This window comes from Columba livia, chromosome 14, assembly GCF_036013475.1.
Source record: "Columba livia isolate bColLiv1 breed racing homer chromosome 14, bColLiv1.pat.W.v2, whole genome shotgun sequence".
Taxonomy (NCBI): domain Eukaryota; kingdom Metazoa; phylum Chordata; class Aves; order Columbiformes; family Columbidae; genus Columba; species Columba livia.
This window is the reverse complement of record NC_088615.1, coordinates 17,436,420-17,685,689: the sequence shown is the minus strand read 5'-3', so window position 1 is coordinate 17,685,689 and position 249,270 is coordinate 17,436,420. Positions and strand designations below refer to the sequence as shown.

Sequence of the window (249,270 nt, the reverse complement as noted above, 5' to 3'; positions counted from 1 at the left end):
TGCATAAATGTGTCAGGGAATTCACTTATTTCCTTGAGCACACAGTGATTTTGGAGGCTTCCTCGTTTTTTATTTAGTGATGATGTCTTTATCCTAAGAAGGTAGATTAAAATGACTGAAAACCGGTTCTCTTCATTGAGATTGACATCTTAATGCTAGAAAAGAGCTACAGCAACATACTCTGCTCAGTTTCTGGTGTGTCCCCGAGTTTCAAAAAACAAGATTCTGCCCAGATTTCTGTAGCCTGAGCAATTTCCGTTTCCAAAATCCACTTCTTGGTCTTCCAGCTGGGAATTCGGATCCACCGAGTGAAAACTCAGAGTGTCCACGCCGGGTTTTGTTCCCCCCTCCCTGGATAAAGGTTTCTTCCCCACCCTTGGAGTCACTGCCCATCCATCCACAGCAAGCCCTGAGGAAGACATGGCTTGGGAGGAGGAGTTGCCTGCATATCAAAAGCACAGACGCTTCCCTCAGTCCCTGTGGTTCCCAGCCAGCTGCCAGAACGGATTACTTCTCTCTCCTCCACCATCAGCGCCTGGATTCCCAGTTCTCCAGCGGAACTCAGCTCTCGCTTGGGTGCAAACGTGAGGAAAACCGGGAGAATCGTTCCCAATCTTCTGGCTCTCTGTTATAGCACTGTTACATGTTCCTATTTGTGGTTCATTTGCCGAGAGATAAAGCCGGTCACCTCTGTCTGCATTCAATCCAGCTAACGCTTTCCGCATCGCTGTGTTAAGTATAAACAGTTTTTTTTCTCGCGGTATTAAGTCGGTGCTTACCAATCAACGGGCTGTGCCTGAGTCACCCCAGACGTGCGGCGAAATCCTCCCAAATCCCCCAGGGATGGACCTGGGAGACCATCTCCCTCCTCCACTATCTCGGCTCTGCCTTGTGCTCTTGGTGTTTCCAGACGGTTCTCGATGCAGCAATTCCCAGCACATCCCTTGGAAAGGCTTTGGACATTTCGGCTGGAATCTCGGCTAGTGTCAGCCATGCAGCACCTGACTGGCGCTCACTAGTCCCCGCCCAGCAGCACCAGTACGCGCGCAGCGCTGGACAACAGCGGCACTGGGCGTCCAACGCAGGAATTGCACATGGGAGTCCGCCCCCCCGGCTCAGCATCAATCGTGTCCGGTACGTTCTGGCTACTGCTGGGGCAAATTATACAACATATTTCCCATTTGAAGTTCCTGACAAATAAACGCACTTTCTTAATACTTACTGAGGCTTTTGGTTTGGCACTAATAATCCAGGCAAGTATGAAATGTCCAGGAGGCGTCCAATACAAACATTCTGTTAACTGTGCTTAACAAAGATGAAAGCTAAGGGCAGATGTAGCAAGCGTTGCTCACGTGTTGTGCACTACATGTTCCAGAAGTCAGAGGGACAATCGGGGTGTTCTCAAGGAGACTTCCAACTATTGGGACAATCGGGGTGTTCTCAAGGAGACTTCCAACTATTGTATGTGCTCTCCTAGGATAATCTGAAGAGGCAATCCACCCTTCAGAGCAGCATGAACCTCCACTGCCCATTGAAACAGCTGCAATGGATTTTCAGATAATATCTGAAAGAAGAGTGTGCAGGTATTGCTCTGTGGACACATCTCCTCTCAGTCCAGCAATGCCTTGCTGGTCAGGACTCTGGTGTTCTGCTTGAGGTGGACATGTTGCTCCTTCTCCTGGGACACAATGTGGACCACATTTCCTCCTAGGTAGCAGTACTTCCTTTTTACTAACTCAGTTCGTGAGCTTACCTGCTCTAAAATCTCCCCTTCCAACTCTGAAGAATAAAGGGAAATTCCCTGTTTCAAAAATCTGAGTTCACAAACCTTCTCAGAGACATTCTTCACTCTCTAGTCTCCAGAGATAATGCTGGACAGAAGATGGTGGCCAGATGTCCACCCAGACCTTTACAATCCTATGTATTTGAAGACAAGGAATTCTTGCTCTCTTCTCTCCAACCATGACATAGCTTCAACACTGTGCTGCTATGAATGCCTTTGAAGCCAACTAAGTAATTCTCACCTTCATAAACTCTGTGCTCAGTGTGATCCAGTTTTTCCATCTCAGCCTCATTCCTAGGGTCAAATATGCAGCAGACAATTTTTCTTCATAAATCCCTAGAACTGTATGTTTTCTTGCATCCTGAGGTCTCAAATGGCCCACAAATAATATTCTAATTTCTAGTTCTAAGTTGATATATTTTGTGAGGGAAAGTGTCACCTATTTAGATTCCTTTTTCATGTTCTTATGTCCAATTTCTGCATGACTCCTACAGTTTTCTGCAGTGGCTGTTTTGGTTGACTACGAGGAGATAAATACTCATAGAAACTTACACGATGAACAGTCAAGCCACAGGAGGTTGTCAGGCAATTAAAATCCACTGTGTGAATAATCTTGGCTTTCTGTGTGCTTTTCATGAAGCAACAGAGGAGAATAACGTGATTTTCTCAGTGACATTTGGATAGCCTTGAAAAAGAGACCTCAGCAACAGAAGTGCCACACAAGCACTTTGTGAACAAGGGCAAGAACACTCCAGCTGGTGACGAAATGTTTCTTCAGTTGGCTACCAGAAGATAATGAATAGAAGTGATTGAAGGAAAACAGTCGAGTGATCCAGTAGGAAGGTGAGAAGTAGCCAGACTGCACATTGTTCTGGGCAGAAGAATGATGTATTTTCTCTTTAACGGACAGGCTAGGAAGGAAAGGATCTGGGAAGAGGTTGGCCTTGAATGGGCTAATTTTGAAATTCTAGCTGGGCACCTGAGGAAAGGAGCAGGACTTGAATTGAGAAGCAGATTTGGAAGCAAAAGAGAGAAAGGGAGAGCCAGAAGAGGAAGAGCAAGGGTTAGAGAAGGGAAAGATGCTATGAAAAGGGGGTCAACAAGTATTAATCTGTTCTGTTGACAAAGCTGATCAAGCAGGGTGAGGACAGAGAAATACATGTAGGATCAGTCCTGAAGGCAACTTAGGAGGAGCTTGTTGGTGTAGCACTTATAAGAAAAGAATCAGAATGGGCACTAGTAAAAGGAAAATGCGGTCCAATTAGCCAGAGCGTAAAGGGTATGGGGAATTCTGGAGAAAAGGTGGTAGTAGATACAGCTCAAAGACAAACAAAGTGCATGGATCAGGAAAGGAGTGAAAATGGCCATAGAGAAGGAAGAAACAAAACAGGTAGGCAGGAGAGGAAGGTAAGAGGAAGAAAGGGATAGATACAGTCCTTTACATTTGTGCCCATCCTTCCACTACTCTCAGTGTCTGGCTTAGGACCTAGATTTCCTCTTTTCCACCTTTCTTCCTCAGAATGCCTCCCTTTCCACTCAGGGAGCAAGAAAATGATCAGAAGGTAGCAGCAAACAAAAGGGAACCCTAGTATCTTTGTGAATTTAGCAGGATGAAATGCCCAGAAAAACCAATCTTCAGTGCCCAACTTTCTGTCTCCTAATGCCAGGTTTGGCAAATCTCTGAGCCAAGGTGCAAATCTTGTAACCCTTAGATGGCAAGAACATACTGAGAAGGTGGAAACATCTGGTCCAGTTGCCATCTAAAATGGAAATCAATGGATAAGTGATTCAAGTAGAACCTCATGGACAGTGTGGTCACTGTCTGGAAGGAAAACAGAGCTTCCGAACTGAGGCTTTCAAAGGACACAGAGAAATCAAGAGAGTTGTCATGTTTACTCATGTCAGGGGGGAACATGGACCTGGGTCAACATGAGAGACCACCACCCAGCTCACGTCTAGTGCTTCTGAAAACACAGTGACCAGTCCACTGGTTAACTAAGTGGCCAGCACTGTTAGTAAACTAAATTCAGCTAAACAATGAGGGCAGTATAACCCCAGCATAAGAGAAACCAGGCCTACGCTTTACAGAAGCAGCAGAGAATTTCTGGGAGGATACCTGAGGAAAAATAAAATAAAATAGAATTTTTTAAAAAGGCTTTTATACCCTTTGTTTAACACCTTCTGCCCTCAGCTGCAGGTCCCTTCCTCTCACATTATGGTTCCAGCAGCAACTGCAGACCAGGCCAACAGGATGACCCTTGTGCCTCTGACACAACTAAACCATTCCCAGAAAAACAGGGTGATCAGTGAACTTCCTGGGATGCCTGTAACACAAAGCAGTGGAGTTTAGGCTCTCAGTATCCTAACATGCTCTTGTGTCTTGGCTGTTTTGTTTTATACATGTTGCATCTTCCAAAAGCTGAGCTATAAAAGCAGTATTTCTGTCAGACAGAGTTTTGACATGTTCAACACTGCTGATCAAAGACACATAGATACTCCAAAAAAAAGAAAAAAAAAGGAGACTTCCAGAACAGAAAATATCTGTGGGGAGAAATCCAGAAAGGGTTTATTCACTGTTCTGACAACAGATGTATACTCACACCAGCATCGTATTTACTAATGGAGTGGACAGACTGGCAATGAAAAAATGAATGGCAACTTAAAGACAGATGCACATACACGATTCCTAGTGCATAATTATAAATCACACAGTTACAAAAGCAATGCATTTAGCAGATACTGCTGAAGCTGCATCACAGCTGATTTACTTTCTAAAGAGTTTATACCTGGGCAGGTACAGTACACTTCTGATGTCAAGATTCTTCTACTGCTGGGTTAACTAATCTGGAGGGCAAATAAAAAAGAATAAAGAATAAAAATAAGAAAGTAATCTGTTTTTATTGTGAAGATAGTGGATTCCATCAATGGTGGGGAAGGCAAATAGAAAGTAATCTGTAGTCCGTTAGCACTCTCACATACAAAAATATTATCTGTTTAAGCCTAACAAAAAAGGTGATGAGGCTTTGGCACACCTTGGAATCACTTAAATGCAGATTTTTGTCCACCAGCAAGTTTGCCCCTGCTAAGAGTTCTGCCCGGGGAGCAGCAGAAGCAGCGGGCTGGGATCCGGCTGCAATGCCAGGTTCCGGACAGCGGAGGGCAGCCTGGACCAGGGAAAAAAACGAGCGGCGAAATGTGCAAGTCACGGAAAGGACCGACAGCAAACGGCTGAGAAACAACCGGGCTCGGCTGCGACTCGGGTCCGGCTGGGGCAAGGGACAGGGTCCCCGGACGGAGGCAGGTCTCTTTATTATCTAATCTATCTACCCATCCATCCATCTCTCAGCATCCTCATCCACAGGAGCCGGCTCCCGTTGTGCTGCTCGCTGCCCTGGGGACAGGATTGCACACTGAGAGCCGGGGAAACAAATTCATATGGAGAGAGTTTGAGATTGAAGGCAGGAGGCTGGAGGGAAAGGGGAGTTATGAGGTCACTAGTGAGGTGATGAGATTGTAACGGGAGAGCCGGCACTTCGGACTGAGCTGGCTTGGGGAGGGGATATAGGTCATGGAGCAGCCATGGGGATTGTTTTATCCCTTGGGGTCCCTGATGCTTGCTTTCTGCCCTTGCCAGAGATCAAAAATGACATTGCAGTAGTATTGAGCAGTGTGCTGGTTCCCCCCAGCACTGGGACTATAGGGCAAGTGAGGACAGCAGCCAGCTTAAACCCTGGGAATCAGGGATTGTTGTGGGGAACACCAGGGCTGAATAATCTCTTCACTTCCTCCTCTGTCAGGCCAGAGTTTGTCTAATACAGAAAAGATTTGTTCCATTTTAAATATGCTTAAAGAATTGTGTCCATATTCATTACTACATGCTTGTTTTTCTGTTTTAATCTTTACAGACAGACATCTATGTAGAGAATGAACTGTCAGAAATTCATATATACGATATCCATAACAACACACCTCAATTTAAAGTGAAATTCACAGGTTTGTCCATGACTGATCCATTAACTTAAAGTGCTGTAAAAAAAAAAAATAAATCACACCTTAAAAAATTTAAGGCAATGTTTTTAAACAAGATTAATGATGTGGAAGCATTTGATATCAAGAAGTTTCAGCCAAGGCACAGTAAGCAAATCTGATTTTCAAGAAGCAAGTCTATCAGGCTGTAAATCTCCTATTTAGATCCTAAAGGTGCAAGCAAAATAGTTTGTCTCTTTTTTTCCTTATTTATAAAAAGTTATGTGAAAAACAAATAAATAAAGCCTGTAATACACAATATTAATTCCTTTTTGCTGAAGACCAGTGTATTTTTTCATTTTACTTTAGCTGTAGAGTTTTAGTTCTCTAGTCCTGTGCTGTACAGTTTAGTTTCCTAGCATTGCAAGTCTCATTAAGCAAAGATATTTGACATGTAAATGGGCAGAGTTTTCTGTCTCGTGTTAGAGGAAAATGAATTTGTATACTTCAAATTAGGCAGATATATAGTATTTCCACTATTGAAGAAAATTACACATATAGAAAACGTGTGTCTTACTCAACTTCACTTATGATCATGTGCATAGTTAGGACTAGCCCTCATGGCCAGATGATGAGAGTCTACTTAAAATATGTCTTAAGTGGAAATCGAGGACAGACTTCTTAAAGTCTAATCCTGAGAGCCCTGCTCAGTGTCTCCTGGACTTGGAGATACGCTGTTGAAGAGCATCAGCTCTTTAACTGTAGAGCTCTGTAAGCACGCAAAGTTCTGCTTCTGCATGTGCAGATGTGTCCTGACATACCAAGCAACCTGCTTTTTTTTCCTTCAAGTGCCCAGAAGTTTGTGATCCCATATCTGTCTTCCAGAAGGGACCGGCTTCATTTGGTATTTAAAAGGCAGATTTTGAGCAGGGCCTATGTAAAACAGAGCGCTGCAATGCACACTGCTTGATTTTTAAACTCTAAAATGGAGAAGAAAATTATATGATCCCTTTTTCTCTAATACCATCTTATATTTAAGGCTTTAAAGTTATACTCTGGCTGAAAAGGTTCAAACTCACCTCTGGATATCAGATGGCAGGAACTTTGACATGGGATTGGAGTGATTCTTAGCCTTCATTTCAAAATACACATCATATTCATTAGTAGGTCATAGTTAAGCACTAAATCAGTAACTCTTTGCTTCCACATTTTAGTTCTTTCATCTGCCTCATTCTATTTTCATGACCTATTAATCAAGGTAGCTAAATAAATGTTCAAAAGAAGACCCCCAAACCCAGTACAAAGTTATGGGTGGCTCAGAAAGGTTAAGAACAAATATGGGCTGCCTGTGTGAACAAGCAGCACATCCCAATGTTTCATCCCAAACCCAAGTTTAAATGTGTTTCCTTCTGAATATATGGGAAAAGCATCTCCATGCCCAATTCACAATCATCTGCCATTCTGAGAGTAAAACAAGGGTATTAAATACAGTGACAGGAACAGAAAAATGTTCATTACACTGTTGTTCAGTAGATGGAGCATGAGTTACTTTAACACAAAAATGCTAAACCAAGAGACTCCTAGCTATCCAGTCCCTTTGTTTAGTAACACTCTCCACTAAATGCACAAAACAAAACAAAACAAACCAACAGAGAAACTACTTGTCAAAACCTTTAAGCTGAACAGAATAAACCTCTGCAGTGAATCTTGCTTTGTGCATAATCTTCACATGTCTCATGAGCAAAACATCAGAAAAATCAAGGTAGATGCTGAACTGCACAAATACTTGAGTTCCAGCATCACCAGGATACAGCAAGAATTTTCTTCAAGGCAGTGTTACCTAATGGTGAACTATACCAAACAGAAAAAGTGAATATTACAATAACCTTTTAATTTACACAGCATTCAGACAAGACAAATTATGATCTTTCTGAGAATCTGAGATTTTTAACTTGCTCAGTCTCCTTCTTACCTCATCAATGGCTTAAATGCTCTTTAACTTTGGAGGAGTGAGACACAGCTGGCTGAAAATATGTATTCCACAAGGAAACACCCAGTATATTCCAGGGTGCTGCAAAGGAGAAAACCAGTGAGGCCTAGTACCAATAATAAATACTGGATTAGAGCAGAAACTATTTGATAAGACTGAGAAATTAATTTATCATCTTTCAAAACAACAACAACAAAAAAGAGGCTTGTTTGTGGTTGAGGGGAAAAGGAAGAAATTCTGAGGAACACAAAACAATCATACAGATCTATTAATACTGGCAGCCTCTGCTAGGCAACTTCTGACACACTGTCTTTAAGAACAGATAATTATTTTACAAAAAGATATCAGAAGCATATTACTGCTTTCTGCTGCTACGTAGAAGCCATCCATCTGTTGTTGAATTTCAATAGTTTGAAATCCAGCTGTAACATACCCAGAATGCATGTACTTCATACAACACATGGGGGCAGTTCACATGATACCAGACAGGTGATACTGGGAGGTCCTTCATTACAAATATTAAGGGATAACATCATTAGAATCAGATTTCTAAAGGGCATCCTGCATAGGAAGCATGTCAGGATGCGCAGCTGACATGGCCCTTACCACCATTCCTGGAAGGTCCTGTGTCAGTGTCCACTCCATGTGGATGTTGCCATGTCATTGGAAGGGCAGGAGGAGACTGCTTGGTGAAAGCTATGAGGACCAGTCACCTCTAAACTGACACCTCCACCAAGGCAGCTTTGGCAGGCCAAGACAGTGATCTGGATCTTAGAATCACTTCAGTTGGAAGAGACCCTTAAGTTCATCAAGTCCAACCATGACCTAATTCTAGCACTAAACTATGTCCCTAAGACCCTCATTTATAAATCTTTTAAACACCTCCAGGGATGGTGACTCAACCACTTCCCTGGGCAGCCTGTTCCAATGCCCAACAACCTTTTTGGGGAAGAAGGAAAAGGTTGAAGTTTGGAGTTACTGCTAGGGCACAACTACAGGACAGAGGGAGAACACTGAGTGATATTCAGTGCTTAAATGGAAGTGCATCATGCTATATAAGATGAAATACAGCATGATGTACCTAGTGTATATTTACATAGCATAGAGGATACCTGGCCTTTTCTTCAGTGCCAGAAGGACATGAGTCTCCCATAGAGCCTGTGTTACATCTTCTAGTCCTCTGTGGATACCCCAGTTACTGTTGCATACGGTACTGGCTGCCAACAAGCAGGTAAAAGAGTCTGACCTCTTGTTTCTAACACAAAATTACTGTACTTGGGCACAAGGGTAAACATGGAGCAAAAGTCACAAGCCACAGGAAAGAAGTGCTTTCAGCCACTGGGAAGGAAAAGAGGTGAACAAGTCAGCACCTCAGTTTCTACTGTATCATATCTTATTCACTACTTTTTTCTAGATATTCCTCTAATTGTGTGGCAACAGCTTAAAAAATCTCATCACAAGTCTAATGAGGAGAGTGCAGCTTAATGGAATGCAGATTATGTCAAAAAGATTCAATATCTTTCTCTGACAAGTTTACAAATATAAATGATAATGGAGACTGTACTGCTGATGTAATTAGACTTTTGTAAGACTTCTGGCTTTATGCCTCTAACATGCAGATAAAAAAAAGTAAAAACAAGAGCACCATAGAAAATCAGAATGGCACGTACTGAATTGACTTTGTCAAGTTGATAGTCTTGCTGCAATTAATGTGTATGCATCTAATAAGTGCGAAGTCCTATAAGGACTTTCTCTTCTGCTCTTATATACTTAAAATCTTCTTTTGCAATGATAGAGATATAAGTGTAAACATACAGTTGCTTTTATAAAGTTTTCAGATTATATAAATATTGGGATCATGATAAACAAGAAAGCCACTGAGTAGTTGACAGAATGGCAAAGCAAGGCACTTTCAGATGTAAACCACAGTCTCTTTCCTACAGGATCAAAGAATCATATGCAGAGACCTGACTCTGGACGGTGCTCCAGAAACCATCAGTTCTGGACAGACTGAAAATTTCTGTAGTCAATCTCTTAAACACCACTAGGAAGGCTAACATGGCTTATTACAGAAGAACACTGAACAGAAATACTGCATTTCTTTGATAGACACCATTGTAACACAACCTCCACTTCAAAACTGTCAGTGGTTCACAGAGGAACAGTGAGAGAAATAACTGGTCTAGAGAACAGGGCACAGAGACTGAAATAAATCCAGTCTCCCACTTAGCAGAGTGAAGTTATAGGTGGTTTGATCAGACTTGAACAGATATCTATTAGATGGCTCTTTAACATAGCAAGGACATCTGACACATCCTTGTTACAGTCCAGAAGAAATGAAAACTGAATCAAGCACAATTCGTAACACCAAGAGGACACAGCCAAGGGATACGGTGTTACCTCTCATTTGATACCTTCAAGTTAATAGGAGGGGTCTTTCTAAAGACAGTTTGTAATTCTGTGACAAATCAGTGGTCTTGTTGCGGGAAGCAGTGGATATGAATATGTGGTGTATGCCACACACAGAGCATATTAGATGATCACAAAATTCATCTTACATCTGTGAAATACATCCATTGGCATCTAACATGTTCCAGGTTTTATATCATGTTTTCTCTATTTAGCCTCTCCACATTTGATTCCCAAATAACACTTTACTATGATAGCTTTCAAAATAATCTAATCTTTAAATTAACACTCAGGTTCCCCAGGAATTATGTTTTTAAACAATATAATGAACCAAATCCAGGTTTTACTTTACTTTGTGCCCCTAATAAAGATAAAGAGAACTAGAGCTTTTCACAGAAGTTACTGAAACAACGAAGATAAAACAAAGGTCAAACTTCTTACCTTTGGAAATGCGTGCAATTCTCTTTCCTTCTGGCCAAGACATATGTGAGCATCAGATGTTGCTTCCTGTGAGTCCATTTCCCACAGGATTCTTTCAAATCACAGACTCACCTCTGTGTGCTCTTCCTCAGGGACTACATACACGTGTATTAAGTAGGAGAAGTTGGTGAGGTGCTTTTTGTGCTTTTTTGGGGGAAGTTGTTTGTTTTGTGAGCATGGTTTTATTTGTTTGGTTTTTTTTTTTCCCCAGATTTCATAATTTTTGAAATACTTTTCAAATCCAGATGTCTTCTGAAGAGTAGATGCCCTGCTGAGCCCTTAGATACATTTGGTTCGCTTTTTTTTCCTTTGAGATCTGCAGAGCCAGTTCTGCTCTGTCTGTTCAGTATCACAAATATCAACTGAAGTGTTAATGAAGATGCATCTGCAGGGCCAGATGCTGACCTTGCTAATGGGTGTACCCAGCAACTTCCCTGCCTGCCATTGTATATTCCAAAAGGATGATCTTTCAGAAGATAAATATCCATGTGATGTGTTAGATATTACATATCCTATTACACTTGTCCACCAGACGGTGCAAACAGTCTGATTTTAATCAGAAATTGTGTTTCTTGGCAATAGAAAACACACTTATTTTATTAGGAACACATTTGGTTAGTGTTCAACCAGACAGTCAACAAGGGATTCTCAAATCCTGCGCTTCCATCATTGCTTTTTAAAGTGAAATGTGAGTTTAGTTTGCCTTAACTGGAAGGGAAAGGCTTTTGACATGTCCTTTTTCACTATGCACTGAGCGGTGGGCTCCTAGTTTTCTTAGCCTTCTTTTTGCTGTCATACTTCTAGGAGCCTTCTTGTTGCTGTGATATCACTCACTGGTTCCCACTCCAATTCAGCTTCAGCCACCCTAGGTTGACCTCAGCATGGTCAAGTCAGGTCTCTGTGTTCTTTTGGAATACGCAGTCTGGCCCCATTGTACTGCAGAACTCCTTTTTGCATAGTTGAGCTCAATGAGAAGTTTGCTGATGGTTCATGTTGGTTTCTGCCATGCCTGCTTGACTTCCCATGTGTTGGAATGACATTGTCTTGTGTTTTGTGGAGGGTGTCCTTGAAAAGCGATGGTCCCTTGCCCTTCACTGCAGTAGTAAGTTGGACAGAAGTTTCTAGGGAATGCTATCGGGATGTGGGTAAAACAGGCTGTGATGTAGAGTGGTAGCAAAACAGATGAACATTTGCTCCTTCGAAGTGCTATACAGTCATAAATGCATAAATACTACCAAAGGAAATAGGAGGAAGGATTTAATGTTACCCACGCAAGCTGAAATATTTAATTACCTGGGTTTCCTCAAGGGCACTGTTTACAACTCTAATGCCTGCAAACTAGCTAGAAATAATTATTCTGCTTATAACATTACCACCTGAATTCCTGTTTTAGTCCTGTTCTGTAAGTGAAAGCACAAAGGCTGAATTAGAAACAAATAGGACATCTTCAGTCACCAGGCATTACTCATTGTGCCCTTTGCTAATGACTGCATTAACTTATTTCCCCCAAAGACCATAGTATTGTTTGTTTCCAACACTGTTATTTCCCATATTTGACTCTCACCTGTTCTGTCTTTCTTCTTAACCATAGCCAAATCTGAGGACAGTTCTGGAAGATATTTCATAGTGAAGTACTAGGATGCCAATGAAACTGATGGAGAAGGATAAGTAACTCCTTAACAACACCACCAACAAATCTCCAGACAAATCTCTTCAAGCCAAAACTGCTCATATTGTCTTTAATAAGTTACTAATCAAAAACTGTTTTGATGGTTTTTTTACCTCCTGGCCACTTCTCAGCTGAGCACCTTGTTAATTTAAGTTGCCTGAAGAAGTATGCTGTACCAACTTTTGACAGCCTCTTTCCTTCTCTTACTCAGTCTCTTATTTATCAAAAGACCAGGTGCCCCAGCTGTTAGCTCTGGCATTTATTTCTATGTGGCTCTGTAGGAGTGAGTAACCTGGGCAATATACATCCTCATTTTACACACAGAAAGACCTGAAAGAACAGATGAAGAAGAGCAGGGTAAAGGCAGAAAATCTCTGCACGACTCCAGAGCACAAAAACCCTTGCCCAAAAATGTAGGAGGAGCCCCATGAGCAAATGGGAAAAGGAGCTCTTGCTGGTTCATGATACTGTTATGTATCCATTAGGATCAGCTATGCCAGAAACAGAGGAAAACCACCCCATTGTTTGGATTAATCAAAGTGAGGATGCTTCCAATCCTCTGATTTTTTTGTGGTGTCCTAACTTGTTCTGGCATATGATACTTTCCTTGTAATTTGATTGTGTGCCTTTTAATGTCTTCTACATAACACCCAGCTCTGTAAACGGTGATAATGCAAACCACTTCTGAAATATCCTGAAAAGTAGTGTAACATCTGGGCTGTTACCTTGGTTTTAGCTGGTGTAATCTAAGGCAAAAGGCACTGTAACCTGTAAAACAACTGTGTGTTTTGGCAAATTCCTACATCCTTACTTGCTGCTTTGTTCATATATTTGTTTATATCATCCACTATAAATTAAAAAGCCAAGAAGTTCAAATATACCGCTGCATCTCTGTGCTCTGTTTAGCACAAGCAACTTCCAGTAAACTTCCCATTTTCTAAACAGCAGACATGAAGTTTTTGTACAGTTTTTAATTAACTACAGTTCCTAGGTCCATGTTAATTCCAACTGATTTATATTCTCTCTGTTTCTATAATATCCGTTTTATAACAAACAGACAGCCACATCACACAGGATAGCTCAAATGCAACATGTTCATAAACTCAGCCAAACCAAAGAAACATTATCAACTGATAAAAGGCTTGAAGGAAATTAAATTTGAGGAAAGAGAGTTAAAAATTTATAGCTTAGGGAGAAATAGATGAGGAGGTGAGATACAAACGTCTACAAAAATCAAAAGTGTGTCAACAATGAAGCAAGAAATAGCAGAGGCACCGGAGTACAAAACTAAGCACGTGCACAAAATTACTTAGGGGAAGATGTAAACAGAATACTAAGGAACTGTTGGGGTTTATTTACATAAAGATCCCTGCAAGTCCAAACATAATCTCCATATAAAAGCACATACTAAAATTGATTATAGCAGACTTTTTGTGAATATTCTGGAGCAAAATGGAGAAACAGAGACCACAAAGGAGAACAATCAGCATTCTTGACCTACTTTTTCATTTGCCTTCTAATATCTTTTCTCCAACTGCAAATTGTATTAGAAAACTATTAAGTTTACAGGAAAGTAGTTAAAATTTAAGAAGTGTTGTAGTTACTGAAACAAATTAGCATTCCTAATATCAAAATTCCAGGTTTAACTTTAGCTTTAAATTTATCCAGCTGTACAAAGATAAGGAAAGGTATGACTAAAAATTATGTTTTACCTCTGCCTTATAGTTACACCTTGCATATGTATCACTTGTTAAATGATCATCATAATGCAAAGGTTTGTGTAACCACCTTATTTTTATCATCAGCATATTGGCTTTGACCAGACTGCATACATTTTTGACAAAGAGCCCATGGCCTGACAGTTCAGCAGTAACCATGTTATCACCATAACTGACAACAGCATTTCAGCCACATGAGACACAAGAACACCCATGGGAACTACTAAAAACATTAAATAATTAAAGCAGGACACATTTCCCAGGAACAGTTATTTTAGAAAACAAAACCCACTGAAATAAACTGGAATTTTGCCAGATCTGGTACTTAAAAAGAAAGAAGGGGAGAGGGGGGAGATAATAAAGGAAAAAATTAGAGCATTTGAAGATTAAGCAACTGTGCAAAATGAGAAAGCCTCCTTCACAGAATCCTGAGGCAAGTACCAAAAGAACTGGGCCAATATTAGCATATGTATTCACTATGCCTCTGGAAGCAAGGGGGTGTTTAGAAAGATTCAAGTGAAACACCTGTCTTTTATACTAAGGAAAATACAAGAATTTTTTAAAATGCAGGAAGGGTAAGAGAGGACACTGTTAAGCCGAGATGGAGCAGGCCAGCTGGACTGTTATAATTTAATTAAGGAGAGTTTGACTCAGTGGGATTCACACATGGGAGATTATTCCTATCAAATCTGACAGAATTTTTCACAGTGGTAACAAATACCACCGAGGGAAACTGCGGACATAAAAATGATTTGACACTGTACTGCATATTGTTAAGTTAGAAAGTTAATGATTAGGGTATATACAGCATGAAAAGCTTGCAACAGGAAAAAGCTGGCTTTGAAATTAAATATATGAAATCAAAAGATAAAGTGTAGACCAAATTTTAATTTACTGAACTTCATCAAATTAAATGTATCTGCCTATTCCTAATATCTTTTGGTCAACTAACCATAGAGGCATAATGCACCACTTTCAGCAAAACATGAATTCCCGTATTTGCCGTCTCATCTTCTACCTAAAAGTATATAAATTGTACATTATCTACATGAAACCAATTCCTCTTTTGCTTCTGGTCTTCCTGGGAGCTCAGTGTCAAGCTGCTGTATTGGGAATCAGTTGTCCTATCATTCACAGAGCCCTAGAACAGTTGAGGTTAGAACGTGTGCTCTGGAGATGATCCCCTTCCCAAAGCTGGGTAGGGTAAAGCAGGCTGCTCAGGCTCTCACTCAGCCAGGGTTTGAATATTTTCAGGAACTGAGATTTTTGCAGCCACTCTGGACAACCTGTTCCAGTGGTAACTACTGCCACAGGATGAAAGATTTTCCTTACATTTAGAACTGAGTTTCATGTATTTCCATTCCTGCCCATTATCCTGTCAGATAGTCTCTATCTGCATTACTCGCTTTGATCAGGTGATAAAATCACCTGATACTTCTCTTCTTTAGGACGAGCTCTACCAATATTCTGATCATCTCCTCATAATGCTAACTGGTCTCTAGCTGAACTTCCTACCTCTAGTCACAATCCTTTGAACCTGGCAGTTTAGCCAGTTTTCAGCCCACATCAGTGTCCACATATTCAGGCCATTCTTTAACAGTTTGTCTGTAGGGATGTTGTGGGAGACAGCACTGAAAGCCTTATTAAAGTCAAGGTAAAAAATATCCACTGCTCTTCCCTCATCCAGTGATCTAGTTATCTCATTGTAGAAAGATATCAGGTCAATCCAACATGATTTCCCCTTCATAAATCCATGCTTAATACTCAAAGTCACCTTCTTGTCCTTCATATGTTTCGAAATGGTTTCCAGGATTCTTTGCTCACCATCTTCCCAGGGACTGAGATGAATCTGATGGGCTGCAGTTCTGTAGATCCTCCTTCTTGCCAGTCTTGAAGATAATAGTGATACTTGCCTTCTTCTCATTCTCAGGAAACTCCTTCAAACACCATGACTTTTCAAAGATTGAGTGGTCTTGCAATGACATCAGCAAGCTCCCCTGGCACTCGTGGATGCATCCCATCAGGTGTCAGGCACTTACATGTATCTAGTTTGTTTCAATGTTCTCTTACCAGATCCTCCTCTGCTAAGGGTAGGTCTTTATTTCTCCAGACTTTCCAACTGCTACCAGAGACTTGGCTTCCCTGAAGGCAAAACTTGCTTATGAAGACTGATGTAAAGAAAGCACTGAATGCCTCCTTGTTCTTTGTCACCCTCTTCCTCATGCCATTCAGCAGCAAGCCCACATTTTACTAGTCTTCTTTTTGCTGCTGGTATACCTGTAAAAACTTGTTGCCTTTCCCATCCATCACCACATTCAACTCCACATGGGCTTTACCTTTTGTATTCCATCCTTGCATGTGTCTTGGATGGCATTTCTATATTCCTGTGGGATCACTTGTCCATTTTTTCTCCTTTTGTATGCTTCCTTTTTATGTTTGAGTTGTGCTGGGAGCTACCCTGATCATCCATGCAGGCTTTCTGCCAACTTCATTTGCTTTTCTACACATTGGGGTGAACCATCCTGGAGCTTGGAGAAAGTAAAACTCTGAAGCATCCTGAACTCCTCTGCAGTACCAGATTCTATGCAATTCTTATAAGCAGAACCCTGAACAATCCAAAGCCTACTCTGCTGAAACCTAGGGCTCAGAGGCTTCTGTCTGCCTAGAGCCCTCCTCCCAGAATCCTTAACCCCACCATTATGTGGTCCCTGAAACTAAGGCTCCCTCAACTTTCACACCCTTGATCAGTTCTTCCTTGTTTCTAAGTATCAGGTCTAGCACAGAACTTCCTCACCTTGATTCCTCAGTCACCTGTATCAAGGAGTTATTAATGCTTTCCAGAAACCTCCTGGCTTGCTTGTGTCCCACTCTGTTGCCCTTTCAGCAGATATAAGAGTGGATAAAAGGCTCTGAAGAATCTGTGAGCTTCTTCTGGCTTTTGTTCTTTACGCTGTAGTCAAGTGTGGTAACTGTCCCAGCTAAGGGGAAAGGACATACAATGGTGCATAGCTACACAGAGAAAACACTAGTAGATAACCAAGTGGGCACTATTTCTTTGGTAAACCTCCAGCCATCAAAAAGCTTTTTATTGCTTTATCTTTGCAGTGCTACAGTGTGGCACAGAGAGAAAATTAATCAGCAGTTCCATTTATTTTTTTGGGATGGTTAATATGCCAGGCCTTAACAGGAGAGAGCACACCCTATGTTCAGCTGAATGCGAGGACTGAATTATAACCTAAAAGACTGGTAATTTTCTCATACAGCCCTCTGGTGAATTGTATCAGGTGAGGCTGTTGTACCACCCAGAAAGTAGGTCTAGAGGAACTTCAGGTCATTGTTGGAAAACATTTTTAATGATGCTCCTCAGCTCTAAAACTCATTTCCCTGCTTGGCTTAAGAGAAAAAAATGTTTAGTGACTTTGGCTCCAAAACTGCGCTTTTGTTAAAACTGAAGTTGTTTGAGTAAGTCCATAACGTTTCTAGATAAAAGTTTGTTAAGGTTGAAGACAGTCACCCTAGATAATATCAACCAAATAACAAAAGAAAGTTAGAGAATTACTCATTTATTTTACCAACAGTAATGTTTACAGCAATGTAATCTGTTACAAAGATAACTTTAAAATAGCCTGATATTTGGAAGGAAATGAAATGCAGGCTTTGACAGTTATCTGTTCTGAAGATCAGAGCTGGGGTCACACATATTGATTCTCTGTAATAACATTCTGAATTCAGCTAGCAGACTCAGAGCTCTCAGTTTGGCAGCAAGAAAGCAACACATTCATCTCTGTCAGGCTGATACTGTGGTCATTTCATAGACAAAAAAGCAAGATAGTGGGTTCCTTGCTAAGAAAATGTAATAACAATGTACATACGTTAAGTAGTACTTGGAAAGTTTAGTTCTGTAGTTTCATATAGATTGTAATACATTTTTAAACCTACATGTTAGTGTGGCATTTAATGATATATTTTGTAGGGTACATGTTGCATCACATCATGTAGCTGCATCATATAAACCTGTGCCAGTATTCTTCCTCTGGGAAGGAGATGCATAAATCCCTTTTCTGAAGTGATTTATGAATGGGGTGAGGAAGCCAGAAGAGAAATGCTTCCATACCACTATGCTGTGGTGCACTTCTCCACCACAAGTGCCTCCAGCTGCTGATTCATCCTTGACTTTTTATGAATATAAAAGTATAGCTATTGCTCAACAGACCTGAAGAGCGGATTGCACAGTACTGATCAAAGGTCAAAAAGCAAATCCCACAAGCGATTTGTGCTGAAGATACCAAACTGGACATGTTTTCTTTTACGGCTACCACAGACCACATTACTCAACCCATCTGGGGAACCAGTCAGTCCCAGTTTTCTAGTTGAACTGGCTCACCAGACCCAAGTCCTGACCTCTGAAAGGAGCTGAGGGTTGGGGATATATTGGACATAGGCTGTGAGTACAAGGTCACTAAGTTGCTGGCTTTGTGTCTACCTGCCTCCCACCCAGGCCTAATCTTTAAAGAGACCTTCACTTGCTATCTGGATATTGTACTGCCTCTCAGTTCTGCTGGAACACCAGCATCTCTGAGCACTGTAAAAGCTGTGTAGATCTGCCCCACTCAGTATCTCACTGTAGCATATGTTGTTCAGCCAAGGTAGCACTGGAGTGGTTTTGTCAAGCCAGCGGAGGGCTGCCCTTAGGACCTACCTCAGGCTTATCTTCAGGAGTGTCAAATGAGTTGGCACTGTCCTTTGCCAGCTTTTTACCACTTATTCGCTACTCAGAAGTATACAGCTCCTCAGAACCTCCCCATTTCTAGGCCCTTCCTGTTACTGTTCTTCATGACGTCTGCATTGTGACATATGCCATGGGGTCAAAATGCAGATGTGAAAAAACACATTTTGGTCTCTGACCACATCATCTCTTCTTGAAAAGCCTCTCTTTTTACTTAAATCCCACCTGCCTGATACCCCTCATGCATCCCTATTGCAGCATGTGCCCAGAATAATGGCAGAAACAACTTCCCATTTGTCCAAAATGTCTTGATCTCTTAGTTGGGCACCTATAACATGTATAAAGCCACCTCCTTATTTTCCTTTACTTAAAGAAGCCCATGTGTCTTTGTGTATGTGATTGAAAAACACTGACCTTTCTTTCAGCTGGTCACTTATCATACGCGGAGACTGAGTTTGTGCTGACTGGTGCCCCAGAAAGCAGATAAGGACAACGTTAAAGTAGGCTTCAGTGAACTGAAATTAAGATTCAACTCTTTCAGCTCCCAAACATAAATAAACTACAGTGAAGCTTAAAAAGGAAGGAAGACATAGGCTTCTTTAAGTAAGAACAAAATGCCCTTGAGCAACAAAACGATGCCGAGTGAAGGAAGCATGAGCAGAACAGAATGATTCACACATGAAAGACATTGTGAACTGTACAGGAAAAGGTGCTTATTGTGCACAGGAGCATCAAATTACATGGGCACCAGTGGGTTTGGCTTACCCCACTGTGCTGTCACCCGTGATTACAGGGATCTAAAGTGACAGTAGATGTATAGGGAAATCCCAGACTGCTCTGACACAGAAAGACGGCACATAAAGAAGGGACTTGCACCATGAAAAGTGGTTACCCAATAAGTTGTCTGTCCTTTGCATGGAAGTACAACTCCTAATACATCTTCTGCTGGCAATGATCCTGACTGGTCTCTTGACTTGGACAGTTAGTAGACAAAAATGGGAAATCTAATACTGTTTTTTTTTCAAGGGTTAAACTTCTTAAATTCTTTCTGGTTTAGCCAGACAGCTTAGAAAATGTCTATGCAAGTTTAAGCTTGCACTGTGCCTAACCCATCTCAATTTCCACATTTTCTATGGTGTGTGTCACCTTTTTTTGAGAAGATAAACATGGACCTATTACTTCTCACTGCTCTTTTCCTTCATCTGGTTGTTCATCTGTCACCCACACTTTCAGTCTCCTATTATGGTTCCTTCTGTCATAACACTGTTGTTTCTGACCTGTTTTCTCTGTTCCCCTTAGATGTTTTGTGCTGTTGTCCAAAAGGGAGTTGTTTCCCTGAGCAAGAGTTGGGGTCTATTTCCCAAGCACACTTCTTCTGCTTTCGTTCATAATGTTTTGCAAATCTATAAGATGTCTTTTGGTAACATCTTTCTACTTTCCAAACTAATTTTGTCCTTAAAACTGGTTTATTCCTGGCTAAAACAACCTGCATCTCTTTTGGTACTTACTTCCCAATGTACTGTATGTCTCCGTTAACTATCTGCTAATATTCCTCTGCTCCTCTTCCTCCAGAATATCTTTATGAATTTTTGTGCCTGGCCTCATCTTCTTTTTCTCCAGGGTATTTTCTTTTCCTGATGCCATGTAAATCAACAGCCACCATTTAATAACCCACTACTCCAACTCTGACCTCTTCCTTCGCCCCCACTCAACTTTCAACCTGACACTTTATCTGCAAACTCAAGCACATAAACTTTGAAAACCAACCTGGTTACAACTTAGAAATGGTTTAGATTAAATCACCATAAGGTTCATATATAACTGACTGTGAAGAAATTCAGTGATTAAAGTGTGATTTACTGTCAATCTGTGATGAAATTTCATATATTCTCCTACAAGAGTCTGTCATGCATCCAGCTCTATAAAACTGTTTTACTAGCACCTTGAATGCTACTGTAATGAACACAAAATCTTAGCTGATGCCAAACTGGGACAGGGTAAAAGGGAAGATTTTTGGAACTCAAAAGGACCTTGAAAATTTTGGAGGGAGAGTCTGAAATAAGACAAAATTTCATAATGACACATTCCAAAAGGTATTGCCAGGAAGGTCACCACGTATATAATAGAATGAAATGGGGAAATGAGTGAGCAGTACTGCAGAAAATATCTGGGGTTATAGTGGTTCAGAAACTATGAGATGCCACTTTCAAAAAATGGAAATCTCATTCTGGGGTATATTATCAGAAGTGTTGTATGCAAGACAAGGAAGGTAATTATTCTGCTCTACTTGTTCCTAGTGAGAGAGCTTGGTTTCTGCTTTGGGCACAGCATTTAAAGAAGCATGGACATAGAGAATATCCACCAGAGAGCAAGAAAAGGAAGTTTTTCAAAAAACGTGATCTTCAAAGAAGAATTTCTTATGTTATAAAAAGGAAGCTGAGGGAAGGGGATAACAGTCTTCCAATTTACACAAGGTTATTACAACAAAGAGAGTGATCAATTGTTCTTAATGTCCTCTGGAGGAGGGCAAGAAGTAATCTGCTTAATTTGCAGCAAAGAGGATTTAGGTTACACATTAGAAAAAACTTGCTACTATAAGTTAACTATAAGTTAAGCTCTAGAACAGGCTATCTGGAGAGGTAGTAGGATCCCTACTATAAGAATTTTTAAGAACAATTTTGGCTGATGGATAGGAGGGATAGAACCTGCATGTATTTAATGTTTAAAGTAAGGTAGAAGATCATTTGGTCATCTCTTGTACCTTTGATATAATTCTACCATAGCATCTACATATATTGTACATGTATACTGGGTCAGGCTGCGCATCTGACCTTGCAGTGATGAGCATCTTGACTGCAGAATTAGCAGGAATTCTTGAGAGAATTTCTAAAGTGTTTGGTAAATGATACCACTGGGTGTGTTGAAGCCATCTTCAGTATAATTGGTTATTTACACACATGCTGATAGGGATGATTAGCAGCACTATTTGATGACTGTTCCATTACAAACCAGAAAAAAATATGAAACCAAATTTTTTCAGGGCAGATCCTGCTAGAGCAGTCTATGACTTTTCAACAGGTTGCTACAGTATTTTTGACACTGGACGTCCCCAATTTCCAAAATGCTTGTGTGTCAAATAATGCCCACAGAGAACACATGATACCTATATTTTGAAACGCAATGTTTTCACACTTGTGAATTTCAACATATGGATTTTTATCGATAAAGATCAAGTTGTTTGTCTTGTTTACCTCGGAAATCCTCTTTCTCCCCATGTGACACTAAGCTACTGAGCTGCTTTGACATATAACAGCCTTTTCAAATGGGAAGAAACCCTTAGCCTGATATTTTCTTTTGATGGCCTGTGTGTTGAATTCACTTCCTTCCTAGATATGACAATACACAATGTCAGTCTCTTGACATGTGATGTAGCTAGCGAGTTTTATTATACAACTTAGGCTCTTTCAACTTTGCAATGGAATAAGACATTTTTTAGGCTTTTAAGGACACTAAGTTTGCTGGATTTTTGTTTCAAATAAATTATAAAAGTTTTCAGTGGTCCAAGGCAAGTGCTTTGAGTAAATTACATTTAAATAAACAGATGAATAATCTGCTTATACCGAGCTGTGATAATGACTTTGTTATCTTTAATTCTCATAATCTTTCACTTGCCCATTTGTGGGACTTCCATTGTATGACGTTAGTAGCAAGAAGTGTTGTTAGAATTTTGAATTACTATTACATGCTTTATTTCCCAAGGATTAATAACTGCTTCAACAACTTTCAAAACTGCAGTTCTCACTTTTGTGTGTTGCAAGTCTATTATTTTAACAAGCAACCAGCGATGCACACAGAAAAGTGCAAGAACTGTACTTCAAACTAACACATGATCTTGCGAGACGAAGGTTGGGAGATAATGGGCAAGAAATAATGTCTGCCAAATATTATTACAACAGGATGGAGATACAATAAAAGATTGTCCACACAGACCTAATTAGATCACTACTTATTGTAAGACAGATCTGTCAAAAAAAAACACCCAAATCTGAAGAATTGCAAAGCATTCTGAATACAAGGTGCATAAGGCATCCCAGAACAAAAGCCTGGCCTAAACAAAAGCCAGCTCAATTGCTGCGGTAATTAATGACTGAGGAGATGAGAAGTTTATATATTAAACTGCATTACTTTAAGCTTGTGAAAAGAAGTCTATCCCATCAGGTGCTCTCAAAAACTTCAGACACCTAGTTGGAGCAAGTAAATCAAAGTGCCTTTTCCCTACCACTGTAATAAAAAACCCTGATAGCACGAAGACCAGCAGCAAGTACAAGCTGTTTTTAAAGAGTTTTTGAAGTGTCTGTGGTTTGCTCTGGGTCTAGACAGAAGAGGATTCCTTTAAAATGCTGGACTAGCCATGTCCAGACTGTCAGTCCCTTTATTACATCATAAAACAACCACTGTTTTAATCCAAAATTTTTCAGCTTTCACCTAGTATTTGAAGTTATTCGTTCAGAGAAAAAACAGCAGCAGCTCAGATATAACAATGGGACAGGTTGGGATGTGTGCTCTTTTCCATAAAAATAGGAGCAAATTCTGTTGTACTTTTATGATGGGACTAGAAACACACACTAGGGGCTGCAGAGGCCACACCAGGGTCTACCTCATGAGCCTGGGGAAGGGCAGGCTGGGATACGAGGTTTCAGGAGCTGGAATTGTTCAGAGAATCCAAAGGCCCAGCGACTGAAAGGGAAAGAGAAGGGGGCAGAAAATGTTCTGATGGTACTTGTAGTCTTTCATTAGCTGTACCTGCATGTGATGCTTACCATAATTGAGGTTTTAAGCCGAAGAAGGCATATCACATCCTGTTTCCAAGTTGTATAACAGGTGAGGGAGATGGTGATGGAGCTGAAATCTATGCAAAAAGAGTGTAACTTTTCTTCCATTGAGTCAGCAATACACAGCTGGTGTAAACCACTTGTGTTTACCCCCTGCCTTTAGTCTGTCTGCAGTCTGTAGAAGAACACATCCCTAGAGTCTTTCCTAGTCCTTGAATTCTAGCAGCTGTCACTTTAAATTTATTTCTTTCCTTGTCTGGAAGCTATTTTAGAACAAATGCAGCCACATGTGCTCTGAGCAAGGCTCCTGAAAGCAGTCAGCATGACAGGTACACTCCTACATATGTGTATTATCTTCTTTCAACAGGCTAGAAACTGGTGGCAAATATTTTTCCTTTTAATGCATTTTTGTTAATCCATGGCCTGTTCAGCTTTCCTTTTCTCCACTGCTTCCCACATCATTGCCCATGGCATAAAGCATTAGACACAGCATCTTAGTAGAGTTTAAGGTGGTACTGGGCTCACAAAAGCCAAAACATCCTGGGGAAGGAGTAGTGCAAGGATTTGTACTGGGGATCAGACCTATTACAGGTCTTCTCTGCTGTAGTTTTTCGCATCTGCATCTCTTGAGCTCCAGCTTGTTTGGTCAGCAATTGCTTTTCAATAATGAGAGTAGTCTTAGACTCTGGAGTCACACTGCCTTTTTCCTGGCTTTCTCATTGCTCCCTGAATATGTTGTAGTTTCCTGCCTCCCCTTATAGTGCAGATCATTACCCCGCAGCTACTTCTCCAGCATTGTCTCTTTGTCCTACATTATGAGCTAGTGACCACTAGAAGAGCCTGAGTTTCATTCCGTTAGTCATTCTCTCCCTTTAAGCAATATAAACTGCATTGCCATTATACCTTGCTCCCCAGAATAATCACCTTTTAACCTTTTCATCAAGATAGAAACCTACATTCCTTCTGCACTCAAACAATACTCTGATGGTATCCAAACTGGGGTGGGGGTGAGGCTTAAAGAGGAGGGAGACCTCCGAAACTGGATTGCTTGGAGACGTTTAAGCCTGGCAAACCAGAGTAATCTTGCCGGGTTTTCTTACACTGTCTAAAATGAGATTTTAGTAGCTTTGCCTGCAAAGAGACAGAAGAGGAACTTCTGGCTAGATGAGCTTCCAGGAGCAGACATCTCCAATAGCCAAAGGGCGAGATTCCCCTGTCAAAATGGAAATGTTCATGGTGCGGATAGTCACCTTGGAGCTCATCGTCTGGGTTCTCTTTACAAAGAGACAGAAATAGGCCTTTCAAGGGCCACCTCATCTCACTCAAAGATAGGACAAATGACTAGAAATTCAGAAGAGTTTATTTCCCTCCACTGAATATGAAAGGAGACTCAAAAATTAGATCAGATGCAGGTATCTATGCTGCACACTTCTCAGGTTAGGTGAGATGAGTCCCACTAGGTTGCCCACACATTTCCCATTTCTTCTATGTAACATGAAATACTTAAATACTAGATATAGCATTAAATATTAGATATCTGATTCCTTCATTACTGAGAGTAAAATTCATTAGTAGACCCCTTACCGTGTTGCAAATATACTAATCATGGAAGTGGACTTTGCTGTGATAGGAGCATTTAGAAGACAGATAAACAAGGGCAGCTTTCAACTCTAAAATCAACCCCACTTCACTTGCCTGATTTTAACAATAAACATAGCTAATATTTGTAGGTACTTACTATTACTAACCATCACCACATATTCAAATAAGTTATTTTAACCACCTTACTTTGAATTAACTATAAGTGTACAATACCTTGGAGAGAGTGCCATGTTGTCAAGGCCAAGTGCTCCTGTCCCTGATGCTCTCAGTTCATGAGGTGAAGGTGATTGGTTTGGAGAAAGGGGGAACTGGAATTGAAGAGGAACATCCTTTATGCCCCTTAAATTCAATGTTTTCTCCTTTTATAAGTGTTTCAGTTTCTGGACAGTTCTTAGACATTCACTTGTGCACTTTCCCAGGCTGCTACACATGTTGTGTCCTCTTGTTTTGTGCTGGATTTTTTTCAATTTATTTTCTGTTTTCTTCTTTAATCTTTTGTTAAACCGCTGCTGTTGCTGTTCCCCCTTCACCTTACAGCAAAGTCTTTTCCCAGCTCTCCAGGGTGTGTCTTTTAATCACCAGTACCTGATCACCAATAATCAACTCACTGCTGACTCACAGCTCTTGGGGCCGTTTCAACATGTGCCCATATTTTCTAGGCCTTCACCGCTATCCTAAGTTTTAATTGTGTGTATAGCTAAAGACACTAGCTCAAGTTCACACATAAAGTTCTTGTAACAAGCTGCTAACCAATCTAACAGGCAGGGAGTAGAGCCTGGCTGTTAGTATAAAGCCTGAGACCTGTTTCAAGCCATAGCAATATTACTTTTACAAAGACACCAGTTACAAAAATGTTTATATACTACTTGATATCTATGTGATCTGAGTGTGTTCATGTTTGAATTCAAAACAAGCTGATTTTAATTATCTCCTGCTTATTGAGCTCCTACTTCCAGGGTTGCAATAGGCAGCCAAATGGGGGAAGAAAACAAACAACTTTGATCCTTTGGAAGAGAAGAATGAGCATCTGCAAGTGTTAATTCACTTCTGAAAGCACCCAGAAGAGTTTTCCTCCAGGAAAGCTGTTCTTTGTGGACTGTAGAGGTAAGATGGGTCAAGTGCCTTTGATAAGCTTGTGGTACTGAACAAACAAAAAAGCAGCTTTGAATAACACTTTAAGATGCCTGCAATTGGAAAGAAGAAATTCAGACTTTCATAAAGTCATACATCTATAATTATTTTTATTAATAACTATAGGAACTACCACCAGACTTTGTAACTGCTCACCATACCTACCGAACATCTTCTCTCAAGGCAGAAGTACTATCAGATTTTGAAGCATCAATCAGCCTGAAATTTAACAGAAACAGTATTCTCCCCTCTTTTCTTCTGAAAGAACATTTACCTGTTAAAGCCACAGCTCAGTGGCTTTATTATTCTTAAACCCAAAGTTTCTCTAATTTCCTCCCTTTCATTATTCCATTTCATGAAGGAACAAATCATTCTGTATCTTTTATAGGCTGAATCAACCCAGATGTTTCTTCACCTGACACATTTTAGCTAATTGGTGTCAATTCAAAGCATGTGTTGCTCAGCTATTTATCCCATTGTCTTTGCATTTTTCCTCCCAGTCCATGTGTTTTTTGATGTGATGTGATTTCTTTGCAATATTGCTACCAGACTTAAGGAGAATAAGCCAAATCAAGCTATTAATCTTCTTTAAATCTGGGCTTCTTTGAGCTAAGGTGGAAGCACTTTCTTTGTCTTTGTAATTCTGTCTTTTTTTCCCCTGGACAAAATAAAGACTTCAAATACAAAAATACTTCTTCCTCATTACAGTCAATAGCCACTACTTGCCAAAAAGCAAGAACAAAGGTGGAGATACGCTCATCCTCTCTCAGCATGGAGTGCACATCTGTTTAGGACTGAGATCACAAGGTAAAGTCTGAGAATGGCTGATACTCTAGGGACTGATTCAGTCTAAACCCTTCCTGAAATCACGCCCTTCTCTGACTCTGTCAGTCCAGAAGGCTACCTAGGGAGCTGAATATATCAAAGGATAAACTTTGTTTTCTTCCTTCTCTCTCTTCCAAACAGTGATTCCAGAACTTAAATTATTACAAGCCCTTGTGTTTTACAAGAGGAGCAAACAAATTCATGTCGCTTGGAGGGGAAGAGGAAGGAAAATATTCAAGCACCTTCCTAATATTTAATACTACAGCAACCACTCCACCCCAAGTCTTAAGAATAAATTGAGAGTTTAACCTTGTAGCACAGCAAATAAGGAGGCAGGCTTCCATGCACACAGATTTGCTCAAAGGATCCACAGCTGACAGCACACATCAACTTTAACTGAAAGAGCATTGCTGGGCAAAAGTGAATTTAAAAAAAAGGACAGAAAGACCAGAAAAGGAAAACTCCCCTAGCAACTGAAAGAGCACCTATTCCAGTGCAACAAGGAAACCCCAAGTATGTTTCCAACTGTAACAATTTGGTTTCATCAGGCCCCACTCAGTCCCCCCATGGTCACTGTTCAGGCTAATAGTGTTAATTGGAGCAGGCTTTGATGAGGTGCAGACATCTGCTAATTGCCCATTAGGATTTGTGCTGCCCATCATTGGGTGATGTTTATTAGTTGTTTAAATGACCATTATCTCCTGAGTGTTGTGGTCCCTAGTAGGACAGGGAACTGCTGGAGAGAGACCAGCATAGGGCAACAAAGAAGATTAAGGGGGTGGAGCATCTCCCGTATGAGGAAAGGCTGAGGGAGCTGGGGCTCTGGAGTTGGGCAAGAGGAGATTGAGGGGTGACTCATTCATGGGGATCAATATGGAAAGGGGGAGTGTCAGGAGTATGGAGCCAGGCTCTTCTCGGTGACAACCAGTGACAAGACAAGGGGTAATGGGTACAAACTGGAACACAAAAGGTGCCACTTAAATTTGAGAAGAAACAACTTCTCAGTAAGGGTGGCAGAGCCTGGCCCAGGCTGCCCAGGGAGGTTGTGGAGTCTCCTTCTCTGCAGACATTCCAACCCGCCTGGACACCTTCCTGTGTAACCTCATCTGGGTGTTCCTGCTCCATGGGGGGATTGCACTGGATGAGCTTTCCAGGTCCCTTCCAACCCCTGACATTCTGCGATTCTGTGTTAGAGTAAAGCTACAAAGCAGGAGGTGGAAAAGGATTAACCCATTAATTAAAACCAAATTAACCCATCAATGTCTCACCACAACTCCAACATCTCAGACCTCACAGGTATTTCCATTGCACTAGTGCAAGGCCCTGAGGGTTAAAGGACTTTGGGTGCAGAGGTGACAACACTGCCCCAGGGCCTGGTGGGGACCACAGGGCTCACAGATTTCAGGGATATAAAGCAAAGGCTTCCGAATTACAAACTTCCCAAGTTCACATTACAGAGGTGAAAGCAGTGGGAGCAAACCTTTGCCATCCTTGCCTATTTTGAAGGATATTGATGTTTGAAGGTCAACCTCCCACTAATGGAACTACAAATGGGTATTTTGTCACCCAAGACAGTCTTTGTCATTAGAGGATGTCTTACCTGTTCATTAATTTTCAGTTTTTAAGGGTTAGAGGTAGATCTTTACAAGCCTGAAACATCTTTTCCCCACAATTCAAAAACCTAACAAAGGTACTTCATGTTCATAGACAGCAATATTGATATCCTACACAGAAATAACAACATTTCAGCTATTAGGTAATTAAGGTGCGGAACCTCCAAACACTATTCAGTAGATGTTTTCTTCTCTTTTTTTTGGGGGGTGACCAAATGATTCTTTTTCATTTTTGTTCAAAGTATTTTTTCCACTTTCTTTATCCTCAGGGTTTTGATGTGGAATAACCTTCTTTTCTAGTCTGAAATGTATTATTATATTAAGCTGTGCATTAAAAGAAGCTCAGCTACCAGTTAAACACCAAAATCTTTTGCAAAATAATTTATTATCTTTTAAAAAATTACATGAGTGAAAGTGCATTGGATATTGGATAAAGCATTAGAGGATTGAATTTTAAAGTCACAAAATGAAGAAACTAAGTTAGTAAAATATGCAAGATTTCTAACCTGAATCAAAACAATAAGCCAAGCTGAACAATTCTTTTGCTCCCAATGGTATTAGATTTCCAGATCAGCTGTTTTGGACTTTATATATATATATAAAATTAAATGTGTATAAAAATACATTTAATTGTTCAGGATGGGATCCCCCACACAATAGACCCTGGCAATGTGTGCCTAGTGGGACTACCAGATACTTTCCAACAGTGCTGGACTTCTTAAGCAGGTAACTCCCTAAAATTGCCAGTTCTGGACCATTTCTCTACCAGCAATATGCCTGTGCACTCATTTCTTTGTAGGATCTGGTGTGGTCATTGCCCACAGCAGAAACATAAAAAGAACAGATGTTTTGTTATTTACGTTGCTCTGGTGGAAAAGAAATAATGTCTGCTAATGCTTCAAGTCTATGTGTGCCTTTTCTTAGCCATATTCACGGTGAGTCACGATGATCCTATATTAACCGGAAAAAAAGCAGTGATATGATCCCAGCGACCTTACTGGACGTATTTGAGGGAGAAGTTCATTTATGTGACTGTAGCAGAAAATTTCTTGTACTGACTGAGGGAAGCAGCACATGTAATAATGTGCTATTTTCAAAACATGTCAGTGAAGGCAAACTCGCCCCCAGCTTATATCGTGGTATGTTATATTTCATTACCGTTAAAAACTAGAGGCTGATGAAAGACCTTGTGCCATTTGCCCACTGTATGATCAAATTCTTGTTTTCTTTCTATTATTTCATGCTTGTCCTTGTCATGCAGAAGACGATCTTGACAGCGTGTCTACATTTTGAAGGGGTTGTCTGAAGTCAGCAGTCAGCCAGAGAAACGTGAACTGCCACGTCTCAAAGAGCTGAAAATGGTGAAATGCAACATTCATGGTTCAAAAGTCAATATCTTTAACTCTTGAATTTCTCTTCACATTCACAGAAAAGCTCCTTTATCTGCATCTCCCTCCCACATACTTTCATGTGTTGAAAGCTCTGGTTCTTCTCTAATAATTTTTGACACTTTCTACAAGACTATTTTCTGAGAATAGGACAATCAGGGCTCTTGAGAAAAAAGGAAAAGTGTGTCATGTATGTAATTTCATATTAAAGCGAAGAGTTCAGAAGAGCTGTGCTGATCATGTGAGCAGCTGAAAATGAAACCACTGCAAGATTTCTAGTCTTTTACACCAGGGACTGGGGAATGAGATACTTGAAAGTAGGAATTAGGACTCAGTTTTCAGTAGCACATAAATGACCTTGACAATCAGATTTGTGACATTTCCCCACCTACCCTAAAATTCAGTTGGCAGAGGGATTATATTGAATATTATACTTCACTGTGGCCTGAGTAAAATGTTTCATTAAAATCCTAGCTTCAGTACACCCCACTGTCAATAAAACTATGAGATAAGAAACAAGCCCAGAGAAGCTGCAAGAGCTTTGTTCTACAGAGCCGTGAAGGGGATGAGAAATTGCTAGATAAGTATCTGCCAAAAATGACAGTAAGAAATGAGAACATTTCCAGATGGGTTTCTAGCATGCATGGATTTTTCACTCATGATTGTTATTTTATTAAAGTGTTGGCCTGAAAGCTTCACCAGGAGTAGTTGTTCTAATATGTTAAGTATAAAATAAACCTCTGCTGTGAGAAGATGACAATTGAAACAGATAAAATCCTACAAAGTGCAACAAGTGAGCATCTGTTTACATGCATTTACATTTTTGCATGTGTAAGTGAACCTGGAGCTGATGGCAGGTGAGATAGATGTAGAATCATACAAATATTTTGGTTGGCAGAGACCCTTAAGATTGAGTCCAACTGTTAACCCAACATTGGCACTAACCCATGTCCCTAAAAGTCTCATCTCAGCATCTGTCCAACCCCTCCAGGGATGGTGACTCCACCACTGCCCTGGGCAGCCTGTTCCAATGCCTGACAACCTTTTTGGAGAAGAAATTTTTCCTAATATCTAATCTAAACCTGCCCTGGCACAACATCTTCATTCCAGAACAACACAAGAATTGGCTCAGGTCCCTTCAGTGATTGGTTATTTTAACACCTCTTGGAACTCTGGAGAAAGACCAGTGAAAGAGGCCAAAAGGCAAGAGCTAGAAAATCATAGGGCAAAGAGCCTGAAATTTGTTCCAGGAAAAATTAAGGAAAGACTGGTACAGTATGCAAACAGTAAGAAATAAAACTACAGTTTTATGAAAAATGTGTCTTGTCAAATAAATGCAATACAGTTTTTTAATGTATCATTGGCTTGATTTACAGAGAAAACTGTGCTAACAAAAAGCCTGATTGTGTGCCTTAGTTATACATAACAATGATCATATGTAATAAAGTTGTAAACTGGCTACCAAATGTCTTACAACAGATAGAAAGCAGCAAGTAAGTGTAAATCTTTCTCTGGGATCTTCTGTGCATCTCCAGGAGATTTTTTTTTCACCAAATGCTGCTAAATTAGTAATGTAGATAAAGATATAAAATTATTTAAGGAAAAACATGCAGATGGCTCATACTATTAGAAAGGAAAATTAGACATTTATCTCTATTATACAGACTAACCTGAACTGGTTTGGAAGGTGGAGAGCGACTGAGACACACGTACTTTACCACAGCCAAAGGCATCATCTTATATGATCAAGAATGTAGGTCACGTGTCTGACCAGAGGAATCATACCCATAGCAGCCATGTGTTGCAAAGGGGTTTGGACCAATCAGCAAACCAATTCTGTTGGGAGCTTATGCTCAATAGGTCAGTTAGGATTGTCCCTGGATGTATAAGTGTTGTCCACGCATGCCAGAGAAGGACTGGGACACTGGTCGACGGAGCTTGGGGATATTTGCCGCCTTGGTCTGTGTCAGCCCTTGGCCACCCAACGTTACAAATGGCTAAAAATCTGTGAGCCATCAGTTGTCAGGAATGAAGGTACAGGGCCTTTCAAAACGTTTTAAACAGTTTTGTGAAACAGAGCTTGGGGTGAGCAGGAGAGCAGAAGAGAAGCCGACATGACAGGCTTAGACAGGAAGCGTTTGGACAGTCTCTTCATTTTGAAGGTGTGTCTGGATACAGGCACAAATCCAGTCTTGCCAAATCTATGCAGTTCTTCATTTTAAACCAAGTTTTTGGAGGAGCCTAGGGCAGCTGGACTAGAGCAGGAGGAGCGAGTGCATGATTTTCACCACCAAATTATTTGATTTGTTTTGACAGTGCAGAGAAAAAAGGTATTTTCTCCCCCATGCATTTTTAAGAGGACATAGGAGTTGTGTTTGACCTGACTTATGAGAGGAGAAGAACGACAGCCCTGACCTCATGCAGCTGCACAGACATGAAGAAACTTTGGGAGCTTTCAGGATGGGCTCAAGCAAATCACTCCTTGCCATAGGGCTGGGTGAGCATCAGGGCATCTGTCTCATTTGCCATCATAGTCCCACCATTGGCTGACATCATGTATAGATTTTGTAGCCAGCCCTGTGCTTTTACACAGAGCAGGTACCAGCAGCCCAAAACCCACTGGTATCTACAGTCAACAATATAGATATATATGGTGGAGCATACACATGACCTTGCAGATTGAGGTCAGGGAGCATGGACAAGAGCCTCTGGGGTTAAGAGGTTTTAGTATGTATCTCTGTGTTGGGGAGGGACAAGTCAGCATAATAAAATTTTTCCAGAGTGTACCCTGTGGAGCATGCAACTGTCTTGCATTCGTTGCACAGCGCACCATTTGGACTGCACATGCTTACACCCACGTTTTCCTTGTGACCTATTTATTATTTTATAAAGCTGCACAATTCTGGTGCACACTGGGGCAGTGAGCGCTTCACCACAAAACTCACTTGCTGTAGGGGTTTCACTTTGTAAGTCAATCAATGCAGAACTAACTGCACCATCAACATTGATCGGGTTTTGATGGCTTTGGCATTACAACACTGAAATATCCTATTACTTCCAGGTTGCTTTGCCTGTGTGCATACTCATGAAGGGCAGCACCCGCAGAACTTGGCTTGGCAGGTTCACAGGATGAAGGACAATAAGGCCTAAGCAAAGACACTTGATAGGAATTTTAATTTTTACTTAGGTACAAACAACTGGAACAATATAACTCACAGGTCAGTCGTTCCTACCAGCAGCCAAACAGCATATTTGACGGCATTGCAGATGATACGGGTTGTCCATTTGTGAAAGCTTGCTTGACCCAGGGGGCCATTAGCAAGATCCAGAGGGGGAATAGCCCCTCCCTCTGACTCAATATAAGTGCATTTAGTGCCCTGGGTTGACCTGTCACACTTTGAATCTCTTGTTGTCTTCTAATGTTGTGGAAAAATTCACCCACATAACACTCCCACTACTTTCTGGCTAATAAATGTCTCCTTGTACTGCCAGACAGAACCTGACTATGTGGGCAAGTGAGACCTCCCTTTGTGGGTGTGAAGGGAGCATGAGGGTAAAATAAATCTGGCTTCTCCTTTTTGTGCCATTTACTCCCCGAGAACAGAGGGAGGTACTTACGTCTGCCAGGTCTCAGTGCAGTCACCCTGCAGGGTAAGACGCAGCTTATCTTCAGGACTGCACTTATATTGTAACTCCACTGAAGCAGATTAACAAGAGGTTGTTACATGTGGCTTTGGGAAGGCCAAGGTAGCTTTTGTGATGTTTGGTGGCAGCTTAAACTCAGTCCTACAAAGAACTCTCTGAGTCTACAGGTAGCTGATCTAACACAATTTACACATACTGAGGGTTAGGCAGCTCCTCTTTATTGGGTAAACACCCATAAGGACCTTTGTCTATCACTTTCTCAAATGTCAGTAACTAAGCGTGGTATTCCCTTTTCGGCATCTAAGAAGACAATCAGAAATTCATGGTGTCAGGCTTGTCCTTTACCTACCATGTGGTAAAGCCTGCACCCCAGGTAATTTCCACACTGCGAGGTAGGGGAGTGAGAGCAAATTCAGCAAAGTTAAGTCCCTCCAAGCTGTCACCACACAGCCCTGGTGCCAACTGAAGCTGCCCACAGCTGGGGTTTACAGCATCTTGGCAGGGCCAAGTTGGCCTAGCTGCTCTAAGCCAGGCCTGAGCCCACGGACATGATGTCTAGAGTCCTCACTGAGCCTAAGGTTGTTTGCACACCAGGTGATGAAGAGGAAGGTAGAGAGCAGTCAGTAATGGCTTTGACAGTGCACATCATCTGGTGGTGGGGGGTGGCAATGTCTGAAAAGCCATAAACCCTAGCGTACAGAATTGATCTGACTTGTAATTGCTTAGCGCACTGTTTCACAGGTAAGGTTCTTCAAACACCAATGGAAGGGTTCTTCAGGGTAGAGAGTGATTCATGTCTTCCTAGAGGAGGGCTATGATACAATGGGGGTTTAGTTAGGAGATAGGATTACATCTATAGACCTTTTCAGTCTAGTTTTCCTCAGAATTACACACATTTTTCCCACTGAGGCTGCACTGGGTGGAATTTGAGTCCTAGAAAAGCTGAAGGATTTATCTAACAGGAATACTATTGCAGGATTAAAAGTCTAGGGTGGCTGTGATTGATGTGCTGTAATAATTATTATGTCCTGTCAGGCTTCTTCTGTGGCACCATTCTTGTAATTAATGGCCAAGGACTTTCTGATTCTCAGTGCTGCTCAAGGGTGCCAAGACACTTGAACCTTCCATAAAATATCACCAGAGGAGCTGGAACAGAGCTGCCAGGGCCAGCTCTAATGTTATCCCATGGCAGTGCTGAAGCCTGCAATCAGGTGTAATGCCCCAGCACTGATGCAACACTCTCTCCTAAGTCCAGCCCTGCAGGGTCTCTTGTTTGGTAGGAAATGTAGATATTGCTTCTCTTGGAATGGCATGCTGGTTAACATGGGCTTTCTCCCTCCACCTAACACAACCCCCCCGCAACATGCCTTATTGCAATGGTATGGCTGTAGCATAACATTTCCCACCTGACAGCATACATGGGGTTATCTCTTCATGACATGTCCCACTCTGCCCCCCACCAATGGTGCTCATACTGTCAGACAAGTGAGTTAAGTGGTTGGAGGGTGTGACAACAGATTTGTGGCTGCTCTATTTGGTATGAAGACCAGCTTAATACCTCTTACTTTTTTTCAGGGTTCTGGTTTTGAAATCTGGTTTTTGAGCCTAGCATATCTGTTTTGTAATACGCTCCAGACATCAGTTCTTAAATGTAGATGAATTACTTGCTGTCTTTATTCAGACAACAGTTGCATAGCTGTGGGCACCACTGGCAAGGAAACATTTTTAATATGTGCCAAGCTGTGTGGCTTCTCAGAGATGTTTACATCACTACACCTCTGTCATCTTTTGATGTTAAAGTATGTGTCAGAGAGGTTGTACAGAGGCAAGGAAAGGGGCTCCACAGTGCAGTGTGAGATAGATACACTCTTCACAATGTGTGGCAGATGCAATTCTGCGGTACTTCATGCTGAAGCATTCCTGTCATTGGTTCTCTAAGCCAGCCAACAGCACCTGAACACTACCTATTCCAGAAGCAGGTGCATAATGTCACCACAATAGCATCGCCTTGAGAAATCAGATATATTTGCACAATGGGCTTTACCTAAGTAGTATTACCTCTGACAGTAGGTGTTGCAGTATTCTGTACAGTAACACAATCAGGTGCCAGATTTTTATACATATTTATATAAATACTTGCATATATATTTACACAACCCAATCTGCAAATGCAGAGGGATATCACTGGATTGTCTACTGAGAAACAGAGGCCACAGTGGGGAGAAAGACCTCTTGAGAGTAGAGAATACAGCATCCCCATACCAAAAGCTAATGGAAAATTAATTTATATGCTAGCAATATTGATTTTCTAGTATGCTGGTTTAAGCCACACAAGGTCACTAAAATGTGATAAAGCATTTTTTTCTTTACAGCTATTCTATGCACCCTTGGTATATCCAATTGTGTGAGTACTGTGCAAAACCAGCATGTGTGAGCATTATATAAGGCTTAGTATATAGCAGCCACCATATCAGGCCCTTCATATACAGAATTTATTATTATATTGCTTGGAGTCCTCAGTAAGTCCTATACTTTCTAGGGCCTACATTCATGCAGATTAAACTATGTGTGATTATATCAATGTGTTGTTCAGCTGTTCAGTCATTTCTCCTCCAGAGATGTGGAAAGGCAGAAACCAAAGGACTTGAGTGCACACTTATCAATGCCAAATCTTTGGTCAAAGTGATGCTTCTGCATATTTACATGGGCCTTAAGAGAACATGGGGCTCTTGGCATTGTCTTTAAAAAGTGTCTGTGTCAAGGAACAGCCAAACAATTAAATAACAGCAAAACTGAGGAACTTACTCTTCAGGACTCAAATGAGGATAATGGCTCAGCTCCTTTCTTAATACTTGTCTCAGTGGGATCCCCAAAACTGCTGCTAGGGGAGAATAGGATAAAGAAGGAAGATTGTGCAAGGTTTATTTTACCCAGTTGTTGACACAAACTTGACTATAACCTGGATTAAAATGAGGCCAATTATGTAAAAGAAAGGCAGTAATTGACTTTACGTTTTAAGAATGTAATTATGGTTTGAGAACAGGTGATTTTAGAAACACAGAAAGCTCTAACTGAAGTGTTTGGTGGCATGAAGCAAGAAGAAACATGGACTCATTTTGTACCTAAATGTGTTACATGCAGCTTATGGAGCTAATAAAATGAAGTTTCCTGCTATTTGTTGGAACCTTGAGACTGTTGAACCCCAGGATGTGCAGGTCTAAGTTTTTGACCAGCCAGCATGAACTATGTATCCTATAGAAACTGTAGTCACTGTATCATATACTAATAAGCACTGTTCTATAAAGGTAGCTCATATTTCTCCTGGGGAGAAAGTCAATTAACAGTGTAACAGCTTTGTCCAAAAATGGAAGTGGTTCTTGAGGCACATCAAGTGAGTGAAAAAGAAGGGGAAATGAAAGGTGATCCTGAAAGATAGCAAAGCTGGCTGCAATTAGTTCCATAATGGATTTTCATATATGAAATTTGGGCAACGTATTTTGGCTTCTGTGTTCTTCCTCTTATGTAATATAATTGGAAAACTTTAATTGGATCCACCTCCTGTGATGTGCAATGACCCAAATACTGAGCAGAAAGAAACTGAACAAGATTAAGTCTTAGAAGCCCGAAGTAAAATAACTTTTTAATGACAGGATGTAATTAATATACAACATAACTCAGGCTTAATTGTCATAAAAGCCCAATAGTTTTGGTCACTTGTGTGCATAGAAATCAGACTTCCTAAGACCATATGCTCACAGAAAGTATGTGATTCTGGGAGAAATAAATTGTTCAAGTGGTAAAACGCCTCAAAACAGTAATTCCTTGTTAAATTCTGCAGGGTATTTTGTCTTGCTGATTGTCAGCAAGAGCATAAAGGGAACTTTAGTTTCCTGATCTTTGTTGGTCTGATTCTCAGTTCCCATTGTTGTGTGGTACTTAAACAGTGATGATCCAAAACTGTGCAGAATGTGCAAATTCTGTGCCCCACCCTCCCCCAGTCCCATTCCCCAAATACTCCATGCCAAGGGTTTTGCCTCCTCCTGGACATCCAAAATCAAGGATATCAATGGTATAATTTGTATACGAGCTTTGAAATAGCCAAATTTCACTCATGACATTTCCACATTCCAGTTGTTCTAGAGGGTTCAAATATGGATTGTTTTTTAAAATCTGGTGGTGAGGTGCCTGATTCAGTCCTCTGAAAACACAGTGGAACTGTGCCATGTATATGCAACCCAGCCTCTTTCTAAACAATTCCAGCAAGAGCATCTCCTCTCTTCTGAGAGTTATTTCTCTGTTTTATCAGATCTCCATTGTGGAACGTGTATCTTCAGGTATTCTGCTTTTGTCTATCAAGTCATGTAAGCATACAGTCATCTTGTAGTATTCAACTGCATCAAAGCTGGCATTGGCAAATGTAATTTTGTGTTAAAACAGGCAAATTAGAGACAAACTGCAGCTCTTGGTTCATTCTGATAGAAGCAAGCCTTGGAAAAGCAGCTGTGTATGACCACTGATGAAAAATGAGTGAATTGGATGGGCCTGTATAGAGGAAAATGCAAGCACTCAAAAGAAAATAAATATTCAATTAACATCTAAAAATAATCAAATGTTAAGAATTCCTGTAAGGATTAAATCTCTGTGCTGGATTTTTGCCAGAGGCATTGAGGAGAACTGCTTTATGACAAGTACAAAACACCAGTATCCTTTGTGTTTGAGTTACCACTGTAACTTCAGTCTATGAACATTTTGGGAACTGTTTGATTAGACACCAAATAAAAAGAATAAGTCTAAATGTACTTGCATAGCGTGCTTGCATAAAAGAACAGCTCCCTCCCCAAATTTTACAGTTGAATCAAGGATTCTCTTCCTCAAGCAGCAGCTTTTTCATTGCTGGTAAAACAAGGCTGGTAGCAAAAGGAAACTCTTAATAGACCACATGAGGCCATTGGAGGTTCATGCTTCCAGATCTGAATTCTTTTATTAGAGCTTTACCTTCTGTGATGTTTTAAGACTTGCTGCAGGTTCTTTAAAATGAATAGGAATTTTCCCATTCCGAACTGTCAGCAGTTTGGAAACTTAAAACATCCAGGACATGTCTCAAGAAATCCAGTTGTTCTTTGATCCTAGATTAAAGCGCCTGTTAGAAATTTTAGAGCTATGTAGTTTCTTACACAGTTCCAATTAATACGACACTTGAGCTTTATTCTGTGAATGTACAATAATGTAGAAAACTCCTTGGAATTCCCTCATCAGCTATATTCTATTTAAAAATACATGTATTGGTTTTTTATCAACATCCTCAACCGCATTCTACACTCCATTGATACCCTCAGGTTTGGGAATTCACAGAGCTTTAGCTTCACAGTTTCTTACAAATAAATCCCAACATGCATGCATGACTTGATTTAAGAAAGATATTTTACTTGTGTTTCATACACAAAAACCGATAATCAACAGTGGCTTAAAAAATTAACACTACTCCACTTTTTCACGAGTGTACAAAAAAAGAAATAATGAATTTACATTCAACGGTAAAGCTTAAAGTCCACTCTAATAATAATAGTTGCATTGACATTCACATACACAAGCACAGAATAAATATTTCAGGATTCTTATAAGAGCATACAGCATACATACAGTACTTGAATTTTACATAATGCGTGTTAGTAGGGTGGGAAATTCATAATCTCATAGAAAAAAGTAAAACTAAACTCAGAGAAGGTTGTGTGGGAGGTAACACCAAGGTACTGCACAGAGCTAGCAGGTTAATCAATCCATTTGTGTGAGGAGTTTGCTTCTGCTTGTTCATATTAGGACAGTTTGTTTGCAAAGGTGTATTCAAAGTGCAGATTAATGCAAAAAAAACCAACAAAAAAAAGAGGATATTCTTGTATTTATTAAAACATGCAAGAGGCAGCCCCCGAGTCACCCGACAGAATAAAGCTGTTATTGGCAAGTGGCCGATATAATACAGATGTTTCAGGCAGTTTTTCTAAAGCACTTTAATAGCAGCAATTGTAATTTATAATGGCTCTAGATTGACTTCTGTTTGGGTTAAAGGGCACCATATTTCTTTAACATTTACAGCTATATTTCTTTATAAATAAATATCTCAAATAACAAATAGCATAGTTAACATTTCTTTTTTCTCTCTTTTGCATAAGTGTCGTGGAAAAACTCTGACCTTTTCAGAGACATAATGTGCAAAATAATGTTAGAGTGGAAACAGGGACACAGAGCATCACAGTCAGTTACATTCCTGGGATGTCAGCCCAGCGCTTCAGACACTCAGCGGGCTGGCCGTGCCAGGGAAATGCAGGGCTTGAGGGGACAGTTTTCCCAATGGCTTGCTTGGTAAAGGATAAAAATTATGGTATCTTAAAGAGCTGTAAATGCGAGGTTTTATTTGCATGAGTGTGTACAATACGTCATGTATAGGACTCAGTATTTCCACACAGCGACTTCTCAAGATATGAAGTCTGGTCACCTCCTCTCAGACATTTTCTCCCCAGCCTGAACATCTTTGAACATTTGTGTTCATCAGGTGTTTCCTCTAGTGCATATTTACCAGCTCTTCTTGCATTTTATAACCTGAGCTCACATCGCCTAGCTGACATCTGCACACAAATATTTCCAATCAGATAGAGGGTGCACAACATTAAAACTTTTAAACCTGTCCTGTAAGTGTCATCAAGACAGGAGCACAGGAACCACAGTGCAGAGTCCAACCTCTCACTGGCTGTACTGTGAAGATTCTCCTTTTCGGCGTAGGAGAAAGGAAACTTGTGTCTGCTTTTTAGATTCTGAAAACAAGCCAGAGTGGAGAAAAAGAGTTAACACCAGACTTAATAAAGCTTTTAAGACAAAACCTGTTAAGCAATTTAGACAGACACTGTGAATTTCCTGCTGATTTTCTCAAGTCTGTACATACAGGAAAATTGTTAATAGTAGGAAGAAGTTGGGAGTTGCTACATAGGAGAAATCTGCCATTATTACAAAAACTGGCTAAATGGGTTCTTTCAGTATAAACCCCTCACTGGTCACTGTTCTCAGTGGTGCTGTTGCCCTTTTCTTTTTTCTCCTGAGTCTTGTTTCCCTTCTTCTTTTTCTTCTTTTTCTTGGTCTCTTCCTTCTTGCCAAAGGTTATGAAGTCACTTTTGTCAATGTGGCTGTTTGGTGGCTCCTGCCGGATGGAGATGATTGCAGGAGATCCTGGGATAATGAATTTGTCTGGCAACTCACCAGGACCACCTTGTTTGGAATTGCCCGGTCCAAATTTAAAGGTCCAGCTGTTGCTGTTCACACCAGCTCCCACTGGGGGGGACACCTCTCCCGCCTCAGGTTCTGCAAAAGTCAAAACACCAAGAAAAGCTTAAAGCATCATTAAACACAAGCACTCACTGAGTATCAGCTTCCTATCTGAAAACTACGGCTTTAGCCTGGCTCTACATCAACCCTTGGTTGCCTGGCTGCTCATCTGGGTGTTAACAACTGGTTCTTGTCCAGGTTGCTCAATGTCTGTACACACCGACTCATGCCACATACTGCTGGGCATGAGGTGTTCTGGATCCCATGCTGTACATGTTGAAATACAGTTGTTCTCTATGTTTTAATTGCATGGAATTTTAATTACATGGAATAAGAGATGGCTGTGTTTTATAGCATGAAACACAAGCATGTGTATTGCGTGGTACAAGGGTATGTTTGAGGGTGTCAAGTCTTTTGGGATGGGGTTAGAGGAGTGTCCAGGGCAGCGGGAGTCAGCCTTGGCAGTATGCATGTCCATGCTTGATAGCCAAGTAAAACCATCCCGTCAGCTGTGTCCAGGATTCCTCATGGAGAGGATGAGTCGGTGCATCCCAGAGAGGAACCTGAGAGCCAACTAATGTGTATGTATTTATGGACACATATATGCAACATGGCTGATCGGCAGACACGGCCCTAGAGCAAAACCAGGAGTGAACTGAATTGCCTGGGTAGAGATACCACAGGACTCCTTCAAACAGTACAGAATACGGTCTCAGAAATAGTTACAGTGATCTCCAAGGCAAGGCTCTAATAAAATGTTCCCTTATGGCAGGAAATGGGGTGACTCTCCTAAGAGAGTTGTAAAGTTTTTCTAAACTATGAACTTAGAAGCAAAATAGAAAACCGGAAAGGGCTGGTGCCAAATTTGTGGTAAGTTGTCAAGAATGGTTCAGCAATAAACAAAATTGCAGTGAGTTCTCAAACCAGGAAAGTCCTCACTATTATGTTTCTTTTTTTCTTATTGCAATATCACAACAGAAAGGCTGAAAAACACCAGATTGGTGACTAATTCTTGGTTCTTTGAACTGACATGATAGAATGGTAGAACACAATATTTTCTACAGGCAAACATAAAGTGAAGTTCTGACCCCAGCTTTAGGCTTGGAGTATGAAGCAAGTTTTCATTTTATTTCCATGATTTTGAAAAGATTGAGTTAATCAGTTTGAACTGCTTACATATGTGGCCCAGACAAGGGCCCACTAAGCACTGGGTGTAAATGGCTGCAATCCCTACACTGCTTCATAGTCTGCCTATGATCCACAACTGCAGCACTGAGCCTAAGTGTTTAAAGGATTGTGATCAGGGGAAAGCTCAATGCTTATGCATTGATGCTAAAGCTCTCAAATCTGATGAAAACATTCTTATCTATACTCTAGAAGTGCAGTATTGCAAACATAGGAGCTGTCATGCTTGTAACTCAGTCACATACAAATTCTGGCAATGCCACACAAAAATGCCAATACCACTGATCTGATTAAGTCTCAGCATCGTCTGTTCTGCACCAGAGCTGTCCAGTTGAGTAGGTGAAGATGTTACGGGTAAAAAAGGAGGTGGGATCTGCATAGCTATAAGGAATGGTTGAAAAACCAGCTGAGAAGGTCTCCATATCCCTTGGAAGAGGAGGTAAGGGCACACAAAGGAGGACAAGAAACAGAGAAGTCCTAAGTCTCCTGCTGGTGAAAGAGCAAAGGAAGAGAAAACAACACAGACGGTCTAGAGGGAGATCTCCAACGTTTCACCAGACCAGAAGATAGTCTTCATTAAACCTCAGCTGCTGACTGCTCAGTACCCCTGTAGCAGTCATGAAGAACGCTGCATTTGTCTTAGCAGCCATTTCAGGAAATGAACAGCATCTCCCGGACTTATCTTATGAGTCTCCTTCTTCTGTAATGTTGTTCATACAATTTTGTATTTTATGAAATCAAATGCATGTGTGCAGACATAAGGCTGTCCTGGTTCAAAAGCTAAAGAACACATTCTGCTGCTTGACAATCTTTCTCTTGGCTGGCAGCAAAATAAATACTGCTGGAAAGCACAATCCTTTTTCAGCTTTTCCGTACCTACACAGTCCATGTTACAGTGCCAAAGAAATATGTGTAAGTGACACATCAGAACTGCCTCTGAGACCACCTGTGTAATAGGTTTGGTGCATGGAATCTTTGCAAAGGAGGTGATATAACTGCTTTTCCAATGTGATGTTTAATCAAGAATTAGAAGAGCCTGTACAATTCTTTTCCCCTAAGACTGTATTTAATGATGAAGAAGATTTGACTTAAGTTCATGTTCTTTCCAGAAACTGCTGAAGTTGTTTTAGTGACCTTAACCTCCCTAGTCTCAAATATCTTTTTGGAAGTTATTATTAATGTGGAAGTTCTATTTTATCAGTTGTAGCTATCCTGTGAATTTCCTATGGTCTTAACTAGCAACTTCAGATTTTTGACATGCTTGTTGTTGGTAACAGCAGTGTTCTAGCAAGCCATTTCATACTAAATGCATTCATATGAACCAGCTTTTATTTCTGCTTAATATTTTGGTCAGGTACCTTTTATATCACTTCTGTTTCTTTGAGATGATAAACTACAAAGGTGAATGTTATGTGCCTTGGCCTTTTTCCAAATTATTGATCAATTGTCTTTCTCCGGCAATACAAAAATGTGAGCTTTCATATTGCAGATAATAAATTAAACCTAGTTTGACAAATAAATTCTTTCTCCATCCCAACAAGCCCATGCAACATTCATTCCAAACAACATTGGCCCAGACCCAATGCTCTTTTCCTGTTCCTGGCAGCTGAAGGTGACCTCAAATCAGTTTTGAAGCATCCTTGCTCTGGCTGGGGAGAACCCTGTAGCACTGAATAGTCAGAAAGTACTTTGGAGTGTGGAGTTACAATATTCTATGCATTGCAGTGTCACCACAACACAGCTGGAACAACGTGGTGTGTGGTCGTGCCATTTTGACATGAGCATATTAGGCTGAAGACAGGACATGAGACGATGATAGTGACTTTATATTATCAGTTTTACCACACAAACAGAGTAACGTGCAAGAATGGAGGGTATCCTTAAGGTACAGTATCTCGTGCATGAAAACCCTCGCCAGTCTGACAGGGTGCACGTACACGTCTGCATTACTGAAATCTAATTCAGAACAGGATACTGACCCTTTAATCTGGTTCTGCCTGGACAAATCCACTCACCAGATGAAGTCAGTAACGTTTATCAGAAAGCCATCTGACCTAATGTATCCAAACACAACAACCCCCTCACATCTATCCTGGAATCGGGATTCTGTCAACCTAAAGACTAAGGGGGTTTGCTTGCATTTCTGTGTGCTTTTCTGCCATCCCTGAATATGCTTGTTGTCATAAGCATTTTAATACTCCTTAATACTCACTAAGCCAAAGGAAACTAATTATCCTTACAGCTGTGTGGAGAGCTCACATACAAAAAGACAAAGACAGACAGAATGTAATGAGTTAATAACCATTATTTCCTACCAGTGGGGCTTCCACAGGCTCCTCAGGAAATGTCCCTTCTGCGTCATTTACCTGATAACCTGTGTGCTTATCTGTATTGGCAGACTGGAAGGTCACAGTTCAGCTGTACTAACAATGTTGTATGTTTAGGCATTTCAGATCAAGGATAAATGTCACCACCTAGTTTCCAAAGCTTCCTTAAACATCTCTTCTGTTCTTATTAGTGGGAATTGAACAATAAAAACTGTCCAGTTAGATGCTATTTTACATTTAACAGGATTAGTTGTACTTCTCTTGCATATTTTCTGGGTTTTAATGAACGCTTTAAAGTTGTTTATTTAACTTAGAGGAAAACCTAAATAAAGCAAATCCGCCAGCTATATTTATGACACTTAATTTAAAACATTACACTTCTTCCTACAGCTACCCAGGGGGTTTTTGCCAGAGTTTGCACATAAAAGAGCAGAGTCTGTCCATTTCCTGGTGTAACTCAAAGGATTACTTTGGAGACTGCCCCTTCACTTTATTCTCAAGGAATACGGAAACCTTTATGTTCAATGAGCAAACGATTTATTTTTAAAACGCATGCATGCAGCAGAACCCAAAATCTAGGCTGCATCTGCAGGTCCTGATGCTTCTTCGCCTGTGTGCCTGCCTGCTAAAATGGGAGATGAACTTCTCACCCCTTCCATTTCCTCATGCTCTCACCAAAATACAAGTGTCTCAGTAGACTTTAAATGGAACCTCGAGCAACAGAGACTCTGCAGTCGAGTAGATCATGTATTTTAGCTGGGAGGAAACGACTTCCAGGTTGTCTTTCAAAATTCTTTTTCTATCCAGTGCCTGTTGTTTGAAAGGCACAGGCAGATTTACATATAAAAAAACCCCACATCCTAAAATCACCTTTCTGACAGTTTGAAGCAGTAGGGTATGGTGCCTGCCTACTTTTTTCTATTCCAGAGACATTTTCAGGTCAGATGCTGTAGCCCTCTACCTCTCACAGGACTTGAAAAACATACAAATCTCAGTCAATAGGCACTGATACAGCAAGTCCTAATTGCTCTGAAAGCACCTGCTTTCCTACACATCATCACATAGAAAGTGTCATGTGGATGTCACAGGATCCAAGATCCCAGGAAGGGAGCAGGTTGAGGTGAGCTGTGGCACCTCACTGAGCACAGAGCTGTTTGCTTGTGTGCTCCAGGCTGTCCTGATCTTTGGGACATGGCAACCTTGGCTGTACATACAGGGGAATGAGATGCTGGAAGGCAGCTCTTTGGAGAGGCATCTGGGGGTTCTGCTTGACAGCAAGTTGAACATGAAACAACAGCGTCCTTGGAGCCATGAGGGACCCGTGTCCTGGGTGCATCCAGCACAACATCGGCAGCCAGGCAGGGAGGGGATTGTCCCGCTCTGCTCTGCGCTGGGGCGGCCCCACCTGGAGCATTCACTGTGTGCAGGGCTGGGGACACAGGAGAAAAGGAGATAAAGCTACTGGAGAGTGTCCAGAAGAGGCCACAAAGTTGGTGAAGGGTTTGAAGCCGTATGAGTAGCGGCTGAAGTCCATGGGTTTGTTCAGCTGGAGCAGAGCAGACTGAGGGCAGAGCTCATGGGGCTGCAGGTTCCTCAGCAGGAGCAGGAGGGGCAGGGCTGAGCTCTTCTCTGTGACAGTGACAGAGCCCAGGGAATGGCAGAAGATGTGCCAGGGGAGGGTCAGTTGGACATGAGGAAAAGGTTCTTCACCCAGAGGTGCTGGACACTGAACAGGCTCCCCAGGGAGGTGTCACGGCCCCAACCTGACAGTGTTCAAGAAGAGACTGGACAACGTCCTCAGACACACGGTGTGGACTGTGGGGCTGTCATATACAGGAACAGGAGGTGGCCTCAATGTTCCTTGTGGGTCCCTTCCAGCTCAGAACATTCTATGATTCTATGATCTCAGCACACAGGTTTCTTGGAAATCCCCAACTCTCCCCATGTTCTGAGCAGGGAGCCCAGGCCCAGGCTGCAAGAAACAGTGTCCCTAAAATGCAGCTTGTAGCAGCTGTAGGCACCTACATTATTTTATTCTGAGATGTCATCCAAAGAGCAGGGTATCCTTTCTCTAAATTCAGCCACCAAAAAAGTAGGCATCCAATCTAAACTGTCTTAATTTAGTTCTTGCTACAGTCTGTAGAGACAGGCATCCTCAGAAGGCAGTTCAACCCACCCAGCTTAAACACCTGTTTTTAGATGCACTGAATGCTCTTTGTTCCTCCTCTCCTGGAGCTGTGTTACCTTTGTTTCTTTAACTACAGATAAAGCCCAGACAGCCAATTTAAACTAGACAGAGCTAACTTTTGGGTGGCTAGTGCAAAAGGAGCTGAATTCCACTCCCAGGAGCAAGCTAAGCAGCATCATGGCTTGGGGGATGTTGTACCATGCCAGTGTATTTAAAAACAAAAAAATGTTGGAAATTAATCTTTTTAATGGTGACAGTCATGAAAATCCTGTGCAACTATTTGCAAGATGAAGCCACTTTCTCAGCTCTTCATGGGATTTTTATTTAGGCAAGCATGGGGATCCTTTGTTCAGAAATCCCTGAGAAAACTCAACTGTATTGTCAAGGTTGCACCATTTCCCCCCCCTTAAAGGGTCACATTTTAGTTATGACAGCAACAACACAAGAACAGTTTAGGTTTTGAGCGATACTCTGCTGCAGAACTCCCAAGTACAGCTCTGTCACTGAGATTTACAGTGCTGTCTTTTCAGGTGCGGCATTTGTGAATTCACTCAACTGAAGGCTTGGCTTTCATCAGCTTGTAAAACCGTCCGAGCTGATATGTAAGTGGAACAAAGTCGCAATGCTGAGGGATGGGTACAAACAGTCTGAAATTGAGATGTCTTCTAAATTTGGGGCAAAATGCCTTCTCCACACAACATGTCATCGCTCAGTTCATAAATCGATACCCCATCAGCTGTGAGCTAAAACTGCAGTTTCTATCTCACTGACTTTCTTCTCTCTTTTGGGGAGGCCACGTGTTTTTTCCCTGTCCCTGGACAGCCCCACAGCTCCAATCTGGTGTTTACTAGGAACAGGTGGTGCTCACTTCCCATAACACGAGCTGGCCATATATTCCAAGTGTCATGTACATCGCCTCTACCTCCTATGCCTCCGCTGCTTTCTTAAAGAACCTTTGTCAGAAGAAGGCTAACCAGTGTTAGAACAGATGTGCTCCTGCTCAAGGGGGAGAAGAGGAAAGCATTTCTGCTAAGCTCTTTCTCCCTGTAGAGACATTTTTGACTGTGTGACATGCTCAGCCAAGACAGCAGCTTGCGTTCACTCTGTTCCACCCTCCCCACTTTGTCCCTGTCCTTAAAAATGTGGTGGCTTATGGACTCAGGAAATCATTCGGATAAAAGCTTTCAATCAAACCATCTATTAACATTAAGTTTAAAGGAAATATTTTTCAGTGTATTTCTCTTTTTTTTTCCTAGGCACCAGAACATGCCGACTAAAGCCACCGTGAGACTAGAAATACCCCATCATTAATCACAGACCCTTCTGTCCGCAGGTCAGAGGAGCAAAACACATTAATTAAATGAATTTATTTAAAACTAAGATCAGGCAATAAGCAGGAAGCAAATTGCAGAGAAAGCTAGTCATTAACCTGATTTCTCTCTTCCCTGCTTCCTCCACTGATGCTATACTGACTGCAGCTTCTGCCTCTGGCAGGCTTAATGAATATTCACTGTCTGACATTCCGCACTGATTCTGAAAGAGCACATCAAATGCAAAGAGTGTGCACTGAAAAACCCTCTCTGTGTCATTTGGAAGATCTCTGCGGATGTTCTGGCTTCACTGATCATCCCTAAGCCTTTTTGGGATTAAAATGTCCATTTAATCTTTTTTTTCCAAATCACAAAAACACCTAACCCACAACAAAGAAAGCAAATAAAAATCCATCATAAAAATGACAGATTCTGAACTGAAAGACAGACAAACTATTCAGTCAGAACAAAGCTGAGCCATTTTAACTATCAGTCTGCCAAACAACCCCAACCAGCTCTAAGTGCTGTCAATTTGGAATCATAAAGAAAAAACAAAGAAGCCTCACACTCTGCCCTTCCATCTGTTTGGCCTGTTCTGCACTAATAACTCAGATACAGGAGGAATGAAGAAAATGAAAACTTCTCCCCACCAAGAAGCCTGTAGCTTTAATCCATTGCTTGGATTTAAAGCCAGTAACATTAAACAGGGTAATTATAGCACATATGTTGTGGGAGATCTGTAACCCCCCACTGCTCCAACATCCAGTTACAAAGCAGGGGGTGGGCACAGAGGTCACTTCCAGCTCAGTCTCAGGTTACTGCCCGTGCTGACATTGAAATTCAATTTAAACAGAGATTATCTGTCTCGCTATAAGAAAACAATCTTAGATAGTTGTGTATGGGAGCAATTGCCTCAGCTACCAAATAGCTCTGCCAGCATATTCTGAGATACGGGAAACCAAAATTTGATTTGCTTGCTACCGCAGCCTTCTGTGGGCACAACATAGCACAGGCTAAATGGCTTCTCACAGCTGCTGCAGGAGCAAACAGAGCCCAGTGCCTGCAGCCCCAAGCTCCTCTCACTGCCTTTTCACTAAAAGAGGCTTTTCCTCCCACAAAAGCATCAACCTTCTCAGGTAACATACTTCTAGTGCTCTACCTAGTCCTGCTCCCATGGGTAGAATTTGTCTTGGGAAACACCTGTAAGTACTTGCTCAGCACAAGCCTTAACCTTTTGCTCACCAAACTGACTAACCTGCTGCATCACTGACACTGCATGCACACACATCCGTGATGCTCCATATCATCTTCCCAGCTCTAATGGGATGCTGGACTCTGGGGGATGCAGCGTATGAATGTTTGTGTTGAATGAAGAGGTTGTTAGGGATGGACTACTCCTGCAATCTACGGTAGATGGATTTTTATGTGGGCATTTCACCATGTCTTCAGGCCCACAGTGACCATTTTTAAGAACTTAAAGTTGAAAACAGCCCTTTAAGAACAAACAAACAAAACCACACCAGACAATTTTCATCTTATAAATGGTTTGCATACACAGTCTGGGCAGATAGAGCATCAGCTGTTCTGCCCTTGTTTCAATTCAAACAGTAAGGGAAAGGGCAGTGAATAGTGCAGGAAATACGGTGTTGGGGGGGCTGCTGTGCCCCTCAGTACCAGGGAAGGAAGAGGTGGCCTGGGCAGCAGCTGGGGACAATGTTTCCCTGAGGACCCATGGTGGCTTGGCCTCACTGCCACCCATCCCACTTTCACCAAGGAAAAGGCTTTTTTCTGCTTTTATGTCAAACCAGCTGCTACGGAGCCTCCTTAAATGCCCCAAACTGAACCACTGGGAGCAGAAACAGCTCTGCGGTCCCCTGCTGAGGCCTGATTTTAGGATTGCTGGGTGACACAGCCCAAAAATGTAAAATAGACTTTGAGACAAATCTTTAGAAACTGGGCATTCTAACTGCTTTCAGGTGATTGGTGCTGCCTGTGGGTGCTGCCTCTGTTATATAAAGATATGAAATATTGCCAAGAGAGCAACAGTCATTGCAGAAGACAAAGCCTGGAATGCCAGGAGGACATGAACAGAACTGTGCACTGCTTAGTCTGTATTGTGGAAAGCCAATCTGGTTACTGTGCTCTGTCCAGTTTAAATCAAAAATAATTCAATTCTTACATAGAAGCACTTTTGTGTGAGAGACAACAGGCTCACGGACCATCATAAATCCTGCTGGGAAGGTGAAAAAGAGGGAGCATTTTCTGGCTGCTGCTGCAGCCTGTGTTCTGCAGCCGGGCAGCTCCCCCTCCCCTTCTCTCTGCTGGATGAGCTGTGGAACTGGGACAGTTCCTGTCACCTCCTGCCACTGGAGGCCACTCTGCCTCTGCGGGTTGATCGCAGGATCAGCAGCTTAGAATCATAGAATCATTTTGGCTGGAAGAGACCCTCATCGACTCCAACCATAACCTAAATCTAGCAGTAAACCATGTCCCTAAGAACCTCAAACTTGGATTCCTGTCTACAACCACTACAGCCACCTTCAGCCCCAACACCATCTCCATGACTGGCTGGGATTGATTCCCCAAAGAAGGAAAATGTTAGGTTACCTGAAGGGAAGACAGAAGGCAGGATTACATGTTCTCCTGGTGCTGGATCTCCTGGACAGGACTAGCTTATTTTTATTTATGTCCATCTTGGAGAGTGAACACTCCTAAGAGAATTCAGTTTAATTCAGTCCTTTCTGCTTATCCTGAACAAAACTGTTTACCAAGTACCAGCCTCTACAGCTGTGAAAACCTTCTGCAGGTTAATTTACCTTAGCGCAGTCCATATTGCTGCTGGTACATAAAGAGGAAAGAGCCCAGCTCAGCTGCCAAAACCCAGGGCTGGTAGGCAAAAGAGAATCCCCACTTTTTATCTGAGCACAATTAATAGAAAGACAGTAACTATGGAAACTTGAAGCATCAATTTTAGCCTTTCAAAGCAGAACCTAATTTTAACCAACCAACTGGATGCTTGAAGTGGTAGTGAAAGAAAATGGGACACATTTATTTCAGTGCTTTTAGAGGTGTCTATTTTAAACATGAATGAATGTGTGAGCTTCATTTAGAAGGGGAGCACAGATGGATCACAGACACCTACAAAATGGTCTTAAATGACTTTTCTTTCTTTCTTTCTTGTCTATGCCTAATTTACAGGCTTCACCCATTCCTCTTGTATATGGCTCCCAGCCCAGCAGCTCAAACCACTGTAATTCCAGGTCAGATGAGTACAGTGTGAAGCTTTCTGCTTGGATCTTTCTTTCAAAAGCTACACAAAGCTTTGGAGAGTGGAAAACGCGGAGCCTTGTCTCTCAGAGGTTGAAAGTGACTCCATGCTCTGAACCTCAGAGCTGGAACCTGTTCTCTGGATCCCTCTGTCTCTGATCACAAATAAAGGGATAATTTTACTGGTATTTTATGGATGAAAGCTGAAACTGGCCTTTTCTCTTTCTGGACCATAAAGGGGAAGAAACTGTTTCGTTTAGTTTGTTTTCATTATCCTCAAGGGATTTATTCATTTTGAAATTAAACTGTACCATACAGGTATATACAATTAATTCAGACCTACAAAATCCTTTAGCTGACCATCTCTGACTAGTTTAGCACTGAACCTCTGCAAACTTCTCCTCCAATGGCCAATTAACGAAATACTAACCGATGTCTATTTTGATTCTGACTGACACGCCTGTTAGCCAGCAACCTGCCCTGGAAAAGGTGTTTTACTTTAATGCCTTTCACAGGAAGGGGCTGTAAAACTGAAGACATGGCAGGCCTCAAAACAGACTCCAGCAGTCACAGCCCTCTTTCCCTTACACAATATGTATGTCACATTAGCAGCTTCCTATAATCTCCTGTTAGGATCACATTCCATTAATATTCCTTTTTACCGATATGGGATGAATGGAGCTAGTAATATTTCACATCGGCTAAAAAGGAATCTTAATTAAATGTGAAGAGTAACGGCTAATACAATATGATAAGCCCCCTGGATAAGCACGCTACACTCTATTTTTCAGAATCCTTTAAACATTCTTCAAGGAGAAAATGGAGGTGACCTTGTGAAGACCCCCCACATCCATTCTCCTACTGCAGAAATAGCTCTGCTCTTTCAAGTAGTTGAGAGGTCCACACTTGGAGGACTTCTTAAGTTGTAGATAAATCCGGATATTATGACCATTTATAGTCATCTGGGTCTTTACCCTTTCAAATAGATTATTTTGGTACTGATGAGATGAACCAGACTGACTGTCCTGGAAGTCTGGACCGACTGTATCTACCTGTTTGTCCATCCCTGCAGCTAAAGTCATCTTCTCTTAATTGAGAGGCCAGTACCTGCTTGAACCATAAGACGAAAAGTCACATGAGTTTTTCAACAGATGTGTATCTGTGTGTCAACCAGGACACTGTGTAATTCTACTGAATTTAATAGATCTTCATGCAGTTCTGCTCTGGCTGGCTGTTAAAAAGCCGATTTAAATGCATCTCTGAACCTCATAACTTGTTCAGTGCTTTATTCTACTTGGTCACATAAACTGAAATCACAAACTGCTAGATGGTGTGCTGTAAAGGCCATATAATGTGGAAACAAAATAAATTTAACAAAGAGATTACTTGAGGTGGAGATAACACACAATTATGGAACATGAAGGTATGGTTATCAAAGTAAAGATGACATCCAAGTTGGCAGTTGCTTGAAATGGATGGCGCCAGATCGCAACAGCCATTTTAACGAAGTTGCAGATGCCTTTTGTGCCTTGTCTCTAGGACTATACTTTCTTAAATATTCATTAGATGGTAAGTATTAAGTCTTGGAGGCTCAACACTTATGCAAAAAGTGGGTAGAGCTATCTCTGTTAATTTTTGATCACTGTAACCTTTTCAGAACAGCACCCTCATAAGCCTAGTTTAAGAGTTAGTAAATTACCTACTTTATATTTCAATTATTTTGATTTTAATTTAATAGCCCAAATCATGCTTTAAGCCAAGATCTGTTCTCTCAATGGAACAATTGGAGAAATGGTTCAGGCTTGTCCTTCCACGTAAAATGATGCTTTACATTGTACTCAGGAATTCATTTGCTAATGAATTCTCTTTCTAGAAAGGCATTGCTCAACCAGCTGTAGTAACATATCAGAAAGTTATTCATATAATATGCCTGACATTTCACTTCTCTGAAAGAAATATTAAAAATGGAAGAATTGGCTTGAAATGAACAGGAAGATCAAATCTGGGAAATGAATTATTAGACATCAAGTGTAATGGATATAAAATGGATGTCTGACAGCAAGGTAACGAAAATTAACTTCATTTCTACATTATTGCTTAATGGAGGTTGACTTACGAAAATAATACTATCCTGATTAAATTTCAGAAAATTCACATTTCTTACAGCTGTGATACGTTTAAATGAAAAGGTAGGAAGAAAATCAAGGACAAACTGTATCTGGATTGATAGCACAGTTATTTTCCTTCCAGGAAATGTGTCATATGCCCAGGTAACTAGGACAAGCTGTCAAAGAATAGAGATATTTAAAAGCTCTTAGCGATTATAAAGGCTAAAAGGTGATATTGTTGCTTCTTGAATCCTTCACTTCAAAAGGAATTTTAAATTACCATCTGGTGAGATCAACATGTAGAATACTTCAACAAATGTTTTAACACTGAATTAAACTTTAAACATTTCTTTTCCCATTGTAATTGTGTGTGTATACATACATGCTAATATACAATCAGTTCATTTGTTTTGAATGTATGTGACTGTTGAGGAGGTGACCAGCTTCTTTTAAATATCCATTACTGCCTTTCCCTCTAGCTTTGAGATTCATACATGTGTTGGCTAATATAATGGCAAAAAATCTCATTAATCATGTATGGGTTTTTTTGTTTTGGTTCTACTGTATTTATCTGGACTCTCTTTATCCCAGAATAGGTCCCTTTGCTAATTAAGAACTTGCCCTGATGACCAAGGATCATAATTTGCTTTTGTTTAACTTTCATCTTGGAGATTCTTCCTTTAGTTATCTTGGTATTGCTCCTGCTTTGCACAATCTCCTCTCAGTTGGAGCTTCCATTTAATAGATACATTTTTGGTAAAGTCTACTTTCCGCCTGTCCTGGTCCATTTTAATCCCCGCAGACTGCTCAAGTCCACCGAGTCGTGATGGGTGGTGCAGCTCACACAGACCATATGATGATAAATGCATATTCCTGCTATTCCAGGGAACACTCTTCTCCCACTTGGGCATACCAGGTGCTAGGCAAACCAGCTTTGCAGATCCCTCAGCTGAGTGCATTTGGTGTATGTGTTGACAGCAGCTGCAATTCTTGATTGTAAAGGTGTGAGACCAGCACGTGTCAGCAGGGGAGCACAAAGCCAAAGAGCTTCACTTCTCGCTTCATAAAGGGAGATTTTTTGGTCAACTATTTCAATACATTCCCTCACCAGCAAGAGCAAAGCAAAGAAGGCAACTTCTGCAGTGAAAGGCCAGATGCCTGGAGCAGCAAGAGCAGTCATGCATTAATCTTGATGTGCCTTGTCCCACTAAGCACTGGGTGTAAATGGCTGCAACTCCTCCACTGCTTCAGTCTCGCTATGATCCACAACTGCAGCACTGAGCCTAACTGAAACATATTCCCTTTACAGCAGACTTGAAGAAGAAATGGCTTGGGGTCGGGAGCAGAAACATAGTTTGTGACAACAAGGAGAAAAAAGCTCTATTTTTATCTCTTCCTGCTGACACACGGAATAGCAGCCACTTCATTCAAGCATACACGCAGCTGCTCAGCGGCTGGAATTTCTGCAGCGGCTTAGAGACCAGAAGCGTGGTCAAAGCACATATACTGTGTACCGAGGAGAAAAGACAGCAAAAGGATGCTTTAAAATAGTGTTTCATCCGGTTCATTCTGCTCACCAGAGAGGCACAGAATTCTGCGTTTTCCATTCAAAAATGTGTGCATATTTACTGAAACTAGCTCTAATATTTAATAGCTCTTCCTGTAAAAAGGGTATAATCATGCATGCAGATCTTTGACGAGCAGCTATTGACAATTTTTGCATCAGCAATTATCCAATTTGCATCTCTAGTGAAACAACTCAGTGAACAGGCAAATAGATTTGTATCTCTGTGGATGAGCAAATCTGCCAGTTGCTTAGAGCTGATGTGTCAGCCTTCAGGAAGGGACAATACCTGGAGAGACAACAAATATATAGCAGAAATATATTATGATGGCTGTACTCCTTTTTTGTTTGTTTTTCTTTCTTTTTTTGCAGGGGCCAGAGCTTTCCCTTTGGCAGATAAAGATTCTTTTAGCAGTAAAGACACACACACACAAAAAGACACACATACACATAAAAGATGAGAGGGGAAGCCAACAAAATAACGGTTTATAAATACTGAAAATAATCTATGAATTGCTCTGCTGCTCTCTTCAAGGCTTCAGTCATTCATCAAGTATATTAAATGGTGCCAGGTGGGATGATTTTGCCCTCACTGAAGATAAACTCATTGATTCAAGGCCACACTGGGACTCAGATTCAGCTGTTTGAACAACTATGTCTGCAACTGCACCCAAAGCTGTGGAGATTTCTGAAGGCAAAACCCACTATGTTTCCCTTCTATAAATAACTTAGTAATCAGTTCCTATTGCTACCAAATATCCTTCCCACTCCTGCCTCCAGCTTTGTTTTAGTGTTTGTCTTCAGAAGCCAAAGGGAATCACCCATTTCCCGCCTCCTAATCCTCAACTCTCACAAGCCGTATCTGCACATTTTCTGCTGCTCCCCTGGATAATTCTGCTTTGGGATCAGTACAAAACCTACATTAAGAAAGAAAAATGCTGAGCAGGTGGCACTGCCATAGTCTAACCCATACAGAATGGAATCAAACTTCTTCTCTTGTGGCGGTTGTATTTTAATCACAGTTAAATAATGAAAGAATATAAACTGCAGCCTGAACTTTCTCGTGTAGCTTTTTCTAGCCATGTGGGATTTCTGTGTCTCTAGTCTTTGCTCTGTGGGATCATGTCACGCCCACTCATCCTGCCAGCTCCCAGAATATTTGTCACTTTACTTAAACATCAGTTTTGTGATTGTATGAGAATCCCAGGTTTCATGGGGGCAGGGGAGGGAAAGTTACTTTTGTGTGGTAATGCATCAGAAAGCAAATAAAAGGAACAAATTGTTTTAGAAAAAAAATACTTGAGGATTGAGTTTTGAGTGTTCTGGATTGGCAGCATAGGACTGACCCAATACAATTTCATGGTCTATTTATCCATCCTATTCTCTACACCATCATGCATTTAATAACAGGTGCTCTCCCTTCCCCAGGCATCTGTGACAAACAGAACACACCATGAATGTGCTACCGCTGCAGAGAAAGCAACTGCCTTTGTAAATCTAATTCCAGTCAATGAAGAGCTTGTGTCCGAGAATCACAGAACTGGGTAATCAATAATCATGGTCTGCAAGAGAGAAAAATGTCTTCCAATGGCTTCTTTCAAAGCTGTGCTCTGTTCTCTGGGTTCTTTTTCAGTATTCCAGTATTCTGCTGCTCCCCTAAAGGCTGTGTGGAACAACGCTGTTATTCTGCATAACTGTATCTGGCACTTGACCTGAATATGTTTCTCCCGATTAGGCAGTGACATTCTCATCTGGAAACTCTGTTTGTACATTCGAACTGTTGTCTCAGCACAAAGGTACACCCAAATTATTCTGAAAACCCAGCTGAATGTTTGTTAGGATGCACTGGCTGTATCTCAAAAACTTTAGTGATCGGTATGATTTGGAAGCTTTCACCCCCAGAGTCCAGCACCTGCTACAACTTGCACCTTCCAGCCTGTGTGTAATGAAGTGATAGGTCTCTGTCAAGTGGTGGAAGAGACAAACCTCCACACCACAAATAACAATTACAATATTTTTTCCCTTACTGCCAACCTCAGCAGAGAAATAAGAGAATTATTAAACCATAAATAAGAAATAGCCAGGGGCTACCAGCCTTGATTGTTCCAGGTCAAAGATGAAACTCAAGCAGGCCTGCAAAGGAGGTAGAAATTCCCACCCAGCACCTCTGCAGCAAACAGGAGACCTCACTGCCAGGTGCAACTATTTGCCTTCTTCCACAAATACTAAATTTATCTCAGCAACCAAGTATTCTTCTTACCTTAATCCATGTTATATATTTTTCACGGTTACCATCAGAATTGCAGTCTCAGACCACACGTTCTCCATGAAAAAAACCTGCAACAGTTGCCTCTTTTTGGAGTGAATAAAGACCATTCAAAACACAAATAATCCTCTCTTGTCTCCTCAGTTCCTCTGAGAAGGAGAAGGAATTTGTACATAGCCCAGAAGGCCACAATTTTTGTATCTGGCAGAGCAGAAGGCGAGCTCTGCTCTACGGGAATACTGCTTCACCAGTTTCCAGAGCAACACTCTCAGCATCTGAGCTGACCTTAACTATTAACCCAACATATGAAGTGGGTGGTTGTGCTTCCCAAAGTCAAGATCGAGAACATCTAAAAATTCACAGTTCAGCGGCAGCACAATATGTTGAACATTGGCTTGACTAGCACGCCGAAATTATGGTAAAATACTGTATTTATATTTTCACAAAATTTAATACCATGGAGTTAATACAGCTCCACTTTTTCCTAGTAATTACTCCAAAGTGCATAATGGCCAGTTCTCTCATTTTCTGCATACTACGCAATGGCTGCTGACTTTTCAAAGGCTCAGATGCTGCTCCAGAACTATATAATCTTGGAATTTAACAAAATCAAACCCATAATCTCTATGGCTTTAGGAAAAGCCTGGGTGGGTGGGTAGGGAGCAAAAGCAGGAAAACCAAAAAAAGAATCATAACTCTGATGATGTAGAAAGCAAATGAGCAAACAAACAAACAAAAACCCCAACCAAACAAGTTAATTTTTTAAAAATCCAGTGATCTTTGGATGTTTGACTACTGAGCTCTCTACACAGGGCTGGTACTAATTCGTTTTCAAGTAACTTCTCAAGTATAATGTTCTGCACAGCTCAAAGGAAAGGTTACTGCTGTGAAGCAGAAATGGTAGAGCAAATATTTAGTTACTATTTTCTCCAATTCCCAGCTTGTACCCCAAAAGTACATGTACAACTAGTTCAGTGCTATCTTGTCCACTTTTGCCATAATCCATCATATTACCCAAATCCCAGGCGTTAGTATCAATAACTATTGAAATGTTTGGAAAAAAAACAGTTTGGTCTTCCAGGCACTGTATATCATTAAGTGAAGGCATCAACTAGACTGGGAAATCCACGTTCCACAAATGAGCTAAAGATAAAATTTTAAAATATAGAGGTAATTAGGAGTCTCTGAACAACCCTCACCACTATCTCAGTGTTTTAGTTCTTCAACAGGAGCAGGTACATGTCAGATGACTGCTCAGCCCATGTAAGGACAGAACAGCAGCAGTGTGCTCAGGTGGCCAAAGAGGCCACCAGCATCCTGGCTTGTATCAGGAATAATGTGGCCAGCAGGACTAGAGAAGTGATTGTGCCACTGTACTTGGCGCTGGTGAGGCCCCACCCTGAATACTGTGTTCAGTTTTGGGCCCCTTGCTATACAAAAGACCTTGAGGTGCTGGAGTGAGTTCAGAGAGGGTCAACGGAGCTGCTGAGGGGTCTGGAGCGCAAGTCTTATGAGAAGTGGTTGAGGGAACTGGGGCTGTTCAGCCTGAAGAACAGGAGGCTGAGTGGAGACCTTCTCGCTGTCTACAACTACCTGAAAGGAGGCTGTAGCATGGAGGGTGTTGGTCCCTTTTCCCAAATAGCAAGTGACAGGACAAGAAGAAATGGCCTCAAGTTGTGCCAGGGAAGGTTCAGATTGGATATTAGGAAAAAATTCTCCATGGAGAGCGTTGCGAAGCAGTGGAACAGGCTGCCCAGGGCAGTGCTGGAGTCACTGTCCCTGGAGGGGTTTAAAAGGCACATAGATGAGGTTCTTATGGTCATGGTTTAGTGCTAGAATTAGGTTATGGTTGGACTCAATGATCCTGAGGATCTCTTCCAACAACGATTCTACGATTCTTCTGAATAAGGTCATGCAACACTGCAACCACGTGCAAGGCTTCCTCTACCTGCTACGATGAATTTCAATCAATAGTGTCTCACGGGTAGCGGGTTTCTTCTCAAGAGCCTGCAATTGCCCACTAGCCATTAAACAGTTCTGTGAATACAACACAAGGTCACGATCTCCAATCCAATCTTGCTGCTTATCAGTATTGCTGCTTATATTGCAGCTGGCAGCACAATCCATCTGCAATGAAATTGGTCATTGATCACACAGAGTGGCTGCACATGTGGCAGCTGAATGCCTGGCAGCTCTTTCTGACTAGTGTATCTACTGAGAATGTCTGAGTCTGCTAAAATCATACCACAGGTCTCATCTTCATTTAAGCTTCCACATCACTAGGTGCATTCTTGTACCTAGTTTTTCTTAGGCTGGATGGCTACAGTGTCCAGACTTAGAATAAATGTGTTTCTATGCACGGTGACACTGTTTGTCTTTCCCAGCACAGGGCAAAGGTTATAGCCTTGACTAAGAAGAGAGAAGTCATGACTCTGTGTGGTTTTGCCTCTGTCTACAACATGCGTGTCAGCATTTCCAGTGGTCATGGCAGGCTACTCAAATAATAGTGAAAAAGGAACCTGGTGAACATAATTCAGCTGATCAATTTTAGTTACCTGCCCTAGGAAGTGACAAACTGTCATTTCTCTCCATCAGAATTTGCTTGAGCTCACAAGCTTGTGTGACCAATTGAGATGCTTCCATTTATGCCACAGGTGAATGAAGTTAAACCAAAACCCCATCCTGTTTCTTTTCCTGATTCTTAGGTTTTTACATGTTGACCTGGTAACACTCGTGTTCACAGCAGTCAAATGTTGATCTGTCTCCTAAAGACCTGAGCATTTCTCTGATGTTGTATCTGGGGTTTTTTTGGGGTTTTTTTGTTGTTGTTGGTTGGTTGGTTGGGTTTGTTTTTCCTGATTTCCTACTGTGTGGCCCCAAAGCAATGCTTAACCACACTTGAAGCTCTGCATAAGCAAACCAGGGAGCATAAACGGGAGAAATAGTCAGTATTTTTGCAAGTTGACTGCAATATAGAGGAGCTGGGCATAGCCTGAGTTATTGTTACAGTGTAGCTGTAAATCCATCTGTGCCTCATCTCTACTTTCGGAAATTAGTGTCTCCAGTGCTGGAGTTCTATGTTCTTCATGCAGATATCTATTCAATATTCTACTTCATAAATAAACTTCAAAAAGGATTCTGTCAGGGGATTACTGTACTGCTGAAACCCCTTATCAAATGTTTCATTATTCTTGGACATAGTATCTCATTGTTTGTGTTCTTATTCAGGTAATGAAAGTCCTTAGCTTCCTTTTCATTATCTGTTATGATCAACTCTTCAATCTGATCAGCTCTTGTTTCCTCTTTCTGCCACCATGTTTTCACAAGGTTGATTCTCTACAAGCACAACCATCCTTCATGCTGAAGATGCAGTTCCATACTTCTAGTCTTTGGTAGCCCTACTCCTTTTTGTGCTGGTATTAGTTCTCATCAGCAGTTAATTGATTTGAAAATAAAGCTTACACAGGCCTTTTCAGGCAGATCAGCTCCCTGAACCAGCTAACACTATAGCCAGAGGAGAAACAACACTGATTTGAGAGCGGACTGGAATGTATGGCAAGTACTAAAAGAAAAAGCAGAACCACAAATCCTGGACTTAGGCTGGTAGAAGCTGATATGGAGCTACACAGAGCCCATCCATTTACCCCACGCGGCCTCCCTGAAATGCAGGCAAGCTCTTCTCTGCTACACACCTCATATCATCCCTGCCAGCTGCCTCCATGTTTCTTGGAATACAAGCTGGGTAAGAGCAGGGAAATATCGCATTGTCCTGAAGTTGAAAACTAACATTTTTTAAAATTAATATTACTTGCGGTAAGCCTGTAACACAGGCAGGACTACAGCCATTGGGACAGATGTCAGCTTCCCAGTGCTTCCTCCAAACTCTGCTTTGTGCACCCTCTCACCTCTCTCCATCCTCTGCAAACTTGCTTAACCATCACTAAAAAAAATTGAAGAATAGAAGCAAAAATCTGTCATGCTCATGATATCTCTGTGCCTTCCAAAGCAGGGATTTTTATTTTGGTTTCCTAGCAACTCTGCAGGCCAATTTGGCAGTGATTTTGTACTGAGCACTATAAACACAGGCTTGTTGCAGCTCTTCTCAAAGAGATACTTCATACTCTTTAACTGCCTCTTTTTCTCCTGTTCCGCACAAGTGGAGTGCACTCTGAGACTGCCTGGAAGGTTAGTATAAAATGGGAAAAAACACCTCTCTTTTACTTTTACCTACATTCCATCCTCTGATGATTTTTCACTCCACATGAGGGAACTGTGAAGAGCTCTGAAACCGGTATTTAATTCAAATTCATCAGGGGAAATGAACAAAAGGAAAGGAGAATGTGCAGATCAGAGTGAAGTTATCATCAAAGATCTCTAGCCAGGGCTGACCTCACATCATAGCTATGAATGACCCAGACACAGTTTCTACAATGTCTATCACAAACACCTGCCATCTGGGAACGGTAGAAATACCAGTCAAGAGTAGGGAGGTTAACTGTAAACCTTGATGAGGATTAAGCTTTTGAAATTATATTTGACACACAATTTAAAGAGTCATAAAAATCCATCAAGAAATAAACAGTCACAGCATCAGGCTGGGAATATATTTTCCACTGAGAAGAGCTACAAAGCCATCAGAAACGCTGCGAGCACTCCGCCATGCCGTCTAGCCAACATGCCTCAGAAAAGATCAGAAGTTGACCTGCATGGATTTAGTCTGCATGACCCGCTGGCCTCCCTGCCAGGCCTGCCAATTAGTTTCAGTTGTGACAGTGTTTTCTCCAATGTGGCAAACTGCCGGCAGTGAATTGGATTAGGACCACCAAATTATTTTGCCCGTCGGCCCGGAAGCGAGCAGTTCTCTTTCCCATTAATGGGTCTCCTAGGTAGGTTTACTTGCAGTTTGAACGTCTGTACACTGAGATGGATACACTGATTTACTGTGTGGAACAACAGAAACGTGCTTTGTTCTGTCTCCAGACTTCAGTGCTGATATACATTTTACAATATAACTGCACACGCAGTCTTCTGAGGGGTAACAACAGGGATCCAGAGTGGACCACAGCGTCCTTGTGAAACTCTGTAACCTTTCCTGCCCCACAGGAAATGAGCTCAATTAAAAGCAAAAGGTGACGTTTCTTTCTCCCTACTGCAGTGAAGTCTGGGAATAACTGAAGCAGATAATCTGACACTAACACTATTCGTTTATTTTAATTCTTCTGTTTCCAGCTACACAAGTGGGAGGCTCTGCTACCTACTTAGCATAAATTTGCAGCAAGATAATAATCTAGGAAGAACAGGTAATTTTTGCCATGAAGTGATGACATTATGCATTATAACTAGAGAGGATGGATCCTTTGGAAAGCTAATGAGCCATGTGGTGCCAGCACACTCCTCCTCCTCCTCCCAATGGTCTATGCATGCCACAGATGAAGGTTACTTCTTTGGGCCAGCTTATCCTCTATATATGACTGAATATATTTGACTGCAGGCATTTGGAAAGGACACTGCTTACCACAACAGTCTGTCTGCTTATACTGTCTGAGACAACAACGGGAACAGTTTAAAATGGTATGGTGAACAATGAAGACAAAGTATTCAGTTACTGTAGTTATTATGACCACTTAGGCACCACAATAGGCATGCAAGTTGATTTACCACTACAACAACAGCCTCTTGCTCCTGGAAGCACAGGATCATGGAAAAGTAATACAGCATGAGATAGTGAAAAACTGAGAGCAAGAGGGAGGAGAATATAATTTGCAACTGCAGATCCTGAGATGTGTTTAATGTGTAATGATCCTTGGTAATTAAAAAAATCCAGTTTGGGTTTTGCGTCTTACGAACAATGTTGTAAGGTCTGCAGGCAGCATTTGAAGGAAACCTGGAGGAGGAATTGTTCATTCTGCATTTTTCAATATTTTGATGGTATTTGTGAATGCAGGTTTTGCCATTTTTCACTCACCGCCTTTGTTGGAAACCCCTCTGATTTTATTCTGAGTCTTACACCATTCTGTTCTGTCTTTAAGCTCAGCTACCATATTCAAGTGATTCTGTGCAACAAAAATGGCAGAAAATTGAATCAAAAGAACTAAAGAAGGTTCAGGATTTTGTTGTTTACTTTTGAGCTCAGCCTATGGCTTCTTGATTTCTCCCAATGTATTAAAAATCTGAATGTGAAAAACCTGCTGGAATTACTTGAAGACTAGAGTTTGCCTCTTGGCAATAACCAGGTATTTATTTTTCAAGGTTTGAATAACCTAGTTAGAATAAGCAATCCAAAGGACCAGGCACTAGGCCAGGGAGGTGTGATTACAGGATAAGAAGGTATAAACTAAGGCAAAATCCCTCAGCCGGCTCTAGTAGCTGCAGGAACAAATGCAGAGTGGGAAGGGCAGCCGACCTCTCTTGCCATTAATTGTCTAAGGGAGCCTAAGGAGATTAGCTGCACAATTAGGTATTTAATCAGTGCCACTCCCAGCCGGGGCAGCAGCCTGTCTGTGCTTCACTATTATATGCCTGAGATCTGACCTTTACATGAAGCTTGAACTCCCTTTGCAGCCCCTCAAATCCCACGCTGCTCGATGCAACAGCACAGCACATGCTCCCCAAGGGAGCCTGTGAATCTGCTGGCACAGGAATTTGCTTGCCAGTCAACAAATCTTACTTGCTTTTTCAACAGCTCCTTTCCTTAACAGTCAAAAAACAAGATACGGGAGGCAGGCACAAGACAGAACTGGGCCACTAATAAATGCAAATGAAGCACTTGTTCTGTTCCTAGTAACAAACTCAATCAAATTATAAGCAATTTCATTTCATCATGTTCAAACCACCACCAATGAATCCTATTATAGCTCCGGCCTCCTTGATAGCATTCACCGTGGAATGAACTGCTGCTGTTAACTGTTTTACTCTGGTTATTTTTTGGTATTTGATGCTGGCACGGTGTGCTGAGCTGGGGTGTGCACAAGGTCCCACAGCATGCACCAAGTCTCCTCTGCCTTCTCTGAACCTGTCTTCTGCTGTGCAAGTAGAAGCAGCACATTATTTTTCTCAGCATAAACACACAGAAACAATTTCCACAAGACCACAAAGGGTCCGTGTTTTTTTTCCTCCTAATTAACCCATTTATTTTTCTAGCTGTGTGTGCGTGCTAAGAGGGGATGCTTTTAGGAATGGGTGACTGTAATTATACAAGACAAGAGCACAGAAGCTGCACTCAGATTCATTCCCTCCACAGCCAGAGCCTTGATTTTTCTGAGAATTAAATCCCCATAATGAAGAGGATGCTTTTGCATGCTATTACTGTTTTACATCTCTCATTACACCCTCTGAGTGCACATAAGTAATGACCGAATGACTTTAGAGTTTAGCTCTCAAAGTAAATTCAGCATCTTTAGGTCAATGTTACATAAATAACCAAATGTGTGCTGGAAAAACATGCACAGTATTGCAGTATTGCTTTCTCTGCTCTGTGCAGACCAGCTCCATTCTGGCAGTCCCACCAAAGCAAGGATACAGCAGAGATCAAGTGGGTGCAATGGAGAGAAACAATCATAGAATATTTTGGGTTGGAAGTGATCTCCAAAGCTCATCCAGTTCCCCCCTGCCATGAGCAGGGACATCTTCACCAGCTCAGGTTGCTCAGAGCCCCATCCAGCCTGGCCTGGGATGTCTCCAGGGATGGGGCATCCACCACCTCTCTGGCCAACCTGGGCCACTGTTTTACCACCCTCATTGTAAAATATTTCTTCCTCATGTCCCCTCTTCTAGTTTAAAACCATCACCCCTTGAATGGCTAAGAGGAACATGAAGCAGCCTCTGCTGGCCTCTTCAAAAGCAGGGCTTGTGAGCTGCTAAAGGTCTGACATCGCAGGCAAAGGGCCTGTAAGCACAAGACGGCTGAAACAATAATTACACAGGGTTCTGCAAACTCTGACCTAAGGGGCTCTAGGGCTGAGCAGGCTGGAGCAGAGCAGAGAAGGATGCCCTGAAACAGGCTCACAGCTCTGTTATTCTTTGCTCACCCCTGCTGCGGTGAGAGCATTTGGGGCCAGGTGGATGCCGATCCAGTTCTCACCACAGAGCAATCTGTGATAAGAATAATTTCAATTTTTCTGCCTTTATTTTCTTTCCTTTATAAACCAGGATAATGATCATGTCCTCTCCCTTGTGTTCCCAGCCTTTGCTGGCCCTGCTCGTGTAAGTGGTACGTTCCTTAAGGCAAGGCTTGTCTTTTCCGATTTGCATGGGCTTTGTGAAGTGCCATCTGACCTGAGAGGCACTGCCACACTACGGCATTAATAAAAGACGCTGAAGCAATGCCCAGTTACAAAAATAAACACATGAAAAATACATTCATGACCCTTGTGTACAGCAAAGTGCTGCAAACAGGCAGACATCCATTAGGGGAAGATGTAATATCACCGAGTGGCCTGTACTCCCTCGCCCTCTTTTCTCCTTCCATCACTTGCAATATAAATACATTGCAGATTAAAGTTTCTTCAAAACACTTAGAACCTTCCTTATTTTATTCACCTCTTTTCTATCAGATAATGAGTTGGATATTGCAACACATAACAGGGTTGAAATTCCTCTGGGATCACAAGTATGATAGGTTATTGTAACATCTGCTTGAGTTTATTTTCTTTCAGGAAAATCTAAAAAGAATAAAATTAAGACCACAGCAGTGAAAGAGGGGAAAAAAAGAACACGAAAAAAACACACACACAAAAGGGAGGCAGAACAGGGAGAAAATAAAGCAGCTGTAAGCTCATGTGGAAATAATTTGATTACCATCAATTCCCTGAAGTACTGACCAGATAAACACTTGTTTAGTTTATAAGTTCTGACAAGATCACAACCTGAGGTAGCACAGCTGCGAGTGATTTTTCTATTTACTTATTGAAACCTCTGTGAAAATAATAGAGATGAAAATCAAAATCCGTGTCTTCTGTGTAGCTACAGAATATTACCAGTGGGTACTTAGGACGAACTCCCTGGGTTTTTTTTTACTAATATCATAAAGCAGCACACACATAGAGCAATGGACAAGTTAAAAAGTTGCTTAGATTTGAAAATTGGACTTTATTTTATTTACAAAATATTTTCCTAATAGATATCCAGGCATCAATTACACCACCTGGAAAAATCTATCTTTTTTGTAAGAAGTGTTGTGTCTCCCTTTTTTGCTCAGTTATGCAGCATTTGGGGTACAACTAATTTCTTGGTGGTAGGTTAATCAGGGTGGAAACCTGATGAACAGAGTTTTTGGTGTTCAATTCAAAAGAGTTAACAAACTGCTGACCATTGCAGACATAACAAATTTCATCCTAATAAACATCTGATACTTTTCAAGAGATGTTACTTTGTTCTTAAAGAGTAAAGTTAGTAACAGCTATCAAGAAACATCTTTTAGGTAACTGCCATTTTGAGGAAGCAAAGAGATTATTGCAGGAAAGGATGAATTAAGCAGACAAGGAGTTATTGTCATTATACTTTCTCCCAGCACCTAAAGATAGAAATTACAGCCAGCTAAACTGCTTATGTAAAATCTTTGTCATTTTAAGGAGTGATAACAGAAAAGTCTTGAGCTGCAACAGCTTTTGTCTGCAGTTCGGTAACGGCTGCTTCATATTACTCAGTCACAGAAGCCACTAGTCCTTTTGCTCCTGTTACTCTCATTTTATTCCAGGCATCAGAAATTTTGCAGGTTTCCTGGAGCTATCGGCCTTCCAAGAACCTTCAAGAAATCTACATTGGAAAAATCAGCCCATGTGGAGATCAGAGGCTGGACGTGGTCATCTCCACTTCGGGAAATTCAGCAACTGGCACCAGTCAGGGACAAACGTGGCCCTAAACTATGTGGAAGGGCTGCACGTGCCCAGGGACTTGACTAAATGCCAAGATGCACAAATGCATTCAGCATTGCCTGTGGCTAATGAGAAAGGTTAATTCCTCTCACAAATCTTTGTAGCAGGTGGAATCAATAATTCCCTACAGTATATGAAGACTCTTTGAAGACTCTCTCATAGTCAAAATGAAATTAGTCAAATATACAGAGACAATCAGACCACACAACCTTGATATTTCCAGCATTAGCCTTTTTCAAATCCTGAGGAATCTTTTTTTTTCCCCTTACACTGAGTCTTCAAGGACTAAGGTATCACACACTATTAAATCTCTCATCCATGTCATCTAATTTACTTGGTACACTCCACTGAAATATAATGGACCCCATGTGATAATGCTCACAAATACTACTTCAGGTCAGTCATGGGGTTTTTTGGAGCTAAGAAGAAAATAACTAACAGAAAATAAATTTAACAGTGGCCAAATCATGCCTGCAGTTTCTGCATAATATAGTCTATCTTCCCCTCCTTTTTTTGCCCACTCAGATGAACAGAAATCTAAACTAACCTCTCCATTCACCTAGTCCTGGCTGCACATACTGAGAGCCCAAACTGCTGGTTCAGCTATAGTTTGCATGTGCTGAAGCAGAGGAGTTCCTGGGCAGAACAGTCAGCAGCTTTTCAAACATCATATTCAGTACGTCAAGCTGCATCTGTCATAAAAATATTCACATTTTTTTGAGATTTTTTTTTGAAAAATCTTTCTGATTTCAAAATGTTTTTCTACAGCTTGAGCAGCATCTGAAATTCTCAGGCCTCTCCAGTCCCCATCAGGCTGTCAGAAATGAGAAGCTTTTGTCAGAGAAAATACTTAGTTCAGTGTGAAATATTGAAAAGGTGACATGTGGCCGAGCCAGTGATCTGCATTTCAGCACTCCTGGAATAACAACACAAGGGGGAGGCACAGTGGACAGATGAGCAGGAAGAGACCAGAGTCATTAGACGAATGGAATAAACGAGTTTGGAAGAGAAATAGGGAAGAGAAGAAAGAAAAATAGGGAAGAGCTGAAAATGGAGGAAGCAGAAGTGGAAAGCAGAAGAGCAAAGCAGAAGAGCAGGAAGCATCCAGGGAGTATCCTGAAAACAGTGTACTGGGAGTAGGGGCAAAACTGAGGATGGTGCATCATGTTGAAGGTCTCTGCAACTCAGTGGAATTAACTTGAGAATTCAATGTCCAAGGTCAAAAGATGAGATAAAAGAAAGGGATTTAGCTTTATACAGCCCTTGGAGATTATCTGTATTTTAGTGTAGTGTCATTGCTCTGCATCTATGTGAGAAAGCTGCCGTGATTTCCTTCTCCGGATTCTACTGAGCTGGTAGAGATACTGCAGCTTTAAATAATGATTTTAGCACGCTTTATGGGGATGATTTTTTGCCGTGATTACACGAGGCCGTGAACCAAATCGCTATGACACTTTACTGTGTAGGCTTAGGAACTCGTTAAACTGCTTATGATCTTCATTTGAGAGACTTACATCACTAATTTGAAGACTGATTTTCAGGAGAAACATTAAGACCTTGGCTGTTCTGTATTTTTCCTTTTGAAATATTACAGATATTATCACAGTGGTTCTTAGACATGGTATTTTGATATGTTTGTATTTCTGGTTTTGAAAGTTGGAATGACGAAATTTCATAGAAATTTGGTTATTGGTTAAAATAAGTATAGAGGATACAGATGTGCACAGCTGCATTTTCTACCTCCTTCCATTTTAAACAGCTGCAACATTCTGTAAAAAAAAAAAACAAGATCCCACTTTTGTATTCTGGGTTGTTAAATTAGTTATTACCTTTTACAGCTTTAATCAATGAACTGCTAAAGCTGAGCCAGGCTAGTGTTCTGTGCCATTATTTGTAAATTAACCTTTAACAGTCTCAAAGCAGCAGCACTTTTGGCTCCTGCACATTCTTTGCAGTGACTGCTTGACAAGACTTAATTAGCCCCTTTTACTGTAGATAAGGTCATTTGAAGAAGGTGAATAGAAACTCACTGACATTTAAGTAGAAATTCTTCTCCATTTACAACCACAATGTAAAGCTACATCATATGCAATATGTTGTACGTGAGGTCTTACAGCACTCAGTTATTTTCTTAGGCTCTTTCTATTTTAAACTGAATTTTTAGATAAATACTTGAGAAGCCAAGAGCCTTGTGTCAGTATCATGGTCCCTTGGGAGATTTAACTGCACTGTTATCCTGCTGAATTTCAACAACGGTGTCTGTTGCAGCAGTGAGAGTCAAACTTAAAATAAAAATCATTCATTCCCTTCTGTGCTGATATTAAATGGAGTCAAAGAGACAAACAGATCAAACGACTATTCCATGAAAAGAACAACTAACTTCAGTGTGGCTTTCTGTCCCCCTCATCACAGTCCATTACCAAATCTCAGTGTGCCAATCTTCTTTCCAGTGACCTATGCTCAGCAGTCACTTAAGAGTCTACACTGTGCTATTCCCAATGCTGTCTGCATCCTGTAGACCTTCTAGCATCCTTTTTCAGCTGTTTCCTTCTACCAGATCTTCTATGCTCACCTTCCTTTTCCAAGATTTTGACTGGTATCTCTTCTCATGTCCTTAGATTTCTCTGCTCGGATCTCTCCTCCTTACACTAATGCCCCATCCCATAACGAGAAAAGAAGAAAACGTCTCTTTCTGACAGAATGTTCTTATTCAAGTAGGATTTACTTGCTTAATGGACAAATCAGTCCGTGAAACACAGAATTGTGTATATCACACTAGAAAATTACATTGTTTCCTTCTCCTACCAAGGCATCCTTGGATATTTTCATTAAAATCCATGCCAGCATCCCTCTTCCCTTTCCTCACAGCTTTCCCACAGTCATTCCGCTCACAATACTCTACCACAAACCAGTCATATAAAGCTTAATAGGAAGACTGACTTAATCTTTCAAATAATTTTGCTTATTTGCCATATGTATAGTTGCTTCTCATGTAATTTTCAGTATTCATCACTTCTTCTACAGCTCATGCCCCAGCAATGGACCTCTTCTGCATTCCAGCTAATTGCACTAGGAACCATCCTCCAAGAGCAACAGAAATCTATTCCAGAGCAACTATAGCGTAAAATGTAAGAGGCTCTACAGTCTTTTAGGACAGTATGAGAGATATGGACATGGAATATCCCTAAATAGCATGGCATGTGTAAAAAGGTCACAGTTAGGCAGGAGGTAAGGAACAGCAGGAAAAAAATACGAGAGGAAAGCTGTGATACACCAAGTTCAGAGGACAAACATTGAAAAAGAGTCAGGCTTGGAGTGGTGGGAAACAAGGAGCTATCTACAACTTCGTATAAAGATTTTATATATATACATATATAGCACATACAGTTCTCTTCAAACCTAGAGCTGATCTCTGGGTTTCTTGGTTATAATATTCCCCTGCCTTTTCAAGCAGCTATGAAACCCACAGCTAACCCATCTCTCCTGCTTATTTCTCTTAAGGAACAGCAGCCAATGTTACTACTGCTGTTTCCTTGGCCAGTTCAAGGAATAAACATATGCACCATGAATGCCAAGCACGGAGGGCTGCCCATATTGAGGTCAGTAGATTCTCACACAATATAATTGCTTTTTTCATAAGAGTGCTTTGAAAAACAAGGCTACCACTTCTCTTCCCCAGCTAATGACTTGGTAAAATGAAACCAAAATGACAGACATACTTAGAAGAACATTACCACTGCAAAATCAGAAGCATAAAATTAGCATATTTTATGATTTCATTTGCCTATGCAACCTTAATTCAGTCCCTTGTGCGTATTCATAAGCCTAGCTGCCTTGAAGTCAGCAGGCTATTTGCCATGGACTTCAGAGATGCCAATGCTTCACCCACGCGCTTCCAAATTTCAGATGCAGATATTTCAATGCAGCCCTTTCCTTTTTGTTTATAGAGTTGTCGGAATTGAAGTATTTATATATATATATACATATATATATATGGTGTGTGGCCCAGTGCCTTGTTTACTGTACATATATAAAGCCTGCATTGAACGGAGGATTTAAAATTTCTCATGGATGTTTTTCATCGCAAAACCTTATTGTTCTCCTGAGTCTTATATGTGCCATGAATACATCTTTAGGCTGTTTTGTGAAGCACTTCCGTTCCTAGTTCTGTTTCGTAGGTTGGAACCTGAAGCACAGAGACATAGACCCAGATTTGTCTAATGCCCACTAATTCTAAACTCTGAATTATGCATAGGTCTGATTTGTTCAGAAATCTTCAATGCTGTTTGTTTTGAGCAAAGTCTCTGCTCATCTTGGTTTCTATTATGATCTCCCACCATTTCTGCAAATCAAGCTCCACTTGTGAGTTAGGCATCCAGAAAATAAAGTTCAGTCAGATTAGTGGTCACCTACAGAAAGTCTAATATAATTGCCAAATCTGTTGAAAGACATAGAACAGAAACCAGAAATCTGTCTGCATTTCCTGGACTCACAATATAACACATGGGGGACACACAAGATGGCCCAGAGAGCTAAACCAAATGCTGTTCTCTACCCAGAAGGGTTTGAGCCTTCCTGTCCCACATCATTTGCAAATATCCTGACTACAAACTATTAGACTGGTGCATAAGAAAATGCAAAGACAATTAAAAAATGCCAGATCAAGATTCACTGTCCCCTGCATGGGTGAAAATAAAGTCAATAGGAGTGTTGCCAGTCAAATGAGGACTGGGTTTCCTTGGGCAACACACATTTGCTGAAACACCATGTGACGTTCGAGTACAGCTGTGCATTAGGAATTAAGGATTTACTGATTTAACACTTGTTCATCCTTCTTAAAGTGCTCCTGTGACATCATCTTTGAGTGCTCTCATTTATTAACTCTCTGAATCTGTCTCCATGAGGCATCTCATCTGCGACTTTTGTGGATTGTTAAATTAATTGAATGGTTTAGTGACCAACTAATTGGGATTAATCAATTGACTAAAACAACTTCACAGAGAATGCGTGCACAGAGCAGGCTTGAAGGCGGTTTCGAGTCATCAGTTGAGACCTGCAGCTGCCACAATATGCTGATAATAACAGAGATAACAAATAGCTTATCTAGGAGTTTATTCGGACAAAAGTGCCCCCCATTCCTATGCAAATGATATGTTTGGAGCAAATGCATTTGATGACTAAATTGACTACAATTGGCCCTAATGAGTTGAATCTCTTCTGAAAAGCATCAGCTGTGGATGCTAACCTGAAAAATATTATAGGTCTTGAATCTAAGCTAGAAAAAGAAAGAAGCACAGAAAGAGATACTTTTGGGAAACTGTGGATAGGATTCCACGACAGTGGTAGTAAACTGCTGAAAATGTGATGCATGGTGATGCTATGAGAATTAACACAGTCATTAATCCTGAGATTTCCATGTGAATCACCTGTTTGCCATTAAGGACCAGGGATATCTATAGCTTTTGCTTACAAAAAGTAGAGATGAATATTGCCTGAATCCCACTAAAAAGGGGGCTAATTAATATTATGTCAGGGTCACTAATCCCTTGGGAGCAGACAAAGACAAAACAAATGAGTCTTCGTTATGCAGGAAAAAATATTGATTTACAAGGAACCTGATTCATAAAAATTGAATTTAAAGGCAGTATGGATATTCCATATCACAATTTTAACTAGTCACATTTTCCTGTGTGGCAGAAAAGTTCCCTGTTGCTGAAGGTATTTCTTATAACCTGTTTGAATACGTTACCTAGAATTAGAAACCACAGAGAAACTATGGTCTCCAATGCTCAGTCCAAGGGCTGATGGTTCTATGTTCAGGTTCCCAAAGTGAGTCTAAAATGATAAATCTCAAAAAGAATAGCAGGGAGGAGTCCAGATAGTCAAACAGGGCTCTGAGACCCAAATGCCAATGGGCCTCCTCAGAAGACAGGACCTTTGCGTTTACATTCAGGCACTCAGAAATTTGCATTGCCAGCAAGCAAATGTCTGGATGAATATTTGCATCCCTACTGAAGTTGGTATAAGGTAATACACCAAGTGCTCTGTCAAGGGTGATTACTGCAGCTGAAAAGCCTGAGGGAACCCCTCATAAAGGTTAGAGCGTACTCGTGGTGACATTTTCAAATGCAAACTCAACAGTTACATGCCCTTCACAACATGCACAAGCTGTGTCTGCCTGCAAAGCCTGCAACAGAAGGAAGAGCACACAAACCCCAGGTAATTATAACCTAGGGGCCCAGTATATATTATATTAATTTCCTAATCTCTTTCTGCAGACAACCCTTCTGCAACACCAGTGCAGGTTTTGCTGGGCACCATTAATTCATGGATGTGTTGTAACTGTGACTGCAAACCCTAAAGTTTCTCCTCAGCCCTTTATCAAGTAAGATTCCCATTTAAGCCAAGGGAAAGTTTTGCACCAAAAAAGGATTAAACAAAGCAGGTCTCCAATCTTTTCTGCTGAAAACCCCACTTCTTGGCCTTTGAGCCTCTGTGATATGAGCCTCACTCCTCATTTGAATTTCTGGAGTTCTCTTCTGGAGTTCTCACAGTTCTTGCATATATATCTTGCATACAGGGTTCACAACTTGTGTACAGGGCACCCAGTAAGTTTGGTTTAGTTTGGACATGACTGAAACTGCTCATTGCACCAGTGACCTGCTACTCCGCTACCTCTCTATATTATTCCTGCTCCAACACAAAAAGTGAGATTATTTTATTGCCTGCACTGCAAAAGATACAGGTGATTTTCTTAATTCAATGAGGACCTTTCACCAATTCTTATTGACTGCTGCGGAGCCATCAGTCAGTGACTGAGTAAATGAAGCTACATTCTAAAATGTATTTTGGGTAATTTCTTTTGACGAGCAAACAATAGTTTAGTTTCCATAATGGTGTTCTAGTGAATGAAAATATTAAAAAAAAAACAGAAGTCTGATTTCATCACAGAAAATTAGAAGAGACATTTGAAGAGACTTACAGGGTTTGGAAAAATAAGAAAGGGAGAACTGATAAGTTCCTACCCTAATTCTACTGTTCCTTAGAAATGGAGGGGAAATCAAATCTAGGCCCAAGCATTTCAAATCTGAACACACAGATCAGAACTGATGTCCTCTCATTACACAAACCAATAACCTCTAGAGGCAGGATGAAAGCTGGGATCAAGGACTCTTATCTCCAGCGCTCATCTGAGACCACATAAAGCAAAATATGCATTTTATGCTTTATTATTCTACTCTATATAGATTCCACAGACAAGAGCTTTACTCAGAAACACAAACCAGAAGAAAAACTAAGATGGAAGCATTAGGAAGTCTACTTCAATCAACAGTAGTTCCTCACATATATTATGGATTTTGACGCTCTTACCTGGAGTAGCACTGGAGACTGTTGGCCACTGCTGATCCGGCCCTCCTGGTCCTCCACGTAGGACTCCTGCCTCCTCCATATGAACAGCACTGAATGAGCATATATCACAGTTAGATTATACAGTTCGCCTCTGCCCTGGGCTTCAGAATATTTCGCTTTCTTACTACACTTCAAAGGTCATAACTGTTTGTTGCCATGCAATTCCTGTTATAGTACTGCATGATGCTGACAAATTCTGCTGGAGCAACGGAGAATTAGCTATTTTGACTCAAAAAACAAAAAGTTATATTTGAATATTTATTAAAACACAGTGGTGGTGTAATTTATAAACCAAACATACCTGCAGGACACTTCGCTTTCATTGAGTAGAAGGCACTAACCAGGGCGTTACACACCTTCTGTGCTGATACAATGTATTAGCATTAAAGCAAACAATAAAAGGTTGGTGGAGTTAGTTCTGAGCGTCTGTCATTATGCTGCTTTAACAGATCCCACTTTCCTAGGTTACTATATGCTTCTCAAGGGCAATTCAGAAAGAGAAACACATTTTCTGAAATGCAGAAACTAATACAGCAAATTTTACAGTGTCACATCGTGAGCACTTGGCCTTGAAAGCTCCAATTTTGCTATTGGCCAGCACCCCAAATGGAAGGAAAATAAAAAACTGCTACTTTTAATGGAAAACTAGGCATGTATTTGTGGGCAATTCCTTAGAGAAACAGGCTTCTTTGACTGTGTCCCTGCTCTCTGCTCATCTGCTTCTCAGCTCCCTCCCACACTCCCAGTTGAACTTAACGGGCAGTTTCAATCAAATGTGACAGACATCAAGGTTCCTACGGATACTAAATTTCTACAAGTTTTATTAAAAAATTGCATTTCATGAAAACCATCAGCTAGGCAGGTCACACAGGCTCAGAACCTGAGATTGCAGATAAGGATCCCATTGGGAACACACAAGAGCACGCCTGACTCTGAGGACCAGTAGATCAGATGCTCAGGTAGGCAGGAGAATTCCCACTTCAGCATCCTGCTCCCCAGACTGTTTACTCATTTTGCAGTAAGCAGTCAGGGATTTTAAAAAAACTAGTAGTAGGAACATAAAAGAAAGAAACCAGTTTGCCCAACAGAGCCCAGAATCAAGCTTTCTCTTCTTTTCCTTTTGATCCCTGAGGTTTTGGTTCCTTTCTACAGAGCAGCCCCAAGTCAGCTGGACAGGTACACTGTGCTTTAGGATTGCATCTAAACCTGTAAGGTAGTCCTATTAATCATGTCAGAATACACCTGGATATAAACCCAATTTTCTAATCTGCTCAGAGAGAGCAAAGATATTAGCTTATTTAGGCTCTATAAAACCAACTTTATTACAATTGTGTTTTTCCAGTAGCAAATTATAGCAGAGACTGCATGTGATGTTAGGCAGTGGACTTTCAAAGATGTCTAAAGAGACTTGGACACAGCCTCTCTTTTCCTTCTTAGAAAATCCAACTCATATCTTCAAAATGTCCTTTAAACTGTGTTAATCATCTTGATTGCACCATGTGGTTAATAAACCAACTGCAGGAGCAGCATAGTATATGGTAATGAGAGACAATAAGATGGAAAACGTATGAATGCTGCAGACAGTCTGTTGAAACATATCAGCATAGATGATTACAGGGAGTTTTAAAGTAAAAACAAAGTGTATCATGACAGTTAAACAATCCAATAATTGGAGCAATTATGCTTCAACAGTCAATGCATACAAAGGCAGGAGGTAAACACAAAAAAACACAGATCTATGGTAGTAAAATAGTATTATATAATAGCATAAGATGCAGTCAGACTGAATCTGTAACACTTGGAGACTGGAAGGGACAGCATCAGAACTCGGGTGCTTTCCATCTCAGTGTACAGATATCATCAGTCTAAGGCATCAGGAGCCAGGCAGCTTTGTCCTTTCCACACAGGACAAAGACAATTCTCCTTCCCATGGGGAAACACCATACGTACCTTTGCATTCCTGCCCTCAGGGATGCAGAGTAGCGCCAGTCAGGATTGGGGTGTTTTGGCTGTAGAAACAAAAGCCCAGGATAACGTTGTTAATGTGCTGAAAAGCATATGCGTCTGGCTAATTTTGTCTACATGGAGCTACGCAATTTTTGTGAACATTCAGAACTGCCAAATCTTTCTATACATCTAAAGAAACTTTCAAATGGGCACACAGAGATTTGTCTCTGTAAGAAATAATCCTGTCTGCATGCCAAGGCCTTTGGCTAGAGATGATCACTGTGGAGCGACATTTAATACTGGAAACTGGTGGGCAGTTATTTCGTACATTCATCAACAGTCTGCGCATAGGAAAAAAAAATAATAAATCCATAATACACATTGTCTATTTACCTGTTAAGCTGAAGAAACTCAGGCTCCTGCACTGAATAACATTTGCTCAAGGAGGTATAAATTACAGCCCCCTGCGATGGGGACATGCAGGGTAGTGCATTTGCTGTGAAGTTTCTGCTGGCATTCCGTGTACTGCAGAGGACCGCACTAGATTGTATCAGGTTTGCAGACTGCAGCAAGTCGTTTATCAAAGGCAAACGAGCTCTTTCATAATATGAAGAGTTACTACATTCCCCATACTCTTGAGAGGGCAGAAGAGGTGGAAGAAGAAAATAGCCAGCAATACCCTTTGACCAACAAACCTCAGTATATGCTGACCTGCTGCAGAGTGTCTTGGTAAATGAAGAAATAATTAAGAAATCCTCTGCTGATAAAAATCGCTCCAGAAAATCTCTTTTGCATTCTCAGAGGACCATCACAATAATTTTCAAGTACAGCCAATGAATGCAAGCTCAGGTCCTTTAAAATCAAGCCCTAAGCACATAACAAGGTTATTTCTCTTCTCAAGACATTATTCTGTATGTGATACCACAGTCAGTGCTTAACTTCAGGAACTTGAATTTAAAGAGAGAACTTATGTCCAGAAATATGATGGACTACACTCATTCCTGGTCTGCTTTGTACTCTGCCAGACACACAAATAATATATGACAGTAATGGTTTAATTCTCTTCAAGCTATTGGAGGCAGATCAGAAATGAATTTTGTCCCATTACTTGAAAGAGAAGAAGAAAGTGTTGAATCCTCTGAATTATTTACAGCCAACTCTGTCTTTCCTCTTGAGGTTTGGGGTATGCTTTTCCCTGGATCAATAGGGTTTATTCAAATAAAAATGGAGCAATTACAACTTACACTATCTCTCTATCACCAATATTTCTCAGGTCCAGCATCACTCAAGAGTGAGATGCACTTGGATGATGTGCGTTCTACTATTCTTTATGGTCTGAGTTACACAAAAGAGAGGGGGCTTCTATTTGCAACCACACATTAAACATCTGTGCTGGCAATTTCCTTCCCATTTAGCCCCCAGTTCCCTGGCATGCTCAGGTTCTGCTGAGTTTAGCAGAAAGTGGTTTGACAAGGAGCCCATTATGCATGGCTCCAGTGTTTTCTGATTTATTCCACTTTGGCCCCAGTCCCAGGGATGTCAAAGCAACTCTAAAGTTCACCATGTAGTAATAGTCAATGAAACAGGATAGAAAACAACACGCACTGATCAGATCCTCTCCTGAGTTTGCCCTTCTTGATGCATGAAGGGTGCTGACACCAGAAGATTTTGCCTTTTCTCTGGTGGGGATTTTCCTATAACAAGGGAACCTACAGGCTGGGAGTGGGGGGAAGGTCCCTTTGCTCTCTCTTGCAATTTGAGAGGTGCACATTACTAATTTGTACAGGCTTATAGACAGTGGGAGGAGGAGGAGGAATCTTACCACGGTCCCAGGCAAAATACAGATGAAGTGAGATTACATCAAAGAGCTGGAAAAGTCTGACACGGGTTGGGCAGGAGTGAGAAAAGAGGAAAACGGCCACTTGCTTACAGTATATAGATTTTTGGTTTTCAGCTGAGAGCTTTCCGTCTCTTGGCTAGAATACAAAAATCTACGTTCTGTTGCAGTGGGAACTTCAAGACATCAGATCATAAACAGGTGATGATAGCAGGAGAAACTCAGCAGTTAGAAATTCATCATTCATTCACTCCACATGCACAGACCAACATTCAGCATGTCAATATAACTGAAACAGCAGTAATTAGGAGGTTGAGGTATTTTCAAAGGTTACTACCCACAAGCTGTGGCATCTTGTGGCTGCTCCCAAACAGTTCTCTATTTGCTGCTGCTCTTTAGGTAGGGCTGTACTGATGCTCTCAGAGGAGCAAAAGGAGACAGGATCAGAAAAACATACTCTGGAGACGGACTAATCTGTTGTCACAGTTGACTTTCAGACCTTCCAGGGGCTGTTTTTTGCTTTCAACTGCAAAGCTCAATGTCTGGGACTTCTCTACTTTTTGAAATGTTCACGGGAAGAACAGGAGGAGTGTGCAGCTGGGCAGCAGTCTGCCTCTGTCTGAACCTATTCTCACCCAGTTTCCCCGCATGCACACTGCTTGACTGGGAACTTTCAAACCTCAGCAAGAGACACATTTGTCCCACACTTGTGTTATCACAGGTCAATGTCCTGTAATTGACAATATTGGTGAAATTCCAAATTTGTCAGTATAACCAGCTTCTCCTTCTGTTCTGCTAAAAACTTAAAGATCCTCTAGTCACATGAGAAAAGTTGTTTCAATACACCTTTAAATGAGATTGGGCAATTAGGAGCAAGAAAAGCAAAAAAAGCATGACCAATAGTAGAAGTGACAACACAGTAGAAGATGCAATCCTGTTCAGTAATGTCTTTCCCCAGTTCAGATGCAGCAGTGTTGCTGCTCATAGATCCATCAGGCATTCACAGTCTGTATGCCTGGGTTGGCTTATGTCTCTGGCTATGAACAGTCCACCTTTACCAGACCACCCACTGAAACCTGCCACATTGGCATGTGCCAATATGGCCCATCTCAAAGTAGAGCAGTGTCTTCAGCACAGCCCCAGGGGACAGGAGGCTGCACAGGAGATGTCAGTTGGCTTCTCTGCAAAGCCCTGTCACAGGCTTTGCCATGAGAAGTGTTGCTGTGTCATAAATCACCACTGCCAGGAGTAGGTAGAGCTGGCCAGGACAGACTGGTACAGAGAAGAAGCACCAAGAGGAACACAGACTCTGAAGTGGTCCAGACACTTTCCACTTGTACATCCCCATAATCTTCCTATGTCACACAACGCTGACAAAGATAATGTTCCTTTTACCTCCCCAGTTCCCAACTCATTCCAAGACCCTGTTCATCACATGCCACCCAATTTAATAACTTTAAGGTAATCTTAGCTGGCCATTTTCCTCAGAGATTTTTGGAGGCCATGTCTCAAGTCCAGTGGTCCTGTTCTTACCACTCATTAGTGAAGGTGAAGAGAAATCACACGATCCAGCACAGAAGAAATCAACCTTTCCCTGTCTCTCCCATCACCTGCTTTTTCTTATTTAGTAACAGTACACAACACCATAATTGTGAGATGAGGCAAAATCTGCCCTGGTGCCTATAGAAATGGTTGTCACTGCACCAGGTGAACACCTCATGCCAACAGTCTGATCCCACTTGTTCTTCCAGGCACCAGGTTACATTCTGTCAACCACATAACCACAAGCATTAACATGACTGGTCATAAACAACCAACCCTATTTGAAAGTCTAATAAACAAAGTGAATGTATGATATAAAATGGAGCCACCTCAGCAACAAATAAGTTCATGTGAAATTTGACACTGTTGTTCTCAAATTGCACAGCATGGGTTAATTTAAGAATAATTTCATTGGTTCATGGAGAATAACTTTAATTGAAAATACATTGTTACAAACATTTTGCCAGTCCTCTTTTTTAGCTAATACTTGAATGCAGGAAGGATCTGTCCTGGGATAGAAGGAATTTCTAGAATTTTTAACATTGTCCGGATCCCGTATTCATGAAAATCAATGCAAAGCATTGGCTTCAATAGGTGTTAGAACAGGGCCTGCTTGAGGTAGAAAAGTGTGAGTCAAACATTTACGGTTACTAGATGACGAGATTGCTAAAAGCATCCCACTCCATTCCTGTTTCCACAGAAATGCATGACAGAATGACATAAGGTATATTTATCAAATATATCTGCTTTGAAGCAATAATAAAAGGCTTTTTAGAAGCCCTGACCCCATACCGCTCTGCTTATTTTCCTGTGAGGCAATGTTGACAGATGTGGGGAAACAGAGGCTTCTATTCCTGATTTCCTTCTGTAAATGTTTAGAATTAATTTGAGGTGGAGAACAAACTATTTATAGATCACACATGTGTTTACCATACAAGAAATCAGAATGGAAACTGGCAAAGGGCATAATTCAGTAGCCCAAGGATTTTCTTCCTGGCAGTGTTCATTTGCATTCCTAACTCTGAGCAAACTAAGGTGAAGAAAACAGGTAAATGGGTCTGTGAAGCGAATGTAATGAGTTCCAAGAGAAGGAAAACTCCCCTGCTTAATATTGGATGTAAACATCTGCTGGCACAGCAGTAAGCGTCAACCCATGAGTCTGAGTGCCCTGAGGCACAGAGCACTCTCCCTGCCTAGCAGGACAGGTTCAGATACTGCCACTAAACAAAAGAACCAACATTTATAGCTAACCTTTACAATGTCAGTGGGGCTGGAGAGTTTCTTAAAGGCTTAAGCTCTTGAACTGAGATTGTAAGATATTCCATCATTAATACCTGTAAAGCCTCTGTGAGAAATCTCTTTGGAAGACTGCTCCAGACAATGCTGTGCGTTTACTAGATTTAGACACTTCAAAACACGCTTGCGTTTTAAAGCAGCATCAAGATGTGTGTCAACTCAAGTCTTGTTCGTTTTTTTCCTTGTGTTTAGCAAGCTGGTTTTGAAGTGTGAAGTACAGAGGAAGAGCCAGAAGCACAGGGAACAGCCATAAAACTCCAATGAACCCCCAGGCCTTACCATCACTAATTTGCAGCTTTTGTTCTTTCTGAAAAGTGTGCACAGAGCACCATGCAAATCTATGTATGAACATCGCATGGAACATCACATTTTGTCAGCCATGTGTGTCACCACACGAAAAAGGGTACAAGGAAATGTGTAATCAGAAGAGCTGATATCTAGTTCCATCAAGTATCCAGAGTGCCCACTCATCATGAGGAATGTGCCAGGCTGCCTTCTGGGGCAGAAAACTCCAGTTAAAACATACATTGGTTTGATTGTTATTCCCTGCATTGAAAGGAAAAGGTTGTCATGAGATGTAAGACATCATGAACGAGCTTAACCACACAGAAAGTGAAGAGCAAGACAGGAGAGATGAAAAGACAAACCAAGGACCAGACACTATTCAGACATCACTTGGCATCTTCACAGGTACATGAGGAAAAGGGCTCCAGACCAAAGCACTGAAATGTTTCCTGAAAATGACAGAACATCACTGCAGCAGTACCCAGTAACAAAATTGCATCTTCATGCCCCCCCATCATAGCCATGTGCACCCGGTTCCCAAAAGGCAGGAACCCAGGCTGCCCACAACCACACACAGAGCTGGCAACGAAGCCACAGTATTTTGCTATCTCTGTATTTTGCACACACTGCCTGCCTGGTCACCCTGCAGTTCTCTAGCTGATGAGAGCGCAATACCCATCGACCCCACGTTCCGATCCCTATCACCAGACTCCTGCCTGCAACAACTGTTTCCAAGGTTTTCCATGCAGCTGTGTCAGTATGTTTCTTCTTTTACAAAACTCCCTTGGTTTGAGATATTCGTATAAAGGACTGTACAGGCAAGGAGTGTGGATGCAGAAGCACAAGCTGCCTTGCACAAACAAGCTCCCATTCCACCACCACGACACCAGCAGTACGAGGCAGAATAGCCACACAGGAATCAGTGCTTCAGCAGAAGAATTCCCTACCTAACCTTAATGCACTGGGTTTTCTCTTCCACTGCATCCTTCTAATGTCTCAGTGAAGTCAGCCACAACTTAGTGTAAAGAAATTATTAACCTTTGCCCTTACTAGTAAATACAAAGCAGACCAAGATCTTATTGTGTCAGGTGTTGCTGAGATTAATCCCAAATAACTTGGAAGTATTTTGAAGTATTTTTCCTCTCATTGTATTAACATTTGCAAAATATTCACCTCCATGAAACCCTGTGTGTGACACGCAGGCATAGAGAGCCCATTCATCTGATCCCATCCTCATCACTGAACAACTAATGCTAATAGAGCCAGAAGATTAATTCCAAAAACTGAAAAAAAAACAAGACCTGTTCACATTTTCCAAAAGTAACAATCACATCAGAGATTAACTTCCTAAAACAATGCAAGGACAATGATCCCTGTTGCTATGCTTCACAAGTGAAAGCGTGGGCTTTTAAAGACTGACTAGAAGTTCACTTTAACTGAAAAGAGAAGCACAGGTCTCTGAAGATCTAGCAACACAAAAATCATTACCCTTAAAAAGTAGAATCTGGTGTTGCTAAGCAATGGATAGCTTTTTCAGTGCATATGCTGAGCTTAAAACAAGGGAAAGATGGGATTTTATAGTATGTAATTAGCTAGAAACCAGTAATTAGAATGCCATTACATTCACCCATTTTCTCATGTACACCTGGCACTGACACATTTTCATAGTATGCACAACCACAGGGCAGTTTAAGAAGCGGAGACCTAAGGAAAAAACTTGTGGTGAGTAGAAATTGTCAGAATTTCACCTCTGTTTACATCACACAGAACTATTTGAATAATTGATGACTCATTTGGATCATAACTCCAGACAGGCAGGCATTCAGGAGTTTGTTCCATGCTTCTGCACTCCAGGTGTGGGCTGGCTTTGCTGCCCCTGCCTGAGCTGCACTGCTGTTCAAAACTTGCTAATTCATTGCATTCAATGCAATGACTCCCTAAAATGGGATGGGAATCTGTTAAACTAATTTCCTACCACTCTTGCATCCAAATTTAAGCCATTTTCAATTACTGCTTTTCTTTGTTTCCCCTGAAAAAAAACAGATTTAAGGTGCATATTTCACCCTTTGATTCTTCAGCATATATGCTTATAGAATACATCTCATGTTCCCTCCTATATCAAACACACTCCAGGCATTTTTATTATACTCATAAATACCTTAAGCTGGGTAGAAAAAACAAAAAAGAATTCCCCACAACCTGCCACTGTGATTTAGAGAAAAACACTGCATTAGTTTTAAATGGATTAGTTTTGAGTGGATGATCATTACCCTCTAGAAGCATTTTTATGGAAGACTTGCTAGTCCTTCAGATTTCTGCATCTTGGTGTCATTGAACAACTGTTACAAAAGATGTAAACATCTTAATATGTGAGTAAGTGTAAAGCAATAAAGAAATCAATTAAATTTCTGTGGTAAGAATACACAAGTCAGGCTCCTTTCTATCCCATCACAGTTACTCCCCCAGCTTTGACACATCTGGAGGCACAGCACACATTAACGTACAAACCGATCTATGTCTACCACAATTGCAGGGTAAAAACACACAGTAATTGCAAAATTTTCCTTTCGCGAACCACAATTAGTGTCTCCTGTGAGTGCTTCCGAGTTTAGTTCTGATATACGTACAGAAACTGCACAGAGCAAGCAAACCACCCCCTCACTGCAGACTGCCTGGATGCTGGCAGAAAGCAACCATTAATTCTTCACTGTGGGAAACATTGAAAAGGTTAATACACTGATGGTCAAACCATAGGTATTAAACAATTTCCAATAGCAAACCAGCAAGTTAGAAGTTGTCACACTAACCTAACAATGGTAACTTGCTGTAATTCTGTACAAAGATGTCACTGGATTGTCACTGTCCAGAAAGCACAAAATGCAGCACAGAGTAGGACAAACATCAAAGGAGGGACTGCAGTTTTCAGGCAATTAAAATACGCTCACATTAGTAAGCAAAGCATATTATTGCAATGATCTAAATTCAACAGCTTTGTCCAGGGATTAAATCATTGAAGTTGCAAACACCTATAACTGCCACAAAGTAATCTATTGATTTCCGGGCTAATCACTTTTTTTTTTTCTTGCAATGTTAGTTTTAGTGTAAAAAAATTCAGACTACACGTGTCATTTGTTAGCACTGGCAGCAGGCAATTTTAGATCTGTAAGAGAAAAAGAGGCAACACCCTGTACAGCATATGCTGCAAAAATGAAGCAAATCTCAACCAACAGATGCATATACCGACCTTACCAAATGGACCCTGAAAGTCCCACTATTTACCTAGAAACAAGATGCATTGCACAGATTAGAATTCATTAGAACCATGTTTGGCAGCTGTCTGTCATCAGGCCCAAAAGGGAATAGCTTAAACTGAATTTTCAAGCCTGACCCTCTGCTTAAGTATAGATTTGCTCAGAGCACTCTGCTGACCATTTATCATTGTAGCCTCACCTCGTTAGGAGTAATGGAGTCATTTTTAAGTATGATCAGGTTTTGTGCACTCTGCCCACTCTGTCCTGTCAGATGCCTCTCAGTCACCACTGCAGAGGGACCAGTAGTTCCCGTCGGGCCACAGGTATTGTAAAACATAAAAGTGTCACTTCCCGATCCCGCAGTGAGGCATGCCTTATAGCAGTAGGTCTTGGTGAGAGACCCGTTGCCCCTCACTTCAATGAAATGGGGTTGGACTTTTAACCCCTGGGGCAACCTAGCATCGATGTTGTTGTTGGCCTGCTTGTACAAGTCAGCAGGGCACCGTTCTCTGACCCCACAGAACCCTGCACAGCAGGAGTCTCCATACAGACTGTATCTGTAGCACTTGATAACAGTAAGCCCAATGATTGTGAAAAGGAAAACGAAGGAGATGGCGCTCAAAGCGATGATGAGATAAAGAGTGATCTCTGAGTAATTGCTTGGACTTTTAAAGTGCCTTCTTGTATCAGGGATGATTTTGGAAACTCTGTCCACCACGGCAACAGTGATGGCTACTGATGAGGACATTGGTGGCTCTCCATTGTCTCTCACCTCCACCGTCAGGTTGAAAGTAGGTGTGCTGTCCTCCCCCAGTTTGCGAGTAGTCCTAATCTCCCCAGTATGGAGCTCTATCCTGAACAAACCTGGATCTGAAGTTTGCACCAGGTGGAAGAACAACCAGGCATTTTGTCCCGAATCCCCATCAATGGCTATAATTTTGGTTACCAAATATCCAGCATAGGCCGAGCGTGGGATCATCTCCAGGGCTGCTGAAGTGTTGGTTGAGGTAGGATACAGAATCTGTGGAGCATGGTCATTCTCGTCCACCACATAGATGTGGACAGTGACAGTGCTGCTCAGTGGTGGGGTCCCAGCATCCCGAGCCTGGACAACCACCTGGAACTCCCGTAGTGTCTCATAGTCAAAGGATCTAACAGCATACATGTTGCCACTATCAGATTTAATAGAGACATAGGAGGTGACAGGTAGCCCTTCAATCTCCCCATCTAGCAGAGAATAGGATACATAGGCATTTTCGGCAACATCTGGGTCAGTGGCTTTGATAGTGCACATCAAGGCTCCAAGGGGGTTGTTCTCTGGGATGTAAACTGAGTACACGGGTTCCTCAAAGCGTGGAGGATTGTCATTGATGTCAGAGATGTCCACGTGGATCACCTTTTGGGAGGAGAGAGGGGGGGTCCCAGAGTCGGTAGCTGTAACTGTGATGTTGTAGGCTGCTGCTTTCTCATGGTCCAGTTTGCCCTGGGTAACCAAGGTGTAGGAGTTCTTGAAAGAGTTGAGTGTGAAGGGGAGGCCGGGGGGAATACGCAGGCTCACCTGCTTATTCAGCCCTGAGTCCTGATCAGTGACACTCATCAAGGCCACCACAGTTCCTGCCTTTGCATCCTCTGGCACTGGGCTGTACAGGGAGGTCAGGACCACCTCAGGAACATTATCATTGGCATCTACAATGTTGACCAGAACCTTGCAGTGCCCAGCCATAGAGACGGGGCCCTGATCAGTGGCTTGCACATAGATCTCATAGGAGGATGCCTCTTCATAGTCCAAGGTACCATTAACCCGCACCTCCCCTGAATGTGGGTCTACACTAAAGAGCTGCCTCACCTTCTGTGGGGTGTAGCTGCCAAAGGAATAGATCACATCCCCGTTGGAGCCCTCATCGGGGTCTGAGGCATTGAGTTTGACCACTAGCGTGCCAGGCAGGGCGTTCTCCAGAAGGCTCACAGTGTAAGTGGAGCGGTCAAAGGCAGGTGGGTTGTCATTGGTATCCATAACTCGCACAGAGATCTGGGCTGTACCAGACTTGGGGGGGTCCCCGCCATCCACAGCAGTGAGCACCAGCTGCTGCAGGGCACTCTGCTCCCGGTCCAGTGGTTGCTGCAGCACCAGTTCCAGGAGCTTGCTGCCACTCTGGAAGCCTTTAAGATCCAGGACAAAGTGGTGATTGGGGCTGAGCTGGTAGCCCTGCACAGAGTTGGTGCCCACATCAGGGTCCTGGGCACTCTCAATGTGGAAGCGGGCCCCCGGCACAGCAGACTCACTGATCTCCAGCCGGTAATCCTGGCGGGGGAAGCGCGGTGCATTGTCGTTGATGTCCAGAACCTCCACTTCCACGTTGTGTACCTCGATGGGCTGCTCGATGACCAACTCCAGGCTGAGGAAGCAGGTGGGGCTCAGCTCGCAGAGCGCCTCACGGTCCATGCGCTCCCGCACCAGCAGCACCCCTCGGCCCAGCTCCAGCTCCAGGTACTGCCGGCCGCTGCCCGAGGTCAGTCGCGCTCCCCTCGCCGCCAGTCGCCGCGGATCCACGCCCAGGTCGCTCGCCACGCTGCCCACAAAGGCACCGTGCGGCAGCTCCTCCCGCACCGAGTAACGGAGCGGCCCACCCGCGGCCCGCCCGGTGCACAGTCCCAGCAGCAGCAGCAGGCCCAGCACCACCGCCCCGCCGCGGCTCCGCCGAGCAGCCGCCGCCATGGCCGGCGGGGGTGGGGAGCTGCCGGAGCCCGGAGCCGCCTCGCCCGGCCCTGGCCCGGCCTCACTCCCCGCCGCCGCCCGGCTGCCTCATGCAAGCGGCGAGCAGCGGCCGCCGGCCGCCTCCGGCCCTGCCGCCGGCCGCTCCATGCTCGCCGGCTGCCCGAGACGGCGACTCCGGGGAGGAGGAAGAAGAAGAAGGTGGAAGGAGGAGGGACCGGGACTCGCCGGATCCGCTTTCTCCTGCTCCAGCTGCTGCGCGGGAGGAGGCGGGGGAGGACGCTAAGCCGCGGCTGGCTCCGGTTCAGCACCTGGGCAGGGAACAGCGACACGGCTGCCGGCGGGAGCCGCCCCCGAGCCCGCTGCCCGCCCGAGCCCCGCTGCCTGCCCCGGCCTCACCCACGTGTTGCGGCCCCTCGCTGAGCCGGGCCCCTCGCTCCCGGTGGCCGCGGGCTCTCGCCCCCGAGCCGGGAGGGGTGCGGCTCCCGCGCCGCCACCGCCCCTCGGTCTCCGCCCCGGCTTCGCTGCTGAAGCTTCGGGGGTGCGGGGAGGAGCGGGGCGGGGGAAGGGCTGCAAAACGCCAGCACTTCTGGACCTGCTGCTGCAGTGCTAAAGTACATCCGCTTGGGAGGGTTAAATCAGCGCAGGGCTCCGAAAAAAAATGGGCCTCCAGCCAGGTCTGGTGCCGTCTGTGTGTTGCTGCAGTGTGGTTGACGACCTCTTTCTTGGAGACCTGCCCCTCTGCTCCTTTGGAGATTCATCCTTGCTGCAGCACCGTTCCTCTGCCCAACCTCTGCGGGCACCCCCCACCCCGCTTCCACTTTCCATCTACTTGGCTCCCTCTCGCCCTTGCTGCAGCCACCGTGCCCCGACAGCAGCTGGGCTGGGAGAATTCTGCAAGTCACACCCACGAGTTATGAGCACTTAAGGTGGGATTCGGTTTCTCATCCAATGCAATAGACAGGCTCAAGGTGATCAAGTGCAGCTGGAGAGAAAAAGGAGAAATGCAACATGATCCATTTTCTAGTTACAGTTTGTTTTTTTTTTCTCCTCTACCCTTGTGATGGAGCACTGACAAAAAGCAGGGCCAGAAATTGAGCAAACTCAGCATTGGGGCTGAGAGTGCTGAAGCTGCAATGAATTTTACCCCAGCACCACAAATCCCATCAAAGCCAATAAACTTAAGCATTCATTCATTCATACAACATCTAAGTCACTAAGTTGACATACTAATTGAGACAAACCAGAGGACATAGTCCTCTAGGGGTGCAACTATATTATACCTGCTACACAGTGCAGAAACTGCTTCGCTACTAGTATTTCTCTCCCTGTTCTTTTTTTCCTTGCTTACCCCACAAAGTCTTTTGGAATGCCCACTGAATCCTCTCTGGATTGGGCTGGGAGGGAGTGAACCCAACATTCAGCTAAAACCTCTTTCATTGCCCTTTGTGGGACTGGGCACTCTTCACCATGTGGGATGAGTTTTGAGAGCACAATCTTACACTATAAATCCCAACAGTTTTACTGTAATACACCTGATGTGCAAACCCCAGAGAACAATCTCCCCAATTACCAGTCTATTGGCTTTTGTCATTGGCCACCATTATCAGAAAAGACAACACTAAGAGCAGGATCACCACATTTATGTTTTGACTGATGGGTTCATTTACTTCTCAGCCCATTTTTGTGGCCCAAATGTTTGTCCTCAGATTTATTCTAATGGGCCCAGTACCCCATTGTCTGCAAATATTGCTTATACTGCTTATCTTTTTAAGCAGGATAGATGTAGGTATGTGCAGACCAAGTAGGGCAGATAGAGATGCCAACTGCCTAGAACACATGGAAATGTGCCCATTTTATCCAGTTGTCTAAACAGGAGCCAAACACTTAAAAGAAAAATCAGCTTCAATGCTTTGGCTAGCTATCCACCTTTGAGATCACAATATTCACAGATACAGAGCAAAATGCCTTGACAGCCTCAAAAAAACCCAAAACAAAACAAATAAGACCCCCAATACCAATGCCCTGCTAAAGCTGTTTTTAAAAAAAGCTTTAGCAACACTACTATACATGGATTATGCAGCAGTGAGTCAAAAAACTTGCAGTCATCATATAAAACAGAAGCCCAAAGGGCCATACTCTCAGTTTTCCAGACAATTAAACAGTAGGTTCACCCAGACAGACCTCAGATCATCTCTGCCCCACACCTCCCATGTGTAACGCCACGAAGTCCTCTAACAACCATACAGCACACCAATACAAGGCCAAAAGCCACAGCAACAATGGCAGCAGCTAAGGCCCTGCCTTAAGGACCATGTTCATAGAATCATAGAATCATTTTGGTTGGAAGAGACCATCAAGTTGGAAGAGATCATCAAGTCCAACCATAACCTAACTCTGGCACTAAACCATGTCCCTAATGTTGCTACAGTCTCGCCTGGAAATGAACAATGTGCATGCTAAGACGTGATGGGAAAACAACTTATCCCTGTAGGCAGAGCCTTTCTGGCCACAAGTTGATTTTACTTAGAGTGTGTGAATGAATCACACCTATCACACATCCAGGGGTTTTAATACCAGCAAGGAATCTTTCACACTGTTCCTACATCCCACTGAGCTACTTCTGACAGACATTCAGGCTCTGCTTTAGCACATTCCAGATGGGTCCTGCAGCACGGAAAAGATGACGAACACACAAACCCCATCTCACCTCACTATTCACACACTACCCAAGTTCATCTTTCCTCATGTTCTGTCTGTCTGTGGACAGCTGAGACTGTGCATGTCCAAAGATTTGCAAAGCACCACAGAATGTAAAACCAAACAGAGATAAGAAACATGCACACACACATACATGCTACAACATATTCCATAATATCTTCATTCCCATTAAACACATTGCTAAACCTCAGGTTCTTCAATAAAACATTTCTCCTGATTTCAGAATTGTAAGTCCCCAGATTGTCTGGCTTCTTGCCTTTTTCTAAGTTTTATAGCACCAATAAAATAGGTACTCTGATTTTCATTTTACAAAGTAATACTATAGCTTGGCTTATATACAGTAACACTGTACAAATGTCTTTCTCAAAATATTAGCTTTATACAGCCTATGCTGATTACATATTTCATATGCGATATACTGAAACGTGTTCTGATCTGATTAAATGTTCCCCGATTCCCTTTAAATCCATATAAATATTCATCAATGGCCACAATAATTCAGTTATTTCCATCAGCTTCAGTGGTGATGCTGAGTCAGTCCTGCACACCTCAACTTTTAATTCAGGAAAAACTTCCATTGAGAAAACACTTCAGGATCTAGTCTGTAGTAATATTGATTTTTGTAGTGAAAGGCAAAAACTGAAACACAGAATAAACATCATTTCAGTTTCAATTGAATTGAGGCTCAGGGGCTTTCCAGTTTTCTTTTTCCCAGAGTTTTGCTTTCCAGTAATTTCTTGACATTTCATCTAAGCATCAAATTTTGAAACACCTTCAAAGCTCACGAAATATAAATGTACCCAGCGGGTTCAGATCAGTGCACATGAGCAAGAGCATCAGAATCCATCCCTGCAGTAAAAGCAGCTGATAAAACATACCAGGCCCAAATATCCACTTGCTGATAAACCTCATAACCCCTGAAGTGATTGGATACTGCCTACATGCGCGATCTCTATACCCAGGCCTATTGGGCTTCGCTGACACACAAAAATTGCACCACTTTAATTAGTCTGGTTAAATTAAATGGTACATGTCCTTTAATATGAGCACAAACATATAGACATAGCAAGGAATACACTGATTTTATCAAGTCTTGCAGAAGAAAATTAAGTATTTATCAGCATAGTAATAAATTGACACATATCTATGCTAGAGGTTGTAGTAATATAATTATTTTAGCATGAAAAGTCCTCACATTCCTGTGAAAGCCTTCCTTGAAACAGTTCTACATGGAGATATCCCTGAATTAGTAACAGTGTAATGCAGTGCCACAGGAATCCTGCTGTGCAGGTATTTCTCTCAGGAGTGATACAATTTTACACGGATACAATTCTGTAGGTATTTAGGGGCCTGAAAAGTTCATCCATTTCAGATCACACCTGTACAAGGAATGTTTTCATATAACATTGTAACTAGAATCACCTCAATTTGCTTGAGCAGCAATAGATGTGTTCACTTTGCTTCATTGCAAAACACTATGCAGAGTCTTTCCTCTGGCTGTTCTGGAGTCTTACACAGCAAAAGGAGAAAGACATATTAGAAAACAGGAAAGTGTAAAAATACAACATGTTCACTGAAGAACTCCAAGGTATTTTGACATCTGAAAAGACATTTTGCTTCTTTGTAAATAATTTCACCATCAGTAAATGACATCCCTGAAACATGATATCCAGCAACTCAAAATCATGATGTAGGTCTTTCCTGAAGTGGTAGGCAGTCACCAGCTCCATGGATCAGGCTCTAGATTTTTGCATGTAGTCTCGTTAGCATGTAGGTCTTTAGCAATCACGAGACTACTGGCATACCATATAAATGCTCACACGTTTTCTGCTGACTGATAAAACAGTGTGTGAAAAAATATGGAGACAAGTCTAGAGAATCCATATAGTTCAGCCACTAGCAAGCAGATAAGCTGTGTCATTCTCTATAAAAACCTAGATTTTTCTCTATGTGCCTGCTTGCTTGTGGTGCCTACAATTCGTCTGCCTCACTTAGAATTAAATCAAGTCAAGAGGAAAGGAAGAGCCATCAGTCACAGGGCAGATTACATCAACCACAGTGGAAAACAATACCCATAAACTCTAAGGCAACGATTCAAACTTGTGGAGTTTCCTATATACAGTATTTTTCCAGTGACATGGCGGGGCTGTAGCACCATCTTCTAGCCCATGGGTACTCTTGAGATCTACGGAAAAATACCTTCGTAATTTCAAGGGATGCTGACACTACTTCTTCAGTCTAACACCATCTTTCACTTCACTCTCTTGGGATTCCTGCTTTCTTCTGCACCCTAATTATTGCAGTCATGCCCATTCACCCCTCTTCTCTGAAGAAGAATATCTACAGGATTATTTCTAGTGTCTTCCCATGTCTCAAGTACTATCTGATCAGGAAGATACTACCCAGAGATGATAAGGCAATGTAAAGGCAGGAGTAAAAGGGATTCATACCCTACAGCAGCTGACAAGCCTTCATCAGTCTCGATTTAGCAATCTGAGCTCAGAGATCCCCAAATATGAGAGTGCAGGTTCTATAGGCACAACAGAGCCACCGAGCAGCCCCTTACACAGAGCTCTGCCGGTGAACCAGATCTCTTTGAGGACACGGTCTGCATTCTCTCTATGGGAGTTTCTGGGGACACGGGATTCTCCCTCTTCCCAAAAATACTGCAAAATGCCTTCCTGAAGTAATATAAACCTCTTGTTTCTACACCAAACTTCTTTGCTCCTGTGTTCAATCATCTTCCATACTTGCATTACTTGTTGACAATTCATCTTTTCACATGCCGCTTGCTTCCCTCTTGTTTGAAATGAGAGGTATGGTGCCAAATTGCTCAGCTGGATTTGCCCTACTCTGACATATCTTTTCCTAAATCAATTTTTTCACATTGTATGAATCTAACTGGTAAGGATTTTATTTTGTATCACAAACATCTGAAGCCAGACTATTTAAATAATTGCTGTTATGGGAACCAAGGCTGCTAAACAGCCAGAAAAAAATCCTGTTTGTATTTAGGTCACAATTTCTTTGCAGTAGTATACTTGCTGTCATTCTAGAAAATAGCATGGAAAGCAAAAGAGGTGATGGGTTGGGGTATGGAAAGGGATCTGTGTTGTAAACCTGAATGCAGAGAAACCACATCTAACAAAGATACATAGGAAATGCATTTTGCTTCTCCTGGTCACCAGTGTATGTTCAATTATTTCTCACTTCTAGTCTAAAATTTAAGGACGGATCTCTCTGACTCATTCTGTTTGTCTTCTGCAATGTTTTTCCAATGACTTTAAAATCCTTTCAGTAAATTATTGACAATAATATCACATACTGTGCCATTCTAAATGGAAGGACATTAACAACTTGGACATTAATAAAATAACTTTCACCTTTCTGAAGTCACCACAAAGCCTATAAGTGCTATTTCTACTGTGAAATGTTTTCTGGAAGGTTTTTATTGGTGTTTTCTTTTCTTTTCAGAGCTACAGTCTTTGTCACTCTTCTACACGGCCTGTGATACTTCAGCTCAAGCCATCATCACTAAATTTCAGCTGAGTGGACTGGTTGTGAGAAACACTCTAGGCAAACGAATCTCTTCCAGATGACCATAACTACATTTGTTTCCCTGGCTCTGGCTACTGCCTCACCCCATGCTTTTCTGTGCTTCACACACCTCTCTTTACAGTTTGAGAACTGGGACAAAGGTACAAGGCAGCTGACCCCCTCTTGAAACCGTTACATGAATGTGTTGCCCAGAAACTGAAGTCTTTGTTTCATTTTCTGCTTTAAGGAGTTCAAACTTTCCTCATTTCCCCAGAAAGTGCCTTCACCATAAGCCACAGGATGTTCTCTATCTTATTGAAACAAGGTAAAAACTTCTGCCATTTTAGACCAAAGAGAACAGCAATATAAGCATCATCCTATATTCCAGTACCTGGGAAAGGAGGAGATGATGGTAGAAACCTGGTTTTGCTCCAAGAAGTTTTATTAGCTTTACACTAAACCACCTTAGGATATAATTCACAGCAGAACTAGTTCTACTGTTGTAGAGCTTTTGTGTTAGTTATTACATACACACTTGTGTTTGTTAGCAATGATGAACTATTTTCACAGCATGAGTCCTCCCATTTCATGCTCCTAGCTCCAGATCCTGATGACGCTGTGTCATAGACAGTGCATGACCAGTATCATTACATCTACAATAGCACTTTATATTCTTTGTTATGTTTTTAATATTTTTAACACATAAATGTTGAGCTCTATGGGTTTAGTTAAATTTTATTAATGTCACTTTTCTCCTATCCTATCCATGAAATTTAATTATTAGTCAGATAGTCCTTGACCTAGCTTTTGTTGAGCCCCATTCATCCTCATACATGAAGCATTTCATACATATTGTTCTCATGTTCAGGCATATTAGTACTTTGTTAACTATACACCTCCTATGAGAAGATCTCAGATCTGAAGGGTCTGTTTTCTATCTTTTTCTCTTGAAAGCCAGTCCTCCTGGAAGATTGTCTAACTTGTCCAACATCATGCATATATCTGCCAGTAAGCCATATTTCTGAGAAACAGAGAAGTTCCAGCACAAAGTGACTTCAAACATTGCTTTATTCTATTAAACAAGATTTTCTACTAGACTTGGATGGTCCTATCAGTCCAAGTCTCTGCTGATGACTCCTGAGCTCTCCTAACTGGACATCCAAGTTGGATGGACAGCTCTAAATCTGCCAGTGTTGTTTCCCTGTTCACAATCTGGCTCTTAGACCCATCCTTTTCTTCTTTGCTTGTCTATCTGTTCTCCCTCTTCAATACTGGTTCCATGTGTTGGGGTTTGTATGGTTGGTTTTTGTTTTCCTATCACTAGTCACAGCTTAACTTCAACTTTCCCTCTTTTATTTATACTATCCTTCCTTTTTTCATTTTGGTTCCTATTCCTTTCTCCATCTTGTCTCTTTTCACTGAATATTCTCCTCTTTCCTTTCCATCTTCTACCTCGAATTCATTCATTTATTTTCTACTCCATTTTCCATTATTCCTCCTACCTCTTTTCTTTGTCTTGGGTCATCCACTCACTTCCTGTCTTTATGACGATCTCCCATATTTATTTCCCCTCAGTGTCCTAGAGCTTTTCTGTTTGTCCTTCTGGATATACAAGAAAGGTACTGCATTCCAAAATGATGCTGATAAGGGATGCTGATCTCTCCTTTTCCCTTCATTTTTGTCTACACAACTCAGGTAAAGTAGGCAGCTAAGCACCCAACAGTGGCACAGAACCAATGAAAACAGAGACCTTGGTATAAAAATAGATAGCGAGAATCAAAAGTACAGGCAAGGAGTAATATGAGGAACAGTCACCTTCTTCACTGCCGAGAAAGACTGACAGCATTTTCTTCAGAGCCTGTCAGTGCCTCTCTTTAATATGCAAAAGTTCAGGTTTTCATTATAAAAGACTATATAAGTACCCAAGTACTGTGTATTCATTCTCTTGAAAACAGATACTGAGTTGCATCTATTAACTTTATTTCTTCTCTCCGCTTCTCCGCTCTCTGTGTCTCTTAGAACTTAACCACCTAAATCTGAAACTGCCTAGTTTGGACCTGAAATGGAGCTGCCAATCACGTAGGTTTTTGATCACACTGTTTTAATGATGACCTAAGTTTGCCTTTGAGCATGTCAGAAGTATTGACTGTCAATGCCCTAACTATGACCTGTACATCTTGTGCTAGATCAGATTTTGCTTTTTGGAAGGTCAGTGCTTTCTCCTCCTTCATCTGCACTTTTCTTTCTTGCTCTGTTGCTCACCTAATGACTTTCCCAGGTTTGTTGCATTGCCTAATAGAATCTCGGTGAATTCTCTTAATCTGTGAAAGTACATCAAGTCAGAAAATAAATTCAAGACATAAAAAGCATATCTTCAGCTTTAATTTCAATGCTTAATTTATTGAGCCATGTATCTGAGCAATCATATTTAATTCAGATCCACAAAACTGCACAAAAGCACATTGTGAAGATCGCCTTTCCTTAAAGAGTTGACCTGCTAACTTCCTAACAGGATTATCACTTGTACTGAATGGTTCAGTCATGCTGCTTTATTCAAAAGTTCTTTCACTGCAACTTTCTTTTACAAGCCTGCCTAATCCTTCCTGAACACACCTTCAGGTTTCCTAAAATGTTGCAGATCTCCCACTAACTTAATAAAAAATTTTAAAAAGGCAAAAATAACCCCCAATCCATCTCTCTCATACCTGCTGCCACTCTTCTTCCTGATATTCTCAAAAACTATCAAACACGGCACCACTTGAAGCATGACATTAGCCTACTGCACTGGGCTGCTAGTACCAAGTGCCTTTTCTCAGCAAAGCAGACCTAGTCCCATGTGACATCTTCAATGCAACTTAAGTGTTTTGTGTTTATTCCCTCCACAGGAATACATTGGTCTACAGCCACTCCAGACAGCCCAGACATGAGCAGAAGTCTAAGATGCATGAAGTGAAGATGGACGGACATGGACTACCCAATGGTTACAACTAAATAGTCTTCAGGTTGCTCTAAATTGCTTCCAGCAGCTGAGAGTCACAGTTCTGTCCTTTGTTCTTCCCTGGCACATCTTCACTCCAAAGCTACAAGGGAGGTTAGAACTGAGCGACAAGGGAGGTTAGAACTGAGCTACAAGTGTCTGTTCTAGACCACCATGATATTCCCATAACTTGCTCCTGAAACTAAATACATAATGCAGCATAGAAATGACGGACAGACTTTCTCAATCTAAAAATCAGACCCAAAACGCTACTGTACAGAGTTGTACAGGGCTGTCCTACATTTCAGCAATTTCTCAAATTAATTGAGCAAACTATACTTAATCAGAGTTAAAAGTGTAGAGATCACTCTCTTTTTCGAGGTTGCATTTTAGGATTAACTGTTTAAGAGCTGTTTTCTTCATGTTGGAAAAAGTCAAGGTCACATTAGCCAGGAAATTAAATCATTAGAGCTATGCTTTTTACAACTTAAAAGAGAGGCAGCTCATCCCATCTACCCCTGGCTGCTGCACTGACACGATTCCCGTGCTTTCTGCAGCCAGAGGCTCAGCCACCATCCATTCCTTGCTGCAGAATGAATGAGCAACCAAAGCAACAGTAAAGGAAGAAACTTCACCTTGAGAACAAATTATGGGGGCAAATTTCCATCATTTTAGCACAAATGGGCAAGACTTTGTTCAGCAACATGGCCAAATGCCCAACAACTCTCTACTCCTACCAGCCTTGTGGTTGTGCTTTCAGCTGCAGGTCCTTGCCTACAGTTCTGATACATGCACTGTGATCTCAAGTACACAGATGGAAAATGAAAAATCAACTATTTTAAAGAGCAGTTGAGAGCCATAAAAAAGCCAGGAGTGGATTAGAGCACAGGCTCCATAAAACACACAGAGACTGTGAGGATGTCTTTTATGAGACCAGTGTGCTGCTCCACAGGAATGGCTGAGAAGGGAAAGTAGGGCAGGGAAGTATTTTTTGGTCTGCTAATTCTCAGCAGGCATTTCTGAGCTTAGAAGATTTTTACCTCAAATCCTATTTAAAAAAAAATTCCATCTGCCCAAACTGTCCAGTGCTTAGAGTATTTTTAACCTTTAACCACATATACGATGGGCAAAATGTTAATACTGCAGAGTCTGATGATATTTTCTGACCTCAGGACAAGTCCCATTGATTTTCTTACTCAGCAGAAGCAGGCGCAGCATTTGACCCTGACTTACACTCTCTGCCAATGATTTTGGTTTATATTTGCATTTCTCTTCAGGGTCCTGGCGCACAGTGGGATCCCACACCCTCCTTGCCCTCCAACTCTCTCCTACATAAACATGCAAAAGCTTGTTCTTTTTTCTCTCTTCACTTGTAATCGATGTTCCAGCCATTTTATGCCCTTTACCTTAGTCATATTTTCCCTTTAATAAGGTTATCAGAACAGCAAAGAGAATTGGACTCTAACTGTGCACTTACAAGTAGTACCTGGTAACATGCCAGAAAGATCATCTGCCAATAATTCTATGCAAAAAAAAGCCAAAACAGCAACAATTTTGCTTTCTCACTTCTTGTGAATACTGTATCAATAGTCTGAATTCATTACCCAGAACTGATCTCAGTTTTTCCTTTCTGTAACCCTTCTGTTCCCTTTTATTATCTTTCCTTTTGCATGTAAAGATTTTTTTTAATAATATATTAGTAGGAAGGAAATATAAATACAAGTGTGTGCACATATGAAAGCACACAAAGAAAATACAAAAGAAGTATTAACAAGGAAGGTATACATTAATTGCTACAGAGCACCCTATATGGGGATTTAATTCAAATGAATGAAGAGGAAAAAAATTACCTAAAATAAGGTGTCAAAAAGATGGAGAAGAGAACTGAAGCCTTAAAATGCACAGCTGAGGAATACAAGAGAACTGTGACATTAAATAATGTTACCTCAGACTTACAAAGGGCTGAGACAAATAATGATGCAAAATATCGCAAACAGCACCCATTTCTAAAGGCAACCAAGTCCCAGATCAGTCTGTTGTCACCAGTGAACAAGAACCTGTGGGGCACGATAGCCAGAGTCCTTTGTCTTCTGCATTGGGTACAAGTGACCCTGGTCACCAGTGACCATCAGGCACAGGAGCTGACGCTTGTGAATACGCGGATGTGAGAGTGTGAGAAAAATCTATACAAGAGTGAGTATGAGTGGGAAACTTTAGAGATTTTTCAGAAGAAAAATCACTTCTCCCTCCACAACATCTTGCATTTAGTTCTGTTATACTGATTTCCTACATAACGATTCCCGATTCTTCTCTGAGAGACAGTATTTGTACACAAGGTCAGATCCTGAGAGTGTAAGGGTTCAGTCAGAACAGATGAGACATAACAATAGTCAGAAGATACTGGGAGGAACCAAGAAAAACAAAACCAAAAACAACACTATGTGGAAGGGCCCAAAGAAGAACATTCAACAACAGATTTTGCAACCCAGGGAGACTTTAAGAAAGGGTTGAGGGCACATCTCTGATCCAGGTCCAGTTGCCCACCCACATACAGACATCAGCACCAACTCCTGCATCCTCCTTCACAGCTCCTTGTGGCCTCAGCACTTGCTGCTGCTGTTGCTGCTGGAGAACAGGAGTAGCTCCAGGTAGCTGGAGGGCTTGCAAGGAGCAGAGCAGGAGGGAAATGAGATGGCAGCAGTGAGCAGCATCTCTCAACTCACTATCTGGATGGGAACAGCAACAGAGAATGAGGCAGCAGTGAACAGACCTTAGAAAATACAAGAACTGCAACACTGCACACAGTATTAAAAAAATTATTTGGCAGCACAGCATGAAAAAAAAATCCAGTGTTGGACAGGCTGACAGGGACACTTCTGGGTGAAACAGTGGTCAAGTTATTAAGAAGGTGACAGAAAGCCGCTGGCCACAGCTGCCCAGTTCAGCAGCTGCATGTCCAACTTCAGCACTGGTGAGACAGTTCAGATTCACCAGGGCAACACGTTCACTTCTGATTTACAGCACATAAGAGCACCTGAGAGTACTTAGAAGGGGAAGCAAAGGAAAAGGCAGATGCAATGTATATGGTGGGGCAGATCACAACTGGAGGAAGGACTGAGAAGCAATGGCTCTCATGCAGTAACAAGAAGGGAAAAAAGATTTTCTGGACATAAGCTTTTGAAAATGGGACAAAACAAAAGCGAGATGGTGACAGAAGCAGCTGATCATGCTATAAAAGGAGAAGTCCGGAGAACTGGGTTCTGTTCACTGTTACATCAAGGGCTTTGTGACTTTTGGCAAAGTATCTTAATTGGTTCCTAAGATGTCAGCAATATCTGGGCTCAAATGGCCACTGCAAGGTTTAAAGCACTACTGTAAAAGATAATTGGATTGTCTCAAGGAAGAAAGTACATATACATATTTATAATTTATGATTTGTAATGGGTGCTGAAGGGAGAGAACTGTTTTTATTTTTTTAAGCATACATCAAGCAAATCTGTTTCCAAACTTCTCTCCAGAGTTCTTAAAACCTCAGTGACAAAAAAATACTTATGGTTTATATTTAGTAAGAGTGTAATATTTCTTTCCTTGAACACAAGAGTCCTTACTGAATAGGTCAGAGTGGTTGACCTAATACAATATTATTTTAAAAAACAGATTATATCTGGTGTTTAGCACTAGTTAGTGCTATAGAATTAATGCAGATTTACCTAATGTATTTTGCATGTAGCAAACTCATTCTTTGGTACTAAGGGAAAGCCACATTGTATATACCTGTTCCTGCAACAGCAGGCGATGGTTCTGTGATGCAGTGGGCAGTGTATCCTGCCTGGTGCTCAGCTGCTCTTCCAGCTGCTCTTCCTATACCTCAAATGACACTAGAGTACTTGCTTTTAACAACTCAGCCGAGCTCAGTGTATTTCTTCCACCCTTGAGCAGAGAAACCACAGCAGGACATGTGAGATTCAGAGCAATGAGCGGTGATGATGATATCAAATGTACCCACTGAAATCAATCTCTCCTCCTTGTACTAATCAAAACATTGTCCTCCATTAATAGATAGACCTGTGATGTCTCAGCGTGATTCTTATTTAATATTCTTTATAAAACGTCTTGTTTGGAGACAAAACTAGCGTGGTCAGCAGGACAAGGGCAGTGATCCTTCCCCCGTACTCTGCATTGGGGAGGCCACACCTGGAGTATTGTGTTCAGTTCTGGGCCCCTCAGCTCAGGAAAGAGATTGAAGTGCTGGAGCAGGTCCAGAGAAGAGCAGCAAGACTGGGGAAGGGACCTGAACACAAGCCCTATGAGGGAGCTGGGCTTGTTTAGTCTGGAGAAGAGGAGGCTTAGAGGTGAGCTCAGCACTCTCTAGAACTACCTGAAGGGCAGTTCTAGCCAGGTGGGGATTGGTCTCTTCTCCCAGGCAGTCAGCAACAGGACAAGGGGGCATGGGCTTAAACTCTGCCAGGGGAAATTTAGGCTGGATATTAGAAAGCAATTCTTTGCAGAGAGAGTGGTCAGGCATTGGAATGGCTGCCCAGGGAGGTGCTGGACTCACCGGCCCTGGAGGTTTTTAAACTGAGACTGGACATGGCACTTAGTGCCATGATCTAGTCAATGGACTGGAGTTGGACCAAGGGTTGGACTTGATGATCTCTGACGTCTTTTCCAACCCAGTCAATTCTGTGATTTCAAGACTGAGCAAACTATTACTGGTCACAAGTTTAGGAAAAAAATCTATAATACTATCCAGCAGCAGCACCGGTGTTCATCCTGGGTTTCTTTATCACACTGAAGAGTGCTTGAAGGCACAAAGTTTAGAGGCCTTCAAGTCTAGTCCTGTCAGAAGGTGGCCATATCCCCCCAAACCATTACCACAGTAGTCAGGGGAGGCATTTCTGTGGAAACAGAGCCAGTCTCCAGCCAACAAAGTCAAGGTTCACAAGATCAAAAAAAAAAACAGCCTGGTTCTGTCCTGGAAAGGACACAATAGGAACAGGAGACTGGGGCTGGTCCCTCTCTCAGGGGTTTCTAGATTTTAAATCAGAGTACAATCTGAAAACATTTCTGGGAGGAGGAACTAGATCTCAGAAGAAGGTGAGGAAAGACAGACAAGGGCTGGGGAGGACAAAAGAGCAGCAGAAAGAGGCAAAAAGCGCTTTGGAAAGACAGGAAGGCACAACCTAATCAGTATTCCTGTCCTTTGGGTACTTAGTCCTGCAACCATAAACACCATCACTGTCTTCCTGCTGTACATACACTGGGAGCAATCTTGACATCGTATTTTCACCAAAGACTTCCAAGTTTTTTTTTAGTCCTTTGTTCAATAATTCTGGCACATAAAATTACCCACAATGGGAACTCTGCCAAATGTTAATACTGCTGAGTTGTCTTCTGGTTTTTATACTGCTGCAATACAAAAGCTTTTACACTTTCCAGTCTTGCTAGAACCTCTCTGAAATAAAGTATCTCCCCTACAGGTAAAAGCATGGAAAAAAAAAAAAAAAAGAAGCTATTAGATTTCAAATCTACCGAAAATTTTATCTACTATATTCCATTGTGATACTTCTATTTAATTACTATACTGTTGCGTCATCTAATGACTTAGTTAAGCTCTGTTTATTTTAATCTTTGATACTTCTGACAGTGCTGGGTTAATGGTTGGACTTGATAATCTTGAGGGTCTCTTCCAACCAAACTGATTCAATGTCTGTTACTGTCTTTGTTATGATTATTGGCCAGGCTTTATATCTCCATGTGTTTGCTTTCCTTATCATCCCAACCTGACAAGGTCTTTAGTCACACAATCTTACTGGAAAAAAACGCACATTCTTACACTCCATATATTCTCACCAATTAGACTGACTGACCAGATTTTTTTCTTAGCACTACCTCCTTTATCATTTGTCCATCAGGTTTGTCTCTATGTGTTCTGTTTATGGTTCCTTTGACCAGGTACCTTTAAAGGAGCAAACAATCTCCTTCCACATTTCACTTGAACCCTCCAGACTCTGTACTCCCTCCTGTATGACATACCAGCCCTCCTCTATAGCAACTGCATCTTTTATATTTCTGTATTGAACAAATCCTACTTTCACTTTTTCTATTGTGCACTTTCATAAGAAACTACTTTAGGAAAATTCCTCTGGATAGTTTCACCCTCTAGTACAAGTCTCTAGAATTCAAAGTCAGTTCTTTATTTCACTGTTCATCATCATCCTCTCTACCTTCTCTAATAGTTTCCTGTGTGGCACTTGATAAGGCTCTTCACTGACGGCCAAATAAACGGCCATTCTTCAAAAGTTCTACACACCACTTACACCACTGCAGTCAGACAATGAAATCTTCATAAAGTCTCCTTCGTTCCACTCCATAAGAAGACAATATACATAACAGTTCTCCACACACACATACTACTCTTCATTTGACAAAACTCTTAACATAACCTGCTATTAGACTTGGATTCTCATGTGTCAATTTTTTTGTCACCTGTTCCCCATCTTTCTTCACCCGCTTTGGCAGTTCCTTTGTTAACATCTCCAAGTCACTTCCCAGCTTTCTCTCTTCCTCCTGTCAGTTTTCATCCGACTTCCCTGAAACACGTAATATTCACCAACACTTAGTTTATATTTGATACTTCACTTTGGAACATCTCAAAGTACTTCACAAGAGAGCAGTCAGTGTGGCTGACATAAATTTACAGAGGCAGAGAGACCTGTCAAGACCATGCAGGAGAACCAAGAACAGACCCTGTCCCACAACCCAGTTCTGTGCTCTGCTCATGGGATCACTGGGTCTCCTTCTGGGCAATGTATTAGATTAGGTTCTTAGAGACATGGCTTAGTGTCAGAGTTAGGTTATGTTTGGACTCAATGATCCTGAGGGTCTATTCCAAGTAAAATGATTCTATGATTTTATGATTTCTACACCTTCTGCACTGAAATTAGGGACTGTCCGCTTCCCTGTACCCTGAGCTGGGCATTGTTATTTCTTTGCTCCCAGTCTTCCTGTTCTCAGTTTCATCTCTCAGATCCAGCCCCGGGTACATCGTGGGTCTGGGCCACAATCATACAACTGCAATTATAGGCAAGACGCGCCAGCTCTTGGCTCCTGTGCTGGCAAGACTCAGAGAGAACAGCTTTCCAGCTCTTGCAAGTATCTACCAAGTACAGTGAACAAGAATTTCTCAAAAGCTTGTAACTCAGCCAACCTTAACAGAACTTAATGGCTATCAAACATGACACAAAGACCAATTCATAACAAATACCAAGTCCGTTTTCCAAAATATACTTCAGCAAGACTTTTAAAAGAAAGATCGGGCACATGATTATTATAGGCAAAAATAATATTTTTCACTACCTTCATATAATGGACAGAGCTGAAAATATAGAAATCCATAGCTCTGAGATAATCAATTGAGATTGCTTTCATTAAAGAAACAAGAAGAATTAGTGAGTTGCTCAGATTGTTTCCATCTGTTACTGAGGTGACAGAGTTCAGATGGCACATTAGTCTATCCTTTGGTTTGAGTAAAATACCACCCATAGAAACAATATAGGTTTGCTAGTAGAAGCAAATTCATTTTGAATACAAGATGCTACTATACACAGTAATTCCTACTGTCCGGTTTGTGAAAGTATTTTGAAAAGCATTCCTTTTGGAAGAATTAATATTACATTAAAAATGTGTGGTATTAAGTGACTTAACACTTCTTATAATAGTAACTAAAAAGTGTCTTTCGGGCAGAACAATTTTATATATAAAATTCTCCCAGCTTTATTGGAAGCAAACCAGGTTTGAGCATTAACAGCAGCCAAATGTATACTTGGAACAGTCTAATTGTACAACAACATGGCTGATAAAAAGGATACTTCTGCTACCTCTGCGAATGTGGCTGGAAGCCCTTGGTACACAGAAATGAAATATTGTGAGATAATTTAATATATACACTCATTTGGGGTTTTTAATACATTTTAAATGGCCACAAGTTATGGAAATTTTCCAGAATGCAGATGAAAAATGCCAAGAATATGATTTATTTAGAGCAAATGTATATTTTTACAAATGAGAACAAATATGGTGATGTTTTCAGGGAAGAAAAAAAACAAACAACAACCAAAAAAACAGACACATGCACCCCAAAACCATACAAAACCATAGCTATTGTAACCCCCTTCTTCTACTTCTGTTCTACAGAATGAGTTAGGAGGAACCAGGGACATTTGAAGGTATCTTTGGCTTTTTCAATGTTTTGGACTGTCATGCTGTCCTGGTTTTGTTAAAAACAAGTTTGTCTTTTAGTGAATTTGCCTGTCAGCTAAAGCTTCATATTAGCTGCATTTTCCTGGAGAACCAGATACATGTTTTGGTAAACATAGCAATGGAATGCGAAGTTATTGATAAGCATGGATGGACATCTCATGAGAGGGGCAATGAGAAACTGGTGACCAAGAAACTGACCAACTGTGTATAACATTTCATTCACATGAATACTCCACATAAAAATGGGAGATCAAGAGGATCTCGTCCCTTTTTCTCTTTTTGCTTATGGCCGACATTAGGAGAGGACCTTGCGAGTCGTCCCTGCGAACTGAGGCCTAGTGAGAGACTGAATCCAGCTCCGGTTGGCTTCAGAGTCCAGTCCAGGACTTTGGGTGCCGGCTCTGCAGTTGCTGGGACTTTCAAGATTGTTTTGTATATTTTGTATTTTCTTCTCTATTCTTATTAGTAGCATTAGTAAAACATTTGTAATTTTTTCCAACTCTCTTCTCTCTGTCCTTCTTTTCCTCCCAATTGCCTGTCCTGAGTGGGAAGGGGGAAGAGGAAGGGGCTGAAGTTGGGAAGAGGGGGGGTTAACAATACATCTGCCATGATTTTATTGTCACCCTGCAATCAAAAGCCTTGACACATGTGATGGAATTAAAGACTCCCCAGAGTCCTTCAAGTCCAGAAGCAAGTGCTGTCTCATGAAACAAATGATCATCTCCCTTCTGCAATGGGAGAATACCATTAGTGGTAGTCCTGAAAACCTGCAAGCTGTGTAATCTTGAATACTAGATCCAGTTAAATTTCACCATGAATCTTGCAATAGTGTAATCTCAGATAATAATCCCCTATGATGGGGGGATAATAAGGCTTTGAAGTGAGGTGATATTTGCTCACGGGTGCTCAAATGTTTCTTTCTTTCCCCCACATATACTTGTTACTACTGACAACAAGACTGCTAAAAAACAAATGAAGAAATTCTGATTATGAAATTATGATCATGAAATTAATTAGAGTCCTGATTGCAAGTAGATAAACAAGCATTTAAAAGGGTGCTACAAAGGAACTTTATGGGTAGCATTATCATTTCATATCTTAAATGAGAGATTTATGAATTATTAAAAAAAAAAATGTCCTTGCTATTTGGTAGGACACAAAAGGAATTAAAAACTCCTAACAGAACTTCAGTTTGGAAGGATCGCTGCAGTTGCCACCATCACAGATAGCTCTCAACTGGTATCAATGACACAGTGCAGGTATAGGTCTAGGTAGGTACAGGTTAATTTTGAAGTATTAACAACGATTTCCAGTAAACTGAATTTTACATTAAATCAGAATGATACTTAATTTGAATGCACTAGAAAAAAAAATCATTTCTCTTGTTCTTTTGTCTTACTGGTATTTCTAATCTGGCAGGTATCTCTACCCCATTAATTTTTCTGCCTCTTAAGCACTGCCTTCAACAGTTCACAAAATGTCATCCAGGAGAAGCAAAACCCATTAACACAATGTATCCTTTCAAAACAGGCTATGTGTAGAAGATTAAATTGTTCAGTATGTATCATGTATGAAAACTGACATTTCCTTTAATCACCTTCCTGATGACATTTATAATCACCTTCGTCAAACAGCAAAACAGACTATAATGATTGTGTATAATCCCTTTCCATCAATTTGCTCGGGTGCTAGAGCTACCAACAGGTTCAAGACAGTGTGACAGAACCTGTGGAATTTGCAGCAGAGAGTATTTGCAAGGTAGGGTAGGATTTCCTTGCAAAAGGTAACACACAAGTTGCAGGTTCTTACGTAGTACATCATGAACTGATAGCTGCAGTAAAGCCATCTCCACAGCTTCCCACGGAATCAGGGTACTACAGCATGAAGTATCTCTCCTTCTTCCCTGTTGACAGCTATCCTAGAACCCTGCGTGTGTATGACCAACTGGTTGAGCTCTGTCACCAGGCTCATCATTTTTATAGTGCTATTTTATCTAAGGAACTCTTATTTCATAAGAAGAGAGAGAGAAGAAAATTAAAATCTTCTCAGTTACATGTAGCTAAGGATAAAGGTGAGATCTAGGCTTCCTGTGGGAGCCGAATGATTAGCATAAATGCTTTCTAGAAAAGGAAAATAGCTACTGCAGAAAAAGATGCTTTCAGAACAGATCTCAGAACTACAAAGTACAAGCAGACTTGTGGAACAAGTAGAACAGACCTCAAGACTACAAACTACAAGTACAAAGCTTGTTTCAGATACCAAAGCTTGCCCCAAAGCTACGTACGTGTGGTTTCAATCTCATGCTTGTGTGGCAAAGGAGAGCTTCTTAAATTTGTGTTATCCGAATACAATCGTCACTGTAGTTGCAGCTGGGGACAGCTGGGTACAACTCAGCATTTGGATCCATGATATGGGGTGCAATCTGACAGGGAAGGAATTCAGAAGTTTTGGCAGGATCTTCCTATCTTTCACAGTGGAAACTGAGTATCTATTGGGAAATATACAGTAGTCTCAGGACCCTCATAAACACTTCAGTATGGCTTTTGAAAATAGAATGAAGCATCTTTTTGGAAAGGCTATAACAACTTTTAAATGCCTATGTTTGCCACATTTCAAAGAATCACAGAAAAAATACTAGGTTGGAAAGAACCCTGGGAAATCTCTACTTCAGCCTCCTACTCAATGGGAGGGGGCTGACCTGACAGGTAGATTAGGTTGCCCAGGACCTTTGTCCAGTGAAGCTTTGAGCATTTCCAAGGATGGAGATTCCAACACCTCTCTGGGTTCTGTCACTGGATTGCACCACTCTTACAAGGAAGAATTTATTCCTCGTGTCCAGCAAGAATTTCCCTTGCAGTAATCCATAACCATCTCCTCTCTTTCCATCACTACAACGCCCATTTGGTAGTGGAAAACTACTGTTAATTCCCCCTCTCCTTGTGTTTTTGGTGGGGTTTTTTGTGTTTTTCATTGGTTGGTTTTGTTTGTTTTTCTCCTTGTTTGTGTGTGTTTGTTTGTTGGGGGGTGGGGGGGGGGGCGTTGTTTGGTTGTAGTTTGTTTTTTTCTTGGTTTCTGGTTTTGTTTGGTTTGGGCTTTTTTGTGTGTTATTCTTGGTTTGTTTGGGTTTTTTTCAATTAAGTTTAACTCCAATATTGGCTATTTTCCAAATTCTCCAAGAACCTAAATGACCTACATTGAAGAACACTGACCCTATATCCTAGATGATAACACAAACAATACAAAAGAGAACCACTTTTTGATGAACTATTAATTCATACAATGGAGCCTTACAGCTCCAGGGCTTAAGGGTTCAATTTAGATTTTATCCAAAAAACCCCTCGTTTGTCTTTGACCAGCTTGAGCGAAGAAAAGCATTTTCATGAGACACAACATTGCAATAGTAAAGAGCCTCACTGGATTAAAAGCTCCAAAATGATGATATTCTTCAGTGGGGATTTGTATTCTATGGCTATGTTCTGACCATGAGCAAACTGGCATCTTTCCACCTTCTGCATTAGCTCAGGTTAATTTTTCTTGTAGTTTTCCAAATAAGGTGAGATGCATTAAAGAGATGGATTGTCTTGTAGAGAAGCGTGATGTCGTAAAAGAGAAGACAGGAACTCACTAATTCTGATCCCTCGACAAATCTATAATAAAATGAAAACCAAGATGAAAGTGCAAATAGCAGTCCTAAACCAACCACCTCAAATCATTTGGAAGTATTCCAGCTGACAACTCCGATTAGACAAATCATTTACTGGGGTGATTTTACTTCCCCAGCCCAAAAAAAGAGATGAGACAAGGTGGCAGTTACGTTTCTTCTGACTGGAAAGAAGAAGGAACTTTCTTTTTCCACCAGATTTCCTTCCTACCAACATTATATTGAAAACAAAGAGCTTCAGAGCTTGAGTGTCTTTAGGGTGTTCATGATTGTCCAACCAAAAAAACCCAAAATGAAACAAAACACCCCCACAAAATTAAAACAAACACCACCGCAAAAACAAGCAAGTAAAAGATTCACTTGGAGGAATATATATTGATAATACAGAATTTATATAGGCCATGCTCCATGAGACTAGGATTCTACAAAGAAGAAAACTAAGCCAACAGAAGGAAATATGTTTACAACATTGTATTTTGATACCACAAATTTTCTCATATGTAAACCTCTCGGAGATAAATAGTAGGTCGACATATAAAGCAGAATTAAGATTATTTGAATAAATTTGCCTAGACTTTTTCCTTCTTTTAGGGGGCTGGGGCTGTGAGGAGTACAGAAAGAATGGGTAATGCAAGTAAAAGGGATTCTGGCTACAAGTGTGAAACTGAGTCTTGCATCTGGGTAGGAACAACCCCAGGTTCCAGTATAAGTTGGGGAATGACCTATTAGAGAGCAGCATAGGGGAAAGGGACCTGGGGGTCCTGGGGCAGCAGGATGACCATGAGCCAGCACTGGGCCCTTGTGGCCAGGAAGGCCAATGGCATTCTAGGGTGTATTAGAAGGGGGGTGGTCAGTAGGTCAGAGAGGTTCTCCTGCCCCTCTACTCCACCCTGGTGAGACCACATCTGGAATATTGTGTCTGGTTCTGGGCCCCTCAGTTCCAGAAGGACAGGGAACTGCTGGAAAGAGTCCAGCGTAGGGCAACAAAGATGATTAAGGGAGTGGAGCATCTCCCTTATGAAGAAAGGCTGAGGGAGCTGGGGCTCTTTAGTTTGGAGAAGAGGAGACTAAGGGGGGACCTTATTAACGTGTAGAGATATATAAAGGGTGCATGTCATGAGGATGGAGCCAGGCTCTTCTCGGTGACAACCAGTGACAGAAAAGGGGTAATGGGTACAAACTGGAACACAAAAGGTTCCACTTAAATTTGAGAAGAAACTTCTTCTCAGTGAGGGTGACAGAGCCTGGCCCAGGCTGCCCAGGGAGGTTGTGGAGTCTCCTACTCTGGAGGCATTCAAGACCTGCCTGGACACCTTCTTGTGTAACCTCATCTGAGTGTTCCTCCTCTGGCGGGGGGATTAGACTGGATGAGCTTTTGAAGTCCCTTCCAATCCCTGACATTCTGGGATTCTGTGTGATTCTGTGAAAAAAAAAAAAAAAATATATATATATATATATATATTTAAAAACCAACACACCACTTCATTGTTGTGGGGTCATTGCGTTTACAATATAAAATATTAAGTTCTGTTTCAGCACCTTCAGCATTTTTGTGCTCCTTGCAAGATCCGTACCCTTTCACAAGATCTGGTCACTGAACATTCACATCATCAATTACCCTGAGTAGTGCTCTTACTGGTGTTTATCAGTATTCATAAATTTCCCGTTTTCTACTAAAAAAAAACCTCCCCAAATTCTGCAGTTCTTTTAGGCCTACCCAAATGCCAAGTGTTTTGAGTTCTTGTTATCTTTGGTACCTTAAGAAAAGAGAAAACAAATAAACCAAAGCCCAGAAAAGGTCTCCTGAGCAAACACATACTTAGAGTTGGTTTTGGGGGGGTTTTCTTTGTTTGTTTCTTTTTCTGTCCAAAAAAAAGATTCCCCAAAGTACATACAAACAAAAACTGACTCTCAGCAAAGTCTATGGAGTATGGTGTTTCAGAGAGAAATTTCTCAGCAGCACAGATCCTATGGACAGATTATCCTCTCACAGACTACGCAGTTGCTAAAAGCTTTTGTCACATTAACCCACTCCCCTGCAATCTCCACTGCACTAATTTAGACTGAGCAATACTGCCCAGCAACATTGCTTTTTATAGACCAGCACACTTGGCCCACGTTGCAGGCACAAACACAAAACCCAACAGTTTTGCCAAATTTTGTAACTTTAAAATGGCCTAATTTAGTCCTTACTGTCTCAACTATGCCAAACAAATGGTTTAAACTTAAGTCTAGAAAATATAATGTCTCTCTGCAATCCTCAGGCATTCACTCACACTTTAACAATATCTATCTCATGCTTGTAGCCCAGCACCACTCCCACAAAGTGCCCAACAGTATTTTATCCATCAGGAAACCTACTGAAGCATATAATCCACATCCTAGAAGTTGCACCTTTTCTGCATCATAATCACTGGGATCAGTGCTGTTTAATATCTTCATCAATGATATAGACAGTGGGATTGAGTGCACCCTCAGTATGTTCATGAATGACACCAAGCTGAGCGGTGCAGGTGACACGCCTGAGGAATGGGATGCCAACCAGAGGGATCTGGACAAGCTCAAGAAGTGGGCCCATGAGAACCTCATGAGATTCAACAAGGCCAAGTGCAAAGCCCTGCATCTGGGTCAGGGCAACCCCGGGTATCAATACAGGCTGGGGATAAATGGATTGAGAGCAGACTTGTGGAGAAGGACTTGGGGGTACTGGTGGATGAAAGACTGGGCATGAGCCAGCAATGTGGACTTGCAGCCCAGAAGCTAATTGTATCTTGCAGTGCACCAAAAGAAGCATGGCCAGCAGTTCGAGGGAGGGCATTCTGCCCCTCTACGCTGCTCTGGTGAGACCCCACCTGGAGTACTGTGTCCAGCTCTGGAGCCCTCAGTACAGGAAAGACACGACCCTGCTGGAGAGGGGCCAGAGGATGCCACCAATATGACTGGAGGGCTGGAACAGCTCTGCTGGGAGGACAGGCTGAGAGAGTTGGGGCTGTTCAGCCTGAAGGTGGCTCTGGAGCAACCTCATTGTGGCCCTTCTGCACTTAACAGTGGCCTAAAAGAAAGATGAGGATAGAATTTTTAGCAGGGTCTGTTGAGATAGGACAAGGGGTGACGGTTTTAAAATAAAGGAAGGGAGATTCAGGCCAGACATGGAGATATTTTTGACCCTGAGGGTGGTGAGACACTGGCCCAGGTTGTCCAGAGAGGTGGTGGATGCCCCATTCATGGAGACATCCCAGGTCAGGCTGGATGGGGCTCTGAGCAACCTGAGTTGGTGAAGATGTCCCTGTTCATGGCAGGGGTGGCACTGGATGAGCTTGGAAGGTCCCTTCCAACTTAAACTATACTGTGATTCTATCACACGGCTCTGTAAGATGGGGTACACCTAGCACACTCCTTCATTAAGGACAACCAAGAATCACAGGCCGGTTGTGTTTCAAGTTTGTGCCCATTGCCTCTTTTCCTCTCACTGGACACCACTGAAAAGTGCCTGGCTCTGTGTTCTTCACACCCTCCCTTTAGACATTTACACACATTAATGATTTCCATGGACTGAGCCTTCTCTGGGCTAAACTGTTCCCAGCTCTCTCACCCTTTCCTCATAAGAGAGGCGCTCCAGTCCCTTAGTTATCCTAGAGGCCCTTCACTGGACTCCCACCAGTAGCTCCATACCTCTCTTGTACTGGGATTCATGGAGTCTCACAAAGTTAGAAGACTGAAATCAGGCTTATATTGAAATGTATTCATGTCTTAATACTACAGGTCTGATGACAACCCTGTGAATTTACTACCAAGCAATGAAAAGTGCTTTAACCATAAGGATACTGCTCCAAACTCAATATAACTATTGGCTAGGAAGCAGAGCCTAATATCTATCTAAAATATATTCCCAAGACACATAGGAAACGGCTATGCAGTTCAAAAGATGAAGAGCCCATTAAGCTGTAAAACTTCCTTGCTCATCTTCTGCATCCTACAAAGGAATTGGAAAAGGATGAAGAACAACACAGAACTTTTTGGAACTGACAGTCTCGGGTTTTATGAATGAACATAATAAACTTTGATTTTGCAGAAGAATCATGCAAAGATGTTTGACTTGAGAAAGCAGCTTTTGCAGAACAAAAAAGAATTTGAAAGCCACTAAACGAGGTGTCAAGGGGGAGAGATCCATCAGGCTGGGACAAGTCCATAGGGAGATGGAGAAAATAACAGATCAAAATATAAAAGTTATTCATTTGGAGAAGAAAGAATCTAAAGAACAAAGATGTGTTCATTTTCCTTAGAGAGACTGCTCAAAGCCTAGAGAGTACAAACCTCTTCTTTATTTATTACTGTACCTTCTTCTCTGCTATTTGATTTCCACTTGCCATATTTGTCAAATTTGCTTTTATTCTCCAAACGCCTCTGATAGCATCAAATCTTTCAGCTGTTGCCCTGCCCTTTACCTTACAAATCTCAACCAAACAACTGAATTCCCATGTGCCTGCTTGCCTCCCTTTTGGTTCTGGTGTTGGATTTTGTTACTATTCTTTTGCTTAATTATGACTTCAAATAGTCCTCAGCAAGTCACACTTTTAACAGAATTCATCTGAGTTGAAATAAGCCATCATTCAAAAAATACATAGCATTACTACTATTACATTGGGCCACACTAAAAGTCCAACAGCCCTCTCCAACAGGATACAGAGGATAATGCACGGGCCAATTGTACAAAAACATGGCATGTGAGAACCAACCATCCCCTTGAGACACCATCCCACCTTATGACAATAACTCTATCCTTTCCTCTCTTTTCAGTATCTTGAGTGTGATGTTGCCTGTGTGACAAACTACTCTGATGGAATGGAAATTGCTGTCACCAAAGCAGAATGAAAATGCTGAGAGTCCAGCAGCCTTGAATATCCACTACCTGATTTCCATCAAAGAGTTCTAAAAGAACTGACAAATAATAGAGTAGGATTGAGGAGGGTTAGTTAGTTAGTAGTAATATTTAGGTATTTATTATCAGATAAACTTGTCAAGTCTACAGTAAAATAATCAGATTGGAGAAAAGCAACTGCAGTGTGAGTAATTTAGAACAGCAAAATCCAGCCAATGGGACCACAAGGCCACTATCCTGCCTGTTTGGATAAAAAATTGGAGGAAGGAATAAATGAGAAATGAAGGTACACTGAAAAGGAAGGAAAATTCTCATAGATTTATCAAAGATAACTATTTGCTAGACTGGTCTTCACTTGTCTTCAATGGAAACACAAACTGAAATTCATCTCATCTATTCTCATTTCAGAAAAGCATTCAATACTGTGCTAGACCGAGAAGTTTAACAATGGCACATGAACTTGAGCTATTCTAAAAACAATTGAGGTAGACAACATAATGGCATCATTCACTGCAGGAACAACTTGACACCTGTCACAGAAATTGGTGACAACTAATAAAGTTGTTTCCCATAATGTACGACTTGTATCAACAAGTTTAAGTCATTTAAAAGTTGTGCGTCTAGTCTCAGCACTATGTCTAAACCCCTATGTTTAAGATGAACAGGTTGAGTTGCTCTCAGCAGGTAGCTATGACTTTTTAACATGCAAGGTTCAAACATCAAGCATTTAGATGGATAAAGTCCCTGTGACTCTGTGAAAGTTAGGCAGGAGAACCACCATCTTGGGAGCCAACCTTTCCCCATTCACTTGTACCCCCAAAAAAGTTCTGCAGTAATACTTACATGACTGATCAATCAACATATTACAGCTATGCAGAAGGTAACCGCCATCCCAAGATGTATCAGATGATGCATTCCCTATCCCTAGGACTGTGAAGTATTCCTATCACTGTGCAGGAGGCCCTTTGTCCCAAATATTATATATAATTCTGGTCACATTTGCAAGAAATACATATATATCCACAAAGGAACAACAGATGCAGAGAATGGATATTAGCATGATAAGACAAGTGCAGAGGTGACCTTAGAAAAAGACTGAAAGAGGTTGACTTGTTTAGCTTAGCCAAACAAAGCCTAAAAAAAAGATGTGGTTGCTCTCTAAACTATAAAGCAAGCAAGCCCCAAAGGGGCAAAAGATCTACTTATACTGAAAAGATATTGCTCGTACAAAACCAAATATCTACAAATTCATAGCAAAGAACTGTTGGCAGGATGTTAGAAGAGGGTTTCAGAGCCCTAGGGGAATAACTTTCCAGTAGGAATACTGGACACCACCTAGTGAATTTTGCAATTAAAATGAGTATTTTTACAATTAAAATTTAAATATCTGAATCTGATCTAAGATTAAATGGTGGCTGATATAGGAAAGGACCGGACTTGATACAAATTGTGTTTTCTTGTTCTATGCTTTCATACAGGAATTACTTCTCATACCTACCCTCCCTCAACATGCAATCCCACCCTTCCCTGCCCATCATTTCCTTTGCCTTATGCACCTCCAAATACACTCACATTACTCTCCACATCCCCTCAAGCCCCTTGTCCCAAACTAGTCCTTCCGTCACTCTCCCTTCCACCACCTCTAAAAATAATACTCCAAGGCAGACATCAGACAAGTAAAGTTTCAGCCCAGGCATTTGTAGCCTTTCCTGAATACTGGGTTCTTTTGCTGAACGTTGAAGCTGCATCCTTCTTTGCAAAAGGTAATCGGAGTGGTCAGAAAGAGGAAAATCAACAGTAGATTCCCCTGCTGAATTGTCTTTGATCATTCCTCTTTCTATGATTTTCTTGGCCTGACCCCAAGAGTAACTTCTGTAGCCAAGAATTCTGCCTACACAACCGAATTCTTACAATGTGGGTATAAGACTGTTGGCTCTGGGCAGGTTGTTACCAGCACAGACAGAAAAAATTGGGAAGTTGCTTCACACTTACATATGGCTACATTATGGAGGATGCTCCCATGAGAACGAGATGCAGGAGGGCTTACTCACATGGCTGGTCTTTACTCGTGTGAGTAAGCCACTGATGCTTAGCCTGCAGCAGTTCAGCCTAGATTGCACGCCGCTGTCTCAAGGTAAGTGCATCCATTTTGGTCACTGGAAATGCACGCCACGTTGCACAAAATTATTCCACTACTATCACAGTTTAGCAAGAAATACACTCCATTGCTAGGTTTGTGTCTATTTTTGGATGTAACCTAAATATTGAATGCTAAGTCATGGAGAGGTCACTACACTCTGAATGTGGAAATATCTTACAGGCCTTTTTTGTAGCACAATGGGCAATGCAAGCAAACAAAGGAACTGTAACAACCCACGGTCACATCATGATCCCAGAAATACTCAGTGAACTACTGCTTACTTTAGTAATCCCACTGATTTGTCTCCAATACAGCACAGTAGCACAGCCATGTAACATGCTTTTATTAAAGCTACATTACAGAAAGACACATCAAAATACTGAAAGAGATACAATTACAGTTTACTATACTGCTATTACGGCCATACATAATGCTATTTTTGGCTCCAACCTATATAGAAGACGTAAAAGCACAAAAGGGTCTCATGTCTGCACATGTAAAAATCATTCAAGCCAATCAAGCACATCAAGACCAAGAACAAAGTTAAGCGAAATTTTTAAAATACATTTAACTTCTTGAATTTCAATTAACTTTTCATATGTACAGACATTTTTTCTATCTTACATGTACTAAAAACTGTAATTCCCCCCCCCCCCCAGTTAAAAAAAATAATCAAGGACATATAAGTGCTCCTAAAATTACAGTTTTGGAGTAGGTCCCAGTGCCTTGAATTATAAGTATGGAGTTGCTTCCAGTGCCTTTTAAATATTTAATGCTTTCTTTTTGTTCCATTCATATTCTTAGGGATCAATGCAAAGATCCCTCCTCAGAGGGGAAAGATCCCTCCTTCCAATGGTCCCATATGGTTATATTTTTAACTCCAAATGGGGCAGCCTGAAAGCACTTCAAGACAAAACTTAGTCAACACCCAAACTTAAATATTTTACTGAAATTTCTATTGGTAAACACTGAAAAATTATAATCTTCTCATTTTAACATAAAATGGATGAAAATATTCCTCACTAATAAAGGAATTATGATCTATCTGCATAGAAATCATCTTTAAGTCCACAGGGATTTGCACTATAGAAGAGTTTTGAAGAGTGAGTGACAATTCTCTTTCCTACTTCAAATGACTGGAAACTCTTTTCTAAGCATCTCTAACATAATTATGCTTTATTTTAAATCTTGGTGAATCTAAAGCATGTACAGAAATGAAAGTACAGAAACTGCAGCTTCTACCTATTCCTGATTATTTGAATATTATTGCCATTTTAACAACTTGCAAATTTTGCAAGAAATATGTAAATTGCATACAAACATATATAGTTGATTCTCCAGTATCCTAGCCACCACAATCATCAGCACCAAATTCATAATGACTGATTTCATTCTGTTTCTGAGGGCGGAGAAGTTTTCACAGTCTCTGTCTCTGTTCCGCATCTCAGCTCTATTACTGCATAGCCTTCGGGTTTGCTACGTAGGTCACGTCTGTGCTCACCCATTTCTGCATATTGGCAGCTAAGAAAATAAAATACACAAAGGTGACATCCCAGATTTATTTTGCCCACTATCAAAAGCTCCTAAAAAGGTGTCTCGCATTTCAAGTCTTAAAATTCACCTGAATGACTGAAATACAGCAAGATGTAATGAGATACAGGTTGGTTGTTCTCGTTACAGAGATCAGTGATACTTTTGCTTTTTTAATTTAATTATTCAGACCATTAATGTGTTGGTAACCTGAGCTTCAAGATCCTGGTCAATAGAAACATGGAAATTAGTTGTACCAGGGTGGTTTGCTTGTTTGTGGGTTTGTTGGTTTGGTTTGAATATCATCTTTGTTATACACGTTTTGCAATTATGAGCTACTCTCCAGCCAAAGATACACCCTCAAGACACATACAGGGTTCTTGCAGCCAGCTGCTGTGTTAAGAGATTGCCAAAAAGGTTTTTAGCTCCCCATTACAAAGGTTTTAATTCAGCCTTTTTTTTTAATTCAGATCCTCAAAATAATCAATGATATTCCCAAAGCATACCAATGCATTAGGCACAAATTCTTCTCTACATACTGCCAACTGATACTTTCCTGGAGTCTACCATTTCTTACTGAAAGATATTGATGCTTCTGCTTTTGCAAGATTTATTCCACCACCCCCCTTTGCATAGTGAGGGACCCAAGACGTGCACAACTCTCTGCCACTACAAAGAACAAACCTTTAAAGGGTTTATGCCTTTGATTAAATACTAGGTGAACCGTCATAAGTAAGTCAAATAACAAATATTTGAGAGAAGATCTTTCCTTGACAGTAGGATTTATGTGAAAAATGTATTCAGAAAAGAGAGGAGAAAGAGAAAAATTATACAAAAGAGGAGGAACTCATCCCCCCCCAAAAAAATAAAACAGACAACCCAGAAACCATTTCACCTTATCAACAGACAAATAAGAGAAGGCATGATAAACTAATTGCATAGTTAAGAGCAAATCAGGAATCTTTTCTAGAACATGGGAAAACTTACTAAAAAAATCACTGCTTGGAAATTCCAGTGTTATAAAAGGAACTGCTATATAGCTGAATATGTATTTGATTATCCAAAGAAGTTGCTGAAGCTACCCTTACATAGAGGTTCAAAAAGGGGCTGGCATTTACATTTATTTAAAGGTACAAGAATTATTTCAAAAATGAAAATAAACATAATGGTTACAGACTTAGGATAAGCTCTAATAATTGTAAATTAGGATAAAAACAACTGCAGGAAGAAGATTATACCATGTCTGAGTAACATGGTTTCTTACATTTGCCTTAGAAACATCTAGAACAGCTGTTACCACAGAGTACTGGCCCAGACAGAGCCAACAGTTAGTTACTGTTGTGTTCACTAAGGAAATCTGACAGTCTGCGGGCAAAACATCTCAAAACTTCACAAAAATATAAAGATGACTCACAACACCTATTAAAAATACAACTAGTGTTATTCGGCGTATAAGTGAACTGAATCTTGGATGAGTGACGCAGCAACTCCCAGCAGATCAGACCTGCAGACATAACCAGCTTGTAACCCCACACCATGATCAAAGTAAGATATTCTCTCCTGCAAAGTCACCCAACACACTACTGAGAAGAAACCAACCTGGTCAGAAGCTCAGAATAGAATTATTTTAGATTCAAATAAAAAACTATTAATTGCTTGGAAAGACAAATGAGCACTACAAAATATGTCTCTTAGAGATGCTGGATATTGAATTCCTCCTAGTCCACCACAGGCTTACCCTGGGCATTGCAAAGCAGGGTCTTAGCTCAGCAAATGACCCACCCCTCAATGAAAAAAACTGAATCATTGGAGGATAAAAAATAACTTTAAAAAAAGCAAAACAAAACAAAACCAACACTACAATCACAGGCTCTATACAGTGTAGTTTAGAACCACTCATGGATCAGGTACTTGCACAGACTCTTATCATGCCCTTACTTAACTATCTGAGGACAGTGGCTCAGCTTGCAAGGTATTTAGTTTTCACTGGCATCTTTACCTTCAGTTACGTCTGAAAGTCCTAAATATTTGTGGAGGAAAAAAAGATATCTTTTGTCATCCCATGACCATGTTTCACACAAAGAGATCTTTGTTTTAGGAAAGATATAAAAGGAATTGAAGTTTCCTCCAGGTGCCATGAAATGACACCTGCTCTCCTGCAAATACCCTCAGTACCTCCTTCCACACTGACAGCAACCCAGTGAAGACACAAGGTCGTGTGCCTGGGAGACAAAAAGTGAAAGGAAGAAGTACTTACCACGAGGACAGCACTCAACCGATCACTTTGGACCTGCTGCACTTGGATGCAAGGTCCTGGCACCTGTAACCTCGAACCACTGGGAACATTCCCAGCATCACCATTTGGGACGTTGCCATTACCAGGCCCAAGACCTACAGATGCCCTGTACAAGTAGGTATGGGTCAGTTTACCCACACCAGTGACCTCCAGCATGTCTGGTGGGAGGTGGGAGCTGGGAAGCATGTGCACGCTATAGCAATACTTCTTATAATCATCAGCTGGGCAGCAGCAGCTGCTGCAGCAGCAAGTCTGGCAGCGGCACAGTCGCACAATGGCAAGAAAGAGGAGGAATGCCGCAAATATGCAGGAGACACAGGCAAGGGAAACAATCAAGTAGATGTTTGTAGCGTTGAGCAGTGGAGGTGGCTCCCCGCTGTCATCAAAGTCTGGCAGTGCCTGGGGCAGGGTGTCAGCCAGCAAGATGCCCACCGTCACAGTAGAGGAGAGCGGCGGATCCCCATGGTCCCGCACCACCACAACCACCTTGTGCTTGAGGAAGTCGGTGGAGCGCATGGAGCGCGTGGTGCGCAGCTCACCGGAGTGCGGTGCCAAGCGGAACAGGGTGGAGTCAGAGGAGTGGGCAAGGTGATAGGAAAGCCAGGCGTTCTGCGCGTTGTCCTCATCATCTGCTACCACTTTGGTCACCAGGTAGTCCTCATCAGCCAGGCGGGGCACAACTTCCACAGCTACTGAGCCATTCTGGCTGGTGGGGTACAGGATGGCTGGGGCATTGTCATTCTGGTCTGAGATGTAAACATTCACAGTTATGGCAGCACTCAAGGCTGGTGTCCCACTGTCCTTGGCTTCCACTTGGAAACTGAAGTTCCTAAGCTGCTCAAAGTCAAAGGCACGTGTTGCATAGATGCTCCCATTGGCCAAGCTCACAGACAAAAAGCTGGCCAGAGCACTGCCTGCAACTGTGGAATTCCTGAGCATGTAAGTGACCCGTCCATTCTCTCCCATATCAGGGTCAGATGCTGAGACCTGGTAGAGAAAAGCACCAAGTGGATTGTTCTCCTCCACAAACACATCAAATGTGTCAGCACTGAAGACAGGGGCGTTATCATTCACGTCAGAAATCTGCACCCAAAGCGTCTTCTGAGTGGTGATGGGTGGAGAGCCCAAGTCTGTGGCAGTAATGGTGACGTTGTACCCACTGATCAGCTCTCGGTCCAGAAGCCTGCTTGTGACCAGGCTGTAGTAGTTTTCAAGGGAAGGCTTTAACTGGAAGGGAAGGTTATCAGGGATCTGGCAGGTTACTTTCCCGTTCTCCCCAGGGTCCTTATCCATAATACTCAGCAGAGCTATCACTGTGCCAGGAACAGCATCCTCAGGAATGGGACTGGAAAGGGATGTAATTGTTATCTCTGGACCATGATTGTTCACATCAGTGACTTCCACCAGCAGCTTAGCTGTGCTGGACAAGCCAAATGCCCCGTTATCCCTTGCCTCAATAAGCATTTCAAGGAGAGGTCTCTGAACAGCTAAAGCACCATTGACTGTCACCTCTCCAGTGTGTGGGTGAATTAAGAACATTCGCTGCAGATCAGCAGAAGTAGTATTGCTAAATGAATACCTGACCTCTCCGTTTGGACCTTCATCCAAGTCCGTGGCATGCACTTGCACTACCAAAGTGCCACTGGGAGAGTTTTCCAAGATACTCGCCTTGTAGACTGAGTGCTCAAATTCTGGTGCATTGTCATTGGTATCCAGCACAGTCACAATGACTGGGACATCACCGGACTTTGGAGGATTGCCACCATCTTTGGCTGTAAGGACAAGTCTGTGAGTGGCTTGCTGCTCCCTGTCTAAGGCTTTCTTCAGCACCAATTCAGGATATTTACTCCCGTCCCCACGTGTCTGCATTTCCAAATGGAAATGTTCATCAGGGCTCAGAGTATAATTCTGGACACTGTTGGTACCTTCATCAAGATCCTGGGCATTGGGGAGTGTAAACCGTGCCCCAGGTGACAGGAACTCAGGCACGTTTATATGATATTCGCTTAAAGGAAAGCTGGGGGAATTGTCATTTATGTCCAAGACTTTAAATTCCATCCTATAAAGCTCTAAAGGGTTCTCTAACACGAGTTCATAATTCAGAAGACAGGCAGACTTTAATTCACAAAGCTGTTCTCTGTCTATGGGCTCGTTAACAGACAAAGCCCCTGTGCTTGCATTTATATTAAAATATTGCTTACTTGAACTGGTGATCATGCGAAATTTCCGAGCTGAAAGTGTAGCTGCATCTATTCCTAAATCCTTCGCTATGTTCCCAACAGACGCTCCACTCTCCGTTTCCTCAGTGATGGAATACACAACTTGCCCGTTCGCAGTGCAGCAAATAAGGCAGAACACCATTAAATAGCCCCGCATTCTTCCTCTCCCGGCTCAGCTCCCCGCAGACCGGCTCAGCAGGAACATAATCCAGAATTTCAGCAGAACCCCTTTGAAGTTCCCAGCGCGAAGCCAACGGCCACCGGGGCGCACGGGCGGGCGAGGCGACAAGTTGACGGGAGGCACCCCGGTGGCTTCACGCACACACACACACCGCCCCCCCCGCCCAGCCGGCTGCCGTGCGGGGAGAGGCGGCAGCTCCGCTGCGCTGCGCCCGCCGCCGCTGCTCGCTGTGACCGGTGCGACGGGACCGTGTGTGCCTCTTACACACGGGTGGCGGTTGTGTCGCCACCTAGAGGCGGCGGTGACACCTGCGCCGTCGGGGGAGGTGGCTGCGCTCCGGAAAAAAAAAAAAGGGGGGGGGGGGGGTGAGGGGGAAGTGTCTTCCCCCTCCCTATCCCCCCTTTCTTTTTCTTTAACGCCCACGGAGATCCAGGGGGTCCTCCGCGTCCCCGCGGCACGGGTATAATGGATATATTTCCACGGAGGAGATGCGGAGCAGACCCCGCTCCCTCCCTCTCTTTCCCTTGCAGGAGGGGCAGGGAGAGACTGTCAGAGTAGCGCGGTGGAAGAGGAACGTGGATGAGAAGTGACAGGCACTGGCTAAACATGGGTCAGCACAGTCCAGACATGCTCCAGCTGAGCACAACATTTCCCAGAGGGGTTTTAAGAGCACAATTAAAGGAGGCAGTCGACTCTACCCTGTTAAACTTTTTTTTAAAAGGAATGAAAGAAAAATGCAGAAAGAAAAAAAAAATAAAAAGCCTCTTTCCTGCTTTACCGTCTAGACAACGTAAATTAACACGGATTGTTGGAGAGAAGAAGGATCTCTCCTCTGACAGACCCAAGTCTGATCACCCACAGCCACAGACGAGCTCCCATCCAGCCCACCAAAGCAGGATGGGGACGGCTCAGGTGGGCAGGGGAAAGTGGGAGGCTGCAGCAGTCAAATTACTTGTAGAGAAGTAAATAACAGTGCCAGAAAAGTCTTGCATTTAGGACAAACCCAGCAACTATACAGAGAAACACGGACACCACACAGAGATAGCAGATCACATGTGACAAAAAATTTAAAATAAATTAAAAAAAAAAAAATCAAAGCTCTCCGCTCCCCTGACTTGCAGCATTGATGGCACAGTTAGCAACTACCCCTATGCTGGCAGGAGATGGCAGAAAGCATTTCAAAATACCTTCCTGGAAAATCTTCCTGGAACGACCTTCAGCAGAAATTTAGCCCTGACAACCCCTCCAGCCACCTCCATTTCCAGCTTCCTTCTGTGAGAGTTTATTATCCTGAGATCCTGATCGATCAAAAGCAAGAGGCTCTGAACGTGCTGCAAGGACAGATCTTAACCCTTCTCATGTTCACTGTGCTTCTTTATGCAGCTGAGAATTTCTGGTCAAGTGAAGAAGAACATTTCAACTATTCATAATATCAAGGCCTTTCAAAATAGGAGAAAATGAGGAGCACGGCCAAAGTCGTACATTACATTAATAAATAAATACATCTGTTTGTAATCTCACAACTCAGCAAAACCTCACAGCGAGGTTCCTCTCCTGTTGGCACTAAAGCAAACCTTGTTCAGCCCCAGCACAAGTATTTGTGGATATTATGACTTTTTAATGCCAGTAGTATCTGAATGTTGCATTTCACTTCTACTGTGTTGATGCTACAGCACCTGTTAGAGGTGGGAGGCGAAGGGGTACAGAGAGAGCAGAGTGGGGAGGACAAGCTGAGTGCAGGAGCTGCAGAGCTGGTGTGCCTCCACCTTAATTCACACACTCTGCAAATTTAGCCAATGGACTATTGCACACACAGTATACAATGTAAATATTTATGGTATACTATTTACCTGGTCTTTTAGCTTGTTAACTGCACAAATCTCCAGTTCCCACTTACCCACCATAAACTGTTATCTAAGACACTCTACTCTGCCCCAAATATTCCCTAGGCCCCATTTCTGCCAGGATATGACATCATCTACAACATATTAAAAAGTTGCTGGTCTTACTGCTCTGTAGTGATGCACAGTCATTATAAACACCTGGAAGCAATGCAATAAAACCCACTTAAGTCACAGAAAAGACTGATAAATTCCTCTTAACATTGGCCTTGGGCAAAGATAAATCCATCTGCCTTGGAAGGCTGGGGCAGACGGGTGTTGGTGTCCTAGGTGCACACACAGGTAAAACACGCAGATTCTACTCACCCAAGAACTGTTGAACAGATAACCACACTCAAAGGCGGATTTTCTTTAACTCTTACCATTAGAATAAGAAGCTGTGGTTGTGCATACTGGTGCCTGAAATACCAGCAGTGTCAGAAGAAACTGATTAAGAAACTGGCCAAGATCAGTCAAAGTAATTGTACATGTGCCTCTTTCCAATATGTACTCACCTTTTAGAAGCATCTGGCAGCCTACACCAATTTTGTCTTTAATTCACTAATTTACTACTCATTTACCATCTGAAATAACTTCTTCAGCTTCCTGCTACATCTTTTATTTTGTAGTGTTGCCTAATGTTTGATTGCAGAGCTCGAAGGGAACCTGCCTTTGATTTTCTTTCTTTTTAACACCACTTTTAAACCTTACAACCCTACTTCAGCATTTTGGCATCCCTTGTCCTATTGTCCTTTTCCACTCTCTGCTGTGGACAGTGACATCCCCAGCGCCACCTCAACACCCAGCTCCTACCACACCAGCTTCCCAGTCCAGTCTGGATGAGGACCTGATCCACACACTGCCCAGGCAGACAGCTCTGGATTGTGGCCAAAATCCAATGCTTAATAATACTAAATATCCAGGGCCAGTCACACCACAGCCAGTCCTGCCGTGAAGGGAGTAATACCATTGTGCCATGGGGGAGGAAGCCAGTCTTGCCCTGTCCATGAAGCCACTGCTCTGCTCAACAGAGTCCCAGGCCCATTCCTCCCTGTGTGTTCGTGCTCTACATCTCATATCCAGCCGCACCAGGGGTCTCATGGGTGCTTTTCCACTCACTTTCTCCACTGTCACTCTTGTTTGGCTGCCCTTCCACTTAATCCTTCTTTTCAGGATCTCCGATGTCAAAATCCGAAGGAGCTGGGTTTCTTTAGCTTGGAGGAGACTGAGGGGCAACCTCATTAATGTTTATAAATATACAAAGGGTGAGTGTCAGGAGGATGGAGCCAGGCTCTTCTCAGTGACAACCAGTGATAGGACAAGGGGCAATAGGTATAAACTGGAACACAAAAGGTTCCACTTAAATATGAGAAGAAACTTGTTCCCAGTGAGGGTGGCAGAGCCTGGCCCAGGCTGCCCAGGGAGGTTGTGGAGTCTCCTTCTCTGCAGACATTCCAACCCACCTGGACACCTTCCTGTGTAACCTCATCTGGGTGTTCCTGCTCCGGCGAGGGGATCAGACTGGATGAACTTTCGAGGTCCCTTCCAGTCCCTAACACTGTGATTCTATGAAAGGTCTCCTCTCCATCTCAAGTAGCTTACCCTAATTACGTTATTTGCACATCAACCGCATTAAACACCTTTCATGTAGACACTTTCCTTGGTATCACAGCAGATAATGTAGCCACTGTTTAAAATCCTTCGTCTCTGATCTCGCGTTTGCCTTCAATCTGCCATCTCCAAACAGTTCCCTAGTCTCTTCCCTCAATTTGACCCAATCTTAAAGCCGGTTTGAACTGAGTCATTCAACTCTTCGTGATGCCGATGGCATGGTCTGGGACCTCCGCGGTCTCACTCACCACTACACAATCCCTCTCATCATCTCCCTTTCCACAACATGCTCACAGAACGTTTCCTCCACGTCCCTCCACCCAACAGGCAGCTACCCCGCTGCATTTACACAGCCCCTGAGCCCCGAGCACTCCTCACGTACTCTTTCTCCTGCCCTGTTTTATATTTTTCAACTAATCATTCCCTTTTCGAGTCATTAGTCCAGCTGTGCGCATTGTGCTTGAAACAATAGTAGTGGCAACAGAAAATTGTTAAGCGAGCAAAGGCACAAAAAAAGGTGAATAGTAAAACCAGGTTCCCTCGGAGGTGTTGAGCACATGGCTGCACCACACTCGTGTTTGAATATCATAATCTACGTCAGTGATCGTTTAAAGGCTCTGCGTTCACGGGCAATGCACCAGACGCCGGGCAGACGCGGAGCGCTGCCTTCGGCGGAGGTTTGCTGAGAACAAACGCGGTCCGCTCAGTACTCAGGCTTGGGAAAATCCCAGAGGCGCCCAGCAGAACTGAGGGGGCCGGCTGGTGCCAAACCGGGACACGGAGATTCAGCAGGAGACAGCAGAAGCGGCTGAATCCGCTCGGGAGAGCAGACGGAGCGGCAGCCCGGAGGTTTCTCCTGCGAACGGAACCGATGAAAGCCCCTTAGCGGCAGCTGTACCAGCCCGACCGGCAGCCCCAGCCCTCATTTCCACCCGGAAAGGACCACGTAAAAAGCTCGTACACTGACGGGAGCCCGACAGTAAATAGAAACTGCCTACAGACTGAGGAAGCCCGGAGCCACAAACAGGAGAACCTCCTCGGACCGAGCACAAATGGCCAGCACGGAGCCGCCGACGGAAGTGCAGGGACCCCGGTAGCGCCCCTCTCATGTGGGTTCCTCTGGGCAGAGATGAGCGCAGGGACGGTGGTACCCCCAGCAACACGAATCACCAGGCCCCTCCCGCTAGGGACCCGGCGTGGCAAGCAACCCGCGCTGTCCCCCGTGGGAGCCCCCCCGACCCGCCGCACCGCAGCACGGGGCTCATCCGCTGTTGGTACCGCAGCTCCGACTCTCCCCTCGCCCCGCTCCGCGAATGCAGCCCGTGCGGGCTGGCAGAGCGGGCAGTGATGTCGGGATACCCTTCAACAAGCCACTGGAGCTCGCAGCTGCTACGTGGGGACAGCGGGAAAGGAGATGACTAAAAGGAGCCCAGGAGAACAATGTCGCAGGCAGAGGATTTCTAGATTTCAGGGAACCCCACGAAAATCCTCGTTACTCCACATCAAGCCACAGAAATACCGACTCACAACGTTCGCTATATCGCAGTCAAGAATCAACCCCTCTTGAACACGAGGGTGGAGACTGCCCTATTTACCCCCAGTTACAAACCACCAGGCTTGGCGGAACCTGCCGGGGGGCACCAGCGACAGCGGGTACTGGGAACCGGTTCCCGCTCGTGCGGCAGAGCAGCTCCGAGCTGAATATCCGGCGTTTCTCATCACTCCTCCGGCAGTCCTACCGAGTATTTCCCTGCCTGTAAAATCCTCAGCTTTGAGGCTGCAAAACAACCTCCGGCCACCACGGCGGTGCCGGAGCTGCCGCCGCGGCTCCGCAGCCGCGCCCCGCCCCTTCCGCTCTCAGAGCCGCCCACGGAAGCGCTCGACAGCGCAGCCGGCTGCCGCCACCGGACCGTGCTCGGTAACATCAGAAGCATCGTTCTGCAACACAATATGAGGCAGGACTGAGAGCCTGAGTTTGCAGCGACAGGCAGCCCTGCGCCAAATTGTTCTCTTTTATCCAAGACACTGACTGGAGGTTCTAGTGCCTTCTGTTCACGACTCCTGCCCAGACTATGCTACGAAGTTAAAGCATCCACGAGCTCGGTTTCTGCAGTTAAGATTGCTTTACCTTTCTAAAAGAAACACTGAAATACTTCCTGGCAGTGTACGTCTATAACAAATTCCGTTGAGATCTTCCGTTCATCACTGCAGTCAGAGAAACTATACAAAAGCCTACACTTCCCCTGCCCCAAACGATCGCATTGAGAGACTGCACATCGCCCTTAATCATAGCTCAAGGAAACTAGTTTCTTTTCACATCTGTGGGCAAATGCTGTGCTTTTCCGCCCTCTTCTACAGAATTAAACCTTCTTAAAAACTTAATTAGGAGCTTCTCCTTAAGGAGATCTCTGTTTGCCATTCCTGCCTTCTTTCGCATCCGTGAATGAAGAAAAGAAAGCGGCAGCCCTGGGATAAGCCTTACTAATCACATGCGAAAGTAATTCGCTCATACTTAACAGGTGATGACCCACTCCCTTTACACACATCAGCTATCGGACACGATCAAAGGAGACTAGAAACACAATCCCCAGCAAACACACAAAGAACTCAAACGTAAAGCCCTTACTAAATCTAAAACAAATGCAGGAAGGAAAAAGAAATTCGTGGGAAACGTTCACATTTTTCTATGTACCAGTGCGAGAAAACCCACTCAAACGATTTTTTTCTTTTTCCCAAGACCGACGTGAAGTTTTAAACGTCCTTTACTGGATTTCCGTAACCTTTAAGTACCGTTCTTGTAAATTTGGAACCAACGACCTCCGATTCTATTTTTTAGTCCATTTCGTTTGTGTAAAACACACCCATTAGTACAAAACCCAACAAAATATACGTTTCTAAAAGAAAATACGCCGTGGTAAAGATATCGCTTTGACAAAAAAAAAAAAAAAAAAAAAAAAAGTATGTTAGTTCTTCAAACCTGTGTCTGGTGAACTAAACGCGTAGCAGGAAGAAGAGTGATACAGTAGTACCGCACGCTCTTACCACCACGGCAGCCCTGCAAACTTTGTGGGCTCCCAATTCCCACCAACATAAAAATTTTCAACTCTCCACAGCACATTTCTGGGGTGGCTAAGGCAGAACAGACGCCACAACAGCAGGAAGAAAGTGAGATCAGGTCGTAGGGAGAGGCGCAAAGAGACCGTGGAGCACTCCCGCCCTCAAACAATTCTCCACTTTTTCGTAAGGCATCCTGTGCCTCACTCCACGTTCCCCCACATTTTCACCGAACTTGCAGTTAGAACAATACTCATGAGCTCGACCAACGTTTCTCCCTCCCACTGAATAACTAGCAAAGCACGTCTTTTAGCTTCTAAAGACTGGTGAAACCCAACAACCAGCGAAAGTCTGAATCAACAAAAACCACAACGATCCTTACTGCACGTGAATACAATATTCATTGAACCGTACCTACACCAGGCTTCGAAGATAATTAGTACACTAATTACAGTCGTCGTGAGGGAGCTACCAAACTCCCAGGTACCTCCTGAGAGATTCCACACATTGAAAACCTAAAAAAAAAAAAAAAAACTGAACACGAAATAGAAGATCTGCCAACACCTATTTCTTTCATTTCACACTAGGAAGGAGAGGAGGGCGGAAAACTTACAACGTTAAAAATACCTTTAATCGTAACGTCGGACGCAAGAACACATAAAAAAAAAATTCGAATACACTTACCACTGCTGGAGCAAGTGGGGAGAGAGACGGACCCTTCCCACCAGACCCGTTCTCAGCCGCGGGGCCGGGCGGCGGCGGGAAGTTGGGGCTGAAAACCATCAGGTCGCTCTTGCCCGCGCCGTCCGCCACGCACAGGCTCCGGCTCTGGCGCTGCGAGTACGACCAGCTCCCCACTTCGCTGGCGCACACCAGCGTCGCCGGCCCGGGCCCCGACAGCACGCCCGCCCGCGGCGCCCACCGCGACGCCCCGTACAGCACCACCACCAGCAGGAACAAGCTCGACACCGCGCAGATGGCCACCACCAGCCACACGTTCGTTGTCGCCGCCGCTCCTGTCGCTGCCGCACCGCCCTCGGCTGGACGTAGCCCCGCTCTGGATGACGACGACGAGCCCGCGGCCGCCAGCGCCGCCTCGGAGGCCTCCACCAGCAACACGCTCAGCGTGGCCGTGGCCGAGCGCGCCGGCTCCCCGTGGTCCCGCACCACGATCACCAGCCTCTGCCGCGGGCCGTCCGCCTCCTCCAGCGCCCGCGTCGTGCTCACCTCGCCGCTGTACAGCCCCACGCGGAACGGGCCCTTCCCCCGCGGCTCCCACAGCTCGTAGCGCAGCCACGCGTTGTAGCCCGAGTCCGCGTCCACCGCGCGGATCTTCGCCACCACCTGCCCCGCCGGCGACCCCCACGCCGCCCACGCCCACAGCGCCCCCGAGTCCGGCCCCGGCGCCGCCTCGCCCGCCGTCCCGGGCCCCGGCCCGCTGCTTCTAGCCGGCAGCAGCGCCGGCGCGTTGTCGTTCTCGTCCACCACGAACAGCTGCACCGTGGCGTTGCCGCACAGCGGCGGCTCCCCCGCGTCCACCGCCCGCACCTCGAACTGCAGCACCTGCACCTCCTCGTAGTCCAACGGCTGCAGCGCCCACAGACGCCCGCTCTCCGCGTCCACCGACACGTAGCTCGACGCCGGACGCCACCCCCCGCCCGTCGACGCGACACCGCCCACGCCGCTCTCCCACACCGAGTACCGCACGCGCCCGTTGTCCGCCTCGTCCGGGTCCCGCGCCCACAGACGCGCCAGCTCCGCGCCCGCCGCGTTGTTCTCCCGCGCCAGCACCGTGTACACGGCCTGCGCGAACGCCGGCGCGTTGTCGTTCACGTCCGACACCGGCACCCGCACCCCGCGACGGCCGCGCAGCGACGGCGACCCGCCGTCCTCCGCCCGCACCTCCACCTCGTACTCCGACACCCGCTCCCGGTCCAGCGCCTCCCGCAGCACCAGCGAGTACGACCCCGCGAACGTCGACACTAGCCCGAATGGCGCCGCCGGCCACACCGCGCAGCGCACACGACCGTTCGCCCCCGAGTCCCGGTCCGACACGCTCAGCAGCGCCACCACCGTTCCCACCGACGCGTCCTCCGGCACCGGCACCGACAGCGACGTCACCCACACCTCCGGCGCGTTGTCGTTCACATCCAGCACTTCCACCAACACCTTGCAGTGACCCGACAGCGGAGGGTAGCCTTTGTCTCTTGCTTCTACCGTTATCTCATAACTATCCATCTCTTCGTAGTCTAATTTCCCTTGAAGTCTTATTTCTCCTTTGTTTTCGTCAATAGTGAACATTTCTTTAATTTCTGTAGTGACATGTCTACTAAATAAATACAGAATATCACTATTGATACCTTCGTCCAGATCCGTGGCATTGAGTGTTATCAAGAGAGTCCCAAGCTCTGAACCCTCTAAAACTTTCACTTTATACACCGACTGGTTGAACTGAGGCGCGTTGTCGTTCACGTCCAGCACCGAGATCACCAGCTCCATCGTGCCCGTCAGAGACGGCCGGCCACCATCACTCGCCGTCAGCACCAAGCGGTGCACAGGCAGCGTCTCGCGGTCCAGTGGTTTCGTTAAAACAAGAGCCAAAGACTCACTCTGCTCGTTATTGCCCTGATGATGGAGACTAAAGTACTCGGTGGGGCTAAGCGAATAGGAGAGCTGCGCATTAGCTCCGATATCTGCATCCGATGCGCCCTCCAGAGGAAACCGAGACCCTGGCATCGTGGATAATTCCGCGATGGTAAAAGCTTCTTCGTTCACGCGGAAGAGAGGGGCGTTGTCGTTGATGTCCGTGACCTCCAGCTCCACGTGGAACACGCGCAGCGGCCGCTCCACCAGCACCTCCAGGCGCAGGGCGCACGGCGCGCTCTTCCCGCACAGCTCCTCCCGGTCCAGCCGCGAGCTCACCACCAGCGCCCCGCTCGCCCCGCTCACCTCCACGCTCGCCCGCCGGCCCTGCGACACCAGCCGCAGCCGCCGCGCCTCCGCCTCGCCCGCCTCCAGGCCCAGGTCCTGCGACAGACGCCCCACCACCGTCCCGGCCTTGGCTTCCTCCGGCACCGAGTACCGCACCTGCCCGCCGACCAGCGCCCAGGCCGCCTGCAGCACCAGCACCCGCACCCCGGGTCCCCACCACATGCCCATCGCCAACACCCGCCCGGGCCCCGCACCGCTCCCCGCCGCCGCCCGGACGGTCGCCTTAAGGCCTCCCGGGCAGGCGCGGGGACTCGCTCCGCGCTCCGCTCGCCCCAGCCCACCGTATTCTGCCTTCCGCCACCACCCACCCGCTGACGGCACCGTGACAGCGGTTCGGGGCGGAGCTGCTGCCTGTTCTCGGCGTCTTCGCGGCCAACAGCGACACCTGGTGTCCCACCGCGTCTCCTTCTGCGAATAGCCGTCTTCCGATCGTGCCCCGCTGCGGCGCTCCGCTCCGGGATGTGGCTCCGCCCGCTCGGCAGACAGGCTCCGCGATCTCCCTTCGGAACATTCACATTCGTCAAAAAACGACAATAGGTGGTCCTTCTGTTCTCCTTCTTTTTCCTCTCCTCTTTTCTTCTTCTCTTCTCTTCTCTTCTCTTCTCTTCTCTTCTCTTCTCTTCTCTTCTCTTCTCTTCTCTTCTCTTCTCTTCTCTTCTCTTCTCTTCTCTTCTCTTCTCTTCTCTTCTCTTCTCTTCTCTTCTCTCTCTTCTCTCCTTTCTCTTCTCTTCTCTCCTTTCTCTTCTCTTCTCTCCTTTCTCTTCTCTTCTCTCCTTTCTCTTCTCTTCTCCTTAAAGGCACTTCACTTGATACATACTTGCAAAAATGTTTCCTAAAGACCTACGTTAACCCAGGACTCAAACCTGAGGTCTTAACTGAAAAGAACCAAATCCACTTCTGACTTCCTGACTTTGTCTTCCCTACACGTTGTCGAAGAGGCATAACTCAGTTTCCTCATTTACTTGTTTATTTATTAAGAGAGTTCATCTGTTTCTTCTGCAGAAGACTGTATCCTTGATCTGCCATCTATGGTAAGTACTCAGGTATCCAGAAGACATAGATTTAAATGGAATTTATTTGTGTCTCGTGTGGCAGTGATGTAGCTGAGCAACCCCATGCACTCTCCTTGTTTTTCATACCACAAATAATGTGAGGTGATCATACTTTTCTTAAAATGTGTCTGTCCATAACAGAATGGGGTTTGCCTTTTGAAATATGAGTTCAACCTAAGAAACTAGCAACGCACACAAAGTCCAAATACTTTTAATTCCATCAGTCCCTAACCCTATATGTCAGCCTAAGCATAACCCACACAGCACAAAATGTCTTGGAAGGGTGAAATAGCTTAGGGAATCTGAGCTCTGTACTAGACTTCATGTGACTCAGTAAAGTACTTCCTGCAAGTTGTATTCCTCACTTGTAGCTGCATAGTGACTGATAATTCTTTTTTGACCTTTTTACCAGGTAGGCACTCACAGTACAGCAAAACAATGTGTCCATTACCGATGGAGGTGAGCTGCTGCCTGATACACTATATCATCCGCATATGCCATAACTGAAAACACAAAAGGGCTGCACCACTGCTTTGGTAGGGTATGGTTTGGTTTACATGTTCCCATGCCCCCACCTCATCCATTCAGATAAAGACACCAGGGCCCTTTCTCTACACAACTACGGACTCTTCCTCCTACCCCACCACACAGACCAGGCAGCCCCACAAAATAGATGATTTCACATGGTAGTGATTTGCTGGTTCTGCCACAGAAGCATCAGCAATGCAACAGGTGGACAAAACCAAAATAAAGATACCAAATGCTAAAAAAATCCAGACAGATCTGTCAATAGATCATCTTTAATTACAACTGTTGCTGTTCTAGCAAATCTTTTGATTTATTTCCAGGTTTCCACTGTCAGAGCCAAGTTCAAGGATCACTGTTCAGAATTTCAGGGGAGCAGGCTGGAAAAGCAAACAGGTTTTGTCCAGCCTCTCACATCCCTCCTGCATTGCCAGTGTTTCTGTACCCGCCTCTGTAAAGGTGGAAACAGAAATTAAATCCGAACCCTCACAGTATTCTCTTGAGGTAAACCTCATCCAAACAGACTACAAGACAGTGAACCACAATCATGGCAAGGCATACAAATTCTGAAAGCAAGCAGTCAGCACTACAGGGTGTTTCAAAAAGATGGACCCATTTTCAAAGCAGTATATTTCATGGCGGCAACATGTTACAATTACACAAAAAATTACAAATGTATTGAGTTATCAAGTTTTAGTAACCTTTTTATAAATGCTCCCTACACCTGCTGTACTCTATGCCCTGTCCTTTCAAGTGGTAAGAGTTTCATTCATGGGTGGTTCATGGTTGCAGAGATATAGTGATTTCAAATTCAGTCCATCTTTTTTAACATGCTATATTTAGCAACATAGCTTTTGCTCACAATTACTGACACATCTCCTGAGAAAGGCAAGCTAAGCCACGCTGTCTATGGAAGAACCAAGAGTGCCATCCTATGTCATATTCACATCATCATCATAAGGCACACACACCACCAGACACAAAATAACAGCTTATTTTTAAAAGTATTCTCGGGGGGGGGGGGGAGGGAAATGTGTATATATATGTGTATATATATATATATATATGTATATATATATGTATATATAGCCTACTACTGCAGAGTACATGGAACCAGCAGAGTCAGGAACCATAGCTGAGGTCCTTCTACAAATATATTCACTCACCAAAAACAACTCCTCTAGCAATATATCTTGCCTAATATAGGACTATAGCTGCACATTTTCCACACCTACCTTGGTTCATGCTCTTCGGCCATTACATACTTTTTATTAGAAAGTACATTTACATCGTACTTGGAAAGGGACAGCATTAAATGCTTCTAGTATCTTTTCCATGTCCAAAGTAATTCTGTAGTACTTCACAAACTAGTATATGCCATACAAGGTGAACAGGGAAGAACCTAGAGTACCAACTATGGTCACTTTGTGTGATCCCTGTTTCAGAAGAGAATCAAAAAAGGAGGACAGACTTCTGGTTAAGAAAAGAGTGGAAAACAGCACTTGACAGCAGCCAAAATGAAAAACTTGGTTGAAACTGCTCTATCTGCAAGACAGGAAAACATTCACAAATTAAGACATTCCATACAAAAAGAAAGGAGGCTAAAAGAAGACTTTAGAGCTGTGATTAACTACATAGATGGGAGGCAAAACAAAGCTGGTCACTTGAGCAAGATAATAAGGTCAACACTGCAGTCGGGCAAAGATATTTGTCAGAAATTGTGCTGTTTAATATCACATCAAGGGATCTCAAACTCACAGACAGTGATCTAACACAGGTTACAGATCATACTACCCTACAGAGCTGGGTTAAAATACAGGTCTGCTGAGAAGAACTGCAGAAGGAGTTGATGATCCTGAAGACCTAGATGAGAAAATGGCAAAAGATTTTCCATGCAGTACACCACCAAGTTGGAGATGAGAAAAAGAACATGGCTTCAACAGAGACCCTGAGGGACTCTGAAACCACCTAAGATTCTGAAATTACATATTTGACATAGAGAAGACAGTGATGTGGACCTATCGGCTCTGTTCTAAGTGCCAATCACAATGGTAAGACTCGTGAGATCACGGAAGAAAAAAAGTGCATTTCATCCAAATTCACGGAAATAAAAGGCTCAAAACCACACTGAATATTTTGTCGAGGTCCTTCACTTCTTAACAAAGGTAAGAAAAACGGGAGACCAGGAAGACTTTCAGAGGCAACCAGCAAGATGACCAAAGATTTAGAGCAGCTTCTGTTTGAGAAACACATCCTCATGTTAAAAAAGACTATGAGTGAAGACAACAGAGGTCTTCAAAGCAGAAGTGCCATGAAGAATGACAGGGATCAAAGACATGAAAAACTAGATAAGACAAGACCGTGAGAAAACCCATCCGACTTAAAGATGTCTGCCTTTCAGAACTGGTTTGGACTGGACATTTCCAGACATACATTCAGTTCCAATTTATGCTGTCGTATTTCCCATACACGTCAGGCTTTTCCACTAAAAGATAGAAGGTGCTAAACGAAACACCAGCCTACCTTATCACAACTAAAACAGAAATAAACGAGTAAACCATCACGAGAAGCTATTGCCATTGAGGTCATGACACTATTAAAAAAAGAAATAGCTACAGCAATTCAGGTGACCAGGAAGAAGAGAAAGTGGCGTAAAAAATCCTGCACTGGTGTAACAGTTTGCAAAGAAAAAGACACGAAGGACACTGCAGCCGGCAGAGAATCAGCACCTGCCAAGAACTAACCACCGCGGGCCCCGGAGGCTCAGCCTGGCTCGCACCACCGCCTGCCTGCCCAGGGAACAGGAGAGAACTGACAGAGGCGGCAGATGAGCCAGAAAGGCGACAAGGGGCAAGGGGAGCCGGGGAAGGGGCGAGAGGCGAGGCAGGGAGGGCCACTGACCGTGTCCAGGAGAGAGGGCGGCTCCGGCTGTGTCTCCTTCGCCGCGGGGCCGGGCGGCGGCGGAAAGTTGGGGCTGAAAACCATCAGGTCGCTCTTGCCCGCGCCGTCCGCCACGCACAGGCTCCGGCTCTGGCGCTGCGAGTACGACCAGCTCCCCACTTCGCTGGCGCACACCAGCGTCGCCGGCCCGGGCCCCGACAGCACGCCCGCCCGCGGCGCCCACCGCGACGCCCCGTACAGCACCACCGCCAGCAGGAACAGGCTCGACACCGCGCAGATGGCCACCACCAGCCACACGTTCGTCGTCGCCGCCGCTCCTGTCGCTGCCGCGCCGCCCTCCGCCGGACGTAGCCCCGCCCCTGACGACAACGACGAGCCCGCGGCCGCCAGCGCCACCTCGGTGCCCTCCACCAGCGACACGCTGAGCGTGGCCGTGGCCGAACGCGCCGGCTCCCCGTGGTCCCGCACCACGATCACCAGCCTCTGCCGCGGGCCGTCCGCCTCCTCCAGCGCCCGCGCCGTGCTCACCTCGCCGCTGTACAGCCCCACGCGGAACGGGCCCTTCCCCCGCGGCTCCCACAGCTCGTAGCGCAGCCACGCGTTGTAGCCCGAGTCCGCGTCCACCGCGCGGATCTTCGCCACCACCTGCCCCGCCGGCGACCCCCACGCCGCCCACGCCCACAGCGCCCCCGAGACCGGCCCCGGCGCCGCCTCGCCCGCCGTCCCGGGCCCCGGCCCGCCGCTTCCAGCCGGCAGCAGCGCCGGCGCGTTGTCGTTCTCGTCCACCACGAACAGCTGCACCGTGGCGTTGCCGCACAGCGGCGGCTCCCCCGCGTCCACCGCCCGCACCTCGAACTGCAGCACCTGCACCTCCTCGTAGTCCAACGGCTGCAGCGCCCACAGACGCCCGCTCTCCGCGTCCACCGACACGTAGCTCGACGCCCGACGCCACCCCCCGCCCGCCGACGCGACACCGCCCACGCCGCCCTCCCACACCGAGTACCGCACGCGCCCGTTGTCCGCCTCGTCCGGGTCCCGCGCCCACAGACGCGCCAGCTCCGCGCCCGCCGCGTTGTTCTCCCGCGCCAGCACCGTGTACACGGCCTGCGCGAACGCCGGCGCGTTGTCGTTCACGTCCGACACCGGCACCCGCACCCCGCGACGGCCGCGCAGCGACGGCGACCCGCCGTCCTCCGCCCGCACCTCCACCTCGTACTCCGAAACCCGCTCCCGGTCCAGCGCCTCCCGCAGCACCAGCGAGTACGACCCCGCGAACGTCGACACCAGCCCGAACGGCGCCGCCGGCCACACCGCGCAGCGCACACGACCGTTCGCTCCCGAGTCCCGGTCTGACACGCTCAGCAGCGCCACCACCGTCCCCACCGACGCGTCCTCCGGCACCGGCACCGACAGCGACGTCACCCACACCTCCGGCGCGTTGTCGTTCACGTCCAGCACCTCCAGCTCTACGCTACAGTGACCCGACAGCGGCGGCGTGCCTTTGTCTCTCGCTTCGATTTGTAACTCGTGTAAACGAACATCTTCAAAGTCCAGGGCGCCCGTCAGTCTGATCTCGCCAGTCGTCAGATCAATATTGAATAGATCTCCGTTCCCTGCAGGAACCGAACTGACGATGCTGTAAGAAAACTCTTTATTGAGACCCTCATCCGGATCCGTGGCATTCAATCGCACCAGCAGCGTCCCCTCCACAGCGTTCTCAGGCAGCTGCACTTTATACACTGACTGGTTGAACTGGGGCGCGTTGTCGTTTGCGTCCAGCACCGAGATCACCAGCTCCATCGTGCCCGTCAGAGACGGCCGGCCCCCGTCACTCGCCGTCAGCACCAAGCGGTGCACAGGCAGCGTCTCGCGGTCCAGAGATTTCGCGAGTACCAGAAACAGGGATTTCCTATTATCATCAGAGGATTTAACATCAAGAGTAAAGTGTTCGCTGGGACTGAGTGTGTAGGAGAGCTGGGCATTGGATCCGACATCTGCATCCGACGCGCCCTCCAGAGGAAACCGAGACCCCGTCAGAGACGATTCCGCGATGCTGAGGTTTTTCCGGGCGGCGGGGAAAAGCGGGGCGTTGTCGTTGATGTCCGTGACCTCCAGCTCCACGTGGAACACGCGCAGCGGCCGCTCCACCAGCACCTCCAGGCGCAGAGCGCACGGCGCGCTCTTCCCGCACAGCTCCTCCCGGTCCAGCCGCGAGCTCACCACCAGCGCCCCGCTCGCCCCGCTCACCTCCACGCTCGCCCGCCGGCCCTGCGACACCAGCCGCAGCCGCCGCGCCTCCGCCTCGCCCGCCTCCAGGCCCAGGTCCTGCGACAGACGCCCCACCACCGTCCCGGCCTTGGCTTCCTCCGGCACCGAGTACCGCACCTGCCCGCCGACCAGCGCCCAGGCCGCCTGCAGCACCAGCACCCGCAACACGGACGCCCACCACACGCACATCGCTGCTGCCACCGCCGCCGCCGCCACTCGCCCGGGTCCCGCACGGCTTCCCGCCACCGCCCGGACTCACCGGCTCTCCTGCCCGCCCCGCGCCGCCCCCCCGCGCTCACAGCCGGGCTCTCCGCCGCGCCGGGGCGGAGCCGCCGAGCCGCTCGGCAGCAGTTTCTGAGCCTGCAGCGACACCGTGTGCTGCTCCGCCGCCGCACACGCTCCCACCATCGCACCCGCGCTGCTCAGCTCTGTTCTTGGCTCTTTTTCTTTTTTTCTTTTATTTCCTTCTTCTTGTCTTTTCTCCTTCTTTTTTCTTATTTTATTTTATTTTTTTCGACTCTCATTTTTTCTTCTCTATTTTCTTTATCTATTTCTCTTTCGATGCTTATTTGCTTTTTAATTGCATACATTCTCTTTTACCTTCTTCCTCCCTTTCTTCAACTACCTTTCTTCATTTCTCTTTTTCTTCCTTCTCTTTCCTATTTTTTTTCTGCTTCTCTTTCTTTCTTTTCTTCCTTCCTCTTCTCATTCATGTCCTGCCGTGCAATTTCCTGTCCTCGTTCTCATCCTTGCCGCAGCCGAGGACGTCAAACATGGGACCATCAGCGCTAATGAATGGGCAGCTGCTCCGGAGCGCGGTATTCTAACCGAGGCTGGGGCTGTCTATACTTAAGGTGGGTGCGTTCTTGTAATCTTCTTCTGATTTCTTCCTATCTTTCTCCTCGTTGTCATCTTCCTGCCTTAATCATTTCCTTGAACATTCCTTCCTTCCTTCCTGATTGCTTGCTTTTTCTGTGCATACTATCCTTTCTTTGTGTCCTGGGTTCGTCTGGAATTCATAATTTTCACTGGAAGGTGGGAAGAGACACAGCCAGGACAGCTGACCCAAATTAGCCAAAGGGAGATTCGATACCATACAATGTCATGCCCCGTATATAACTTGGGGAGCTGTCTGGTGTAGGGAATCACTGCCCAGGTGATCGCTGCTAGAGAGTGGGCTGGCCGTTGGCTTTCTGGAGGCTGAGTGATTGCATTTTGTATCCCTCGCTTTCTGTATTCTTTTATTGTTATTATTGTGGTTGATGTTTATCTCTTCCTTTGCTGTTCCCTTAAATTGTTGGTTTTTGGGTTTTGGTTGTGTTTTATTTTCCACAAACCACAAGTTTTCCCTTTTGTTTCCCAAGTCCCCTTTTCTTCCAACCAGGGAGGGTGCAGAGGAGTGAGCAAGCAGCCATGTGCTCCCAGTTGCTGGCTGGGGCTAAACTATAACAATTTTCTTCTTCTTTTCTCATCTTATTTGTCTTGCTCTCATCTTTTCATCCTTTTTTCCTCTTTCATCTTTCTTTTCTGCTTCTTCCTCTATCCCCCAACCTTGTCCTACCCTTGCTTCCCCTATTCTGTGGCTTCTTTATGTGTTTTTTCTTTATTTTTTCACTCTTACCAATATATTTTTACATGTCTACAACACTCTTGACATGAAGAACAGGCATGCCTTTTGGCAAGAGCTCCCATTTGTCTTCCTTACTGTGTTCTATCCCTCTACACATGGAATAATCTTCCTTCGAGTTCTCTGGCCTATGTAAGACAGACAGACTGCCTCTGCACTGCCCCTTCCTCCCCTTCTGGTAGAAGACCACACCTTTCAGCCTGCAGTCCTCTTAAGGACCCAGCAAATAACACAGCAAGGCAATCATGAGGTGAAGAAAAGCTTGGCTACATCAGAACACATTCACTCCCTGGGAAACCCAAGTCCAAACCCCATGTACCTGGATGTCCATGCAACAGGGTGAAATGCATCTAAACAACACAGGGAGTCTTTCATTTGGGTAGTCACACCTATTACAGCCCAGCACTCCAACCCTCCAAGAAGGCTGAAAAAGCATGGGACAACCACAGCTCCCAAGCACTCTTCATATACCTTGATGAAGAGCTATTCTTTCCACTTGCAAACCAAATGTCAGGCTCTTCCCTCCTCTTGCATACAGGCATGCACGGCTGGAACAGCACAGAAACAACCTCAGTAGGCAGGGGCACTAGACCTCAGAGAATACCTCTCCGTCATTAGCATGATCCACATGTCACAAAGCCAAACAAGAGACACTAAGGGAAGACCATGGCAATTTGGATGAGAACATCCCATTGATGCTTAACATCTACACTCTGAGAAATGCATTGGGGTTCCTCCCCAATCCGTTCTTCTGCCACCAGCTCACACTATTCCTTGAAGCAGCAGGAAAGCAAAGAGAGCAGGCAATGATGCTTTGCTGCTCAAGACCTTCAGGCATCACAATCCAGGCAACATTCCATTGATCCAACATGAAGATGCCACACCAAACCAGGAAGAAAAGTACATCTGTCTCTCAAACATACCTTCTTTAAATAACATTGACTTACCTGCAGCATCACTGGTTGCTTCTTCAGAATAAGAAACATTTTCCGCACATGAGAATTGTTTCTAAGGGACATGTTCCCTTACCATTACCAGTGATTTCTGGTAAAACTGGAGAGAAAAAAACCCTTTCATTCTCCAAAAGCAGTGAAGTCACTGAACAGTGCACAGCGCTCCCCTATGCATTCTATCACAAGGGAAACAGAAGGGACACCTGAAAGCCAAGGACATTCTTTCAATGTCAACCTCATCTCAAGACAGTGGAAACACCATCTCCTTCACTGATGGCAAACCACCTAAACACCTGCAACCTGACAGCCACTAAAATATGTAGTCTGCATCTCATCCAATATTACCAACACGTTGCCAGAGAGTGGGAAGAAAAAGCTAAAAGGGTGGGAAGTTATAGAAAAAGGAGAGAAGAAAACCAACCAGTCCCATCCTGCTGTATTGAAATGTAAGGTCTGCCAACATTTTAGATATGGGGAGCACTTCTTCCCCTGCCTAGTAAGACTAAGAGCACAAGGATAACGAAGAAGATGTTCAGCGAAGGCTGGCAGCATGATCAGAATTTGTATAAGTTTCTGTTTGAGCAACAATGTTCCACTTCAAACACAAGTGATTAAAGGCATGTATGTCAGATGATTTCACAAAGTAGCAATATCACAAAAAACAACAGTGCCCAAACATATGCAGAACTTCTAGATGTTCTAAGGAGACTGTGGGAAAGTAGCACTGTGTGCTGGGAACAAGTTTTTCTACTGGCATCCTCTATCCCATGCCCTGAGAACAGGATCCCAGCTAAACAGACATTGTCCAGTTCTTCCCCAATGACAGATCATCTTCTGCCTAGCATCTCCATTTCCCTCAGGCAACACCCTTCACTGCCCAAGCTCACACTCCCTGTGATGCATGCTCAGGCCTTACTCAGTGCTGTTCACAGGGTCACTGCCACAACACCCAGACATTGCTCCACCACAAGAACATGCCCCAGCTCTAAAGCCCACCCTGAGAATGACCCAGGCCTTTCCACATCCTCACCTTTCGTTGTGATCAGCACAAAGAACATATGGATGCAGGCAAAGACATACAGTGTCTGACAGACTCTTCCCAAGTGTATGAACTTCACCCTGAACACTTTTGCCTTCTCAGCAATCTCTGATGGAAACACCACAGTGCTGCAGATCAATGTTTCTTAAAGATTCTGTGATCAGAGCTGTGGCTGCTCTGATGCCAGCCCATGTGGATTTCATTCCCTGAGAAAAACACACAAAATGATGAAGTGCAAATGCAAGTATACTCACAATATCAATGGAGTGGGATAATTTCCACAATAGAACACCAGAGCTAGGCTGCTGTGCAGGGTTTTGTGTTCATGTATCCATATCAGAACGAGTTTAAACAGATGAGATGACACACCATCAGTACCGAGGGCAACTGTGGAAGTGCATAAGGAGGGGAAGCTGAGTGCACAAAGATTTTATCTACCTACCCATGTGCCCTTAAAAACCTACCTGAAGAAGATCAAGGAATCACCATGGCAGCATCAATGGCTATGGAACCTGCTCGAGATACCCACCACTGCACAATGACCGAAAATTGAAATGTCACCCTCCCACACCACCCTTCCTAAAACAACAGTAAAAATATTCATCAGACACTATTCAGCAGTCTGCATCTCATGCCCTCTAACCAACACATCCCCTATGGCAGGCAAGCAGCAGCACAAGTGGTGGGAGATATCTCCCTCGTGGAAGATACTCATAGCCTTAAAGAATACTGTGGGCATTTCGATACCACACACTATCTCACCATCAGGAAGACCTCCAATTTCAGACCCATGGGTCCTGGGAAAGGATCCTGCAAAACAACACCCTGTGCCCATCCTGCCTCATGCTTTCCTCTAGGCATCCTCCGTTCCCCACTCTGGGACGTGTCTTCTCAAGACAAGCACTTCATCTCCCATTCTTGTCATCTTAAGACATGGCCAATGGCCTTCTCAAGGATTTCCGGTACCCTCAGACAAGTTTTCCTACTGCTCAAGGTGACCCTTCATATCAGGACATGGACAGGCTCTACTCAGTGCAACTCCACATTCACTTCTCTGACATGCCACATTCTCCTTTCCCACCCCACGGCTCAATCTGACTTCTGCAGACCCTTCCCAGCAATGACAGCATGTTAAAAACTAGACAGAGGTATCATATACACGGTGTCAGCAAACTCAGCTGTTGACCCATCCTGTTTGGCAAAGCTTCAGCTATCTTGGATAGAAATGTGGCAGACCTGGAAAAAATACTATTTCCATAGGTGATGTCAGACAGCTGCATTCAGAGCAACAGGCACTGATGTCATACCCTGAGAGAAAAACCCAAATCTTCATGTGCACAGCACCATAACAGATTATATCAACTGTGTAGGAGAATATTATTTTGCTTTTATTGGAGAAGGGTAGTTCATTTTTGTGGCGTTTTGCTTTCTTTTGTTTTGCTTGTTTGTTTGCTCACTTGTTTTTTATTTTCAGAAAATAAGATTTCCAGGATTTTTGAAACAATGCAGCTTTTGACACAAATACCAAACCAACATCAAAACAGTACAGCATATTTCATGCTACTTCTCTGATGAGGAATATCAATCCATAACCTAGGGAACAGGCAAAGCAGAATAAGAACAACAGCAACAAAAAAGCCGTTTCTAACACGTACCTCTGCCTGAACGCTTTATGCTACCGAGTAACAAAATACTTAGAAAAAGAACAGAAAAAATGTCTCCCACATCTTCCCTACATACTCGATGACTGGTTGGAAAAACACAGGGAGAGAAAACTTGGTAGTCTTAACTGTCACCTCACATTGCACCTCTTGCAGAAGACAATCTAAGAGGAGGAGGACAGAGTTTTCTACAATGCTGATACCAGCACTGTCCGCACTCATCAAAGGTAGTAAGAAATAAATAGTACCTGGAGAACAGTTACCACTTCAGCCTGCATGAATAGAACTCCTTCAGCAAGCTCCGGTGGAAATACTACTCAGTGTCAACAAGAGCCTTCAAGAGCCCATGTCATGGCACCTCTCAACACAATTTGCACTGATGTAATTCCACCTAGAACACTAAGTTTTGCCTAGAGAAACAAAACTGCTGTTGGGTGAGGCAATATCTTCCTTCAGTTCTCTCACAAGCAAGAGCTGGAGGGCTCCGCCAAGAACGCCAAGGCTGATGCAAAGGTGCCGTTCACATCCTGAAGCTCCCGCCAAGAAGCCACTACCCGCGGGCCCCGGGGGCTCATCCCGGATCCCTTCACCACCCGCCCAGGGAGTAAGAGAGAATGGACAGAGTGGGGAGAAGAGAGTGAAGGAACAGAAGAGAAAAGGGACAGAAGGGAGAAGAGGCGTCGGGAAAGGGCGAGAAGCAAGACAGTGGGGGACACTGACCGTGTCCAGGAGAGCGGGCGGCTCCGGCTGTGTCTCCTTCGCCGCGGGGCCGGGCGGCGGCAGGAAGTTGGGGCTGAAAACCATCAGGTCGCTCTTGCCCGCGCCGTCCGCCACGCACAGGCTCCGGCTCTGGCGCTGCGAGTACGACCAGCTCCCCACTTCGCTGGCGCACACCAGCGTCGCCGGCCCAGGCCCCGACAGCACGCCCGCCCGCGGCGCCCACCGCGACGCCCCGTACAGCACCACCGCCAGCAGGAACAGGCTCGACACCGCGCAGATGGCCACCACCAGCCACACGTTCGTCGTCGCCGCCGCTCCTGTCGCTGCCGCGCCACCCTCCGACAGACGTAGCCCCGCCCCTGATGACGACGACGAGCCCGCGGCCGCTAGCGACGCCTCGGCGCCCTCCACCAGCGACACGCTCAGCGTGGCCGTGGCCGAGCGCGCCGGCTCCCCGTGGTCCCGCACCACGATCACCAGCCTCTGCCGCGGGCCGTCCGCCTCCTCCAGCGCCCGCGTCGTGCTCACCTCGCCGCTGTACAGCCCCACGCGGAACGGGCCCTTCCCCCGCGGCTCCCACAGCTCGTAGCGCAGCCACGCGTTGTAGCCCGAGTCCGCGTCCACCGCGCGGATCTTCGCCACCACCTGCCCCGCCGGCGCCCCCCACGCCGCCCACGCCCACAGCGCCCCCGAGACCGGCCCCGGCGCCGCCTCGCCTGACGCCCCGGGCCCCGGCCCGCCGCTTCCAGCCGGCAGCAGCGCCGGCGCGTTGTCGTTCTCGTCCACCACGAACAGCTGCACCGTGGCGTTGCCGCACAGCGGCGGCTCCCCCGCGTCCACCGCCCGCACCTCGAACTGCAGCACCTGCACCTCCTCGTAGTCCAACGGCTGCAGCGCCCACAGACGCCCGCTCTCCGCGTCCACCGACACGTAGCTCGACGCCCGACGCCACCCCCCGACCGCCGACGAGCCCCCGCCCACGCCGCCCTCCCACACCGAGTACCGCACGCGCCCGTTGTCCGCCTCGTCCGGGTCCCGCGCCCACAGACGCGCCAGCTCCGCGCCCGCCGCGTTGTTCTCCCGCGCCAGCACCGTGTACACGGCCTGCGCGAACGCCGGCGCGTTGTCGTTCACGTCCGACACCGGCACCCGCACCCCGCGACGGCCGCGCAGCGACGGCGACCCGCCGTCCTCCGCCCGCACCTCCACCTCGTACTCCGAAACCCGCTCCCGGTCCAGCGCCTCCCGCAGCACCAGCGAGTACGACCCCGCGAACGTCGACACCAGCCCGAACGGCGCCGCCGGCCACACCGCGCAGCGCACACGACCGTTCGCCCCCGAGTCCCGGTCCGACACGCTCAGCAGCGCCACCACCGTCCCCACCGACGCGTCCTCCGGCACCGGCACCGACAGCGACGTCACCCACACCTCCGGCGCGTTGTCGTTCACGTCCAGCACCTCCACCAACACCTTGCAGTGACCCGACAAAGGGGGCGTCCCCTTATCTTTTGCCTTAATTTGTAGGTCGTAGAAAGCAACCGTTTCGAAGTCAAGGGCGTCCGTCAGCCTGATATCTCCGCTTTTTGCATCGATGCTAAATATACCTGAGGCCGAGGGAGGAACAATAGTATCAATTTCGTAAATCACTTCTCCATATGTTCCCAAGTCCGGGTCCGTGGCGTTCACCCGAACCAGCACTGTCCCCTCTAAGGCGTCTTCGAGCAGATGTACGCTGTATACCGACTGGTTGAACTGAGGCGCGTTATCATTTATATCCAGCACCGATATCACCAGCTCCACCGTGCCCGTCAGAGACGGCCGGCCCCCGTCACTCGCCGTCAGCACCAACCGGTGCACAGGCAGCGTCTCACGGTCCAGAGGTTTCGTGAGCACAAAAAAAAGGGATTTACTGCGCGAATTACTGTTTTCTTCCTCTACAGTGAAATACTCGCTGGGGCTCAGTGTATAGGAGAGCTGCGCGTTGGCTCCGATATCTGCATCCGACGCGCTCTCCAGAGGGAACCGAGACCCCGGTAGCGTCGTGAATTCCGCGATGCTGAGGTTTTTCCGGGCGGCGGGGAAGAGCGGGGCGTTGTCGTTGATGTCCGTGACCTCCAGCTCCACGTGGAACACGCGCAGCGGCCGCTCCACCAGCACCTCCAGGCGCAGGGCGCACGGCGCGCTCTTCCCGCACAGCTCCTCCCGGTCCAGCCGCGAGCTCACCACCAGCGCCCCGCTCGCCCCGCTCACCTCCACGCTCGCCCGCCGGCCCTGCGACACCAGCCGCAGCCGCCGCGCCTCCGCCTCGCCCGCTTCCAGGCCCAGGTCCTGCGCCAGACGCCCCACCACCGTCCCGGCCTTGGCTTCCTCCGGCACCGAGTACCGCACCTGCCCGCCGACCAGCGCCCAGGCCGCCTGCAGCACCAGCACCCGCAGCACGGGCCACCACCACACGCACATCGCTGCTGCTGTCGCCGCCGCCGACGACACCCGGCCGGGCCCCGCACGGCTCCCCGACGCCGCCCGGACGCACCGGCTCTCCTGCCCGCCCCGCGCCGCCCCCCCGCGCTCACAGCCGGGCTCTCCGCCGCACCGGGGCGGAGCCGCCGAGCCGCTCGGCCGCCGGTTTCTGAGCCTGCAGCGACACCGTGTGCTGCTCCGCCGCCGCACACGCTCCCTCTGCGCTGCTCATCTCCTCTCTCGGGTCTCTCTTGCCTTCTCCTCGTTCTTTTTAGGATTTCTTCCCACTTTCATATCTTTCTTCCTTGTCTTTTAACTGCTTGTTCGCATAGGTTCTTTTCTTTGCATCTTCATTTCCCTCATCCTTATTCTGTCTTACTGTTTTCTACTTTTAAATATTGTATTTTTACTCGTTTTCCTTCTTCTCTTCCTGCTTTCTTTTCTCTGATTTTCTTTTCTTCCCTTCCTTCTTATTTTCTTTCTTTCCATACCCTTCTCTAGTCTATACTTCCTTTTCTCTCTTTGCATCCTTGTCTCCACCCTTACCACCTCTCTCAGCTCATCCATCCCCGCTGCCGCCGCGGCGGAGACCGCCAAAAGACGGAGCCATCAGCGCGGGAAGCGGTACTCTAACCGAGGCGGGGGCAGATAGGGACAAGTTCTGTTCGGCATCTAGAGGTAATGTTGTTGCGTTCTAATAATATTCTTTATAGGTTCTTCCTTTTTTTTATTCTCGTTGTCATCCTCTTTCCTTAGTTAGTTTCTTGTACCATGTCGTCCTTCCTCGTTTGCTTCTTTCTTTTTCCTCCTTTTTTTTTCCTTTTTTCTCTCCCTCACCACTTTTCCGTATACAGTGAAAGCATCGCTGCATGGTAGTAAACTCATTTGTCTTTTCTTTCTCTCTTTCTTTCTTTCTTTCTTTCTTTTCCTTCCTTCCTTCCTCTTCTTTCTCTCTCTTCTTTCTCTCTCTTCTTTCTCTCTCTTCTTTCTCTTCTTTCTCTTCTTTATCGCTATTGTTTCATTTGCACTTGTTTGCCTTGTACTTCTATCGTTTCTTGTCTTCACTGTTACCTTACTCCTTCTCTTCTTATCACTTTCCTGCCCTTCCCTTCTCCTTCCCTTTACCAGTATGTTTCCTACATGATTTTATCACACTCGACATGGAACACGGAGATGCCCTCAGGCAAGAGGTCTCTCCTCTTCCTCACGACTTTTCATCAAGCCTTACACACTGTCCCTAAGTACCGAGCCTGTCGACATCCTCAGCTCCATTAACCATGCAGAGATATCATCGGTGCATGCTGCTAATCTCCTCTATCATCCCTTCCTTCTCCTTTCTTTCTCACATCCTTCCTTTTTCTTGGCATAGATTCTTTCCTTTCCTGCTTCCTTTCCCATTATTTCCTTCTTCCTTTTCATCTATTTCTTTCTCTTTTGACCTCTTTTCTTTTTTTTTTTTTCTCTCTTCATTTTCTCTTCCTTCATTCCTCTTTCCTCCTTATATTCTTTCTCATCCGTTTTCTTTCTGGGTCCAGCCTGCCACATCCATGCCTACTCTTTGCTTCTGCTCCTGTTATTGTCTCTTCTTTTATTTTTCACGTTGACTAAAATATTTTCCACACGGGCCATGCGTCATGGAAATGGCAAGAATTCTCATTCGCCTTCCATTCCACCATCCATGCCTCCAGAAAGGAACAACCTTCCTGCTTTCATCCAGCCTATGCAAGACACAGACTGTGCCTTCACCTCAGCCCACTTCCGCTCTGGAAGAAGACCACACTCTTCTGCCTCCAGTCCACTCAAGGACCCAGCACGTAACTGAGGAAGGCAATCATGCAGTAAAGAAACATCTCTGCTACATCAGAACAGAATGCACCACCCTCAGAAACACAAGACCAAGTCCCAGATACTTGGACACCAATACACACTGGCTCCAATGAGTCCAAACAATGCAGGGGAGTCTCTCATTTATGAACTCAAACTCATCACAACCCAGCACAACCCTGCACTAAGGCTTTAAACACACATGACAACCACATCTCTCAAGCTCTCTTCATGTACCTCAATGAAGAGTTGTTCTTCTGTCCTCGTTTTCCACTTGGATGCTGAAATCAAGCTGTTGCTTTCCCTTTCATGCAGGCATGCAATGCAGGAACAACACACCAAGAACCTCAATATCCAGAAGCAGAACTCCCCACGGAATACCTCTCCTTCATCAGCATGACCTACCTGTCACACAGCCAAACAAACACCACCCAGGTGTCTACGGAACCTCAACAGAAAAACTCAGTTGTTCTGCAAAAGCCTCAAAATCACTGGACAGTGTGCAGTGCTCCCTTATGCACTTCTATCACAGGGGAAGCAGAAGGAAGACATGAAAGCTAAGGATATTCTCTCAACATCAACCTCAGTTCAGGACAGTGGAAAAGCCATCCCCCACATTGATGCCAGTTGGTCCAAAACTCTGCAACCAGACAGCTGTGAAAATTCTGACATCTGCAACTCACCCACTATTCCAAACACAATGCCAATGTGAGACAAGAAAAACCATAAGGGTCAGAGATTTTGCTGAGTGAAGAAAACTAAAAGAAGCCATTCCATGCATATAGAAATGCAAGCTTTGGCAAAATATTCAATATGGAGAACACTTCTTCCCTTGCCCAGCAGGGGAGATGAGAAGAGACGTGACTGAGGAGGGCTTTAGAGAAGTCAAAGCGATCCACATTTCAAAAACCTTCTGTTTGATCAATAGCATACCATGTTCAGGAGAAAATTATTAAAGTAAGCCTATGGCAGATGCACTCACATCACACAGGAATACTATGGAAGACAAAAGGGTGCGAGGATTTGCAGAACTTCTCAAGGTCCTCAGCAGGGCATGGGAAAGCAGCACTGTGTGCTGGGTATCTTCTCAAGATCTTCTACTGGCATCCCCTATCCTACACCATAGAAAATAATTCAATCTAATCAAACATTATCCAGTGCTTCTGCAGTGACACAGACTGTGTTCTACCCAGCATCTCCATTTCACTCAGGCAACATCTTCCCCACTCACTGTCACTCTCCCAGTGATACATGCCCAGACCCTGCTTGGTGCCACTCAGAGCATCACTGCCACAATACCCAGACCTTGCTCCACCACAAGAACATGCCCCAAATCTAATCCCCACTCTGAGCACGACCTAGGCCTCTGGACATCCTCACCTTCCCTTGTGACCAGCACAAAGAACATACGGATGGATGCAAAGGTATTCACTGTCTGGCAGATCATTCCCAGGTGACTGAGCTTCACCCTGAGAATACTTTGTGTCTTCTCAACAGTCTCAGATGGAAACACCATAGCACTGCATGTTAGAGTTCTTCTTACAGATTCTGTGATGAGAGTTGTGACAGCTCAAATCCCAGTCTGCACAGATTTTATTATTTAAAAAGAACACTCCAAATGTCAAGCCACAAGTGCATACTCAGTATCAACTGGGTGGGAAAATGTATACCACAGAGAACCAGAGCTGGGCTGCTCTGCATGGCTTGGCAGGTACATGTACATATCAGAACAAGCCATGCGTAACAGGACACAGTATTTCTACTGAGGCCAACTGTACAAGTGCACAAGTAGGGGAAGTCAGGAGCACAAAGATCACACCCACCTCCTCATATCCCCTTAAAAATCCTGCTTGAGGAGAAAGGAACCATCATGGCGAGATAAACGACTGTGGAACCTCCTGTACATGCCCACCATTGTGCAAGGACAGCAGACTGAACCACTACCCTACCACAATGCCTTTCCCAAAACTAGATGGAAAAGGTCTGTCAGACAGTATTCTGCAGTCTGCATCTCACCCCTCTTAGTAACACATTGGCTATGGCAGGCAGGCAGCAGCACAAGGGACTGTCTCTGGTGGGAGATATTCATAACTTCAAAGAAGATTGAGAGCATTTCAATAGCACATACTATCTCATGACTAGGAGAGCTTCCAACACCAGATCCATAGAGTCTGGGAGTGTATCTTGGGCAAGAAGACCTTGTGCCAAACCTGCCTCATGCTTTCCTGTAGGTATTCTCTGTTCACCACTCTGGAACTTGTGTTCTTAAGACAATCAGATTATCTCCTATTCTTCCCATCGTATGACATGGCCTATTGTCTTCCAAAGGATTTCCAGTTACTTTAAACAAGTCTTCCCACTGCTCAAGGTCACCATTCACATCAGGACATGACCAGGCCCTACTCAGTGCCTCTGCCACATTCACCTCTGTGACACAGCAAAGTTTCATTTCCCAGCTCACTCTGGCTTTTGTAGAGCCTTCCCATCAATGACAGCATCATAAAAAACATATAGACATTACCATATACACTGTGTCAGCAGATGCTGTGGAGCTGACCCGTCATATTGGGAAATGCCTTTACCTCAAACAGAACTGTTTTAGACCTGGGACTGATACTCTTTCTAAAGGTGATATTGGGACAGCTCTAACAGCAATGAACTTTGAATTCATAATGTGAGAGAACAAGTGAAACACTCATGATCACAACATTAAAACAAATATCTACTGTGTGGAAAATTTGGTTGAGTGGTTTCTTTGTCGCCAAAATGAGAAATCACAGGGATTTATTAGAGTACCACTGCTCTGCAAATGTTCAAAAATGGACAGCATCCATCACAACGACTGTCCAGCCAGGAACACAAAGCTCACAAGCACAGCAAGGAACAGGGGCAGAAAAACAAAAAGGAAGGAAAAGCAAAGGCCCTTTTCCAACTCCCACCTTGGGTTCCATTCCTCTACCTGAGTATTTTTTGCTTCTACATATGTAAATAACATAGTGGCAAAAAGAAACCAATAAAAGTGCCTATTGCCTGCCTTGTCAACAGGAATAATAAAACTGGAAATAGTGCCTGGGGAACTGTGACCACTGTAGCCTGCGTGACTTGCACTCCTTCAGCAAGCTCGGATATAAATGCTACACACCAGCAAGCAAGAGCGTCTAGACAGCTCTCGGCGTGGCACCTCACCGAATTCCGCAACGATATTATTCGACAGGTTAACAACTCACACGCAGAATAGCAATGTGTAGCCAAGAAATATAACTGCTCCTGGCTGAGGCAACACCCTTCTTTAGCTGCCCACACAGCAAGAAGCGAGGGGCTCTGCCAAGGACGCCAAGGCTGATGCAAAAATCCCTTTCACATCCCTGAGAACCTGCAAAGCACCCACTACCCGCAGGTCCCGGGGACTCAGCCGGGGTCCCATCACCGCCTGCTCAGGGAACAGGACAGAAGGGACACGGAGGACAGAAGGGACGGGGGGAAAGGAGCGAAAGGCAAGGTAGTGGGCGACACTGACCGTGTCCAGAAGAGCGGGCGGCTCCGGCTGCGTCTCCTTCGCCGCGGGGCCGGGCGGCGGCGGGAAGTTGGGGCTGAAAACCATGAGGTCGCTCTTGCCCGCGCCGTCCGCCACGCACAGGCTCCGGCTCTGGCGCTGCGAGTACGACCAGCTCCCCACTTCGCTGGCGCACACCAGGGTCGCCGGCCCGGGCCCCGACAGCACGCCCGCCCGCGGCGCCCACCGCGACGCCCCGTACAGCACCACCGCCAGCAGGAACAGGCTCGACACCGCACAGATGGCCACCACCAGCCACACGTTCGTTGTCGCCGCCGCTCCTGTCGCTGCCGCGCCACCCTCTGCCGGACGCAGCCCCGCACGAAGCACCGCCCCTGATGACAACGACGAGCCCGCAGCCGCCAGCGCCGCCTCGGCGCCCTCCATGAGCGACACGCTCAGCGTGGCCGTGGCCGAGCGCGCCGGCTCCCCGTGGTCCCGCACCACGATCACCAGCCTCTGCCGCGGGCCGTCCGCCTCCTCCAGCGCCCGCGTCGTGCTCACCTCGCCGCTGTACAGCCCCACGCGGAACGGGCCCTTCCCCCGCGGCTCCCACAGCTCGTAGCGCAGCCACGCGTTGTAGCCCGAGTCCGCGTCCACCGCGCGGATCTTCGCCACCACCTGCCCCGCCGGCGCCCCCCACGCAGCCCACGCCCACAGCGCCCCCGAGTCCGGCCCCGACGCCGCCTCGCCCGACGCCCCGGGCCCCGGCCCGCCGCTTCCATACGGCAGCAGCGCCGGCGCGTTGTCGTTCTCGTCCACCACGAACAGCTGCACCGTGGCGTTGCCGCACAGCGGCGGCTCCCCCGCGTCCACCGCCCGCACCTCGAACTGCAGCACCTGCACCTCCTCGTAGTCCAACGGCTGCAGCGCCCACAGACGCCCGCTCTCCGCGTCCACCGACACGTAACTCGACGCCGGACGCCACCCCCCGCCCGCCGACGCGACACCGCCCACGCCGCCCTCCCACACCGAGTACCGCACGCGCCCGTTGTCCGCCTCGTCCGGGTCCCGCGCCCACAGACGCGCCAGCTCCGCGCCCGCCGCGTTGTTCTCCCGCGCCAGCACCGTGTACACGGCCTGCGCGAACGCCGGCGCGTTGTCGTTCACGTCCGACACCGGCACCCGCACCCCGCGACGGCCGCGCAGCGACGGCGACCCGCCGTCCTCCGCCCGCACCTCCACCTCGTACTCCGACACCCGCTCCCGGTCCAGCGCCTCCCGCAGCACCAGCGAGTACGACCCCGCGAACGTCGACACCAGCCCGAACGGCGCCGCCGGCCACACCGCGCAGCGCACACGACCGTTCGCCCCCGAGTCCCGGTCCGACACGCTCAGCAGCGCCACCACCGTTCCCACCGACGCGTCCTCCGGCACCGGCACCGACAGCGACGTCACCCACACCTCCGGCGCGTTGTCGTTCACGTCCAGCACCTCCACCACCACCTTGCAGTGACCCGACAAAGGGGGCGTCCCCTTATCTGTCGCTTTAATTTGTACGTCATAGAAAGCAACTGTCTCAAAATCCAGGGCACCCGTAAGTCTGATCTCCCCGCTTTTTGCATCAACGTTGAATACATCTGAAGCAGAAGAAGGAACAACCGTATCCATTTCATAAGTAATTTCTCGATTTAGTCCCTCGTCTAGATCCACTGCTGTCACTTGGGTAACCAGTTTCCCCTTTAAGGAGTCTTCGGGCAAATGCACATTGTACACAGTCTGGTTGAACTGGGGCGCGTTGTCGTTCGCGTCCAGCACCGAGATCACCAGCTCCATCGTGCCCGTCAGAGACGGCCGGCCCCCGTCACTCGCCGTCAGCACCAACCGGTGCACAGGCAGCGTCTCGCGGTCTAGTGCTTTCGTGAGCACCAGAAACAGGGATTTACTGCGCGAGTTACTGTTTTCTTCCTCTATTCTGAAATGCTCCGTGGGACTGAGTGCATAGGAGAGCTGCGCATTAGCTCCGATATCTGCATCTGACGCGCCCTCCAGAGGGAACCGAGACCCTGGCAGCGACGATTCCGCGATGCTGAGGTTTCTCCGGGCGGAGGGGAAGAGCGGGGCGTTGTCGTTGATGTCGGCGACCTCCAGCTCCACGTGGAACACGCGCAGCGGCCGCTCCACCAGCACCTCCAGGCGCAGGGCGCACGGCGCGCTCTTCCCGCACAGCTCCTCCCGGTCCAGCCGCGAGCTCACCACCAGCGCCCCGCTCGCCCCGCTCACCTCCACGCTCGCCCGCCGGCCCTGCGACACCAGCCGCAGCCGCCGCGCCTCCGCCTCGCCCGCCTCCAGGCCCAGGTCCTGCGCCAGACGCCCCACCACCGTCCCGGCCTTGGCTTCCTCCGGCACCGAGTACCGCACCTGCCCGCCGACCAGCGCCCAGGCCGCCTGCAGCACCAGCACCCGCACCACGGGCCCCCACCACTCGCCCATCGCTTCTGACGCCGCCACCCGCCCGGGCCCCGCACGGCTCCCCGCCGCCGCCCGGACTCACCGGCTCTCGTGCCCGCCCCGCGCCGCCCCCCCGCGCTCACAGCCGGGCTCTCCGCCGCACCGGGGCGGAGCCGCCGAGCCGCTCGGGCGCCGTTTCTGAGCCTGCAGCGACACCGTGTGCTGCTCCGCCGCCGCACACGCTCCCACCGTTGCTTTCTCTCTGCTTATCTGCTCTCTCGGGTCTCCATTCCCTTCTCCTCTTTCTTTTTCTTCTTTCTTTTTTTTATCCTTCCTTCCTTTCTTCTTTGCTTGGGCACTCATTTTTTGAACAGATACCTTTATTTCCTTCTTCCTTTCTTTTTTATACTGTATTCTTTTCCCTCTCCTACCTTTTCATCTTCTTTTTCTACTTTGTCTTCCTTCTCTCTCTGCTTTCTTCTCTTCTCTCCTTTTGTTCTTTTCTTTCTTCCTTCTCCTTATCCTTTTCTGGCTGCCGATCCGATTTCCATACTCCCCTTTCAGTTCTTCTATTATTCTCTCGTCTTTAACCCACCTGTATGTTGCCAGTCACCTCCCATGCCACGTGCGAAACCATCAAAAACGTAGGCCTGAGTGCTAATTACGGCACATCAGCGCCTTAGCGCGGTCCTCTAACCAAGACTGAGGCTTTTAGAGGAATTCAGTTCAGCAAGTGGAGACTGTCAAGCAACTGTCAGTTCAGCAACTGGCGATAACATAGCTGCACTCTGGTAAGCTCCTTTATGATTTCTTCCTTTCTTTCTCATCATTGTCATCTTCCTTCCTTTCTTACTTTGTCTTATGTCGTCCTTCCTTGGGTTTTTTTCCTCTTCTTTCCTCCTTCTTTCTCTCCCTCACCACCTTCCTCTATAGAGTGATAGCATCACTGCATGCTGTTAAACTCCATTAACCTCGGAGAGACAAGGTCAATGCATGCTGGTAATCTCCTCTATCATCCCTGCCTTCCTCCCTTCCTTGCTCTTTGCTTTCATAGATTCCTTCCTTTAGAGCTTCCCTTCCCATTCTTCCCTTCTTCCTTTTCCTCTCTTCCCTCCTCTTTCGACCTCTCTTCCTTTTCTCTTTCTTCCCTTGTGTTCTTTCTCTTCCATATTCTTTCGTGGTCTGGCATGTCATATCTTTGTCTCCTGTTCTTTTCTGCTTCCATCCATGTTTTTCACATTTACCAAAAGATTTTCCACACGACTACACCACACTTACCAGAAAGCATGGAAATACCCTTCGGCAAAAGCTCTCCTTCCCCTTCTCTTACGCTTTCCACACCTCTGGACGGGGAACAAACTTCCTGCTTTCCTCCAGTCTATGCCAGACAGACAGACTGCCCCTTCACCTCCCCTTCCCTTCTCTTCTGGAAGACGACCGCACTCTTCTGCCTCCAGTCCACTCGACAATCCAGCAAAAAACAGAGCAAGGCAATTGTCTGGCAAAGAACAGCTCTGCCACATCAAAAGAGAATCCGCCCCACGCTCTGAAACACAAGCCCAAGTCCGAGGTACCTGGACAAATAATAAAAACAGGCTCCAATGAGTCCAAACAGTGCAGGGGAATCTCTCATTCTGGAACTCAAAGCCATCAGGGCTCAGCACAACAATCCTCCACAAAGGCTAAAAAAGCATGGGGCAACCACAGCTCCCAAGCATTCTTCCTGTACCTCGATGCAGAGTTATTATTCTGGCCTCATTTCCCACCTGCACAATTAATGTCAAGCTCTTGCTTTCCCTTTCAGGCAGGTATACACTGCATGAACAACACAGCAAGAACCCCAGTACCCAGGAGCAGTAGTCCCCACAGCATACCTCTCCTTCATCAGCATGAGCCACCTGTCACACAGCCAAACAAGTACCGCCAGGGTTACACCACGACATTTTCTCTGAGAACATCCCCTCAACATCCAACACATTCACTCCACAAACACAGGGGGGTCCCTCCACCATCCATGCTTGCTGCCACCAGCTCATGCTGTGCCTGGAAGCACCAGAAAATGAATGAGAGCAGCCAGTGGGGTTTTGCTGCTTCAAACCTACAGGCATCACAATCCAGGCAAAATTCTGTTGAAACAACAGGAAGATATCATGACTGAACAGGAACAGAAGTACAACTGCCTCTCAAACACACCTTCTTTAAGTATTCTTGACTTACCTGTAGTTTCACTTGTTGTTTCTTCAGAATAAGAATCGTTTTCAGGGCAGGAGAATTGTTTCTAAGGGACGTTTACTCTTAATGTTTTTGAGTAACATCAACAGGAAAAAAATCACTCATGTTCTGCAAAAGCCTCTGACTCACTGGACAATGCACAGTGCTCCCTTACGCACTTCTTATCACATGGGAAGCAGAAGGGAGACCTGAACGCAAAGGAGATTCTCTCAAAGTCAGTCTCAACTCAGGAGAGTGGAGAAGTCATCTCCCACACTGATGGCAATTGGTCCAAAACTTTGCAACCAGACAGCTGGGAAAATTCTAACATATGCATCTCATCCACTGTTACAAACACAATGCCACTAAGAAAGAGGAAAAGCCAACAGGATGGGAGTTTTTGCTGAAAGAAGAAAACTTCTTCACCTGCCTAAGAAAGGAGGTGAGCAGCAAGATGACTGAAGGGGCTTTAGAGAAGTGAAAGTGATCCACATTTCAAAAACCTTCTGTTTCTCCAACAGCATACCATGTTCAGGAGCAAATTATTAAAGGAGCCTCTGGCAGTTGTCTTCACATCACATGGGATTACCACAGAGGACAAAAGGGTGCAAGGATGTCCAGAACTTCTAGAGGTCAGATGTGCAGATATTCTGGAGTTCCTGAGATAATCCCAAGCAAGCAGCGCTGCATCAGGCCTCTTCTCAAGGTTCTCTACAGGCATCCTGTATCTTGCGCCCTGGGAAATAGGGTCCTCAGCTAAGCAGACATTGTCCAGTCCTCACCTAATGACAGAGACTGTTCTACCCAGCATCTCCATTTCACTCAGGCAACACTCTTCTCCACTCACTGTCACTCTCCCAGCGATATATGCCCAGACCCTGCTTGGTGCTACTCAGAGCATCACTGCCACAACACCCAGACCTTGCTCCACCACAAGAACATGCCCCAAATCTAATCCCCACTCTGAGCATGACCTAGGCCTTGGACATCCTCACCTTCCCTTGTGATCAGCACAAAGAACATATGGATGGATGCAAAGGTATTAACTATCTGGCAGACTCTTCCCAGATGCCTGAGCTTCACCCTGAATACTTTGTGTCTTCTCAGCAATCCCAGACAGAAACACCACAGAGCTGCAAATTAGAGTTCTTCTTAAAGATTGTGTTCTGACAGCTGTGACTCCACTATGTACAGATTTAATTATTTTTTAAAAACACATACAAAACGTCAATGTGCAAGCGCAATCACGATATCAACTTGATGTAATGTGGTTAAAACCACGTAACTTATGTCTAATTGTACGATAGAAAACCAGAGCTGAGCTGCTTTGCAGGGTTTGCCACATACATGCACATATCGGAGTGAGCCATGTGTGATATGAGAGAAGAAAAAATGCCATCTGTACTGAGGCCAACTGTAGAAGTGCACAAGTAGGGGAAGTCAGGAGCACAAATTTAACACTCGCCTCCTCATGTGCCCTTAAAAATCCTGCCTGAGCAGGAAGAAGGCACCACCATGGCAAGATCAATGGCTGCGAAAGCTCCTGTAGATGTCCAGCACTGCGCAAGGATTGAAGCACCACCCTCCCACAATGCCTCTACCAAAACAAGATGGAAAAGGTCCCTCAGACAGTATTCAGCAGTCTGCATCTCAACCCTCTTACCAACACATGGCCTATGTCAGGCCGTCAGCGGTACAAGGAACTGTCTCTGGTGGGAGATATTCATAACTTCAAAAGACATTGTGGGCATTTCAACACCAGACACTATCTCAACAACGGGAAGGACTCCAACTACGGACCCATGCAGCCTGGAAAAGGATCGTGCAAAACAACATTCCATGCTCATCCTGCCTCATGCTTTCCTCTAGGCATCCTCAATTCTTCACTCTGGACATGTGTTTTCAAAACAAGCACATCATGTCCCGTTCTTGCCTTCCTATAACATGGATCATAGTCTCTCCCAAGGATTTCCATCACATTTCTACCCTAAAGAACCTAAGCTGTGCTGCTGTGTGGGGTTTGGCATGTATATGTCATATGAGAATGAGTTAATACTGACAAGGCGACACATCATCTCTACCAAGGCCACCCGTGCAAGTGTATAGGTAAGGGGAGGTCAAGTGTCCAAAACTCACATCCTCCTCCTTACATGAACCATTATGCCCACATCCACAGCTGTTGAAGCTCTTGTAGATGCCTACTAGAGCAAAAGGACAGCACGTTGAAGCACTGCCTTCCCACAACACCATTCCCAAAGCAGCACTGAAAATGTTCATCAGACTGAATCCATCACCCCCTTGGAAACACAAACTGGCACCCCAGGTACTTGGTCATTTGTGCAAACAGGCTCCAAAGAGCGCAAACAACACAAGGGAGTCTTTCATTCAAGGACTCTAACTTATCACAGGCCAGCAGGACAATCTTCCAAGAAGGCTGAAAAAGCAAAGGGCAGTCCCAGCCCCTCAGCACTTTTCATATACCTCGATGAAGAGTTGTTCTCCCTGCATCACCTTCCACCTGCACACTGAATGTCAACCTCTTGTTTATCCTTTCAGGCAGGCATACACTGCCACAAAAATATGGCAAGAACCTTGATATTCAGGGGCATTAGTCCTCAAGGAACAGCTGTCCTTCATCAGCATGATTCACACATCACATAGTTGAAAACCAGCCATGAAGGAAACATCATGGCATTTTCCATGGATGGTCGACCCATCCAATCCAAGAAAACTATCAGGGTCCCTCCTCCTTTTGTGCTTGCTGCCACGCTTTTACCCTGTGCATGGAATCAGCAGGAAAGGAATGAGAGCAAGCAGTGTTGCTTTGCTGGCCCAAGCCTACAGGCCTTACAACCCAGGCAACATTGCATTGATCTAACATGAAAGTAACACAACTAAACAGGAACAAAAGTACATCTGTCTCTCAAACTCATCTGCTTCAGCTAGAAGTGACTTACCTGTGGCATCACTGGTTGCTTCTTCAGAAAACAAACATTGTCTGGATGGGAGAATTCATTTTAAGGGACATTTACCCTTAAAGTTATAAATTAGTTCCAGAAAAGCTGAACAAAAGAAAACTACTTATGTTCTGCAAAAGCTTTCAAATCATTCTACAGTGGATTGTGCTCCCTTCTATCACAGCAGAAGCAGGTGGGACACCTGAAGGCTAATGACATTCTCTCAGCATGAACCTCAGCTTGGTATAGTGGAAAAGCTACCCCTCACAGTGATGGCCAACCACACAAAACTCTGCCACATGAGAACTGCCAAATTTCTTTAGTCTACATCTCATATAGTATTACCAAGACATTGCCAATATGAGAAAAGACAAAAGAAAATGCTGGCAGTTTTTTGTAAGAGAGAAGACAATTAAAGGACCCCATCCCACTTTATTGAAATGTAACCAAATGCAATACCAACACCTTGAAAATGGGGAACACTTTTTCCCCTCACCTCTGAACACTAAAGGAAGAAAGATGATCAAGGAGAGCTTTAGATCAGGCTAGCAGCATATCCCACATTAGGAAAAAGTTAAGCATTGGAGGAGGACACACCGTCTCTACTGAAGGTACTTGTGCAAGTGCACAAGTAGGGCAAGTAAAGTGCACAGAAGTTGCACACACCTCCACATGTCTCCTTAAAATTCCCACCTGAGGACGAGCAAGAATCCACCAAGGCAACATCAACAGCTGTGGAAGCTGCTATACATGCCCATCACTGGACAAGGGTGGCAGGTTGTTAAGATACCCTCTCAAAATGTCTTTCCCAAAACAGGAGTGAAAATGACCATTAGACAGTAATCAGCCATCTGCATTTTATGTCCCATTCTTGTCATCTTATGACATGGCCTATAGTCTTCCTAAGGATGTGCAATTCCTGCAGACAAGCCTACCCACTGCTCCAAGTCACAGGACACGGCCAGGTCCCACTCAGTGCTACTGCTACATTCAACTCTGTGACATGCCACAGTTTCCTTTCTCAAGTCAGGCTTGCTTCAGCTTTTGCAGACCCTTCCCAGCAACGATAACACCATAAAAATCATACAGATATTATCATGTACATGGTGTTTGCCAGACACTCCCCAGCAGACATTTTGTATTTGGGATATTCTTAATCTATTTCAGATGAAATGTTTAAGACCTAGAACCATTACTCTTTCTAAAGGTGATATTGGAACAGCCCTAATGGAAATGAGCTTTGAATTCATGATGTGAAAAAACAACCCAAATGCTAACAAGCACACCAATGTAGCAAATGTTATCTATTGTGTAGGTGACTTTTGTGGGGTTTTTTTGTTACTGATATGAGAAATTCCAAGAATTTATAATAGTTATAATAGTTATAATAGTTATAATAGTTATAATAGTTATAATAGCTATAATTATTTATAATATTTGCTGATGCAAATATTCAAAGTGCGTCAAAAAGCCACTGCCCATCACAACACCAGTCCAGCCAGGAACACAAAGCTCACAAGCTGGGAGAGAAAGAGAGAAGGAAAAACGAAAAAGAAAAAAGCAAATGCCAGTTTCTAACACCTGTCCTGGGTTCCAATAGTCTGCCTGAGCAGTTTATGCTTCTTACTACTGCAACAAGGGAGCGGCAAAAAGAAAACAAGAAAAGTCCATCGTGCATGCTTAGTCACTAAGACTAATAAAACTAAATAGTGGCTGGAGGACTGTCACCAGCACAGCCTGTGTGTCTTGCATTCCTTCGGCAATTTCCGGTGAAAATGCTACACATGAGCAAGCAAGAGCATCTCGAACGCCCATAGCGTGGCACCTCTCAAGGCGAGCCACACTGGATTTATCCGACGACAGAACAACTCACACCCATAACAGCAAAAATCACCTGCCGACCCTAACTTCAGCTGGGTGCGGCAACACCCGGGGGCTCAGCCCGGCTCCCACTACCGCGTGCCCAGGGAGCAAGAGAGAAGGGCCAGAGCAGAGAGAAGGCCGAGAGGGGGAGAAGCAAGAAGGGGCGTCGGGGAAGGGGCGAGAGGCGAGGCAGGGAGGGCCACTGACCGTGTCCAGAAGAGCGGGCGGCTCCGGCTGCGTCTCCTTCGCCGCGGGGCCGGGCGGCGGCGGGAAGTTGGGGCTGAAAACCATGAGGTCGCTCTTGCCCGCGCCGTCCGCCACGCACAGGCTCCGGCTCTGGCGCTGCGAGTACGACCAGCTCCCCACTTCGCTGGCGCACACCAGCGTCGCCGGCCCGGGCCCCGACAGCACGCCCGCCCGCGGCACCCACCGCGACGCCCCGTACAGCACCACCGCCAGCAGGAACAGGCTCGACACCGCGCAGATGGCCACCACCAGCCACACGTTCGTCGTCGCCGCCGCTCCTGTCGCTGCCGCGCCACCCTCCGACAGACGTAGCCCCGCCCCTGATGACGACGAGCCCGCGGCCGCCAGCGCCGCCTCGGTGCCCTCCACCAGCGACACGCTCAGCGTGGCCGTGGCCGAGCGCGCCGGCTCCCCGTGGTCCCGTACCACGATCACCAGCCTCTGCCGCGGGCCGTCCGCCTCCTCCAGCGCCCGCGCCGTACTCACCTCGCCGCTGTACAGCCCCACGCGGAACAGGCCTTTCCCGCGCGGCTCCCACAGCTCGTAGCGCAGCCACGCGTTGTAGCCCGAGTCCGCGTCCACCGCGCGGATCTTCGCCACCACCTGCCCCGCCGGCGCTCCCCACGCCGCCCACGCCCACAGCGCCCCCGACGCCGCCTCGCCCGACAACCCGGGCCCCGACCCGCCACTTCCATACGGCAGCAGCGCCGGCGCGTTGTCGTTCTCGTCCACCACGAACAGCTGCACCGTGGCGTTGCCGCACAGTGGCGGCTCCCCCGCGTCCACCGCCCGCACCTCGAACTGCAGCACCTGCACCTCCTCGTAGTCCAACGGCTGCAGCGCCCACAGACGCCCGCTCTCCGTGTCCACCGACACGTAGCTCGACGCCGGACGCCACCCCCCGCCCGCCGACGCGACACCGCCCACGCCACCCTCCCACACCGAGTACCGCACGCGCCCGTTGTCCGCCTCGTCCGGGTCCCGCGCCCACAGACGCGCCAGCTCCGCGCCCGCCGCGTTGTTCTCCCGCGCCAGCACCGTGTACACGGCCTGCGCGAACGCCGGCGCGTTGTCGTTCACGTCCGACACCGGCACCCGCACCCCGCGACGGCCGCGCAGCGACGGCGACCCGCCGTCCTCCGCCCGCACCTCCACCTCGTACTCCGACACCCGCTCCCGGTCCAGCGCCTCCCGCAGCACCAGCGAGTACGACCCCGCGAACGTCGACACCAGCCCGAACGGCGCCGCCGGCCACACCGCGCAGCGCACACGACCGTTCGCCCCCGAGTCCCGGTCCGACACGCTCAGCAGCGCCACCACCGTCCCCACCGACGCGTCCTCCGGCACCGGCACCGACAGCGACGTCACCCACACCTCCGGCGCGTTGTCGTTCACGTCCAGCACCTCCACCACCACCTTGCAGTGTCCCGACAGTGGTGGATTTCCCTGATCTGTCGCATCCACTTGAAGCCGATAGAGACCGACATCCTCAAAGTCCAGTTCACCCCTGAGACGGATCTCCCCGCTGTTTCTGTCGATCCCGAAAACGTCTCTTCCATCCTGAGGGAAGAAGTGCTGGAGAATATACGAGATATTCTTGTTCGTTCCCTCGTCCCTATCCGTGGCGTTTACTCTGATCACTAATGAGCCGGGTTCTGTATTTTCCATCAGCTGCACTTTATACACCGACTGGTTGAACTGCGGCGCATTGTCATTCACGTCCAGCACAGAAATCTCCAGCTCCATCGTGCCCGTCAGAGACGGCCGGCCCCCGTCACTCGCCGTCAGCACCAAACGGTGCACAGGAAGCGTCTCGCGGTCCAGAGGTTTCCTGAGCACCAGGAATAAGGACTCGCTGTCCTCCTCCGCTCTCTGCAAATCCACAGAGAAATGTTCAGTGGGGCTGAGTGTATACGAGAGCTGTGCATTAACTCCGGTATCTGCATCCGACGCGCCCTCCAGAGGCAACCGAGACCCCGGAGGTGAGTTCTCCGATAAACTGAGGTTTTTCCGGGCGGCGGGGAAGAGCGGGGCGTTGTCGTTGATGTCCGTGACCTCCAGCTCCACGTGGAACACGCGCAGCGGCCGCTCCACCAGCACCTCCAGGCGCAGGGCGCACGGCGCGCTCTTCCCGCACAGCTCCTCCCGGTCCAGCCGCGAGCTCACCACCAGCGCCCCGCTCGCCCCGCTCACCTCCACGCTCGCCCGCCGGCCCTGCGACACCAGCCGCAGCCGCCGCGCCTCCGCCTCGCCCGCCTCCAGGCCCAGGTCCTGCGACAGACGCCCCACCACCGTCCCGGCCTTGGCTTCCTCCGGCACCGAGTACCGCACCTGCCCGCCGACCAGCGCCCAGGCCGCCTGCAGCACCAGCACCCGCAACACGGGCCACCACCACTTGCCCATCGCTGCTGCTACCGCCGCCGCCGCCACCCGCACGGCTCCCCGCCGCCGCCCGGACTCACCGGCTCTCCTGCCCGCCCCGCGCCGCCCCCCCGCGCTCACAGCCGGGCTCTCCGCCACACCGGGGCGGAGCCGCCGAGCCGCTCGGCCGCCGTTTCTGAGCCTGCAGCGACACCGTGTGCTGCTCCGCCGCCGCACACGCTCCCATCATCACCTCTGCGCTGCTCAGCTCCTTGCTCGCCTCTTCTTTCCCTTCTCCTTTCTTTTATTTCTTTTTTGCTTTCCTCTTTATTGCTTTCTTCCTCTCTTTATCGCTCTTTGCTTGCATACAATCTTTTTTTTCTTTCCTTTTTTTTAAAAATATTTTCTTCCATTCTCTTGTCTTTTTTTTTCCTTTTCCTTCTCTTCTCTTCTCTTCTCTTCTCTTCTCTTCTCTTCTCTTCTCTTCTCTTCTCTTCTCTTCTCTTCTCTTCTCTTCTCTTCTCTTCTCTCCTCTCCTCTCCTCTCCTCTCCTCTCCTCTCCTCTCCTCTCCTCTCCTCTCCTCTCCTCTCCTCTCCTCTCCTCTCCTCTCCTCTCCTCTCCTCTCCTCTCCTCTCCTCTCCTCTCCTCTCCTCTCCTCTCCTCTCCTCTCCTCTCTCTCTTTTTCCTCTTTCAATGCTTACTTGCTTTTTACTTGCAGACATTCGTCTTTTACTTCCTGCCTGAGTTATCTTTCTTTGTTTCTCTCTTCTCTTTCCAACTGTTTTTTCTTTTCTACTTCTTTTTTTCTCTTCCTTACCCTTTTCCTTCATGTCCTGCTGTGTACTTGTGTCGCCTTTTCATTCTATTTCCATCCTTGTGTCTTCCTTACCCCCACTCACAGCTTGCCAATTGCCTCAGGAGCCTCACTTCATCCTTCTTTCCTTCCTTCTCCTCTTTTCCATGACCTCCCCTCCCCTTTTCTTCTTCCTTCTTTGCCTCTTCCTTGTCTCCTTTACCAACATATTTTCTATGTGACTACATCACTCCCACCGTGGAGAACTGGCATGCCCTCATTCCTCTTCCCCACTGCTTCTCATCAAACCTTGCGCAGCGTCCCTGAGTACCAAGGATGCCGAGGTCCTCAGATCCATTCAGCGTGGAGAGACAATATCAGTACCTGCTGGTGATCTCTATCATTCATTCGTTTGCACATTTGTCTGTTTGTTTAATATTTCTTTCCATCCTTACTTACCCTTCCTCCTTTCTTCCTTACTTACATTTCCTTGCATAGATTTCTTCTTTCCCACTTTCTCATTCTTTCCATCTTCCTTTGCCTTTGGTCTTCTCTTCCTTGTCTCTTTCCTCATTCTTTCTCTTCTTTTTTCTTCCCCGGTCTGGCCTTCCATATCCTTCCCTCCCATTCTCTTCTGCTTCCATCCTTGTCTCTTTTCTTTTCTACATTTACAAAAAGATTTTCCACATGACTACACTACACTTACCATGAAGCATGGAAATACCCTTTATAAGAACTCCCGTTTCATTTCCTTCCACCTTCAATGCCTTCAGATGGGGAAAAATTTCCCTGCCTTTCTCCAGTCTATACAAACCAAACAGACTGCCACTTCCTCTCACCTTCCTTTCCCTTCTGGATGAAGACCACACTCGTCTGCCCCCAATCCACTAGAGGACCCAGCAAATAAGAGAAAAAAGCAACCATATGGCAAGGAAGAGCTCTTCTACATTAGAACAAAATCCACCACCCTCAGAAACACAAGACCAGGCCCCAGGTACTTGAATATCTCTGAAAACAGGCTCCAATGAGTCCAAACAATGCAAGGGCGTTGTTCATTTGGGAAATCAAACCTATCACAGCCCAGTGCAACTGTCCTCCACAAAGGCTGAAAATGTACATGGCAACCACAGCTGCTGAGCACTGTTCATGTGCCTTGGTGGACAGCTGTTCTTCTGGCCTCATTTTCCACATGAATGCTGAAATCATGCTCTTACTTTCCCTTTCAGGCAGGCATGCAATACAGGAACAACAGACGGAGAACATGAGTATCCAGGAGCAGTAGTCCCCACGGAATACCCATCCTTCATCAGCATGAGCCACCTGTCACACAGCCAAAGACATTTTCATTGAGAACATCTCCTTGACACACAACATGTCCACTCCGCAAACACATTAGGTGCCTCCTCCATCTGTGTTTGCTGCCACCAGCTCATGCTGTGCCTGGAAGCAGCTGAAAAGGAATGAGAACAAGCAGTGGAGCTTTGTTCTCCAAATCTACAGAGATTACAACCCAGGCTACATTCTGTTAATCTAACATGAAGATACCATGACTGAACAGGAACAAAAGTATATCTGTCTCTCAAACATACCTTCTTTAGGTATCATCAACTTACCTGCAGCATCACTGGTTGCTTCTTCAGAATAAAAAACATTTTCAGGACAGGAGAATTGCTTCTAAGCAACATTTTCCCTTAACATTTCTGAGGAACCTCAACAGAAAAAAAAAAAAAATCTCATGTCCTCCAAAAGCCTCAAAATTATTGGAAAGTGCACAGTGCTCCCTTATGCACTTCTTATCACATGGGAAGCAGAAAGGAGACCTGAACACCAAGGGCATTCTCTCAAAGTCAACCTCAGCTCAAGAGAGTGGAAAAGCCATCCCCTACACTGATGGCAATTGACCCAAAGCTCTGCAAGCACACAGCTGTGAAAATTTTGACATATGCATCTAATCCATTGTTAACAACACATTGCCAATGTGGGAGAAGAAAAATCATAAGCATGGGAGATTTTGCTGAAAGAAGAAAACTAAAAGAACCCATTCCACTGTATTGACAGGCAAGGTTTGCCAACATTTTCAATAAGGAGAGCATTCTTCCCCTGCCTAGCAAAAGAGATGAGAAGAGAGACGACTGAAGAGGGCTTAAGAGAAGGTAGACAAAGTGATTCAGATTTCAAAAACCTTCTGTTTGACCAACAGTATTCAGGAGCAAATTATTAAAGCAGCCTGTGGCAGATGTCTTCACATCACATGGGAACACCATGGAGGGCAAAAGGGTACAAGGATGTCCAGAACTTCTAGAGGTCCTGAGAGGATTCCAAGGAAGCAGCTCTGCATCAGGCCCCTTCGCATGCCTACTGGCATCCTCTATGACATGCCGTGGGAAATGAGATCTGCAGCTACATGAACATTATCCAGTGTTTCCCCAATAACACAGACCATGTTCTTACCCAGCATCTCCACTTCCCTTGAGCAACACCCTTCTCCAGTCACAGTCAATATCTCAGTGACACAAGCCCATGCCCTACTCACTGCCACTTGAAGAATCATTGCCACAATACCCAGACCTTGCTCCACCACAAGAATATGCCCCAGCTCTAAACCCCACTCTCAGTATGACCCTGGCCTTTGCACATCCTCACCTTACCCTGCGATTAGCACAAGGAACATATGCAAAGGCATTCGCTGTCTGGAAGACTCTTCCCAGATGCCTGAACTTCAACTTAAATACTTTGTGCCTTCTCAGCAGTTTTGGATGGAAACACCATGGAGCTGCACGTTAAGAGTTCTTCTTAAAGATTCTGTGATTAGAGCTATGACAGCTCTGAATCCAGTCTGCAAGGATTTTATAATTTTAAAAAACCCCACACCAAATGTCGAAGCACAAGTGCACTCACAATATCAACTGGAAAATTTGTACCACAGAAAACCAGAGCTGGGCTGCTCTGCAAACTTTGCCATGTATGTGTGCAAATCAGAAGGAGCCCTGTGTAATAGGACAGAGCATCTCTACTGAGGGCAGCTGTGCAAGCGCACAAGTAGGGGAAGTCAGAAGCACGAAGATCACATCCACCTCCTCATGTGCCTTTAAAAATCTCAGTGAGGAGGAAGAAGGAACCATCATGGCTAGATCAACAGCCATGGAACCTCCTATAGATACCCACCACCACTTGAAGAGCTGTTCTCCCTGCATCATTTTTCATCTGTGCACAGAATGTCAAGCTCTTGGTTTTCCCTTCAGGCAGGCATGCACTGCCAGAACAACACAGCAAGAACCTTAGTAATCAGGGGCATTAGTCTTCAAGGAATAGCTCTCCTTCATCAGCATGATCCACGCATCACTACAATTGAACAAAATGCCATCATCATGGCATTTTCACTGAGAACATTCCATGGATGCTTAACACATGCAAACCATCAGGGTCCCTCCTCCATTTGTGCTTGCTGCCACCCATTCACTCTGTGTGTAGAAGTAGCAGGAAAAGAATGAGAGTGGGCAGTGGTGTTTTACTGGCCCAAACCTACAGGCATTACCATCCAGGCAACATCGTTTCAATCCAACATGAAGGTACCATGACTACACAGGAACAAATGTACATCTGTCTCTCAAACTCATCTCCTCTAGCTACGAGTGACTTACCTGTGGCATCATCGGTTACTTCTTCAGAAAAGAATCACTGTCAGGATGGGAGAACTGGTTTTAAGGGACATTTTCCCTTAAGGTTGTCAGAGAGTTCTTGGAAAGCTGAACAAAAGAAAATTACTCACATTTTGCAAAGGCTTTGAAATCATTCTGCAGTGCACCATGCTCCCTTTTGCACTTCTGTCACAGGGGAAGCAGGTGGAACAGCTAAAGGATAATGACATTCTCTCAACACAAACCTCAGCTTGGTATAGTGGAAATACCATTCCTCACACTAGCCAATCAACCAAAATTCTGTCACCTGAGAGCTGCCAAAATTCTGCAGTCTGCATCTCATCCAGTATTATCAAGACACTGCAAATATGAGAGAAGAAAAACTGAAAATGTGCCCATTTCTGGTAAGAGAGAAGACAATTAAAGGATCGCATCCCACTGTATTGAAACACAACCAAATGCAATGCCAACACCCTGAACATTTTCCTAGGAAGACTAAGAGCAGAAAGATGACCAAAGAGTGGTTCGGAGAAGGCTGGCAGCATAATCCACATTGGGAAAGTCTTAAGCATTAGAGAAGGGCATGCCATCTCTACTGAGGCTACCTGTGCACAGGTAGGGGAAATCAACTGTACAGAGGTCACAAACACCACAGTATATCTCCTTAAAAAATCCCACCTGAGGAGGAGCACGAATCCATCATGATAACATCAAGAGCTGTGGAAGTTGCTACAGATGCCCACCACTGCACAAGGACAGCAAATTGGGAAGATAGCCTCTCAAAGTACCTTTCCCATAACAGGAGTGAAAACAATTACCAGACAGTATTCAGCAATCTGCATTTTAACCTCCACTCTTGTCATTTTAAGACATGGTCATGGCCTATGGTCATCCCAAGGATTTCCAGTTACTTTAAACAAGTCTTCTAACAGCCAAAAGTCACCATTCACATAGGACATGGACAGGCCCTACTCAGTGCCATTGTCACATTCACCTCTATGCTATGCCACAGTTTCCTTTCTCACCTCAGGGCTCACTCCAGCTTTTGCAGACTCTTCCCAGCAATGACAGCACCATAAAAAACATAGAGACATTATCATATACAAGGTGTCTGGCAGACACTCTGCAACTGACACTTTGTAGTTGGGATACACTTAAGCTATCTCAGACGGAAATGTTGCAGACATGAGAGCAAAGCTCTTTCTAAAAGTGATATTGGGATAGGTCTATTGGCAATGAGCTTTGAATTCATTATGTGAAAGAATAATCCAAATTACGACTAGCACACCAATATAGCCAATGATACCTACTATGTAGAAGCATTTGGTTGGGCTGGTTTTTCAATAGCTGGAAAGAGAAATATCAGGGATTTATAATAGTATGGCTGCTGATGCAAATATTCAAAGAGGGTCAAAACAAGCCAGAAACTGTCACACTTCCTGTCCAAACGGGAATACAAAGATTAGTAAGGAAGACGGGGGAGAAGCAAGAAGGGGCGCCAGGGAAGGGGCGAGAGGCGAGGCAGGGAGGACCACTGACCGTGTCCACGAGAGCGGGCGGCTCCGGCTGCGTCTCCTTCGCCGCGGGGCCGGGCGGCGGCGGGAAGTTGGGGCTGAAAACCATCAGGTCGCTCTTGCCCGCGCCGTCCGCCACGCACAGGCTCCGGCTCTGGCGCTGCGAGTACGACCAGCTCCCCACTTCGCTGGCGCACACCAGCGTCGCCGGCCCGGGCCCCGACAGCACGCCCGCCCGCGGCGCCCACCGCGACGCCCCGTACAGCACCACCGCCAGCAGGAACAGGCTCGACACCGCACAGATGGCCACCACCAGCCACACGTTCGTTGTCGCCGCCGCTCCTGTCGCTGCCGGACCGCCCTCCGCCGGACGTAGCCGCGCCCCTGGTGACGATGATGAGCCCGCGGCCGCCAGCGCCGCCTCGGTGCCCTCCACCAGCGACACGCTCAGCGTGGCTGTGGCCGAGCGCGCCGGCTCCCCGTGGTCCCGCACCACGATCACCAGCCTCTGCCGTGGGCCGTCAGCCTCCTCCAGCGCCCGCGCCGTGCTCACCTCGCCGCTGTACAGCCCCACGCGGAACGGGCCCTTACCCCGCGGCTCCCACAGCTCGTAGCGCAGCCACGCGTTGTAGCCCGAGTCCGCGTCCACCGCGCGGATCTTCGCCACCACCTGCCCCGCCGGCGCCCCCCACGCCGCCCACGCCAACAGCGCCCCAGAGCCCGGCCCCAACGCCGCCTCGCCCGACAACCCGGGCCCCGGCCCGCCGCTTCCAGCCGGCAGCAGCGCCGGCGCGTTGTCGTTCTCGTCCAACACGAACAGCTGCACCGTGGCGTTGCCGCACAGCGGCGGCTCCCCCGCGTCCACCGCCCGCACCTCGAACTGCAGCACCTGCACCTCCTCGTAGTCCAACGGCTGCAGCGCCCACAGACGCCCGCTCTCCGCGTCCACCGACACGTAGCTCGACGCCGGACGCCACCCCGCGCCCGCCGACGAGCCCCCGCCCACGCTGCCCTCCCACACCGAGTACCGCACGCGACCGTTGTCCGCCTCGTCCGGGTCCCGCGCCCACAGACGCGCCAGCTCCGCGCCCGCCGCGTTGTTCTCCCGCGCCAGCACCGTGTACACGGCCTGCGCGAACGCCGGCGCGTTGTCGTTCACGTCCGACACCGGCACCCGCACCCCGCGACGGCCGCGCAGCGACGGCGACCCGCCGTCCTCCGCCCGCACCTCCACCTCGTACTCCGACACCCGCTCCCGGTCCAGCGCCTCCCGCAGCACCAGCGAGTACGACCCCGCGAACGTCGACACCAGCCCGAACGGCGCCGCTGGCCACACCGCGCAGCGCACACGACCGTTCGCTCCCGAGTCCCGGTCCGACACGCTCAGCAGCGCCACCACCGTCCCCACCAACGCGTCCTCCGGCACTGGCACCGACAGCGACGTCACCCACACCTCCGGCGCGTTGTCGTTCACGTCCAGCACCTCCACCAACACCTTGCAGTGACCCGACAGTGGAGGGGAGCCTCTATCTGTTGCTTCTACCGTGATCTCATAAACATCTTTTTCTTCGTAGTCTAATTTTCCTTGAAGTCTGATTTCTCCTTTTTTTCCATCGATAGTGAACATTTCTTTTACTTCAGCAGGTACACGCCTACTAAATAGATATAGAATATCACTATTGATACCGTCGTCTAGATCCGTGGCACTGAGCGTCATTAACAGAACACCGAGCTCTGATCCCTCTAAGACTTTCACTTTATAGACCGACTGGTTGAACTCGGGCGCGTTGTCGTTCACGTCCAGCACCGAGATCACCAGCTCCATCGTGCCTGTCAGAGACGGCCGGCCCCCGTCACTCGCCGTCAGTACCAACCGATGCAAAGACAGCGTCTCGCGGTCCAGCGGTTTCGTTAAAACAAGAGCCAAAGATGCGCTCTGGTCGTTATTAACCTGATGATCAAGTCTGAAGTGCTCGGTGGAGCTGAGAGTATAGGAGAGCTGTGCATTAGCTCCAATATCTGCATCCGACGCGCCCTCCAGAGGGAATCGAGATCCCGGCACCGACAGTTCCGCGATGGTAAAGGTTTCTTCCTTTACGGGGAAAAGCGGGGCATTGTCGTTGATGTCGGTGATCTCCAGCTCCACGTGGAACACGCGCAGCGGCCGCTCCACCAGCACCTCCAGGCGCAGGGCGCACGGCGCGCTCTTCCCGCACAGCTCCTCCCGGTCCAGCCGCGAGCTCACCACCAGCGCCCCGCTCGCCCCGCTCACCTCCACGCTCGCCCGCCGGCCCTGCGACACCAGCCGCAGCCGCCGCGCCTCCGCCTCGCCCGCCTCCAGGCCCAGGTCCTGCGCCAGACGCCCCACCACCGTCCCGGCCTTGGCTTCCTCCGGCACCGAGTACCGCACCTGCCCGCCGACCAGCGCCCAGGCCGCCTGCAGCACCAGCACCCGCAACACGGGCCACCACCACTTGCCCATCGCTGCTGCTACCGCCGCCGCCGCCACCCGCACGGCTCCCCGCCGCCGCCCGGACTCACCGGCTCTCCTGCCCGCCCCGCGCCGCCCCCCCGCGCTCACAGCCGGGCTCTCCGCCACACCGGGGCGGAGCCGCCGAGCCGCTCGGCCGCCGTTTCTGAGCCTGCAGCGACACCGTGTGCTGCTCCGCCGCCGCACACGCTCCCACCATCGTCTGTGCCTCTGGTCCCGCGCTGCTCAGCTCTTCTCTCGGCTTTCCCTTCCTTTCTCATCGTTCTTCTGCTTCTTTGTTTTTTCTTTTTACTTGCTTGTAAGCACTCTTTTCCTTCTTGCTCTTCTGCCTTCATTTCGTTTTCTTCCTTTATTTTTCTCTGTCGTCAGTCGTCTGTATTTGTTCCTTTCTCTTGCCTGCACTTTTCATTTTCTGTACTCTGTTCTCTTTTCCCCTTGTCCTCCTTTGCCCTTTTTCCATATTTTTTTCTGCTTTCTTATGTTTTTTGGGGTAATTGTTTTTTGTGGGGTTTTTTTGTTTGTTTTGTTTTTGTTTTCGTTTTTGTTTTTTTTTAATTCTGGTTCTCATCCTTCTTCTCTTCTTTCTCTCTCTGCCGTGATCGATTCTTTTCTCCCATTTCCCTACTCTTTCCATTCTTCTCTTTACGCCCCTCGCAGCTCCCAGTCGCCTCCGCAGGCGGAAACCGTGAGATTCGGCGACAACAGCCCGGACATCAGCTGAGATTACCGGACAATTACCGGACATCAGCTGGGAAACGCGGTATGCCAACCAAGAGGGAGGCTCTTAGGGACCAGCTGCATCTAGATGGAGCGCCGGTGAGTGCTGCTTGTTTCCTTTTTCGTCTCTTATTTCCTTCCTTTGTCTTCTTTCTTTCTTCCTTGCTTCCACTTTACTTGCATAGAGCCCTTTATTTTTCTTTTCCTTCTTAATTTCCTTCTGCTATTCTTTGTAGTTGTTTTTTTGTTTTGTTTTGTTTTACTTTATTTCCCTTTCCTTGTTCTCTTTCCTTATGTCTTCTCTTTCCTTCACTTTTCAGTCCTTTCTTTGCCTCCCCTCCTCTTCAGTTTCTATTCTTGTGTATTCAGCTCTTTTTTCCTTTACCAAATTGTTTTTAAAACACCTACACCACACTTGCCATAAAGCATGGAAATGCCTTTTGGTAAGAACTTGCATTCCTCTTCCCTACCACCTTCCATTTCTCTATACAGGGAACAACCTTCCCTATTTGCTACAGTCCATGCACCTGCAAATTTCCCTCCCTTAAGGAAAGAGGCTGCACTCTTCAGGCTCCTGTCTTCTTAAGGAGCCAGGAAATAACAGAGCAAGGCAATCGTATGGCAAAAAAAAACCAGCTCTGCTGCATGAGAACAGAATCCACCACCCTCAGAAACACCAGCCCAAGCCCCAAGTACTTGGACATCTAATGAATCAGGAGCCAAAGAGTTCAAACCATGCAGAGGAGTCTCTCATTGAGGAACTCAAATCCATCACAGTCCAGCACAATAACCCTCCAGGAAGGCTGAAAAAGCACAGACCAACCACAGCTCTCAAACACTCTTCTTCTGTCTCGATGAAGAGCTGTTCTTGTGGCCTCATCTTCTACATGCCTAATGAAAAGTCAAGCTCTTGTTTTTCTTTTCAGGCATGCACTGCCAGAACAACACACCAAGAACTTCTGTACCCAGGGGCATCACTCCCTTCAGAATGCCTCTCACTCATTAGCATGATCCACTCATCACACAGTGAAACAAAAGCCACCAAGGTAACCCCACAGCATTTTCGCTGAGAACACTGGATGCCCTACACATCTACTCCAAGAAATGCATTAAGGTCCCTCCTCCATCTGTGCTTGCTGCCACCATCTCAGCAAGAAAGGAACGCGAGCAGGCAGTGGTGCTTTGCTGCTTCAAACCCACAGTCATTTCAATCAAGGCAACATTCCATTGATCCAGCATGAAGATACCACGAAAGCACAGGAACAAAAGGACATCAGTCTCTTAAACACATCCTCTCTAATGAGCGACTTACCTGTAGCACCACTGGTTGCTTCTTCAGAATAAAAAAGAAACTGTTTAGGAATAGAATAATTGGTTTTAAAGGACATTTTCCCTTAATATTATTAATATCAGCAATTTCAGGTGATACTGGACAGAAAAAAGTTAGTTGCATTCTCCAAAAGCTTTCAAAATGCTGGACACTGTGTAGTGCTCCCTCATGCTCTTCTATCAAAAGGGAAGCTGGTGACATTTTGTCAACATCAGCCTCAGCTCCAGAAAGTGGAATAACCTTCCCCCACACAGACTGAATACCACCCAAAAACATGCAGCCTGACAGCTGTCAAAATTCCAGCATCTGCTTCTCATTGACTGTAAGCAGCACATTGCCAGTGTGAGAGAAGACAAAAAAAATGGGTGGGTGTTTTTGCTAAGAGAAAAGACAAAAAACAAAGGAACATGTTCAACTGTGCCAAAACACACGTTTGCCAACATCTTGAATATGCAGAGTGCTTCTTCCACTCCCTAGCAAAACTAAGACCAGAGTGGTGACTTCTGTCTGGCCAACGACATTCCACATCAAAAGCAAGAGATTTAAGGCCTGTATGGCAATTACTTTCAAAAGCAATATTACAACACGGAACATCAGGAAAGGAGGATATGCCAAACTTCTGGAGGTCCCAAGAAGATCCCAGGAGAGCAGCCCTGTGCACTGAAACTCTTCTCAAGGTTTTCTACTGGCATCCTCTCCTGTGCCATGGGAAACAGCATCTGCACAGCTAAGCAGACATTATCCAGTGCTTCTGCAGTGACACAGACTGTGTTCTGCCCAGCATCTCCATTTCTCTCAGGCAACACTCTTCCCCAAACAAAATCATTCTCCAAGTGACACATGCCCAGACTCTACTCAGTGCCACATGGAGCCATCACTGCCACAATACCCAGACATCGCTCCACCACAAGAACATGTCCCAGCTCTAAACCCCACACTGCATGTGACCCACATATTCACCTTCCCTCGTGATCGGCACAAAGAACATATGGACAGATGCAAAGGAATTCACTGCCTGACAGACCCATCCCAGATTCAGGAACTTCACCCTAAATACTTTGTGTCTTCTCAGCAATCACAGGTGGAAACACCACAGAGCTGCACGTTAAAGTTCTATAAGATTCTGTGATTAGAGCTGTGACAGCTGTGATCCCAGTCCACATGGATTTTATTCTTCAAGAGGACCATAACAAATGCCAAAGTGCAAGCACAATCACAATATCATTCGGGTGGGAGAATTTGTACCACAGAAAAACAGAGCTAGGCTGCTCTGCAGGGCTTGGTGTGTATGTGCACATATGAAAATTAACCATGTGTGACAACAGGACACACCATCTGTACCAAGGCCACCCATGCTGCAACTGCACAAGCAGGGGAAGTTGTGAGACCAAAGATTACACACACCTCACCACATCTCCTCACAAATCCTGTCTGAGGAGGAGCAAGGAATCATCATGGCAACATCAACAACTGCAGAAGTTCCTGTAGATGCCCACAAATACACAAGGACAGCAGGTTGAAGTGCTACACTCCTACAGCACCTTTCCTAAAACAAGAGATTCATCAGACAACATTCATCAGTCTGCATTCCATCTCCTCTTACCAACACATTTTCTACATCAGGCAAGCAGCAGCACAAGGGGCTGTCTCTGGTGGGAGACATTCATAACCTCAAAGTAAATTGTGGGCATTTAAATAACATGCAGTATGTCAAGATCCAGAAGGACTCCAGCTCCAGACCCTTGGAGCGTGGGAAAGGATCCTGGGCAAGAACACTCCATGCCCATCCTACCTCATGCTCTCCTCTAGGCATCCTCCATTCCCCACTCTGGGACATGCATTCTCAAGACAAGCAATTCATCTCCCATTCTTGTCTTATGACATGGCCCATAATCTTCCCAAAGATTTCCAATTCACACAGATAACCCTTCCCACTGCTCAAGGTAACTCTTCACATCAGTGTGCCATTGTCACATTCGTCTCTGTGATGTACCACAGTTCCCTTTCCCATCTCAGGGCTCACTCCAGCTTTTGTAGACCCTTTCATCGATAAGAATACTACAGAAAATAACACAGATGGTATAATAGAGGCAATGTCATCCAGACTCTCTGCAGGAGACCCTTCATGGTTTGCAATGCTTCAGCTATCTCAGAGGGAAATGTTATGCACAGGGGAGCTCTACTTTTTCTAAAGGTGATGTTGGGACAGCTCTAAACGGCAAGGGCACCACTTTCATTCTGTGAAATAACAGCGAAAATTTTGATGAGCACAGTACTGGAACGGATTATATGAACTGTGAAGGACAATTCGTTTTGCAGTTTTGTTTGTTTGGGTTTTTACGGTTCTTTCTCCAACTGAACATTTCTGGGTCTTCATATACCTCAAAAAAGAGCCGTTCTTCCTGCTTCATCTTCCACCTGCACACTGAATGGCAAGCTCTTGCTTTTCCTTTCAGGCAGGCACACACTGCCACAACAACATGGCAAGAACTGCCGTGCTCATGGGCATCAATCCCCATGGAATACCTCTCCTTCTTTAACATGAGCCACCCATCACACAGCCAAATAAAAGCCACAAAGGTAACACTACAGCATTTTCACTAAGAACAGTCCCATTGTCCTGAAGGAACTGGCTGATGTAGGTACCAAACCCCTCTCCATGCTTTTTCAAGAGTCATGTCAGTCAGGTGAAGTCCCTGGTGACTGGAAAAAGGGAAACATTTCACCCATTTTTAAAAAGGGTAGAAAGGAGGATCCTGGAAACTACCAACCTCTCAGCCTCACCTCTGTGCCTGGGAGGACCATGCAACAGATCCTCCTAGAAGCTGTGCTGAGGCACATGGAAGACAGGGAGGTGATTAAAGGCCGCCAGCAGGGCTTCAAAAGGGCCAGTCCTGCCTGGCCAAACTAGTGGATTTCTGTGATAGAGTGACTACCTCAGTGGACAAGGGAAGAGCTGTAATCAGTCTGGATTTCTGTAAGGCCTTTGATGTAGTCTCCCACAACATCCTTGTCCCCCACAACATTCTTCTCTCTACATTGAGAAGATATGGATTTACTGGATGGGTGGATGAGGAACTGACTAGTAGAGGTCAACAGCTCAATGTCCAGATGGAGATCAGTGAGGAATGGTGACCCTCAGGGATCCGTACGTCCCACACCTGAGGGACAGAATGTCATTCAGAAGGACCTGGACAAGCTCAAGAAGTGAGCCAATGCAAAATTCCTGCGGTTCAAAAGGGCTACATGCAAGGGCCTGCACCTGGGTCAGGGCAACCCCTGGTATCAATACAGGCTGGGGGATGAAAGGATGGAGAGCAGCCCTGTGGAGAAGGACTTGGAGGTCCTGGACACAAGCTGACTATGCGCACTCACAGTCCTGAAAGCCCAATATATCCTGGGCTGCATCAGAAGAAGTGTGGTCAGCAGTTCGAGAGAGGTGATTCTACCCCTCTACTCCACTTTGGTGAGACCCCACCTGGAGTACTGTGTCCAGCTCTGGAGTCCTCAGCCCAGGAAAGACATGGACCTGTTGGAGCATGTCCAGAGAAGGCCACAAAAATTATCAGAGGGATGGAAGACCTCTCCTATGAGGAAAGGCTGAGAGAGCTGTGGTTGTTCACCCTGCAGAAGTGAAGGCTCTGGGGAGACTTTATTCCTGCCTTTCAACACCTAAAGGGGGCTTATAAGAAAGATGGGGACAGACTTTTCTATAGGGTCTGTAGTGACTGGACAAGGAGTGATGGCTTTTAATCAAAAGGAGGGGAGATTTAGACTATCTTTAAGGAAAACATTTCTTACTATGAGGGTGGTGAAACACTGGCCCAGGTTGCCATCTCCCATCCCTGGAGACATTCAAGGCCAGGCTGGACTGGGGTGTGAGGATATGCGGAATTTCTGGAGGTCCTCAGAGGATCCCAGGCAAGTAGTGCACAGGGACACTGCTTGAGATTTTCTACTACCATCCTGTCTTTCATGCCGTGGGAAATGAGATCAGCTAAACAGATGTTCTCTACTTCTCCCCCAATGACACACACCATGTTCTACCCAGCCTCTCCATTTCCATCAGGCAACACTCCTCCCTGCTCAAGGTCACCCTCCGAGTGCCACATGCCCAGGCCCTACTCAGTGCCATGTGGAGCCATCACTGCCAAAATACACAAACGTTGCTCCACCACAAGAACATGCGCCAGCTCTAAACACCTCTCTCTGCACAAGGCACTGTCTCTGGTGGAGACAATCATAAGCTCAAAAAATACTGTGGGCACCTCAGTACCACACACTGTCTCAAGATTCAGGACTCCAACTCCAGATCCTTGTGAGTCTGATAAAGGTTCCTGGGCAAGAACATTCCACAGCCAACCTGCCTCATGCTTTCCCCTAGGCATCCTCCATTTCCCACTCTGGGACATGCGTTCTCAAGACAAGCACATCAGCTCCCATTCTTCTTCTTACAATATGGCCCATCATCTACCCAAAGTTTTCCAGTTCCCACAGTCAGGTCTTCCCACTGCTCAACGTCACCCATCACTGCAGGTGATGTCCACGCCCTACTCAGTACCACTGCCACATTCACCTCTGTGCTGTGCCACAGTTTCCTTTCCAACCTCAAGGCTCAATCCAACTTTCGCAGACCCTTCCCAGCAATGAGAGTACCATAAAAAACATGCACATATAGAAGCACAGAATGTCCTGAATTGTAAGGGACCCACAAGGATCATCGAGTCCAACTTCTGTCCCTGCATATGACAACCCCACAGTTCACACCGTATGTCTGAGGGTATTGTCCAGTCTCTTCTTGAACACTGTCAGGCTTGGGGCCGTGACACCTCCCTGGGGAGCCTGTTCCAGTGCTCCAGCACCCCTCGAGTGAAGAACCTTTTCCTAGTGTCCTACCTAAACCTCCCCTGGCACATCTTCCTGCCCTTCCCTCAGATTCTGTCATTGGTCACTAAAGAAAAGAGTTCGGTGCCTGCCTCCTTCCACTGTGAGGAAGCTGTAGCCACCATGAGGTCTCTCCTCTCAGTCTCCTCTTCTCCAGCCTGAACAAACCAAGTGACTTTAGCGACCCCTCATACAGCTTCCTCTCCAAACCCTTCACCAACTTGGTAACCCTCTTCTGGACACTCTGCATTAGCTTAATATATTTTTTTATCCCATGTCACCCAGTACTGCACACAGTGCTCCAGATGAGGCTGCACCAGTGTAGAGTAGGGCAGGACAATTCCCTCCATTGCCCAGTTGGCCGTGCTGTGCTGGATACACCCAGGACACGGTTGGCCTCTTGGCTGCCAGGGCACACTGTTGGCTCATGTTCAACTTGCCATCAACCAGATGTTGACCAGGCATTGTCCATAACTTCTGCTGGATGAAACAATGCTTTTCTTTAGTTCTCCTCAATAAGAACAAGCCGAGGAGCTCCAGCAAGGACGTCAAGGCAGATATATCATACACATGGTGTCCAGCAGACTCTCTACAGCTGACACTTAAGGTTTGACAATGCTTCAGCAACTTCAAAGGAAAATGTTACAGACCTGAAAGCAATACTCTTTGTACAAGTCATTTTTGGAAAAATCTAATGGCAATGGGCAGTGATTTCATTGAGTGAGAGACCAACCCATATGTTGACAAAGATATCAATCTTGCGGATAGTATCTACTGTAATGCAGAATTTCCATGAGATATTATGTTGTTGTTGTTGAAAGGAGCATTTCCAGAGAACTGGTAATGGTGTTGCTGCTAACGCAAATATTGAAAGAGTATCAAAACAAGTTAGTGTTCATCAAGCCACCTGTCCAGCCAAAAACTCAAGTTCAAAACACAGTCAGGAGAGTGGGAGAAGAAAAAGAAAAATCCTGTTTCTTACACTTGCATTGGGTCACACTCCTGTCTCTAACCACTTTATACTACTAACTATGGTTACAACATACTTGGAAAAAAAATAAATGGAAAACTCCTCAATGTCCTCCCTACTTTCTAATGATGGTGTTAGAGCCAAACAAAAAGAAGAATTTACACCATGGGGAGATAAAATCTTTGAGAACTCCCAATTGGCCCTACTCTCTCTTACAGAGAAGAATGAGAGGAGGACAAAGGAACCGCAGCTGACAACCCCACTACGGTCAGAACTCAGCAAAGGTAATAAGCAGTAAATAGTCCTTGGGGTCCTGTCACCTTCAGAACCTGTGTGTCTTCCTCTAAGCAAGGTAGGGTGGAAATACTACACATCATGAAGCAAGACCATCTCAAAAGCCCACGTTGTGGCACCTCTCATCACAATCCACAGTGATTTCATTCGACGGGAGAACAACTCACACCTACAACAGCAAAACTCACCTGTCAACTCTAACTGCTGCATGACATGGTAATACATTCCTTAGCTTTCCCCAAAAAGCATGAGCCAAGGGGCTCCGGCAAGGATGCCAAGGAAGTTGAAAAGGTCCCTTTTACATCCTTAACCACCTGACACGTGTGGGCCCAGGGGCGCAGCCTGGTTCCCACCACTGGCAGCTCAGGGAGTGTGAGAGAAGGACCAGAAGAGGGAGAAAAGCGAAAGGGGGTAGAAAGGCAAGAAGGAGAAATGGGGAGTTGGGGAAGGGGTAAAAAGCAAGACAGTGGGGGACACTGACCGTGTCCAGGAGAGTGGGCGGCTCCGGCTGCGTCTCCTTCACCGCGGGGCCGGGCGGCGGTGGGAAGTTGGGGCTGAAAACCATCAGGTCGCTCTTGCCCGCGCCGTCCGCCACGCACAGGCTCCGGCTCTGGCGCTGCGAGTACGACCAGCTCCCCACTTCGCTGGCGCACACCAGCGTCGCCGGCCCGGGCCCCGACAGCACGCCCGCCCGCGGCGCCCACCGCGACGCCCCGTACAGCACCACCGCCAGCAGGAACAGGCTCGACACCGCGCAGATGGCCACCACCAGCCACACGTTCGTTGTCGCCGCCGCTCCTGTCGCTGCCGCACCATCCTCTGCTGGACGTAGCCCCGCTCTGGATGACGACGACGAGCCCGCGGCCGCCAGCACCGCCTCGGAGCCCTCCACCAGCGACACGCTGAGCGTGGCCGTGGCCGAGCGCGCCGGCTCCCCGTGGTCCCGCACCACGATCACCAGCCTCTGCCGCGGGCCGTCCGCCTCCTCCAGCGCCCGCGCCGTGCTCACCTCGCCGCTGTACAGCCCCACGCGGAACAGGCCCTTCCCCCGCGGCTCCCACAGCTCGTAGCGCAGCCACGCGTTGTAGCCCGAGTCCGCGTCCAACGCGCGGATCTTCGCCACCACCTGTCCCGCCGGCGCCCCCCACGCCGCCCACGCCCACAACGCCCCCGATACCGCTTCGCCCGACACCCCGGGCCCCGGCCCGCCGCTTCCAGCCGGCAGCAGCGCCGGCGCGTTGTCGTTCTCGTCCACCACGAACAGCTTTACCGTGGCGTTGCCGCACAGCGGCGGCTCCCCCGCGTCCACCGCCCGCACCTCGAACTGCAGCACCTGCACCTCCTCGTAGTCCAACGGCTGCAGCGCCCACAGACGCCCGCTCTCCGCGTCCACCGACACGTAGCTCGACGCCGGACGCCACCCCCCGCCCGCCGACGTGACACCGCCCACGACGCCCTCCCACACCGAGTACCGCACGCGCCCGTTGTCCGCCTCGTCCGGGTCCCGCGCCCACAGACGCGCCAGCTCCGCGCCCGCCGCGTTGTTCTCCCGCGCCAGCACCGTGTACACGGCCTGCGCGAACGCCGGCGCGTTGTCGTTCACGTCCGACACCGGCACCCGCACTCCGCGACGGCCGCGCAGCGACGGCGACCCGCCGTCCTCCGCCCGCACCTCCACCTCGTACTCCGACACCCGCTCCCGATCCAGCGCCTCCCGCAGCACCAGCGAGTACGACCCCGCGAACGTCGACACCAGCCTGAACGGCGCCGCCGGCCACACCGCGCAGCGCACATGACCGTTCGCCCCCGAGTCCCGGTCCGACACGCTCAGCAGCGCCACCACCGTCCCCACCGACGCGTCCTCCGGCACCGGCACCGACAGCGACGTCACCCACACCTCCGGCGCGTTGTCGTTCACGTCCAGCACCTCCACCACCACCTTGCAGTGACCCGACAAAGGTGGCGTCCCTCTATCTGTCGCTTCGATTTGTATCTCATATGAACGCACGTCTTCGAAGTCCAGAGCGCCCGTGAGATGGATCTCCCCACTCTTCGGATTTAAAAGGAAAAGGTTTATTCCTTTTGGAGGAAAAATATTGCTCGCTGTGAACGTAATTTCGCCATTGATTCCCACGTCCGGATCCGTGGCGTTCACTCGCATCACGAGCGTCCCCTCTGCAGCGTTCTCCGGCAACTGCACTTTATACACAGTCTGGTTGAACTGGGGCGCGTTGTCGTTCGCGTCCAGCACCGAGATCTCCAGCTCCATCGTGCCCGTCAGAGACGGCCGGCCCCCGTCACTCGCCGTCAGCACCAAACGGTGCACGGGCAGCGACTCGCGGTCCAGTGCTTTTGTGAGCACCAGAAACAGAGATTCTCGGTATTCTTCAGCCCGCTGTAAATCCAAACCGAAATGCTCAGTAGGACTGAGTGTATAAGAGAGCTGTGCATTAACTCCGATATCTGCATCCGAGGCGCCCTCCAGAGGAAACCGAGACCCCGTCAGAGACGATTCCGCGATGCTGAGGTTTTTCCGGGCGGCGGGGAAGAGCGGGGCATTGTCGTTGATGTCCGTGACCTCCAGCTCCACGTGGAACACGCGCAGCGGCCGCTCCACCAGCACCTCCAGGCGCAGGGCGCACGGCGCGCTCTTCCCGCACAGCTCCTCCCGGTCCAGCCGCGAGCTCACCACCAGCGCCCCGCTCGCCCCGCTCACCTCCACGCTCGCCCGCCGGCCCTGCGACACCAGCCGCAGCCGCCGCGCCTCCGCCTCGCCCGCCTCCAGGCCCAGGTCCTGCGCCAGACGCCCCACCACCGTCCCGGCCTTGGCTTCCTCCGGCACCGAGTACCGCACCTGCCCGCCGACCAGCGCCCAGGCCGCCTGCAGCACCAGCACCCGCAACACGGGCCCCCACCACACGCACATCGCTGCTGCTGTCGCCGCCGCCACCCGCCCGGGCCCCGCACGGCTCCCCGCCGCCGCCCGGACTCACCGGCTCTCCTGCCCGCCCCGCGCCGCCCCCCCGCGCTCACAGCCGGGCTCTCCGCCGCACCGGGGCGGAGCCGCCGAGCCGCTCGGCCGTCGTTTCTGAGCCTGCAGCGACACCGTGTGCTGCTCCGCCGCCGCACACGCTCCCACCAACGCACCCGCGCTGCTCAGCTCCTCTCTCAGCTCTCCCTTCCCGTCTCCTCTTTTTCTTATTTCTTCCCACTTTCATTTCTTTCTTCCTTGCTTGCTCACTGCTTGTTCGCATAGGTTCTTTTCCTTTCATCTTCTTTTCCTTGCTTTCTCTTTACTACTTTTAAATATTATTTTTCTACTCTTTTTCCTTCCTCTATTCCTGCTTTCTTTCCTCCGTTTTCTCTCCTTTCTTCTTCTGTTTCTTTCCACAACGCTACCTAGTCTATACTCCCTTTTCCTTCTTCCATCCTTGTCTCCACCTTTACAACATCTCGCAGATCATCCATGCCCGTTGCCGCTGTAGCGGAGACCGTCAAAAGACGGAGGCATCAGCACCTACTAGGGGACATCGCGTGCAAAGAGGTACCTTAACCGAGGCGGAGGCAGTTAGGAACCAGCTCCGTTCGGCATCTAGAGGTAAAGTTGGCGCGTTCTAATAATCTTCTTTACAGGTTCTTCCTTTTTTAAAATCATCGTTGTCATCTTCCTTCCTTAGTTAGTTTCTTGCCTTATGTCGTCCTATCTTGTTTTATTATTTCTTTTTCCTTCTTCTTTCTTTCCTTCTTTCTCTCCCTCACGTCCTTTTCATACACAGTAAAAGCATAACTACATGCTAGTATTTAATTTATCGTTTCTTCTTTTCTTTATCTTCTTTCTCTCTATTGCTTGATTCGTACGTGTTTGCATGTATTTCTATCATTCCCTCCTTCCTTCTCTTCGCTGTCCCCTTACTCCTTCTCTTATCTCTTCACTTCTCCCCTTTACCTGTATGTTTCTTCCATGTCTTTGTCACACTCGACATGGAACACGGAGATGCCCTCAGGCAAGAGGTCTTTCCTCTTCCTCACGACTTTTCATCAAGCCTTACACGCTGTCACTTAGTGCCGAGCAGGTCAACGTCCTCAACTCCATTAACCATGCACAGGTAACATCGGTGCATGCTGCTAATCTCCTCTATCATCCATTCCTTCTCCTTTTTTTCTCCCATCCTTCCATCTTCCTTTCCTTTCCTTTCCTTTCCTTTCCTTTCCTTTCCTTTCCTTTCCTTTCCTTTCCTTTCCTTTCCTTTCCTTTCCTTTCCTTTCCTTTCCTTTCCTTTCCTTTCCTTTCCTTTCCTTTCCTTTCCTTCCCTTCCCTTCCCTTCCCTTCCCTTCCCTTCCCTTCCCTTCCCTTCCCTTCCCTTCCCTTCCATTTTCCTCTCGTTCTCTTTTGACCTCTTTTCTTTTTTTTCTCTTCCTTCCCTCTTTCCTCCTTCTATTCTTTCTCTTCCATTTTCATTCTGGGTCCAGCCTGCAATATTCTCATGTCCCGTTTGCTTCTGCTTCTGTCCTTATCTCTTCTTCTGTTGTTCACGTTGACAAAAATATTTTCCACACGACTACATCACACTGGCCATGAAGCACGGAAATGGCAAGAACTCTCATTCCCCTTCCATTCCACCTTCCATGCCTCCAGAAAGGAGTAACCTTCCAGTTTATGCAGGACACAGACTGCACGTTCACATCACCCCACCTCTCCTCTGGAGTAAAACCACACTCTTCTGCCTCCAGTACACTCGACGACCCAGCACATAACACAGCAAGGCAATCCACTGGCAAAGAACAGCTCTGCCACATCACAACAGAATTCATCACGCTTGGAAACACAAGACCAAGACGCAGGTATTTGGACACCTCTACAAACAGGCTCCATGAGTCCAAACAATGCAGGGGACTCTCTCATTTACCAACTCCAACCCATCACAACCCAGCACAACAATGCTCCATAAAGGCTGAAAATGCACAGGGCAACCACAGCTCCCAAGCTCTCTTCATGTACCTCAATGAAGAGTTGTTCTTCTGGTCTCATTTTCCACCTGAATGCTAAAATCAAGCTCTTGCTTTCCCCTTCAGGCAGGCATGCAATGCAGGAACAACACACCAAGAGCCTCAGTATCCAGGAGCAGTAGCCCCCATGGAATACCTCTCCTTCATCAGCATAAGCCACCTGTCACACAGCCAAACGCCACCAAGGTAACATGTTTTCACTGAGAACAACCCCTTGACACCAAACACATCCACTCTGAAAACTCACTGGGGTCCCTTCTCTATCCATAATTGCTGCCACCAGCTCACACTGTGCCTGGAAGCAACAAGAAGGGAACGAGAGCAGGCAGTGTTGCTTTGCTGCTCCAAAGCTACAGGTATTACCATCCAGGCAACATTCCAATGATAAAAAATAATGATTCCATGATTTAACAAGAGCAAAACACATCTGTCTCTCAAACACACCTTCCTTAAATATCATAGTCTTACCTGTAGCATCACTGGTTGCTTCTTCAGAAAAAGAAACATTTTCAGGACAGAAGAATTGCTTCTAAGGGACATTTTCGCTTAACATTTAGGTAGAACCTCAACAGAAAGAACTCAAACACCCTGCAAAAGCCTCAAAATTACTGGACAGTGTGCAGTGCTCTCTTATGCGCTTATATCAGAGGGCAAGCAGAAGGGAGACCTGAAAGATAAGGATATTCTCTCAACATCAATCTCAGTTCAGGAGAGTGGAAAAGCCATCCCCCACACTGATGCCAGTTGGTCCAAAACTCTGCAACCAGACAGCTGTGAAAATTCTGACGTCTGCATCTCACCCACTGTTCCAAACACAATGCCAATGTGAGACAATAAAAACCACAAGGGTGGGAGATTTTGCTGAGAGAAGAAAACTGAAAGAACCCATTCCATGCATATCGAAGTGCAAGGTTTGCCAACATCTTAAATGTGAAGAGCACTTCTTCCCTTGCCTAGCAGGGGAGATGAGAAGAGACGTGACCAAGTTTAGAGAAGTCAAAGTGATCAGCATTACAAAAACTTCTGTTTGACCAACAGCATACCATGTTCAGGAGAAAATTATGAAAGGAGCCTATGGCAGATGAATTCACATCACAGAGGTATACTGTGGAAGATAAAAGGGTGCAAGGATTTGCAGAACTTGTGGAAGTCTGAGTGGTGTGTGGGAAAGCAGCACCGTGTGCTGGGAATCTTCTCAAGGTCCTCTACTAGCATTCTCTAACTGAGGCCATGGGAAATATTTCCATCTAAGCAGAAATTATCCAGTACTTCTGCAGTGACGCAGACTGTGTTCTACCCAGCATCTCCATTTGCCACGGGCAACACCCTTCCCCACTCACTGTCACTCCTCCCCACTCTTCCCCATTCACAGTGACACATGCCCAGGCCCTACCTGGTGTCACTCAGAGCATCACTGCCACAATACCCACACCTTGCTCTACCACAAGAACATGTCCCAACCCCAATCCCCACTCTGAGCATGACCTTGGCCTCTGGTCATCCTCACCTTCCCTCGTGATCAGCAAAAAGATGGATGCAAAGATATTCACTGTCTGGCAGACTCTTCCCAGGTGACTGAGCTTCACCCTGAGAACACTTTGTATCTTCTCAGCAGTCTCAGATGGAAACACCATAGCACTGCATGTTAGAGTTCTTCTTACAGATTCTGTGAGTAGAGTTGTAACAGCTCAAATCCCAGTCCACACAGATTTTATTATTTAAAAAGAACACACCAAATGTCAAGGTGCAAGTGCATACACAGTATCAACTGGGTGGGGAAATTTGTACTACAGAGAACCAGAGCTGGGCTGCTCTGCAGGACTTGGCACATACACGAACACATCAGAACAAGCCATGTGTAACAGGACACAGTATTTCTACTGAGGCCAACTGTACAAGTGCACAACTAGGGGAAGTCGGGAGCACAGAGATCACACCCACCTCCTCATATCCCCTTAAAAATCCTGCTTGAGGAGGAGGAAGAAACCATCATGGCGAGATAAATGCCTGTGGAACCTCCTGTACACGACCACCATTGTGCAAGGACAGCAGACTGAAGCACTATCCTCCCACAAGGCCTCTCCCAAAACTAGATGGAAAAGGTCCATCAGACAGTATTCATCTCTCTGCATCTCACCCCTCTTAGTAACACATTGGCTATGGCAAGCAGGCAGCAGCACAAGGGACTGTCTCTAGTGGGAGATACTCATAACTTCACAGAAGATTGAGTGCATTTCAATAGCACACACTATCTCATGATCAGAAAGACCTTCAACACTAGATCCATAGAGTCAGGTAATAGATCTTAGGCAAGAAGACCTTGTACAAAACTTGCCTCATGCTTTCCTCCATTCACAACGCAGGAATTTGTGTTCTTAAGACAAGCAGATTATGTCCTCTTCTCATCGTATGACATGGCCTATGGTCTTCCCAAGGATTTCCAGCTATCTTAAACAAGCATCCCGTTCACATCCTTAAGCATCTGCCAAGCACCCAACACCCACGGGCAACGGGGCTCACCCCGGCTCCCATCACCACTTGCCCAGGGAGTGAAAGAGAAGGGACACGGAGGGAAGAAGAACGAGAGAGTCGAGAAAGGCTAGAGAGGAAACAGGGAGTCAAGGAAGGGACGAGAGGCGAGGCAGGGAGGGCCACTGACCGTGTCCAGGAGAGCGGGCGGCTCCGGCTGCGTCTCCTTCGCCGCGGGGCCGGGAGGCGGCGGGAAGTTGGGGCTGAAAACCATCAGGTCGCTCTTGCCCGCGCCGTCCGCCACGCACAGGCTCCGGCTCTGGCGCTGCGAGTACGACCAGCTCCCCACTTCGCTGGCGCACACCAGCGTCGCCGGCCCGGGCCCCGACAGCACGCCCGCCCGCGGCGCCCACCGCGACGCCCCGTACAGCACCACCGCCAGCAGGAACAGGCTCGACACCGCGCAGATGGCCACCACCAGCCACACGTTCGTTGTCGCCGCCGCTCCTGTCGCTGCCGCACCATCCTCTGCTGGACGTAGCCCCGCTCTGGATGACGACGACGAGCCCGCGGCCGCCAGCACCGCCTCGGAGCCCTCCACCAGCGACACGCTGAGCGTGGCCGTGGCCGAGCGCGCCGGCTCCCCGTGGTCCCGCACCACGATCACCAGCCTCTGCCGCGGGCCGTCCGCCTCCTCCAGCGCCCGCGCCGTGCTCACCTCGCCGCTGTACAGCCCCACGCGGAACAGGCCCTTCCCCCGCGGCTCCCACAGCTCGTAGCGCAGCCACGCGTTGTAGCCCGAGTCCGCGTCCAACGCGCGGATCTTCGCCACCACCTGTCCCGCCGGCGCCCCCCACGCCGCCCACGCCCACAACGCCCCCGATACCGCTTCGCCCGACACCCCGGGCCCCGGCCCGCCGCTTCCAGCCGGCAGCAGCGCCGGCGCGTTGTCGTTCTCGTCCACCACGAACAGCTGCACCGTGGCGTTGCCGCACAGCGGCGGCTCCCCCGCGTCCACCGCCCGCACCTCGAACTGCAGCACCTGCACCTCCTCGTAGTCCAACGGCTGCAGCGCCCACAGACGCCCGCTCTCCGCGTCCACCGACACGTAGCTCGACGCCGGACGCCACCCCCCGCCCGCCGACGTGACACCGCCCACGACGCCCTCCCACACCGAGTACCGCACGCGCCCGTTGTCCGCCTCGTCCGGGTCCCGCGCCCACAGACGCGCCAGCTCCGCGCCCGCCGCGTTGTTCTCCCGCGCCAGCACCGTGTACACGGCCTGCGCGAACGCCGGCGCGTTGTCGTTCACGTCCGACACCGGCACCCGCACTCCGCGACGGCCGCGCAGCGACGGCGACCCGCCGTCCTCCGCCCGCACCTCCACCTCGTACTCCGACACCCGCTCCCGATCCAGCGCCTCCCGCAGCACCAGCGAGTACGACCCCGCGAACGTCGACACCAGCCCGAACGGCGCCGCCGGCCACACCGCGCAGCGCACATGACCGTTCGCCCCCGAGTCCCGGTCCGACACGCTCAGCAGCGCCACCACCGTCCCCACCGACGCGTCCTCCGGCACCGGCACCGACAGCGACGTCACCCACACCTCCGGCGCGTTGTCGTTCACGTCCAGCACCTCCACCACCACCTTGCAGTGACCCGACAAAGGTGGCGTCCCTCTATCTGTCGCTTCGATTTGTATCTCATATGAACGCACGTCTTCGAAGTCCAGAGCGCCCGTGAGATGGATCTCCCCACTCTTCGGATTTAAAAGGAAAAGGTTTATTCCTTTTGGAGGAAAAATATTGCTCGCTGTGAACGTAATTTCGCCATTGATTCCCACGTCCGGATCCGTGGCGTTCACTCGCATCACGAGCGTCCCCTCTGCAGCGTTCTCCGGCAACTGCACTTTATACACAGTCTGGTTGAACTGGGGCGCGTTGTCGTTCGCGTCCAGCACCGAGATCACCAGCTCCATCGTGCCCGTCAGAGACGGCCGGCCCCCGTCACTCGCAGTCAGCACCAAACGGTGCACAGGCAGCGACTCGCGGTCCAGTGCTTTCGTGAGCACCAGAAACAGAGATTCTCGGTATTCTTCAGCCCGCTGTAAATCCAAACCGAAATGCTCAGTAGGACTGAGTGTATAAGAGAGCTGTGCATTAACTCCGACATCTGCATCTGACGCGCCCTCCAAAGGGAACCGAGATCCCGACACCGTGGTTAATTCCGCGATGCTGAGGTTTCTCCGGGCGGCGGGGAAGAGCGGGGCGTTGTCGTTGATGTCCGTGACCTCCAGCTCCACGTGAAACACGCGCAGCGGCCGCTCCACCAGCACCTCCAGGCGCAGGGCGCACGGCGCGCTCTTCCCGCACAGCTCCTCCCGGTCCAGCCGCGAGCTCACCACCAGCGCTCCGCTCGCCCCGTTCACCTCCACGCTCGCCCGCCGGCCCTGCGACACCAGCCGCAGCCGCCGCGCCTCCGCCTCGCCCGCCTCCAGGCCCAGGTCCTGCGCCAGACGCCCCACCACCGTCCCGGCCTTGGCTTCCTCCGGCACCGAGTACCGCACCTGCCCGCCGACCAGCGCCCACGCCGCCTGCAGCACCAGCACCCGCAACACGGGCCACCACCACACCCACATCGCTGCTGCCGCCGCCGCCGCCACCCGCCCGGGCCCCGCACGGCTCCCCGCCGCCGCCCGGACTCACCGGCTCTCCTGCCCGCCCCGCGCCGCCCCCCCGCGCTCACAGCCGGGCTCTCCGCCGCACCGGGGCGGAGCCGCCGAGCCGCTCGGCCGCCGTTTCTGAGCCTGCAGCGACACCGTGTGCTGCTCCGCCGCCGCACACTCTTCCACCTACTCTTATCTCTTTTCCCGTTTCTCTCGGTTTCCTTTTCTTATCACTTTTTCTTCTGTTCGCTCTTTATTGTCTTCCTTTTTTTCTCTTTCTTCCTTTTCTCTCTTCATTCTTCTGAGAGTTCTCTTTCTTCTTGTCCTTCTTTTTCGTTGTCCGTTTCCCGCCTGTTCTCTTTACCCCCACTGCAGATCACCAGTCGCCTCCGGCGCCGCGGCGGAGACCGTTAAAAACGACCCATCAGCGCTAATTACGGGACATTAGCTCCGGATGGCGGTACTCTAACCGAGGCGGAGGCTGTTAGTGACCAGCCTCCTTCGGCATCTAGAGGTAAGGTCGTTCCGTTCTGATAATCTCGTATTTTTTTTTTTCCCCTCCTGCCTTCTCTGCTTTCTCCTCTCTTCCCTGTCCTCCGCTCCCTTTCTTTTCTTCCTTCTTTGCCTCTTTTCTCCTTTACCAACATGCTTTATATATGACTACATCACTCTCGCTGGGAAGAACAGACATGCCCTCATTACTCTTCCTCAACACGCCTCATGAAGCCTTGCACAATGTCCCTGAGTACCAAGGGTGCCGAGGTCCTCAAATCTATTCAGCATGGAGAGATATTGTCCGTGCATGCTGGTAATCGCCTGTATCATTCGTTTCTTCATTGGTTTGTTGGTTCTTTCTTTCTTTCTTTCTTTCTTTGATTACCATTTCTCATTTCTTGCTTCATCTTTCCTTACATAGATTCCTTCCTTTCCTGCTTCCTTTCTCCTCCTTTCCGTTTTTTTTTCTGCTTTGGTTCTCCCTTCCTTTTATATTTTTCCTCTTTCCTCCTTCTGTTCCTTTTCTTCCTTTTTCTTTCCTGGTCTGGCATTCCATATCCTTCTCTCTCTTTCTCTTCTGCTTACATGCTTGTTTCTTCTTTCCCGCATTTACCAAAGGATTTTCCACATGACTAATACCATACTTACCATAAAGCATGAATACGCCCTTCGGCAAGAGCTCTCATTCCCATTCTCTTACTCCTCCCACGCCTCCAGCTGGGCGACAACCTTCTTCCATTCATCCAGTCTATGCAAGACAGACAGACTGCCCCTTCACCTTGCCTACTGGAAGAAGACCACCTCCATCCACCCGAGGACCCAGCAAATAACAGAGCAAGTCAATCATGTGGCAGAGGACAGCTCTGCTACATCAGAACAGGATCAACCACCCTCAGAAACAGAAGCCCAAGACTCAGGTACTTGGACATTTGTGCAAAAAGTCTCCAATTAGTCCAAACAACGCAGGGGAGTCTCTCATTCAAGAAATCAAACCCATCACAATTCAGCAGAACAACACTCCATGAAGGATGGAAAAGCACAGGGCAAACACAGCTCCCAAGCACCGTTCATGTGTCTCGATGGATGGCTGTACTTCTGGCCTCATTTTCCACATGCACAATGAAAAGCCAAGTTCTTCCTTTTCTTTTAAGGCAAACATGCATTGCATACACACAGCAAGAACCTCGGCATCAAGATAACACCACATTTTCACTATGAACATCCCCTTGACACCCAAGACATGTACTCCACAAACACACCGGAGTCCCTTCACAATCCCTGCTTGCTGCCACCAGCTCATGCTGTGCCTGGAAGTAGCAGGAAAAGAAGAAGAGCAGGCAGTGGTGCTTTGCTGCTCCAAACCTATAGGCATCACAATTCAGGCAACATTCTGTCGATCCATCATGAAGATAACAGAACTGAATGGGAACAGAAATACACCTGTCTCTCAAATACACCTTTTTAAAATATCATCGACTTACCTGTAGCATCACTGGTTACTTTTTCAGAATAAGAAACATTTTCAGGACAGAAGAATTGTTTGTAAGGGACTTTTTCCCTTAACAATTTTGAGAAACCTCAATGGAAAAAAATTACTCATGTTCTGCAAAAGTCTCAGGATCACTGAACAGTGAGCAGTGCTCCCTTCTGCACTTCCACCACAGGGGAAGGAGAAGGGAGACCTGAATGCCAAGGATATTCTCTCAGTGTCAATCTCATCTCAGGAGAGTGGAAAAGCCATCCCCCACAATAATGGTAAATGGTTCAAAGCTCTGTAACCAGACAGCTGTGAAAATTCTGCCATCTGTAACACATACACTGTTGCCAACATACTGCCAATGTGAGAGACGGAAAAAACAAAAGGGCAGGAGTTTTTGCCAAGAGAAGAAAACTAAAGAAGCCCATTCCACTGTATTGAAACAAAAGGCTTGCCAACATCTTCAATGTGGAGAGCACTTCTTCTTCTGTCTCACAGGAAACATGAGGAGCAAGACCACTGACCAAGGAGGGCTTTAGAGAACTCAAAGTGATCCACATTCAAAAACCTTCTGTTTCACCAATAACATACCAGATTAAGGAGCAAATTCTGAATAGAATCTATGGCAGATGTCTTCACATCACACAGGAATACCACGGAGGACAAAAGGGTGCGAGGATGTGCTGAACTCCTGGAGGTCCTGAGAGGATCCCAAGGAAGCAGCTCTACATCAGGCCTCTTCTCAGTGTTTTCTACTGGCATACTGTATTCCATGCCATGGGAAACGAGATCTTCAGATAAGCAGACACTATTCAGTGTTTTCTCAGTGAGAAAGACTGTGTTCTACATCTCCATTTCCCTTGAGCAACACTCTTCCCCACTCACAGTGACACATGACCAGACCCCTCTTGTTGCCACTCAGAGCATCACTGCCATAATACCCAGACCTTGCTCCACCACAGGAACATGCCCCAGCTCTAAACCCCACTCTGACCATGACCATGACCATGACCATGGCCCTTGCACATCCTCACCTTCCCTTGTGATCGGCACAAAGAACATATGGATGGATGAAAAATCACTCATGGTTTGGCAGACTCATCCAAGATGCCTGAACTTCATTCTAAATACTTCGTGCCTTCTCATGAATTTCAGCCCATTAAAGTTCTTAAAGGTTCTGTGATTTGAACTCTGAGAGGTCTGATACCAGACCACATTATTTAAAAGAACCACACCAAATAACAAAGCGCAAGCGCACTCACAATACCAACTGTGTGGGAAAGTGTGCCATAGAAAATGAGAGCTGGGCTGCTCTGCAGGGTTTGGCATATGCCTGTGCGTATCAGAATGAGTTAATACTGACAAATGGACACATCATCTCTCCAGAGCCACCTGCACAAGTGTATTAGTAAGGGAAGTTGAGCGCACAAAGGTCACACACTAGTCCTTACTTGTCCTTAGAAATCCTACCTTTAAAGGATGATGGAACCACAATGCCTGCAGAAGCTCCTCTGGATGTCAACCATGACACAAGTACAGCAAGTTGAAGCGCTACCTGTGCACAACACCTTTCCCAAAACAGCACTGAAAATGTTCATCACACAGAATCCACCAGCCTCTCAAAACCAAAGCCCCAGGTACTTGGGCTTTTGTGCAAACAGGTTCCCAAGAGTTCAAACAACGCAGGGCAGTCTTTCATTCTTGGACTCAAACTCATCACAGTCCAGCACAATAATCCTCCAGGAAAGTTGAAAAGGCATGGGGCAGTCCCAGCCCCCCAGCACTTCTATACCTTGATGAAGAGCTGTTCTCCCCGCATCATTTTCCACCCTCACATGGAATGTCAAGCTATTGCTTTTCCTTCCATGCAGGCATGTACTGCCGGAACAACACAGCAAGAACCTTAGTAATCAGGAGCATTAGTCCTCAAGGAATAGCTCTCCTTCCTCAGTATGGGCCATGTATCACACAACTGAAAAAAAAGCCATGAAGGAAACAACACAGCATTTTCACTGAGAACATTCCCTGGACACCTAACACATGCAATCTGAGAAAACCATCAGGGTCCCTGCTCCACCCATGCATGCTGTCACACGTTCACTCTGTGCGTGGAAGCAGCAGGAAAGGAACACGAGCAGGCAGTGCTGCTTTGCTGGCCCCAACCTACAGGCACAACAATCCAGGCAGCATTCTGTCAAATGTGCATAAAAGTACATCTGTATCTAAAACTCATCTGCCTTAGCTATGAGTGACTTACCTGTGGCATCACTGGTTGTGTCTTCAGAAAAGAAACATAGTCAGGATGGAAGATTTGGTTTTAAGGGACATTTACCACTAGAATTTTGGGGAAGCTGCACAAAAGAAAATTACTCATATTCTGCAAAAGCTTTGAAATCATCATTACAGTGCCCTGTGCTCCCTTCTGCACTTGTATCACAGGGGAAGCAGGAGGGACACTTGCAAGCAAAGGACACTCTCTCAACATGAACCTCAGCTTGGTACAGTGGAAAAGCCATCTCTCAGACTGATGTCCAAACACACAAAATTCCGCCACCTGAGAGCTGCCAAAATTCTGCAGTCTGTATCTCATTCAGTATTACCAACACATTGCCAATGTGACGGAAGAAAATACAAAAGGCGGCCAGTTTTGGTAAGAGGAGAGAAGAAAATGAAAGGATCCCATCACACTCTATTGAAATTCACCCCAGTGCAATCCCATCACCTTGAACATGGAGAGAACTTCTTCCCCTCCTTAGGAAGACTAAGAACAGAAGGTGACCAAGGAGAGGTTCAGAGAAGACTAGCAGCATGATCCACATTGAGAAAGTGTTAGGCATTAGATGACAACGTGTCATCTCTACCGAGGTTACCTGTGCAAGTGCACAAGTAGGGGAAATTGAGTGTACAGAGGTCACAAACACCACCATATGTCTCCTTAAAAATCCCTTCTGAGGAGGAGGGATAATCCGCCAAGGCAACATCAACAGTTGTGGAAGCTGCTATACATGCCACTGCACAAGGACAGCAGATTGGACAGATATGTTCTCACAATAACTTCCTCAAAACAGGAGTGAAAATGATCATCAGACACTATTCAGCAGCCTGCATCTCACTCCCTCTTACAAACACAGTTCCTACAGCAGGCAGCAGCACAAAGGACTGTCTCTGCTAGGAGATATTCATAGCCTCTAAGAACATTGTGGGCATTTGAACAGCAAATACTATCTCATGATCAGAAAGGCCTTCAATACCAGATCCATAGAGTGTGGTAGTGGATCTTGGGCAAGAAGACCCTGTGCCTATCCTGCCTAAATGCTTTCTTTTAGGCATCCTCCATTCCCCACTCTGGAACTTGTGTTCTCAAGACAAGCAGTTCATCTCTCATTCTTGTCATCTTATGATACAGCCCATGGTCTTCCCAAGGACTTGCTGTTCCCACACACAAGTTCTTCCCACTGCTCAGGGTCACCATTCACATTAGCATCAGACCCTACAGAGCCATTCCCACATTAATCTGTGTGACATGCCACAGCTTCATTTTCCATCTCTGTCTTTAGCAGACCCTTCCCATCTACAGCAGCATTATAAACACCCATAGAGATGCTATCATACATACAATGTCTGGCAGACACTCTGTAGCTAATCCTCCATATTTAGCAATGCTTTTATCTCACATAGAACTGTTTCAGACCTGGGACCAATACTCCTTTAAAGGTGATATTGGGACAGCTCTAAGAGCAAGGAGTTTGAATTAATAATGTGAAAGAACAACCCAAGTGCTGCTGAGCACACCAATGCAGCAAATGGTATCTACTGTGTAGGAGAATTTGGTTGGGTTGGGGTTTTTTCATTGCTGAAATCAGAACTTTCAGGGGTCTATAAAAGTATGACTGCCAATACAAATATTGGAAGAAGATCAAAATAGACCAGTGCCCACCACACCACCATCAGGCCAGAAATGCAAAGCTCACAAGGAAGGAAAGAAAAAATACAGAAGAAAGTGCCAGTTTTTAACACCTACCTTGTGTTCTATTCCTTATACACGAGCAGTTCAAGCTACTAACTACTTTCACAACGAACTAGGAGAAGAAAATAGGAAGAGTCCTTCTTGCCTACCTAATAAGCAACACTAAAAGAGCAGTTACTAGTGCCTGGAAGATTGTCACCATCACAGTCAGGAACGCAAGATCTCAACATGGGCAGAGGAATGGAAGAAGAAAAAGAAAATTCCCGTTTCTCACACCTACTTTGGGTCACAATTCTCGCCCTGAACATGTTTTATTACTGACCATAGCAACAACATACTTGGAAAAATAATACAAAAAATGTCCTCAATACTTTCTCAACTTCCACAATTATTCCATTGGGCCAAACAAAATGAAGAAATTACCCATGGGGAGAAAAAATCCCCGAGAAGTTCCAATTATCATTACAATCTCTTACAGAGAAAAATGGAAGAAGAGCAGAACAGGGAAGAAACAACATTTGATAACAACACGGCCAGCACTCGGCAAAGGGGATAACTAGTGAATAACTTCTGGCACTTAGTAAGCTGGGGTGGAAATGCTGCACACCGGCAAGCAAGAGCATCTCGAAAGCCCATTGCATAGCACCTCATCACAATCCGCAGTAATTTTATTCGACAGGAGAACAACTCACACCTTCGACAACGTGCAGCTGACAACCGCAACTGTTTTAGGTGCGACAAAACCCTTCTTTAGTTCTCTCCCATGGCAAGAAACGAGGAGCCTCCAACAAGGACGCCAAGGAAGATGCAAAGGTCTCGTTTACATCCTTAAGCACCCAGCGCACAGGGGCCGCGGGGGCTCAGCCCGCCACCCCAAACCGCATGCCCACGGAGTGGGAAAGAAGGACCAGAGAAGGAATAAGGGTGACAGGGGGGAGAGGAGGGAAAGGGGAGCCGGGGAAGTGGCGAGAGGCGAGGCAGGAATAGCCACTGACCGTGTCCAGGAGAGCGGGCGGCTCCGGCTGCGTCTCCTTCACCGCGGGGCCGGGAGGCGGCGGGAAGTTGGGGCTGAAAACCATCAGGTCGCTCTTGCCCGCGCCGTCCGCCACGCACAGGCTCCGGCTCTGGCGCTGCGAGTACGACCAGCTCCCCACTTCGCTGGCGCACACCAGCGTCGCCGGCCCGGGCCCCGACAACACGCCCGCCCGCGGCGCCCACCGCGACGCCCCGTATAGCACCACCGCCAGCAGGAACAGGCTCGACACCGCGCAGATGCCCACCACCAGCCACACGTTCGTCGTCGCCGCCGCTCCTGTCGCTGCCGCACCACGCTCTGATGGACGCAGCCCCGCTCCGGATGACGACGACGAGCCCGCGGCCGCCAGCGCAGCCTCGGAGCCCTCCACCAGCGACACGCTCAGCGTGGCCGTGGCCGAGCGCGCCGGCTCCCCGTGGTCCCGCACCACGATCACCAGCCTCTGCCGCGGGCCGTCCGCCTCCTCCAGCGCCCGCGTCGTGCTCACCTCGCCGCTGTACAGCCCCACGCGGAACGGGCCCTTCCCCCGCGGCTCCCACAGCTCGTAGCGCAGCCACGCGTTGTAGCCCGAGTCCGCGTCCACCGCGCGGATCTTCGCCACCACCTGCCCCGCCGGCGCCCCCCACGCCGCCCACGCCCACAGCGCCCCCGAGACCGAACCCGGCACCGACGCCGCCTCGCCCAACACCCCGGGCCCCGGCCCGCCGCTTCCAGCCGGCAGCAGCGCCGGCGCGTTGTCGTTCTCGTCCACCACGAACAGCTGCACCGTGGCGTTGCCGCACAGCGGCGGCTCCCCCGCGTCCACCGCCCGCACCTCGAACTGCAGCACCTGCACCTCCTCGTAGTCCAACGGCTGCAGCGCCCACAGACGCCCGCTCTCCGCGTCCACCGACACGTAGCTCGACGCCGGACGCCACCCCCCGCCCGCCGACGCGACACCGCCCACGCCGCCCTCCCACACCGAGTACCGCACGCGCCCGTTGTCCGCCTCGTCCGGGTCCCGCGCCCACAGACGCGCCAGCTCCGCGCCCGCCGCGTTGTTCTCCCGCGCCAGCACCGTGTACACGGCCTGCGCGAACGCCGGCGCGTTGTCGTTCACGTCCGACACCGGCACCCGCACCCCGCGACGGCCGCGCAGCGACGGCGACCCGCCGTCCTCCGCCCGCACCTCCACCTCGTACTCCGACACCCGCTCCCGATCCAGCGCCTCCCGCAGCACCAGCGAGTACGACCCCGCGAACGTCGACACCAGCCCGAACGGCGCCGCCGGCCACACCGCGCAGCGCACACGACCGTTCGCCCCCGAGTCCCGGTCCGACACGCTCAGCAGCGCCACCACCGTCCCCACCGACGCGTCCTCTGGCACCGGCACCGACAGCGACGTCACCCACACCTCCGGCGCGTTGTCGTTCACGTCCAGCACCTCCAGCTCCACGCTGCAGTGACCCGACAGCGGAGGCATCCCCTCATCTGTCGCTTCGATTTGTATCTCATGTAAACGGACATCTTCAAAGTCCAGACCGCCCGTCAGTCTGATCTCGCCCCTCTTGGGATCAATTCTGAATAGATCGCTGTTACCAGCAGGAACTGAACTGACGATGCTGTAAGAAAACTCTTTATTGAGACCTTCATCCGGATCCGTGGCGTTCAGTCGCACCACCACCGTCCCCTCTGCAGCGCTCTCCGTCAGCTGCACTTTATAGACCGACTGGTTGAACTGAGGCGCGTTGTCATTCGCGTCCAGCACCGAGATCACCAGCTCCATCGTGCCCGTCAGAGACGGCCGGCCCCCGTCACTCGCAGTCAGCACCAACCGATGCACAGGCAGCGTCTCGCGGTCGAGTGATTTCTCAAGCACCAGGAACAGGGACTTTCTATTATCATCAGAAGATTTAACATCGAGAATGAAGTGTTCGCTGGGGCTAAGTGTATAAGAGAGCTGCGCGTTATCTCCGATATCTGGATCCGACGCGCCCTCCAGAGGGAACCGAGACCGGGAAGGAATATTTTCCGATAAACTGAGGTTTTTCCGGGCGGTGGGGAAGAGCGGGGCGTTGTCGTTGATGTCCGTGACCTCCAGCTCCACGTGGAACACGCGCAGCGGCCGCTCCACCAGCACCTCCAGGCGCAGGGCGCACGGCGCGCTCTTCCCGCACAGCTCCTCCCGGTCCAGTCGCGAGCTCACCACCAGCGCCCCGCTCGCCCCGTTCACCTCCACGCTCGCCCGCCGGCCCTGCGACACCAGCCGCAGCCGCCGCGCCTCCGCCTCGCCCGCCTCCAGGCCCAGGTCCTGCGCCAGACGCCCCACCACCGTCCCGGCCTTGGCTTCCTCCGGCACCGAGTACCGCACCTGCCCGCCGACCAGCGCCCAGGCCGCCTGCAGCACCAGCATCCGCAACACGGGCCCCCACCACTCGCCCATCGCTGCTGCCGCCGCCGCCGCCGCCACCCACCCGGGCCCCGCACGGCTCCCCGCCGCCGCCCGGACTCACCGGCTCTCCTGCCCGCCCCGCGCCGCCCCCCCGCGCTCACAGCCGGGCTCTCCGCCGCACCGGGGCGGAGCCGCCGAGCCGCTCGGCCGCCGTTTCTGAGCCTGCAGCGACACCGTGTGCTGCTCCGCCGCCGCACACGCTCCCACCATCGCACCCGCGCTGCTCAGCTCCTCTCTCACCCCTTCCTTCCCTTCTTCCATTTTTTTCTTTCGTCTTTATTCTTTCCCTCTTTTCTTCCTCTTTATTATTTTCTTTCTTGTTTGCTGGCTTTTTTTTCTCATACAGTTCGTTCGTTCTTTCTCTCTTTCTTCCTTCCTTCCTTTATCTTGCCTCCTTCTTTTTTTTTTTTTTTTTTTTACTATCTTCTCTTTCCTCCTTTTCTTTCTTGTTTCATTCATTCTCCTTCTTCTCTTCCTTCTCCTTTTGTTTTCTTGGTCTGAATTGCCTGATGCTTTACTCCCTTCTCTTTCCCTCCTTCTCTCTTCTTTCCCTCTCCTCATAGCTCATCAATTACCTCTGGAGCCTCGGCAGAGACCACTGAAGGACTGATACCAAAACATCAACTCCCTAGCACGGTACTCTAACCAAAAGTGAGACCGGTACAGCCCAGCTTCGTTCCACTACTAGAGGTAATGTCGGTTTGTCCTGATCATCTCCTTCATTGTCTTTTCTTTCTTTTTCTTTCTCCCTCTCTCTCCATTTCTTATTCCTTCCTTCCCATTCTCTTTTCTTTTCCTTTTATTTGTTTTTATTTTGTTCTTTTATTTCTTCTTCTTTTCTTGCTTTTCACTTGAGTACTTAATTTCATTTTATTTTCCTTCTTCATTTCCTTCTGCTATTCTCTTTCTCTCTCTTTCTCTTCTCCTTCCTTGTTCCATTTCCTTCTGTCTTTTTTATTCTTCTCTTCCATATCCTCTGTTTGCCTCCCTTCTTCTTCTGTTTCCATCTCTGTTTATTCTGTTTTGGTTTTTTTTCTTTCACAAAACGTTTTTCATTTTTATAGACTATGCTCACAATGAAGGACGGGCATGTCCTTTGACAAGAGCTCTCATTCCCCTTCCATTCCACCAATCACGCCTCTGGACAGGGAACATACTTCCCGATTTCCCGCAGTCCATACACCTCCAGTCCTCTCAGGCACCCAGCAATTAACAAAGCAAAGACATTATATGACAAAGAACAGCTGTAAGGAAACTGCCCAAAACTATGTAAGGGAGTCTTTCATTCAGGAAACTCAAGCCCATCACAACCCAGCACAACAACCCTCCAGGAAGGCTGAAACAGCACAGGGCAACCACAGCTCCGAAGCACTCTTCAGATCCCTTGATGAAGAGCTGTCCTTATTTTCCACCTGCACTATGAAAGTCAAGTTCTTCTGTCTCCTTTCCAGCAGGCATGCACCGCCAGCACAACACAGGAAGAACGTTGGTATTGAGGGGCAGCAGTCCCCATGGAATAGCTCTCCTTCATCAGCATTAAGCATGTGTCACACTGCCAAACAAAAGCCACCAAGGGAATACTATAGCATTTTCACTGAGAACATCCTCTGGACACCCAACACATATACTTTAGCAAAAGCATTCAGGTCCCTCCTCCATCTCTCCTTGCTTCCACCAGCTCACACTGTGCCTGGAAGCAGCAGGAAAGGAACAAGAGCAGGCAGTGGTGCTTTACTGCTCCAGACCTATAGGCATTTCAATCCAGGCAACATTCTGTTGATCAGCGCAAAGATACCAGGGCTGAACAGGAACAAAAGTACATCTGTGTCACAAACTCATCTCCTTTAGCTATGAGCAACTTACCTGTAGCACCACTGGTTGCTTCTTCAGAAAAAGAAACACTTTCACAACAGGAGAATCGGTTTTAAGCTACATTACCACTTAATGTTATCAGCAACTTCAGGGCATACTGGACAGAAAAAAATTACTCATTTTCTCCAAACACTTTGAAAAACACTGATCAGTGCTCCCTTATGCACTTGGATCACAGGGGAAGCAAGTGGGGCACCTGAGGGCTACACATATTTTGCCCAATGTCAGCTTCAGGTTGGTATAGTGGAAAAAACATCCCTCATACTCACAGAATACTGCCCCCCAAAAAATCTACAACCTGACAGCTGCTGAAATTCCACAATCTGCATGTCACCTACTGTTACCAACATTTTGCCAGTATAAGAGAAGAAACAAACGTGTGGGTGTTTTCGCTAAGACAAGAGATGAAAACCAAAGGAACCCATTCCACTGTACTGAAACTCCAGGTTTGCCACTATCTTGCATACAGAGACCACTTTGTCATCTCCCTAGCGAGACTAAGACCAGAGACATGACTGAGGAGATGTTCAGAGAAGGCTGGCAGAATGATACAAATATCAAAAAGCTTCTGTTTGGCCAACAACATTCCACATCAAAAAGAAGTCATTTGAGGCATATCTGGCAGTTACCTTCAAAAGCAGTAGTACATGGGAGAACATCAGGAAAGGAGAATATATCAAATGTCTGGACATCGTGAGAGGATCCCAGGAATACAGCCCTTTGTGCTGCAACTCTATCAGCTAAGGAGACATTCTCCAGTTCTTCCCCAATGGCACAGACCATGTTCTACCCAGCATCTCCATTTCCCTCAGGCAACACTCTTTGCCACTCAACATCACTCTCCCCATGACACAGGGCCAGGCCAAACATGGTGCCACTCACAGGATCACTGACAAAATACTCAGAAATTTCTCAACCCCAACATGCCCAGCGCTAAAACCCTCTCCATGTGTGCCCCAGGCCTTCGCACATCCTCACCTGCCCTCACAGTTGGTACGAAGAGAATACTGAAAGCTGAAAAGCCACACAGAATCTGGCAGGTTCTTCCCAGCTGTGTGAACTTCACCATGTATGCTTTGCCCATTTTCAGCAATGTCAGGTGGAAACATCACAGAGCTGCACATTAGAGTTCTGTAAGATTCTGTGATTACAGCTGTGACAGCTTTGGTCCCAGTCCACACAGCTTTTTTTCTTCAAGAGAACCAAACCCAATGCCAAAGTGCAAGCACACTCACAATATCAGCTGGGTTGGGGAATTTCTACCACAGAAACCAGAGCTGTGATGCTGTGTAGGGTTTGGCAGGTAAGTGCATATAGCAGAATGAGCTACATGTGACAACACGACACACCATCTCTACTGAGGCCAACCGTGCAAGTGCACAAGTAGAGGAAGTTGAGAGTACAAAGATCGCAACGCACTTAACTACATCTTCTACAAATCCTGCATGAGAAGGAGCAAGGAATCATCATGGCAACATCAATGGATGTAGAAGACACTACAGATGCCCACCACTACCCAAGTACAGCAAGTTAAAGCACTACCCTCCCACAATACCTTTCCCAAAACAAGTGATTCATCAGACAACATTCGTCAGTCTCCATCCAATCTCCTCTTACCAACACATTTTCTACATCAGGCAAACAGCAGCACAAGGGACTGTGTCTGGTGGGAGACATTCATAACCTCAAAGGAAATTGTGGGCATTTAAATAACATGCAGTATGTCAAGATCCAGAAGGACTCCAGCTCCAGACCCTTGGAGCATGGGAAAGGATCCTGGGCAAGAACACTCCATGCCCATCCTACCTCATGCTCTCCTCTAGGCATCCTCCATTCCCCACTCTGGGACATGCATTCTTAAGAATTCTTGTCTAATGACATAGCTTGTGATCTTCCCAAGGATTTTCAGTTCCTGCAGACAAGTCTTCCCACTGCTCAAGGTCACCCTGCACATTAGCAGAGGACCTGGTGCAACCCAGTGCCACTGCCACATTCATCTCCATGACATAACACAGTTTCCTTTCTCGCCTCAGCACTCACACTGGCTTTTGTAGACCCTTCCCATCGCTAAGAGCACTATAGAAAAACACAGACAGTATCATAGAGACAGTGTCCTCCAGACTCTGCAGAGAGACCCTTCATGGTTTGCAATGCTTCAGCTATCTCAGAGGGAAATTTTATGCACCAGGAAGCGATACTCTTTCTACAGGTGAAGTCAGGACAGATCTAAATGGCAAGGGTACCAATATCATTCTGTAGGATAACAGCTAAAAAGTTATGAGCACAGCACTGGAATGGATGGTATCAACCGTGTAGGACAATTTGTTTTGTTGTTGGTTTTATTCAGGTGTTTAGGATTTTTTTTCTCCAACTGAACATTTCTGGGTCTTCCCATACCTCGAAGAAGAGCCTTTCTTTCTGCCTCATTGTCCACCTGCACACTGAATGGCAAGCTCTTGCTTTTCCTTTCAGGCAAGCATGCACTGCCGCAACAACATAGCAAGAACTGCTGTATCCATGGGCATTAATTCCCATGGAATATCTCTCCTTCTTTAACATGAGCCACCCATCACACAGCTAAACAAAAGCCACAAAGGTAACACTACAGCATTTTCATTAAGAGTACTCCCATTGTACTGATGGAATCGGCTGATGTAGTTTCCAAACCACTCTCAATGATTTTTCAAAAGTCATGTCAGTCAGGTGAAGTCCCTGGTGACGGGAAAAAGGGAAACATTTCACCCATTTTTAAAAAGGGTAGAAAGGAGGATCCTGGAAACTACCAACCTCTCAGCCTCACCTCTGTGCATGGGAGGACCGTGCAACAGATCCTCCTAGAAGCTGTGCTGAGGCACATGGAAGACAGGGAGGTGATTAAGGCAGCCAGCAGGGCTTCAAAAGGGCAAGTCCTGCCTGACCAAACTAGTGGATTTCTATGACAGAGTGACTACATCAGTGGACAAGGGAAGAGCTGTCATCAGTCTGGACTTCTGTAAGGCCTTTGAAATGGTCCCCCTACAACATCCTTCCCTCCCACATCTTTCTACATTGGAGAGATACAGATTTGATGGATGGAGAAATGGCTGGATCATCGCATCCAGACAGTAGTGGTCAATGGCTCAACATTCAAATGGAGATCAGTGATGAGTGGTGTCCCTCAGAGGTCCGTCTGGGGCCCAGTATTGTTTAATGTCTTCATTAATGACATAGTAGGATTGAGTGCACCTTCAGCAAATTTGCAGATAGCACCAAGCTGAGTGGTGCAGGTGATATGCCTGAGGGACAGAATGCCATTCAGAGAGACCTGGACAAGCTCCAGAAGTGGGCCCATGCAGAATTCCTGAGGTTCAACAGGGCCAAGTGCAAGGTCCTGTACCTGGGCTGGGACAAGGGGTGATGGTTCTAAATTAATAGGAAAGTAAACTAGATATAAGGAAGACATTCCTTATCATGAGGGTGATGGAACACTTACCCAGGTTGCCCAGAGAGATGGTGGATACCCCATCCCTGGAGACATTCAGGGCCAGGCTGGACGGGGCTCTGAGCAACCTGATCTGATTGAAGACGTCCCTGCTCATGGCAGAGGTTGGACTAGATGGCCTTTAAAGGTCCCTTCCAAGCCAAACTGTCCTATAATTCTGTGCTTCCCTGGACACCGAACACATCCACTCCAGGAAAACCATTAGAGTGCTTTCTCTATGTTTGCTGCCCCCAGTTCATTGCTGTGCCTGGAAGTGGCAGGACAGGAACAGGAGCAGGCAGTGGTGCTTTCCTGGTCCAATATAGTCAACATTTGGTCAATCCAACATAACAACACCTCAACTAAACAGGAACAAAAGTACACCTGTCTCTCAAACACAGCCTCTTCAGATATGAGTGACTTACCTGTTGCATTACTGGTTGTTTGTTAAGAAAAGAAACCTTTCAGAACAAGAGTGGCTTCAAGGAACACTTTCCATTAATGTTACCAGCATCTTCTGGGGAAATTGGACAGAAAAAAAGTACTCATATTCTCCAAAAGATCTGAAATGATCCTACAGTGCATCATGCTCCCTTACATGTTCTGTGACAGGGGAAGCAAGTAGAAAATCTGAGGGTTAATTATATTTTTGCAATGTCAACCTCCGCTTGGTATATTGGAAAAAAATAATCTCCCATACTGATGGCCAAACATCCGATTCTCTGCAACTTCAGAGCTGCCAAAGTTCTGCCCTCTGCATTTCATCCACTGTTACCAAAGCATTGCCAATGTGAGAGAAGAAAAAAAACAAGAGAGTGGGAGTTTTTGGTAAGAGGAGAGAATAAAACCAAAGGATCCCATCCCACTATATTGAAACACAAGGTTTGCCACCATATGTAGAGTATGTCTTCCCCTCTCTAATAAGACACATGAGCAGAGAGATGACCGAGGAGAGCTTCAGAGATTGCTGGCAGCATGATCCAAATATGGGAAGTCTGACCAACAGAATTCCAGATTAAGAAAAAGAAAGCAAGCTGATTAGAGGCAAGAGGCAAGTTCTCCCAAGAAAGCAAAAGCCGAGAGGCTCCGGTATGAATGCCAAGGCAGCTGAAAACGTCCCATTCACATCCCACCAAGTGCCCACTGCCCACGAGGCCCAGAGGCTTAGGACGGCTCACACCAAAGGCTGCCCATGGAGTGGGAGAGAGGGATATGGGGGAGAGAGGGAAAAAGGGATAGAAGGGTAACAGGGAGTCAAGGAAGGAGTGAGAGGCAGGAATAGCCACTGACCGTGTCCAGGAGAGCGGGCGGCTCTGGCTGCATCTCCTTCGCCGCGGGGCCGGGAGGCGGCGGGAAGTTGGGGCTGAAAACCATCAGGTCGCTCTTGCCCGCGCCGTCCGCCACGCACAGGCTCCGGCTCTGGCGCTGCGAGTACGACCAGCTCCCCACTTCGCTGGCGCACACCAGCGTCGCCGGCCCGGGCCCCGACAGCACGCCCGCCCGCGGCGCCCACCGCGACGCCCCGTACAGCACCACCGCCAGCAGGAACAGGCTCGACACCGCACAGATGGCCACCACCAGCCACACGTTCGTCGTCGCCGCCGCTCCTGTCGCTGCCGCACCACGCTCTGATGGACGCAGCCCCGCTCCGGATGACGACGACGAGCCCGCGGCCGCCAGCGCCGCCTCGGCGCCCTCCACGAGCGACACGCTGAGCGTGGCCGTGGCCGAGCGCGCCGGCTCCCCGTGGTCCCGCACCACGATCACCAGTCTCTGCCGTGGGCCGTCCGCCTCCTCCAGCGCCCGCGCCGTGCTCACCTCGCCGCTGTACAGCCCCACGCGGAACGGGCCCTTCCCCCGCGGCTCCCACAGCTCGTAGCGCAGCCACGCGTTGTAGCCCGAGTCCGCGTCCACCGCGCGGATCTTCGCCACCACCTGCCCCGCCGGCGCCCCCCACGACGCCCACGCCCACAGCGCCCCCGACGCTGCCTCGCCCGACACCCCGGGCACCGGCCCGCCGCTTCCAACCGGCAGCAGCGCCGGCGCGTTGTCGTTCTCGTCCACCACGAACAGCTGCACCGTGGCGTTGCCGCACAGCGGCGGCTCCCCCGCGTCCACCGCCCGCACCTCGAACTGCAGCACCTGCACCTCCTCGTAGTCCAACGGCTGCAGCGCCCACAGACGCCCGCTCTCCGCGTCCACCGACACGTAGCTCGACGCCGGACGCCACCCCCCGCCCGCCGACGCGACACCGCCCACGACGCCCTCCCACACCGAGTACCGCACGCGCCCGTTGTCCGCCTCGTCCGGGTCCCGCGCCCACAGACGCGCCAGCTCCGCGCCCGCCGCGTTGTTCTCCCGCGCCAGCACCGTGTACACGGCCTGCGCGAACGCCGGCGCGTTGTCGTTCACGTCCGACACCTGCACCCGCACTCCGCGACGGCCGCGCAGCGACGGCGACCCGCCGTCCTCCGCCCGCACCTCCACCTCGTACTCCGAAACCCGCTCCCGGTCCAGCGCCTCCCGCAGCACCAGCGAGTACGACCCCGCGAACGTCGACACCAGCCCGAACGGCGCCGCCGGCCACACCGCGCAGCGCACACGACCGTTCGCCCCCGAGTCCCGGTCCGACACGCTCAGCAGCGCCACCACCGTCCCCACCGACGCGTCCTCTGGCACCGGCACCGACAGCGACGTCACCCACACCTCCGGCGCGTTGTCGTTCACGTCCAGCACCTCCAGCTCCACGCTGCAGTGACCCGACAGCGGGGGCCACCCTTTGTCTCTCGCTTCGATCTCCAGATCATACGACTGAACGTCCTCAAAATCCAGTTTACCGGCAGTCCGTATCTCCCCGGATTTTCTGTCAATTATGAAAAGATCCTGAATTTTGACAGAAATCGTATCACTAAACGAATAAGATATCTCCCGATTAATTCCCTCATCATTGTCTGTTGCTGTTAGCTGGAAAAACACTGTTCCAGGGGCAGTGCTCTCTGGCAGTTGCACTTTGTACACCGACTGATTGAACTCCGGAGCGTTGTCGTTCGCATCCAGCACCGAGATCACCAGCTCCACCGTGCCCGTCAGAGTCGGCCGGCCCCCGTCACTCGCCGTCAGCACCAACCGGTGCACAGGCAGCGTCTCGCGGTCCAGCGGTTTGGTTAATACAAGGACTACGGAGATTTTGTTTTCGTCTTTGGATTTCACTTCTAATCCGAAATTCTCAGAGGGGCTGAGTATGTAAGAGAGCTGTGCATTAGCTCCTATATCTGTATCCGACGCGCCCTCCAAAGGGAACCGAGACCCAGGAGGTGAGTTCTCCGGTAAAGTGAGGTTTTTCTGGGCGGCGGGGAAGAGCGGGGCGTTGTCGTTGATGTCCGTGACCTCCAGCTCCACGTGGAACACGCGCAGCGGCCGCTCCACTAGCACCTCCAGGCGCAGGGCGCACGGCGAGCTCTTCCCGCACAGCTCCTCCCGGTCCAGCCGCGAGCTCACCACCAGCGCCCCGCTCGCCCCGCTCACCTCCACGCTCGCCCGCCGGCCCTGCGACACCAGCCGCAGCCGCCGCGCCTCCGCCTCGCCCGCCTCCAGGCCCAGGTCCTGCGCCAGACGCCCCACCACCGTCCCGGCCTTGGCTTCCTCCGGCACCGAGTACCGCACCTGCCCGCCGACCAGCGCCCAGGCCGCCTGCAGCACCAGCACCCGCAACACGGGCCACCACCACACGCACATCGCTGCTGCTGTCGCCGCCGCCACCCTCCCGGGCCCCGCCCGGCTCCCCGCCGCCGCCCGGACTCACCGGCTCTCCTGCCCGCCCCGCGCCGCCCCCCCGCGCTCACAGCCGGGTTCTCCGCCGCACCGGGGCGGAGCCGCCGAGCCGCTCGGCCGCCGTTTCTGAGCCTGCAGCGACACCGTGTGCTGCTCCGCCGCCGCGCACGCTCCCACCTACACTTATCCCTTTTTTGTTTTCTCTTTTTCCTTTTCTTCTTACTTTTTCTTCTCTTTGTTCTTTCATGTCTTCCTTTTTTCGTTTTCAATTTCCACTCTTCGGTGCCTTCCTTTTCTTCGCGTTCTTCTTTTTCGTGTTGTCCCTGCCATGCCGTATTTTTTACATCTCTTTCCCGTCCATTTGTCACCTGTCCTCTTTACCCCTGCTAGCAGCCCACCAGTCGCCTTCGGCGCCGCGGTGGAGACCCTCAAAGACAGAGCTATTAGCGCTAATTACGGGACATCAGCTCTGGAAGGCGGTACTCTAAACGAGACGGAGGCTGTTAGGGACCAGCTCCCTTCGGTACCTATGGAGAAAGTCGGTGCTTCCTGATAATCTCGTATATTCTTCCTTCCCTCCTGCCTTCTCTGCTTTCTCCTCTTTCTTCTTCTACTCTCTTCCCTGTCCTTCCCTCCCCTTCTATTCTTCCTTCTTTGCCTACTTCTTTTCTCTTTTACCAACGCGATTTCTATATGACTACATCACTCTCGCTGTGAAGAACAGAGATGTCCTCATTCCTCTTCCTCAACACTCCTCATCAACCCTTGCACAGAGTCCCTTGAGTACCAAGGGTGTTGAGGTCCTCAGATAAATTCAGCATAGAGAGATAACATCAGTGCATGCTGGTAATCTGCTGTGCTCTATTTTTCTTTCTTTCTTTCTTTCTTTCTTTCTTTCTTTCTTTCTTTCTTTCTTTCTTTTTCTTTCTTTCTTTCTTTCTTTCTTTCTTCCTTTCTTCCTTTCTTCCTTTCTTCCTTTCTTTCTTCTTTCCTTTCTTTCTTTCTTCCTTTCTTCCTTTCTTCCTTTCTTCCTTTCTTCCTTCCTTTCTTCCTTCCTTTCTTCCTTCCTTTCTTCCTTCCTTTCTTCCTTCCTTCCTTCCTTCCTTCCTTCCTTCCTTCCTTCCTTCCTTTCTTCCTTCCTTCCTTCCTTTCTTCCTTCCTTTCTTTCCTTTCTTTCCTTTCTTTCCTTTCCTTTTCTTTCCTTTTCTTTTCTTTTCTTTTCTTTTCTTTTCTTTTCTTTTCTTTTCTTTTCTTTTCTTTTCTTTTCTTTTCTTTTCTTTTCTTTCCTTTTCTTTCCTTTCCTTTCCTTTTCTTTCCTTTTCTTTCTTTCTTCCTTTCTTTCTTCCTTTCTTTCTTTCTTCCTTCCTTCCTTCCTTCCTTCCTTCCTTCCTTCCTTCCTTCCTTCCTTCCTTTCTTTCTTTCTTTCTTTCTTTCTTCCTTCCTTCCTTCCTTTCTTCCTTCCTTCCTTCCTTCCTTCCTTCCTTCCTTCCTTCCTTCCTTCCTTCCTTCCTTTCTTTCCTTCCTTAATAACCCTTCCTTTCCTTCTTCCCTACTTCCTTTTTTCTTGCATAAATTCCTTCTTTTCCTGCTTTCTTTCTCCTTTCAGCCTTCCATTGCCTTTGGTCCTCTCTTCCTTTTCTTTTTCCTCTTTCCTCCTTCTATTCTTTCTCTTCCGCTTTCTTTCCTTATCTGGCATTCCATATTCTTCCCTCCTATTCTCTTCCGCTTCTGTCTGGGTCTCTTGTTTCCTGCATCTACCTAAAGATTTTCGACATGACTATACCATACTTACTAAAAAGCAGGAAAAGGCCCTTTGGTTAGAGCTCTTATTCCCATTCCTTTACATCTTCCATGCCTCCGGCTGGGGAAGCTCTCTGCTTTCTTCAAGTCTATGCAAGACAGACAGACTGCCCCTTCACCTCTCCTTACCTTCTCTTCTGAAAGAAAACCACTCTCTTTCACCTCCATTCCATTCAATGGCACAGCAAATAACAGAGCAAGTCAATTATGTGGCAGAGGACAGCTCTGCTACATCAGAGCAGGATCACCCTCAGAAACACAAGCCCAAGACCCAAGTACTTGGACATCTGTGCAAAAAGTCTCCGATGAGTCCAAACACTACAAGGGTGTCTTTCATTTGAGAAATCAAACCCATCACAGTTCAGCAGAACAACACTCCATGAAGGATGGAAATGAACAGGGCAAACACAGCTCCCAAGCACCGTTCATGTGTCTCGATGGATGGCTGTTCTTCTGGTCTCATATTCCACATGCAAAATGAAAAGTCAAGCTCTTCCTTTCCTTTTAAGGCAAACATCCATTGCATAAACACAGCAAGAACCTCAGCATCAAGATAATACCATTACATTTTCCCTAAGAACACCCCCTTGACACCCAACATATCTACTCCACAAACACATAGGGGGCTCTCCACCATCTCTGCTTGCTGCCACCAGCTCATGCTGTGCCTGGAAGCAGCAGAAATAGAAACAGAGTGAGCAGTGGTGCTTTGCTGCTCCAAATCCACCAGCATTACAATCCTGGCTACATTCGGTTGATCCAACATGAAGATACCACAACTGAACAGGAACAAAAGTACATCTGTCTCTCTCAAACACACCTTTAAATATCATCGACTTACCTGTAGCATCACTGGTTGCTACTTCAGAATAAGAAACATTTTCAGGACAGGGGAATTGCTTTTAAGTGACTTTTCCCCTTAACTTTTCTGAGGAACCTCCATGGAAAGACGTTAGTCATGTTCTGCAAAAACCTCCAAATCACTGTACAGTGTGCAATCCTCCCTTCTGCACTTCCATCACAGAGGAAAAAGAAGGGAGACCTGAATGCCAAGGACATTCTCTCAATGTCAACCTCATCTCAGGAGAGTGGAGAACCCATCCGCCAGATTGATCCCAAATGGCTCAAAGCTCTGCAACCAGACAGCTGTGAAAATTCTGACATCTCTATCTCACCCACTGTTACAAACACATTGCCAATGTAAGAGAAGGAAAAAACAAAAATGGTGGGGATTTTTGCTGAGAGAATAAAACTAAAGGAACCCATTCTACTGTATTGAAAGGCGAGGTGTGCTAACATGTTGAATACAGAGAGGACTTCTTCCCCTGCCTAGAAAGGAAGATGAGCAGAGAGATGACAAGGAGCGATTTAGGGAAGGCAGACAAAGTGATCCAAATTTCAAAAGCATTGTTTGACCAACAACATACCATATCCAGGAGCAAATTATTAAAGGAGTCTCTGGCAGATGTCTTCACACCACACAAGACCACCACAGAGGACAAAAGAGTGCAAGGATGTGCGGAACTTCTGAAAGTGCTGAGATGATCCCAAGCAAGCAGGGCTGCATCAGGCCTCTTCTCAATGTTTTCTACCGGAATCCTCTATCCCACGCCATGTGAAATCAGATCTCCAGCTAGTGGACATTACCCAGTGACATAGAACATGTCTTACCCAGCATCTCCATTTCCCTCAGGCAACACTCCCCACACACCGTCACCCTCCTCACACATACCCAGGCCCTAGTTGGTGCCACTTGGAGAATCACTGCCACAATACCCAGATCTTGCTCTACCACAATAATGTGCCCCAGCACTAAACCCCAATGTCATCATGACTCAGGCCTTTGCACATCACACTTTCCCTTGTGATCAGCACAAAGAAAATACGGATGGGTGCAAAGGTATTCACTGTCTGGCAGACTCTTCCCAGATGCTTAAACTTCACCCTAAATACTTTGTTACTTCTCAGCAATCTCAGATGGAAACACCATAGACCTGCATGTTAGAGTTCATCTCACAGATTCTGTGATGAGAGTTGTGACAGCTCTGATCCCAGTCTGAACAGATTTTATTATTTCAAAAAAACACACTAAATGTCAAAGTGCAAGTGCACTAACAATATCAACTGGGTGGGAAAATTTGCAGCACAGAAAATCACAGTTGGTCTGCTCTGCAGGGTTTGTAATGTACACGCACATATCAGAACAAGCCATGTGTAAGAGGAAACACCATATCTACCAAGGACAACTGTGCAAGTGCACAAGTAGGGTAAGTCAGTAGCAGAAAGACCACACTCGCCTCCTCATATCCCCCTTAAAATTCCTGCCTGGGGAGAAGAAAGGAACCATCATAGCAAGGGAAATGGCTGCGGAACCTCCCGCAGTTTTGCAGCACTGTGCAAGGATAGCAGACTGAAGCGCTACCCTCCCACAATGCCTTTTCAAAGCTAGATGGAAAAGGTCCAGCAGACACTATTCAGCAGTCTGCATCCCTCTTACCAACACATGCCCTAAGTCAGGCCAGCAGCACAAGGGACCGTCTCTGGTGGGAGATATTCATAACTTCAAAGAAGATTGTAGGCATTTCTATAGCACATCCTATTTCATGAGTTTCCAACACCAGATCCATAGACTCTGGAAGTGAATCTCAGGCAAGAAGACCTTTTGCCAAAACTGCCTCATGCTTTCCTCTAGGCATACTCCGTTCACCACTCTGGAACTTGTGTTCTCAAGACAAGGAGATTATCTCCCATTCGTATCATCCTATGACATGGTCTATGGTCTTCCTGAGGATTTCCAGTTACTTTAAACAAGTCTTCCCTCTGCTCTAGTTCACCATTCATATGAAGACACGACCAGGCCCTACTCAGCTCCCACTGCCATATTCACCTCTGTGACATGCCACAGTTTTATTTCCCAGCTCACTCTGGCTTTTGTAGAGCATTCCCATCAATGACAGCACCATAAAAAACATACAGATATTATCATGTACACAGTGTCTGGCAGACGCTCTGCAACTGACACTTGGTATTTGGGATACGCTTCAGCTATCTCAGATGGAAATGTTTTAGACCTCGGATCAATACTCTTTCTAAAGGTGATATTGGGACAGCTCTAATGGCAACGAGATTTGAATTCACAATGTGAGAGAACAACTCAAATGCTGATGAGCACACCAATACGGTGAATGATATCTACTGTGTAGAAGAGTTGATCTGGGTTTTGTGGCTGAAATGAGAAATTTCAGGGATTTCTAATAGTGTAGCTGCTGATACAAGTATTCAAACAGCATCAAAAATGCCACTGCCCATCACACCGCCTGACAGCCAGGCACGCAAAGCTCACAAGACAGGCAGAGAAGAGGGAAAGAAAAACAAAAACAAAAGCAAACATTTAAAACACGAAGAAAGAAAAGAAATAAAAATGCAAATGTTACTTTCTAACATGTACGTTGGTTTCCATTCTCCCAGCTGAGCACTTTTTGATTCTAACTACTGTAATAACATAGTGGCAAAAAGAAAACAAGAAAAGTCCCTCTTGCTTGCCTAGTCAGTATAAATAGTGCCTGAGGGACTGTAAACTCCATAGCCTGCATGACTTTCAGTCCTTCAGCAAGCTCAGCTGGAAATGCTACACACAAGCAAGCGAGTCTTGAAAGCCCATGTCGTGGTACCTCCCACCACATCCTCCAGTGTTTTTATTTGACAGGAGAACAACTCGCAACCAGCACAGCTGTGCAGCTGTGAACCGCAACTGATTTGGATGCAGCAATACTTTTATTTAGTTCTCACGCCGAGAGGCTCCGGTATGAACTCCAAGGCAGATGAAAACGTCCCATTCACATCCCGCCAAGTGCCCACTGCCCACGAGGCCCAGAGGCTCAAGACGGCTCACACCAAAGGCTGCCCATGGAGTGGGAGAGAGGGATATGGGCGAGAGAGGGAAAAAGGGGTAGAAGGCTAACAGGGAGTCAAGGAAGGGGTGAGAGGTGAGGCAGGGAGGGCCACTGACCGTGTCCAGGAGAGCGGGCGGCTCCGGCTGCGCCTCCTTCGCCGCGGGGCCGGGCGGCGGCGGGAAGCTGGGGCTGAAAACCATCAGGTCGCTCTTGCCCGCGCCGTCCGCCACGCACAGGCTCCGGCTCTGGCGCTGCGAGTACGACCAGCTCCCCACTTCGCTGGCGCACACCAGCGTCGCCGGCCCGGGCCCCGACAGTACGCCCGCCCGCGGCGCCCACCGCGACGCCCCGTACAGCACCACCGCCAGCAGGAACAGGCTCGACACCGCGCAGATGGCCACCACCAGCCACATGTTCGTCGTCGCCGCTGCTCCTGTCGCTGCCGCGCCACCCTGTGCCGGACGCAGCCCCGCCCCGGATGACGACGACGAGCCCGCGGCCGCAAGCACCGCCTCGGAGCCCTCCACCAGCGACACGCTGAGCGTGGCCGTGGCCGAGCGCGCCGGCTCCCCGTGGTCCCGCACCACGATCACCAGCCTCTGTCGCGGGCCGTCCGCCTCTTCCAGCGCCCGCGCCGTGCTCACCTCGCCGCTGTACAGCCCCACGCGAAACGGGCCCTTCCCCCGAGGCTCCCACAGCTCGTAGCGCAGCCACGCGTTGTAGCCCGAGTCCGCGTCCACCGCGCGGATCTTCGCCACCACCTGCCCCGCCGGCGCCCCCCACGCAGCCCACGCCCACAGTGCCCCCGAGACCGACACTGACGCCGCCTCACTCGACACCCCGGGCCCCGGCCCGCCGCTTCCAGCCGGCAGCAGCACCGGCGCGTTGTCGTTCTCGTCCACCACGAACAGCTGCACCGTGGCATTGCCGCACAGCGGCGGCTCCCCCGCGTCCACCGCCCGCACCTCGAACTGCAGCACCTGCACCTCCTCGTAGTCCAACGGCTGCAGCGCCCACAGACGCCCGCTCTCCGCGTCCACCGACACGTAGCTCGACGCCGGACGCCACTCCCCGCCCGCCGACGCGACACCGCCCACGACGCCCTCCCACACCGAGTACCGCACGCGCCCGTTGTCCGCCTCGTCCGGGTCCCGCGCCCACAGACGCGCCAGCTCCGCGCCCGCCGCGTTGTTCTCCCGCGCCAGCACCGTGTACACGGCCTGCGCGAACGCCGGCGCGTTGTCGTTCACGTCCGACACCGGCACCCGCACCCCGCGACGGCCGCGCAGCGACGGCGACCCGCCGTCCTCCGCCCGCACCTCCACCTCGTACTCCGACACCCGCTCCCGGTCCAGCGCCTCCCGCAGCACCAGCGAGTACGACCCCGCGAACGTCGACACCAGCCCGAACGGCGCCGCCGGCCACACCGCGCAGCGCACACGACCGTTCGCCCCCGAGTCCCGGTCCGACACGCTCAGCAGCGCCACCACCGTCCCCACCGACGCGTCCTCCGGCACCGGCACCGACAGCGACGTCACCCACACCTCGGGCGCGTTGTCGTTCACGTCCAGCACCTCCAGCTCCACGCTGCAGTGACCCGACAGCGGCGGCGTCCCTTTGTCTCTCGCTTCAATACGAAAATCATATATACTGACTTCTTCAAAGTCCAGAGAGCCCGTGAGACGGATTTCTCCCGTCTTCGGATTTACAGCGATCACATCGCTTCCACTCCGGGGAATGAAGTTGGTTGCCGTGTAAGTCACCTCACTGTTAATTCCTTCGTCCGGATCCGTGGCATTCAGCAGTGCCACAAGCGTCCCCTCTACAGCGTTCTCCGGCAGTTGCACTTTATACACAGACTGGTTGAACTGGGGCGCGTTGTCGTTCGCGTCCAGCACCGAGATCACCAGCTCCATCGTGCCCGTCAGAGACGGCCGGCCACCATCACTCGCCGTCAGCACCAAATGGTGCACAGGCAGCGTCTCGCGGTCCAGCGCTTTCGTTAAAACAAGATCTGGTACAATATTTCGTTCATTCGATTTTTGTAAATCCAGACGGAAATGTTCGGTGGGGCTGAGTGTGTAAGAGAGCTGCGCGTTGGTTCCGACATCTGCATCCGACGCGCCCTCCAAAGGGAACCGAGACCCTGGCAGTGTCGTGAATTCCGCGATGCTGAGGATTTTCCGGGCGGCGGGGAAGAGCGGGGCGTTGTCGTTGATGTCCGTGACCTCCAGCTCCACGTGGAACACGCGCAGCGGCCGCTCCACCAGCACCTCCAGGCGCAGGGCGCACGGCGCGCTCTTCCCGCACAGCTCCTCCCGGTCCAGCCACGAGCTCACCACCAGCGCCCCGCTCGCCCCGCTCACCTCCACGCTCGCCCGCCGGCCCTGCGACACCAGCCGCAGCCGCCGCGCCTCCGCCTCGCCCGCCTCCAGGCCCAGGTCCTGCGACAGACGCCCCACCACCGTCCCGGCCTTGGCTTCCTCCGGCACTGAGTACCGCACCTGCCCGCCGACCAGCGCCCAGGCCGCCTGCAGCACCAGCACCCGCAACACGGACCCCCACCACACGCACATCGCTGCTGCTGCTGCTGCCGCCACCCTCCCGGGCCCCGCACGGCTCCCCGCCGCCTCCCGGACGCACCGGCTCTCCTGCCCGCCCCGCGCCGCCCCCCCGCGCTCACAGCCGGGCTCTCCGCCGCACCGGGGCGGAGCTGCCGAGCCGCTCGGCCGCCGTTTCTGAGCCTGCAGCGACACCGTGTGCTGCTCCGCCGCCGCGCACGCTCCCATCATCGCCTCTGCGCTGCTCAACTCTTTTCTCGCCTCCTCCTTCCTTTCTCCTTTCCTTTATTTCTTTATTATTTTCCTCTATATTTCTTTCTTCCTCTCTTGATCGTTCTTCGCTTCCATACACTTTCTTGTATTTTTCTCCTTTCTTTCTTTCCTTCTTTCTTTCCTTCTTCATTTATCTTGCCCCTTTTTTTCTTTTTCATCAGTCTGTTCTTTATTTTGTTCCTTCTCTTTCTTCTTATATTCGTTGTTGGTCTGCCGTGACCGGTGCTTTACTCCTCTATCGCTTATCTTTCCTTTCTTCTCTCATCTTTTTTTCCCAGCCACGCAGCTCGCCACCCCCCTCCGGCGCCGCTGTGGAAACCGTCAAAGACGGAGCCATCAGCTCCAGGGCGCGGCACCCTAACAAAGGCGCAGGTCGTTAGGGACCAGCTCCGTCCAGCATGTAGAAGTAAGATTGTTGCATTCTTGTAATCTTCTGATCTTTCTCTTTTTCTCTTTCTCTTTCTCTTTCTCTTTCTCTTTCTCTTTCTCTTTCTCTTTCTCTTTCTCTTTCTCTTTCTCTTTCTCTTTCTCTTTCTCTTTCTCTTTCTCTTTCTCTCTCTCTCTCTCTCTTTCTCTCTTTCTCTCTTTCTCTCTTTCTCTCTTTCTCTCTCTCTTCTTTCCCTCCTTCCTTCCTCCCTTCCTTCCTTCTTGTTATCATGTTCCTTCCTTAATTACTTCCTTGAACTTTCTGTCCCTTCTTTCCTTCCTGCTTGCTTTCTCCTTGCATACGATCCTTCCTTTGTGTCCTGGATTCAACTGGAATATAGATAATCTTCATTGGAACCTGGGAAGGGACACGGCCAGGACAGCTGACCCAAACTAGCCAAAGGGAGATTCGATACCATAGAACGTCATGACCCATATATAACTTGGGGAGCTGCCTGGTGGAGAGAATCGCTGCTTGGGTGATCACTGCTCAAGAGTGGGCTGGACGTTGGTTTTCTGGAGGGTAAGCGATTGCAGTGTGTATCCCTCGTTTTCTATATTTTTTATTGTTATTATTTATATCTTCTTTTGCTGTTCTGTAATAACGTTTGTTTGCTTGTTTTTTTCCCAAAACCACAAGTTTTCCATTTTGCATCCTGATTCTGCTCCCCATCCCACTGGGGAGGCAGGGGAGGAGTGAGCGTGCAGCCATGTGCTCCTAGTTGCTGGCTGGGGCTAAACCACAACACTTTTCTTCTTCCTTTCTTTTACTTTCTCACCTCATTTCTCTTTCTTTCTTCCCATTTTCTATCGCTCCCTTATGTGTTTTGTTTTTTCCTTTTTCACTCTTAGCAATATATTTTTACACGTCTACAACGCCCTTGGCATCAAGAACAGACATGTCCTTTGAAAAGAGCTCCCATTCCTCTTCCTGAAAGTATTCAATCCCTCCATACAGTGAACAAACTTCCTCCAGTCCTCTGGTCTATATAAGACAGACAGACAGACTGGCTCTGCACCTCCTGTTCCTCCTCTTCTGGTAGAAGACCACACCCTTCAGCTTCCAGTCCTCTCAAGGACCCAGCAAATAGCACAGCAAGGCAATCATGTCACAAAGAACGGCTTTGCTACATCAGAACAGAAACCACCACCCTCAGAAACACAAGTCCAAGTCCCCACGTACTTGGATCTCCATGCAACAGGCCATAGTGCATCTAAACAACACAGGGAGTCTTTCATTTGGGAAATGACACCTCCCACAGCTCAGGACTCCAAACCTCCAAGGCAGCTGAAAAAGCACAGGGCGACCACAGCTCCCAAGCACTCTTCATATACTTCGACGAAGAGCTATTCTTTCCACCTGCAAACTGAATGTCAAGCTCTTGCTTCCTCTTGCACACAGGCATGCGTGGCTGGAAGGGCACAGAAACAACCCCAGTAGGCAGAGGCACTAGACCTTAGAGAATACTTCTCCTTCATTAGCATGAAACACACATCACAAAGCCAAACAAAAGCCACTAAGGGAAGACTGAGACATTTTGGATGAAAATATCACATGGATGCTCAACACATCCACTGAGAAATGCATTGGGTTTCCTTCCCCATCTGTTTTTCTGCCACCAGCTCACAATATTTCTTGAAGCAGCAGGAAAGGAGGCAGTGGTGCTTTGCTGCTGCAAACCTACAGGTATTATGATCCAGGAAACATTCCATCAATCCAACATGAAGATACCACACCAAAACAGGCAGAAAAGTACATCTGTCTATCAAACACAGCCTCTTTAGTTATGAGTGACTTACCTGTAGCATCACTGTTTCCCTCTTCAGAATAAGAAACATTGTCAGGAGAGGAGAACTGGTTCTAATGGACCTTTTTCCCTTGCCATTACCAGCAATTTCTGGTGAAAATGGACAAAAAAACCCCACCACCACTCTCATTCTCCAAAAGCTGTGAAATCACTGAACATAGCATGCCCTTATCCCTTCTATCACCAGGGAAGCAGGAGGGACACCTGAAACCCAAGTACATTCTGCCAAAGTCAATCTCAGCTCAACAGAGTGGAAACACCATCTCTTGCACTGATGGCCAACTGCCCAAATGTCTCCAACCTGGCAGCTGCTAAAATTCTGCAGTCTACATCTCATCCCATTTTAGCAACACATTGCCACTGAGCAGGAAGAAAGAAAAACAACACGAGGATAGGGAGTTTCGGTAAGAGAAGAGAACCAGTGGATCCCATCCCATTGTATTGAAACATAAAGTCTGCTGACATTTTGAATATGGAGAGCACTTCTTCCCCTGCCTAGGAAGACTAAGAGCACAAACAAAGAGAGATTCAGTGAAGGCTGGCAGTATGATCTAAATTCGTACAAGCTTCTCTTTGAGCAACAGTGTTCCACTTCAAACATGAGTGATTACAGGCATGTCGGATGACTTAACAAGCAGTAATATCATGAAGAACAACAGCACTCAAACATATGCAGAACTTCTGGACGTCCTACGAGGACCATGGGAACATAGTAGTGTGTGCTGGCACTCTTCTCAAGGTTTCCTATGGGCATCCTCTATCCTGTGCCCTGGGAAATGGGATCCCCAGCTAAGCAGACATCCAGTCTTTACCTAATAACACAGACTGTGTTCTACTCAGCTTCTCCATTTCTCTCAGGGAACACTCTTGCCCACTCAGAGTCAACCTTCCAGTGACACATGCCCATTTCGTAGCATCACTGCCACAATACCCAGACCTTGCTGCACCACAAGAACCTCCTCCAGCTCTAATCCCTGCGCTGCATGTGACCCAGGCCTCTGCACATCCCCACCTCTCATGACTGGCACAAAGAACATATGGATGGATGCAAAGGCACTCACTGCCTGGCAGACTCTTCTCAGGTGCTTGAACTTCACCCTAAATACTTTGTGCTTTCTCAGCAATTACAGGTGGAAACACCACAGAGGTGCATGCTAGAGCTCCTCTTAAAGATTCTGTGATTAGAGCTGTGACAGCTCTGATCACAGTCCACATGGATTTTATGCTTTGAGAGAATGACACCAAATGTGCAAGTGCAAGCACACTCACAGTGTCATCCACATGGGAGAACTTTCACAATAGAAAACCAGAGCTGGGCTGCTGTGCAGGGTTGGGCATATACGTGCATGTATCTGAATGAGTTACTAGTGACAAGAAGACACGCCATCTCTGCTAAGGTCAACTGTGGAAGCACACAAGTAGGGGAAGTTGAGTGCCCAAAGGTCTCATCCTCCTCCTTACAAATCCTGCCTGAGGAGGATCAAGGAACCATCATGGCAACATCAACAGCTGTGGAAGATCCTGTAGATGCCCACCATTACAAAAGCAGAACAGCTTTAAGCTGCTTGGATGCTTTGTGCCTTTTCAGCATTTTCATATAGGAATCAAGTTCTTAAAGATTATGTGACTAGAGCTGTGACAGCTCAGATCCCAGTCCACACAGACCTTATTCTGTGATGAAACCAAACCAATTGCTGAAGTGCAAGATATTTCACAATTTCATCTAGATGGGAAAATTCGTACTATAGAAAACCAGAGCTGAGCTGTCCAGGATTTGGCCTGTACATGCACATGTCAGAATGAGCCATGTGTGACAACAGGACACACGATCTCTACCAATGCTGACTGTATTAGTGCACAAGTAAGGGAAGTCGAACACACAAAGGCTCCTCGTATAGCCTTAAAAATCCTGCCTGAGGCAACATCAGCTGCTGTGGAAACTGCTCTAGATGCCCACCGCTACACAAGGACAGCAGATCAAAGCATTACCCTCCCACAATGCCTTTCCTGAAACAGCAGTGAAAATGTTCATCAGAGAGTATTCAGCAGCTTGCATCTCACCAAGTCCTTGCCAACATGTTGCCTACATCAGGCAGGCAGCAGCACAAGGAACTGTCTCTGGTGTAGGAAATTCCTAACCTCAAACACATTGTGGGCATTTCAATACCATGTAACCATCTCAGGATCCAGAAGGCCTCAAACTTCAGTCTCTTGGGATCCTGAGAAGTGATCCTGGGTAAGAACATTCCACACCCATGCTGCCTCACGCCGTAGGCTTCCTCCATTATATGCATCCTTAAGACAAGCAATTCATGTCCCATTCTTGTCTTATGGCATGGCTCATGGTCTTCCCAAGGATTTCCCGTTGCCGCAGACAAGTCTTCCCACCGCTTTTTCTGTCCTTCACATCATGTAATGGCCAGGCCCTACTCAGTGCTGCAGCCGCATTCACCTCTGCAACATGCCGCAGTTTTCTTTCCCACATCAAAGCTCAGTCTTTTGCAGCCCATTCCCATTCACAAGGGCATGATAAAAAAAATAACAAAACAGACAGTATCATACACATGGTGGCCCACTGAATCACTGCTGACCTGTCCTGTTTGGCAATGTTTCAGCTGTCTCAGATGGAAATGTAGCAGACTTGGGAGCAATACTCTTTCCAAAGGTGATGTCAGGATAGCTCTAAATAGCAATGGGCATTGATTTCATGCAGTGAGAGAATAATCCAAACGTTGAGAAGCACAGAATGATAATAGATTACACGAACTGTGTAGGACAATCTGATCTGGGATTTTTGGGGAGGTGTAGATCTTCAGTACTGGATTTTCTGTTGTTGCTTTGTCTATCTTTTCAGAAAAGATTTTCTGAGCTTTTCAAATGGTGTGGCCATTGATACAAATATTGAACAAACGCCAAAACAGGCCAATGTACTTCACGCTACTTCCCTGGTCAGGAACATAAATCCACAACTTAGGGGATAGGGTGAACAGAACAAAAATTCCCTTTTTCTAACACTTACCATGGGCCACACTCTTCTACCTGAACACTTTGTGCTAATAAGAAGAGTAACAACATAGTTGGAAAAAACACCACAGAACAAAGCTTCTTCCCTACTTCCTTCATGACTCTGCTGAGAGAACCAAAATGGACATTTTTTTCTCTTTACACCTCTAATGGCAATGAGCTTTGAATTCATGATGTGAGAGAACAACTCAAATGCTGATGAGAACATCAACGCAGCAACTGATATCTACTGTGCAGGGTGAATTTGATTGGGTTTTTTGTTGCTGAAATGAGAAACTCCCAGGATTTGTAAGAGTATGGTTGCTGATACAAATATTCAAACGGCATCAAAAAAGACCACAGCCCATCACACCACCTGTCCAGCCAGGAACACAAAGCTCACAAAATGTGCAGAGAAAAGGGAAGGAAAAACGAAGAAGAAAGAAAAAGCAAATGCCACTTCCTAATATCTACCTTGGGTTTTGTTCCTCTGCCTCAGCACTTTATGCTTCTAACTACTGTAACAACAGTGGCTAACAGAAAACAAGAAAAGTCCCTCTTGTCTGCGTAGTCAGCAAGAGTGATAAAGCTGTAAATAGTGCCTGAAGGACTGTCACCACGACAGACTGAGTGACTTGCACTCTGTCAGCAGCTCCGGTGGAGATGCTACACACCAGCAAGCAAAGAGCCTCTCGAAAGCTCATAGCGTGGAACCTCTAATCGCAATCCGCAGTGATCTTTTTCGACGACCAAACGTTGCAGAATGTAACTGCTGCTAGATGCGGCAACACCTTTCTTTAGTTCTCCTCCACAGCAAGAGTCAAGAGGTCCCGGCAAGGACGCCAAGAATGAAGCAAAGGTCCCGTTCACATTCTTAAGCACCGCCAAGCGCCAACGGATACCAGGAGCTCAGCCCGACTCCCACCAATGCCCAGGGACCGGGAGAGATAATACACAGGTGGGGAGAGCGGGGAAGAGATGTCGGGGAAGGGGCAACAGTTGAAGAGAGAGAGCCACTGACCGTGTCCAGGAGAGCGGGAGGCTCCGGCTGCGTCTCCTTCGCCGCGGGGCCGGGCGGCGGCGGAAAGTTGGGGCTGAAAACCATCAGGTCGCTCTTGCCCGCGCCGTCCGCCACGCACAGGCTCCGGCTCTGGCGCTGCGAGTACGACCAGCTCCCCACTTCGCTGGCGCACACCAGCGTCGCCGGCCCGGGCCCCGACAGCACGCCCGCCCGCGGCGCCCACCGCGACGCCCCGTACAGCACCACCGCCAGCAGGAACAGGCTCGACACCGCGCAGATGGCCACCACCAGCCACACGTTCGTCGACGCCGCCGCTCCTGTCGCTGCCGCGCCACCCTCCGCCGGACGCAGTCCCGCACGAAGCACCGCCCCTGATGACGACGACGAGCCCGCGGCCGCCAGCGCCGCCTCGGTGCCCTCCACCAGCGACACGCTCAGCGTGGCCGTGGCCGAGCGCGCCGGCTCCCCGTGGTCCCGCACCACGATCACCAGCCTCTGCCGCGGGCCGTCCGCCTCCTCCAGCGCCCGCGCCGTGCTCACCTCGCCGCTGTACAGCCCCACGCGGAACGGGCCCTTCCCCCGCGGCTCCCACAGCTCGTAGCGCAGCCACGCGTTGTAGCCCGAGTCCGCGTCCACCGCGCGGATCTTCGCCACCACCTGCCCCGCCGGCGCCCCCCACGATGCCCACGCCCACAGCTCCCCCGAGACCGAGTCTGGTCCCGACGCTGACTCGCCCGACACCCCGGGCACCGGCCCGCCGCTTCCAGCCGGCAGCAGCGCCGGTGCGTTGTCATTCTCATCCACCACGAACAGCTGCACCGTGGCGTTGCCGCACAGCGGCGGCTCCCCCGCGTCCACCGCCCGCACCTCGAACTGCAGCACCTGCACCTCCTCGTAGTCCAACGGCTGCAGCGCCCACAGACGCCCGCTCTCCGCGTCCACCGACACGTAGCTCGACGCCGGACGCCACCCCCCGCCCGCCGACGCGACACCGCCCACGCCGCCCTCCCACACCGAGTACCGCACGCGCCCGTTGTCCGCCTCATCCGGGTCCCGCGCCCACAGACGCGCCAGCTCCGCGCCCGCCGCGTTGTTCTCCCGCGCCAGCACCGTGTACACGGCCTGCGCGAACGCCGGCGCGTTGTCGTTCACGTCCGACACCGGCACCCGCACCCCGCGACGGCCGCGCAGCGACGGCGACCCGCCGTCCTCCGCCCACACCTCCACCTCGTACTCCGACACCCGCTCCCGGTCCAGCGCCTCCCGCAGCACCAGCGAGTACGACCCCGCGAACGTCGACACCAGCCCGAACGGCGCCGCCGGCCACACCGCGCAGCGCACACGACCGTTCGCCCCCGAGTCCCGGTCCGACACGCTCAGCAGCGCCACCACCGTCCCCACCGACGCGTCCTCCGGCACCGGCACCGACAGCGACGTCACCCACACCTCCGGCGCGTTGTCGTTCACGTCCAGCACCTCCACCAACAGCTTGCAATGTCCCGACAGTGGTGGATTTCCCTGATCTGTCGCATCCACTTGAAGCCGATAGAGACCAACATCCTCAAAGTCCAATTCACCCCTAAGACGGATCTCCCCGCTGTTTCTGTCGATCCCGAAAACGTCTCTTCCATCCTGAGGGAACAATTGCTGGAGAAAATACGATATATTCTTGTTCGTTCCCTCATCCAAATCCGTGGCGTTTAGTCTGATCACTAAAGTACCGCGCTCTGTATTTTCCAGCAGCTGCACTTTATACACTGACTGGTTGAACTGCGGTGCGTTGTCGTTTGCGTCCAGCACCGAGATCACCAGCTCCATCGTGCCCGTCAGAGACGGCCGGCCCCCGTCACTCGCCATCAGCACCAGCCGGTGCACAGGCAGCGTCTCGCGGTCCAGCAGTTTCGTGAGCACCAGAAATAAGGACTCGCTGTCCTCCTCCGTTTTCTGGAAATCCAGAGAGAAGTGTTCAGTGGGACTGAGTACATAGGAGAGCTGCGCGTTGGCTCCGACATCTGCATCTGACGCACCCTCCAGAGGGAACCGAGACCCGGGAGGTAAGTTCTCCGGTAAACTGAGGTTTTTCCGGGCTGCGGGGAAGAGCGGGGCGTTGTCGTTGATGTCCGTGACCTCCAGCTCCACGTGGAACACGCGCAGCGGCCGCTCCACCAGCACCTCCAGGCGCAGGGCGCACGGCGCGCTCTTCCCGCACAGCTCCTCCCGGTCCAGCCGCGAGCTCACCACCAGCGCCCCGCTCACCTCCACGCTCGCCCGCCGGCCCTGCGACACCAGCCGCAGCCGCCGCGCCTCCGCCTCGCCCGCCTCCAGGCCCAGGTCCTGCGCCAGTCGCCCCACCACCGTCCCGGCCTTGGCTTCCTCCGGCACCGAGTACCGCACCTGCCCGCCGACCAGCGCCCAGGCCGCCTGCAGCACCAGCACCCGCAACACGGGCTCCCAGCGCTGCCGCGCTGGTCCACAAACGGCCATCGCAGTCACCGATTCCTTTTTTTCCCCACCGCGTTGTTATGTATCGTTCTATGGAAATGATTTTAGCTTTCCACTGTACAGCAATCCTTTCTCAGTGGCTTGACATCCTCTGCTGCTCGTTTTCTTATCTGCGTTCTTTTTTTCTGCGCCCCGGAAGGTCTTTCCCCGCCCTCCCCCTTCTTTTATCACACGTTTTTTAGGTCAGAGCGACATCATGTGGCACTCTGTACGAACTGCCTGTCTCGGTTCTCTATATATCATCGTGCTTTACTTCATCTTTGCCGTTTTCCATTCCGTGCACTTCAGTTCTTTCTTTCTTTGTTGCCTGATACTTGTGCCCAACATTTTCGTTGCATTGATTTAGGAGAGGTTCATATGATTGTCCCCAGCGTCTTCGTAGAGTACCCTTCTGCCATTTTTTTCTGAAACAATATTTTTCTCTAATTACAATGATTTCGAGGCCTGAATTTTGTTATTCGGTTAAAGCAAGCAGAAAAATCCCATTGAAATTTTAATTCTTCTCCGATACGGTTTATTTTCTTTTGGACTGGTGTTTGTTGCCCCCTCTACTCATAGATTTCTAGCACCTGTCATCAGTTCAAGTGGCCGAAAGCTAATCAGTAAAACTTGTTCTCTTAGTGATATGCTCTTAATCGAAAAATATGTTCAATATAATGGGACAGGTGACAAGATGACCTTGATCGGGGTTCCTGTATTAGAAACCCTGCGGTTTAATTGAAGTGTCTCCTAAAATATGTCTGTTCCACACGCAGTTATTTACACTTCTTAAAATAAATAAATAAAAATCTGGACGTGTTTTGTAACCAAGTGTTCCCCTGCCCTATTCCCAGCATCCCTGAGAAAACAGCGGGATCAAATGGTTCGGCAGTAACTCCTTCACAGGAGATACTCCCCGCTACCCATCAGCTTTTCTGACAGCCCAAGCGATTACGCTGCTCAGTGGAAAGCGGACGCAGAAGGAGAACAGAGTCTGAGACGCAGGTTACTTCACATTTCCCTCTACTCGGAGCCGAGGAGGACACGGGAGGGTTGAGCTGAAAGGAGCCGCAGCCAACACGCGTGGTGACTCCCGTCCGTTGGGAGGAAACAGAAAAGCAGTGTCTTGGACGAGATCCTTCCTTTAAATGAAACACTGCTCAGATTTTCTGCTCTCTGTGCTCTTCATTCCTGCCCGCCTTCTGCCGGAGGCTCGCCTGTGTCTTAAGGCACCGCCATAAATGTTACTACGCCGGATGCGTGGCTGTGGAAGGATTTATGACCACTATTTGAAGCTTTAGGGCAAAAATCCACCTCCTGCCCACACAGATCTCGTCCGCCTCCGCTCGCATTCACCACCAACCTGTCCCGGTCCCCCCCCGAGCAGCCCGGTTGCAACACCCCGAACACCGCACTTCCCGCAGCCGGACTGAGGATGAGAGCAGCTTCTGCCGGTACCTCCGCAACCCACGTACACAGACAGTTCAAAACATTATTGAACACGATTGTGTCTACTGACCTTTCTGTATTCCTGTGTGACTGGTCTCCGCAGCGCCGCCGGTTCATACAGAAATCTGCCACTGAAGGTAGTCAGGTTTTTCCTGGACAGCAATGATGTCTTGATTCCAGATTCGTCCCTAATGCCATTAATGTATGGCCTATGCCGTCAAAGTGCAAAGACGAGCTCTTCTTCCTACTGCGACTTCGTAACTTACCTGCATTTCCTCGCCGCGACCAGGTTTTTCTTCCCGATAAAGGTATTCAGACAGATCGCTTTTCAGATCCCATATCCTTGTGGAAGTTCAGCCTTTGAAGACTGGTCTTTTCCCTCCAGCGCTGGACCCCCGGCAGACACTGTTGCTGCTGGGGACTCCGATTTATCAATCCCATTAGCGCATGCCTGTCGCATTCATAACGCCCACACAGGTTTTGTCCTCCTCTCCAATTGTTTAGGTCTACATACGGTTTTTCTGCATTCTCACTGTCATTACCATAAGACCACAAGTAAACAGACAGATACAACTCTATCCTATCAAGCAGAACAGCACTTGTTAACTTTTTCCAGGTGCAAGGGACAGAATTGATCTTTTTTGGTAACAGATGACCGACGAAGATGATTCTACAGGGCAAGATTTTTGCCAAGTTAATGTGGAGACACATTCCCGATCTCCGAGTTTACTGGAGTTTTCTGACAGTTTGTTTTAATTTGTGTGGCAAAATGAAATAAAGATTTGGGTAGAGATAACTGTCTTGACTCGTGGATTGGAAGAGATGCTGGGACAGATCTTCTGTCAACAATTCATCATGCTCTCTCCAAGTGACTCCAGGACAAGAGGTGTTCAAGCAGGATAGGTTGTGGGGTTTTGTGTGGTTTTGTGGTGGTTTTTGTTTGTTTGGTTGGTTGATTGGTTGCTATTTTTGTTTGTTTGTTCCCCTACTTATCTGCTTGTTAAGTTAAACGACTTACCTGGAATAAGTAGCTCTTCTCTGGAGAAATATTTCATAGAAATGAAAATATAATGCCTGTGTCAGCAAAAAGAGCACTATTGTATTTTCAAGTACTTTAGAGCCGTTTTATGGTCTAAGTTAAGCTAGCTGTAAAATGTACTAGGATGTTTTAAATCAGTAGAACAGCTGTTAATGAGATGACAGCCACTGCTGTCAAGATATGGCGTCCCTTTCTCTGTGGTCTGAACACTTGGCTGCATCGTTTCCATATTCACCAAGCAGCAGCTGGAATAAATGGTTCCACAATGTCGGAGATTTGAACTTTGCTAGGGATAAAAGTGTTTCTTTATGCAAAGAAACAGATAAAGTATCCATGATATCCACGTTGGAAGAGTTGTTTCTTGCTTAGTTAAATCCAGACTATATGATATTCTCACATTCTGCTGAAATTCAGCTACTGCCCGAGTAGCAGTAGGGTGCCATTGCGCTACTACCACAGATGTACAGCTAATTTGCCTTTTATACCTCCCATATCTATAATGAGAAGTCACAAAGGTCATAAGAAATAGCTGAGATGATCCTGCAAAAAGCACCCGAGCTGGTCAGTCTCAGAGTATACCCTGTGCCTCTAAGCAACAACTCGTGAGGAGCAGTGATCCACATCAACTACGAATCTGTATGGAAAAATATCAGTAAAAGCTACTCACCTTTACAGTCCGACAGTCCACCAAATGTCCGGGCGTTCTTCTGAGTCTCCTTCATTCGGCAGGAAGGGGTGAAAGCCTAGTTAAACTGTTGAAAAAACCCACGCATTTCGACATTCCGAGTTAATTTCACCCACTGGAGCTACGGAGCAAATGCTGAATTATTAGAAAATCAAGTACGGCCCAATGGCCAACACCAGCCGAAAGGTTCATGTCCTGTCGTTCTTTAGACAGTGGAGAGACAGAAAGACTTTTCCAGGGATATTTGGAAAGCTCTAGTTCGACCCCTGCTGAACTCAAAGCATGACTTCAGGTACACTTGGAGACAATAAATGAAGAATCGGCAAGAGGGAAAAAAAGCGGCAGCTCCCACAGAATCGCTGCCGTGACACAGGACACTTCCAGCTTCACCATCCCCGAGATGGGAAGTGCCGCACCGCAGCTCCAGATCAGCCGGCTCAGGGCAACTGTCCCCGTCCACGGAGATCTGGAAAGAAGAGCCCGTCCCCTCCTGAAGGGCAGGTGAGCCCCAAGCTCACATCGTCGGATTTATCTTCCTGCGAAGAGGGTCCTTCACGCCTCTTTAACGCAGTTTAGTGGTTAGAGCACGGCACAGAGAAGCCGAAACCTGTTTTCAAAGCCTGAGATCAAAAGCTTTTAAAACAGCCTCTCCCACCACTCAAGAGCTCCCTAATTCACCGAGAAAGGGACCGCCCGTATGGGGTCCCCCCGGTGTCTTCAGCTGGGCGTTCCGCCCTCGGCAATCCCGGCGGAGGGGCCGGGGCTGACCTGGTCGCGCAGCGGCTGGAGCACACACCGCTGCAGGGTTCAGTCCTCGCTTCTGCACATCACCTTCCCCAACCACCGAATATAACCGGGGCAGGCTCAGCGAGCAAGGAACAGTCACCGAAGCCGTCCCTTCCCACCTCTGCTTTCAGGACGCTGACCTAGCTGGAGCCCCCACCCCCGGCGTTTCTTGGGAAGCTGCCGCCGACACCCATCGCTGGGCACCAGCTGCCACTGCCGCTTGGCCTGACACTCGGACGGTGACAGGACCTGTCGCGGGGTCAGGCAGGAGCCTTCCCGCAGCCGCCCAGCGACCCCGACAAGCCCAGCGCCTGCCCTGCGAGCCCGGTTCCCTCAGCACAGAGCCGCCCAGCTCCCGGCTCGGCTTCCCCGCCGCCATCCGTGGGAACCGAAGAGCGCTCCCGGCCGGAAAGTGCAGAAAAAAAACAAACAAACAAATAAGCAAACAAACAAACAAACAAAACCCCAGCCACTTCCAACGCGCCCCCAAGCCAGCGCGTCCGTCCTCGGGAGGGGACGGAGCCGCCTCTCGGTCCGAAAGGGATCCCGCATCGCCCCGCACCGCCCCCGTTAGTCTCTGCGGAGCAGCCGGGGCCCGGCCGCCCCTTCCTCCCCTCTGCGGAAGTTCCCGGCAGCCTCTGCTCCCGCCGTTGCGTTCTTGCGGGCGACAGCGAAGCAGCGAGTGCGCCGTGGCCACCGGCGCTTCGGCGACAGCTCCGGGTTTCCCCCTGGGGACCGGCAGCAGCTGCTGACGTCCCGAGTGGGTCTGGGCTCTCACTGATCCCCCTTGAAGGGGCGGGCTTGCCCGCGCTCAGCCGCCGGTGGGGCAGGGCTGTACAGACCCAGCAGCCCCGCTGGAGGAGTGGCTGCACTTGTTCTCTTTCTGCCTCCCTGTCCCGTCGCTGGAGGTTTAATCCTCAACTGGCCTTTGTTTAGGCTGGAGTTCCTCCGAGTGGGGTTTTCTCACGTGTTAAGTGTTTTAGGCGCACGGTGCCCTCTAGCTTCTTTAAGGGAAGGCGTGTTTGCTGACACAGACCCCACCCGATCGCTGTCAGGTGGAGATATTCTCCATTATTAAACATCTTTGCTATTCACCCCGCGATGAGGGCGCCCCCAGTCTCCCCCAATTAATATCTGCGCGTTCGCAGCACCCCACACGTCCCCGTTTTCCCGGGGGATGGCAGACAGCCAGAGCGGGCGGTGGGTTGGAGCTCGGCCGCCCCGGCTACCTGTTCGGCTGCCCGCGCTGGAAGGAGCTGAGCTGGAAATCCTCGCCAGCTGCTCCGAGAAAACACAGTAGGCACCTTCAGAGGTAAAGGATAAAACGTGGAGAATAACATTTATGGGCGGCAACTAGCATTGACCGAGAGAAAAGGCGGGTGAGATCTGCTTCCTCGCTCGGGTGTGGGGACACAAGGCAGCCCCCGGCAGCGGGGCTCGCCCTGGCACAGGACCCTTTGATTTTCGGAAAGGATCTCGAAAGAGAGGGAGCCTGCGAGGCTGTCTGTTTCTCTGGAGACATTCAAAACCCGCCTGGACACATTCCTTCCTGTGCAACCTCATCTAGGTGTTTCTGCTCCGGCAAGGGGATTGGACTAGATGATCATTCGAGGCCCCTTCCAATCCCTGACAGTCTGTGATTCTGTGAAGAGATGCCCATGCTTGGTCTGACTCCTAGTTCTCCGTGAATCCGTGCGGGATTCTGTCCCGGGGGTGGAGAAGCCCCTTTGTTGTCCCACCCTCGAAAGGCTGTGCAGAGACCAGGCCTCCCGGAGCCCTGCTGGCCGATCCCATTGCCTTTTATTTGTTAAGTTTATTCCCCAGACACCATTAGAGCTACCAGTCTGGAGCAGATGGCTCCCCTTCGTCCCGAGGTTCATCCCGGACAGATTGCATACAATTTATTAATAACTCAACAGATGCTCGGGCACTTTCCAGCTCAGATTATATTTCCTGATTGCTCAAATCCCAGTGTGGGGGAGCTGCTCATTTATCTCCCACCGCTCATCTTTGTGCTTTAGCAGCATCAACATGACAAGGAGGGAAGGGGTGAAATTCATGTCCCTCCTCCCGATCCTGCGTATAAAGTGTCCGGGAATTGAATGGGGTCTGATACCAGCTTGGGTTTGTCCCTCCCAGCGCCTGTGTCCCGGGAAGAACCACCGCTGCGTGCTGCCGGGACCGCCCGCTCCCGGCGGGCACAGCACGGACCAGCCGTCGGGTCGCTCCGGTGCTGCTCGACGCGGCGGGGCTGGAAGCCCAGGAACTCGTTAGCCGCCCGCTTCACCGCTGCCTGGCAGGGAGCGACATGTCGTGACTCCTAGTAAACAGCAGGAGTCGGGATTTATGCCTGTTACTTCCCAGGGTTATGCTAATTGAGTCACGGAGAACCAGGTTTCCCCTCCCCGAGCTGCTCTCCGAACCGTGGGGATCCCTGTATCGAGGCTGAAATGAAAACAACCCCATTAAAAAAGCGATACTGCCCATGGCACGAACTTCCCCAGCCTTGAGCAGTGCGGGCGGCGAGACAGGCAGAGCTGAGGGCCGGTGACCCCATCTCCCTCCCGGACGCAGGGTCCTAAGAGGGGAGGGGGATGTACGGGCAGAAACTGCTTATGCTCTGCGATACCCCTCCCAGAACTAGGTAAGATGCTCCGTGTTCCAGAAAAAGCCATCACAGGCCTTTCAGCAACACTACGTTCAATTTTAATGTATAAAATGGGCTTTTCTTTGCTCTGTAGGGAGAAGCACAAAAGCAGCAGGTTGTTTATACTACTGAATAAAATAAATGCAGGTCTCTGAGGGATCTTATGCAAACCACTTACCTTGAAACACAACCCCATGGGAAAGCCAGCTATGAAGAGATGTGTGGTTAATGTTTCACAGCTTCAGAGCAGCATCCAAGTGGCTGGCTCAGCACCAGTTATCATTAGGTATCACGGAAGGTAGGGGCTGTGGTTGTAATTTGGAATGTAGAAGTCAGAAGTAAGGTACAAACAGCAGGACATTTGGGGTTGAGGTTTGGTGGAGCGTGATGTAGGAGTTAACCCTAAAGGCTTAAATTAAGTCTTGAAGCTGAAGTCTAGTTGTTAAAATGAGAGTTTGGAGGCAAATTGCATTTATGATCAGGATGCATGCCATAGTGTAGTTTTAAAATAAAACTAGGAAGCATGGTAATCTTTTCTGCTCCGTGGCAGCTCGGTTCAGTGAAAGGCACTTCACTTTCTGTGAATGCAGGTGAGAGAAACTCTCAGGAATAACAGCAGAAGAATATTAAAGTCTGTTACATTTTTCATAGCTCCTGACATTTGCAATATAATTCCACTTCCTTGCCTTCACCGTGCTTCCCATGCCCAACAGATTTAGTGCAGGGGTGAGTTTTCTTCATTTCAGCCTCTGTAATTACAGTGAGAGAATAATGCAGTTGCAGGAAAAGTAATTCCTTCTTCCTGGCTCTACAGCAGTAGGGAAGAACTTCATGAAATGATGCCAGCCAGGCTTGCTGTGGAAAGGAGAATCAGGGTGGAAAAGCTAGGGATGTTGTGTTAAGATGACCAGTGAATATGATGTGAAGGGGCGTTGTGGGCTACCAGAGACTGAGCTTTTTGCAGTTTCAAGTGGAACCCATATAATACCTTAGACCCTACTTAGGTAGCAGTTTTCTTTCCTATCCAGAGGGTCCCTGAATACCACAGATTCCCTGAAATGTCCCCCAGAACAGGAATGGAGGGAAATTGCAACACTGGTACAGGGTTCCTGGTCAGATAGAGGCTATTTTACTAATTTTTTGATGTTCTGCCCATCTTTCCTCCTTCTTTCTCTAACAACAACTACAAATACTATCCCATGGCAGAAATTCTCACAGGCTGTTAAATTAGACAAATCTCCCACAAGTTCTTTCTTTCACTTTGCTGCACACCAGCTGTGCGGGTCCTGAAAGCCGCCTCCTTTCTTCTTTCACAGACTTCCCAAATACACACATTCTCAAAGAGTTTCCTAGGCCAGGCCACAGAACAAGGCAGAGAATGAGCAAAACCAGCAACAGCAACAAAAATATATTCTGGTTTGATAAATGTTTTCCAATCTCTCACTGCATTGTACTCCTGATAAACTTCCAGCACAATGAGTAAATATTTTTAAATAGCATACACATTTTAAAGGAACACACAATTATGTGATCTGTTGATGTTTTGCTATGTTTTCAGTCCCAACTTCCTCATTGCTGAACTCAAAAAAGGAGAAATATGAGGCATATCCAAAGTCACAAGAGTTGCAAAGTAGAATCTTGTGAAATAAAAAGACAAAAAAAAGTAGAAGGATTCACTTCCCGCATTTCTGCGTTTCTCTTTTCTTTTTTTTTCCCATCACAATTTCCTTGAGAGTGAAAGGATCAGCCATACTCTTTATCACTTGGAGGATGGACATCCCAATAAAGATAAAATGGAAGTGTGCTGTGATGATCAGCCAGCATGTATCTTCTACAGAAGAGAACTCATTGGGGAACTTCAGCTCTCCCCAGAGCAAGAGCATATGGAAATGTTAGGGAAGAAAGAGATGGGGAATCAGGACTCAGGGGATTCCCATTCAAAGTAGGAAAAAATACATCAGACTCTGTGTCTGCCAGTACAGATTTCTAAACAGGTACCAGCAGTGGTGAGGGTGCAGGGTCAGGCCCTGGGGATTGTCCTGATCCAGTTTGACAGTAAGGCACAGGGCTCCTATCACACAAGTTTTCTCTAAGGTACAAATCTGGTACAAATCTCTGCCCACATTGCAGGCAGAAAGGGTTTGAATTATCATCAGTGATTCCAGAGGCTTGGGCAGTTTGGAAAACTGCAGGGACCAGCTGGTCCTCTTCCACCTCTCCTAGGTCACACCACAATCTTGGCTAAAACCTCTTCTCAATGCCTTATATCCCCAAACTTCCATTCTTTAAGCTTAGTTGAATTATTCTGGGCATTGTCATGGAAAAACACAAGCAGTACCAAAATTACAGGATTGCGTGATGGTTGAGGTGTGAGACCAAAAAGCCGGGGCAGACAGCAGAGCCTGGCTGGTGTGCAACTGGTAGCAAGGCATGGTTAGAGCAGGGTATGTCCAGGCTTTGTGAGGCTCAGAATCACAGACTCACGGAATGGTTGGAGTTGAAAGGTCCTCTGGAGATCACCCAGTCTAACCCACCTGCTCATGCAGGGTCACCAGAGCAGATCACACAGGGTCACATCCAGGCGGGTTTGAATGTCTCAGAGAAGGAGACTCCACATGCGCTCTGGGCAGCCTCAGCCAGGCTCTGGCACCTCCCAGCAAACAAGTTTCTCCTCATATTCAGACGGAACCTCCTGTGTTTCCGTCTGTGCCCGTTGCCCCTCACTCTGTCACTGGGCACCACTAACAGAGTCTGGTCCATCTTCTTGACACCCACCCCTAAGATATTTATAAGCATAACTAAGATCTCCTCTTAGCCTTCTCTTGGAGAGCTTGACTCCAAAAAAGGGAAACAAACCAGTTTTCTTGACAGCTACACAGAATATTACGTTGGGCAATAATGTGTAAGCAAATGTGACACAAATATGGAAATGTCATAACTGTATCTTTTCTTGCTGTGGCAATAGCAACATCTATCTATTTTGGGTTAAGGAAAAGGCTGTGATCACAGAATCACAGAATGGTTGTGTTTGGAAGAGATCTCTGGACAACATCTAGACCGCTCCCCTCTGCTCAAAGTGGGTCACCCAGGACTGAGTCTAATCAGTCATTTTACTCTGTGTGTTGGTTTCCTCGGTTTCAGCTTTCAGCATTTGGAAGCAGAAAAAGTAGATTTGTTTGAAGAGTTTTGCTTGGTTTGTTTTGTTAGAGATACGTCCGCATCATTCTTGTTTTGGAGGTCTTTCTGTGTACATGAGCTTAAAAATGTTCTCTGTCTTTGTCAAGCCTGCTGTTCTCTACTAATCTTTAACAGCCAGCTGTATGTGTGCCAAAAGATTTTACTGAACAAAACCCATAAAGCAGCAAGCAATCCAGTTAAGCCAATGAATGACAGCCCCGCAACCCCAACCTAGAAAACACCGCAAGCTGCATCTAGATTGATACTTGACTTACCACCAAAATAAATTAAAAAATCAAGCCTAAAGCACCATGATGCTCATCAGGAAAACAAAAGCTGGGGCAGAACAGCAGCTTCCTCTCTAGGAACTGGAGAAAAATAAAAATAACTCTCAGTCTCAGCCTTTGTAACAATTCCAGATAACAAGGTCCACTATATTTTGCGACCTGCAGGATACCAGGGGCTGCAGATTTCCATCAGCCACCCTGGTGAGACTTGCTGCATGGACACCTGTCCCTGGTCACTAATCTTCTTTTGCCTTCTTCAACATTTCGGTCTCTTTTGGGCAGAAGCGCACCCAGGCCCGTCCCCCATGGAAACACGTTTATGAGAAGATCTGCTGTCTCTGGTTCCTGCCCAAGGCCCTGGTCTGGCCAAAGGGCTCAGTAGAAAGCTGTAGCTGGAGGGGTTCTTCAGCTCCTTTCTCTCTTCTCAAGGACATCGGGCAATGATTTTTTGCTAATACAAACTCCTTGTCAGGCTTAACCCACTGCCTTGTTCACCACTTCTTGACTTTTCCACTGAACCCCAGAAAGAAACTGGGCACACAATCCTAATGAAAAGCTCGGCGTGTAAGGAGGGAATTTATATTTCACTTCTTGCCTTTGCTATTGGCTTTACAAGTGATTGCTCATCAGAAACCAATTACCCCAGAAAGGCGTGGGTTTGGGTCCCTACTGATGTTAGCAGGATGAATAGCCTCATTTACAATCTCTCAACTGGAAAACAAAAAGTAATGATAATAAAAAAAAAAGGTCTTTTTAATTCTCTCTGCCCCTGTTGTAATTCACAAGAAAATTAAACTAATAACTCTCTCTGTGAGCGTGTTATGCAGATGCCAGGAGTCAGGGATAAATGGATGAAACTATCCCAGGCAAAGTCTCTGGGGAAGGCACCTCTGAGCAGACAACTAACTGTTCTGCCTTGCAAGATTCAAAGCTTCTCCAGCAGTGCAATCTATGCAGAGAAAAGGCTCTTTCATTTTTCTTCCTTCTTTTTGTACCCTCTCTTTTCACTTGAATTGCACCTGAAGGCAGTAAAAAACTTCTGTGATTTTTCGCTAGGTTCATTTCCCACTCCATCCCCTGTTCCCACTCCATCTCCATAGGGGTCATTTGCAAAGAAAATTCTCCATGCCAACAGAATCAATCTTCCCACAAGTGGCTCCCGGAGTGGTCTTCCCTCCTCATCCCTTCAGCAAACAGACAGTGCTTTACTAGACAGAAAGGCTTGGGGGAAGACACGAGGGTCCCCATCGTGTTCCCAGCTTTGTGCTGTGATTTGTCCCTGCAGCTCAGATCCAAGTTTTTAATTTTGTATCTTTTAAAGAAGATAAAACATGAAAACAAAGTCTGTAACTGCATCTGCTGGTCTTCAAGATGGGAGGAACAAAAATTATCTTCTAACTCCTTCCTTGCAAGACTGGAAGTGTCTTGCTGGTCAGACGTGATACCCCATGTAGAACCACCCTGGTTTTCAGACACCACAACGCTGCACACAAGACAGCTCAGTAGACACAAACACAAGATCTCCTTACATACTGGGGCAACCATCAGACTATTTTGCAGAGGGAAACTAAGAGGAAGAAAAGATGGTCTAGGGAAGCACACTGACTATAACATTGCATTTCCCCAGGAGAGAAAAATTAAGCTTTAGTTTTAGGACCTGATTTCAGGATTACATTCCTGAAGTTTGGTGTTCTAGGGGAGACTCAAAGCAAACAGTAATTCTGTTCCTCTGGTGTCTGATAAAATGCCACTGACAGACAGGTGCTGAGTATGTGAGGCTTTATCTCCGCTTCTGGTATATTATATTTAAGGAAGATCAAGGAGGAGACTGGGGACAAGCGGGATCCTGCAGGTAGGATTCAGCCCCAGCTCAAATTCCTTACATTTGGATACCTGACCTGGTATGTTCTATCTGTACTCGGGGGAGCTTTGGAGATTTGATCAGTATAGATGGAACAACTGCAGAGCAAGAGCTGTGATAAACTTGGTGAAAAAGAGTTGCAATTCTTTGATGGAAAAATTAAACCCAGAGCTCTCAGCCCTCAGCCTAGGCTATAGGAGAATAACTTTCTCTTAGTTAAAACACCAAGAAGTATGGACATGGACTTGAGAGGAGACTCATGAAACAAGCCAGGCTTCCCTGTGATCCTGGAGTCTAAACTAACCTCTGAATTTCAGATAGACTTGGGCTGAAAAAATCCCTGTGTAGAGATCTGCACTATTGTTTGCACCACGATGGCCTCCAGTGCTTTTTAGGGAAAGATTTGGATATAGAAATTCAGTGACTCATTGCAATAGAACCAAATAAATTCAGACAGCTCATCTTTTCTCTGGGTTCACATAGCAATTTAACCCCAATTTTTCTATTTCACATGCAGCTATCACAGAGTCTCTGCCTCTTTGCCTATCAGAAATCCTACTAATGCTCATAATGATTTGTTTGATTGATAGTTGTTTTTCCTGCTTCTCTTTCCTTTGTATGATTTATTTTCTGTGCAGGCAAAATGCATGATAAGACATTTCTGGAGCTATTTAATAATAGTTTCTGTTGTAAATATTATTGAAATGAGTGGATTTGATGTGAAGACTTTAGTGACCCTTCTGGGAATCTTCGCGCTCTCTGATTTTCTTCTGCTGCATTTTTTCACCTGTTGTTGCAGATATTCCTAGCAATGAATTAAAATAAATATCTCATCACAAATGCCTGCAGATCCTCTGGATGTATTTCTGATGGCTGACTGCACAAATGTTTTATTTTTCAATCCGTTTAACATGAACTTGTTTGCCCTGCATTCTTGGCATTGGAGAAACACTTTGAATTCTGAATGCTGAAATAAAAATCCCTGCTATTTTTTAAAACATGCAAAAGTGTATCATTTATTCAAATGTAAGATTTGTAAATCATTGAATTTCATGGGAGATGAATCATTAGTCAAAGTGCAGACTGCACTAGAGATCATATTTAATTTATTTTCAAAGCCTTCATTTGTGCTTTTTTGGTCCAGTGTGTCATAAGTTATTCAATACACAAAGGTGTCTACTTACGTCTCCCAATAATTTAGCTGATTAAGTCATATTATCACTAACAAGAAGCATTAATTCCACTTGAGTGAATGCTGCAAACAGAGTCAGTGACATTTCCACCACTTAGATTGAAAACACATTATAGGCAAACTGGGGAGGCAAAAGCCCAGGCCTTTTACTTCATCTGATCTCTGCGGAGGAGCCGGCAGCTGATGTTTTCAGAGCAGTACAAAAGACAAAAGGTGCAAAGGGACAGAGAGGACCGGCACGTGACAGTCATGCAGACCATCTTGCGGTGTGGCAGAGGCAAAAGTATTATGACAAAAGCTAAGGGAAATTTATTCCTGCAAAACATCTCCTGAGGTCAAAAAGGAAACAGGAGGAGGGGATCCAGCCAAGAACAGGCTTTTCTGTACGGTGCGTCCAGGGGGATGTTTAAGACGCTGAGGTAATTTGAAAAGAAATCAGGATGGACTTTGACCCTGTGTCAGCTCTATTAAGGTGCTATTCCACCATCATCTTCAAGTGAGAAGAGAAGAAAATAAAGTCCTAGCAACTCTGAAGACTCTAATTAGCCACTGAGTGCCACAGACTTCACTGTTAATTAACCACCGGGTCCCACAGACTTCGGGCTGAATCCAGAACCCTGCAAAGTCAATATGCAGATTCCCACTGGTCCCCATGGATTGTAGCTCTGTCTGGCTGATCCAGATCCCTCTGGAGAGCCAAGACCACCTGTGTTCATGGCTGTATCCAGCCCGGCCTGGCTGCTTGCAGGCTGCCATGTCCCCCCTGAGGGTTCCTGTGTTTCTCCAGCCATTGCTTGACTCCACACACAGCAGACCTGAGCAGAGCTGAGCACCAGCCCCTGCGGGTCCTTTCTTTCTGCCCTCTTTTCTCTCTACCTCTGGATTCATTTTGTCTCTCTGATATATGCTTTCAAGTCATTACAGAGATATAAGTAATGTTTCCATCCAAAGAGTCTATTCAGCAATAGCGAGAGCACAAAAAACCTTCCCTATTTGCGCTGGTGCCCAGAAGCGCTGTGTGCCTGCCTAGCATGGCCTGCGGCATTTTGCAGCCAACTGCACCACATGGCAGCTTTCCTGCTGTTGTAGAAGCAAATCTCAAGCTGGCTGGCAGGTCCCTGAAAGCCAGATTTGCCTCTGGATCTCTGAACGTATGAGAGGGGCATATAGAGAGCGTTCTGCCGAGTATGTCTCCAAAGTGGCTCTCATGCCCAGTGCATTACCAGAATACTGAAACCAGCTAATGCTCATGAACTGTGCGGGAGCGTAAGCACAGGAAACGTTGTAAAAATAACCAGTTGTAGGGCAAAGACCTTGAATTTTTAATGGCACTTTGTCCCCATGGGAGATCTTCAAAGAGAACTCATCTATTAGAGGGACGATTCCGACCAGGCATGCTCTTTGAAGGAGGGACAGTAGTGTGGTTGAGTGGGTTTGAGTAAGTGTCATCTCACCTAAAATAAGCCCCTTTTTGTTGTCCTTTTAATTGACACATTGATTGAGAAAAGAGATTGAAACTGAGCTCCTGCCAGTGAAGGACTTCCTTCAAACTAAGCAAAAGGATCCTCAGGGCACATGGGATGCTGGGGCCTGGGCTGGGTGCTGTGTTCACCCCCAAATCCCTTTTGGATGAAACCTGACCTGAACATGCAGACCTGGGGATCAGCAGGAGGTGCAAGGGGGATGTATGTATTTGTCTCATCTCCTGGGCTGAGCATAGCCAGGAGTAATGGAGAGGAGAGGGAGGCGATTTACTGAGGGTTGGTTGAGCCTTAATTGTAGGGATTCAAAAATGCCAACAGAGTACACTGGAGAGTGAAACACTCAGAGGTGGCAATAGCTGGCCACTTGCTTGCTCAACCCCATGAATTTCCAAAGACAGGGATGCCAATTATTAATTTCAAATGCCCAAGGTTTGGGGTTCGATTTTGAGACCTCTCTTTGGGATGCAACCCCTGGGAATCTGAAACAAAGCATCAGCTCCACACGTTCATTTAGATCCTGGATACTGTGAAGTACGTGCGCTGGGTACTTTGCTGTGTGAGCTAACACAAAACTAATGGCTTGGTCTTGCTGCAGGGGGCTGGGGCTGAACCCCTCTGGGCTCACTGGTGGGGGCTGCAGTCCTCTCCTAATGCCTGGCCAGCATCACCTGAAAATAGCAGGGAAGATATTGGCAGAGCTTACCCAGGAGAGGGAGATGCTTGCTGCCCCCACAGGGAGTCAGGTATATTTTATGCTTTTATTACTTCTTGAAGCTGATATTAATTTTATCATATCACTTTACATAATTCACTTCTTGTTTTGAAGCAGTGAAACAGGCTAATGCTGTACAAGGGTCTCGGACACTCACTGTTTGGGGTTCTTTTTTTACCCTTAACACTCTGCAGAGACCACTGAAGAATGCACTCTCAGGATAAAATCCTTCATCCTACCATCTAATTGGGACAGGGAATATTTCATCTACTGACAGCTAGGCAGACCAGAAGCATCCAGGTCCCTTTCATGTCCAAAGCACAGTCCTCCTGGGTCCCTGAGTCTCCTGGACCCCTTTGATTGTTCCCTGCCCCTCGCTTCTGCTAGAAAGCCTGTTACCCACTTGTAGACAAGGACTTTTCTGGGTTAATCCCAAAAGCCGCATTGCAGCCTCCCCAGGCCAGTCACTGAGTAATCAGGGGGTAAAAGAAGGACAACCACAGCGTGATCATCTCAGGACTTCATCCAAAGCTGAACTGCTTCCCACATCGAGACTCATCCCACCAGTAGATACAGGCAGTTGGTCTCTGGCACACATCCAGGTTATCTCTGCTACTCCCGAGTCAAGCTCTTGGGTGGTGAACGTCTAGGGGAAAGCTTAAATGACTCACAGAAAGCAATGCACAGTAACAACAACAATCCATTACTGCCAGATCCAGTCCTTCTCCCCAGCAGCTCAAAGCCCTTTGTGCCCACACCCTGGTGTAAATGTGTGCGGAGTCTCTGCCCGAGCTGGAGCATGAAGCAAGGAGCTGTGTGACATCTCCAGCACACGAGGCCTCCTGGCCATGACCCCAAAGTGCTCCTGAGTCCAGGGTTGGGGGAAGGCAATCTTGAGCCCCCAGCATCCAGGCGAATTGAACAAAATGAGCTCTCCTGGACTGCTCCAGCAACTCAGGAGGCCAGAAGGACACAGGTGTCTGTTGGAGCTGAGAGCCCTGCTCTGAGAGACAAGCAGTGATTCCTGCTGTCGTGTGGAGCTCAGGGACAGCCAGGAGCCAGGGTGAGCTATTAAAATACAATTTATTGGTACAAATCAGACACTGTGAAACAAACTTGGTTTAGAGAGAGCTGTCATGTTCTGCACAGATGGATTGGAAATGAGCTGTCCCGTGACAGGAGCGATTGGCAATACTGGCAGTCAGACTGGGTGGACAGGTGTAGAGTGAGCAGGGCAGGGGGGGAGACTGTTCTGGGGCTGGAGTTCTGCCCTTGAGAGCTCCTGCCAGTCAGGTAAAAGTCATCCAAGAGAAGCAGAGTGCAGTGGGAGATGTCTGTCCTTTGCTGGTGGGACCCTGGTGCAGGGGTTCCCACAGGCAGTCAGGACTTGGCAAAAACAGAGATCAGGGGAGGACAAGGTGGGAGGGAAGAGCAGTATCACCTGTGTTGGGGTTCTTCTGATGGCTGGAAACTTTATTTCAGGTGATGTTGGCTTGGGCTAGAGAATTACCCAGCAGGGCTTCGCCTTGTGCATCTCAGTTGCTTAAGCTACTGGCACTTCTGACCATTCAGTCTGTTTGCTCCAGCTCAAGCTGCTCCCAGAGCAAAGCTGGGCTGTGTCCTGGACCTTTGGTCTCCAGTTCTGCTTGTGTAAGGTCAGGGTCTGAAGAGAAGAACCCATAATGGCTGGGTTTTTCACTTATGTCCCAGAGAAGCCAGACACAAATGGCTGCTCTGAATATGCAACACATCCTGCTGGGTCTTAGGGACAGAGCAAGGGTCACTGCCCCAGTATGTAAGGTCAGGTTGACTGAACCGGGCTTGGTCTGTGTACATTTTCCGTGCCCATGGGACAGAAATACAGGCATGCAGCTCAGTACATTCACACAGCCAGACAAGACAAAAAAGTGACAATGTTTACAGAGATGGACAGTCCCTAAGAGGACATGAGAATGGGTAAAATCAAGGCAGATTTGCTCAAATCTGGTTACATGGACCCCCAACAGCACCTGATGCCAACACAGGTTTGCAGGATGAGATGGGAGAAATGCCCTGTCCCACCTCCTCCTGCCCATCCCTATCGCTTCTAGTTCTCTTGCCCCTTCAATCCTTTCCCCATGCCCTGGTGAGCCACTATCTCAGCAGCCTCGCAAAATCTGGAGTGGTCCATACATGGGGCAGCTGAAACCATGCAAGTGATTCCCAGGGCCTTGGGCAGAACCACCCAGGTCCAGCACTGGTCACTATTTCAGGTCGTTGTTGATAACCACACTGTCATGCATGTCACAGTAAGTTGTCATCTTCTTCCTCTTGCCAAAGGTGGAGAAGCTGTTCTTGTTCTCCCGGCCCACAAAGAGGGGCCCGTCTTTGCTGGAAAGCAGTGTGGGGGTGCCAGGGATGTAGACGTTGTGCTGATAATCCAGAGCTGGGATGTGCCCTGGGTACAAGGAGCTGTACTGGGGTGTCCAGATGCTGTTGGTGCCTGCTGAAGCCTTCTGGAACTCTAGAGGAAAGATGAGTGTGAGACCAGTTCAGAGGAGGTCACATCCATAGCCCAGTGGGATAGTGACATCCATGTGTCACCATCCTTCCCTCTGGATCCCTCCCTTTTGTCACCATCCCTTCCATGCCACAAATCCCCACCACTTCTGAGAGCATGGATGTGTCCAACCACCGCATCTCTACCAAGTGACAGCCACGTCTTCCCAGCCCCAGTGCCCCAATACAAACCAGAGACAGGGGTCACCAGTGCGCACAGCCTCTCGTGCTCCTTCTGGAGGGCTCTGTGGATTTCCCCCACATCCTCCAGGCTCTGGGAGCTAAAGAGAGGAGACCAGTTCAAAGCTGCCTTGGAGATAACCTCCACATCCCCCTTCCACCCGCTCCCTCTGGTCCCACAGTGCCGGATTTGGTACCTCTTCAGGGCAGGTCGCTGTGTGCTATGGGGCAGCCAGTCCATGTTGGGCTGCTTGATCTGCAAAACAGAGGGAAGGGCAATGGTTATTGGGACTCTCTGTCAATCAATCAGCCCTGGGACCCTCTGTTAATCAGCCCAGCCACGCCAGCAACAGCTTCAGTAGCCAGGAATGCAGAACTCTATCTCTTCCTTTGTGAAGAAGCAAGCAGCACATTCCCATTTTAGGGAAACTGAGGCAGTGTTGAACCAGCCTGTTCCCTTCTGGACCTGCTTTTTTTGGAGGTGCTGTGGTAACTTCGACCAAGTCTCAGGCACCAAAGGGTGAGAGGTGTGGAAATTGGCTGCATACCCAATGTCCTGGGGGGGGTTGCAAACAGCTAGGGGAAAATCCCATTAACATATTAGGGAAGCGAGTCCAGTGGTGCAAGGAGACGTGCGGGGAGAGCCTCTTGGCAGCGAGTCCTGGGCTCTCCTTGGAAGGGCTGTTTTATTAAAAGTCAAGTGTAAGTGGATTAGACGCCTCATCACTCTCCATCCTTGTAATCGCGTTTTGGAAAGAGTCTTTCATCAGGAAAATGAGATATTCCTCATTTCAACACCTAACAAATGTTGACATCAAAATCCCACCCCGGAGACCCCACTCCTTCCCTGCCAGCACAGCCCAGTGTGGTACAGTGGCCAGGCCTGGGTGCCAGGACTGGGGACATGAGAGGTGCCAGTGGGGCCGGGATCAGCCCTGCTGCAGCAGCAGGACACTGCAGAGCCCCACTGGCAGTGGGGAAGCGGAACAGCATCAACTCTCAGGCTGTCTCAGCGTTAATTGCTCACCCACATGAAGGAGATGCCACCCCCACCATCCCACTGCTCTGGGGCACCAGAGCATCTCCATCCCCTCTAATGGGTGCAAAAGGCATCAGGAAAGGATTTTGTCTCGCCTCAGACAAGCCTCATGCTCCCCTAATAATTAGACCCGTTGGGAAGCTCTGTGGAGAGTTTCCTCCTGCCTGACGGCTCCTAATTCCTACACTGATCAAAAGCGATGGTTATTCTCTGGGAAAAGTTGTGCCTGGATGCTCTCAGGGTAGAGGCTGAGGGAGGGGTTTGGGTAGACCCGTGGAACACCAATGAGCATCATTGGGCATAGCATTACCTGTTTGGAGACCTGGAGGGGCTGGCCTGGTTGGGACCACTTCCCTGGGTCCTTCTCATTGTTCCGGGGTGGGCTGCAGGGTTTGAGGAACATGAAGTCGCTTTGGGCAGATTCAGGACCCAAGCAGACTTTGTAGCAGTAGCCTGGGGGGCCACCCCCGGGCACGTCGAGGCGCGTGGCAGCCGTGGTCCCTGCGGGGGGCTGCGCTGTCAGGTTGGATGTCTTCAGGCCATCAGGGGAGGGTCTGGACCCAGGGCAGCAGTGGCAGCAGGGCAGTGAGCAGCCATCATTTTGGAGGGAGTGCCGCTCTCCACGGCACCGAATGGCCGTGAGGATGAGGATGGCAAGGAGGAAGGTGAAAGAGATGGAGCCCAAGGAGACAAGAAGGTAGAGGGTGAGTGGGGAGGATGAGGAGGCCTCTGGAGGGAGGCTGAACTCACTGAAGTCAGAGAGAGTCTGAGGCATGGTCTCCACCACTGAAAGCAGGAGGGACACGGTGGCTGAGAGCGCCGGCTGCCCCCCGTCCCGCACCTGCACCACCAGCCGCTGCCGCGTTGCATCCTGCTCCAGGAAGGAGCGAAGGGTGCGCAGCTCGCCTGTGTCTGGTGCCACGCTGAAGAGGGTGAAGTCAGTGGCCTGGAGAAGCTGGTAGGAGAGGCGGGAGTTCAGCCCTGCATCCGCATCCACCGCTGACACCGTGCCCACGAGGTAGCCAGGCCCAGCAGATCGTGGCACCAGCTCAGTGGCCACGGAGCCATTGCGTGGCAAGGGGGAAACAATAACCGGAGCATTGTCGTTCTGGTCCAGCACAAAGATGTGGACGGTGACATTGGCGCTGAGTGGGGGGAAACCTGCATCCTGTGCTTGCACCTGGATCTGGAAGCTACGGATCTGCTCATAATCAAGGGAGCGCAGGGCATACATGTGCCCACTGTCTGAGTTGATAGACACGTAGGTGCCCACAGGCATGCCATGGATGTGCCCATCGGCAATGGAGTAGGACAGGTAGGCATTCTGTTGGCAGTCGGGGTCCAATGCACTGACAGAGCAGATAGAGGCACCTGGCGCATTGTTCTCCATCACGTAGACACTGTAGGAGGGCTGAAGGAAGCGTGGGGCATTGTCGTTCACGTCGGACACCGGGACGGTGAGGGTACTGCGGGTCAGCAGGGCAGGGGAGCCCATGTCCCGTGCTGTGATGCTTACGTTGTACTCAGGCACAACCTCCCGGTCCAGCGCCTGCGTGGTGACCAGCGTGTAGTAGTTGCGGAAGGAAGAGCGGAGCTCAAAGGGCACATCGGGGCCAACCTCGCAGCTCACACGCCCATTGTCCCCAGAGTCCCGGTCCAGAATGCTGATGACAGCAATGACAGTGCCTGGTGGGGCATCCTCCAGCACTGGTGTGGACACAGAGGTGAGAGTCACCTCTGGCGCGTTATCATTCACATCAAGGAGGTGCACGAGCACCCTGCAGTGCACGGCCACAGCCGAGGGTCCACGGTCCTTGGCTTGCACATAGAGCTCGTGGATGCTTGCTCGTTCATAATCCAGACGGCCCTTCAGCAGCACCTGCCCACTGCGGGGCTCTATGTGGAAGAGCTCCCGGACACGTGGCGGTGCATGCCCACTGAAGGAGTACTCGATCTCCCCGTTGGGGCCCTCATCCGGGTCAGTGGCGTTGAGCTGGATGACCAGAGTGCCGGCGGGGGCATCCTCAGGAAGGCTCACACCGTACGAGGGCTGGTCAAAGGCAGGCACGTTGTCATTCGCATCCAGCACCGTGACAAGGATGTGAGCTGTGCCTGAGCGCTCGGGAACGCCGCCGTCGAGAGCGGTGAGCAGCAGCCGGTGCACACGTTGCTGCTCGCGGTCAAGAGCTTGCTCCAGCACCAGCTCTGCAAACTTGCTGGCGTCGCTCCGTGTCTGCACCTCGAGTGAAAAGAACCTGTTGGGGCTGAGCCGGTAGGTGTGCACTGAGTTGGTGCCCACGTCGGGATCCTGGGCACTCTCCAGCGGGAAGCGGGCACCGAGCACGGCGGACTCGGCCACCTCCAGCACATACTCTTGCCAGGGGAAGGTGGGTGCATGATCATTGATGTCCAGCACCTCCACCTCGACGCGGTAGAGTTCCAGCGGGCTCTCGATGAGGAGCTGCAGGTGGAGCAGGCAGGTCCCCCCGGCCTCGCACACCTCCTCCCGGTCAATGCGCTCGTTCACGAAGAGGATCCCGTTCTCCAGGTTCACCTCCAGGTGCTGCCTGGCCCCGGCCCTGGACACGATACGGAACCGCCGCACCGACAAGCTGGATACGTCCAGCCCCAGGTCCTCGCCCAGGTTGGCCACAAAGGCTCCGTGCTCCAGCTCCTCCGGCACCGCGTAGCGCAGCTGCCCGCCCGCCGGGCGCGGTGCCGGGGTCCCGGCCAGCAGGAGGAAGAGGAGGGAGCGGAGGAAGAGCTGCCCCCGCCTGGAGCCTGCCCCGACCCCCATGGCCCCGCAGATCCCCCGGGGACGTGGGGACCCACCCGCGCCGCCGCGTCTCCCCTCGCCTGTGCGCGTCCTTGCACTTCCAACGAGTTTCGGGCTGGCGGGGGCGGTGGGGGAGGGCCCTGCCCGGAGCTGGGGGCCGAGCCCCGGCCAGAGGCGACCACTTAACCCTTTCCCTGCTGGCCCCGGGGAGGGGATGCGATCCGGGCCCCGGGGTCACACCAGGATCGATCTACCGGAGCCGGACGCACCTGGGGAGGGGGCTTGCCCTGGGCAGGTCCCGTTAAAGGTGGTGGGAGCTCCAGCGAGACCGATCGCTGCCCGGGGCACCGGTATTACCCCACAGATGCTGTGCTGGTCCCCGCGGTAGATTAAAAGGAGCCCAGATCGCGGCGGCTGCCAAATCCCCCCTCCGCGTCCCCCGCCGTGCCGGTCCTAACCTTTACCAGATGGTTAAGCCCCTCCAGACTTGATTATATTTCCCTGCACACCGTTTTCCTTGTAATGCGGAGTTTTTAATTACCGGAGCAGGGGGGATTACAGCCCTGGATAAAGCTGAGCCCATCCGTGCGGAGCCACAGAGGACCCCCCCCTTCCCCGCCTGCTCCCACCCCGGCACCCCGCCTGCCCACAGCCCCGCGCCCCTAATCCCGGTCCCTCTCCAGGCACCCCAGTGTCAGCCCCTCGGGCTCTCGGGGCACGATCCCGCCGGAGAGCGGAGGACCTCTCCCCACCGCCCCCCCGCCCAGCGGCTCCCCCCGCAGGCACAAACTTTCCGCCCCCTGCAAAAGGCGAGGGGGAGGCGAGTGAGGACCGAGCCGCTGGTCCCCTCCGGCCCCCGGAGG

General features: G+C 47.3%; 11 protein-coding genes and 1 long non-coding RNA gene across 12 annotated transcripts; 1 reads left to right on the top strand and 11 right to left on the bottom strand.

Moving 5' to 3' along the window:
- Positions 1–39,180: 39,180 nt before the first annotated feature.
- On the bottom strand, positions 39,181–151,920 carry LOC102091615 (protocadherin alpha-2). Its single transcript, XM_065030247.1, is given in 5 exon segments — positions 39,181–41,124; positions 74,547–74,635; positions 76,536–76,594; positions 144,142–146,766; positions 146,768–151,920. Coding segments are annotated over 5 exon segments (3,150 nt in total). The 5' UTR covers positions 146,834–151,920; the 3' UTR covers positions 39,181–40,813.
- LOC110359574 (uncharacterized) lies at positions 46,518–51,409 on the top strand. Its single transcript, XR_002414848.2, has 4 exons — positions 46,518–46,692; positions 47,319–47,390; positions 48,045–48,121; positions 51,297–51,409. It is a non-coding gene; the product is annotated as an uncharacterized LOC110359574 (long non-coding RNA).
- Positions 151,715–154,411, bottom strand: LOC135575426 (protocadherin alpha-2-like). The gene has a single exon (XM_065030079.1). It carries the CDS (start codon positions 154,409–154,411, stop codon positions 151,715–151,717), a length of 2,697 nt encoding a protein of 898 aa, XP_064886151.1.
- Positions 154,409–169,970, bottom strand: LOC135575448 (protocadherin alpha-6-like). Its single transcript, XM_065030249.1, is given in 2 exon segments — positions 154,409–164,130; positions 164,132–169,970. Coding segments are annotated over 2 exon segments (2,829 nt in total). The 5' UTR covers positions 164,258–169,970; the 3' UTR covers positions 154,409–161,427.
- Positions 169,850–172,435, bottom strand: LOC135575425 (protocadherin alpha-2-like). The gene has a single exon (XM_065030078.1). It carries the CDS (start codon positions 172,433–172,435, stop codon positions 169,850–169,852), a length of 2,586 nt encoding a protein of 861 aa, XP_064886150.1.
- Positions 172,436–174,782: 2,347 nt separating this feature from the next.
- LOC102097933 (protocadherin alpha-2-like) lies at positions 174,783–183,565 on the bottom strand. Its single transcript, XM_065030077.1, has 2 exons — positions 181,121–183,565; positions 174,783–174,869 (listed from the first exon to the last, which is right to left on the bottom strand). The coding sequence occupies exons 1-2, from the start codon at positions 183,563–183,565 to the stop codon at positions 174,783–174,785; spliced, it is 2,532 nt and encodes an 843-aa protein (XP_064886149.1).
- Positions 183,566–188,245: 4,680 nt separating this feature from the next.
- On the bottom strand, positions 188,246–190,753 carry LOC102097754 (protocadherin alpha-2-like). Its single transcript, XM_065030076.1, has one exon. The coding sequence runs from the start codon at positions 190,751–190,753 to the stop codon at positions 188,246–188,248; it is 2,508 nt and encodes an 835-aa protein (XP_064886148.1).
- Positions 190,754–197,579: 6,826 nt separating this feature from the next.
- LOC135575424 (protocadherin alpha-3-like) lies at positions 197,580–200,177 on the bottom strand. The gene has a single exon (XM_065030075.1). The coding sequence runs from the start codon at positions 200,175–200,177 to the stop codon at positions 197,580–197,582; it is 2,598 nt and encodes an 865-aa protein (XP_064886147.1).
- A 734-nt stretch (positions 200,178–200,911) lies between these two features.
- LOC102097395 (protocadherin alpha-2-like) lies at positions 200,912–209,709 on the bottom strand. Its single transcript, XM_065030250.1, has one exon. It carries the CDS (start codon positions 209,251–209,253, stop codon positions 206,773–206,775), a length of 2,481 nt encoding a protein of 826 aa, XP_064886322.1. The 5' UTR covers positions 209,254–209,709; the 3' UTR covers positions 200,912–206,772.
- Positions 209,710–210,149: 440 nt separating this feature from the next.
- On the bottom strand, positions 210,150–224,057 carry LOC135575447 (protocadherin alpha-2-like). Its single transcript, XM_065030248.1, has one exon. The coding sequence runs from the start codon at positions 217,772–217,774 to the stop codon at positions 214,868–214,870; it is 2,907 nt and encodes a 968-aa protein (XP_064886320.1). The 5' UTR covers positions 217,775–224,057; the 3' UTR covers positions 210,150–214,867.
- Positions 223,928–226,558, bottom strand: LOC102096854 (protocadherin alpha-6-like). The gene has a single exon (XM_065030074.1). The coding sequence runs from the start codon at positions 226,556–226,558 to the stop codon at positions 223,928–223,930; it is 2,631 nt and encodes an 876-aa protein (XP_064886146.1).
- A 16,380-nt stretch (positions 226,559–242,938) lies between these two features.
- On the bottom strand, positions 242,939–248,634 carry LOC102096674 (protocadherin-10-like). Its single transcript, XM_021288894.2, has 4 exons — positions 245,942–248,634; positions 244,790–244,848; positions 244,605–244,693; positions 242,939–244,377 (listed from the first exon to the last, which is right to left on the bottom strand). The coding sequence occupies exons 1-4, from the start codon at positions 248,426–248,428 to the stop codon at positions 244,118–244,120; spliced, it is 2,895 nt and encodes a 964-aa protein (XP_021144569.2). The 5' UTR covers positions 248,429–248,634; the 3' UTR covers positions 242,939–244,117.
- Between the last annotated feature and the right edge of the window lie 636 nt (positions 248,635–249,270).

Excerpts from the sequence above, each read along its gene's own strand:
- LOC102097754 (XM_065030076.1), bottom strand. The coding sequence starts at position 190,753 with ATGTGGGTGTGGTGGTGGCCCGTGTTGCGGGTGCTGGTGCTGCAGGCG.
- LOC135575447 (XM_065030248.1), bottom strand. The coding sequence starts at position 217,774 with ATGATGGGAGCGTGCGCGGCGGCGGAGCAGCACACGGTGTCGCTGCAG.
- LOC135575424 (XM_065030075.1), bottom strand. The coding sequence starts at position 200,177 with ATGGGCGAGTGGTGGGGGCCCGTGTTGCGGATGCTGGTGCTGCAGGCG.
- LOC135575425 (XM_065030078.1), bottom strand. The coding sequence starts at position 172,435 with ATGGGCAAGTGGTGGTGGCCCGTGTTGCGGGTGCTGGTGCTGCAGGCG.
- LOC135575426 (XM_065030079.1), bottom strand. The coding sequence starts at position 154,411 with ATGGGCGAGTGGTGGGGGCCCGTGGTGCGGGTGCTGGTGCTGCAGGCG.
- LOC102096854 (XM_065030074.1), bottom strand. The coding sequence starts at position 226,558 with ATGGCCGTTTGTGGACCAGCGCGGCAGCGCTGGGAGCCCGTGTTGCGG.
- LOC102097933 (XM_065030077.1), bottom strand. The coding sequence starts at position 183,565 with ATGTGCGTGTGGTGGGGGCCCGTGTTGCGGGTGCTGGTGCTGCAGGCG. Across the intron at positions 174,870-181,120 it reads CGCCCACTCTCCTGGACACG|CAAAAACACCCACCCATTTT; the intron begins GTCAGTGTCCCC and ends CTTTTCTCTTAG.
- LOC102097395 (XM_065030250.1), bottom strand. The coding sequence starts at position 209,253 with ATGTGCGTGTGGTGGTGGCCCGTGTTGCGGGTGCTGGTGCTGCAGGCG.
- LOC102096674 (XM_021288894.2), bottom strand. The coding sequence starts at position 248,428 with ATGGGGGTCGGGGCAGGCTCCAGGCGGGGGCAGCTCTTCCTCCGCTCC. Across the intron at positions 244,849-245,941 it reads CCCTCCAGGTCTCCAAACAG|ATCAAGCAGCCCAACATGGA; the intron begins GTAATGCTATGC and ends TCTGTTTTGCAG. Across the intron at positions 244,378-244,604 it reads ACTGGTGACCCCTGTCTCTG|AGTTCCAGAAGGCTTCAGCA; the intron begins GTTTGTATTGGG and ends TCTTTCCTCTAG.